The following is a 244,057-nucleotide window of genomic DNA, read 5'->3' on the forward strand; positions in this document are numbered from 1 at the left end:
GGTCAATAGGAATGTATTGGCTTTTAATTTTCTTATTTTCTCGTCTGTGTTTTAAATTTTCTTTAAGGAATATACTATTGCCTGCAAGTTATCAACTGGAAGAGAGCATTTGGCATACAGTAGGTGCTCAAAAATGATAGTCCTTGTTTCTTCCTTTAGAAAAGTAATCACTGGTTGCTCATTATCTGTATTAGTTAGGGTTCCGCAGAAAAATATAACCAATAGGATGTGTGTATACATAGAGAGAAATTAATTTTAAGGAATTGGCTCACATGATTATAGAGACTGGCAAGTCCAAAATCTGCAGGGTGGGTCAGCAAGCTGGAGACACAGGGAAGAGCCAATGTTGCAGTTCAAGTTTGTAGATCTCCTTGCCCAGTGAGATCTACAAAGCTACTTCCCCCTGCATTTGCCAGCCTGTTCTTTTAGCTACATCCCTGTATCTCCACAGGGTATGTGGGAACTTCTAGATACATTCTATATCACACAGGAACAAAGAACCACTCACTTGCAGAGCTCCTTCCAAGATCTTGTATCTAATTTTGTATATGAAATTTTGTGTTCTATTTCTTTGAAAACCTCCTCCCAATCTCCATTACATAAGCCTCAAGACCCACAAAACTTGGATCCACCTCTCTGAGGGTGCAAATAGACACTCCGAAGAGCTAAAGGTAGGTCTTTTCTTTCTTCCCAGCTACACTGGGCCATCACTTTTACTCATATGTGGCTGTTTGCTTGTTGGAGTGGGCATAACCCACATATCATCTCTCCTTGGAATTCCAAACAGAAGCAAGGCAAGAATGCTTTCTATTTTGAAGAGGTGGTGTGAGAAGATAGGGGCACGTGTCTCTCAATCACTCCCTTTCTTATCTCTCTCTTTCTTCTTCCCTCTACCCTTTAATTAAGAGCCAGACTTTTCTTTTATTTCTCTATGTCACAGCTTCATGGCTTAGCTGTCCTAGATGGAAGGAGCATCTCCTCTGGAGTATGGAAAAAGTCTATGACATACTTAACTATGTGCTGAACTTCATAAGTTAAATAAAATTAAGGAAATTTAGTAAATTCTTTTTCTCTCTCTGACTGCTATTCCACTCTTGTCTGAGTAGGGAATTAAATCTCAAAACTACACTATGGGGAAGGATCTATAATAAAACATGATTTAAAGTAGATTAAAATGAGTCAGTTTGATATTTGCAAAATACTATACCATCCTCCTTTTTAAAGAGAAGTCAGAAAACTGGATTCGTATGTAAAATATCCCATTTTTAACATTCACATATACTTCAAAAATACAAAAAATTAAAAAAATATATAAAATTTTTATAGTGCTAGGAACCAAGAGTGGTTTGAAAGGTTTGGAGATACTAACTCATCTTCCCAACAACCTACTTTACAGATGAGGAAACTGAGGCACAGGGCAAGTAACTTGACCGAGATCAGATAGCTATACCTGGTGCAAACCAAATACGTCTGTGGGACAGATTTATCTACAAGGTCACCAATTTGCAACCTCCACTTTAAGATATATTTGAATAAGCCAGAAAAAAAAGGTTGAATTCTGGCTCAGCTTCTCTGTCGTAGGACCTTGGACCAGTCATTTAATTGCTATAAACCCTTTGTAAAATTAGGGTAATATGATCAACCTTAACATGCTCACCAAGTGTTGCTTTTCTCTTTTCTCCTTCCCCCATATGGATGATTGTGCTGAACACTCATGGTATGCTCGTATATTATCTGGAATGCACAAATCCTGCCTATTCAATTCCCATTACATTCTCAGTACCTCTAGGAACAGTCTAATAATAGGAGACAGCTTTATGGTAGGGGTCAAGATGCCTGTTTCAGTCCTGATTGTTACTGATCCTTTGGGTGATCTTAAGCAAGTCACATCCTTCTGGGCCTCAGTGGCTCCATCTTTAAAATGTGGAGTTGAATGAAATTTGTCTGCAAACTGTGTTCTGAAAAATGCAACATTTCTCTAATGGCAGGAAGGGGTATGAAAAGAAGCTAGAGGAAAAAGAGGTTGGGTGAGCAGGCTTATGAGTTCCCCATTTCCACTTCAAATTTGGCAACTTCATTTTAAGTCATCAGATTTTATTAGAAGGGAGTATTCCATTACCAATAAAACAGGTGGAAACTATTAGACCTTTCATACACCCACATTCCCTGGAACTATCTTTTCTTGGCTTCTCTTTTTATTTCCTTCTGGTCCTGAACATGGAATTCTGATATGTTTGTAAAATTATGGCTGAAATACTTTTTTTTTGTGTGTGGTTCTCTCCTCTTTCTCATCCAGGAAAACAAACATGAACAGGCCTAAGCAAGGATCAGCATGGAAACTTCTGGCAATTTCATAGGTACTTTTCAGCAAAATTTCATGTTTCAAAATAGCTACTCAGTGATACACGAAAGTTAAGGTGAGGTACATAAGTTCACATCTCATTATCCTGTGATTTTAGGAGTTGCTTTTGAAATTTTTTTCCTTTTTTGTCATGGGGAATGAGCTCCAGGGGTGCCTTCTTTGAATTTCCTATGATTCCCCTAAGCTATCATCATGAACTCCATTAGGGCAATTTTGTCCAACTGAGGATAGAGACCGAAATGGATAAAGAGGAATGAAACAAGTCCCCATTCTCTTCAGCCATCCTCGGCTTTGGTTTCAGAGCAAGATAGACCCAAATCTAAATCCCAGGTTTCTGTTTAGAGGTCAAGGTGCTTATCCTTCAAGTCAGATTCTCAAAGCTCCTTCAATGGAGGTCAATGAGGACACAAAATATCTGCAAATCATCACACATCTTCTGAGAATTATTATAATTTCCTTAAAATATGATGGAACTTTCATTTTCAATCTTCTATTTTAAAACAAATTTAACTCTTGTTTTGAAGACAGCTTGGTGCATGAAAAAGCCAGGATAAATGTAACTCGTTGAATCTTGACTTTAATTTCACACCAACTTCCAGGTGCACTTGGGGCAAATTACTTCCCTTGATCAGGCTGCAACTTTACCATTGGGAGTACTGGAGTAGGTGGTTCCTAAGATCCTTCTTGATTTAGAAATTCTAAGAACAAATTACTATTGAGGACATTATCTTGTTGTTGGTTCAGTCTTCAAAGTCACCAAAGGATCTGACTTAAGGTTAGGCTATTAGAGTTGGCTCTTAATGTTCTATGTCCTGTGCTTCAGATCGAGCTGTCTAAAGGCAGGTCTCCTCAACATGACTGGGTGTTCTCTCATCGGTTGGGATTCTTCACGTCCAGAGGTCCACTGAGAACTTCAGCTCACCACCATTTTCTCTATACAATGGTATCTCTGCAGTCAGGTGTAAGATGGTGATCTGGAACCCTCAATGACATTTCACCCAATTCTCCAGACAGCTCTTTCACTAATTTCTTTTATTCTTCCTTCATCCTTGCGTCATGGTCCCTTTAAGGCAGCGGCCATAGTTGAGTGGTGGGAGCAGCTGCTGGCAGCAAAGAGACTTGCAGGATTTGGCCTACCCTGGGCCACTTACCGCGCACGCTCCGGACCGGGGGCTTGGTGGGAAAGGAAGGAGGGGCTAAAGGTGCGCCTGCGCATCAGGGACGCGCGCAAGGGGCAGATTTTCTGATCCCTTTAAGAAACCGCAGGCGGAGGAATTTCTCTGAGAGAAAATAATCCTACTCACGGGGCCCCTTGGAGGCCATTAACCCCCCGAGTCCCAGCCCCCACTTTCCTCGGGTAGGCGCTACCACCTACGCACGCACCCGCGGGATCTCAAGATCTCCGACCCGGCGCGCGGCATCCGCCCCCTCCCCACTTTCAGTTCCAGGCCCGGCTGGGTCCCGGGAAGCTACCGCGAGGCGGCCGTGCCTGCAGTGTGGGCGGGGGCCGGGGGCCCGAGAGGTTCCGCCGCCACCGCGCCGGGAGCCGCAGCGGTTCCAAGCGGGGCCCAACATGGCGGAGAGAGAGGTGGAGTCCGGCCCCCGAAAGAGGGTAGGTGAGGTGAGGCAAAACTCGGGCGGCGGGGGGCGGGGCGGGGGCCGCGTCCCGGGGCCAGGAATGGGCGAAGCGCAAGCTCGTGGAGGGGTCGCCGAGTACCGGTTGGGGAATGATTGCTGGCAGGACTAAGGCAACGTTGGGTCTGGAGCGCGCTGGAGAGTGGTCCTTCGGCAGGTGGGACAAAGATTTGCTGCTGGTTGGGAGGGGGAGGGGCGGGGGCTGTTGTTTGCTTTAAAATTTTTTTCTAGCACTGGGGGTGGGTTACTTGGGCCAGTGGAGGGATGGTGTCAGGTTCTTAAGTGAATCTTTAGTAAATCTGAGTCTCGAAGTTTAACTGGGGAGAGGTCCGGTGGGGGCGGTGGTGGCGGGAATAAGTCGTGAAGGGGTCTCATGAGGGATAAGCAAGAGGGTTCGTCAGTAACACCATCGCGAATTAATTTTCCTGCCTCCTTTACCCTTCCTCCCCCTATAACCGTTATCTAGACCAAGGTGGAGGTGGTGCATTTACCTGTGAAGAAGTGAGGTCGTTGGCATGTCCTGATTTAGGAGAAAGCTTTTGGCAACTATAAATGCCATGTTCTAGTCTACTTTCTTTTCCAACAATTAAGAACGTGGAAGAGTATGACAAGTTTTGTCATCACAGAGATGTGTGTCCAACCATCTTGCAGAGGTGAAGCGAATTCTATATAGCAGTTGTTGAGTGCTTTTTAAAGTTTGTCTTGAAACTTTTATTTAATTCTGGATGATTTTTTTTCAGATGGAGAACAATACTGTATTATCGATTGAGCAGGATTTTTCACACTTTTACTTTCTTTCCCCCATAGCATCGTAAGCAATGAGTTTCCTATCAGGAATCTTCTCTTTGGGAATGAGCTCAAAATGATCAAATTAGTGTTAAGCCAACCACGTAAAAAATTACTCTAGCTTTATTGAGAATGCCCTTTCGAATTAGCATAAAATTAGCAATCATAATGATATTACAATTGACATTTTGAGTATTATGTGCCTGACATTGTGCTTTATACGAAGAGTTTAACATTAACTCCACATAAAACCCATTTTGCAGATGAGGTAATGTAGGCATAGAGGGGTTAAGTAATGAAGAGAAGATAGTTAAAATATCAAGCTGGGATTTCAATCCAGGTTTTTTCCAACTACATTGCTTGTGTTGGATGCCACGTAGGAGTTTCTTTAATCTGTGTTTCTCGCCTTAAATTATGAATAACCGAAAAAGTGTCAAGTAGTATTTTTTAAAACAATTTATTAGGAAAATATTTTTAACTACACAGCAAAATTGAAAAATTTACAGGGAGCATTTATATACCCCATGACCTAGATTTACCATTAACATTGCGTATTTTCCATATAGCTATCCCTTTATTCATTCGTTGGTTATCTTAATGCATTTCATTATATTTTGAGCAATTAAAATTTAATATTGATAGTCTTAGGTTTATATTTTAGACCCTCATATAATAGTCATAAATAAAACAAGTTAAGACGTATGATATTATGTTCAGATAGTTCACTTAATATAAATATTAGGTATGGAATGCACATGTTTTGAAATTAAAAATTTTTCTTCAAGCTGGGGTTTTAAACTGGATCGTCATGCGTGAGTGAAGGTATATGGGATATGGTCAACTAATTAAAATATATAGGGTAAATTACTTCAGATATGTAAAGTTCATTCAGGTAGATCTCAGAATCCAGTTGCTAATGCTGTTTTCATTCTCCTTGTAAGAGAATGTTCTAGAAAACATCTGTGGACTTTGGTAACAAATTCAACTAGATTTAAATACATTCTTTCTCTTTTGGTACATTTAAAAGGTGTTATATTGGTAGCTGTCTAAACTTTTAACAATTTTTTTTTTAACACTCTGTAATACAGCACTTGCACAGGTTTCCCCATTATTATTTTACTAGTTTCATTGTGGTGGAATGCTACTTTCAGTATCTTTTGGGCTTCATAGTTCATGTTGTTTTTGATATTTGGCTAGAATGTTCAGTATGGTTGTCCTAAATGGTACACTTGGTACATGTTTGCTTTTTCTCTTTGTGTGTGTGTGCGTGTTCATGCGATATGCTCCATGTGGATTTCATTTGTGTACTCCAAGCAGATTAGCGAGGACTATGTAGTAATCGTATCTTTTAAAATAATTTGACTGTTTGCCTTGAGGTAGTTAAACAAAACTACATAGTCCTAGATAATAACTTTAGGTTAGTTAATCTGAAATTGCATTTTTAACATGGTATTGTATTTATGATGCTTACCGCCTTTTACTTTTATAATCATAAGTCATGAAAAGTTGAGGACATATGCTAGTTGAGAGCTGTATACTAGGCATTGTGCTGTTGTTTATGACCATTTAGGATAATACATTCTGGGTTTTCTGCTAAATTGTGAACTCCTTTGTGGTAAAGCCATTTCATTGCTTTTTGCATCTCTAACACCTATGAGCTCCACACAATAGGAACTCAAAAGACTTACATTGATTTTTGGTAAGAAAGGTTTACCTGTTACAGTAGAGGCTCTATAGCTTGGTTACCAAGTTATTTGCTTTGTAATTTAGAAGCTTCTGTAAATCTTTCTTAACATCCACCATATCCCAAAGTTCTTTGGATCCAGATTTAGGGATCATCTGATTGTTCTGTTATGGTTAGGTGGAAAAGTATATTTTAATACTATTGGATTAAAAATCAAGTGCTTTCTAGGCCTGCTTGGTGTCTTATTTTCATGCTTGTGGACAATTATAATAATAGGTATTAATTAGACAAGATTAATTTCTATTCAGACCATATCTGTATGCCAGTCTCTCAATTTGTGGACTTGGGGAAGCAGAATATGTCGTGGGTCAGAACTATGTGCATCAGTCATCTCTGCTGTATAAAGAACCAAGTTCACATGAAGGCCAGTATTAAAAACACATTCTCTCTCTTACTTTAAAGTCAGGATATTTTTGAGATATTATGAATTTTTTAATATTGTAAATTTTTTTTGGAAAATGTTTTAAAATTCATTAGGTAGGTTTATTGTAAGTGGTAGAATTATTTTATGCTTGGAGATCATAATAAACAAAGTATTCTAACTAAATCTGGTGGCCATATTTTCTTGTGAAATCCTTATATCTTTTCAGTTTACATAGAAAATAATAACTTTTGTAAATATGTGTTATTACGTGGTCTAGTAAGTTGTATCCATTTTCATTTTTAAACTTCTTTGTATATTAAATTTGAGGTATATATGTTTGGTATGCTTATAAGAAAGATAAAGCATGTTTATAAATATTATGCTTCCATTTTGTAAGAAGAAACTGTCCTTTCTCTCCATCCTACATATGTCTATAGGGGTATATGTATGAACTTGGAGAAGGTTGTGCAGGTTACACCATTAACTACTACCTTCAGGGGATGGGGATGAGAAAGGAAATAGAGAATAAGGGGGAAGTGTTTGTACAATGGAAAAATATTTGTGGTATGATAATAGATGAAAATGTAGACTATACAGTTATTTATATTGTAAATATGTAAAAATAGAAAATAACATGAAAATGAAACTGAGTTTATTATGTGATAAGATTGTGGAGTTTTGGATTTCTGTCATTTAATATTTTGTAATATTTGCTAAAGGTTGATTCCTCTTAATGAATTTTTTATCCTTTATCTTTTTGCTAAATGTGTTACTTAAAAACATAGTGGTACATATCATTAAAAATATTTGCAGGTCATGTGTACACAATGTAAATCATCTACCTTAAGAATACATTGGCTCTTTATTTAGAGAGCATTTGAAAAGACCATTTGAAAAGGCACAGAACTTTTTTTCTTCAAGGTCATAATATAATAGGCTGAATCAAGATCAAGTACTACTTGGAAAATTTACTATTTGATAAATAGTATGGGTTGAAATTCATTATAATATGTAATACAGTAATTACTGTGTAATTCATTATATATAATCTCTAATTGTATATACTTATATGTAAGATGTTAGTGTATAATGTAATTATGAAATAATTATATAATTCATATAAACATAATACCATATAATATATAACGTATAATAAAAATAGTGTAGGTCCAGAATTAGTTATCTGGAATTTTTGGTTGTTAGAATAAATTGAATTGTATTTAAATCAAATTGATGTAAATTACTTCTCAAGAAGCACCAAATTAACTTTTTGCTTAAATACATTCTTGTTTGAGATAACCTTAAAACATCTCTTTATAACTTAAAGGTTTATTTTAAGAAAATAAACACTAGGTATTTTAAATGTAAGATTGATTTTAAAGATAAAGTTTGTGCTTCCTTTGAAAATGGAGTGATTTTCTTGTTAAGAAAATATAAGCAGGAAAAGGTAAAATTGCAATTTCTATAGATATTTAGAAGATATTTTTGAATTCTACATCAGGGAACCAACCACTGTTTAATGAAGACTACCATTTCCTTTAAATATTTTGATTAGTTTACTGTAAGTTAAATGTATGTAATTATATTACCAAAGGGAAGAGAAAGGAGGGCATTGTACCATAGTATTAGGTTGAGCCATACAAAATCACTAATATTTGACCATTTGAACTACAAAAATGCATTTTCATATGGCTCAATATAATAATAAGGGCTTGGGCTTTTCAAAGTCAGGTTATGGTACAATCTCTGGTATTTAGCAATATTGGTATAGTGATACCTCCACCTATTTTCTTATACTTAGGGAATAGTTAGAATGTTATTTTAATTTCATTCTTATCATCTTTCTGGCTTCCCAGACGCTTAGCTAGCTGCCTTCTTGCCTTTGACCAAAGATAGTACCTCAGCAAACTTTTTCTATACAACATATAGACTACCCACTAAAATAAGCTTTTTGAGGTCAAGGATCATATGCGTTCATATTTCTTTATGTTTCCCAACAGATGGTCTTATAAATTTAAATGTGTGTGTGTGTATTCACATACATACTACATATTTATAGGCAAAAATTAAAAATTTTTTTCATTTGGAATATATAAATTTCTGTACACTAGAAATATAGAATATAAAATTGGTGCAACAAAACCCCATGTTTTCCGTTACCCAGCTTTAACAGCTAAACAGTTATGAACATTTTGCCACATTCTTGTCTCATCTAACATTTCTTTTTCCTTTTTTTTTTTTGTTGAATAATTTCAAAGAACTCTCAGGTGTCGCATATCTATAAATATTTCTGTGTGTATTTCTAACAGAATTTTAAAGAATACAAGCATAAAACGGTTAACACCTAAAAAAATTGAGTTTTTTTAATCCAATCTGTGTTCAGATTTCTGATTCTTTAAAAATCTTTTTTACAGTTGTGTTGTTTAAATCGTTATCCAGATAAGGTTTACCATTTCATTTGGTATATATGTCTCTTAATTTCTCTTTAACCATTCCTCTCCCTATCCTATACTTCCTGCAATTTTTCCCATGCTATTTATTTATTTTTGAAAAAACTGTCATTTGTCCAGGAGAATGTCCCACATTTTGGATTTGACTGATGAGTGCTTGTGTTTAACATGTTCAATTACCCTTCGTATTTCCCACAAATTAGTAGTTAGATGTAGAGCATTGGTTCTCAACTCTGTTTGAAACTTTAGAATTACTTGCAGAGCTTTTAAAATATCTTGATTTTTAGGTCACATTTCAGATCAATTAAATCAGAATTTATAGGATGGATTGCAGACATCAATAGTTAAAAAAAACCTTCCCAAGTCATTTCAGTCTGTAGCCAAGGTTGAAACCTTGAATTGGTAGAGCTTGATGAGATTTAGGTTCAGTTTTTTAAGAAAGAAAATTAATAAATAGTGATCGTATATAATTTATTTCTAATCAGACAATTTTAAAAATTCAAAGGTTTGCTATTTAATAATTACATTGGGATAATGGCCAAAAACTGGGATTGTCCTGGATAAATTAGGGTGTATAGTCATCTTATTAGATGATGCTATGAATTTTTGTTCCTTCCTTCCTTCCTCCCTCCCTCCCTTCCTCCCTCCTTTCCTCCCTTCCTCCCTCCTTTCCTTTTCTCCTTTCTATCTCTTCCTTTCCTTCGCCACCCTCCCCCCCCACCTCCCCCCAAATAATAGCTATCCTAGTCGCTGCAAAAGTGATATCTCATTACATTTCTTTGGAGAAATGTCTATTTAAATCCTTTGCCCAGTTTTTAATTGGATAGTTTGTTATTTTGTTCTAGGAATTCTTTATATATTCTGGATGTTAAACTCTTATTAGGTATGTGATTTGCAAATATTTTCTCCCATCCTGTGGGCTATCTTTTCACTCTCTTAATAATGTTCTCTGATCCATAAGGTCTCAGTTTTCGAACATCCAATTTATATTTCCTTTTTTGTAGCTTGTGCTTTTGTTGTCATATTTAAGAAACCATTGCCAAATCCAGGATCAGGTAGTTTTTCCCATATGTTTTTTTCTAAGAGTTTTATAGTTTAGCTCTTTAGTTTAGGTCTTTAATCTACATTAAGTTAATTTTTGTTTATGATATGGTATAATGTAAGTGTGTAATTTTGTCCTTTTGTATGTGGATACTGTTTGTCTTTTCTTTCTCCATTGAGTGATCTTGGCACCCTTGTCGAAAATCAGTTCTTTTGTATTAATCAGCTTGGGCTGCTGTAAGAAAACATAGACTGGGCGAGTTTAACCACAAGAACTTATTTCTCACAGTTTTGGAGGCTGGGAAGTCTAAGATCTAGGTGCTGGCAATATAGATTTCATTTGCAAGGCCTTTTCTCATGATCTTTGTGTGTGCTCAGATATCGAGCAAGCTCTCTGGTGTCTCTTTTTGTAAGCATGCTAATCCCATCATGAGAGTCCTACCCTAAAAAAATTACCTCCCAAAGGACCCATCTCCAAGTATCATAACATTTAAGTTTTTAGGCTTCAACATAGGAATTTGGGGGACACAAGCATTCAGTCCATAGTGGCCATATATGTAAGAGCTTATTTCTGGACTCTCAATTCTGTTCCATTGGTTTGTATGTCTTGTGCCCGTACTACACTGTTTTGATTATTGTAGCTTTATAAGAAGTTTGAAATTGGAAAATGTGAGTCCTTCAACTTTGTTTTTCTTTCTCAAGATTGTTTTTGGTATTTGGGGTCTCTTAAAATTCCATGTGAAATTTAAGATGATTTTTTTCCTTTTCTGCAAAAAATGCCATTTAGATTTTGATAGGGATTGAATTGAATTTGTAAATCCCTTGGGTCATATTATCATCCTGACACTATTAAGTGATAGCTTTCTATTTAGGTCTTTTATTTTGTTTTAGCAATGTTTTGTGCAAGGCTCTCAATGTATATGTCTCGCAACTCTCTGGTTAAATTTTAATAAGTATCACAGTAATGGAATGAAGGAATAAAAAACACATGATCATCTCAGTTGCTGTAGAAAAAGCATTTGAAAAAAAATCCCTTTTATTATAAACTAGGAGAAGGTAGTTTTCTCAATGTGATAAAGGCTATATATGAAAAATCAACATCATATTTTATGGTGAAAGACTGAAAGCTTTTCTCTTAGTTCAACAATAAGACAAGGATGCAGTCTTTTGGCACTGCTGTTCAATATATAGTATTTAATGTACTAGTCAGAGCAGTTAGACAAGAAAGAAATAATAGGCATCCAAATTGGAAAGAAAGAAGTAAAACCATCTCTATTTACTGATGACATGATCACATATGTAGAAAATGCTAGAAATCCACCTCAAACAAAACACAAACCCAAACCCTGTGACAGTAACTAACTCAGCAAAGTTCAGGATAAAAAAACGGAAAAATCATTTGTATTCCTATACACTAGCAATGAACAATCCCCCCAAAAATCAAGAAAATGATTTCATTTATATCAACGTCAAAAATAATAAAATACTTTGGCACCTGTATCCTTTTGATTCAACTCCAGTAGTCCTTGAAAATTTCTTCCATTCTTGGCCCAAAAGATGTGCTTAGGCTCATCTTATACATTACTGTCTCAGACTTGGCTTTGACTCCATGAAGCTCTGGTACCTTTCATTGGGAAGTGGTAGTTAGAGACTACAGTCTAAACTCAAGCAGGCTCTTTGAGATTAGTCATTTTGAGATGGTATCACTTGTATTTCTCATTTCTTCCTCACCTCACATCTGCCTTTTCCTTTTGTTTTGCCACTGAAGTTCTCTTTAAGATTACCGAAATGACCTAATAATCTAATGGATGCTTTTCAGAGCTTTTCTTATTTATCTTTCTTAGACATCTGACCTTATTGCCTGTGTTCTTGAAACTTTTCTCATATTTATAAAATGGCATTCTTATTGTTCTCTTGAATTACTTCTTTTAGGTCATCTTTGACTCTGCATGCCCAATGGATATTATTTCTTTGGCCTGTATTTTTCTTGGGTAATCTCTGCTATAGTAGTAGTTTTAAACACCACTCATTAAGTACATTATGTGATTTCCTTTCTACTTCTTTGCTTCTTTTTTTTTGTTTGCCAATGTATGCTTTGCTTATACTTTGCTCTCTTAACAAGTATCGCTCATTCAGTATGCCTACTTTTTTAACTGAACTCTATTCCCTTGGCAAGTTATTGCTTTCCCAGATAGTGCCCCATTTCTTCTCTACCTGTTTTCCTTCTTTAGTCTCTTATAATTATTGTCTTCTAGTCACCCAAGTTAGAAACCTCTGAGTCATCTTTTTTCCTTTCTCTTTTTAATCTAGTTTTAATTTTTAATGCAGTTTTAAGTTGAGATTACTTCAGATATAATTTTAACTGTTTCTACTGCTGCCACCTTAGTTCTGGTACTCATTTTGCTTGTTTTGTCATACCTTACAACTCTTTTCCCTCCCCCTTTTCTATTTCTCTACCCCATTTATTTTATACATTTGGAGACTGCTTTATATTCGGAAATGAAAATCTGTTCATCTGTTTGGCTCCTTTAATACTAAAGTAGTTCCTCAAGATAGGTGTTGTTTGTATTCTCTCCCTGTGGCAAGAGGCAGGTAGGTGCCTCACATCTCTGACTGTCCTGGAAATTTACTTTTCCTTCATGGGAGAGTTTCTTTCTGATTATCTCTGTTACTGTTGTGCTAGCAGTGTTGATTCTTTTGGGCCCTGCATCCCCAGTGTAGAGACAGAATCTTTACGTAATTCCACCCAGCACAGCTGGAACCAGGCTGTGACTTTTAAACAAGACTTTATTGAAAGTTTAGTACAATAGGAAGGAATTATACAGCAAATATAATTGGCTGTTACATATGGATGATCAAGGAGAAATGGGCAGTATTTCAGCCTGTCTTCTGGTAAGCAGAGGACATCTTTTATTTGGAACCAAGAAGCAGGTTGCAATCTGGGGGAAAGAACTAATTTTCCCCCCAATGACATACCATCTGACATATAATTTGTTGGTTTTTTTCGCTAATATTGGAATATTGGTTTAATTCAGGAGATTGTCTCCTTCCTTCAGAGATGTATTGTTATTCTTTGGCCCCAATAGAGCAAATAGACTAACCTCAGTAGAGAAGTGTTTTTTTTTTGTTTTTGTTTTTAACAATCACAAATTGTCAACAGTACTTTATTTTTTCTTTACAACATCCTGTTCTGCTGTTTCCTTGGCCTTTTTCTCCTGAATGCCAAAGATCTGGGCATTGGCACGGGCCATGAGAAGACTGGTGAATGCCCTGAAGTTCTCCTCCTCCTCTGTGATAACCCTGTCTTTCTCCTTCTTGTAGACATTCCTTATGGGTATGACTGGTCCTGTCAACTGGGTAGCCAATTTGCGTTCTTCAGGAGAGCTGTCTCCATTCTGGGGGGCTGAGGGCTTCTTGGGGAAGAGGATGAACTTGGAGCGGTACTTGTTCAGGTGCTGCATGTTAGTCTGCAGGGACTCCATGGACTTGTTTCGCCTCCTCGGATCCACCGAGATCCCAACAGTACGAGCCACCCTCAACTCCTCCAAACTGAAGCCCTGGTTGGCTCGCACTTTGTCATGGTACCTCACTATGGAGCATCCGGATGGGTCCGAATGCAGGGCATGGGGCGATGTGGTGTGCTTTGGCTTGCTAGACCTTGTGTCTGTGGATCTTCTGTGCTGGTTGGTTAAACCATGTGGCTACACGTCACTGCCAGTCCTTGTGGAAGTGTAGTTTCAGGATCATGCCTTTCGACTGGGCGCCATGGCTGCTCCCTACAGGCCTCCTCCGTGAGAGAACGGCCACTGGAAAGAGATTTTTTTTTTTTTTCATTTTACAGGTATTTAGGACATTTATCAGGCACGGTTTTAGGTGCTGGAGAAACAGTAATGAACAAGAAAGGCAAAGTTCATGCTAATGGTGGGGGCTAGATAGAGAATAAACAAGAAATAGGTAAAGTAGTTTCAGATAGTCAAAATAAGATAGCATAGGGATAATCTGATAGTGGAGTAGGAAGAGACATATTAGATACTTCTTTCAGAAAACAGTTTGTGGTTTTAAAATATGATTTCTTTAAAAAATTCCTTGAGCTCCTGTGTACAGGATGAACTTCAGGGAGCAAGATGGGAAACAGGATCAGTTAGGTTACTGGTGAAATCCTTGTGTGAAAGTAATCATAGTTTGGAGTAGGTAGCAATGGTAAGAATTGATCGTGATATATTTTGGAGGTGGAGTTGATAAGACTTGTTGATGACTAGGGAAACCCATAGGTTTTCACCTTGAAAAACAAGATAGTTGATGGCACATAAACCGAGATGGGGGAACTGGGAAAGGATACACATAGAAATGGGGATGAAGGAGTTAACTATTATTTCCTTACTTGAGATTACTCTCTTTACAACTTAAGTATAAAGTCTAGATCGGAGTTTCTCAGTACTGTTGACTGGATAGTGGAATATCTGGACTGGATAATTCTTTGTTGGGGCTGTGGAGAGTTGTCCTATGCTTTGTGGATGTTTATCAGCATACCTGCCCTCTATCAACTACATGGCAGTAGCACTGGCTCTCTATTTGTGACAACTAAAACTATCTCTAGACATTGCCAGATGTATCTGGAGTGGTGGGTGGGGCAAATTTGCCCTTGGTCTACACCAACGATTTAGACATTTTTACCATGTATCCTAAAGACTTATCCAGAGTTTTGACAAATGCATATAATTCTGTAATTACAGTAAAGTTACAGAACAGTTCCATCACCTCCCCCCCACATTCCTTCATGCCCATTAATAGTTAGCCTTTCCCTTACCTCTAGCCCTTGATCTGTTTTTTAGTTTATAATCTTGCCTTTTCAGAAATTCATATAAATGATATCATACAGTATGCAGGCTTTCGAGTTTTGCTTCTTTTACTTAGTATAATGCATTTTAATGTTCATCCATGTTGTTGGCATTTATTGGTGACCAATCTTCCATTTTATGGATGTACCACAATTTATCTATTTGCCAGTTTAAAGATAATTGTATTCTAGTTTTTTGGGTGATTATGAATAAAGTTTTTATAAACATTTACCTATAGATGTTTTTCAGACATACTGTATTTTAGTAAGAACATACTATCTTTAACAATTTACTAACAAAAGGAGGAAAAAGCGTCATTCCCAAGAAGGAATTAATAAAAGGAAAGAACTTTTTATGCTGGGTATAATTTCTTTATATATATTTGTTTAAATTCAACTCCATAATGAATATGAGGCAAATACATATGAAAAAAGATGAAAAGAAATAAGGGTCCTGATAGAGGAAAATAGAGAGATGACCTTTTTAATGTTGTGACTGATCATAGAATATGATTAGTTAAGTATATCCCATTATTGAAATGGAGCAAACATTACTACATCTGAAGAAACAGCATTGTATAGTACTGATTCTAAAAGTAATTTCAGATGTGATGAGCAATGTCTTTAGTACCTTTTTCTTTTTCCTTTTTTTTTTTTTTTAACAGTAAAAAAGAAAAGCTTTATTAGAAGGTAAAGTACACTTCCAGAAGTGGAAGTGGGCCTGAGCAAGAGAAGCATGGCTCAAAAGGCCTGGTAACAAAGCCTTTGGGGTTTTTATCCTTATTTGCTGTGGGTGGTTACTTTTCTTAGAGAAGTGGGTTTCCTTAATTTGACAACTAAGATTGACAGGACTCAGTGATTCATCATTTCGCTTTATGCGCATGTTTGTTCCCAGAATTCAGTCTTTTATAATGATATTAATGAACTTCTGGACATGCATTTTCTATATAACAAAAAAAGCAGTCTGAATTTCTCACCTATGGGTTTTTACATAAACACGTTTTCATTTCCTCTGGGTAAATAATTAGGAGTGGTATTGCTGGGTCATATTAATATATGTTTTCTTACATTCTGTTTTGAGACTATTTTGGATACAAATCTTTAATAGATACATATTTTGCAAATATTTTCTTCTAGTCTATGGCTCATCTTCATTTTCTTAACAGTGGTTTTCAAATAGCAGAGATTGAGATTGAGGCTGGTAAGTACACACTCATACATAGACACAAATTTAATTTTGTGGGAATCAGCAGACAGAGAACAGCAGAGGACCCAGGGGAAAACATATCATGGTATATTTGTTTTTAATTGACAATATGCTTCAGAATCCCCTGGGGGAATTCCAGCCTTCTCTCCCCCCCCCCCCCCCCCCCCCCCCCCCCCCCCCCCGCTCTCCCTCCTTTACAATACACAAATGTCCAGTCTCAATCCTAGAACTTCTGAAATGGACTATGGGGGAGAAGGTGGAGGATTGCAGAGTAGGAACCAATGTCATGTAAAATTTGGCCCTGGTTTTGGTTTCTTTATCAATAAAATGCAAGTGAAAACACTGTCTTTTTGTAGGTTTTAGTAGGTTAGTGCACATGAAATACCTAGCATAGACTAGGTGGAATGTCTAGAAGCAAAGGGGAAAGAGTAAGAGCCAAGGATGGTATCATGGAAGCCTTGGAAGTCATTACATTTGAACATTATCTTTTCTCGCCTTTTCTATGTGACACTTGAGTTTAAGAAGCATAGATTTGCTATGGTTATTTCATTCAACCCTTTTGTTTTACTGAAATTGACATTTTCAGAATTTTGAAGTTCTAATGTAACTTCTTTGTATGATCTTTATATGATTTTTTATAGAATTTATGTCAAAGTTGAAGTGTTTCTCTAAAGATAGTTATAGAAAATAGGCATGCTTACTGTCTTTCAGTTTTAATGTTTAATATCTTTTTTTCATGTTGGCTGTCTTAACATAAGAGAAGTAAATAGTTGTCTTCATATAAATTTTATAGATGGAAAATAATTTTTCTTTAAATGAAGCAGTATATGATGAACAGGGAAAAAGGATGCTGCATCTGGTAACAAAGGATTTGCTTTATTTAGTTGTCATTTGTTGGAAGGAAAGAATACAGAAAGGCCCCAAATTAGTGAGTTATTATTAGGATTGTTTCCAGAAATTTTATTTAGAAAAAAGCTGCTTGTTTAGTGTGAGGAATACAGCTCTGCATTTAAGAGATTTCTAGTTGATTACTACTTTTTTTTTTAACCCTTGTCATGGAAATTTTAAGACAAAAGAATATCTAGTTAACTAACATTCATTTGTTTATCATTCATCTTTCTGCCTCTTGTTTCATCTGTTCTTTCCACATTTCTTTCCTTGTGATATTTTAAAGTAAAGCCTGGACATGTTTTATTTCACATTTCAATACCTCTCTAACAGTATCTTTTTTAAAAAACAGTAATTTATTAATATTATCTAATTATCTGTTCAACTTATTTGTTTTAAAAAGGAGCTAAACTAAGGTTCATGTGTGATTACAAGGATGGTGGATTGCTATATCTCTTCAACCTCTTTTATTCAATAAATCTCCGCATTTAAAAAAAATGCCTTTTATTTTTAGGAGATACTAGATGATTTATTCTGCATTTTCCACATTCTAGGTTTTGTTGATTATAGTCTGGTGTCATCAAACATGTTCCCGTATCCTTCCTGTTTCCTATAAACTGTTAGAAGTGAGATTAGATTCAGGTTCAATTTTTTTTTTCTTGAAAAATATTTTTCATATTCTGTGTTTTCCTGTGACACCACTAGTGTTGGAAGCACATGACTTTTAAGTCACGTTCATCCTAGTTCAGGTGATATCGGTCTAATCCATATATTAAAAAGTTCCCTTTCAGTTTTTGACCTTAAGGGTTTTAGCTCTCCTTGATAATTAGTTCTTAATTTACTATTTCATTAGGAGTTATAAAATGATGGTTTTATAATTCTTTTATTTCTCCAGTATCTGTTAGCTATTGTTATTTTTATAGAAGAATTTCCCTTTATCACTATTTGATTTGCCTTATTATCTTGAAATATGTTAATATAGAAAAGACAAGATAAATGCTTGGTTTTTAGTCATTTTTAAGAATAAATTGATCCCCTAGAAGTTTCCACAAATGACCAGTGAGGATTATTTTTTGTGGTTGGGGGGAATTAGAGGAGTATCATGGTAAATCATTATAAATTTTTTTTTTAAATATATATTTATTGTATTTGGCGTATTGTACCATCTTTGGTCAGTACATTCTCTTCAAATTAGCTCTTAAGTCATTTTGTTATGACTCCAGTAATCTTTAATACTTTTTCTTGCTTTCTGGTGTAGGATGAATCAGGCTCATCTATATATTCCCCCTCCAGACCTCCAGTCAGGAGCTTTGGTTCCTTTTAGTTGGAAATGGTAGAGACGATAACACTTGATCATTTTTCAAGTTATATGGTCTTATATTTTTATATTTAGAAAAGTTCTTTGGAGTTTTTACCCAGTGAAGAATCTTTGTCTTAAGTATTTTGCATGTTTATAATTGGACTTATTTGAATACTATTTAAAAATTTTAAGTGACAGAAATTTTCAGATTGAGTGTAGTTTCTACCTAATTGTTTTTAAGAGAAATCTAAACATGAAACTGATAAGTTAAAAATAAAAAGGTGTATAAAACAAATATAGTAAATATTAGAGTTTTAATATTAAAACAACTATTCATGGCAAAAGTAATTAACTGCCACAAACAAATTTCTGATTTTGTAAAAGATACAATTCACATTGAGGTTGTAACTGCCATAAATCAATATGCATCAAAAATACCTTGCATTGAAATATATAAAACAAAATTTAAATGGTTTAGAGCAGCAGTCCCCAACCTTTTTGGCATCAGGAGCTGGTGCTCCTTTGAGAATCTAATGCCCAATGATCTGAGGTGGAGCTCAGGCAGTGATGCTGGTGCTGGGGAGTGGCTACAAATACAGATGTAACTTCACTCACTAGCTTGCCGCTCACCTCCTGCTGTGTGGCCCAGTTCCTAATAGGCTACCGGTCTGTGGCCTGGGGGTTGGGGACCCCTGCTAAAGGAAATATTTAGCATTAAATACTTTTAGTGTAAAAAAACCGAGTTGCATATTCATTTTTAGATTTTAGAACAATGAAATAAACCTGAGGAAAGCACAAGGGAAGAATTAATGTTGAAATAATGTGTTAGAAGTAATGAATTAAATAGGAAATCTATTGACTAATAAAAATAGGAAGTGATGCTTTGTGAAGAGACCAATAAAGTAAACAAGTTTCTGACAAGTTTAATTGAGGAAAAAAAGAAAAAAATAGAAATGGTATTAAGGAGAAGAAAAGTCTATAACCATAAATACATAAGGATATGTTGAACTACTGTATAGATAATTAATTTAGTGCTAATACAGATATGAATTAGATAAAATGGAAGATTTTCTAAAATTAGTTACCATTGGTTCAAGAAGTGGAAAACTTGAATAGGCCAATAACTGCTTAAGAAATGGTGAATAATGTCAAAGAACAACCCCCAAGATTCTATTCATTCTTTGTAACTTGTGAGGAACAGTTTATTTTCATGTTTTAAAAATTTTTTGCAAAAGTAGAAAAATAATCTTGTATCAAGATGCCAAGAAAGACTTTGGTATGGTTAGTATTCATTTCTGATAAGGTTCTGTAAAACTAAGTGTAGAGGGTTATTTCCTTAATATGTGTTAGAATCCAACAACCATCCCTGGAAATTTAGAAGAAATGCTTGCCATTACCATAATTATTACTGTTCTGGAAGTTCTAGGCAATGTAGTTAGATGAGGAAAAAAAATGAGAGGTGCGTGTCATAGAGAGTTGGGGAACAAAATTATTAATTTCAATGCTATAGTTAATTACCTGTAAATCTCAAGAGAACCAATAGAAAATAATTTAGAGCTGAGAAGTAAAAATGTAAAAATGAAAACAATCTGGAGTAAAAGAAAATGTATTAGTATTATAACGGGGATTAAAAAATGTCTAGTTACAAAATAAAAATATTTTTTAAAAATGCCACAAAACCCAATAATTTGACTAGAATTGGAAAATATATTTTAAAAAGAGATTAATTCACAAAGTAATCAAAAGTTAAAATTCCCTGGAATAAGCCTAATAAGAAATAATGTGAATCTTTATTTATTTGTTTGTTTGTTGAAGAAATGATTTACATCTCTATTCTTACTCCTCCTCCCTCTGGTAACCAGTAGTCCATTGTCCATGTCCAGAAATAATGTGAATCTTAAAATGATAAAACTTTAAAGACATGATAATAAAATAATGGTTAAAACAACTAATTTTTATTGAGCATTGTTTTAAGCACATGTCTTAAATCCTCAAAATGACCTTGTAATATAGTGTTATGCCTGAGGGTAACAGGAAAAGTACCTTGTCAAGGTTATTTAGTTGGCTAGAATGAGGAAGAATGGGATTAGAACCCATTCAGGCTATGTAAATGAGAAACTAACCACTATGCTTTGCTGACTCTTGGAAGAAAATAGACCAATATGCAATATTCCTGGGTGGGAAAACCCAATGTTATAAAAATATGTGTCCCATTAAAATATTATTTTTCAGTATATTATTTTTCAGTATCACAATGGAATTTTGTTTTTCTTTTTGATGGTGAGGAGGGTAGAATTTGAGAAAACAATGATCAGATTCATTAGGAATTATAAAATTTGAAAGATAGCCAAAACAGTTTTGAATTAGAAGAAAAATGGAGCGTCTAGGAGTAGGTGGGTACCTCGTTGTGCAGGATCTTTAACTAATACCGGTCGGTATAGGAATACTCAAGTTATTATAAATAGATTCATATCTGTATATAAGAATATAGTTATAAATTGTTCATTAAATGGTGTGTGGGCACTGCTGGTCATTTTGGCAAAAGATGAATATCTTTTTCTTACTCTAGATGCTAAAACAAATTCTAGAAGTATGGAATACATAAATATAAGAAAATGAAACTATTAAAATACCCAAAGAAAATGTAGGTAAATATTAGATCTTGGAATGGGGAATGCTTTTCTAAACATAAACAAAAAAATATAATTCAAAAGAATGATAGATGTGACTACATTGAAAAAATACCACATTTTTAAAAAGGAAAAGGTGAAATACCTGCCAAAAGGATTCTTTTCAGAAGAATGGGTTACTGGACAAATAAAAGTAGATAACCACTTTGGGAGTCATCTTAGAATTCCTTAGTGCTCCACATCCCTAATTTCCATCCAGTCACTATTCATGCTTTCATTCAAATGTTTGAGTGTCTAGTTTATACAGGGAACCATTGTGGGGTACAGTAATGAATAAAATGGGGAAAATCTCTGTTCTTATGGAGTTTACATTCTAGTGATGGGAGAGAGAAAAGCTAATCAAATAACAGGATTTAAAATGGAGCATTTCTGAAGAGAGAAGAAAAGATACAGTATTCTATGGTGGAAAGGGCATTGTGATTTTAAATAGTGATATTTAAGCAAAAATCTGAAGTCACTGAGAAAGTGAGCTATGTCATCATCTGAGAGGAGGGATTATCCAGGTAGGGGGAAACAACAAGGACAAAGGCTGTGAGGCAGGAGAATACTGTGAATGTTTTAGGAACAGCAAAGACGTGGTAATGAGTAGCAGGAAATGAGGTCAGGGAGATAACTGTCTAGATTGTGTAGGGGCATTTAAGTCAAGATATTTTTTTGTCGTGGTGGCTGTTGTATACATTGTCGGATGTTTCACAGCATCCCTGGCCTCTGCCCACTAGATGTCAGTAGATTTCCCCAGTTCTGATAACCAAAAATGCCTCCAGACATGCCCAATTTTCTAGACGTGGGGAGCAAAATTGCCCCCTATGGAAAAGCAGAGCACTTTTTAATGACTGTCATTTTGGAGAGTATTGGAGGAAGATTTATGGTGTATACTTGTGGTAATGGTGCACAGTCCGTTAAGGGGACTCAGTCTTTCCTTAATCAAAAGGCTAATAAGGGTCTGTGAATTTGAGGTGTGGAAACTGGGCAAATGTACATGACTACTGTGATGACTCAAGTCGATTTTTGGCTGCCAGATTTAGGCGTTTTTCTGTTATATAGTTTAAATTGCCCGTATATTTCATTCCTAGGGACATCGTGATCAATTAGCCACTGCCAAAGATCCCTGCGGGCCAAAGCATTCTGATTACCGGTATGTCCCTGCTGCCCTTATCTTTGGGGTCAAGTGCTGCCACTTGACCTCTGCCACTTTGGGATTCCATCATCAGTGAAATTAGGGAGCCTGTCTCAGTGGCGACATTCTCCATAGTCATACCTGACCTACAAAAGAAAGCAGCCACATAGTTTTTTAAGTATGCAGTATTCCCCTCACTAATACAGTGTCTCCTGAGCTTTCTCAGGGAATATAGTTGGGTGGTAGGTGTACAGGTTGCAGAAGATAAATCCACTCCACATTGTTCCTGTCTCCCCTAAGCCTCTGGATTTTTGCTTCCACATGCCAGTGAAATTAGTATCTCAACCCTATTAAACCTTAATATTCATTTTTCATGTTAGTGTAGTTTTCATTTGTATTTGCCTGAGTGTAAGTTTTAATCAACAAGTAAGCTATTACAGCTACCCTCAACTGCACAGGCTAACACATTAAATTCAGAATCTGTAGTGAGCTCACCTATATTAATGAATTTTAGCTTCCTATTCTAATACCCTTAGCATCTATTTTTACACATATTCCCCAGGTTTTTGCCTTTTTATATTAGAAAAATTCTGGCATTTTTCAATTTGTGAGCTGTTTCCTCTTGGATGATAGTTGTATCTGTCCCTCTATAACATGCTGAGATTTGAACCTAGTTTTGTGGGTCTGGTGGCAACAGGGTTGGTTGTGGTTAGTCATGAGGAGTATGAATATCCTCCTGTTAGGTCATTTGCTACACATAAGGATATTACAGGATTTTCAAGTAAAGGAAAGCTACTCTCCTTAGATACTGGAAGGCAAGTTAGTTCCATCGGAGGTTTGAAATTAACCCTTTCATTCTGTCTGGTTCAACCACATGACCCCATTCTAAGTTTGAGTCTCATTTTTTCTCCAGTCATTGCCCTTAACTTTTCACATGAGAAACTTGGCTAGACTATGAAATCATCTGATGATGTCATTCAGCTGTTTGTCCAATTAGATTTTGCGTTTGATTTTCAGCAATAACAACCTGTAGTTATAAGCATTAAGGTTTTTTTTTAAAAAAATACTGTCATGAAAGTGCTATTTCTTAGACTGTGATTTGATCTGAGAGTTAATGAACCTGAACTTGTTTTCTTCTGTAACTGCTCAAGGGCACTTAGAAAATCCGTCTCACGTAATAGGCCTTGTAGTCATCTTTACGGCCGTAACAGTCAAGTGCAACAGCCATTTGGTTTCCCAAGGCACTTGCTTAAGTTGGCACGTCATCACAATCAACCACAGGTGATAGCTTGATTAACTTTGATGTCACTGCATGCCAGGGATTACTAGCATTCTATTTCCTGCTTGAGCTCTGTGCTTAAGGCCAAGGATACTAACAAACCAATCTTCAAATCTCATCTTAGTGCATCTATCTGTTGTGACCACTGCCGGTATCAGTCCTTTATTAGTCAGAGATCAGAAACCTCAGAATGGTGTGAATAAAGTTTAATGTAAAGAATTATTAACTAGCAACACAGAATTAATCCTAAGGGGAAAGAGAACTTTAAAGTATACAGAATAGCAGGAAGAGGGAGCAGCCACTAGGACTGAGGCAGATGAGCAGGAATGAAACACATTTGAAAGATGCCCCATCTCTCCGCTTAAAAGCTGAGATTCAGATCTTGGAAAGAGTATATTTCACTGGATGTTGGAGAAGTTTGAGGTGCTGCAGAATTTTGGTGACAAGCAAAAAACCTCCCTCTGGGGTGCTGACAAAAGTCACTGGGAAGCTTCTTGGTGAATCTGGGTAATAAGCCAGCTTGTGCACTGGCGTAATTCTCTGGGACGCCTCCCACCTTCTGAGATGCTGACTAAATTTGGTAGGAAACCATTCATGGGGTTGTGTTTTCCCAAGGCACTTGATCAGAATCAAGCATGTGTCACTAGAGATTTGGTGAGAAGTTAGCACCTGGGTAGAGGGTCATTGGGTGCATTGCATGCCAGGAGCCTCCACTGAAGCAGGCAGCTTAGAGCACAGTCTAATGGGAAGAGAACTCTCTTCTGGGGTACTCCTTCAGTGACATCTGCTGATGTAGGTTAATGTTGTGCTGGCTGGCAAAGGAGAAATGTTTATAGGTGCCAGCTCTATTATCACAAAGTAAGGCAGAAAATGATTGCTTCAGAGTTGAGAGGCAATACGTTTATAATTGGTACACTCAGATATTTACATTTTTTCTACTCTTCATTCCTTTGGGTAGACCCTGATTTCCATGGGGTGTCATTTTACTTCTTCCCTAAGGACTTACCTTTAATGCTTGTGCTGGTATGCTGCTGCAGCTGAATTCTTCAAGCTTCGTACACCTGAAAAGCTCGTTATTTTGTTTTTTTTTTTGTTTTTTTTTTAAGTGGTAAAATACACAAAACATAAAACTTACCATCTTACCCATTTTTAAGTATACAGTTCAGTGGTATTAAATGCATTTATAGAGTGCAACAATCACCACCATACATGTGCATAGCTCTTTTATCTTGTAAAACTGAAACTCTATACCCATTAAACAGTAATTCTCCATTCTTCTTTACCCCCAACCCTTGGCAACTACTATTCTACTTTCTATCTCTTTTTTCTCTTAGTATAATGTCCTCAGGTTTCATCCTTGTTGTACCATACGTCAGAATTTCTTTTAATGACAATAGTATTCCATTGTAAATTGTATGTTGACTTTTTATCCTGCTACTTTGTTGAATTCATTTATTCTAGCAGGTTTTTTTTTTGTTTTTTTTTTTTTTTTTTGGTGGAATGTATAGGGTTTTTCATATTTGAGATCATATCTGCAAACAAAATTTTATTTCTTTCTTTCCAATTTGGATACCTTTGTTGTAGGATTTTCATAGATTCTATTTCATGTTTAGATAGTCCCTTCTATTGTTAGTTTGCTGAGAGTATTTTTTAACATGATGGAATTAATTTTTATCAATTGCTTTTTTTGCATATATTGTGAAGTTCATATAGGGTGTTCTTTTTCAGACTATTCATTTGTTTTTTGAATGTTAGCAGTAAGTGCCATATGATTATGATGGATTATACTTTTTACATGTTCCTGGGTTAAGTTTATAATGTTTTGATAAGTATTTTTGTATCTATGTTTCATGTGCAATATTGATTAGAAGTTTTATTTTCTTTGTCTGGTTTTGGTGTCTGGGTAATGCTGGCCTTAGAAATTAAGTTTGTAAATATTTCTTCCTATTAATTTCTTAATAAGGTTGGGAAAAATTACTTTTATATTTTTCCAGTAAACCCATCTGGGCCTTTAATTTTCTTTGAGAGGTTCAATTAATCATTTGAGTTTTAAAATAGATAAGAGGAAGTTTATTTTATTTTTATTCTTGGTAGCTTATGTCTTTTGAGGCATTCATCCATGTAACCTTAAGTAGTAGAATTTATTGGCCAAATTATCTATAACCTCTTATGCTTTTAATGTCTGTAGATGTGTAGTTGTGTCCTTTCTTTGATTCCTGATTTTGTCAGTTTGTGTCTTTATTTTTTCTTTGATCAGTGTAGCTAGAAGTTTTTCAATTATATTGATATTTTGAAAGAATCAACTTTGATTTCACTGAATTTTTAATTGTTTTCCATTTTTTGCTTTTTATCATATTTTTATTAATTTCCTTCTCATTCCTTTTGGGATTACTTTGCTCTCTTTTCCTAGCTTTTTGATTTGACACCCTTTTAAAAATAAATGTTTAAAGCTATTGACATCTGTAAGCTCTGCTGTTAATGCATCCCAAAACTCTTGGTAAGTTTTGTTTTCATTATTATTTAGTTAAAAATAATTTCTTCCTCTGATTTTTTTTTTTTTACTTTGATACATGGTTTTTTTAGAAACATGTTTAGTGTACAAATTTTAATGTTATTTGTTAGTGATATCTAGTTTAATACTCCTGAGGTTAATGAATATATTCTCTAATTTCAATTATTTTATTTGTATTGATGCTTTTTTATGACTCAGCATGCGGAATATCTTTGTTCTTGATTTGTGTACACTTGAAAGAAGTACATACTACAGTTGCTTGGTGTTTTTATATATAACACTTTGGTTAAGTTTATTGGTAGGGTTGTTAAGATTTTGTCTCCCCCTTTTTTTTGTCTCCTTGTAAAATTACTGACGAGTTATAAATGTACATAATTGGGGATTCTGTTTATCACTTTAGTTCTGTTTTTTTGCTTCAAGTATTTTGAAGTTATGTTAATTAGTTGTCATACATTTAGAATCATCTTGTTGATCATTATTAAATGACTATTTTTGTAATACTTCTTTAATTCTACTTTCTCTAACATTAATATTGTTACATCAGGTTCATCATGCTTAGTATTTGAATGCTTTGTGTCCCTCTCCCTTCTTTTACTTTCAGTGAATCTGTGTCTCTATATTTAAAATGTGTTTCTTGTAATACTATATAGTTGGGTCTTGCCTTTTTTTTTTTCTAGTGTGGTACTTTTTAATTGTGCTTGTTCCATTTAGATAAAATATATTACTACTACCATTGGTTTATGTCTTTCATCTTGGCATTTGTGTGTTTTTTCACCCCCAATTACAATTGATGTTCAATATTATATTAGTTTCAGGTAGTGTTTATGCTCTCATTTCACCTTTCCATTTTGAGTGTTTACATGGACTTCTTTGTGTGATATATTCTTTAGAGGTTGCCGTAGACATTACAGCATGCATTTTTAAGTTATTGCTTTTAAAGTTATATCATTTGTCATCTTTTACAACAGTATGTTTCATTTATCTTCCTTCCCTTTCCCTTACCCTGTTTTAGACCTTTGTCTCACATTTTACTTCTATGTGTGCTTATATATTTCTTAGTATTGGTGTGGTTTCTTGGATTCTGAAATCAGTGTATTATGATCCATTGTTGCCATTGTTTATTTTGATGCTCAAATTATACCAAATTCAACCCATGGGATTTCCTTCAACTTAGTTTTCTTTCTTTCTTTCTTTTTTTTTTTTTTTAATTATCAATGCGTTTGTTAGTCCTTTTTCCATAAGATGTTCCAGATGTGCTCTCAAAATGTTTAATATAATCCTGTTACTTCTATACATGAAATTCTTCAATGGTTTTCTGTTAATCATGATAAAAATCATTTAAGGCTGGGAATACATGACCCTAATTATATATTTAGTTTTCTCTCTCATCTCCCTTAAACCTATTGCCCATTTCTTCTGTCATAGATCTCTTTCAGTTTCTGTGTGCTCTTGCTCTCCTTAAAACTAAGTGCTCTTTCATCCTTCTCATCTAAAATATTCCTTTTTAATTTTTAGCGTAGGTTGAACTCCTGTTAATTTAAATATAGAGTTTTTTTCCTTCTCCATGACAGCATTCCTCTAACTTTGTAGTTCTTTGTTTCTTACCTTTCTTCTCTGCTGGACTATGAAGGAATTTTGTTTTATTTCTTGCTCTATTTTAACATTGTTACCAGCATTTGTAGTAGGCAAATGTTCAATAAATATTTGTTGGTAAGTGACCAAACTGGACTCAATGAGTTATCCCTTCAAGCGAAATTTAGATAATAAAGGTTGTTTTATTCTCTCCCTTTATGTTGTGGTTGTCTTTACAAATCCATATCAAATCTCATATGATGTTAAAATTTTTACATTTAGTTGTCAAACATGTAAAAGAGCTCAAGGGCAGAAGAATGTTCTGTAATTATAAATAGTTGTTTATTTAGATTGTTACCAATTTTGTTGCTCTTTCTTTATTTTTGATATTCTAAATTTTCTCTCCATATTTTACTTTATGTATAAAGAACCTTAACAATTCTTCTAGAACAGGTCCATAGACTGTGAATGATTCTAGTTTTCCACATCAGAGAGTATCTTTATATTTTACCTTTATTTCTAAAGGGTATTTTCATTGTATGTAGATTTAGGAGTTGACACTTCTTTTCTTTCAGCACTTTAAAGATGCTTTTCCACTTTTCTTTTGGCATCCAAGATTTCTGATGAGAAATCTGCAGTGAAAAGTAGTGCGTCATTTTCTCTGGCTGTTTTAAAGTTTTTTTTTTTTCTGTCTTTAGTTTTCAGCAGTATGATTATGAGCGCCTTGTTTGGAGTTTGCTTATCTTGAATCTTAAGATGTATGTCTTTTTTCAAATTTGAGAAGTTTACAGCCATTATTTCTTCAAGTATATTTTTGCATTACAGTTTTTCTCTCCTAGGATTCTGATTACATTAATGTTATACCTTTTAATATTGTCTCTGGTTTCTGAGGCTTTGTTCTGTTTATTTTTTAAAATTTTTAATTTTTCCATTTTTTTCACTCATTCAGATTCGGTAGTTTCTATCAATCAATTTTCATGACTCTTTTTGTCTCCATCTCTGTTTTGCTTTTGAGCGCATGAATGAAGATTAGTTTTAGTTTTATTCATTATGTATTTGTTTTCATTGTGGCAAAATATACATAACATAAAATTTACCATTTTAACCATTTTTAAGTGTACGATTCATTGGCATTAATGACTTTCACATTATATAACCACTGACTTTTCCCAGAACTATTATTCCATCATCCTAGACTAAAACTCTGTACTCTTTAAATAACTATCCATTACACCTATACCCCAGTCCCTGGTAACCATTTAATGAGTTTATATTTTGGGTTTCTACTTTTTCAGTTCTAAAATTTCTGTCTGGTTCTTCATTATATTTTCTTCTAATTCTTTGTTGACTTTTTGTCTTTTATTTTAAAAAGTGTCTGTCCTTAGTTGTTGCAGAGTGTAAAACCTTCTCTGTTTTCTCTCAGTGTATGTGTACTATTGTGGTATGTTAAAATCTACCTTACTCTTTTTATTGTGATAAAATATACATAACATAAACTTAGCCATATAAATTCATAGTTTAGTGGCATTAAGTATAAAAATCACTACCATCCATCCTCAGAACTTGCTGCGTTATTCTTTGTAACAAAGTCTGCATAGAATTTCATAATATGTTTATTAATAAATCATTTAATCATTTCCCCTAGAGGGACTTTCATGGTATGTTTTTATTGTTGAAAAAACATGACAACAAATGTCTATCTTACATGTTTTAAAGGTAAGCTTTTGTCTCATTTTTTTTTCCAGGGACAGTTCTACTAGAGGTTAAGAGATTTGTAAAGGATGTGTGAATGACTGTTGGCATGAATAATAGCTTTTAACTGTATTATCAATTGTTGCCATTTCTTTTAAAAGATGTTATAGTGAAGTGTATTTATATTTTAAATGTGTATATAATATAACTTATTAGGGCTTAAAATTTTATATTTCACCAATTATACATGATTATTTAAAATTTTTGAATATTACAGAACTGTAATTGAGATTTTATATGTATGTCAATTATTACATAAATAGATATACAAATATATAATTAATATATATTCTGGGTTTAAAGAGTTATGTTTCTGAGCCGTGTGGGTCTTTTGACAAAATGAACAGCTGACTTTAATTCTAAAACATTTATAGACATTTCATCAGTTACGAGTTTTAGAATAAAATAATATCTAATGTCAACTCTAATTGAAAGTTAAAAATTAAAAACAAAAAAGTTTTAGAGATGCGTGATTGCATATAGTTTCTATAGCTAGGAAAGCAATTTACTAGATTACTCTCTAGCATATAATGTGCTAATAGCTCGTATAGTCTTTTCCTCTCCTTTAGAAAGAGATAGTGTATATGCATTCAGGAAAATGTTCATTCAAAAAGATAAATAACTTGTTTTGTGTAAGGTGAATGATCCAGAAATGCTAAGTTTTCATACTTGTTAGATATATTTTGTTGGTTTCCTTTTTACTGATCTATCAGATTATCTGGGGTTAATATACTATGACACTATAAATTAGATTTGAGAATTAAGAATTATGAAAATTTAGTTAAAAGTGATTTAATAGTGACAACTTATGATTAATCCTTTTGGTCTCTATCTTATTTTGTTTAATGTATTAAATGTTAAATGAAAGTATAATTCATATAGTCTTATTACCATATGTTAATTGTGGTTTTGGGAAAAACAAAGAACTGAAATTTTGGTAATGTTTTTTATGATAGAAGTTGTTAGTGGGATATCAGTAAAGAAATAAATATTTTAATTACAGTTAAGACTGAAATGCCTGAACTTGCTTTTAAGTTATTATTTTTTTTAAATAGAAGTGCTTGATGATATCTGGTTAATTTTATAAGATATTCTCTCAAGAAATTTAAAAATATTTAAATTCTCTGTTCTCTCTAATAATAGAAGTCATTTTAAGGTGATAGCTTCACAGTACCTGACAGCCATTATTGGGTCTTGATGAATACAATGACTACCCATTAGAGTTTGGTACCATTGTCTAGGGGACAGTTTTGTGCCCAGAATTGATTTTGTGCCATTAGTGCAAATCCTAACACAGTAAGAATACAAATAATGTCTTGGTATTATTACTGTGAAAATAGTTTTGAAAATTATATAATTGTATTAACCAATATTACCTTAATAAACTTAATTGAAAAAATAATTTTGACTTTGGAGACTCTTGAAAGGGTCATGAGACCTATAAGGGCCTAAGAAGCACACAAAGAGAACCACTACTTCTGGGCTTTTCTTTTTCAAAGGTTTCTTATATGGCTGCAGATGTTTGCAGACTGAGTAACCTTTGCCTTCTGTCTTCATTCCACAGATACTTTGAAACTAGACATCAGTTGGCTCTTCAGTTTTCTTGTCAATATATGATTTAGGAAATTTATTTGGATTTTTACTTTTTATGTTGTAGCAATATGCCCCTTGATTTAAGTCAGAGATCTGAAGTTTTAATTTTTACCTTAAATAATTGAAGAAATCTTTTATTTGTTTTAAGTTTTATAATTTACAAGTTCGTATTTGCTATAGACTTTAGAAAGCACTGAAAATATTTTCCTTGAGGAACATAATAGATTTTATTATAAAGGTTCTTTGTTTTTCAAATTAGTAACCAAATGTATACATCATTTTGGAATAAAAGACTTGGTGGAAAAAAAAGACTAGGTGAAAAAAGTGTAGTTTAGTAATTCTAAATATATTGTAAATAATCATCTGAACGTATATTTTCCTTTTACTTTACATTTAAGGACGAATATAGCATTCTACACATTCAGATTGAAAAGGAGACATTATCCACCTATTCAGAAATGACTTTTTTTTTTCTTTTTTAAGTCTGGATAGCTTAATTCTTTCCTTAGCTGTTGTGAAAAGAAGTCATTAAAGAAGTCATTTTAGGTGGTAGCTTCACAATTGAATCTGATTTTTGTTTGAAGCTGTTTCTCAGCATGACTAAGAATTCATACTCTATATTTGGTGATAAATTTTGACTATTATGTTTATTAGGTTTTTGTAACTATCTGAACAGATTTTTTCCCATTAAAGTACATAATGTAAGTTTAACATTTAAGTGATATGTTCTTTGAAACAGTCTCTTAAATAATACATTTCCTAATGACTTGTTCAGTATATTTCTGAACTTAAAATTAAGTTGCTTCATTTTATAGAATTATGGATTTGTAAAATCCAACTTAACTGTTTCTAGTTAGAACTTTGGTTTTTATTCTACATAGCATTTAAAAAATACCACTAATAAAGTGTTTTGACAGCAGGCGAAATATGAATTAGAAACACTAAGTATACCAACAATAAGTTGGTAGCCAGGCTTGCTTTGATGGAGAAATCAAGCCTATTAATTTTTTGTTCATGTCAAAATAATTTCAGTGGAAATAATTATGTTTAATTAACTTACATAAATTTTAAAAAATGAATAAAAATGTGAAAAGATGGATTTGATTTCCTCTTAAAGGAATGTTAATGTTTTAAAAAGTTGTTTAGGAAAAAAGTTCTTATAAAGAGAGAATGAGATCTAATTTTATAGTGTCCCTGTTAAGTGTTCAGTCTCTATTACATCAATTTGAGTTCTTAATTTATGCCTAGCTTGAAGTGAGTTGTGAGCATCAAATTTGAGAGTTTTTAGAGAACTTTTTAGAATTTTGTAGACCAACTTTATTTTGAGATTCCAATGAGTTAAGTAAGGTCCGTTAGTGAATTAGTAACAGAGCAGTTACTAAAGTGTAACCGTGTTCATGTTAACAGTCATATTTGACAGCATATATTTTTCACATAATGTTTTTCTTTTTACATTCGGTCTTCACTTTGCAGACTTCTGGTATGTTTGAGGTCACTTGCCACAGTTTAGTTAAATAACACCAGTCCCCCAACAACAAAGTTCAGATGTCATTTACCATAGTATGTTAACTGTAATTGTGTACTGTATAAACTTTGATGCTAGCTCTTCAGTTCACAGATTACTACATAATTAACAGATATCCATCATGATCAGTGACCAGTTAGCATCACTTCTCTCAAAGTCTTGAGATTGATCATTGTGCATGTGTTATGCATTTCTTGCACAGATAGCAAAATGTGTAGTTGTGTTACTTCCTTATCTCCCAGTGTAAATCCATGTGACAAAACTGGATAATCAGAGGAGAGAGTTGACCAACAAAGGTGAAAGTACAGTAAAGAAATGACAAATGATAACACTAGATCTGAAGAATTAGACGTCAGGAGATTTGAAAATAGCCACATAAATGAAGTCATAGGACAAGAGCTAGGCCTGCCTAAATGAAGTTATGAACTATATGAAAAAGTCAGATGAATATAAAAAAGAGGATACTAAAGTGGTCATAAAGGGGGAGAGTATAGATAAGAACACCGAGGAACTTAGCAAAGGTGAATTTATCAATTTAAATAAATGAGGAAAGTGGATGTGACAAAAAGGAAGATGTCTTAAAAGAAGTGACTCATGGCAAGAATTTCGCATTAAAGGAACTCTTAAAAATAGATTAAAAGGGTAAAGGGTAAAATGTTTGGAAGCTGAACCAAAGTTGGAAAGGATTATGATAGTTTGTAGAGGTGTAGAAAAGATGCTTTTTCTGTAACTGTCATAAGTTATATGAGGAAAAGAAGGCAAGTACTCTCTGCTCTTGGTTAAGTTCATTTTTTATAATGAAATAAAACACTGATTCTCAGTTTCTTATTTTTAATTTATAAAATAGTAAATATTACACAGTATTTTCTATTTCTCTATATATTTATAACTGACAAAAAATTTTAAATGGTTTTAAATGTTTTGACAAAGTTTAAAGGTAGAACAATTGTAATTTTTTCTCTTTGACTATTAAGATTGCTGTGCTCCGTCACTTTCAACTTGAAAGGTCATTTTTATGGTCCTGCACTACAGTGCAAAGTGAGACTTGCCTGTATAAAATGGTTTTTTTCTTCCCAAAACAAATTGTTATATTTTGTTACTTGATAAAATGATTATAAAGATCATTAGTATGAATAGATTTGAAAGTATAAGTAGGGAATGTTTGAATGCAGAAGCAATAGATAAAGACTAACATTACCATTGGGGTGAGATTTGGACATTAAATTAGGAGTGCTCTGTTGAGAGCGTAACTATTTGAAGCTTCTGCGTAATCTTTGAGATTCTTGCAAGTTTTAAAGTACACTCTAGGATGTTTTTAATATAAACAAGTTTTAAATTATTAACAAAACAGTAATTTTTTTTAATTCAGCAAATATTTATTGACCTCCTATGTGTTGGGCATTGTAGGTTCTAGGCTTATAGAAATAAAGGACAAACAAAAATCTCTCTAGACTGATACATTTTAACCTGCCTCCTTGCTTTGAGAAATGTAGAATCTTGATAATTTACAGATTTTTTTACTTCATTAAGGTTTTATTGAAAGAAACTAGATTGTTTTTAATTTTGTTTATAACTCTATACAAAGGCCTTTGTATAAAAACTTTTTTATTGATTTCTTTTTTAGACAGTCTTCAAAATGAGGTAAAAATCCATGTTTGTATAACTCCAGTTATTTGTCAGCAGGTGGATCTACAAAAAGAATGGGATATTTTGTGGTACAGTTTCAGAAATGTGTATGGGTACGTGATTCCTTGTAGCATCACTAACTTTGGAGTAAAAGTTTTATAGTTGCTATCATAGACACATCTGCTGTAATAGTGCTGGGAAAGACAGTTGTGAATTCTCCTTTGTTTAGGAAATTGGGTGTTTGCGAGTTGTGTGAGATGGCATCATTATGGAATCATTAACTTTAGCTCATGAAAGCTGAGTAGGTAGTTGTTTACTTACTGTTAAGATTGGAAAAACGTTGAGTACTGTGCACAGTGGTCCAGAGGCATGAAACTATCTGAAAGATTGGGTGAGCTACAGGTTGTTCATAATAGCTAGAACATTTACTTTGGGGATGGGGATGGGAACATGACATCAGGAAGATAGGGCCAGATTTTGGAGAGTCAGAAGTTTGGGCTTTTTTCCTGGGGAGACTTGTTCAGAGCTGTGTGTGTGTGTGTGTGTGTGTGTGTGTGTGTGTGTCCATCTGTCTGTGTCCCTTCAACCTCTTATTACCTTTATTTCTTCACTTATAAAATAGAGGTGCTAACAGTACTTACTTGATGAGATTTAATGGAGGCTATAAATTGAATTAAGTCACATAAAGTGGTTGGAAAAAAGTGCCAGACACAAAGTGAGGTTTCTGCTAAGTGTTAGCCACTGATTATAATGGTTTGGGAACCAGTGCCTCAGGGCACCTAAAAAATTCCATAGTCAAGCAGTTGATACAAATAAGTATCACAGATGTTTAACAACTATGTGGAAAAATTTTTATTCAAAATTTAAAATATAAAAACAATAAAGCAACAAAATGGACATTTAACAATGAGATAACATTTTTTTGCCTACCAAATGAAGAAGATGAAAATAACGTGTGTGTGTGTGTGTGTGTGTGTGCGCGCGCGCGTGCGTGTGTATGGAATTTTTTGGTGGGCAGTTTGGTAACATCAAACATTTAAGAGCCTGTGCCCTTTAATTACATGATTCCACTTTTAGGAATTGATCATACATACACACATACTTAAATATATAAGCCAACTTACATATACAGAGAAAACAACTATAAATTATATTCGGAAAAAAACTTGAAGCAACCTAAATGTCCATCAATATAATACAATAAAAGACTATGCAGTCACTAAAAAGAGTGAATTGGATCGCCATATAATGACAAATTTCCTAAGTAAATTTAGATTTTTTAAAAAAAATATGAGATAATCTATATTTATTTGTATTCTTGCTAGTCTGAGAAAATGTATCTCAATTTTAACTTGAGGTGAAATTGAATGTTTATTGCTTGTTTATGGTCTTTGATCATTTTCTATGGGGATGCTGCTTTTTAGTGGGTTCTAAGACTGCTTTATAGGTAGGGTATTAACCACTGTTATTATTAATACAAACATTTACTCCAGATTGTCTGAATTTTTCCAAATTTTATTTTTAATATGATCAGGTTTATTAAACTTCCTCATGAGGATTTGTTTTCTTTTTCAAGTTAAAAGACTTTCCTATCATCTAGTGTTTTCATTTTTTCAATTTCTTTTTATTCTATTTGGAATTTATTTTGGTGTCAACTGTAAGGTAGTAATCCAAAGTTTTCTACCTTAAATGGTTACTAACTGGTCATATTCTAATTTTTAAGTATGCTTTGGACTTTGTATTTTTTATTCCATTTCATTAATCGCCATTCCAGTATCATATATTTTAGTTATTATACCTTAGATATATGATAGGGCATAGTTTTCTCCATGTTACTGTGATTCAGTATTTTCTTGGATGTTATTTTTACTTTTATTCTTCCAGATGTCCTTGGTAATGGTTTTGTCTTGTTTCCTTGTACTCACCCCACCCCTCATTATTTTGTGAGGAAATTGAATTTTTCATAGTATTGATTTTTCTCTTTAGTAAGCATGGTGTGTCACCTATTTACCCTCTGAAAAGTTTCGTAATTTTTTTCCTACTATGGTTTATTTTCAGAACTTTTTATGTTTAGTTGTATTGTGAATTGGATTATTTTTCCATTATATTTTAACTAATTGCTGGTTCACAGTTTTGTTGATTTCTTGAATGTTGAATTTTGTAAAGAGTCACTGTTGAAATGTATTCTTATTCCCAATACTTTATTAGTCTTCTGTCTTGGACTTTTCAAATAAGTGTATTGCCTATAAATGATGATTTTGTTTCCTTTTCACTAGTTTTACATTTTATATTTCCTTTTTCTTATTGCATAGACTAGAACTTTCAAAACAAAGTAAAATAGTGATGTTACCACTTTAATGGTAATTAAACGGTAAGTATTTTTATCTTGTTTGCCAGCTTCAGTTGATTCATTGATTATTTTTTTATCGCCTACAGCACCTGGTGTTCCTGGGTGGTTTCCCATCCAAGTACTAACCAGGCCTGACCCTGCTTAGCTTCTGAGATGAGACGGGGTTGGGCTTGTTCAGGGAGGCATGGCTGTAGACCTTCAACTGATTATAAATGGACACCTGAACTTTGAGTTGAGAACAATTCTGATAATGTATCTGTACTTTGTAGAAGAGATTGCTGTGGTTGATTAGTGGCAGGTGATTAGTGGTGGAAGACTTCGTAGAAAAAGAGTATTAGGAACCAAGTGTTTGCTATCCTTACTTAATATTTCCTTGTTATTTGGCTGGTAATTTGGGAGAAATATTTTGTAGGATGTTAAATAATTACATCGTCCTATGTATTTGTTAAATGATCAAGTGGAAAACACTTATAAAATACTTTTGAAAACCACAGATGGTCAAATGGCATGATTATTTTTAAAAAACAACCAAAAACATTACTTTGGGGTATATTACTAAATTAAAAATGACTTTCTTGTATTAAAAAACAGAAATAGAAACCTACAACTGCTAGCATCATTAAGCATCATTTCCCACAATATTTCTGTAGTAAATATATCCTTCAAAGGGGTTCTGTGGTCAAGTACATTTGGAAAATGCTGAGTGAAACAAAGTAGTACAGGTTTGTTAGTTTTGGATTTCTTAGTATTTAATAAATTAACAAGCATTGTTAATCACTGAAAAAAGAGATTTTTATTTCCTGTATTTAATCACAGAACTTTTTTCTTTTAGAACATTTCGCAGATTTTGCATAACAAATGAGAAATGTAAAGTATGGCATTCGTTATTAAAAACACTGAGAGATAATGCAATACAACAGATCCTCAAACGATGTCATTTCGTTCAACTTACTTTAATTATAATATTGAGATGCCTTAGGAATTTAGCTTGTTTATATCAGTCTATAGTAAAATTGGTGTCGTTATATGTTTTGCTTAAAATCGCAGAACCTATAGACGATGTTACATGAAGTTTTACTATACAATATGCTAGGGACTATGGGTATCTCAGAATAGAAAAGATTTATTTAGACAATGATACTGACATACATGTTAAATATGCCACAAGTAACTGTAAATGATGTATAAGTTAAGTGCTGCAGAGGAGTAATTAATTCTAAATGGGTTATCAGCAAAGGCCTCATTGAAAGAGCTGTACTTTGAAGAAACAGTGGGATTCCATCAGGTAGACTTTCCTGTATGGAAAAAACAATTTGAGAATGATATGATTAGAACTTTAGTGTAGGAGTCAGAAATGACTTTACTACATAGACATAGTGATTGTTTTCAGAACTTGAATCTTCTTCCTGCCATCTCCTCAGTGGTTTTTCTTTGGATAACTATGCCCGGTATCTAAACATGACTAATACTTAGGTTTGAGAGTGAAAGGAAACACATTAATGATTACATGGAGATGATAGACATAAACTGTGATGCTTTTGGCTAACTGGAATATGTAGTCACTCGGTCTGTGAAGAGTGTCCTGCAATATTTGGGCCATCATTAGTCATCAGTTTTATCTTTGAACTTGCCAGCTTTTCTCAGAGAATCCACATAGCCTTTCTGTTCTTTGATTTCTATATTCTTTCTCCTGCTGTGAATCTTTACATTTGCTTTCCTTTTCTTGAATCTTCTTCCCTACTTTTTCACCTGTTTTAATTCTAAGTTGTCTTTCAGATTAATTTAAGGACAGTTCCTTTGCCCTTCTTAACCTACTGTATAGGTTAACCCCATCTCCCCCCATGGAGAGTAGAGGATTCATCTGAAACACTGAGATAAATTAGAAATAGAAATGATAGTTCTTACTGAAGGGATTGGGAGGAAAAAACCGTAATTTTGGGAGCTCTTGTTTGACCTCCAGAGTGTTGGGGCTACCACTAAAATGAAAATGGCACCAGTGGTGAAAAGAGCAAGTTTTAGAGAAGAAGAAAATGAAGCACATTGGGCAGTTTTCAGTTACTACTTATTCATTGAAAAATCCACCTTTAACTCCCCAAACTATAATTTTAGAGCTATTCATTCTATTATTTAGTTTTCATTGAATATTACAAAAACTCTCGAATTGGTACAGATATTAAAATTAGTTTGAGACTAATGATTACGGTATTAGTCATTCTATCAGTTATGTCCAGGAAATTTGTGAAGTGTTATCATGCTTGTATGGAGGATATAAAAGGAAGTTAACTTTTTTAAAACAAAAATTATTGGTTCAGGATCCAATAAATTTCCAATTGTGATTTTTTTTCTTGGGCAGGTGAGTATGTGGTATGTTTACCAATTCACAGTATATTCGGATTTTTTTCCCTTCATGGTTAATGAACTGGTGTGTTTTGTTTTGTAAGTAAAAATGTATTTTATCTCCAGGGCATAATTTTTGAAATACAGGGGGCTGAGTCATTTGCCTAATGCTTTTCTTTTAAGCAGTGGACACATTTTACCAAGTGAAATGTAGTGAACCCTAATTTTTAAAACAAGGAAAGAGATTTTATGTTAGTGTAATAATAATAATTCTCATTTATTGTGTATTTATAGTTTATTAAGCACCATGCTAAGTTCTTTTCATTTAATCATTCTATCAGTCCTTGGAAGTAGGTATTACTCTATCTCTATTTTATAGCTGAGGAAATTTGAGGCTAGAAGTTACATAGCTGGTAAGTGGACGGAGGTGGGATTCAAATTTAAGCAATTCGAGACTGGAGCCTATGATCTTTAACTACTGTTCTGTCATACCTCTTAAAATTATGTAACATTTACTTTTATAAGTGCAAATATGTAATAGTACATGTTTTGAAATAAGTGGATGGAACCCATGAGACTATTTGGATAACTAAAAAGGAACTTTTTTTTTTTGGTCTTAATTAGCATCTATATATTTTTTTAAGTTCTAGTTTTCATAGTATTAAAAAAATTCTTGCCTATATAGATATTATAAGTTTCAAATTATATTAAGCATATTCTCCAATCACAATGGTAAACTAGAAATCAGTTAGAAGAAAACTGAAAAACACAAACACATGGAGACTAAATAATATAGTACTGAACAATGAATGGGTTAACAAGATCAAGGAAGATAGCAAAGACAAATGAAAATGAAACAAATGAAAATGAAAATACAACCACCCAAAATCTGTAGACACAGCCAAAGCAGTCCTAAAAGGGAAATTTATAGCAATACAAGCCTACCTCAAGAAATTAGAAAAATCTCAAATAAACAGTCTACCCTTATACCTGAAGAACTAGAAAAAGAACAAAGAGTCCAAAGTGAGTAGAAGAAAGGAAATAATAAAGATCAGATTGGAAGTAAAGGAAATAGAGTCTTAAAAATCAAACAGAAGATCAACGAAACCAATAGCTTGTTCTTTGAAAAGATAAACAAAATTGCTAAACCTTTAAGCAGACTCATCAAGAACAAAAGAGAGAGGGCCCAAATAAATAAAATCAGAAATCAGAGAAGTAACTGACACCTCAGCAAAACAAAGGATTATAAGAAAATAGTATAACAATTATATGCCAACAAATTAGACAACCTGGAAGAAATAGTTAAATTCTTAGAAATATATAATCTTCTAAGACTGAATCAAGAAGAAACAGAAAATCTGAAAAGACTGATGACTACTAACGAAATTGAATCAGTAATCAAAAAACCTCCGGATAAACAAAAGTCCTGGACTAGATGGCTTCACGGGCAAATTTTACCAAACATTCAAAGAAGAATTAACACCTAATTCTCAAACTATTTCAAAAAATCGAAGAGGAGGGAAGGCTCCCAAGTTCATTTTATGAGACCAGCATTACCCTGATACCAAAACAAGACAAAGACATTATAAAAAAAAAAAAAATTACAGGCCAACATTCCTGATGAAACATCCATTTGTGATTAAAAAACTCTCAGCAAAGTGAGAATAGAGGGAACATACCTCAACACAATAAGGGCCATATATTACAAACCAGCAGTTAACATCATACTCAATGGTGAAAAGCTAAAAGTTTTCTTACATTGGGAACAAGACAAGGACACCCACTTTCACCACGTTTATTCAGCAGTATTGGAAGCCCTAGCCACAGCAATCAGACAGTCAGAAAAAGAAAAGGCATCCAAACTGGAAGGGAAGAAGTAAAACTTATTTGCAGATGACATGATGCTATATGTAGAAAACCATAAAGATTCCACCAAAAAACAATTAGAACTGATAAATGAATTCAGTAAAGTTGGACACCAAATTAATATTCAGAAATCAGTTGTATTTTTACATGCCAATAATCAACTATCAGGAACAAATTAAGAAAACAATCTCATTCACAACTGCATCAAAAAAAACAAGCTCTTTTTCAGGCATCGTGAGCAGCAAAGTCTCTTGCGACACCTTCTACAAGTTGGTGTGGGAAGTCCTGCATGGGAACCAGTGCAAGTGCCAGAAGTTTTTGGAGACGGTAGAACTGCAGATCAGCTTGAAGAACTATGACCTTCAGAAGGACAAACACTTCTCGGGCACCATGAGGTTTAAGTCTACTCCCTGCCCAAAGTTCTCCATATGTGTTCTGGGGGACCAACAGCACTGTGACAAGGCCAAGGCTGTGGATAGTCCCCACATGGATATCGAGGCACTGATAAAACTCAACAAGAAAAACTAGTCAAGAAGCTGGCCAAGAAGTATGATGCCTTTTTGGCTTCAGAGTCTTAGATCAAGCAGATCCCATGAATTTTGGGTCCCACAATGAGAACATGGTAGCTAAAGTCAATAAAGTGAAATGTACAATCAAGTTCCAAATGAAATAGGTGCTGAGTCTGGCAGTGGCTGTTGGCACGTAAAGATGACAGATGATGAGCTGTGTACAACATCCACTTAGCTGTCAATTTCTTGGTGTTATTGTTCAGAAAGAACTGGCAGAACGTCCAGGCTTTATATATCAAGAGCACCATGGGCAAGCCCCAGCTCCTGTACTAAGGCACAGCTTAATAAACCTTACTGCTACCAAAAGAATGACAACAACAACAACAACAACAACAGCAACAACAAAACCCCTAGGAATAAATTTAACCAAGGATATAAAAGGACCTGTACTCTGAAAATTAGAAGAAATTTAAAAAGATACAAATAAATGGAGGAAGCATAAACCGTGCTCATGGATAGGAAGAATTAACATCATTAAAATGTCCATACTACCCAAAGTGTATAGATTTAATGAAATCCCTGTCAAAATACTGATGGCATTTTTCACAGAACTAGAACAAATAATCCTAAAATTCATATGGAATGAGAAAAGACTCCAAATAGCCACAGTACTCTTGAGAAAGAACAGACTTGGAGGTATCGTGCTACCTGATATCAAACTATACTATAAGACTATAGTAATTAAAACAGCACGGTACTGGCATAAAAAGAGATATATAGATCAGTGGAACAGAATAGCTCAGAAATAAACACATGCCCATAGGGTCAGTTAATCTATGACAAAGGAAACAAGAATATAAAATGGGGTAAAGACAGTCTCTTCAATAAATGGTGTTGGGAAAACTGGACAGATGCATGCGAAAAAATGAAACTAGACCACTTTCTTACCCCATGTACAAGAATAAACTCAAAATGTGTTAAAGACTTAAATGTAAGATCTGAAACCATAAAACTCCTAGAATGAAACATAGGCAGTAAACTCTTTGATATCACTCCTAGAAATTACATATGTATGAGAAATATACAAGAACTATATTAGAGACACACACACACACACACACACACACACACACACACACTAGATATGTCTCCTTGGGCAAGGAAAACGAATGAATAAACAAATGGGACTACATCAAACTAAAAAGTTTTTGCATAGCCAAGGAAATAACAAAATGAAAAGACAACCTACTGAATGGGAGAAGATACTCACCAATGATACATTGATAAGGAGTTAATATCCAAAATATATAAAGAACTCATGCAACTATACCAAAAATAGTCTGATTTAAAAATGGGCAGAGGATCTGAATAGGCATTTCTCCAAAGAGAACATACAGATAGGCAGTAGACATGAAATGATGCTCAACTTCAGTAATCATCAGAGAAATACAAATTAAAACTACAATGATATCATCTTACACTTGTCAGAATGGCTATCATCAGTAAATCAACAAACAGCAAGTGTTGGTGAGGATGGGGGCAAAAGAGAAACCTCATACACTGTTGGTTGGATTACACATTGGTGCAGCCACTATGGAAAACAGTCTGGAGGTTCCTAAAAAAAAAAATTAAAAATAGAACTACCATATTACCCAGCAGGCCCACTTCTGGGTATTTATCTGAAGAAATCCAAAACATTAATTAGAAAGATATACGCATTCCTGTGTTCAGTGCAGCATTATTTACAATTGCCAAGTTATGGAAGCAACCTAAGCGTCCATAGATAGACAAGTAGATAGATAAAGAGGAAGTGGTGCATGTATCCAATGGAATATTACTGAGCCACAAAATCGAATGAAATCTTGCTCTTTGTGATGACATAGATAGACCTAGAGGGTATTATGCTAAGTGAAATAAGTCAGAGAAAGACAAATACCATATGATTTCACTTACATGTACGATCTAAAAAACAAACAGAACAAAGAAATACATACAGAGTAGAAACAAGTGGTTGCTTGCCAGTTGGGAGAGGACTTGGAGGGCTGTGTGATAAAGGCAAAGGGATTTAGAAGTATTAATTGGCAGTTACAGAATAGTCACAGGGATGTAAAGTACAGCATGGGGAATATAGTCAGTAATGTAATAACTATGTATGATACTAGACTTATGAGGGATCACCTTGTAAGTTATATAAATGTCTAACCACTATACTGTATACCTGAAACTAATATAATATTGAATGTCAATTGTAATTGAAAAATAAAAGAAAATTGAAAAAAGTTATCGATATTTTTTTAAAAAGAAAATCAGTTTGGTTTTTAAGTTCTATTAAATCATGAAACTTGAGGGGCAAGTAGTAAGACACTTGATTTCAAAGCTAATACATTTGCCAAAAAGTACCTAAACACGTTTAGTAAAAGCGCATTATCACAAAGGTAAGTGTTACTTGTAAATTTGTTGTCACCTAGTTGGTGGGATTATAGGCCAGGCCAGGCAGGTATTCTGAAATCTCTACCCATCATTTAATCGTGAGCACTGTTCGTGTTAGACTTGCTTGTACAATGTTAAGAGTAGTAGTATTCTCCAGAAGCTTTGAATTAAACAAAAAACAAAAAATTAAAGAGAGTCAAAGATACTGTTCCTTAATTAATGCTCTACCTTATTTATTTATTTGGACACAAAATTTCCTTTAAATAATTCTTTGGAGGAAGGGACACCACACTCCACGTAGGTAGAGGTCTTAGTTTTTCACACGTGTCATGCCATGAATGCATAGGGAATGAGTTCCCACAGCCCAGGCTCCTTTCCAGTGGTTTTCACAAAGGGCACTTCTCTGGGTGGAGCAGGCTGACATTTCAGTTGAACCTAGGTTCCTTTCTCTTTGGCTTCTTTCTTTGATCATTTTCCTTCACATGTTTCAGGAAGCTAGCATGGTTTGTAGAGTGCTTAATATGCTCAGTAGGTACGTTAATTCTTTTGGCAAGAATCTTGCCCTTGTTGGTTTATAACAGTGTCAACCTCATGCTGGGTAACATAGATTCTTCCAGTTTTGCCACAGTAACATTTGTGGGGCATTTCTTTTGAATAGTGCCAATTCCCTTGATGTTGAAAATATCACCTTTTTTGTAGATTTGCGTGTATGTGGCCAAAGGAACAACTCCGCATTTTCTAAACTGCTAAGAGAACATCTAGCAGGTGCCTTTCCTCATCTCCTTTGTGTTGGTCATTTTGGTGAATTACTGGAAGATGATGGTTCTGGCGGAAAGGTTGCTCTACCTTATTAAGAAGCTCAGATACATAGAGAGTGGCATAAAAATGAAGTAATCTCATAGTATAGGAAATCGCACCCGAGAGGCTTCATTGTATTAAAAATGTTTAGCACATTTGAATGAATGCTTTTAAAAGTACTTTTAAAGGTATCGGTAGATGCCCACATAACATCTCTAGTTAATCTTATTTCAGTAGTGTCTTTTAGTTTTTATTGCCTTAACTTCATAGAAGTACAGTCGACCCTTGAATAACACTGTGGTTAGGGGCACTGACCCCTGTACAGTCAAAAATCTACATATACCTTTTGACTCCTCCAAAACTTAACTACTGATAACCTACTGTTGACTGGAATTCTTATCAATAACAAATAGTTGATTAACATATTTTGTATGTTATATGAATTATATACAATATTCTTAACAATAAAGTAAGCTAAAGAAAAATGTTATTAAAATCATTAGGAAGAGAAAATGTAGTTATAGTACTTACTGAAAAAATCTGCATGTAAGTTGACATGCAGTTCAAACCTGTGTTCAAGAGTCAGCTGGACATTAATGGTGAGCTACTCTGACTCTCTCTTCCCAACTCTACTTTCAGTGACATCAGACCGGTAGTTTAAAGTCAGCCACAGTGGAGTACTTACACCATGGAAATCAACTAAAGCTAAAATTACATAAAGTACATAAAATTATATATCCTGGGGGTCAGGCAGGCGTGTCTTTGCCTCAGCTTGGCAGCTTATTTTTTCTTTTTTGGTTGTCTAGACTTAAAGTGATAATGGAGGAAGTATTTATAATACAGATTAAACTTAAAATATGACAAGTATTATCGATTCAATTGTGAATTGCACATATTAAGGAAACTTTCTCTAGTACTGGCAAAGTGTTATCTGATTTAGCAAAAGAATGGATAATTGGAATTTGGACATTCACCTTGGTTATTTTACTTATTTTACTTTAATCTTTCTCACTGAAGTAAAAGAATACATCAGCTAACATTCATGTGGTAAATACTACAGTCATTCATCCATTGCAGTTATAGGTTGGCTGTGGATACAGAAGTCTGCCAAGACATCAATGAAAGTATTCTGTGAGAATGAATTATAATAAACTTAGGTGCCTACCAATATGTCTACATTTTTTCAGAGATTTGGTTATTAAATAGTTACCAGCACATTATTGGATAGAATCCAGACAATATTTTAGCAGTAAAAAACTGGTAGTGGGTAATTGGGGAACATAAGTGGTAAGACTGTAGAAATAGAACCTAAAACAAATTGACTTTGCTTCCTGACTGGTTAGCAGTTAGTCTCCTTAGGAAGCCACATGCAGGGCCCTCTGTGTGTTTGATGGCAATAGTATAATAAAAACTGTTGGATGCCATAGCCAATGAGAAGTTGAAGAAATATTTGTTTTTTCTTTTTATTTTTTTCTCACTTCATCTTTATACAAGAACTGAATTGTGATTTGACTGACACACATTTATGTGTAAACTGTATTTGTGGCTTATAAACTGCAAATGTTAAATGTGATATAAAGGGGATGTCTTTTTCTCTATTCCATGTGTTCACTCACACCTTTTGGGAATGAACTGAAGACACAAAGCGCTCTTACTTATATGTAAACAATGCAGAGAATATCTACGAGATCCTGACCAGCACACATTCTTCATGCTTAGAGTCCATACTCTGAAGATGAAGGCATTATGTCCCAGACTGGGTCCTGGCAAGTATTGCAGGGGCTTAACTGTCAACAGGCAAGATACCTCTCCAAGGTTACCCCTTACCTCAGACCCAGGCTCTAGCACTCAGGACCTCCTTCCTGGGGGTTGTCATTCATCCAAAGCCCCATTCCCACCCTCATGCCAACAGGCAAGATACCTCTCCAAGGTTACCCCTTACCTCAGACCCAGGCTCTAGCACTCAGGACCTCCTTCCTGGGGGTTGTCATTCATCCAAAGCCCCATTCCCACCCTCATGCCAAGTTTTTCCTTGTTTTCAGCTAGGGAGGAGGAGTAGGCAGCCCAGCTGACACTCAGTATAACCTGTGTCACAGTGAAAAAAATTTGAGAAGTAGTAAAGATAGAGAAATTCTTATCTTTTTTATTTTTTTATTTTTTATTTTTTTTAAAGTGAGGCAACCCTTGGTTGACCTCACAGATTGCAAGGACCTTGTCATCTTACAATCCCTAATTTTTAAATTTTTATTTATTTTTTACGCCTTCAGCACCTGGTCTTCCTAGATGGTCTCCCATCCAAGTACTAACCAGGCATGACCCTGCTTAGCTTCCAAGATCAGACAGGATCGGGTTTGTTCAGGGTAGCATGGCTGTAGACTTGACTTTAAGTTTTATCTGAATCACTCAAAGATCTGGGTTAATGGTGTCTGCATTTAATCTCACATACTGGTCTACAGAAATAGGAAAGCAAGATTTTTTTTTGTTTAAATTGACTTTAAGTGAGATGTTCCATACCTGGTACCATAACTCATTGCACAGGGACTAATCATTTAATGTCCTGACAAGAATGAGCCTTATTGATTCCTGGTCTCTGATGGTGCTGTGCACCTTGTGTGTCCATTAGGGAACCTTGTTCTACAGTAGTGTTTGAAGGGATCTGGGAGACCTTACAAAGCAGTCTGAAGACTTCGGGAATAGCTTTTGAATAAAAATCCTGTCTGCCTGCTTATCTATCTCTGTCCATCTATCTATTCATCTACTTATGGTTCTGTCCAGAGGGCTAAAGTTACTAAATTATATATACTAGAGGGTCAGGCAGACATGTTTTGCTATGAGCTGATTCACCTCAAGTTAAAGGTGCCTGCAGGAAGGTTGTGTGTGGACAGCTGAGGCTGCTTGCAGAACAGAGTGGAAGGTATGGGGTAGCAGAGGGAGAATGGAGAGTACTGTATGTCTGTTTTCATAGTTTCTAATATCTAGTGCCTGGGATATTCTGTCATTCAGCAGTAAGTAATTATTGAGTGTGTACAATATGCCAGACACCATTCTAGGTATTTTGGTTGTATCAAAAACATACTCTTAATTAGCTTTTACTCTAGTGATATGACATTGGTATATATATATCATAGGAGGAAGATGAAAACAGGGAGACTTATAGTTAGGAAAGGTAGACTCTCCATAGTAATCTGTGTCTGCTCTCATTTTTGGAATTATAATTATGAATTTTTTAATAGTAATCTATATTTCTGTGGCCTTTTAATGGAGAATTCTAGGCTTCTCTGTCTCTCCCACCTCCCCACTGAAAGGAGGATGGATGGAGCAATGGCCGGGACATTATTTGGACCACTCCAAGTTCATTTTGGGGGGCATTCTATCTTGCCTTCTTACCTGAGGCTGCAGTGCTGTCTTAACTTGCTTACGTGCTTTTCCATACTGCAAAAGCTAAATTAACTCTGATCTGTTTTGTCTTGACATGATTTTCCTTCCATTCAGGTACCCTCTCTATAACAGTGGTCCTCAACCTTTCTGGCACCAGGGACCAGTTTTGTGGAAGGCAATTTTTCCACAGACCTGGGATGGGGGAAATGGTTTTGGGATGATTCAAGCACATTACATTTATTGTGCACTTTATTATTATTACATTGTAGTATATAATGAAGTAATTATATAACACCATAATGCAGAATCAGCTTGCTTTCTTGCAACTAGATGGTCCCATCTGAGGGAGTTGGAGACAGTGACACCCAAAGTGTGTTGCCTATAACCAGTCTACTCTGAATCTCATTTTGGTTACTGCAGAAGACCCTGCTTCACAAAAATTGGAGTTTGGAAATGGAAGTGGGCTTTTGAGTGCTTTTGTGGCAATCTCAGGATTCCACCTTGACTTTAATCCAGAACGTATGGAGATTTGAAGTTGTCTCAGACACACTTCTAAAGCCACCGTCATTTGTGATCTCAAGCAGTTGATCCTCTTCTAGCACAGACAAAGTCGATTCACCTGGCTTATTCATAAATGGGTTGTGGATCCATTCCTTTCCAGTTTGGGAGTCTTTTGTGGTTGGGAGGTAATACTCAAACTTGAAAGCTGAAATAGATCATCAGCTGGGAGATAGAGGGCCCTGGCTCAGTCTCTTTAAAAATCTCTGAGAATGTTTGAAACGTCAGAAATCCCAGTGTTTATTCACTTATCGCCCCCATGATTCCAGTTTGGCTTTGAATATAGCCCCTTTATCTGCCGACTTGAATGCAGTTGTTGCTTTCTCCTGAAATGACAAATTTAAGTTAGTTAAGCAGGTTGAATATGTTATACAAATAAGCAAATTTTGCGACCCATTCTGTGTCACTGAAATGTGCTGCTATGGTGCCTGTTTTTCTAACAAATCTTTGGAGTGGCTCCATACTCAAATTCTGAAAAATAGATTGCTGAAAAATAGATTGCACAAAAACTAGCATTGTTGCCTCATTGTGAACATTGGTAGACTTGTCAACCTAGATTGCATACCACAGTGACTCATTAATTCTCTCTTAACAGTTGCGCCTCAGTATCCTCTGCTATTTCATCAATTCATCTAGTTACAGTGCTAGCCGAAAGAGGATCGTGTGCCTCCTTTTGAACTCCAGCTTTTCCTAAAAGTTCATGACATATATCTGTAGCAGCAGGCTGGATGAACTCTTTACCAAGAATAAAGGACTTCTTAGCTTTAGCATTGTGGTTAGCTGCTAAGAGTGTTGCTTTCAGAGCAGATAATTTGATAAAGTGGTGTTCTTCAATAATTGTTTTTGTTCAGGTTCATGTTTGTTTTCTGTGGAAAAACTCTAAATGCTTGTCTTTATATTCAGGGTACTTTGTCTCCATGTGGTGAAGCAGGTTTGAAAGTTTCATGGCTTCATTGGTCGTCACATGTTAAACAAAGCAGGCTTGGAGAATGTGAATCACCTGTTGCAGTGAACCTGTAATTTAAATAGGACTCTTGCTATTTCCTTTTAAATGCAGCTTTCTTTTTGTTGGTAGTCTTCTGCTGTCTCATCACTGGGTCTGTCTCCCTTTTCAAAGAAACTCTTCAGTGATGCTTGTTTACATTCATTTGGCCAGGGTTAGCTTGTGGGGTCACTAAAACTGTGGCTGAGACAAGTGTGCAGTATGGGAAAGAGGTGCAGACAGAAGTGGTAAATAAAATAATGGGTGGGCCACGTGCTGACTAAAATAAGTGTCAGATTTTGATTTAAAGCCTGCCACCAGATGCAGCTGTACAATTGAAGTACATCAACTCCCTTGCCAGTACAAAGCCTGCCACTAGATGCAGCTTCTCACTTGCCAGTCACTGGATAGGGTTTTGATTTGTGTCTGCAAGCAGTTGATTTATTATGGTCTCTCTGCTAATATTAATCTATATTTGCAGCCACTCCCCAATGCTAGCATCACCACCTCAGCTCCATCTCAGATCAGACATTAGATTCTCAAAAGGAGCATGCAGCCTAGATCCCTCGCATGCGTAGTTCACAGTAGTGTTTGTGCTCCTATGAGAATCTAATGCCTGATTTGAAATGGAGCTGAGGTGGTGATGTTAGTAATGGGAAGCGGCTGCAAATACAGATGAAGCCTCGCTTGTTTGCCTGGTGCTCACCTACTGCTGTGTGGCCCGGTTCCTAACAGTCCACAGACCAGCACTGGTCAGTGGCCCAGGGTTTGGGGACCCTTGGTCTGTAAGACTGTATGCTGTGCATTTAGCTAGATGCGTCTTTAGACGGATGGGTGTGGCCTTCGGAAAAAGAAACCCAAGAAATTCCTCAGTTTATTTTTTGCTATTTGCCACTAAAACCTGTCACCAGCCAGGGAAAAATGAGTTCATTAGTTCACTGGAATGAATACCGGTTGATTCCCCAACTACTGGTAGTCCTTTTTCCCACTGTGTAGCATACAGACGGTCTAAGTGGGCTGAATAGACTTCATGAATTGTCTAAGCCAAACAAGGTAATGCCTCCTTCCTGATGGAGTAATTGGTTCAGGAAATAAAGCCTAGGCCAGTTATTGACTGGTTATGAGGTTGTCCAGTCCATTAAATACTCAGAAACATTGCTAGGAGTTGTGGGGCATCTGGAGTCTTTCCTTTTGTGGATGGTGTGGTGCATGGATGAAGCTGAAACTTAGAGGTGGCAAGAGTTGAGAGATGTATAAAGAAGGGGAGCTAAAACACTGATAAAAATGTGTCTGAAGGTTACCCAATCTTCAGACTTTTTACTTTCATAAGCCAATAAATTCCCTGTCATATTTGAACTAGTTTACAGTTGATCCTTAATGTGGGGTTCAAGATGCTGACCTCCTCCCCCATGCAATTGGAATTTTGCATATAACTTTTGACTCCCCCAAATCTTAACTACTAATAGCCTACTTACTATTCATCAGAAGCCTTATTGATAACATAAAGTTAACCAATGCATGTTTTGTATGTTATATGTATTTTATACTGTATTCTTAGAAGTAAGCTAAAGAAAATGTAATTAACAAAATCATAAAGAAAACACATTCACAGTATATATTGAAAAAAGTCTATGTAAGAGGAGCTGTGCAGTTCAAATATGTTATTCAAGGGTCAAATGTATTTTTTCTGTTTTTTTAAACAGCTTTATAAAGATATAATTCATATGTCATGCAATTCACCCATTTAAAGTGTACAATTCAATAGTTTTTAGTATTTTCACAGTTGTGTAACTACAATTTTAGAACATTTTTATCACCTGAAAAAGAAATCCTGTACCAATTAGGAATCTCTTCTCTCTTTCTTTCCCACCCCTCCAGCAGTCCAGCTACTAATCTATTTTGTCTGTGTGGTTTTGAAATGTGTATGCAGTGTCAGTAAAAGGGACTTGCTGGATGATATTGTGTTTATTTGTAAACAACATATAAATGGTTTGGCATCGGAAGGCGATGTTTTAGTCCTTGTGTTTTTTCTACTTGAGAGGGAGGGTGAGAGGCAGGAAAACAGGGTTTGGTTTTAAACCATAGAGAAGAAAATGTAATCCTGGAAATTTTGCCAATTGAAAGTGTCTGCTGAAGTGTCAGCTCCTGATGTTCTTCCCATCTAGGTTTCTTTGTTTCGTCTGAGTCATAATCAGTTGCCACTATTTCTTGTATTCAGTATAATTTTAATTAATGTATTTTATTCTCATTTTGTTAAATAATTTTCATAATAAAATTTGGTTTAAATTCCAAATCTTTTCCTTTTATAATGTAGAAGTCGTTGATGTTTTGTGTTCTAGCTTGCAGAGAAGTGCAATATCAGTCTGGTTCTTGTTTCTTATAGAACACAGCCAGCAGTTAGGTTTTATAATCAACTCACAAGATGAAATAGTACATAGTACAAATTACCTTAGAAAAATCCCTTTAAGTCATCCATAAACTACAGATATACTACTCTAGTAATAGCATCAGTATCATTTTTTTCTTATAACATTGAGTATGATTGTAGTTTCTTTGGTTGAGCATTACATAAAGTGTCTAGGGGAAATATTGTACAAAAATGCATTATGTTTAAACTCTTGGGTCCTTCTCAGTGCAGACAAGTGCTTTCATTATTTGGCTTGCAGAGTCTCATCTTCTATTTCCTTTTCATTCTGGAACATAACTCATTGAATGGAATGTTAGGTAGAGTGGCTTTATTATTACCTTGCCTTCCTTTCCTTTTCAGTGTTGATATAGTTGAATACAGTTACATTAAATGCATTTTATGAATCAGGTGCACTATAGTTTTCTTTATTCCTCTTCTTTTCTTTTGGAATTCTGAAATCTCATCAGGATGTATCTCTCCCCCCACCCCCCATTAACTCTTTGGTATTTGGTGGGCTTTTTCTATCTCAAATATTCACATTTTTAGTTCAGAGAAATTTTCTTGTATTACTTCACCTTTTCATTGTTTTCTCCTTTGGGGATTCCTCTGAGATTGCTGTTAGACCTACTGGTTGTCTTTCATGTTGTCATATAAAATACCTTTTCCAGATCTTTGATTTTTTTGTTTCATTTTCTTGAGACTGAGAACTTTGTCAGTAGCCTATCCAATAGAATTTTAAGTTTTTCAGTCATTTGTTTTCAAATATCCTCTCATGTCTCTTTTTCATGGCTATCTATGTTTATTTGCATCTGTAGCTTCTCAGTCATCTTCGAAACCACTTTAAATACTTTTTAGAAGTTTCTTTTCTGTAAATTAATCGATTTTTTTTCTGGAGTAGTTGTTCCCTTTGTTTACCTTGACCCTCTCTTTCACAGTAATTTCTTTCAAGAACCCGAGATCCTTGGTTGTTTGCATTTACGACTATCATATTATTGATTACTGTAGTAGTTGTGTTTCCTCTGCAGATGTGTAGGTAGCTAGATTGTTCTTTTTCCCTTTAACATTTCTCCCTTGAATGAAGAGAGACTGTGGGTTATATGGTAGGCAACGTTTATCAAGAAGTAGCCTTTCTTGTATTCTTGCCAAATTGATAAGAAGTGGCAGGGAAACAGGAAGTTGGAATGCTCACACTTGCTGAAGTGAGGGGACCTTTAAAGACCAGTAATGGAGCATGCTAATGTCTTTAGCCCCCAGGTGGAATTGCCTCTGATTTACATTTCCCCCCCCTCTGTGTCTGTTTCAAAGATCTGAAATTATCTCACACTTGGCTTTACTTCAGTCTTAGGCCCTAGCATATTAAAATAGCAATCATCCGTGTAACATGGCTCACTTTCATTTAAAGATCAGCTGATTTCTGGCTTTAATCTAATAGCAAAACCTGTTGATTCTGATGTTCTGTTCAGTTTTGATTCGAAGTTTTACATAATCCTCAATAAATGTTAGCAAGTTCTCAATAAGTGTTTATTTAGAACATTTATTGGCTGTATTTTTTATTATAAATATATACGATCCTCTTGTGACATAAAAGTGATTTTTAAAAAATAAGTGTTTTTCAGACTCACAAGTAGAACAGTCTGGTGATGATGAGAGGGGAGGGAGGTTGGGGGCCTGGGAGAAAGGGATAAAGAGTTAAGAAGTACAAATTAGTAGTTGATAGATGGTCATGTGGAGGTGGGGAGCAAACCATAGGGAATGCAGTTAGCATTAATGTAATGGCTAGGTGAAGAGCCAGAGGAGAGAGAGAGCAATTAGGGGGATCATTTTATAAACTGTACGAATGTCTAACCCATGTACTATATACTTGAAACTAATAATAAAATCAAGTTTAAAAAAATAAAGGAACTTTATGGGGGACAAAAATGAACCTCTACCTTTTTATATGCCATGTGTAAAAATTAGGATGAAACAAATCATAATCTTAAATGAACATCTAAAACTGTAAGACATCTAGAAGAAAATTTGTGATCTTGGTGTTGGAAACATTTCTCAGAACACACAAAAAACATTAAACAAAATAAAAAGTAATAAACTAAACATTAAAAACTAAAACTATCACTCTTTGGCTTTTTGGTTAAGATTAAGTGAAAAAAAAAACAACTAAAAACTTATGTTCTTTGAAAGACAAAAAATAAGAAATCAAAAGGCAAGCCAGAGACTGAGAGAAAAATACAGTACATTTCTCTAACAAAGGATTTTACTCTTTAAAAATTCAATAAAAAGAAAAGAAACAGCCCCATAAAAAATGTGAAATGATATAAACACTTTACAGAAATGATTTGCAAATGGCACATGAAAAGATATTCAACATCATTAGTCTCCACAGTGAGCTACTTCATGCCTATTAGAATGGCTGAGGTTAAAAAGATTGACAAATGATGGAGATAAGTTGTTGGAAGTGTATAATGGTACAACTGTTATGAAAAACAATTGGCAGTTTTTTAAAGAAGTTAAATGTACAACTACCATATGGCCTAGCAATTCCACTCCTAGGTACTTACCCCCCAAAATGAAAGCCTGTATCCACCAAGAAAAAAAAATTTTTTCTTTTTAATAGTGAGGGCATGTATTATCTCTTCCTTTTTGGTTTATTGGTTTTGGCCTGAGAACTTATTTTGCTCATTCTAAATTTTATCTTACTCTATTTGGCAGTGTTTTTGTTTATGTTGTATATTTGTTTATTTTGGGGTGAAAATTATAGATCTTGGGGAAGTCAGGAGGAAAATCAAAGTACACTGGAAGAATATGATTCTAATGTTATTTTTCTCTTTTTTTTCTTTTTCAGTTTGAGGAGAAAACTGGTGCAGTTTTTGATGAAATTGTAGAGAACTGTAAGTACTATTTTATAAAAAAAACCAGTCATGTCTTCAGATAGATAATAACTATAAGTCTAAATAGAGTATTTATTTAGGGTTAATTAATGTGATGATTCAATATGATTTAGTTAAGATATCATGATACCCTCTTAATATTTTCAGCAAGTTAATCTGAATTATAAGTCTTACTCTTTTTTAAGTAATTATTTTATTATCATAGTTATTACCTTTGAACTATAGCCACATTTTGTGAAGTATTTACTTACCACTTAATAAAGATTTCTACTTTGTCTATAGGGCCTCTTAATTTTCTCTTTATATTTTTCCATGGTATATGATTTTCTTAAACTGTTTCTTAATGATTATAAAAGTAATACATTCAATTTTACAATATAAAAACGAATAAAGCTGAAAATAAAGGCGTTTGTCTTTACCATTCTCCAAAGATAACCAGCTTTGAAAGTTTAATATATATCTTTCCAGACTTTTGTTCTATGAATATATGTATATGTATTTATATATGGTAGGAGGGGTTTATGTTATATGAGGGGTTATGTGAATACTGTTCTTGGTTTTTTCATTCATACTGCCTAGATATCTTTCTGTATCGGTGTATTTAGATCTATTTCATCCTTTCTAATGGCTGAGTATTTTATTGTATGGCTATACTATAACTATATTCCTCTTTCATGCATGTGTATATTATTTAAAAATTTTAACTATTGAAAGCAATAGTAAGTATGTATTCTTTATACATCTTTGTCTACTTGTTTAGTGTTTCTGTAGGTTAAATTCTAGGAATAGAATTGATGAATCATCAAAGGATGTTTGTGTGCTTGTTTATGAAAGGCGAATTTTGTCATCTATAATTCCTAAATCAAGGGAAATGTGCATTTCTTTTGTTTGTTTACTTTCACCAATACGATAGGTGAGTACCATCTTTCTTTTGGGCATTAGTTAATATTTTTGAGTGAAGACAGTTTTTCAGACTACATATTGAGAAGTAAGTAATTTTCTTGATCTTTAGTGGATTTAGTTTTCTTTTTTCTTGCATGCAGGCAACAAAATTAGATTCTAGTTAGCTTATCCAGAAGAACCTTTAGAAGTATATTAGGGTATTTCTCAGAATTTAGAGATGAGGTAAAGAGCATATTTCCTCCAGGAAACTCAGTGAAGGGAGATCATGGACCTGCTATATCTAGTGCTGCCCAAAAGCAGTTATGTTCCAGTGACTTTTATTTTTTAGGCATATCCATTTTTTAAATTTAAAGTTCCTAGGAAAAAGATTATGATTGTTCCAGCTTGGATCTTATGTTTATCTCTGAACCAGTCATCTGTAGTCAGGGAAAATAGTGTCAGAAGGTAAAAAACATGGCTTTTAGGAGATATCCCTCAGCCACTACTACTCAGTTTCACTGGATAATTTTTGATTACCTGCTTCTAGACCTTTTTTCAAGTTGTAGACTGGTAATTAATCAAGTAGAAATTAATCAAATAGCTTTTTAAAGAAGGTTTTAATTTGATGCTTTGTTTGTTAAAAGTTGTTGCAACAACAACTATCTTAAAAGTGGTAGCAGGAATCTAACTAAGCTGCTGTACTTGGGTCATTTGTGGTTTATGTTTCTCGTGCCTGGTGAAACAGCCCTGCAAACACTGTTAGGCTGGAGGTTTATAAGCAGGAGATTTTATACCGAATGTTGAGTAAAAATGGTGTGGTAAGGGTTATGCTATATCTACCCCTTTCTGGACTCTGGAGGCAGTGAATTGACTAGCTTGGAAGAGGATACTGCCCTCTCTCCATGAAGGGATTCAGGAACATAGATACCCATCCAGAAGATGTAAAGGCAGACTGCTGCATAAACGGTATTTAGGAAGCGTCTGATTCCAAAGATGGTCATCCAAGGCCTACCATTTTGTCTTGAGGTCCATATCCAGGAAAAAAGCAGATTCACTGTTCCTCCGACAAATAATGTCTCAATATGTCTAGTGTAATACTAGACCTACCATGTATTGATTGCCCAAGACCATCAGGACATGAGGTTTCAAACACTTGTTTTGTAGATCAAATTCAGCCCTTCTAGAGTACAGCCCTTCTGAAATTCAGCAAAATATAGTATCTGCTAATTGTTGGCACACATAAACTTATCTCCATCAATGAGGAATTTGGGAAATTTGGTTTAAACATGAAAAAGCTGAGTTGACTTGCAAAGCTACAGTGTTTTTAGTGAAAGGGATTTAAAAGAAAAAAGGGCTTCAGCATTTCATGCAAGTTAAAAGAGAAAGTAAGCTTGTCCAACTTCTAGTTCATCATTTGTGAGGAGAATTTGTTCTCTGAGTTTTTGAGGATATATGGTGATAGAGGAAGTGACTGATACTGTGGATTATTCCTAATTTATGTTTTCTTAACCACTGCCAGTTTATGTGAAGTTTGAAAGATGTTCAGATAGAGTAGAGAAAGTTTTTAAAAAATGCATTTAATAGTTGCTTCTTTAAATCAAGGACTAGTAAATGGCTTTAAAATAACCACCTTGAAATTGACCAATGGGTATAATAAATAAGTTCATCGAAGATGACAAACTTAATAACTTCAAGGGAAAAATAAGAACATTGATGATATGCTGAAATACAGCTACTTGGATTCAAAAAATTATATTATTTTGATTACTTGCAGTGTACCAGTTTATTTGTGGTAAACTTTATATGTCTTATCTTTTAAAATTCCTAATAATAAATTGTATTAACTAGCAGATGAGGTTCAATTGTGTGTAATAGAAACAAAACAGAAATGTATTTCTGATAATAAAGAAGCCAGGATGATAAGATTGCTGGTTTTCAGGAATCCAGGGGCCTTCTGGCTTTTTGTATCACATCTTTAGCACGTGGCTTTTATCCCCTCATGTTCTAACATGGTTGCTGTGGGGTAGGGAGGAGGAGAAAAAGACACACTTCTCTACAGAATCAGCTTCTTCAAGAACTTTCCTAGAAATTCAACCTATGTACTTCAGTTTACATTTTAGTAAACTACTCTAACTTTAAAGAAAACTGGAAATTATAGTCCTTTAAATTGAGCACATTGTTGCCAACAATAAAATCCAGGTTCAGGAGAATTGTTAATAAATATGAAATGTCTTCCTTAACAACCCTCTAGGCAAAGATACTACCATTGTCTCTATTTTACTAGAAAGGAGGAAACTAGTAAAACTTAGAGAGGGCATTTAGCTTTTAAATAGTATAATCAGGATTTTAATATAGATTTACCTAACTCCAAAGCTCCTCCTTTTAAATCTTAGGGTTATTACTTGTTTTTGAACTATGCCCTAGTCCACTGGAATTACAGGTTTTTAAGAATAATAATATTTTGCTAGAAATAAAGGAACGATTTGTAAAGTAACTCAGAAATATTTAGTGAGTGTTAACTAAGTTTTTGTGGCTGCTTATGGAGTATCAGCATCAGTTTGTAATTATATCTGTCATATCAATGTAGTCCAGTTTTTAAAAGAACTAAGTTGAGCAGGTTTTTTTATTTTGTTTTGACTCCAGAACTACTTAAAAATTTCTGTTTACATGGTCTGTTGCTGAGTGTTACTTGGGTCCTTCCAACATTGGGAAGAAATAGTTTCATGAAAATGTTGAAAACCAAAGCCTAGTCTTTAACATATTAACATGGGTACAAAATTGAGATGACCTTAACTAAAAACACCTTACCATTCTCAAGAATGTTTTAGTTTATTAAAGAAAAAACAATCTTTTTGAATCAAATTACATAATTTTAATGAATAAAATGGATCAATTTTTGCCTTTTCTCTATATTGCTAAAAGGTATATAGTTTTGCAAACAATTTACAGCCATATTTTAGGATTATTATCTTTAAAATTGAGTGGTTGCAGGGAAACTTTGACAACTTAAAGGAAGATACCAGTTGTTGAATGTGTATTTTAGTTCAGGTCGATCAGTAATATACGAGACTGGTAAAGTGAAAGTATATTGTAAACGTTTGAATTTAAGGTAATGCCAAATACAGGGTTCTCATGCATTTTCTGAATGAAAAGATTTAAAAAGTAAAAATTTTACCATCTAGAATACATGTCCTCTTAGACATAGGGATGATATTCAGATAGATATCTTTTGCTCATTTATTAATTTAGTTACATACATAATAAAAACCTCATTATTTTAAATAATATTAACTTGGAAAATACTGCTTTTCTAGTTATTTTGTGAAAGGATTTTAAAATGCATATTTTAGAAATTTGACTTTGTCATCACTATTGTCACTTTTTAAGTCAGTTAACAGTTTTCTACTGTCTAAATTGAGATAAAACAGTTTTAATTTGCATTATGCTTACTGATGTGTTCTGCTTAATAAACCACTTCAAACTTAGTTGTGCAAAACAACAATTTTGTCATGTTCTTGGATTCTGTGGCTCATTTTCAGAAAGGATTTACTGGAGATACCTTATTTTTGCTCCACAATGTCTTGAGTCTCGGCAGGGAAGATGTGAAAAGCTCAGTTGCTTGATGTTGGAATAATCCGGAAATTATTCACTCATGTCTGGCTTGGGCTAGGCGACTACAAGACCGAGACTGACGACTTGAGCACCTATATAAGGTTTCCCTATTGCCTTGCCTTTTTCAGAACATGATGGGCTCAGAGTAGTTGGACTTTTTTTTTTTTTCCTTTTAATAGTGACTCAGGACTCCAAGCAAAGGAGTAATTCAGCAAATAAGGCAGAAGCTGCATTTTTTTCTAACCTAGCTTCAAAAGTCACACAGCATCACTTCCACCACATTTTTTCTGCTACAAGCAAGTCCCAAACCTGCCCAGATTTCAGAAGAGAATGTAGAACTCAGTTCTTCATAGAAGAAGGGTCAAGGTCACATTGTAAGGAAAGCACATAGATGGGAGATATAGTTGCAGCCATATTTGAAAAATAAAATCTCTTGTCACAGCATATAATCCTGTCATAGGATATTTTATTCTAAACCAGAAGATGGCTTTAAGAAAAAAAAATCATTCTATTGGTCCGTATTTGGATCTTCACAACATTAACTACTTCCTGTAATACATAAACACAGCTGCATGAATGGGATCATGTATGATTTTTTAAGAGTAACTTTTTGATTTTTCTTTTGGCTTAGCCTCTCCTTTCCATATCATTGGCCCTCTCCTTCCTCATAATCCATGTCAACCTACCTATTTTTGTAGGTAGCCTTCCATGTTTTTCTCCATGCTCACAAAATCATCATATACACAGGTATATACAGATATACATATATAAGGATTTTGAAAGTTTTTATTTTTCATTTAACAAATGGGATTATCGCATACATACATTTCTCCACCTCACTTCTCTTACTGAAGAGTACTCCATGATATGCCTGCACCTCAACTGGGATAGGTCCAACTATTACAGTATAAGATTCCATGGTTGAAATGTACAGTAAGTCATTTTTTTTCTTGTTTTTAGGCATTCATGTTGTTTAGTTTTTTCGACCATGATAAATAATGATGCATTAAAAAATCCCTTAATGCATGTCTGTATGTTAGTGGTTTTGTATCTGTTGATCGATTATAGACGGTGGAAATTACGGGGTAAAGGGTTTGTGTAATTTTAATAACTGTTGGTAGCCTGCTTTTCAAAAAAGCTTTAATGCCTTACATTCCCACCAGACATGCTTAAGAACACCTCCCCCCATCACATCTATCAGACTGCCAAACATGAAGAAGAAATATATACACTTAAACATGTATAATATACACATATCTCTTCTTCATGTTTGGCAGTCTAATAGATGTGAAATATCACAATGTTGACTTTAATTTGCATTTTCTTAGCTCTTATTAAATTTGAATTTAAGCAGCTTTTAATAAGTTGAACATTTGTATTGGCACCTGTATTATCTAATCATAACTATTTGTTAAATAAATGAATAGCCTTTCCCCATTTCTTAAAGTATTTTTATGCCAAGTTGTAGACTTGTTTTATATTGTAATAATAGTTGTTAAGGTGAGTAATAGTAAACATTATAAAGGAAAATTATGAAAGAAGATTCAGGTATACATTTAAAAAGATAGATAATCAGTTGGTCATTTAGAAAATTTAACTTTTAGAATACATGGCTTAAAGTTCTTTTGATAATGTAGTAAGGGGTTTCGATTTAATTTGTTTTGTTTTTTCCTAAACAAATATTTTTAACAAAAATTTGACTTTTTAACAAGGGTTTTCAGTCTTGGTTGAAAAAATTTTCCTTACACTTTGATTATGTACTATTTAGAGTTTCTTGGAATATTTAGAAAACTATTTTTGTAGAATATTAAACACAAAATATAACATATGAGATATTTAAAACTCTACCACCAACAACAAACCTTGGCTTCACCACCTAGGTTTAAAAAAATGTACATTATCACACCTTTGATACAAATTCTTCAGACCAATTTTGTTCTCCTCGTCAAATAGCCATTACCCTGAATTTTGCTCATTTCTTTATTTTTCTTTATAGTTTCTACCATATTTACATTATTAATACATTGTTTAGTTTGCTTATTTAATGAACTATATTGTTTTGAATTATACTGTACGTGTTACCACTTCCTTTTTTCTCGTATTTCTGATAGTTGACTGTATCATGCATCAGTAGTCAACTATCAGAAATATACAAGCATTACTCTTATTCGTCACTGATGTATGATAATTTGTTGGACAAATATATTACAATTTTTATTTATTTTAAATTGTGGTAAACACATAATATAAAATTTACCATCTTAACCAATTTTTAGTATACAGTTCTGTATGTGTTAAGTTGCTGTGCAGTAGATCTCTAGAACATTTTCACCTTGCAAAGCTGAAATCCTATACACACTGAATAAGAATTGTCTTTGCCCTTCAAGGTTCATCCATATTATAATATGTGTTAAAATTTTCTTCCTTTCTGTGGCTGAGTAATATTCCATTTTATGGATATACCACATTTTTGTTTATCCATTCATCCCTTGATGAGCATTTGAGTTGCTTTCACATCTTGGTTATTGTTTATAATGCTGCAGTCAACATGGGTGTGCAAATATCCTTTCAAGATCATGCTTTCATTTGTCTTGAATATATACCCAGAAATGGGATTGTTGGTTCATGTCATAATTATAATTTAAATTTTTCGAGAAACTGCCATAGTGTTTTCAGTAGTGGTTGCACTATTTTGTATCATACCAACAGTACACAAGGGTTCCAGTTTCTCCAGTTTTCCCATATCCTTGCTAACACTAATTTTAATGGGTGTGAAGTGATCTTATTGCAGTTTTGATTTGCATTTTTTCTAATAATTAGTGATAGTGAGCTTCTTTTCAAATGTTTGTTGACCATTTGTGTATCTCCTTTGAAGAAGTGCGTGTTCAAATTCTTTGCCCATTTTTCAATTGGGTTACTTTTTTGTTGTTGATTTGTAGGAGGTCTTTATTCTGGATATTAACCTCTTATTAGATGTATAATTTGCAAATATTTTTTCCAATTTTGTATGTTGCCTTTTCACTTGATAATTTTTTTAATGTGCAAAAGTTTTTAAAGATGCCATGTAGTCCCATTTATTTTTGTTGCCTGTGCTTTTGGTGTCATGTCCAAGAAATCATTGCCAAACCCAATGTCATGAAGCTTTCCCCTTGTATTTTCTTCTAGAAGTTTTATAGTTTTAGGTTTTTTTAAAAAAATATATCACAATTTTAAAATTCATTTTATGATCTATATTCTTGAGGTTTCTAGTTTCTCTATTATAAATCTTTCCTCTACAGACATTCTTATATATGTTTTCTAATATATACCAGAAAGTACTGTGTATTGAATTTAGTGTAAAATCTATTTCTTAAGGTGATTCTCTGTCAAAAACAAGTTTAAAGTCTGTTGCTTTAGAGCAGGGATTGGCAGCCTTTCTCTCACCAGATAGTATTTTAGGCTTATATATCATACTGTCTCTGTTGCAACAGCACAACTATTCCTTTGTAGCATGCAAGCAGCCATAGACAATACATAAAGGAATGAATATGTTTGTTTCCGATAAAACTTTATGGAGGCTAAATTTTGGATTTAATTTAATAAAATTTTCATGCATCAGGAAATATTTTTCTTTTGATTGTTTTTTTCAACCATTTAAAAATGTGAAAATCATTCCTTCTGGGTTATACAAAAATAACAGATGACTTCTAAACTTAGCAGGTTATAGTTTACCTTTCCCAGCTCTAGGTTACATGTGGGTAGGTGGTTGTTCAGGCCTAGGGTGTGTACATTCTCAGCTTTACTAGACATGAAAACTTATTTTTCTAAGTAATTTTATTCATTTACACTTCTACAGTTGGTTAGCATTTTGGTCATTAGGCATCTGGCCAACAGTTAATATTCATACTTTTAAACTTTGTCAATATAGAAAGTATAACATGGAATTCATTTTTTTAAATTGGATTTTCCTCGTTACTAATATATTCAAATCTTTTTTCATGTTTATTGGCCCTTTCAGATTTCTCTTTTGCAAAAGGACTGTTTAATTACTTCTGTTACTCACATGCTATTGGGTTGTCGGTCTTTTCTTAATTGTAGGGGTACTCTAAATATTATGAAGAATAAACTTGTCAGTTTAGATATGGCAAATAACTTCTAATTAATGACTTGTCTTTATAAAGTCTTGCATAAGCAGAAATTAATTTTAATATAGTTGAATGATAAATATATCAAGTGAAAAGATGAATTATTTAACATATGGCAGCACAATCAGCCACTCATCTGAAAAAAAAAGTAGACCCCAATCTTATCCTACATCCTTGGTTGCCTCTATTTTTATTTTTATTTACTTTTTTACATTTAGGAACATCTTTCCTAGGCTAAGGTCAGAAAGACTTCTTATGTTATTTCCTAAAATGTTCATTGGTTTTACCTTTTACATGTAACCCTTGAATTATCTAGAATTTAACTTTTATGGCTTAGATTAAGGAACTAATTTTATTTTTTTCCATAATACTAAGAAATTGTCTCACCACCATTTATCAAACACAACTTCCTTTTCCCAGTGATCTACAAAGTTATTCTATACTCTTCAAAGTTATTCTGTGTCTGTGGGCTTTTTCCCTCATGTTCTCAGTTAATTTTCCATTAGACTATTTATTCCTGTGCCAGTACCATGTCGTTTTAGTTAATTTAGTTATATAATGTCTTGATAATCTGATGGTTCTCATCTCTCCCTGAAAATTGTTCTTCAGGAATATTTTGCCTAATCTTGCCACTATTTGTTTCAGAAATATCTCGCCAAGTCTTTAACAAAACAAAATCAAATAACAACAATCTTGTTGGGAATTCGGTTGGAATTGTCTTGAATCTATAAATCAAGAGAGAGAATTCGCATGCTTATGATATTGAGTTTTCTTATCTATGAACTTGATACCATTTATTGAAATCTTTAATGCCTTTCAATAAAATTTTATAATCTATTCTAAAGGATTATCTTAAGGTTTTTCATTTTATATTTTAGCATTTAAGTCTTATTTAATTGAAATTTATTTTTGGGTGTAGGTTAAAATTGGGGTCTATGTTTTTCCAGATGAGTTGCCATTGTCTTGCCATATGTTAAATAATTCATCTTTTCATCTAAATAATTAATGTTTTTATAACAACCGAATTGGCACCACTGAGATATATTTAAATTATATATATGTGAGAATCTCTTTTTGGAATTTCTGTTACATTCTATCCTATATATTTATATGTTGTATTTATATGTTAGTTAACAGTAAATATTAATATTTGCTTCTATTACCAGTGTCATTGATTTTATTTGTATGTATTATTAGAAATATTTCAGTATTACATATTTATTGACTTTGGGGTATAGACATTTATCTTCTGTGTAAAGCCACTGTCTTAGTTTTATGTTTTGTTATTAAAGATCTTCTTTAAGTTATCCTTCTAAATTTTAACATGATTTTATTCAGTTTTCAAAAATACTCTGTTGGAATTCTAATTGAAAATACGCACATTTATATATTGCTTTTGGAAGAATCAATATTTTTATTATATTCTATTCTAGAACAGACTACATCTTATCAAATATTTTGTTTTATGCCATTCATTTAAGTTTTATAGCTGTTTTCAAGTAATATATATTGTGCCATTCTTGTATCATTTGTGCTTAACTATCTTGTCACCTTTGCAAGTGGAATGTTTTTAAAAATATTATTTCTAGGTTCTTATTGCGAGTATAGTCTAGCTGTCTTACTGAATTCCCTTATGAAATCTGGCGGTCTTTTAAAATTTGAGTCTGTAGTTATTTAGACAGAAAACCATTTCAACTAAAAATATTTTATTTCTTTTTCCTGGTAACTGCTCACATTACATAATTTACTGTTTTTGCTAAAACTTGTAGGATTACACTAAATGATAATCAAGGTAGTTGTCACCTTTGACTAATTTCTGATTCCAGTTAAATAGCGCTCATATTTTGTCATTTAGGGCTAACTATTGTTGGTTTCTGTCACATAGGCTTAGGCTTTATTATGGTTCTTAAATTCCCATTTAACCTTGAGAAATGGCTGAAGGATATTAGTATTTATCTATTGCTGGATTAAATTTGCTAATATTTTATTAAGGATTTTTCTGAAGAAGTTTGTATAAATGGAGTTATAGCTTCATTAAGTGTTTTTTAAAAAAATTTACTTATATGTTAGTTTCAAGTGTACAGTACATTACTTAGATATCTATACAGTTCATAAAACAGTCCCCCGCAATTGCTCCCTCCCTCCCCTGGCCCTCCACCTAGCTATCATATTAAATCTAACTGCATACCCTCTGCCGTGTTCCCCATCCCCGTGACCAGCTATCAACTGGTAATTTGTACTTCTTTAACCCTTCACTCCATTCTCCCAGCCCCCAACTGCCCTCCCCTCTGTCACCATATTGTCCACTATATTTGAGCCTGTTTTTGATTAGTTCGTTCTTTTTGTTCCTTAGATTCTGCATATAAGTGAAATTATATGGTATTTACCTTTCTCTGTCTGACTTATTTCACTCAGCATAATAACCTCTAGGTCCATCTATGTTGTTGCAAATGGTAAGATTTCATTTTTTTTTTAAATGACTGAATAATATTCCATTGTATATATAAACCATAATCTCTATCCAGTCATTTGTTGATGGGCATTTAGGTTGCTTCCATATCTCGGCTATTGTAGATTGTGCTGCCATGAATATTGGAGTGCATAGATCTTTACGAATTATTGTTTTGGTTTATTCCTTTGGATAAATCCCCAGAAGTGCAGTTGCTGGGTCAAAAGGTATATCCATTTTAAATTTTTTGAGAAACCTCCATACTGTTTTCCATAGCAGCTGTACCAATTTGCAATCCCACCAACAATATATGAGGATTTGTTTCCTTGTCTCTGCATTTTGGCCAACACTTGTTTTTTGAGTTATCGATGATAGCCATTCTGACAGGTGAGAGGTGATATCTTATTGTGGTTTTAATTTGTGTTTTCTGATGGTTAGCGACCTTGAGCATCTTTTCATATGTCTGTTAGCCATCTGTATTTCCTCTTTGGATAAGTATCTCTTCAGGTCTTCTGCCCATTTTTTAATTGGATTGTTTGTTTTTTTGTTGTTGTTGTTGAGTTGTATACGTTTTTTATAAATTTTAGATATTAACCCCTTATCAGATGTATCATTAGCAAATATCTTCTCCCAGTCAGTTGTCTTGTTTCGTTGTTGGTTTCCTTTGCTGTACAAAAACGTTTTAGTTTGATGTAGTCCCATTTATTTTTTTTCTTTTGTTTCCCTTGCCCAAGGAGATATATCTGAAAATAAATTCATGTTAGTAATATTAGGGCGTTTTTTTCCTGTATCTGTTCAGTTTTTCCCAACACTATTGAAGAAACTGTCTTTACCCTATTGTATATTCTTACTGCCTTTGTCATATATTAAGTGAGCATATAGGCATCAATTTATTTCTGGGTTCTATTCTATTCCATTGATCAATGTATCTGTTTTGATGCCGGTACCATGTTGTTTTGATTACTGTAGCCTTGTAGTGTAGTTTGATATCAGGTACTGTGACACCTCCAAGTTTGTTCATTCTCAAGATTGCTGTGGCTATTTGGGATTTTTTATGGCTCCATATAAATTTTAGAATTATTTGTTCTAGATCTCTGAAAAAATGCCATTGGTATTTTGATAGAGATAGCATTGAATCTATAGATTGCTTTGGGTAGTATGGCCATGTTAAAGATGTTGATTCTTTTTACCTATGAACACAGTATATGATTCCATTTATTTGTATCTTCTTCAATTTCTTTTTTCAGTGACTTACAATTTTCTGAAAACAGGTCTTTTACCTTCTTGGTTAATTTGACTCCCAGGTATTTTATAGTTTTCGACATAATTGTAAATGGATTGTTTTCTTAATTTTTATTTCCGAAAGTTTATCATTAGTGTATAAAAATGCCATTGACTTCTGAATATTTATTTTGTAACCTGTTACTTTACTGAATTCATTGATCAGTTCTAACAGTTTTTTGGTGGAATCTTTAGGGTTTTCTCTATATATAATCATGTCATTGACAAATAACTAGAGTTTTACTTCTTCCTTTCCAATACTGATGCCTTTTATTTCTCTTTCTTGTGTTATTGCTCTGGCTAACACTTCCAATACCATGTTGAAGAGGAGTGATGAAAGTGGGCATCCTTCTCTTGTTCTGATCTTAAGGAAAATGCTTTTAGCCTTTCCCCATTGAGTATGATATTAGCTATAGGTTTGTCATATGGCCTTTATTATGTTGACGCATGTTCCCTCAATTCCCACTTTGCTGAGAGTGTTTATCATAAATCGATGCCGGATTTTGTTGAGCACTATTTTGTATTTATTCATATGATTATATGGTCTTTATCTTTCGATTTGTTAATGTGGTATATCATATTAATTGATTTGCAGATATTGTACCAGACTTGCATCCCAGGAATAAATCCAACTTAATCATGGTTTGTGATATTTTTAATGTATTGCTGAATCTGGTTTGCTAATATTTTATTAAGGGTTTTTGCATTAATGTTCATAAGAGATAGTGGCCTTTAGTTTTCTTTTTTTGTAATTTCTTTGTCTGGTTTTGGAATCAAGGTAATGGCAGCCTCATAAAAGGAGTTAGGGAGCCTTCCGCCTTCTTGAATTTCTTGGAATAGTTTGAGAATAGGCGACAATTCTTTGAATGTTTGGTAAAATTTTCTTATGAAGCCATCTGGTCCAGGACTTTTGGGAAGTTTTTGATTACTGATTCTATTTCATTGATGGTAATTGGTCGGTTAAGATTTTCTGTTTCTTCTTGACTCAGTCTTGGGAAGTTAGTTCTATGTTTTAGAAATTTGTCCATTTCTTCCAGATTGTCCAATTTGTTGGCATATAATTGCTCGTAGTATTTTCTTTTGATCCATTATATTTCAGTGGAGTCTGGTAATGTCTCCTTTTTCATTTCTAATTTTATTTATTTGAGTCCTCTCTTTTCTTTGAGTCTGGCTAAGGGTCTGTCAATTTTGTTTATCCTTTCATAGAACCAGTTCTTAGTTTCATTAATTTTTTGTATTGTTTTTCTAGACTCTATTTCATTTATTTCTGCTCTTTATTGTTTCCTTCCTTCTATTCACTTTGGGCTTTGTTTGCTGTTCTTTTTCTAGTTCTTTTAATTGTAAGGTTAGATTGTTTATTTGAGCTTCTTCTTGTTTATGAGGTAGGCCTGTATTGCTGTTAATTTCCCTCTTAGGATTGCGTTTGCTGTGTCCCATAAATTTTGAGTCATTGTGTTTTCATTTTCATTTGTCTCTAGGTATCTTTTGATTTCTTCTTTGATCTCATTAATAACTCATTCATTGTTTAGTAGCATTTTATTTAGCCTCCATGTATTTGTGTATTTTCCAGTTTTTTCTTGTAGTTGATATCTAATTTTATACCATTATGATCAGAGAAGACGATTGATATGATTTCATTCTTCTTAAATTTATTAAGACTTGATTTGTGTCCTAACATGTGGTCTGTCCTTGAAAATGTTCCATGTGCATTTGAGAAGAATGTTTAGTTTGCTGCATTTAATCTGAAAATATCTGTTAAATCCATCTTTTCCAGTATGTCTTTTAGGCTTATTGTTTTTTTGTTGATTCTTTGCCTGGAAGATCTGTCCATTGGTGTCAATGGGTGTTAAAGTCTCCTACTATGAGTGTATTACTATTGATCTCTCCTTTTATGTCAGTCAATCATTGCTTTATGTTTGTAGGTGTTCCTATGTTAGGTGCATATGTTTACTAGGGTTATGTCCTCTTGATTTATCGATCCCTTTATTATTTTGTAATGTCCTTTTTTGTCTCATTATAGCCTCTGTTTTAAAGTCTGTTTTATCTGATGTAAGTATTGCTGCTCTGGCTTTTTTTTTTTTTTTTTCCATTTCTGTTTGTGTGAAATATCTTTTTCCATCTCTTTACTTTAGTCTGTGAGTGTCATTTGATCTGGGTCTCTTGTAGACAGCATATGCATGGGTCTTGTTTTCTTATTCATTCAGTTACCCTGTGTCTTTTGATTGGAACATTTAATCTGTATACATTTAAAGTGATTACTGATAGGTTCATTACTACTGCCATTTTATTATTCATATTTGTTATTTCTATTTTCTTTTTTACTCCTCTTTTTAGAGAAGACTCTTTAACATCTCTTATAATGCTGGCTTATTGGTGATGAATTCCTTAAGCTTTTTCCTGTCCGGGAAGCTCTTTATCTCACTTTCCATTTTAATCGAAAGCCTTGCTGGATAGAGTGTTCGTGGTTGTAGATTCTTGTTTTTCATAACTTTGAATATTTCTTGCCATTTTCTTCTGGCCTGCAAAGTTTTCATTGAAAAGTCAGCAGACATTTTATGGGGGTTCCCTTGTAAGTAATCAGCTTCCTTTCTCTTGCTGCTTTTAAGATTCTCTGTTTGTCTTTGACCTTTGGCATTTTAATTATGATGTGTCTTGGTGTGGGTCTGTTTGAATTCCTCTTGTTTGGGATTTTTTTTGTGCTTCCTGAAATTGTATGTCTAATTCCTTTGCCAGGTTAGGGAATCTGTCATTATTCCTTCAAATAGGTTTTCGATCCCTTTCTCTCTCTTCCTCTTCAGGTACTCCTATGATCTGGATATTTTTTGTGCTTCCTGTTGTCCCAGAGGTCTCTTAAACTATCCTCATTTTTTAAAATGCTTTTTCTTTTTGTTGTTCTGATTGGGTGTATTCTACTACCGTGTCTTCCAATTCACTGATTCGATCTTCTGCTTCGTCCAATCTACTGTTGAATCCTTCTAGTGTGTTCTTCATTTCAGTTATTGTATACCTCATTACTGTCTTTTTTTTTTTTCTGTTGAGTTTCTCATTGTGCTCATCCATTCTCCCCATAAGTTCGTTGAACATCCTTATAACCATTATTTTGAACTCTTGTCTCTGGTAGGTTGCTTGCCTCCATTTCACTTAGCTTATTTTCTGGAGTTTTCTCCTGTTGTTTCATTTGTGGCATCTTTCTTTGTTTTCTCATTTTATTATCCTCTCTGTGCTCATTTCTATGTGTCAGGTATATTTATTTTGTCTTTTGGCCTTGGCCAGATGGCCTAATGTGGAAAGTGTCCTATGTGGCCCAGTAGCGCACTCTCCCTGATCCCTTATGCCGGGGTCTCTGGACATGATCTTTTCTTGGGTTGTGTATGATCTTCTGTAGTTTCCAAGCCTTTATTATTGTTAGTAGATCAGTGGAGGGGATTAATGCTCAGGCTGACTAATTGTGGGAATTGGCTGTACCCACAGGGTAAGAGTTATGTGGAGGCTGACCCCACTGAATGGGATTTGCTCGAGCAAGCTTGTGTACTTGTTGCAACCACCCTTTGTGTGTATTACAAATGGGACTAGTCAGGAGTTGCTCCATTGTGGTCTGGTGCCAGCCTCCAGATGCGTTGGTTTTGTGGCCCCTTGGGAGGGGTTACCCTGTAGGTCAAGGTCAGCCACTGCTTTTGATTGCTCAGGGCTACCTGGTGAGAACTACAAAGTGATTCACAGGTGGTTGTTGCCTATGCTGGATCGGCTTTGATGTGGCTTCTCTATAGCATCAGACATAGGTGTTATGACCAGCTGGATTTCAGGTGATTCTCCACATTGATTATTTTGTAATTTGGTTGTAGTTTCAATGTGGACCTTTTCCAAAGTGCTAAGATTTGAATGCCACAATACAAACAGATTCATGTTTTTGTCCATTAATCGTCCGTGGATTTCTTTAAATGAAGTCCATGTCAGAGTCCATAGTCATCAATGTTCTGTAAAAATGTCTGGGATCCAATGTTCTAGGAGGACCAGAGTCGCTCAGCCCATTGTTTTATAGAATTCACCAGTAAAACTATATGCGCTTAGAGATATCTTAATTTTCTTTGGATAAGTATCCAGAAGTGTAATTGGTGTATTGCAAGGCAGCTCTCTTTTTAATTTTTTGAGGAGTCTCTATGCTGTTGTTTTCCATAGTGGCTGCACTAACTTAGAATCCCACTAACCATGTACAAGGATTCCCTTTTCTCCACATCCTCACCAGCAGTTGTTATTTGTTAATTTATTGATGGTAACCATTCTGACTGATGTGAAATGATATTTCATTGTGGTTTTAATTTGCATTTTTCTGATGATTTGTGACATTAAGCATCTTTTCATCTATCTGTTGGCCATCGGTATGTCCTCTTTGGGGAAATGTCTATTCAGATCCTTGGCCCATTTTTTAATCAAATTGTTGTTTTTGGTGTTTAGTTCTATGAATTTCCTATATATTTAGGATATTAACCCCTTATCATATGTATCATTGGTGAATATCTTATCCCATTCAGTAGGTTGTCTTTTCATTTTGTTGATGGTTGCCTTTGCTATGGAAAAGCTTTTTAGTTTGATGTAGTCCCATTTGTTTATTTTTAATTTTGTTTTTCTTACCTGAGGGGACATATCCGAGAAGATATTGCTAAAAGCGATGTCAGAGAGTTTACTACCTGTGTTTTCTTCTAGGATGTTTGTGGTTTCAGGTCTTATATTTAAACCTTTAATCCATTTTGAGGCTATTCCTGCATTTGGTGTAAGAAGGTGATCCAGTTTCATTTTTTTTTTTTTTTTTGCATATATCTGTCTAGTGTTCCCAGCATCACTTATAGAAGAGACTGTCTTTACCCCATTGTATTTCCTTGCTTTTTTGTTGTAAATTAATTGACCACATAAGTGAGAATTTATTTCTGGGATTTCTATTCTATTTTATTTCATTGATATATATCTGTTTTTATTACCAGCATTTATAAAACCACACTAGGGAAAAAACTAGGTCTGGGGACACATGCATGGTTCTTAATGAGCGATTGTTTAACCTGCGATGATTATTACAAAATCAGAACAGTGAGAATATTTGCATATAGTTTTCTTTTATTATCATGCCTTCCTCTCGTTTTGATTCCAGGGTAATACTGGCCTCATAAAATTGGTTAGAAGGTATTCTTCTCTCTTGTATTATTTGCCAGAAGAATTGATGTAAAATGAGTGGTAGTATTTCTTCTTTAAATGTTTTATTTTATTTACTAGTGAAGTCATCTGTGCCTGGCACTATTCAGATTTTCTCTTTGTTCTGTGTCAGTTTTGGTAGTTTGTATCTTTCCAGGCATTTCCTTTAAGTCAGCACAGTCCAATAGAACTTTCTATAATGATAGAAATATCCTGTACACTAAAGTATACTAGCTGCTTCCTACCTGTGACATTTGAGCACATGAAGTATGATGAGTGCAGAACTGACGTTTTAATTTTATTTAATTTAAATGTTCACAGGTGGCTGGTGACTTACTTGTATTGGACATTACAGACCTAAATTGTGAAATTCACTTCCATAAAGTTAGCATTTTTTAATGTATCGTTATGAAATTGTTCATAATCTTTTAAGATTCAATGCTACAAAGCTTTCGTGGTATCCTTTTTTTATTCCTGATGTCAGTAATTTGTGTTGTCTTAATCATCATCATTGCCATCTTCTGCTTCTGCTTCTTTTCTCTCTCAATTTTCTCTATTAATTTTTTAAATAATATTTTAAATGTAAAATATAGGCTAAAATTTACCATATTAACCATTTTTAAGTGTACAGTTAAATAGTGTTAAGTACATTCACATTGTTGTATAACCAATCTTTATAACTTTTTCGTCTTGCAAAACTGAAACGCTCTATCCATGAAACAACAACTCCCCATTCCTCTTTCTTCCAGCTGTGTCAACCACTCTCCAGTTTTCTGTCTCTATGAATTATACGACTCTGGGTTCCGCATGTAAGTGGAATCATACAGTGTTTGTCTTTTTGTGATTGGCTTATTTCACTTAACATAATGCCCCCAAGGTTCATCCATGTGTAGCATGTCCCTTCCTTTTTAAGGCTGAATTTCCATTGTGTGGATATATCACATTTTGTCCATAAATGGACAGATATTTGGGTTATTTCCACCTTTTAACTATTTTGAGTAAGGCTGCAATGAACACAGCGTACAAATATCTCCTTGAGATCCTGCTTTCAGTTCTTTTGAGATAATTTTTGCATTTAAATTTTTTGAGGAATGGTCATTCTGTTTTCTCTGCACCATTTTGCATTCACATCAACAGTGCACAGGGTTCCGTTTTCTCCACATCTTTGCCAACACTTTTTTTCATAGTAGTCAGCCTAATGGTTGTGAGGTGATCTCTCTTCATAGTTTTGATTTTCATTTTCCTAATGATTAGTGATGTTCGACATCTTTTTATGTTACTGTTTGCCATTTGTAGTTATCTTTTTTTTTTTTTATGGTCAGTTTGTCTAGAGGTTTATCAATTTTCTTTTCAGAGATCTTGCTCTTATTTTTATTAGTTTTCCTCCACTGTTTTTTCTATTTTCTATTACATAGATTTCTCTTTTTATCTTTATTATTCCTTCCTCTACTTTGGGTTTAATTTGATCTAGCTGCTCAAGATGGTTATTTAGGTCATCGATTTTTCTTTCTTAATGGAAATATATAAATCTGTAAGTTTCCCTCTAAGCATTTCTTTTACCGCATGTCTCAAATTTGGTAAAAGATTTTTATAAATATCTTTTAATTTTCTTTGTAATGTCTTTGATCAGTGCTGCGTTTCGTTTTTTTTTTTTAAGTATTTTGTTTTATCTCCTAATATTTGGAGCTTTTCTAAATGCACTTTTATTGAGTATTGATTTAATCCCATTTTGGGCAAAGTAGATATTCTGTATGAGTTCTATTATTTGATATGTTCATCACTTACTATATGATCTGTATTGATGATTGTTCCATGTGTTCTGGAAAAGAATATGGGTTCCGCCATTTGGGGATTAATATTTTATAAATGTCATTAGTGCCATTCGATAATACCTTTTCAAGCCTTATATTTTTACTGATTTTCTGATCATTTTTTCAATCCCTTAACTGCCAGAGGAATGTTGAACTCTTCAGTTATTATTATGGACTCGTCTATATTTTAATTCTGTCAGTTTTCTGTGTTCTTCATTCTCTTGTGGAGATCTAGGTTTCTATCAGGTGTCTTTTTCCTTCTATCTAAAGATCTTCAACATTTGTTATCATACAAGTCTCTTCTTTCAGCTTTCATCTGAAAGTAATTTTATAGAATCTTCCTTTTTGAAGATTATTTTTGTTTGTTATAGAATTCTAGGTTAACAGGAGTTTTTTTCAGCACTCATATTCAGCGTATTTGGGAAAAATTTAGTTTTTCAAATACCCATTCTAGCCTGCTTAATATATTTCCAATATTTTCCAGTTTCGGAGGTTTCTTTTTAAAAAATGTATTTTCTACTTTTCATTAAGTTTGTTTTTCTTCTTTGCGCTAATTCTAATTCTATTATTTCTGGCCTCATTTCTATTGGCTGACTTTTTTCCCTGTTTATGGCTCTCATGAACTGCTTTTTCAAATGTGATACTTTTTGATTGGATGCTGGATATTGTTAATGTCACACTGCTGAGTGTCAGATTATAATTTCTTTAAGGAAGGTTGAATTTTATTCTGATGTGCAGTTAGTTGCTTTGGGTCAGCTTGATCTTTTTGAGACTTATTTTTAAAATCTTGTTAGGGCAGCTCTAAGGCTGACTTTACTTTGGAGTTAATTTAGCTCTACTCCTTATGTGTGACTTTTTAGAGGTCGTCACTGATTCTCCCAGGTGTTTGACAAGGTCTCTTTCTTTTTTTCAAATGGACTGTAATATTTAGAGCATTTTTAGGTTTATAGCAAAATAGAGCAGAATGTACAGAGTTCTCATTACCTCCCACCAGCATAACCTCCCTAATTATCTCATGTGTGCCTTACTGTTTAACCAAAGAATTTCTAGTGCTCATTCTTTGGTAGTCTGTCCTGTGGATACCAGCTACTTCAGCTTTCTTAACCTCCTGTCTCTTAATATTTTGAGACTGGTGTGCTCTACTTGAGTTTTCCCTCTTTATACTGGGGTGTGGTAAATGTTCCCAGGCAGAAAACCCAGGTCAGTCCCCTCATTTGTTTCCATTTTCTCAGAAATGACAGTCTTGTGTTGCTTGTTGTCCATACTCTGAGTATATTTGTTTCATATATTTGTTCCAGTTTTTTAGTTATTCAGAGCAGGAGGATTATTCTGGTACTAGTAGCCAGCCACAGCTAGAAGTGGAGTTTTATGATCAGTGGATTGTAGCTAGTGCCTAATTTACAATCTCCATGTTATGAATCATTTTGGATTTAACTCAAATAATTCTAAGATAGATAATTTCCCTAAGGGGTTGTCTAGGCCCATTTAGCTCATTATGTGTTTCTTGCATGATGCTAATTGTACTGTGTGAACTACAGTCAGTGATATTACTGTAGGTCATGGTTCAGCGAACTTTCTGTAAAGGGCCTGATAGTAAACTTTTAGGCTCTGTTTGTTGGGTGTGGTCAACAAATGTGGTTGGTCTCCCAGGCATTCTCCTCTCCTTTTGTCTTCTTTCTTCTACTCTTAAAAATGTGAAAACTTTTCTTAGCTCAAGGGCCATACTTTGGTCAAGGGCTGTAGTTTACCAACCCCTCTTATAGATAAAATTGTTGAAGTAGGATTTATTTTTCTTTGTTTAAATCTCTATTGACCATTGTCACAGATAATGTGAGTTACTTAGAGTTGGTCTGTCTTCTGTTTAATGAGCTCATGAGAGTAACAAAGAGAAGCTGTTATAAACTTATTGATGCCGTTGAGGGGAGAAAGAGCAAGTTACTGTTTCTACAGTTTTAAAGCCTTCATAATATTATTTTAACATAATAAGGGTGGGATAAAAATCTTAGTCTAGGACATGAAGAGATCTTTGTTTATCTGAATTCACATGATTCATCTGTTGGTGAATTACATACTTACCAAGAGTCAGTTGTTCCCAAACCTATTAATTCTAGTAGTACTTGTAATCATATAATTTTAATTGTACCGTTATTAAACTTCTGAAATTTACTCTGAAGAGTTGTTTTTGTGAATAATTAGAATGCTTCAGAAAGACTTACTAGGTATGTCAGTAAAAACATAGAGGTGCCAGTGTCTGTTTTCTCATTCCACTTCTAAAGAAACCAGAATTGCAGTCATGAATACCACATTATGAGTGTGACTTGTTCAAGAAAGAAGTCAAATTAGGATACTCAATCTCAGAGTATTGACTGATCATCAAATGATTGGCCAATGTATTTTTATATACCCCAAGTAGAAATAAATGTTTAAGTCGTGTGCATACTGTTTTTTTAAGGATTCTTGGCTTTATTGGACTTCTAACTATTGAACTACATTCCTGATCTATAGTTTAAAGAGGCTTTTATTATTTAGGAAATTGTATTTTATAGGATAACAATAAATCATCTTTTAGAAATACTTCAATGACAAAACAAAATGTTAATTTAAGCTTTTATTTAAAATGAACCAAGATTATCTTATTTTTATACCTGTTTGTTTTTGCATTCTTTGGAGTTTGTGTTTTATTTGGATTATTTGTTCCTTTATACAGAGAGAATTGTTAGAGAACCATAGCTTCTAAAGTTAAAATTATAATTGCTATTTCTCTATTTCTGAAAATTATGCTTTGATTTAAAAATGTATGGGAGGAATTAAGTAATATATTAACAATGAAAGTAACCGACAGCCCTTTTACAATGTTCATTTATGTGATAATTGGGTGGGTGGTTGTACCTGAAAATGCAATAAAATTAAGGTCATTACTCTAAAATAAAAATAAAGTGATATTGAAATATAAGTATGCAAGGACTAAGCAGGAAGGACAAAGTAAAATTAACTTGACATCATGAAGTTTACTTTATTATCAAACACAAATATTGTCCTTAAATTGCTTACAGTAACTTTTCCCTTCTCTTTTCACAAAATCTAGTAACCTGCCTGCATTGGAGTTTATGAACTGATCACATCCCTTGTTGCACAGAGATTTTCCTTCTGAACTCATTAGTTATTCCCTCTTTATTGGCTCATTCCCATGAGTTACTACAAGCTTTAATAATCTCCATCTTAAATAAATAAATAAATAACACCCCCCCCCCCCAAATAACCAACAAAGAAAAAAACAAAAATACAAAGTCAGAAAAACTCTTTACTCCAAATTTTAGTTCAGTTTCCACTCATTTTCTTTAATTTAGAGCTGAACTTTTCTAAAAATTTGTACCAAGTTCTCTCTCAGTCTCTGTTGGCATCACCCTACTCTGGCTTGTGTGTATACTCACTCATTTTTCCACTGAGAAAGCTCTTGTCAAGTTAGAAGTTCATTTCAGCTTTGCCAATATTAACAATCAATTCTCAGTCTTTATTTTATATGTTCTTTCATCAGTGTTCATTGTGGTTGGTCACTTCTTTATTATTTACTTCGCTTAGTTTCTGTGATATCTCGGTCACCTTGTTTTTCTCCTACCTCATTGGCTGTTCTATCTTAGTCTCTTCCTGAGGCCTTCCTTTCTACCAGATTTCTAAATGTTGAGGTATTTCAGGACTTTAAACTTTCTTCCGTCTGTAGTGAATAAACTCGCTAAGTGATCTTAGCTAGTTCCATGAATTAAAAATCTCATTCCTTCATTTATGAGTTCCAAATTTATGTCATTCTTGGCAAGTGTCTCCTCTTTAACTCCTCTTTAATATGTCCAGTTGCCCTGTTAATGTCTTCATTTGAAGATTTAATAAGGTTCTCAAAATTTACAAATCATTCATCCTACCGCTTTCTCTGTTCCTCCCTTAGTGTTCCCATCTCAAGAAATGGCACCCTGTTGTGTTATCCTTGACTTCTTTCAAACTCATCTTCTCATATATCAGGAAGTGCCTCTACTTGCAAAATATACCCAAATCTGACTTGTTTTTCACATCTGTCATTACCATCCTTGGCTTGGTTGCTATTTTTCTTTGGATTATTGTAGTAGCCTCCTAACTGGTCTTCCTGCTTCTTTTCTTTACTCCAGTAACATTTAACAGCTTTTAAGTAGTTATGCAGAAGCTAGAGCAATCCTTGTAAAATATAAATCATGTTAATCCCTCTTCCCGGATCTTTTAATGACTTCCTTCTCACTTAAATATATTGCATTTTTCCTATGGTCTGCAAATTCCTAATAGACCTCTGTTTTTTTCCTCTTCTCATTTTTAGCAATCTTCCTCTTACTCATTCACTTCTGTCCTTGCTTTTTCTCAGATATACCAAGCATATTCAGTGTCTAAAAGCTAAGAATCTTCCATGAGAAATTTGTGCTTTCAAGTGTTTCACTATCTATAACTATCTCCAAATATAATGTATTGTTGTGTTTTGTTCTGTAGATCCAGACTCTGAGAAACAGAACTATTTCTTTTGTTTGATTATATGGTCCACAATAATAAATAGAATTGTGTTCCAGTTAATTATATATATTAATATACATAACTAGTACTTACATTTTATTTTTTTTAAAATTCAGTACTTACATTTAAACTAAGATTTTATGCAGCATATATATTTATTTGATAAACTGGCGAAATTGCAAATTTAAATTAGATGCTTTGTTAGAAATTGCCATCTCTTAAAAAGCTTTAAATCAAGTACATTCTCAAATAAGGATATAGATACATGTGCTTCAAAATTCAGATGCTTTGAAAAGTTAACATTTCTGTCTTCCAGCCACCCAATTCTTTTTCACATAGGGAATCAATGAAACATTTTTCATGCATAAACAATTATACTTCACATAGTATATGTATATTCTTCCTCACTTAGATATTTTTACTTAATCAACCTTGGGAACTTATATAAAGGCGCCTCTTTCTTTTCAGCATCTAAATAATATTTCACTGTAGGTGTGTATTGTAATTTAGCTTTACTGATGAACAGTAGTCTGTTTTCTGTCTTTTGCTGATATAAATGTTTTTTTATAGATCTCCTGTGAGATTATATATATAGGATAAATTCTTAGAATTTGAATTGCTGGCTCAAGAGAGATGTGTATTTAAAGTATTATAAAAATTGCCTGATTGCTTAATTTAGATTGTACCAGTTTACACTTTCTTTAAGGGCCAGGCAGTATCTATTTTAAGCTTTGCAGCTCACAAACGGTCTTGTCATAAACTTGTCTTTGTATATTTTTTGGCTGTGGGTCATAGTTTGGCAGTTTTGGCCTTTAGCAAAGCCGACAGGCTGTTATCAAAATCTTCTGCTATGTGAACTTGGTATCTCATTTCATTATTAATTTGTAATTCACTTATGAGCAAGATTCAACCGTAGTGTTTCCTTTTCTGTGAATGTTTGTTCAGATCCTTTGCTTTTATGTATTTGGTTGTGTGTATCTTTATTGAACTACAAGTGTGTGTTTATACATTAGGAAAATGACCTTTTGTCATATAAGTGCAGTAAAATCTTTTTAACCAGTTTATTCTAAATCATTTGGTTTGGTTTGGGAATTTTTAAGTTATATTTGATCTTTTATTTTGTTTAATAAATTTATTCTGGATTTTTTGTCATAAGGTTTTTCCTTACTTTAAGACTTAAAAGTAATTCTTCCATGTTTTTTTATTATTACTGTTTCAGTTTTTATGTCTAAACCTTAAAAACATCTGGCAATTATTTTGGTATGAATTGGAGATCCAGTTTTCCCATGTGGCTACCCTTTTCTCCCAATACCATATCTTTAAATGTAGAGACTTTTGAAAGTTACTTGCAATATTACTTTTTAGTATTGACTTGTCATATACTATGAAACTTAACTTAAAGTGCTGACCATGTGAAATACATTTTCTTTCCATTCATGAAACAGTTACTGAGCACAAGCTGTGTTGTCCCTTATTAAGAATAAACCATTGTATAAAGAAGGCTCTAACCCTGATCTTTAATTGCTTACATTCTGGTAGATTTATCACATGAGTAAGTGAGTGTGTGTGTGTGTGTGAACATCCTGCTTTTTAATTTATATTTCCTCCTTTTAACCTAGTATTATGAGAATTTTCAAATAAGTAGAACAATGGAAAGAATAGTACAATGAATGTCTGTAATACTGTGCATGCTCTCATCCTTCACTGCTTCTCTATGGTATGCTGTGTGAAAGTAGTTATAGATACTCCTAAGATTTTAACATCTGTTGTTTATTATTTAGTTAAGTAAAAATGGTGATTTTCTATTTGATTATTACCTTTATTTGTCTGTTTTTCTAGTTCTGTGAAGAGGGGGAATCATAGCTGTGTTTTTCAGCATTTTATCCCAAGAATTAATCACAATACTTTTTACCACAGAATGGTTTCCTAATAAATATGTGCTGAATGAGTGAGTACTTTAGGCAGTGGGGAGATATTGAAGGATTTCAAAGGAAGGTATAATATAGAATGATCTGTGGTTTAAAAAGATAATTCTGTTGTTGTTATGGAAAAGAGAAACTTGAAGAAAGCTTTCATTTGGATCCTTTGTCAGTTAGGACTTGATTATAAGTAGTAATCCAACTCAAATCATCTTAAACAGAAAGAGGAATTTATCCTGAATCATGGAACCCAGGGAATGATTTGAAGAACCAACCACATTTCAGGTTCATCTGGGCTTCAGGGACAAATAAAAGCAAGGCTGTTGGTGCCACTAATATTTTGCTTTACACTGTATTTTTTATCCGTTCCAGTTTGGCTGTTCATGGACCAGTTGAATGTTGGTTCGGGGTATAATTTGAAAGAATATGGTTGCTTCCTAGATAATCATGTGGATTGAGTTAGTACACAGTCAATAGGAAGCAATGTGGATTATTGGAATGGTGCCAAGTGGAGACTGATTTAAGAGAATTTGTCTGAGGGAAAGGAGAATTGGAATGCTTCTCTTTTTCTTGAGCAAACTGCTTGTTTGGTGATCAGGTGAGGGAAACACAAGAAGAGTTTGCATGGAATGGGAACACGATGAATTTGGTTTTAGAGGCAATAGGTTGGAGGTCCATAGGGGGCTAATAAGAATATAGACATCTGACTCTTGGAAGTAAGGTTTAAGCTAAAGTATTTTGGAAGTTAACAGCAAAAATAATGCTATGGTGGTGAATAAAATAGTCTGAGTATATAAAATGAGAACTGGAATCTTGGAGGAAAGTTGATGTTGAGTGTTTAAAGGAAGAAGAGTATCAAAAAATTAATAGATGAATTAGAAAGGTAGAAAGAAATATAGTGTAAAACCAAAGGAATTTTATCCAGGAAGGGTATGCTACATAAAGGATATGGCACACAAATCATAATGGGTTGGACCATTAGGAAATTATTGATGATCTTAATAAGAGCATTCCCGGTGCAAAATTAGGAACCAGGTTGCATTCACTTCAAAAGATTAAGATAAAGAAACAAACCAATGTAGACTTCATTTTTCTAAAAAGAAGTTTGTAAAGGAAAGGTGAATGAAGGCAGGAGAAATAATACAAGGCTGGAAGGTTTTTGTTTTATTTTTGAATGAGAGAGACTTGAACACATAGTTTCGAACAGTAAACAGTTTTTTAATTTATCCTGGCTTGGATTAATTTTATTTTTATGTTTAAATATTTACCATTGTAAATATTAACTGATGTGTTTATTAGAATTACTGCAGAGAAATTGAGATTCTGAGACCAGATACCTGGGTTTTAATATCAGGTTCCCAGAATAATCATTGTTATAATTATAACATCTCTTTTCAATTCCTTTCTGTGTTTCAATCACTCTTTTAGCCCTTTATACATACTGTTAATCCTCATCATAAGTTAATCTCCAAGGTGAGTATTTACTGTTTTAAAGCAAAATGTTAGTGACACCAACAGCCTTGCTTTTATTTGTCCCTGAAGCCCAGATGAACCTTAAATGTGGTTGGTTCTTCAAATCATTCTCCTGGTTCCATGATTCAGAATAAATTCCTCTTTTTGTTTAAGATGATTTGAGTTGGATTACTACTTATAATCAAGTCCTAACTGACAAAGGATCCAAATGAAAGCTTTCTTCAAGTTTCTCTCCTCCATAACAACAACAGAATTATCTTTTTAACCCACAGATCATTCTATATTATACCTTCCTGAGAAACCTGAGAGTTTACTCTCAGGACCACATAGATTTTCAGTGATCATGCTATAATTCCAACACAGATATGTCTGAATCTGAAGTTGGTACTTTTTTTTATATCACATTGCTTTTCTTCCTAACCTAAAATAATTTCTCAGGTTTTAGATCCTTGTTTCCTTTATCAAATAGAGATAATCATATCTATCACACCTATCTCAAAGTGTTAATTGAATACTTTGGTATTTCTATTTTGTTTGGAAAGGAAAATATAAATATTTGATTAAATACCAGACATACCTTATAAATGTGGTCAACTTTAGCACTATCATTTGTCTAAACAGTATTTTACTTTTTAAGGTGGTGGTATCATGGATACAGAAATGTCTGAAGATATAGACCACAACTTAACTCCTACCCTTGACAGCATGTCTTATGGAATGCCGAATCAAACAGGATCTGAAAATTCATTGCTGGATGAAGATGATTATTTTTTGAACTCTGGGGATCTTGCAGGAATTCCAGTCGTTGGTAGTGACAATGAGGATGAACAGGATTTTAGTTCAAAGGACAATCTTGTTTCTTCAATTCATACTGATGATAGCTTGGAAGTAGAGAGAAGAGTCACACAGCATGAATCAGACAATGAAAATGAAATACAAATCCAAAATAAATTAAAAAAAGACTTTCCTAAACAATTTGATCAGGTTTCTGTCTTTAAAACAATACGGAAAGATTTTAGTCTAGTAAGAGAAAACAGCAAAGAGACATTTTCTGGAAAGGAGAAAAATAGAGACCTAACTTATCATGAACGTGAAAAACGATTGGATAAACCCCATAAAGAGTTGGATTCAAGGTTGAAAAGCAGTTTTTTTGATAAAGCAGGTAATTGTTGGAATAGCACCATAAAATAAAATAACAACATATGGATAAAATAGCTGTTCTTCTGATGCTAAGCGAAATATGAACAGTTAAATTCATTGTAAGCTTGTCAATTTTCTTTTATGCTTGTTCTTTGCAGAGTGACTGAATTTCTCCCAGTAACTTTTGGTAATGGTATAAATGGTTGAAAATAGCTCTAAACCTCATTTCTCCCTCCCTTGGTTGCAATATTTTGATGAGAAGGCAAGATACTCGAATCACCTGTTCATTTTCTTTGGTTGAACATTGGAACCTGAAGTTGGATTTAACTTCTTTGTGCTGTAAGCACTAATTCAAACTGCTGTCCCACCAATTAGTCCAAATTAGGGAGGGCTTTTCTTTTTGATAACATTTCTATTTTATGTTTTAGAAGTTTCTTAAGATTCCTCTTGAGCCTCTTTGCCCAGTGTACCCTATACTTTAGCTCTAGCTCCATTCTTAAATATATATTTTCATGCCTGCCTTTTCTCTTACTGTTCCATTTGCCTGCATGTCAGTTTCTCTCTGTGTATATGCCTGTAAAAGTACTTCTTATCCAACAATTCCTGACTCATCCCCAACCTTTCTACACTGAGAATGAATTGTTTCCTTATCTGTATTTCCATAGCATTTTGTTCATGCCTCATTATTTATAGTACTTAATCTCAGTTCTGAATTTGTTTTTGCCTTACCTATTAGTGTAGGGGTTTTTGGGGGGTCAGATTGTGTCATATTCATCTTTGTAATCTTGGGCCCTAACCTGGTATAGTGAAAATAGTAATACTTTAATAAATGTTCAGTAGACGTAAAGCAAAGTAAGGTATAATATACCAACCCTTAAATTTCTTCTGATAATGCTAGGAAAAATATGGTAGAAAGAACAAAGCAGTATTGTTAAAAACAATTAAGTATTCATTACATAGAGTGCTAGACACTGGTATACTATATTTTTCAGTATATATTTTCAGTATCCTCCGTAGGGATATTGAAAATTGTAAGGGTAACTTATCCTCAAGGATCATAATGTCTGGTAGGAGAGATGAGATAAATCTAGTAGTAGACATGTCAGTGACCGATTAAATAGCATAAGATTTAATTTATAATTAAATTCAGTGGTGTGAGTTTGTCATAAGGCTATACAAGATTTCTTTCACATGATTGAAACAATGTGTTTGAGGTATTCTTAGAGATTATTTTTAATTTATTGGCCAGGGAAGGTTTTATAGAGAGGTGAATTTTGAACTGAGCTGTCAGGAAGACTATATGAAGATTAGGATAGATAGAGAGGATTTGGAATGGTATAAGCTGAACTGGAGAAGAACAAATACAAATAATTTTCAGAGCATAGTGAATAAAGTAATCACTTTTTTATCTTTGAGCCAGGAAAAGTGAGGTGAGGCTAAATGTTAGGTGGGGCCAGATTGTTTACTTTGAGCAAAACTACCTTTTGGGTGTTTTTTTGGGACCCATTTCATGCTAATGAGCATCTTTGTTGGAAAAGAGAGGTGATTATCAATTTATAGCTTTTTAGGTCACTCTTTATATAAGATTTGTTATTCATATACATGTATTTGTTTTGTTTTGTTTTTCTTTCAATAGCTAATCAAGTTGAAGAAACATTACATACCCATTTACCACAAACCCCAGAAACAAACTTTAGGGTAAGTTTTCAGTGTGTATGCAGAATGCTGTAACTGTGGCAAGTGTCAAAGTTTTCTTTATGTCACTTTCTAAAGTGTAACTATATGTAGTAGGCAGAGCACGGATTTATTTATTTATTTATTTATTTATTTATTTATTTAGCAATATTATTTGGGAAGAAACATCTTTGGAGATGTCCTAAGAAGCTCAGCTCTTAGATTCTTTATTTGTACTTGATATTTAGACATATGTCACATTTACTTTTAGGTATAGGGACTCTAATGAATGTCCATAGAGTTCTTCATTTCCAATGAGTTTTTCTTTGGGTGTTCAACCTGAAGAGGAATAAATTTTAAATCTGAATATTTATTAATCCTTTATATTGTGTTTTAGGATTCCAGCTATCCATTTGCCAATAAAGAATCCATTGGTTCGGAACTGGGGAATTCCTTTGCATCAAATATTAGAATTAAAGAAGAACCTTTGGATGATGAGTATGACAAAGCAATGGCACCACAGCAGGGACTACTAGACAAAATTAAAGATGAACCTGACAATGCTCAAGTAAACATTTCACCTTTTTTTTCCCCTTCTTTTTGTTCCACCCATGAATTAATCATTTGAGAGGAAGTTCTTGATTAAGAAGTGAAGCAGTTTGTTGACAGGGTGAGAGGAGACTCTTAATGAAGGTTGAGGCAATTGCAATTGAGAATAATGCTAAGGAATCAACAAGAATTTTATGAAACTTTTCCTGAATAGTAATTCAGGCTTTTAATCCTCTTTGTTCCTAAATACCACTGTTCTCTGATTTTTACAATTTCAGCACAGGAGTAAGGAAAGTGTGAGTCTTAATGGATTAGAAATTGATACAACAGACATGGCTGAAAGATTACGGTGGCTTATGAGTTTATGGTTTGATTGAGTTTATATAAGGTAATAAGCCTTTTGCAGTTAACTGCTAATGAAGGACAGGCTATGTGTAGATTTAAGTGTTTTTCAGGAGGGAGTAATGGACAGATTATCTTTGTAAGGGTTAATTGATTGAAGAACCAGTTCATTGGATCATTGGGTAGAAGGTAATGGAGCTTTTGTTGGGTGATAGGGGATTCTAAGTTTGTGATCTATGATTATTAAGGGTGAAGATAGAGCCTTGCTATTCCATTGTTTCTCTGGAAGTAAAAGTAACAGAGATCCCATAAAATTGAGGTCCTGAAGTCAGCACAGTTATCCATACAGTTAATGACATTGTAGTGGTTGGGATAGAAGAAAGAAGTTATATCAGATACTGTAATCATTTTGGAATGTAGGAAGTGATGAATAAACAAGGGATCCCTAATCCCTGGGCCACAGACCAGTAGTGGTCTGTGGCCTGTTAGGAACTGGGCTGCACAGCAGGAGGTGAGCAGTAGGCTTGCGAGCAAAGTTTCATCTGTATTTGCAGCTGTTCCCTAGTGCTAGCATCTCTGCCTCAGCTCCACCTCAGATCATCAGGCATTAGATTCTTATAGGAGCACTGGTCCCTGGTGCCAAAAAGATTGAAGACTGCTGGCATAAACAATAGCAGCAATTATTCAAGGGTGGTCTGTGTTTTATACAGATCTCATGAATTCAGAGGCTAAGAAAGTAAATTTAGCATTAATAAGTTCTCTGAAATGACAGTTAATCTAGAGAAAGTGTATTTTTCCATATTTTCCTATTATACTAGGGGGGTTGAGAATGTGAGACAAGATATGGAAGAAAGTTTTTCATTCCGATGTCTTGAGCAGGATTTCTCAACCTTGGCACTATTAACATTTTGGGCCAGATAATTTGTTTGTTGTGAGGGGCTGTCCTGTGCATTGTAGGATGTATAGCAGTATCTTTGTTCTCTTATCTACTAGATGGCTATAGCAGCACCCCCACTCTGATCCCCCAGGTGTGTCTAGATGTTACCAAATGTCCCCTGGGCAGCAAAATCTCTGCTTTTGAGAACCGCTGTTGTAAAGAAAGGAGGTAGAAGAGTGGACGAGTTATAGATGTAAGTGATTTGTATAGTCAGATTGATATTCAGTTAAGCAAGAATTCCATGGTGTCCAGTGGAAGGTTGCTGTGTAAAATAATGATGATAAAGCTTTAGGAGTTGTATGGGTATGCGTATAGTGGTTACAAAGAAGATAGTAAACAAGAAACATGAAAATATTTGAATAGAAGGTAGATTAAAATCATGCTTAATAGAAGCAAGCAAAATGGAGTTCTTGGATATTAGAAAAGAAATGTCCTGTCACCTTGGGAAAGTTCATGTTGCAGTGTATGCCTCAGGAGACTATAACTATGTGTCTATACAGGGCAGATCTCCTGTCTCTTTACACACCCCAGTGTGAACATGGGACATTCATAAGAAATCATAATGCTGGCAGGGTACCAAAGGCATCCATTTCTCCCTGAACATGACCCAGAGAGTAACACTTTCCTTGGGACAAAAAGGCAGTTATATCAAAGACCAAATACATTGGGGAAGAGGACATCAGGAAGGGTTGTTTATTTGTATTACTTTTCTGAAAACAATCAGAGGTTCTAGCAGCAGGAGAATACTAAGAGGATGGAACTATTAGGACAGAAAGATACCTATATTTTTATATACCGTTCAAAGCGTAATAATGTGTTGTAAAATGCTGAATATGAAGTTTCATCATAATTATGGGGAAGAACTTTCCCCAAAGACTTTGAGAATCAAGCAGGAGTGTGTGTAGATGATCCTGGGCTTGAGATCCGGAAGCATTCTTGACCCTGACCTTCCAGTAAGACAGTCCCTGCATGTGAGTGGATAAAGGTGGTTTTCTCTGAGAAGTCCTCTCTGTTATCAGCTATTCCAATCCTGTAAGATCAGACTGTTGATGATAATTCTAGAAATCCCTCAGGGACTTCATGTTAAACTAGAGATACCAAGTTCTTTATTTTCCCTTTCCTCCTCTTCGCTTTCCTCCTTTTACCCTCCTCGCCCTTCCTTTCTCCCTTCTCTTCCCCTTCTCGCTCTCTCTTTTTCTTTGTCCTGTTTTTTAGGTATTTCTCCCCTATGACCATTGGAAATCTGTATTCTTTGCTATTCAATACTGCCTAATTCTTTATTACTCTCATTCATTTCCCATAGAATGAAAAAAGGGAATTCCAGTGTATTATTATCTTAGTCTCTAAAACAGTACTGTTAACCTAACTCTCATAAAATACTGATAGATTTAATAGGTGTGCCTTTACTTTTGACCATTATTTACTAGTAGTATCTAGTAATACTTTCTCATGGTTTAATGAAATCATAACTTTAGCCCATGGCACCGTGTCATAACCTCCCTTGGCTCTTCTCTTTGTTTAACTTGTAGTTTTGCTTTCAGCTCACTCCCTAATTCTTACAAACTTCATTTTGGTTTTAATTTCTTGACTTCTGCATGTAAATCACTAAGGTGTGGAAAAAGGTGTATATAAATTTCACCTCTTTTGTTTATTTGCTCTTGATATTTCTTCAGTCATGATTTTCTGGATTTCTTAGTTGTCATCCTCCTGTCTGTTACTGGCATAACATCATTTGGTCTCCTACTTTCATTTCTTCTTTCAAATCCCATTGCATGCCACTGTAATATTTTCTGTAGTCTTTTTACAGTTACAAATGCTTTTACTTGTACTTAGTTTCATCCTCTTATTTCAGAATGCCAGAGTAGATGATACTAACTCCATTTGTAGATGAGGAAACTAGTTTCATAGAATTACTCGAAGCCATATGACCTACCAGTTTTTCTGCAAATAAACATTTAATTTAAAAAAAGTATTAGAGAAGGTTATAAAATAAAAACTTTAAGGAATCAGAGTACTCATTTTTCCTTTTCCCCTTTTCTGTAGGTTATAAAAGCTGGAAATTCAGTAAATATTACATTAAAATTCTGATTTGTTTTTCTTTTTGCTCAAACTAAAAGGAATACTAATCAGTAGCCTTTCATTGGAATAAATGGATTAGAAAGTTAATTAATTGTCACTATAGTAAGTCATACAGTCTTGGACATCAGAATGCAGTAATTAAATGTTGGGGCCTCTTTTTTTTAATATATTTTTTAAGCCATGTCAAGCTAACTTGGCTATAGGAACTGGGTTCTTCATTTCTAAAATACTGTCTTGGGATACTGATGTGGATTTTTTTTTTTATGATAAACAAAGAGAAGGTAAAGGTATTGGTAAAGAATTTTTTTTGTTTTGTTTTGACACTTTGTTTCTGCTTCTGAAAGCTTTTGGGTCATCAGATTTTCACTTCTCAAGTTATTAGTCATTGCTGAAATATTTATAAAATTAATCATTGTTGGGGGTGACTAATATTTACACGATTCTGCCTTGACAGCATTGTGGGGTTTATAAACAGAGTCCTTAAGATATGTACTTAACTTTACTATATACATAAGTAATATGTACTTGAAGCTTAAGGAATATATCAGAAGTTTGGAATAACTTGTGACAGACATTGAGAAAGAGCTGATGGAAGACCATTAAAGTATGCCAACGAGTATTAATTTTTTTCTCAAGTTTTCAGAGATTAAAACCTTTTTTTACTTAAAAAATTTGCGTTATGCTATATAATGTAGGAGTGTCAGGATGAATCAGTGGTAGAAAATCTTGTAATATATAACTTCACCAACAAGTCAGATAAGAGCTAGATAGATATGTAGATACCAAAAGACATCTCATGTAATTCACTATGCATTTCTTGTAATAGATACTCTCTTGATCATGGTAAGGAAATATCTACTTCAGATCAATAACAGTCATTGAATTTAAAAGTAAACTGATGGAAACCTACTGTTAATAATTACTAAAAGAACACAAATTACTGATGTCAGCATTATTATTTAACTCTTGTTGGATTTTCGACCCAATACATGTTAAAGAAATTAGAAGAAATAATGGAAAAGGTGAGACAAAATTATCATCGTTTGCTGGTAAGGATCTTTATTAGAGAATTAGTAGAATTTATGAAAGTTTAGTGGAATAGCTAGTTTAATTTTAGTTTATAAAGGATAGCAATATTCTATAAATCATTTGTTTCCCAGTTAGATAAAATGATGAGAAGATGCACTGTTTTCCACAGCAAAGCGACTAAAAATATGGTAAAAGACTTGAGGTAAAAGACAACTTGAATGGTGAGACCTTTTAAAAAATGTAAGATATCAGTTATTCCTGATTAAAGTATAGTTTGTATATAATTCTGATGAAAATATCAATAGGTTGAGATGTTTTGAAGAATCAGCATGCATACACGTTACACATACGTTCTAACAAAGAGAGGTTGATAGTGGGAAACTTCGTTAAGTGGTTAAATATATTACAGTTCTTTTCATTAGGATAATGTGATTTTGTAAGATTAATCAGGCTAATAATGATACAGAATAGATTACCACAAAAGAAACGTTTAAAGATATTTGATATGTTGGTCATGAATGGATGGAATTCACCAGCTATTTGGGGGAAGAAAAAGAAGAATGCCTATTACATATCAAAATAAATAAATCCTAGATAGATTTAAAACAGCAGTTGGCAAATTATCAGTAGTGGGCCAAATCCAGTCTGCCCTCTGTGTTTCTGTTTTGTTTTTCTATATACTGTTATTGTCAATAAAGTTTTTTGCAGCATTATCACATTCATCCACTTACATAATATTTTTGGGTGCTTTTGCTCTACCGAGACAGAGTTGAATAGTTCTGATAGTATGGCCTGTAAAGTTGAAAATATTTAATATCTGGCCTTTTGCAGATAAAGTTTTTAACCTCTGAATTAAAGAACTGTATTATAAAAAGTGAAACCACTTTCTTACTGTTTTATTGCTGAAATAGAACTTTGTAAGAATAGAAGGAATCAGAAAGGTAAAAACTGTCAGCTTTTTGACATAAAAACAAACTTCAGTACATAAAATTTTAATTCGAAGTATGTGTTGAGAAAATGTTGATAACATACTGTAGAGGGTTAATGTACTTTTTTTGTAAATTGATATTTAAAAGAGAATTTCAAATTGAAACGCCAGTGAGAAAAGACTTTTAAATGGCTTTTTTCACAAATTACTAGAATAAACATAATTTTTGTAGAAAATCTGTCATTGTGTACCAAGAACTTTTACTATGTACCTTTTTGCCTAATAATTCCACTGTAAGGATTGTTTTTGTAGGAGTTAATCCTAAAAATGAGCGTATGAGTATTCACAAAGGTGTTCGTCATGCTATTACTGATTATACCAAATGTGTGAAAACAAATAGACCAACATTAGGTTGAGGTTATAGAATCTCAGTGCCATGCAGGGCCATCAAATTGGAGCCTGCATTCAAAGGAAAAATCAGTAATCTTGATCCTGTCCTTATTTAAAGTTTTGGTATTGTGTTCATCATGGAGTTTTGCATTTTTGATTTTCAAAAAATATTGCATTATAAAATATTATTTATCTTGTTTACTGGATTTTAAGTTTGTGTCTGAGACAGATACCTCACTCACTTCACCCCAGTCTGTTTCTGTGTAATCTATTAAAGTATATCAGTATTTCTCAAACTCAAGTAATATACAGACACCCCTCACAAAAAAAGGGAGTGTGTCGGAATTACATGAGAATTCCAAGAATAAGAAGTCTTGTGGGGTTTTGCAAGTTTCAGTGTGATAAACAATGAATTAAAATAAAAGTTAAATCTACCACTTAAAGATTTCACAGTGCAATAATTGTAAAAGCAAAGTTGGCACCGAAAACTAGTAGCATAACAGGTATATGTGGTTATTTATGACTTAAAATATGTTTACATTTGCTAAAAGAGTCATTGAAATAAAGATATAGTTTTAAAAAATAATTCTTTTAGAACTCTCAGACCCCTTATAATATATCTGTATAGACCTCAAGGACTCATGGACTTCAACATTAAAAAACACATTTAGCCACTAGACGTTATTTTTGAATAATATGTAACAATATGCAAATGCTCAGTTGATTCAAGTGATCCAAAAATTATTTCATAAGAATGGTATATTTGGTATAATTACAACCATGTAAAGAAAAAACCTCAATGTAGGAGGGGAAAAGACTGGAAAGAAATATAGCCAAAGAATAACGGTTGTTTTGGGGTGATGGAAATATGATTAGAATGTTTTTCTTATTTCTACTTGTCTAAATTTTGTATAGGGTGTATTACTTTTATAACAGATAAACAGCAACTTAAAATATTGTAAAAATATTACGTCTGCGGCCATGCTACCCTGAACAAGCCCAATCTCATCTGATCTGGGAAGCTAAGCAGGGTTGGGCCTGGTTAGTACTTGGATGGGAGACCACCTAGGAAGACCAGGTGCTGTAGGCGTAAAAAATAAAAGATTGTAAGCTGACAAGGTCCTTGCAATCTGTTAGGTCAACCAAAAGTTGCCTTGCCTAAAAAATTTTTTTTAAAAATAAGAATTTTCAAATAAATAATTTGTAAATATCTGGTAGTGCTACAGGCTAAATAGACTAGCTGCTTTCATTTTTTTTTTTACCTTTTTACTCTCAGCTTACACATACATATTCTCTTTATAATTATAGTTTGCTGCTGTTATTTCTTATTAATGTTAATGCAGTTAATAAACATTTTCCATCCCTACATAGTAATAATAAAAAAGTCTTGAATGTCTGGATTTTTTTTAGATACTTTATTACATATTTATTTACTTTTTTTTTTTTTTTAAAGGAGTATAATCATGGCCAACAGCAAAAAACTCAGGAGGGGGAACTGAAAATTAGTGCTGTGTTTTCAGTCAGTGGCAGTCCTCTTGGTAAGAAAAGAACTGAATAAATGAATCATGTTTGTTTATTCTGACCAATATGAGTGAGAAGAAGTATCTACTTGTACTAGTAAATGAGGCAGTTCTCTCTGCCCCTTTAGAATGGCTTTAATTCTATATTGCATAATTAGTGTTGGATTTCAAGACCAGTTCTAGAAGAGGAAGAAAGGATGCATACTTAAAATTCATGGTAAAAAGTAAAACATTTTTCTTTCAATTTTTTTTAAGCTCCACAGTTGACTACTGGCTTTCAACCTTCTCTGGCATCATCTGGCATGAATAAAATGCTTCCTTCAGTTCCTGCCACAGCTGTTCGAGTTTCCTGTTCTGGCTGTAAAAAAATCCTTCAGAAGGGGCAAACTGCATATCAGAGGAAAGGATCTACACAACTTTTCTGCTCTACACTGTGCCTCACTGGATATACAGTTCCACCTGCCCGCCCACCACCTCCTCCCACCAAGAAAACTTGTTCAAGTTGCTCTAAGTATAGCAGAATTCTAAATTATCTTCTTTGCTTCCTTTCTTTTAAGATACTCTGTTCTTATCCAAGTGTTTGTTTAATTTTTTACATTTCTATGTTTTTTGAGAAATAATCACTTAATTTAGTACCAAATAAGTTGTCGCTTTTGTTCTTTCTGAATGCTACTTCTTTCAACTTTAAATAACTTACCCTTTATATATTGAGAGACTTTTGAAACCAAGCTTGTCAGCCTTATTAGTTGAGATGCTTTACTTAAAAAATTACATATATATTATATATACACACACCATTTTAAGGGTATTATATGACCATTATATTTTACCTTGTAACTACAGACAATAGATACTTAAATTCTAAGTATTTAAAGTTATATTTTCTGTTATGTAATTGGAATTCATTTAATACTTGTTGACATTAAATGGATTCAAGTATATATATTTTTATTTTTTCAATATCTCTAAACTACCTCAGAGGTTTCATTTCACTGTTTAATAACAAAAAAGTATGACCTTAGACCTTATAAAGCCATCCTAATATATTTGAATAATAGGAACTAATTTTGGCTAATATTTTAAGGTTATTGATAGAAACTTTAAGTAAATTAGAAAAAGGTGAATAAGTCTTTGGTTCTGAAGCACTTTGTTTTATATTATTAAGCTATTCAAACTATGATTTATTAGTTTAGAATTTGTGTTTATGGTTCTTCACATGGATGCTGTCATTTCTTTGTCTAGAAATGGAACAAGGTGCTCCCTCTTCTGGTTCAGTGCGAAAAGGCTTATAGATAAGAGACTTAAAAGAAATTTAAATATGATTAGATATTTTTCTGGAAGTTAGTCATATGCACATCCCTTTATGTTTCAAGTTTAATTAGCAAAAATAGATTTCTTTTTTTTATATTATTTGAATTATGGAACATGCGTTTAAAAATGAATACTTATTATACCACATGCCTAATTTCTATATTCTGATGTATTCATCAGATTCTAAGATAAAAAGCAGCTTGAAAATTATACTTTTATAGGCTTTTTTCCTGTTTTCTATTTTGCAATGAAATAATTTTACATAATAACTTCCTTTTATGTTTCTTTAATTCTTACTTTAGGGATCAGCACTTTTTCTAAAATTTCAGTGGTATTTCTCCTTTCATAATAATAGCCATAGATAATTCTTTCAAAGATTAACGAGTGAATTTCAAAATGACCATAGACTACTCAGAGAAATTTTAAAATGTGTACTCTCTTTCTGTTTTGTAATTCTTGTCCCATATGTTATTTTTTAAATCTAAATAATATCCCTTTGGTCTCTGATATTTACCTTGTATTATCTGGGAACACATCATTTTTATGTACATGTTATAGCTTATCTCTGTATTTATCTTACATAAGTCAATTATTCTTTAAAATTATATTTTTCTTTGTCACTCATAAATTTTCCATTTTTTCAACGTGTCATTCTGTGACTCGTAACTGTACCTCTTCATTCATTTATTCTGTTACTTTTTTTTTCTTATCCCTTGTTCTTTTTTATTTGCCCCTTTCTATTTTTATTTCAAATTCTCCTTACTTACCTATAACTTCAACCTTTTCTTCTTCACTTTCTGTCTTACTTTCCCCACTTCTCATTTTATAGAATACTTTTTTCTCTTGTTCATTCCTCAACCACTGATCAGTCTTATTTCTACTTATATTCCATTTCACTTCCCAAACTACTCTTTCATCTCCTTTTCACCACTTTGCCTTTCCTTCCCTTTCCTTTCTTCTTCTTTTACACAGTCATTGCAACAGTTTGGAATAATCTGGTTGTCTGATTATAAAATTGTTGAATTGGATTGTATCTTAAATATAAGGAAATTAGATTCAAAGGAGTTAAAACATTTGCTCAGTGTCATATAGCTGATTAATTTTCATACTTGCACCCCTTACCCCATAATCATAATCCATATAGTTAATTTGTAAGTCAATCTTTATGAGGATTTCAATTTAATTTTGAATAGGTGGAGGTAGAAAAGATTTCTTAACTGATAACTATTGCTGTTATAGATCTGTAGAAATAAAGCAGCAACACTTAGGTGATAGAAACTCACTAGCCATTTGGAATAGCAGTTTTGCTTTTCTTAATCTTTTATTAATCATATCTTTTAGCATCTTGAACTTAAACTGAATATATTTTGGCTAATCATTTAATTTTTAGGTTTCCTTAGTTATAGGGACCTGATGAAAAAAAAATATTTTAAATCCTACATAAAGAGAGGTAATTTGGAGGGTAATTTTGTTAGTACTGTTAGAAAGATCAGATTTCTTGCTGTAATGGCACTCAAAGAAGTAACTGTTTCAGGATTGTCTGTACCATTTCTGAATTTTCACTATCTGGGATGACATTGTACCTTCTCATTCCGGCATAAGGTGTAATCTACAACAATAAGATATAATTGGACACTAAGTACACTGAGAGCAGTGAGAAATACCTACTTTTATGCTTCCATTGATTTGCTTTATGCTTCCTTCAACCTTATCTCCTTAATTTTTTAGAAAACTAAGGTCCAGCTCAAATGGTACCTTTTTTGGATGATAGCATTTCATGTCACATATTATCTAAAATAATTGTTTTTTCATTTCTATTTCTATAGTACATTATACATACCTTTTTCAAATTTATTACACTACTTAATCATATTTTCAGAATCCTTCTGTTATATTTTATGTCATTTATCTAGTTGTCCCAGTAGACAGTGAGCTCCTTGAGAGCATATTTGTACCATATTTTTATAGGGTTTAGTTAGTGCCTGGCTCAGTACAACTGCTCAATAAATAATTCTATAAATGAAATACAATAAAACTTAATAAAAAAAAAAACTGCAAAGGCCAAAAATGCAGAAAGTAGAATAGTCTGGAGTAGAGTAGTAGATGAGATATGTATGTATTGCAACATAGTGCAATATCAGCTGTTCCTTTGTGATGATTCCCATGATGTTTACTATTATCTTATATTGAAGCAGCTTTGCCATCTTTTGTAAAAAGTATTGTTATTATAATCTGTTTAAGATGCAGGAATGAAAATAGCACAGTTTGTTTATTTACTATTTGAGTGTGTACTCATGGGAATAGAGACACCATTTAGAAAATTTTATCAAAGTGTTTTTAAAAAATTGATTTTTAAAATGGTTTACACAAACTATTTGATAAACTGCTATGTAGGATGATGACTGGTTTGCAGGCGGAATAATGTGTGGAGTGATAGGGAGCCTTAATCACTAGGTTTTTTAATCTTCATTGCTTTTGCTACTAATGCCTACAAATTAAATTATTTAGATATGGAAATGTTCAGTTTTATATAATCGTACTAGAATGTTCACTGTAATTTGAAATGTATTTTTACTTTTAAAAGGTAGTGGTTTTCAAAAATTTTAAGTACAATATTTTTAAAGAATATTTTAAAAGTATAGATGAGCCTGAAGAAGAAAATTAAAATATATAATTTCACCTACTAGAGAATAATGAGTGATAACTGATGTATATTTTTTTACTCTCTTAACAGTTCCATGAAGTAAGTCTGTTTTAGGTCCATTTCATAGAACAGAGCTTAAAGACCAAAGCCAATTAATCAGCTTATCCAAGAAAACCCAGGTTTTCCGATTTAAATAGCAGTGTCCTTTCCTTACACTATAATTGCTTGTATATTTTATTTAGCTCATAAAAAGGAAAAAAATGAATTATGCCATGGCTTATTTTATCTTTGTTATCATTTTTAGAGACATTTTAAATCCAAAGGATGTGATTAGTGCCCAGTTTGAAAATACCACCATTAGTAAAGATTTTTGCAGTCAGTCATGTTTGTCAACGTATGAACTGAAAAGAAAACCTGTTGTTACCATAAATACAAATAGTATTTCAACTAAATGCAGCATGTGTCAGAAGAATGCTGTTGTAAGTTACCTTTTTACTTTTTTGTGGGGAGGAGTCTAATATTTGTGCTTAAAGAACAGCTTTTAATGGTCTTGGTTTGTGGTTTGTATGTTATTTTTTAATTTCTAGATTCGACATGAAGTTAATTACCAAAATGTGGTACATAAACTTTGCAGTGATGCCTGCTTCTCTAAGTTTCGCTCTGCTAACAACCTCACCATGAACTGTTGTGAGAACTGTGGGGGTTATTGTTACAGTGGCTCTGGACAATGCCACATGCTTCAGATAGAGGGACAGTCTAAGAAGTTTTGTAGTTCAACATGTGTTACAGCATATAAGCAGGTACATGAGCATATTTAATCCCAGTGTCTTTGTTCATTTCAGGGGTATCTAAATTTTTTGGTGAAAATTATGAAAATGCTGTCACAAAAATAATAGTATCTTACTAGCTTAATATTTTCACATAGAAATAGTAATGAATGGCTCTTAAACTTTATAACAGTTTTATAAGTAGCATTTGTTTATATTCATGCATTTGAAATACATGTTTTTAGGATATGGCTTTTTTTATTTCATATCTGATTTGTATTTTTGAACATATTTTGAAAATGCACAAAAGCACAAAGAAGAAAATAGTGCATCTCCCAGAGATAACCAACTCCATTTTTTTGGTGTGTTGTCTTGACTAATCTTTGAAATATATTTTGGGATATATATATATCCCACACACACATACATAACACTTTTTAATTTGACAGGATAAGGTCCAAGTTACATACATATTCTTCAGATCAGGTCCATGTGGTTGAAATTGCCATTCAGAAAATAAAAATCATACCATTAATTGTTCAAAAGGTGTTTCCTTCTCTTCATGAAATAGGAAAAATAAATGTGAGTTATATTATTATTTTGTGAATTGAGGTTTGTAGAGGATGAATCGGATGCATTCCTGTATGACAATTGTCTAGATTTAGATTTTATTAGTAAATTTTGATCAGAAATTAGGTTTTCAGATCAGTAAACCTAAAGGAATAATAAGAACTCTTTACATTTTAAATTTTATAATTCCTTCTTGTTTTACTACATTTGCTGGCCAATTTTTTTTTGTTTTTGTTTTTGTTTCAGACTAGTGAATTTTTATACAGTCTACCAAAATTTGTGAATTTAATAATGTTGGTTGGGAAATTTATTTAAATAGTTCTTAAAACTTTGCAATGATTTTGGAATTTTTAAACATTATACAGTGTTTCCGTTTATTTCTGTTTACTATTGCAAACACATTAAAAGGGCGTAGCTTCACTATTTATTCCTTCTTTTAGAAACACATTGTTTTTGTTTTCACAAGGGAAAAAAACCAATAGTATCTTCATGTGCTTTATCACTGTTTTCCTAATGTTGTGTCAAGTGCTAAGAGTCACTTGGAGTCAATCAAGTAAAAACATTGTTCATATTCCACAAGAGAAGAAATAGGTTGAAACATCTCAATTTTAAATTTGTTTATTACTTATAATTTAGCCAATACTTGTTAAATTTCTCACATAATCGTGTGTACTGTAGTGTAGAGAAAGAACTTGGATTTAGAAGTAAAGCAGGTCTCTGTTTGATTCCTAGACTTTCTAATCAAATAGAATTTTACCTTGGGGATAAAGGTTAAACTCTCTGAGTCCATTTCTTATCTGCAGATAGGTATATCACTGGAATGTTTTTAGGATTACATGAAGTAAAAATGAGAAAGTACCTAGTATAGAACCTGGCATGTTGTATGATACACAAACACAGAACCTCAGAAATATGTGTATACTGGGTCTCTTTGTAAAATTTATTTCTTACTGAGGATTGTAATCATAAAAGTTTGAAAGCCACTAATTTAAAATATTTCAACAATGTTAAGTATAAACATTTCAAACAATTATGTCTTTACTTCTAATTTGGTAAAAATGAATGTTATTTTATTCTCTTAATAGAAATCAGCCAAAATTACACCCTGTGCGCTTTGCAAATCATTGAGATCCTCAGCAGAAATGATTGAAAATACCAATAGCTTGGGAAAGACAGAGCTTTTCTGTTCTGTTAATTGCTTATCTGCTTACAGAGTTAAAATGGTTACTTCTGCAGGTAATATTGGTTTTGTAAACTATATAAATATAGTTGAAAAATTATGATTATTGCTGTTTTTAGTACAGATTTTTGTCCAAATTTAGTTGATTTTAAGACAAATTTAAAATATTTTAGATCTGTGTTATAAAATATCACCTATTACCTTTATTGCTTATTTTATGTTTGTTTATTTACTTGCTTTCCTATTTGTGCATTCTTCCTTGCCAGAAGAATTTCATTTGGCTTCTTGAATATATTTTCTTTACCCACACTTGATATATTTAAGATTCATTTATCTTAGAGTTTCAGGGTAAGCTGTGACAACTTTTAAAAAAATATTTTTAATGTTAGGTTAAGTTTTGTCTGTATATGACATGATTAAGTTTAGTTTTGGTTCCTGCAACTTGAACCGGTCTTTGAATTTTCTTGTATTACATAATATTTATCTTCTCATACATTTGTGCACATTTGTATATATTACTGATTAGTTTTTATTTTGATTTGCTAAGGTGTCCAAGTTCAGTGTAACAGTTGTAAAACCTCAGCCATCCCTCAGTATCACCTAGCTATGTCAGATGGAAGCATACGCAACTTCTGCAGCTACAGTTGTGTGGTAGCTTTCCAGGTATGGCTTCAGGAATCTTCCTCTTCTCCAGTCAGTGAGTTGCCTCCTATAGTAATGAAAACTTATTAGGTCTTCGCTAGTGCCTAGATTGCCTAAATTTCTATCTCAGTTCTATTAAATTTAGATATTTTGATTCATCCCATATTTGGAAGTATGTCGTTTAAATGCTTTCTATAAAATTAAATGGTTATGTTATCACCCATATTATTTATCAGAAGGATATTATTTTTGAAGATCATTAATTAAATAATTTTATTTTTTGAATATAAATGACACTCCTCCCATTCAATGATAAGCTGCTCCAAGGCAGAGAGGTTCCCCTGTTCACAAAGGCATCATTAATTGCCTAGAACTGTGCTTGGTAGACTTAGTCAATACTTTCTTGTTTGAACAAATGATGCAATTGATCTTTTTTGCTTTTTTCAGAATTTGTTTAACAAACCAACAGGAATGAATTCTTCAGTAGTGCCCTTGTCTCAGGGCCAAGTAATTGTAAGCATCCCCAGAGGTTCAACAGTGTCAGCAGGAGGAGGTAACACCTCTGCTGTGTCTCCCACCTCCATTAATAGCTCTGCTGCAGCTGGTCTCCAGCGTCTTGCTGCCCAATCTCAACATGTTGGGTTTGCACGAAGTGTTGTAAAACTTAAGTGTCAGCACTGTAACCGTCTTTTTGGCACAAAACCAGAACTTCTTGACTATAAGGTAAAGTATAGAATCATAATAAAGGATTTGAGTATAAACTGGACTATCTGTAAAATTGTTTGTCTTTTCATCTCTCAAAGTTACACTATTTGTTTTGAAAGTAAGAGGGATAGGATTTTCGTAAGATAAACCAAATATTTAGTACTTAATGATTATTTCTTTGCAGGGTAAAATGTTTCAGTTCTGTGGCAAGAATTGTTCTGATGAATATAAGAAAATAAATAATGTAATGGCAATGTGTGAATACTGTAAAATTGAGAAAATTGTAAAGGAGACTGTGCGATTCTCAGGTGCTGACAAGTCATTCTGTAGTGAAGGTAAAGACAGAAGATTATTTTACCTACTAAGTGTGTTTGCTGTTTTAAAAGCAGTTAATGATTTAAGCTGTAATTATATAAGTTTATCTATTTCATACACAAACACCAAAGCCTTTTTGTTTTGTTTACACTTGGTTCACTATTTTCTGATCTAATTCTTCGTGTCATTTAAATCTTAAAATGAAGGCAAAGATCCTCAAAGTTTTATTGAAGATGATGGTAAAGTGAAAAACATTAATGTTATTTAATAACATTTAATTTTATTAGGTCGATAGGCATTTTTTAGTTCTGCACTTCTTAAGGCAATTCCTTAAATTTTGGTAACATCCCAAGATTATACTTTTATTGTTTTAAACAGCCATTATGTTTCTGAATATAGATGATCTGCACTTGCAAATCAATATGAGGTAGATATTGATTTAAATGACTGTTTTACATGTTTAGAATGTTTTGTTTTCTAAGACTGTACAAGTTTAGCCTACTGGATTAGTGGCTTTCAAACCTTTAACCACAATACAAAAGAAGAAATACATTTTACATTGTGAGCTAATATGTTATCGCATATCCAAATGAAACAGAAGTTTCATTAACCAAATTAACTTTGTAACTATAATATTTTCTAAATAATAGTATTGATCCTGTGTATTGATCTCAGTGAGGACCCAAGTTTGGAAACTTTGTTATAGGGCATTTAAATTAAAGATGGAGATACTCGATATTTCTCCCTAATGTTAATTTTATCTTTCCTGAATTTTTTAGGTTGCAAATTGCTATATAAACATGACTTGGCAAAACTCTGGGGAAATCACTGTAAAATGTGCAGTTATTGTTTACAGACTTCTCCCAAACTGGTACAGAATAATTTGGGGGGGAAAGTAGAAGAATTCTGTTGTGAAGAATGCATGTCCAAATACACAGTTCTATTCTATCAGGTAAATGTAATTCACATTCCTGGGTTTTTCAAGTTACAGCATACATTATTCCCTTCTTTTATTTGATGAAGTATGAAGGACAGTTTAATCATTTAAACTTTCAAATATTAAGTGTATAATGTTCTTCAGGATTAAAATAAGATTTTGGAAGATTTCGATGTCACTCAAGTTAGATTCCTTTTGTTTTTAATTTCCTTGTAGAAGACATAACAATTTTAAGACATTAAAATAGTGAAAATTATAATTTTATTCATTTATTAGTTAACTAAAGTGAATTTATCTTCTGAAGTCATTGAGGAAGATAGATCTTATTTCATTGTTTTTTAATTACTATTTATAGGTACTATATCTCTATTGTGTGACCTTTTTTTAATATTTAAAATTAAGTTAATTTCATGACTTGTTATATATGTTCTACTTTTATTCTGCCAGACCTGTTTCTTACTCCATTACTACCTTCTGTTTCTTTTTCAGATGGCCAAATGTGACGCTTGTAAGCGACAGGGTAAACTCAGTGAATCTTTGAAATGGCGAGGAGAAATGAAACATTTCTGTAACTTGCTTTGTATTTTGATGTTCTGTAATCAGCAAAGTATGTGTGACCCACCTTCACAAAACAATTCAGGTAAAATTAAACTTTAGTCATTGATCAGTGCTGGGGACTAACCACTGTTTTACAGATTGGGAACATAAACAATTGTCGGTACTGTCATGGAACACAAATTTCATTCTATTTGAAGGACATAAACATTTAGATTACTTTTTATTTAACACTTTAGATTAAAGCCAGGTAAAAATGAGTCCTTTTACTTTTCCCTGAGCATACTGAATCAAACTCTTTAAGAACTCTGTGGGAAAGAATGGCAGTTAATGTTTTGTAATTGGATATATATACCTTGAGTTCTTTAAAAAAGGATTTGAGACTCTAGCAAAGGACATAGAAACCAAACCACATGGCCTCTTAAATATACCGTCTGTTGAGTAATGCAAGATATAAAGTATGTGAAATACTTTTAAATTTCACTAATTTAGAGGGGGAAAAAAAGTTAATCCTGAAATGACTCTGCTCCAACAGAATTTACTCCTAACTTAAAAGCGTTGCCTATGTCCTTAGATGTTGGTTTCTATGTGTGTGCATATAAATTACATGAGGTTTTCAATTTTTTGTTTATTTTAATCAGCAAGTATTTCCATGGTGTCAGCTGCTTCAGCAGGGCCCCCATCGCTAAGAAAAGATTCAACTCCAGTTATAGCTAATGTAGTCTCATTGGCAAGTGCTCCTGCTGCTCAGCCCACAGTGAATTCTAACAGCGTTTTACAAGGTATGACTTGACTTGAAAGCATTTATCTAGCCATTTTGAGGTGAATAGAGTGATTCTCTTTTTTCTTCAGTAATCATTTGACACATTCAATTAAGAATGGTGGCTTACTGTAGGCTGCTAGGGTATTAGTGTTTTCATAATTTCCAGGTCTCTTTTTCCCATACTTCAGATGGTAGTCTTCCCCTATCAATTATGAATTAAATTAATACATCTTTTTATTGTAAGAGTCTTTGTGTTTATTGTCCAGTAAACAGCTTTTAATGCTAATGCTTAATTGTATAAGATCCTAAATATATATTTTAATTTATGTCAGGTGCAGTTCCAACAGTAACAGCGAAAATCATTGGGGATGTAAGTTTAATTTTTATTGGTATTGCTACTGTATTTTCTGTTCTTATGCAGTGTGACTATGTCTAAGCTAATTTGCCCTTTATTCTTATATAAAATAAATTGCATGAGCTCATTTAATCTTCATTCAGGAACAAGATTTTCTGGTTATTTAATTAGGACTTTTATATATTTTAATTTCTTTGAATGCTTGGTATCTATGTACTTAAGGTTTGTTTGTTAGTTTTTTTTTTTTTTTAACAGTACCAATTTATAGTGAATTGTACAGAATTCAAGCATAAAATATTTTGGGGGCATTTGGAATGTAGTCAGATTATAAATAAAATATTTATAAAATGTAGTTTATTTTCTACCCAGTGCAGATTATGCTGTAAATAACTATTCCTTTTTTTTTTCTCAGTACTTTTTGCTTTGTCTCCTAAAAAGAAAATAAGTAATGAGAGAAACTTATAACTAAAACAGTGGCATTTCTGAAGTGTTTCCTGGTCTCTGGGATAACATTTGTATCATCTTTTTTTTAAGTCAGTCATGATTATAAGTGATTCTTTTTATTTCTCATCTTTAAGTGAAGGCTTCTAAGATAACTCAGTCAAGAAGAAAACATTTCTTATTTTTAAATCCAGCCAGCTTTGCGGTTGATCAACAATGGCTTACAATAGAAGTAGCATTTTCTTGGTAAACAGAACTGGTATTTAGATGTATTTAGAGTCAATATATAGCTGTCAAAATATTCCTTTATTGCTATTTCAGGAATATTATATTCCTTACATATTTAATTGAATATATTCTATGTCTTCCATGTGTTACCAATATTGTATTTCTTTAGAAATTATAGTATTTTCTGTAATTCATGATAAGCTTTTGAAAACCTCTTTGCTTTCTTTATTTTTTCTTTTGATTTTTATTTTTAACCAGGCAAGTACACAAACAGATGTCCTGAAACTGCCACCTTCCCAGCCTCCAAGACTTTTGAAAAATAAAGCTTTATTGTGCAAACCTATCACACAAACTAAAGCCACCTCATGCAAACCACATACCCAAAACAAAGAATGCCAGACAGGTATATTTCTTGCACTTTCTTAATATTTTTTAGGAGAAAGGAATGTGGGATCGGTCTTTATTAATTGAGTGCCTGCGGTTAACTAGGTAATTTATTTGATTGCTTGTATACATTTTTCAGTTTGGTTCTCACACCTCCTGTGAGTTAGGTATTTTCACCATCTGAGACTTAACAATTGACGGCAGAGAAGGTAGTTAATTGATAATACCATACTGTGAATTTCCTTCTTAATGGTAGTGTCATATTATGGAATTAAGTATAGACTTTGAAATTATAGACACCGGGTCTTAATTAAGAGGGCCTATTGTTTTCATCTTAGGTTTCAAAAAAAGTTCCTTTGAGGAGAGCTTCAGGGTTTCTTTTCTTATGAAACTACCTCTCCCCCAGGCATAATCTCTGAGCCACTTCTCTGAATGCTGGGCAGGATGCCTGCATCTGTTCTCAGTTTACCTCTCCTGGCACAGAATCGCTTCCCTAAAAGTGATTTGGGGTGAGGGTGATTTGGACCCCACTCTTCTTGGCCTGCCGTTCCTGTAGTAGGACCTCTATTCTGTGGGTGGGAACTGGGTGGAGGAAGGGAGTCCCCAGCCTGTCAGCTGGCTGTTATCACCAGGAAATTAACCTCCTAAAGTTGGAGTTGGAGGGAATGAGAAATGGTGGTGGCCTGCCCCTCCTGGTGAGATCTAGGAGCTCACTATGAAGCCCATTCTTTTTGACTACGCCTACCCAGAGTACAGCTTCTGTGAATTGAACTGGCTAAGCTAGGGACGTGGAGCAAGTGGTGGGTTAGCTGTCATAGACTCCCACTGTTCTTACTGTATTTTAGTAGATTTTCTTCATTTGCTGTATACCCTAAGAACAATTTCTAAATAATTCAATTGGTTGTTTTAAACAGTTTTCACCAGCTTTGCTTGTTTAACTAGGGAATGGAGCTGTGGAGCTCCTTATGCAGCCAAAAGAAAGACTCAGAATTTTTAAACCAGAGTAGAATCCTAGATCTGGAAGGTTGTCCTATAAGCCATTGCTTCTCAAATATTAATATGGCTATGAATTACTTGAAGATTTTATTAAGTAGATTCTAATTCAGTAGTGCCTGAGGCTTTATGTTTCTTACATGCTCTCAGATGATGTCCCCAGTAATGGACCACATTGGATTGCAAGGCTATAAATTATAAATGACTTAGTTCTGTTTTATTGTATCAGTAGTGACTTTAATTTAGTATTCTGTAGCTTGGTTATCATACATCTCTAATCAGGCAACTTTTTTTTTTTTTTTTAACATCTCCTTCATCATGATAAAATTGATCCTGTATTATTTCCTGCCTTTTACCCTAGTCAAATTGTTAGTTTTTCACATCTTATAACTATTATTACCTTTCTCCTACATTAATGATTTTATAGTTATCTAGCGTATTTTTCTGATAGATAAAAAAGACTCTGTAGATACTTGTTAAATAATTGAATGAATCTTCCATCCTTCTCACTTTTTCCCAACTCTCATTTATTTTCCAAGTTCCATTTCATTTTTATACATTAGAACATCAGCTATATATATGTTTACACTTTTTCGTAGGTATCATAACCACCCTAGTTCAAGCCTTCATCATGTTAGCTCTACATCTTGTAATTACTTCCTGCTTTTACACTTTATATACTTTTTATTCTGTGCTAAGATGGCAGCCAAATTAATCTTTTTTAATACGATTTTTATCACATAACTCTGAGCTAACATCTGTATAGCTCCCTATAATATACTAGAAATGATTTAATGTACATAATAACCTCACAAAAATGTCCCTGCTATCTATTCAAACTCTTTAACCTACCCTACTTATTCATATTAATAGCTTTCCATACCCCTTACCTAAGATCATTGTTTGAATCCTCCTATTCATTCATTCATCCAAATTATATCTTTCTTTAATTTTATCTTCGTATCATTGATAAACATTGTGTTGTCCACTTTTTGTTAGTGCTATACTCAAACTTTTCTTTGCTACTTCAGTTATTTCTTCTTTCTATGAACTCTTAGTATCATAGATTATATTTCTTTCGAACTATAAATTTCTGTATGCTTAAAATTTTTTTTAATTAAAATCTTGTTTCTAACCCTCTTTGTTTTTGTTATTCTCATTTTCATTAGAAGATATTCCAAGCCCTCCTCAGATCCTTGTGGTGCCAGTTCCAGTACCAGTGTTTGTGCCCATACCTCTTCATCTTTATACTCAGTATGCTCCAATCCCATTTGGAATTCCAGTTCCAGTGAGTAATCGTTGAGGGATTAAGATTAATTTAGTACACATTTTTTTTTATTATTATTTAACAGCTTCGTTAAAAAACTTCACTTGTTGGTAAAATACATCCGACTCAGGTTGACTATTATCATACAATATTACTTACTATGGAGTATATAAAGGAGTGCTTGTGTTTATACCCTTCCTTCTGAGAGAAGGCTACCATGTAGCTTTTCTTTTCTAAAGGGTTTCTTACAACAATAAGACCACTCAATAGAAAAGGTTAGAAACTCTGTATGTGTGTGTTAGAACACCACATTCTAGCAACAGTGAAAAGATCAATGCTGTGATTTACATGATTCTAACTTTCTATTAAAGAAAAAATATTTTCTTTAGGAAATATATTTTTCCTAAATACTGAACTCTTAAGGGAAACAGTTGTATGAAAATGTTAAGCAAGAAATATAATTAAAAACAAAACAAAAGTGTGTTAGGTAATTATTCTTTTGGAGGATTCAGAGGCATATTTTGTTGAGTTTCCAGAAAAGCTCTTACTGATTTTTATTTAAATGGCTGTAGTCTCATAAAAACAAACTAACAAGACCATTTTAGTTATCAGCAATAGTAATAATCTTGAATTTATTATTTTAGTCATGTCACAAATAATATTTTTGATGACGAACTGTTGCCCAAGAAACTCTTCAGTCTGTTGTTGGTCTTTCAGATGCCTGTCCCTATGTTTATTCCATCGTCACTGGATAATGAAGATAAAGTCACCGAGAGTATTGAAGACATTAAGGAAAAGCTTCCCGCACATCCATTTGAAGCTGATCTCCTTGAGATGGCAGAAATGATTGCAGAAGATGAAGAGAAGGAGAAGACTCTATCCCAGGGAGGTTGGTATAATTTTAAAGTAAAGAAAGAAAAAACACAACTACAGATTTTCAGGTAACTCAAGTAATTTTAAGTATCTGGGCAGTCAAGGTGTTTCTAAAAGCTTTATTATGTTTAAGTACCAAGTCTATGAGTTTGCCAAACTTGTTGATAAATCCCAAAGCTATATCCTTTTTATAAGGAAATTAAATACCAGTATTTAGTACAGCTTTTAGTTGTTAATGATTCCAGAAAAACCTGTAAATCCATGTTTCATGATTATTCTTTAGTTTTATCCTTGTACTCAAAGCCATGGTCCCCAGATAAGAATTCCTGTTGCGTAAGAACCAGCATGTTGGTAGAAGATAAATAGAACCTTAGGATGGAAAACCATTTGAGTATAGAATCATGGTAACAACTATAGTTAACAGTTATATGCTTACCATATACTAGGCATTGTCCTAAGTGCATTATGTGCATTGCCTTCTTTAATCATCACAACAACCCTATTAAGGAGTACTGTTACTTCAGATTTCTCATTTGTAAAATAGGATATTATACTTGCCCACATTATGTAATCAGGAAATGATGGAACCAGAAGTTGAACCCAGGTTTGTCTGACTCCAAAGCAAATGATGTATAATATTAACCAGAACTCAGTGATACATATTTCAGAAAAGTTTCTAGCCTTAATTAGCAGCTCCTTGACTTTTGGATTTAAGAAGAGATATAATGAGAGAGAGAGAGAAATGGTGTTTAAGATAGTTGAAATACATTGGTGAATTTTCACAAAGACCTTTCTGTGCATCACTGACAAGTGAAGAAATTATTCTTTCTTGACAACTTTTTCTTTTTTTTCAGTGATAGTTTTTACAAAACTAAACACAGGGTTTTAATTTCGCATAATAAATGCGAGATGACCTTTGGAACACTGTAGCATTAGAAAAAAGCACTGTCAACTTTTCTGTTGTGTTGCCAGTAAGTTTTTAAATCGTACATATTCTGAGTGATGGGCGAAAAGCTTACTTGTTATTATCCCAGTGTTTCTGCTCTCATTTGCTCTTTAGTATATAATCTACTCATTCTGACCCATTTATATTTGGATTTTAATATCTTAGAACATTGTCCCTATGCTTGATTTTCTAACTTTTTGATATTATATTTAGTTTGGAAGTTCAATTCCTGATGACAAGCCTTATTTTTACCTTGGCTTCTCCATTCATATTAATAGTTAACATTTATCAAGTGTTTCCTCTGTATAAATATTGTGACTTTGCCTTAACCTATAATTGTGTCAGACAGAAAAACTTGAAAGACTTGGACAGATAGTTATAATCACTATAGTGTAAGTAAAATCAAATAGTTTAAAAATATAAAGGAGAGAGAAATTAATTCCAATTGAAGGGAATCTGGCTAATTTATCTTTGATTTCAGGGAAAAGAAGCACTTTTTTGGGTTTTTTAAGAAACTTTTTTTTAATTATTTTTTTCATGGTGACATTGGTTAACGAAATCCAGTAAGTTTCATCTGTACACTTTAACAGTAAGGCATATATATATTTACCCTGTGCATTCACCTCTCATAGGTAGATTTCTGTCACCACATATTTGACCCCCTTTGCCCCGTCTACCTCCCTCCAAGAAACTGGTTTTTGATCATTTGAATTCTTAAGTATCAGAGTAGTTTACAATTAATAGTATTGTGTTCTGTTTAGTTCTATGTGATGGTTGTTCATGTAACTTATATTCTAAGCCTTGGCTTTCTAAAGCAGTTCTAAAGTATATTATATTTTAGGGGTAGAAAGCAATTTATATCAGATTTGTCAGTCTGTGGATAAATTATGTGTGTGTGTGTGTTTGTATCATGGGCAAAAAAATTTGAGATAGCACACAAGTACAAAATCCAAAACACAGGTCCCTCTTGCCATGACTTCTTTCATATTGCTACTTGGAAGTGTAACCACTGTTATAAATTGTAATCTATAATGTCTAATTTTATTAATGAATCATGGGGTATGGCTCCATAGTGTAATGGTTAGCACGTCTGCTTTACATGCAGAAGGTGCTGGGTTTGCACCCCAGGTGGAGCCACAGACCATACCCCAGGTGTGCCAGGTCCCAGGTGAGCTGCGAGCATGTGGGAGGAGACACCCCACCTTCAGAGATCCAGTTCTTAAGGAGAAACAGCAACATCCGTAGGTCAGGAATGGTAGTGGTGGTGGAGAAAATAATAATTTTAAAAATATATATTAATGAGTCATTCTTTCTGCATATGAAGGCTCTTTACTTAGAACTCCCTAGTGTGATTCATGTGTATAATAACAGTCATTTCATTTGAGATATAATTTGCTCTGTATATGCATATAAATTTTTTTATTATGTGCTTTTCTTTTTCTTTAGGATCCCAAACTTCTGAACAAGAACTCTTTTTAGACACCAAGATATTTGAAAAAGGTTTGTAATTGTAAATATATGTCGGGTTTTAGAAATACTTACTAACCTCTGTTAGTAATCCAAACCCAGAAAGTATTAGCATCCTTGGATTAATTATTTGTAATTTGAACTAATTGTAGAGAGCACCAGATGTCTATGATTGTGTGCTAATTTGTAATGAGAAATAATAAAAGCTACCTCAGATATTGGTTTTAAAGATTGAGATAATGCTTTAAAGTACATACCCAGAATATGAATCCAGTTCTCTGAGGCTGGTAAACAAGTTACTTCATTTTTGAATGTACCTACATAATTGTCCAGCAGCCACATCTCAGTTTTTAATATTCAGAGGTTTAAGAAGGTTCCTGGCCATGTCAGGAATCTGTCTTATTTTGTGGGTGTGTTTTCTGTATATTTCAGACCAAGGAAGTACATACAGTGGTGATCTTGAATCAGAAGCAGTATCTACTCCACATAGCTGGGAGGAAGAGTTGAATCATTATGCTTTAAAGTCAACTGCTGTGCAAGAGACTGATTCAGAATTGAAGCAGTTCTCAAAAGGGGAAACTGAACAGGATCTGGAAGCAGATTTTCCATCAGGTTTGTGCAGTATAAACTGTCCACTGAAAGTCCTTTATTTTAGAAGATTGGAACAACTCTTAATTGACATTATGGAGCAGTTAAAATGTGTGATGATAATCTAGGGCACAAATGGTCCCTGCTTTGAAGGTGCTAATTTGTACTTTATAGTTCTTATAAGTAGTTAATTTGGTGTTTTTTTTTTTAAGCTTTCCCACAGTAAGCATAAAAGGAGGTTTTCTTGATTTCTAATGACGTTTTAAATGCTATATCTTTTGAGTAAGTAAAATTCTTATTTTATCACAAAGTAATAAATATAGTATTATCTGATGATACTCTTTTTCAGTCTTAGTCTTTGTTTAAGTCTGAGTTGTTTACCTCATATTATGCCTTCTGCTGATTGTTACAGAATCTTTTGACCCACTGAACAAAGGACAGGGAATCCAGGCACGTTCCCGAACAAGACGACGACACAGAGATGGCTTCCCCCAGCCCAGACGAAGAGTAAGCAGTAGCTTAATTTTTCTATTGTTTTTTTCCCTTCATTCTATAAGTGTTTATTAGTTCCTGTAGTTTAGAAAACTCTGTAACAGCCAAGGTCACAAAATCTCATACGTATATTTTACAATCTTGTGTTTTTGTGCTTTCGTTTTTGTTTCTTAAAGTCAAGACCATATCTTGTATTTTACATTTCTTTCAGCAGGGACTTTGTATTTTGTTTCTATAATCGAGGGTTGTTTTGTTTTGTTTGCTTCAAAAAGCTTTTTATAATACTTGTTATAGACTTTTTTTAAAGTCTAAATTTAGTTTTTTACATAATAATAATAAAGTTCACTGTTTTATGTAATATAATAGTGAAGTCCACATGGACTGCTTTTTATGTTGACAGAACTTTCCCATACCAAAATTAAAAGAATAATAGACTTTTTAATTAGCTCTATAGAGTTATAATTAAATTTAAAATTTCATAAATTTTTAAGGGTACAAGTTGATGGGCTTTGTATTTAGTATGTACACTACCACTGCAATCATAACATTTCCACTTCCCAAAAGGTTCCCTTATGACCTTTTGCAGTCAGTCTTCATCTCCAGCTCCTGATAACCACCAGTCTGCTTTGCAGACTGATGCAAAATGGTACTGCTTTTGCCTTTTCTAAAATTTCATAGAAATGGAATCATAATTTGTAGTCTTCTGTGTTCTGGCTTCTTTCACTTTAGCATAATGCTTTTGAGATTCATCCATGTGTTTCGTGTATCAGTAGTAGTTCATCCCTTATTTCTGAGTAGTATTTCATTGTATGGACAAACCATAATTTGTTTAACAATTGATGTGTTTGTTCCCTCTGCTCCACACTTCTTCACACTTGGTATTGTCAGTTTTTAATTTTAGCCATTCTAGTGAGTATATAGTGGTATCTCATTGTGGTTTTAATTTGCATTTTCCTAGTGACTTATGATGTTGGGCATCTTTGCATATGCATATTTGCCATTCAGTTATCTTTAGTAAAGTATCTGTTCAAAACTATTGCACATTTAAATTGGGTTGGCTATCTTATTGAGTTAAGTGTTGTTGGTTTTTTTTTTTTTTATCACAGTATAATTATTTTATCAGATATGACTTTTGCACCTGTTCTGTGATTTCCTTTTTTATTTTCTTAATGGCAAAGAACAGAACTTTTTAGTTTTGAGGAAGCCCACTTTATCAATTTTTATTTTTTTACTGTTGTGCTTTTTAATATCTCATCTAAGAAGAATCTTTGTTTAACCTATGATAAGTAAGATATTCCCTTTTCTTATTTTATAGTTTTAGCTTTTATGTTTATGACTTATTGAGATAATTTTTATATATGAGTTGAGGCAAGCATTGAAGTTAATTTTTTTTTGTATTCAGTCATTACAGTACTGCTCTTGGAATAGAGTATTCTTTTGCCTTTAAATTACATATACACTTTTGCTAAAAGTCAATTTAAGTATGTCAGTCTATTTCTAAAGCTATTCTGTTCCATTGATTTATATGTCTATTTTTATACCAGTTCCAACTGTCTTGGTTATTATAACTTTACAGTGAGTCTTGAAATCAGGAGTGTTAAGTCCTCCAACTTTGTTTTTTTTTTTTTTATCAAAATTGTCATTTGCTTTTCCATATAAATTTTAGAATCAACTTTTAATTCCCATTAAAAAAAGTCTGCTGAAATTTTCTTTGGAGGTATTCTGAAGCTAATCAATTGGCAGAGAATTGACACTTAGCAGTTTTGAGCCATCCAATCCATGAAGATGGTATCTTTCTTCTTTATTTAGGTTATCTTTTAATTTTTTTAACAGTGTTTTTTATTTCATTGTACAAATCTTGTACTTTGTTAAATTTATTTAATAAGTATTTAAAATTTTTTGATTCTATTATGAATAGTGCTATTTTTAAAATTAATTTTTTGGTGTTCCTCTTTGCCATATGGAAATAGAGATGGTTATTTTATATTAATTTATGTACCATGATTTTGCACAACTAAAATTTTTACAATTTTCTACTTAGACAATCATATTATCTAGGAATAAAGACAGTTTTACTTTTTTTCTTTCCAAATTTAATACATTTCCTTTCTTATTCTTAATTTATTGTGCTACTTTGGATCTTCAGTACAATATTGAATATTAGTGGCGAGAGCAGACCATCATACCTGTTTCCAGTCTTAGGGCATGTGTTCAGTCTTGCAACATTAAATTTGATGTTACCTGTAGGTTTTTCAAAGATGGATGGCCTTTAGCAGGTTGAGGAAGCTCTCTTCTAATGCTAATTTGCCAGGTGTTTTTAATCATGGTTGTGTGTTGAACTTTGTCAGGTCGATTTCTTGCATTTATCGAGGTGATTATCTATGTTTTTTTAATCTGAGTCTAATAAAACAGTAAAGTGCATTCATTTTCAAATAATAAACTAACCTTGTATTCATTGGATACAAGATTAGCTTCTTATGATATATTTATTCTTTTATATATTGCTTTTATATATTCTTTTATATATTATAAAATTCAGTTTGTTAATATTTTGTTAAGGTTTTAAGTATCTCTGAGTGGGATATTGAACTCGTTTTCTTGTGATGACTTTGGCTTTGCTGTTAGGGTAACAGTATTATCATCAAGTGAATTTATGTTTCCTTCTGTTTTCTGAAATATAATATATAAGATTATTCAACTGGCAGAATTCATCAGTGAAGCCTGCATCTGGATTTTTGTTTGTTTGTTTGTTTTTTGGTAGGAAGGTTTTAAACTGTTAATTCAGTTTCTGTCGCTATTTAGATTATCTGTTTCTCATAGAGTAAGCTTTGTTAGTTTGTGTCCTTCAACAGATTTATTTCATCTAAGTTGTCAAATTTATCGTCATAACTATGTTCACAATATTCTTTTGTTATCCTTTAATGTCTAGGGGGTTAGATATTGGTACTTTGTGTCTTCTCTCTTATTTTCCTGATAATTCTAGCTAGATACTAATTTTCTTCTAAAAGAACACAATTTTAGTTTTATTGATTTTTCTTTTTTTCTTTTCCATTGATATTTGCTTTTATTTTTATTATGTCCTTCATTTCCTTACTTTGGGTTTTAATGTGGCCCTTTTCTGATTTTCTAAGATAGCAGATTATTGATTTTAGACTTTTTTCATTTTTCATAAATAATTTTAATACTTTAAGTGCCCCTATAAACACTGCTTTAGCTCTGTCATAAAAATTTTGATGTTTTGTTTTCATTTTCACTTAAGTTCAAAATATTTTCTAATCTATTGTTTCTTCTTTGACCCATGGTGTATATATATGTCTTGTTAAATTTTCAGGTTTTAGTATTTTTTAAACATTGTTTCATTATTGTTTTCTGGTTTAATTCATTGCAGTTAGACAATTTACTGAAGCTTGTTGTATAGCCCAGAATATGTTCTATTTATGTGTTCCACAGACCTGAGTGGTAATAACTGTGATTTGTATCTCATTGGGTGGGTCCAGTATTTGGAACATAGTAAATACTCAAATGCTAGTAATTATTACATATGATCTTTTATATTGTACCTTTTTTTTCTTTTCTTGTGGATTGGATTAGATGACCTCTAAAGGTCTTTTCAGTTCGAAGAACTCTGAATCTTTTAGATCTAATACTAAATTCCATATTCTATAAATTTATGCCCTTTCTAACTTTGAGAACATTGGTTATTAAAGATCCAAAACTAAATTTTATATTCTGTATTTTTGGAATTCTTACAGGGACGGAAGAAGTCTATAGTACCTGTGGAACCCAGGAGTCTTATTCAAGGAGCCTTTCAAGGGTGCTCAGTGTCTGGGATGACACTGAAATACATGTATGGGGTAAATGCCTGGAAGAACTGGGTTCAGTGGAAAAATGCCAAGGAAGAACAGGGGGATCTGAAGTGTGGCGGTAAATACACAGCATGAATTTGTGTTTTGATTTAGGGGATAAGGGGAATACAGGGAAATAAAGTCATGAATCTACTCAAAAAGGGTAAATACTAGATCAAAAATCCCATAAAACTTTGTTTTTGGCTACTTCATTTCCCCCCCATTTCTTTATTTAAACTTCTCATTTATCTTTTTCTTCTTGTCAGGAGTCGAACATGCTTCATCTAGCCCAAGTTCTGACCACTTAGGAAGTGCTCAAGACCATGCACTCTCTCAAGAATCCTCAGAGCCAGGCTGTAGAGGTAAAACTCACTTTTCTTTTTTTGATTATTTGTAATATCATTGTCTATTTTAAATTTGTAAGTAGAATATTTAAAATTATTTAAAAATTGAAGTCCTATGGTTAAAAAGAGAATTGATATACTACTCCCAATTTGAAAGAGCTTGTTATAAAGGTAAGGTTGTATCTTCTGATCTTGAGTTTATTATGCAAATATAGGGATTTTGTTTGCTTTTTTAATGCTATCTAAGTAGCTCAAATTCTTTATTAACCTCTTTAACTCTTCCTCACGTTTCAATGTTTAGGATTAGTGTCACCTCCTCCAGAATCTAACCTGACCCATCTCTATTCGATTAGATGTCCCTCATTTGCTTTCATAGTCTTGTTTAAATAAAATCTTTATCATAGCACCTGTTAACACCACATGCACTTCGTTGTTTTTATTTCTTTAAAAAAGGCTTGAGATCAGAATTTGTCTTGAATCCATGTATTCACCACTGTACACCACACTGCCTGAAGCACAGTAGTAGTGTTTATTCAGTGAATCAAGTAATGCTACTCTGTTCCATATAAGTTAATTTCAGATGTTTTCTACCTTTCACACAGTTCGCGCTATCAAGCTGAAGGAAGATATTCTGTCTTGCACTTTTGCTGAGTTGAGTTTGGGCTTATGCCAGTTTATCCAAGAGGTGCGGAGACCAAATGGTGAAAAATATGATCCAGATAGTATCTTATACTTGTGCCTTGGAATTCAGCAGGTATCAATTTGATAATTGTTATAAAATTAATTGCATTTTTAATAATTCTAATAGAACTTGTGAATTAAGTTGAAAAATTAAAGTGTATATTGGTTGTTTGGTATCGTTCCTGTATTCTTTTAATACATAAAGGAGCCACTGACCCTGATTTAAAAATCTTAATCATATAGCCTTTTGTAAGCTAAATCAAGACTGTTATTAGAATAATAGAAATTGAGGATGGCGTACTTTATTGTTAAATGAACTTAAAAGAGACAAATAGCAATTTATAAAAGAAGTGACACAGGTGACTGTGTATGTATATATGTCATGTATTTATATAAATCATGTAGTTTCATTTAAACTTTTAAGATGCAAATTGAAATTATAACTGTACCATTTTTTGTCTATCCCATTAGCAAAAAAACAAATTTACTTGATGTGAATTCTTTGAGTCAGGAATTTACCTCATAGCTGGTGGTAACTAGTATATACTTTCTAAAAAGCATTTTGAGCATATGTTTCAGGAATATTTTTGAATGTTCATTCATTGCCAGTAATTCCTTTATGGGAGTCTGTCAAAGCTAATATTCCGAAGTCCAGACATCATTGGACAAAGTTGGAAATAACCCCAATGTCCACTAAAGTGTGATAGCTAAACGGATTATAATATATTTATAAAGTTGTATGTTTGTAGTCAATGAATATTGTTTATAAAGTGGCTTTCTAGTAACATGTAAAAATATTAATATTAAAGCATTAAATGAAAAAGAGTACAAATTCTATGTATATCACTATATGTTAACATATAGTGATTTAAAAGTCACATAAATGTAACAAAATGAAATGTACCAAAAATGTTTATGATGGTTATTATCTAGGGTGATAGAACTCTGTGTGTTGACTTTTTCTTTATTTGCCAAATTTTCTTCCATTTATGGGGTGGTGTTATTTTATTGAAGCATTTATTTTTAAAGTTTTATTCCCTAACTTACATACAGAAATGCAATCTCAGGTGGCAGCAAAACAAAATGGATCTCTGCATCTTCTACCCCCCTGACCATGTGCTTATATCTTATAAGCAGTGAGAATTCATGGAGGATCAAAGGAATCAGGTGCCAGGAGGCTCTGGTGCTAGAGCAAGTTGAGCAATAACATTGAGGGCAACTTGCCCAAGAGACAGAACAGATGGAAATTCTGTGATATGCCCAGAGCTCTCTGTACATACTGCAGCACTCACATGGGGGCAGGAGAGAAGGGTTAAGGGTCCAGGTTCACCCAGATGTCAAGATGGCAGATTAGCTTTAAGGCAGAGTTAGCTCTGTCCACACAAATGGTTATAATAATTTAAAATTTTACTAGCTAACAGTGTGTGAACACTCGTTTTGTGTGAGTCGTCTTCACCACTCCTTTTTAATATTTATTATTCTGAGTTTTTAAAAATGGCATCTTGTGGCTTCAATTTATATTTTTCCATCTTTTGTGAAGTAGAGTATCTTTTTATGTTGATCATTTGGATTTTACCTTTTTATCTATAGAAACTTTTTTATATTGGAGATATTTAATATAAGCATTTGAAATAAATTTTTCTAGTATATATATTTTTAATATCGAAAAATAGGTTTATTATTTTATATTAAATTTATTGTGATGACATTGGTTAACAAAGTTATATATGTCTCAAACGTACAATTCAATAATACGTCATAGGCATATTGCATTGTATGTTTACCATACAGTAAATTTCCTTCTTTCACCATATATTTGACCTCCCCCCCCCCACCCTTATCTATTTCTGGTAACCACTGAACTGTTGTCCCTGTCCATGAGTCTCTGTCTTGTTTGTTTGTTGATTTTAGGTTTATATCCTACATATAAGTGAGATCATAGATTTCCTTTTTTGTTTTTAATTTATTTATTTTTTATGGTGACATCAGTTAGCAAAATTCATAAATTTCATCTGTACACTTTAACAGTAAGGCATATATATATTTACACACTGTGTTCGCCTCTTATGGTTAGATTTCTTTTTGTCACCACATATTTGACCCCCTTTACCCTGACTTCCTCCCCCATCCTTCCCTACCCTCTACCCTCTGCTAACCACAAGTCCATTCATGTTCATGAATCTCTGTTTGCTCAATTGTTGCTTTTAGGCTTATATCCCACATATAAGTGATATCATGTGATTTTCAACTTTTTCTGTCTGGCTTATTTCGCTTAGCATGATTATCTTGAGGTCCATCCACTTTGTCGCAAATGGCAGTATTTCATCTCTTCTTATGGCTGAGTCATATTCCATTGTGTATATGTACCACAGCTTCTTTAGCCAGTCATCTATCATAGGATGCTTCGGTTGCTTCTATGTCCTGGCTACTGTGAATAATGCTGCTATGAGCATCAGTGTGCAAATATATTTACGGAAATGAGTTTTCAAGTCTTTGTGTTAAATACCCAGTAGAGGGATTGCTGGATCATATGAGATACATTCTTAGATTTTTAAGGCACTTCCATACTGTTTTCCATAGTGGCTATACCAATTTGCAGTCCCACCAGCAGTGTATGAGGGTTCCCTTTTCTCCACATCCTCTACAACATTTGTTATTACTTGTCCTGTTGATTATAACTATTCTAACAGGTATGAGATGGTATCTGATTGTGGTTTTGATTTGCTTACCTTGTTGACGGTTTCTTTCAGTGAGCAGAAGCTTTTTAGTTTGATATAGTCCCATTCATTTATTTTAGCTTTTATTTCCCTTGCTTCTGAGGTCAAATCCATAAAATCCTCTTTAAGTCCAAGGTCCTTGAGTTTAGTTCCTATTTTTTCTTCTATGCATTTTATTATTTCAAGTCTTATATTTAGGTCCTTAATCCATTTAAGTTGATTTTGGTGTGTTGTGATAGACAAAAGTCTAGTTTCATTCTTTTGCAGGTGGCTTTGCAGTTTTCCCAGCGCCATTTATTCAAGAAGATTTCCTTTCTCCACTGTATGTTTTTGGTTTTTGTTGAAAATTATTTGCCCATATAAATATGGGTTTACTTCCGGATTCTCGATTCTGTTCCATTGGTTCATGTGTCTGTTTTTCTGCCATTACTATGTTGTTTTGATTATTGTCACTTTGTGGTATATTTTGAAGTCGGGCAGAGTGATATCTCCAGCCTTGTTCATTTTTCTCAGGATTACTTTGGCAATTTGGAGTCTTTTGTGCTTCCATGCGAATCTTATGATTTTTCATTCTATTTCTTCAAAAAATACTGATGGGATTTTGATGGGGGGATTGCGTTAAATCTGTATAACGCTTTAGGTGATATGGTCATTTTAACTATGTTGAGTCTTCCAAACCAAGAACACAGAATATCTTTATATCTTCTTTGACTTCTATTCATTATATAGGTCCTTCACATGTTTTGTTAAATTTATTCCTAGGTGTTTTATTCTTTTTGTTGCAGTTGCAAAAGAATTTATTTTTTCAACTTCTTTTCCTGACACTTTGTTGTTCGAGTATAAGAGCGCTATGGATTTTTGAATAGCGATTTTGTATCCAGAAACTTTACTGTATTTGCTTACTGTTTCTAGTAGGGTGTTTGTGGAGTCTTTAGGATTTTCTATATAGAGAATCATGTCATCTGCAAATAGTGACAGTTTGACTTCTTCATTTCTTATTTAGATCCCTTTTATTTCTTTCTCTTGCCTGATTGCACTCACTAGGACCTCCAGTGTTACATTGAATAAGAGTGGCAATAGTGGACAGCCTCGCCTTGTTCCTCATCTTAGAGGGAAGATTGTTAGTTTTTCACCATTAAGTATAATGTTAGTTGAGGTTTTTCATAGATGGTCTTTATTATGTTAAGGCAATTTTCTTCTATACCGATTTTGTTAAGTACTTTGATCATAAATAGATGCTGTATCTTGTCACAGGCTTTTTCTGCATCTATTGATAAGATCATATGATTCTTATTTTTAAAATTTGTTTATGTGGTGTATCACATTAATGGATTTGCGTATGTCGAACCATCCCTGTGACTCTGGGATGAAACCCACTTGATCGTAGTGTATAATCCTTTTAGTATGTTACTGTATTGGGTTTGTTAGTATCTTATTTAGGATTTTTGCATCTGTGTTTATGAGAGATATTGGTCTGCAGTTTTCTTTTTTTGTGTTATCTTTACCAGGTTTTGGTATCAGGATAATACTGGCCTCAAAAAATAAGTTGGGAATTATTGCCTCCTCTTACATTTTTTGGAAGAGTTTGAGGAGAATAGGTATTAAGTCTTCTTTGAATGTTTGGTAGAATTCACTGGTGAAGCCATCTGGTCCTCGACTTTTACTTTTTGGTAGGTTTTTCATACTTGTTTCAATTTCCATACTGCTGATCGGTCTGTTTAGATTTTCCAGTTCTTTTTGACTCAGTCCAGGAAGGTTGTATTTTTCTAAGAATTGGTCCATTTCTTCTAGGTTATTAAATTTGGTATTATATACTTTTCTTAGTATTCTTGTATAATCCTTTGTATTTTGTCATAATTTCCCCACTTTCATCCCTGATTTTGTTTATTTGTGTCCTTTGTTTTTTCTTTAGTGAGTCTAGCCAGTGGCTTGTCAATTTTAGTAACCTTCTCAAAGAACCAGCTCTTCATTTCATTTATTCATTCTATTTTTTTATTTTCGTTTTCAGTTGCATTTATTTCTGCTCTAATTTTGATTATTTCTTTCCTTCTGCTGACTTTAGGCTTTATTTGTTCTTCCTTTTCTAGTTTGTTAAGATGAAACATTAGGTGTTTATTTGGGCTCATTCTTGCTTTTGGAGATAGACCTGTAAAGATATGAATATCCCTCTTATGACCACTTTGCTGTGTCTCAAAGGTTTTGATATGTTGTAATAGCATTATCATTCATTTCTATGTATCTCTTTATCTCTGTTTTTGTTTCTTCTCTGACCCAATTATTCAGTAGATGTTGTTTAATCTCCATGTATTTGTGTTTCTTCCTGTTTTCTTTTTGCAGTTGATCTCTAGTTTTAAAGCATTATGATCAGAGAATATGGTTGGTATGATTTCAACTCACTTATATTTGTTGAAACTATCTCTGTGTCTCAGTATATAGTCAGTCCTTGAGAATGTTCCATGTGTGCTAGAGAAGAATGTATAAGCACCTGTTTTGGGTTGGAAGGTTCTGTAAACGTCAGTTATGTCCAGTTGGTCTAATGTGTCATTTAAAGATTTTATTTCCTTATTGATCTTCTGTTTGGATGATCTGTCCATATCTGACATAGTAGGGTATTTAGGTCCCTACTATGACAATGTTTTGGTCTCTTTCTCCCTTTAGTTCTATTAGTAATAGCTTTACATATTTCTGGGCTCCCTGATCGGGAGCATAGATATTAATAAGTGTTATGTCTTCTTGGTGCATGATTCCCTTTATCATTATGAAGTGTCCCTCAGTATCTTTCTCTACCTTTTTTATTTTGAAGTCTGTTTTGTCTGATATTAGTACCACTATTCCCGCTTTTCTCTGGATGCCATTTGCTTGAAATATCATGTTCCACCCTTTCACTTTGAGTCTATGTTTGTCTTTGGAGCTGAGATGTGTCTCCTGGAGGCAGCATATGGTAGGGTTTTGTTTTTAGATCCATTCTGCAATTCCGTGCCTTTTTATTGGTGAGTTCAGTCCATTAACATTTAGGGTGATTATTGAGATATGAGGTCTTCTTATAGCCATTTTATCTTTTGCTTTCTGGTAGCTTGGTGTTTCCCTTGCTTCCTTTTCCTTATGTTTCTATTTTCTTTATTTTGGTTGGCTTTCGTGGGTTTTCGGTTCTTCTTTGTTTTATGTTAAATACTTACGTTCTGAATCTTTGGTATGTGGTTACTATTACAAATATGAAAAGGATAGTTATATATATTCAGTTGTCCATTTTCTCCATTTTCTTCTGCACATGCCTTGTCTCTATTCCCCTTTGCAAATTGGGGTCTTCGACTCCTCCCCTTTTCAGTCATTGTTATCTCAATTTGTCCCTATGTATGCTGAATGTTCATTACTACCTTGCTATAGTGATTCTCTTAATTTTTAAGTTTATAATGTCCTATTCTTAGTAAGGGTTGCACTCCTCTGCTTCTATTTGCCTGATAGTCACCTTACTCCTAATTATGTTTTCGTGTTTTCTTTTTGGTCATTTTGTTTTAGGTGAGCTGACCCCTTTTCAGTATTTCCTGTAGTGAAGTCTTCATGGTGGAGAATTCCCTCAATTTTTGTATGTCTGGAAAGGTCTTTATTTCTCCTTCGTATCTAAAAGAGAGCTTAGCTGGATAAATCATTCTAGGCTAGTAATTCCTTTCACTTAATATTTTAAATATTTGATTCTACTCCTTTCTGGCTGGTAAGGTCTGTGCTAAGGAGTCCGAGGATAATCTAATGGGTTTTCCTTTTTAAGTTACCGTCGTCGTCTTTCTGGCTGCCCTGAGAATGGTGTCTTTGTCATTGATTTTTGATAATTTTATTATGTGTCTCAGTGAAGGCCTTTTTGAATTGAGATAATAGGGTTTTCTGTTGACTTCTTGAATTCCAGGCTCCAGCTCATTCCTTAGATTTGGGAAATTCTTGTCAACTATTTGTGTGAAAATGCTTTCTACTCCCTGTTCCATTTCCTCGCCTTTGATAATGCCTATTATTCTTATGTTTCCTCTCCTGATGATATCAGCTATTTCTTGTATTTCTCTTTATTTTTCATTCTTCGGTTTCTCTCTTCTTCCTTCTGATTTATTTCTAGATTTTTGTCTTTGATATCACTGATCCTTTCCTCCATTTGGTCTACCGCATTTCCCAAGCTTACTATTTCATTTTTCAACTTTTGCAGTGTCTTTTTTTTTTTTTTTTTAAATCTCCAGAAAATCTATTCTGTTCTTTTCGAGGGTTTTAGTCTTCTTGCTGTCCTCATCCATGTGCTTTTTCAGTTCTTGAAATCATTGATATGACTTGTTTCGGAACTCACTGAGTTTGTTCAGAAGTACCATCCTGAATTCTGTCATTTTAAGTTACACGTGAGCTTATTTTCTGGAGGTTTTTCTCTTTCTTTCTGAGATGCCTTGTCACCTTGGTTGTTCATGGTGTTTAATGGACTATTTCTCTGCCTGGGCATTAATGGAAATGTATTCTGCTGTTTTTCCATAAAGATTTATTACATAAAGGTTTCTCTGTAGTCTGTTGCCAAAAGGCACTTTTCTTTTAGTTACTAGTAGATGATGTCTAAGTCTCTTGGATCTCTTGGATCCCAGCCTTAACAATGCCTTTTTATTTTTGTGAAGGTATTTAATCACTCTCACTACCTTCATTCTCTGTCCCTGTCAGTGTTAGTGACAGTTTCGGTAACATTTGCTCAGATTCCCCTGGGGTTCTGCAGTTTTGTTTTCGGGGGATATGGGGGAGGGGAACTGCAGCTCAGCCTCAGTTTTGCAGCCACACCTGGTAAAAATCAACTGTTGTTTCTGCTGTCCTGCTTCTCTAGTTTTCTGCCCTGGTGACTGGGCCCTGTCACTGGCTGTGTGGAGCTCACAGCACTCCTATGCAGGGCTGTTCAGAGAACCTGCTGCACCTTTTCCCCTCTTCCTCCTCTTACAGGGAGCTCTGGTGGCTGCAAGAGGCAGATTCTTTATTTCTCACTGTCTAGTGCCCGATATCTAGGATTCTAAACTGTGGTAGCTCTATGCATAGATCCCATGCTCAGACATCCTAGTGTACAGCCTGGGTGTTTTTTGTTGAGTCTTAGAAGTTCAGCTTGTTGTTTCAAGGGGAGAGATCTGGGGACATCTCTCGCTCCACCATATTTCATGGATCTCTAGTATATTTTTGTCTTTCAGGTTTTGTTTGTATTTTGCCATTCAAGAAGTTTTCCTTTTTACATAGACCAATACGCAGGTATTTCTCTTTAGAGTTCTGGGTTTTCTATGTTGTTTAGAGTAGTTTTCCTCCTTGTATATTTAAATGTAAATTCTTACAAATTACTGTCTAAAATATTTGGGTTTTTTTTTAGACTGATGTTTTATTACCTCACAAAATGGATTTCATTTTTGTGTATGATGAAAGTATTTCTGATGAATGACATTCTGATAGGTAACTGGTTATATAAGCAACATTTATTTTCCCACAGAATTGAAATGACACCTTGTTATTTAATGATATTTTGATTCCATTACTAGACTTTAAAAGATATTTTTAACGTTAAGATATAAAAGTACTTTTATAGGTTCTTTAACAAGTTTTATTAAGCACCTACCATGTGCTGTGCGTGCATTTTGCATAGGTAAAAATTGTGAAGATTCTAGACACTTTATACTCTTGGAGTTTATAATATTTTGGATCTAAAGAATATTTTCTAATTTTATCAATGCATATTTCAAAAAATAATGTGTTTTGGGGCAGTTATTAATATTCTAATAATTTGAATATAATTAGAACATATGTAGTCATTCCCATGGTTTCAAACAAAAACATTTAAATACTTTATACTTTAAATACACTTCTGCTGTATATTAAATAGACTTAATTTGTGAGACAAATCATAAATAGGGAATATTTTTCTAGTATATTGATCCTGTCATTTGTTGATATTAATAAATGATTGTATAACAGTACTATTAAAAAGAGGCCATAAGTTAACATGTCAGATGATTTTTATAGGAAGTAAATATTATGAACCTTTAACAAGAAATAAACTTTTTCTTGACTGTAAGGAATTTTGAAAGATTATTTATGTTTGTACCTCGAATGTGCTTCTTTTTTATTTTTTCTGATTGTAAAAATAATTATGTTAATTTTGAAAGTACATAACGATGTAAAGAAACTAAATTCAACTATATTAATACCTGGACCACTACTGTTAACATTAGCTGGAAAGGCAGTAATTGGCAAAAGAAACAAATTGGCAAGTTAACAGAAGAAAATCAACAGATTGCTGATATACAAAATACCAGGCTATGTATTAATAAAAGCCCATTTCATGTATTAACTCCATTGTTAGTGTGGCCCTGTGAAATGTAAAACTGTTACCAGTACCATTTTCTGCTGAGAAACTTGAGGCACAATGCGGTAAATAACTTGCGTGAGATCTCAAAGGAAGTAAATGATGGAGTCAAAATATGAACCCAGGTAGTTCAGCTTCATGGTCTGTGGTTATGATCACTATGTTGGACTGCCTCTAATAAAAAAGTTGCTGGGAGTTAGGCTGTAATCAGAAGGAAGTTTTCACCTATCAAATGGATTAAAAATTTGAAGGATTGAAAAGTTTGATAATATCAAGTGTTAGCGGAGATATATATGCACTGTTGGAGGTCTTTTCAGAGAGCAAGTTGACAGTGGGTATTAAAATTTTAAATGCATACAGATTCTTCAGTCCAGCAAATCCGTTGATTATTATCTCTTCCCAAGAAATGCATAGTATGACACATAGTAGTATTTTTCACTGTAACATTGTTTTTAACAGCCAAAAAAAATTGGGAACCCCCTCTAGGTGTTCATTAAAAGAGTGATGGTTTAATCAACTATATCTACTCTATTGAATTCCATACAATAGTTAAAAAGGAATGCATCGCTTCTATAGATATTAACATGGAAAACGCTTAGAGGCATGCATTTTAAAAAGTGACGTGGAAAACTGTATTTGTAGTATGATATTTATATTATGGTAAAATACACATAACAGGATTTACCATTTTAAAGTATACAATTTAGTGGCATTTAATACACTCATGATGTTGTGCACCCATTATCACTATCTAGTTCTAGAACTTTATCACTCTGAATGGAAATCCTCTCCCCTTTAAGCAGTTATCCTCTAATACCTTCTATTACCCCTTCCATTCAGTCTCTGGAAACCATAAATCTGCTTTCTAACTCTAGATTTGAGTATTCCAAATATTTCATATAAGTAGAATTACACAGTATGTGGCCTTCTTTCACTTAACAGTGTTAGTATAAATCAGTACTTTTTACCTGTTAATGGCCAAATAATATTCCATTGTTGGATATACCACATTTTATTTATCCATTCATCTATTCATGGACATTTGAGTTGTTTCCACCTTTCAGCTACTATGAACAGTGCTACTATGAACATTCATATACAAATTGTTTAAACATCTATTTTAAGTTCTTTTGTGTATATGCTTAGGAGTAGAATTGCAGGGTCATGTGGTAACTCTAAGATTAGCTTGTTGAAAAACCACCAAACTGTTTTCCAGCAGCAATGTATGCATTATGTCCACTTCCTTTGTTAACACTTGTTCATTTCAGTTTTTGGTCTTTTTTTAAAGAGCCATCTGGTGGGTATGAGGCAGCCTTTCGTTGTGGTTTTGCTTTGCATTTCCCTAATGACTAATAACATTGAGCATCTTTTCATGTGCTTGTTGGTCATTTGTATATCTTCTTTGAAGAAATGTCCTTTTTGTTGTTGAGTTATAGGATTTCTTTATATATTTTGGATAGTAAGCTCTTATCACATATGCAGCTGGCAAATATTTTTTCCCATCCTCTGGGTTTTCTTTTCACTCTCTTAATAATGTACTTTGATACATAAACATTTTTAATTTTGACAAAGGTCAGTTTATTTTTTCTGTTGTTGCTTGTGCTTTTGGTGTTATATGTAAGAGTCCATTGCCAAATTCAAGTTCACGAAGTTTTACCCCTGTGTTTTAAGAGTTTTATGGTTTTAGCTCTTATGTTTAGGTCTTTGATCCATTGTTAATTCACTTTTATATCATTTGAGTTAGGGATAACTGGATATGTGGATATCCAGTTCTCCCAGTGTCATTTGTTAAAGAGTCTGTTCATTCTATATTGAATGGTCTTGATATCCTTGTCGAAAATTATTTTCCTAAATATGTATGTGTTTATTTGAACTTTTAATTCTAATGTATTGTTCTGTATGGCTCTTCTTTTGGCAGCGCACATACTGTTTTGTTTGCTGTAACTTTGTTATTTTGAAATTGGGAAGTGTGATTCCTCAAGATCCTTTTTGGTATTCTAGATTCCTTGCAATTCCATACAAATTTTAGGATTGGCTTTTCCATTTAAAAAAAAAAAAAAGTTATTGGGATTTTGATGAGATTGAATCAAATTTGCAGATTGCTCTGGGAACTAGTGCCATTTTTACAATATTCTCTTCAGATTCATGAATATGAGCTGTTTTTCTTAGACCTTTAAGTTGTCTCATCAGTTTTTTGTAATTTTAAATGTGTAACTCAGGTATGCCTTGGTTAAATTTATTCTTAAGATTTTATTCCTTCTAATACTATTGTAAATGGAATTGCTTTCTTATTTCCCTTTTGGGTTGTTTATTGCAACTGATATTCTTGTTGCTTATATCATGCAACTTTACTGAATTTCATTTATTAGCTTTAATAAGTAGGTGGAGTTTTTTTTGATTCTGTATATAGGATTATGTTATCTATAAATACAGATACCTTTACTTTTTACTTTCCTATATGAATGCTTATTTCTTTTTCATGGCTGGTTATTTTGATTAGAACTTCCAATACAATGTTTAAGTGGCAGGAGTATGCATTTTTGTCTTGTTCCTGATGTGTAGGAGAAGTGATTAAGAAAGCAAAAACCATGTGTTTTATATGTACTCATATATTTGAGTAAATGTATAAAATTCAACCATATGTATTTAAAAGGAATTTTATTTTAAATATTGAAATACTCCTGAATGACAACAGTATTTGTCTTTGCGTAGTATTTGAGTATGGTTTTCTTCAACTTTTTCTGTATTTTAAACTGCGCAATGAGTATATATTTTTAAGTTGACCAAATAACTTTATGAAAAGAAGAAATAGAAGAATTTTCAACAACAAAACTGTAACATGGCAGTACAATTATAAATTGCCTTTGAAGAGGACTGTAAAAATACACATTGAAATGTTTCATTTTTATTAGCCAGAATGAATTTAAATGGAAATAAAAATTTTCTCCAAGTCATACATTGATAGACAAGGAGGAATCCAATATAGTCATAGATAAGTAAACATAAAACACCAAATCTTAAAAATACCAGAAGATTTTTAGCATGTAATTGTACATTACCTTGTGTTGCTCTATTAAATGCTCATCATATATTCCTGATTTTATCTGACCTGATCTGCACCTTCAAAATGTGTGTGTGTGTTTAACATTTCACCCAAGCTGTTGCTTATTTCTCTTCCTGTGATATGGTTCTTGAAGGTTATAATTAGCATAATTTTACATCCTACAATTAGACTTCAACTTTTTGAAGACTGCGTTGTAGGGCAGAGAGTTGAGAGCTGTGATTAGAAGGCTCCAAGTAAATAGTCTCTGAATTTGAACATCCTCAGGTCACCTGACAATTGGCTAACTATTATTTCAGGAAGTGATCTTATAACTAGGCTAAAAAACAAAAACTTCTGAGAGCAGCACACTTAAAGATACATACTGTGAATTAGAAAAATGATTTGGAAATACAAATTAGAACCAATTTTTAGTTATGTCAGTTTCATAATGTGAGTAAAAGTACTTATATTGTTATAATTTTTCTGTATCCATGATTTGAAAAGGAAATAGAAAACTTTACCTTGTAAACTCATGATCGTGATGATGTCAGAACATATGAAAGAGATCCTTAGCTTGAATCCTGGTATTTTAACATATATCCTTAAAATGGTTCACAATATTGTAAGGGCAGAAATTAAGGGTAAACAATATTTCTTAAAATAATCTTTTTTCAGTTATTAATTTTTTAGAAATTAAATTTATTGGGGCAATATTGATTAATAACATTAGATAAGTTTTACTTAAAATAACCTTTTTTAAAAATTGTATTTTCTTTGTATCAACCTATGTTTCCATTCTTTTCTCTTGTAGTACCTGTTTGAAAATGGTAGAATAGATAACATTTTTACAGAACCCTATTCCAGGTTTATGATTGAACTTACCAAACTCTTGAAAATATGGGAACCTACAATACTTCCTAATGGTAGGATGATTATTTTTTATTTTGATCGTTTTCATGATATGCCTTCTTAAATTGCTTAAGTGGTATGATTATCTTTATAAATTAGTTTTTTTCTTTTTGTCCTGATTAGTAACATATTTAGGCTTTTGAGGAGAAAGTCTTTGGTTTATTATTGATTATTTTAGTAAAATTGTAACTTCCAAACAGTATATGTATAGATATTAATTGTTGAAAATAAACTACTGGAGGTTACATTTACTTTTTTAGAAGCTGTTTTTAATTTGATAGTGTTGGTAAAGTTGTACCCTGTATGATAACTGCTACATGTTCTACTTCTAGCCTGTTAGCAGTGGTTTATAAGAAATACTGAAAGCTGGTTGTTGAGAGTTAAGTCTTCATCCTCAAATTGTCTTTGGCTATGCATCGTTGGACAAGTCCCTAATTCACTCCTTGTCTCAGTCTGTTCAGCTGTGAATGGAGAGGTTGAATGTGATTCTCTGGAATTTGTTCTCCTTTCTTTTGGGCTACAGAGCACCTTTTGAAGCATTCTAAACAGCCTGGTGGCTTGATGCTTTTAGCATTCAAAGTAGAGGCTAGGGACATAGATTTGGAAGTAATAAATTCATGTCAGTGGATAGTCTCTCAAGAATAGAATGCAGAATCAGCAATAAAGAGGATTGGGAGAGAACATGAGGAAAGACCAGCATTTAAGGTGTGTCTTGAGGAAGGTGTGTTTAAAGGTACACTTTTAATTCTTCTGCAAGATCTCTGCTTTTCAAGAAAAACCTCAGATAAGTTATCATGAAGTAGTCACTCTCAATGTAAATTTAAAATAATAGGAGGTGGAAGGGAGGGAGAGCGCAGTCTGCTTTCTAATGATCTTAGCTAAATGAAACCGAACCAGTTAACTTAACTAAGCATAATGATCACAAACAAGAGTCTGCAATGTGTGGCCTATAGTTTGCTACCTGTTTCTATATTTTACTCCATGAGCTAAAAATAATTTTTACATTTTAAATGGTTTAGAAAAAAAATCTAAAGAATAGTATTTTGTGGCATGTGGAAATTACATGAAATTCACATAGGTGTTTATAAATAAATTTTGTTTGCATGTTATAGCCTCACCTATTTATGTATTGTCTACAGCTCCTTCTGCAACAAGAAGGTTGTTCAGAGCCTATATGTCCCACAGTGCTTAAAATATTTACCATCTGGCTCTTTACAGAAAAAGTTTGCCAACCCCTGTTCTAAAATAACAATAGATTAAAATTGTTTCACGGGAATGCTCATTGTCTGCTTCAGTGAAATCATTTGCCCTTTCTTTGTGGTACCTTTTCTGTTTTTCTGTGTAAGGAAGAGGAAGAAAGAGAGGAACAGTCAGTCTTCTCCTTCATATATTCCTGTCTGAGAATTTGAGAAATTAGTCTTATTTAATAGGAGCTTAGTACTGTTTTTCTTTTCCCCACCCCCTTCTCTCCAGGTTACATGTTCTCTCGCATTGAAGAAGAGCATTTGTGGGAGTGCAAACAGCTGGGCGCTTACTCACCAATCGTCCTCCTGAACACCCTCCTTTTCTTCAATACCAAATACTTTCAACTAAAGAATGTTACTGAGCACTTGAAGCTTTCCTTTGCCCATGTGATGAGACGGACCAGGATTTTGAAATATAGTACCAAGATGACATACCTGAGGTTCTTCCCACCTTTACAAAAGCCAGAGTCAGAACCAGGTGTGTGGTGGAGTTTGTGAGATTTCTGTTGAAGTCTTATTAGTATCCAAATAGAAACTAATTGCAGAAAGTTAATCATAAATTCTAGACATGGAATAGTGTAGCTTTGGTTTAACATGTAAATGCTTTTTGTTATTGACAGGGCTGAGTTCAAGGCTTTTCTCAAAAATGAGAGGAATCACTTGCTTCATTATACTTTTACTGGCTTTTAAATTAGAAATTCTGATTTCATTGCCTCGGATAGAGCCCAAATAAATTTTCTTTTAAAATTTCCCAGGGAATTTAAATATACAACCAAGGTTGAGAATCACTGATAAAAGGCAACAGAGGAGTCAACTGCTAGTTAAAAGGAATCTAGAGAATTTTCAATCTACTTTTTCTAATTATTTTATTTTTTTGAACACAGCACTTTTTAGTTAATATCAATTGTCAAATTCCAAAGGAACTTAGAAGATGACCTAGAGTATACTGCTTTTGTACACAGCAAAATATCAGTGGCAACAATTTTATTAGAAGGTTTATGGTGCATTCCAAAAACAACCTATTAAATAATAAACTAGTTTGTTTTTAATGTTTAAAAAAATCAATATTGTTATTGTGGAAGTAGCAAAGTTCTCAAAATCATGTTATTACTTCCTTGGACGAAGAGTGAAATATGTATTTTGAATGTGAGAATTTAAAATTACTGGAACTAAAATCTTAAAGAATAATTGTGTTCATCTTTGTGTTAACTTTTTCCTCAGTTGTTCCTTTACTTTAGAAAATATTAAGATTTTTTTTTTTTTTACCATGTGCCATTTCTGTTTCTTTTGATTCATTCATATATATCCCATTTTGTGGTCTTAATTGATATTAATTGAGGGGAGGGAGAGGCAATCAGGTAGCATTTTCCTGTTTTCTGATTAGGTGCTTGATAAGATTGGTAATAGTTCAGCTTCTTTTCTGAATGATTAGCAAAAGTCTATTTAGGTAGACTCTAAATAGAAAACTGGTGTGAATTTTAAGTAATAACTAATTCAGGAAGCAAGGGAAAGTTCTGTGCCAGTTGTTAAGAACAACCGTAAAAAAAAGAAGAAGAAAACCTTTTTCCTCACTTGCTCAGTTCACCTATTACTCTCTGGGGTATTGAATGGAGAAAGTGGAAAAGAAACAGTCCACTTTCCATGTCTTCACCCTTGGCCTCTGCAAAAATGTGTTGGTGAAAAAAAGTTCGCTCTTATCAAATCAAATGCTCACTTTACTGAGAATTTATTTTCCCAACAAAGATTCCATTTCTCATACTGTGGCGTATAAAAGCCCAGTGGGCACTGGTGCCCCATAGTAGAAATATTTTCAGATAAAAAGATAATGACTTCTATCTAGATGTTGACTATAGTAGAAAAATACATGAAACCCTTAAGAACTGTACGCCTAATAAAATCTCTTAAAGTCAGGCTCAGAATTGAGACACACTTTCCAGCACCATGCTTTTTGCCATGCTGCCCCCACTTTGATGAGCAGGGGAACATAACTTTTATAGGACAGGGACTTTGTTTTGTTAAATGCTGTTAACCCAGCACTTAAAATAATATCTAACAGCTCCATAAGATGCTCAGTAAATATTTGTTTAGTCCGTAAATGAAAGGAAGAGGTAGAGACTGACAATTCTGACTGGAAACAAAGCAGAAATAATCTTTTGATAATTATTTTCTGCCTCAAGATAAACTAACTGTTGGCAAGAGAAAACGAAATGAAGATGATGAGGTTCCAGTGGGTGTGGAGATGGCAGAGAATACTGACAACCCATTAAGATGCCCAGTCCGACTTTATGAATTTTACTTGTCAAAATGGTAAGTGATCTTCCTCTGTACTAGTTAGTTATAGCACACTTCAAAAAGTGGTTAACATAATTTGTATTTCATATGCTTGAATATCAGAAATCTAGCTTGCTTGTGACCAAAGTCAAAGTTTGAAGAGAAAGAATTACCTAATTTTATTATTTTCCCATTCTCGTATCTTCCTGGTTTTTGAGCCAAGAAACAAATTGCTTTATGTTGATAAACTTTTTCCTGAAAATTTCTTAAAAAGCAAGAGTAAGAATCCCTTCCATTGTTTGGTCTTTACAACTGTTGCTCAACCTTTATGTGATATCTAAACAGCTATGATTTTATTATTTATATAGAAGAGCTGTTTAGAGGAGTGGTTGCACTGCTAAACCTATAAATAGACTATTTTTTAAATAATTGGAAATTTTTGAGTGGTATTTTTCTACCAGAAACTTTATGACTTTAGAGTTATAAGATCTACACTAAAGCACTTTTTTCTCAAAGAAATATAACAACTGGGGTTGCCCTTTTATAATGTATATCAAGTGCTCCTAGGGTTCATTCCAGGATAATGGGTGCTGAGCATATATGGTTCTTAGCCATATTGTCACATTAAGTTGACATTAATAATGTTTTCAGTACTAAAGTTTGTGAAAGATTTATACTTTGTCTTCTATTAACATTATACTCACTTTCAAGCCAGTGTGATTTCTTGAGTGTGGGAGAAAAGATATGGAGTTCCAGGTTGCTCCTGGGAGGGAAAATGCCTATAAACTTGGTCATCTTGGTGGGTACGTTGCTTATCTTGGTATGTATTAGTCACAGTAGGGGAAAGTTGAGAGCCATTACATTAAAGAGTAATTATGTATTTCCTGTAACTATCTAATCCCCAATTTTTTTTTCTTTTTTCTTTTTTCCTTGTGGATAGTTCTGAGAGTGTGAAGCAGAGGAATGATGTATTTTACCTTCAACCCGAGCGTTCCTGTGTTCCGAATAGCCCCATGTGGTACTCCACATTCCCGATAGACCCTGGGACCCTGGACACCATGTTAACACGTATTCTCATGGTGAGGGAGGTACACGAAGAACTTGCCAAAGCCAAATCTGAAGACTCTGATGTTGAATTATCAGATTAACGCAGAAGTGGGGTTCCTATTTTCATACACATTGGTATGCACCAAACTGTGAATGCATCCAGCTTTGGAAAACGATGTATAAGTCCAAGTCCTCTTGACTTGATTATAAGATAATGGAAAACAGACGACTCGTGAACCACAGTGTGGATGTACAAATGAAAATTGAAGGAAAGAATGTGAACTGAGAAATGTTGTTCTTTGGCAGTGATATAGTTCTTAGACATCTTCAGAATGACTAACCAGTTTCTCTGAGTGGTGCATAATCTTATTTTGTTTGGGAATAACAAATTGTGGAATATTTTTAAGGAAAATTGTTGTATAAAACTCTACCATAGTAACCTTAGACCTTAGAGAGGTAGCTTTGGAGTGAAATGTTGGCTGCAATAGGCTACTTGGGAAGCCCTATGTAAAAGTCAGAGGAGAAATCAGTATAGAGCTAAGAGTGACACATCAGATGAGGACCTGGGACCCAGACTTGAAGACCCAATAAAAATACTACACTTTTTTTAAAAGGTAGAGAGTAAAGTGGTCTTGATTTTGATTTCACTGCCAAGCCAATTCTGTGAAGGGTAGAAGCCCTCTGGTGCTTTTGCCATGGGCCCCTCACATCAGGGAAAAAGGCCTTCATTGCTGTTCACGCAGTAATGTGTCGCTTTTACTTTCTGGGTCTAGCCTTCTCAGCTGTGGGTCTGGATGTGGGCAAATTAGGTAAAGGGGCTGAAACTCTACAATCTGATTATACACAGAAAATCCATGGAGCCCATTAGACCCCAAGTGTCTTGAAATGTTTCTAGAGAATCCACTAAAATGCCCACTTCTCTGGGTGTCAGCCTTTATTGCTGCTGTCTCATAGCATGAGCTGTGGTACACAGAAATGGGAGTTCTCCTTTTGTTCTCATTTTATCCCCAAATGGCAGCTTTTCTCCCATTGTTTTATCTTCCTGGTTCCTAAATAATTTCTCTTATTTTGTCTTTTGCACCAGTTTCTGGAGGCCCTTGTCATTTCAAAGGGGATAGTCTCCTTACTCTGGCAAACCTGTGGATATTTCCACAAAGACACAGTATTATTTAGCTATCAGAATTATGGTAGAAAAGATCCTAGTATGTTCATATATAAAGCATTTGGAAGATGACCTTGTTGTCCTAAGAAACTTGAAAATAGGGAGTCTGGGGTTAGGATACAAAGATATTGACTGTCTTGCATATCCACAAGCAGATCTTTTTATAGCATTATTCCAAACTCTAGCTGTTTTAGTGGTTCTATGAGGATTGCAAGTCATAGGTGTGTTTGACATATCAATCCATCTCCCTCATCTCCATTCTCAGTTTCTTCCCCATAGAATTTTGAATCAAAGTTTTTATGATGTTGGCTGATGACAGAACTTCTTTAGCAGAGGTTAATTTGACCCTGTAATAAAATTAGAGAAGTCCAAAAAACCTCTTAGAAATTTTAACCTTCAAAGACTTTTCAATATTTCCCATTTTTTAGATGGGAGTGGCAGGGTTATTTTTTGTTTTGTTTTGTTTTTGTTTTTGTTTTTCAATGAATAAGTGAAAGTTATTTAACTACAATAAAAATTTAAAAATAGGCCTTTTGAACATTGTGTACTTGATGGTTCTGTCCCTCTGCCTGTAACAAATTTCGTTTTTGTTACCGAGAACTGTGTGAAAGAAAGAAGTAAATCTGCCCCGATTCTGTATGATTAATTCCATCTGTGTTTGTCATTTCTGATTGGAATACTTCTTACTTCCAGACCTTGTTTGATATGGCGGAAAAACAATTGGATTGTCTCATAAGTCTGCCAATAAATGGTCCAGAAACTTCAGGTGTAATAGTTCCCACTATATGAACTTTATGGTTTGTATAAACTAACATTTCCCCCTCTGTAGTTGTATGAAAAACAAATATTCTTTACACAGTAGATAAATTGTTATAAAACATCAGAAAGAAAAACATCTGTATCTTTTAACTGAGAACAGCCAATACCCCGGTAAATGATCGTCTTGAGATTTAAATTGCATGTTAGCCCACAAAGTTGTCCTGACTAAATTCGTAAAAGGAAATATTAATTATTGGTCATTCCTTATAAGCGTAGCTGTTGATACGTGTGTCCAATTATTTGCTTTTAAAATTTTTATTAAAATTAAGTAAAATTACATTTTTTTTCCCCAGGGGAGGAAAAAAACGAGAAACATCTAAATTATCCTTTCTGTTTTTTGTTTTTTAACCAGTTTTGGGTTTTCCCCTTGCAGAAACCACAGAAATATTCCCTTAGAATAAAATAGTATATTTGTATTTGATGGGTGAGTTATTCTTTTTCTTTATGTCTTGAAAGAATTTAAAGTATTTTTTTTCTGCTTGATCCTATTGGTATGACCCAACAGATGGTATATAACAAAGAAAGAGCAGTTTTCAGAAAATAAATTGTTTGGTATTTACTCAGTCCAGTAAACATATTGTTTTCATTACAGTCTATTCAGTTGTTTATTCCATCAAAAGACTTGTTCCCATTTTTAGTTAACTTACTAAGTATATTCAAAGCTCTAAAAGCTAGAATTATCAGGTATATTGTATGTATTTTGTCTTCACACAAACTTTGATATTAACAAAGCTTGCATCCATTCAGCTTGAATGATTTTGAACTTGTGAGATTAAAGGATATATACATTTTTGAGTATATGTATTTAATTTGGGAATGTGAGACTAAATGGCATTTTCCTTAGATTCTAGAGCTATCTTTATATTGTACAAATGTACCTTCAGGTTCCATATAAACTGTTACTATCTACCTGTCCTATGGCATTCCTAATTTCCAAAAAGTCTAATGTAAAATGAATTTTTATAAATGAATCCCAGTTTTTTATTAAATTCAGAATTTTCCATACAAATGAAAAGGTTCCCTATGGTACTGAGTTGAAACTTTAGGAAAGAGTTAAGCAATAATATCCCCGATTCCTCTCGTCTATCATCATCATGTTATGAACATCATTGAAAAAATAATAAGAGGCATTGTTGTTACAGAGTGGGAAGATCCAAGGTCTTGGAGCCTAGTCTTTTCACTTACTGGTTGTAGAGTGTTAGGTAAATTACTTACCTGAAGTGCCTGAGTTTTTTTCATAAAGCGGAATAATAACTTTTATAAGTTGTGCTTGGCACATGGTAAGATTTCAAATATCAAGTAAAGATATAGGTACCCCTGTGTTCATTGCAGCATTATTCACAATAGCCAAGGAAACAACATCGAAACAACCTAAGTGTCTTTTGATGGATGATTGAATAAAGAAGATATAGTACTTATATACAGTGGAATACTACTCAGCCATATAAAAAAAATAAAAGTAGAATGTATTACCTTTTAAACAGGTAGAAGAAAATTGTCCATTGCTACTCAGTGGAAAGCAAGGTGTGGGTTATGCAGTTGAGTAGAAATTGTGAAATGATAGCAGAAATAAGTTAAAATGAATGTAAACATCTTAAATTTAATCAAAGAAAGACTCTCACCCTTCTTTTCCATCTTCACTTGCCCTTCCCTGCATAGAGACATTAGTGTTTGAGGAAGTAAATGCATGGAGGAATTGGTGTGCCAAGAGCCCATGGAAGCCCGCTGGTGAGAGGTGCCACAGTGAAGCAGCCCAGCAGCAGAGCAAGTGAGGCAGTGGGTAACTGGAATGGTTAGGAGACTGACTACATTGTGCAAATAAGTTAAATGATTGAGAGTTATGGAAGCCAAATTTCTTACTGTTTTGAGAAATGATTAATAAATATGAAAAGGGAGAAGGCTAGAAAGAACCCCGAGGTAAATGGAAACAGAGGAATTGGTATGAACTCACAGGTTTAGGTAGATAATAGAATATAGTTTACATGAATATGTGTATACGTTCATGGATTGATTCTATCCAATGACAGGGCATAGAACAATTTTACTCTAGCAATGAGCATACCAAGTGCTAAAGCATTAGGGTTCATTGGCTCATTCCAAGACGGGGGCAGGGAAAGTACAAAATAATCCTAGAACATCTTGTTTTGAGTAAGTGTTTAAAAAAAAAAAATGGAACATGTTGGAAGGACACAGGAGCCAGACAGAGAGGCTTATATTGGTCAAATCTAGGACAATATGTATCAAAATAAATAATGAGAGTATCAGATTATAACTTAATAGGAATTCATGAGTCTGTACTAGTGTGTGTGTGTGTGTGTGTGTGTGTGTGTGTGTATAAACATTTAAAAGAATATGAATAATTTTTTTAAAAACCTAACAGGCAAAAATAATGGAAAAACATCAGATAAATATTAACCAAGAGAAAGATGGGGAAGCAGAGTTTATAGTATCTGATAAAACAATTCAATGCAAAAAATAAAAAAGGATTGTATGTTGATAAGACAACAATAAAAAACTAAATATTGTTATTAGTACCTCAAAAACAGCTTGAAAACAGAGTTTTGGGCAAGAAAAGGGAAGATGGATAACCCTTGGGTTAAAAAAGGAATTGAGAAAACACCTACCTGCAATGGACTAATGATAAAATCATTGTGTCTGAATCTGGGAACACAGCTAAAGCAGAACTGAGAGGGGAAAATTATAGATTTGAAATCATCTTTTATTTTCATGAAATCATTTTCAGGAAACAAGATTAAGAATGAAGCAATCATTCAATAATTTAAGGAGTGAACAACGGGGGAAAAAAGGAAAATAGTAATAAAACCAGAAATAAATGGAAAAGAGAAGACTGTCATATATGGCCTTTATTATATTGAGGTACTTCCCTTATATACCCATTTTATTGAGTGTTTTATCATAAATGGATGTTGTATCTTTTCAAATGTTTTTTTTTTCTGCATCTATTGATATTATCATATGATTTTTATCTTTGTTAAGGTTGTATATCACATTGATTGATACGCAGATGATGATCCATCCTTTCATCCCTGGAAAGGACCCCACTTGATTATGATATGTGGTCATTTTAGTATATTGTATTCAATTTGCTAGTGTTTTGCTCTTGTTCATCAGAGATATTGGCAATTTTTAATTTTTTTTGTATCGTCATTGCTTGGTTTTATTTATTTATTTATTTTAGGTGAGGCAACCCTTGGTTGACCTCACAGGTTGCAAGGACCTTGTCAGCTTACAATCCCTTATTTTTTATTTTTTTATGCCTACAGCACCTGGTCTTCCTAGATAGTCTCCCATCCAAGTATTAACCAGGCCTGACCCTGCTTAGCTTGCAATATCAGACAGGATCGAACTTATTCAGGGTGGCATGGCTGTAGACATCATTGCTTGGTTTTAGTATCAGGGTAATTTTTGGCCTCATAAAATAAGTTAGGAAATATTCCTCTTCTTCAACTTTTTGGAAGAAGTCGAAGACTGGTATTAAATTTCTTTGTTTGGTAGAATTCACCAGTGAAGCCATCTGGTCCTGGATTTTTGTTTTTTGGGAGGTATTTGAATACTGTTTTAATTTCTTTACCAGTGATGAGTCTATTTAGATTTTCCAGTTTCTCATGATTCAGTCAAAAAGATTGTGTGATTCTAAGAATTTGTCTATTACTTCTAGGTTATCGAATTTGGTGGTGTATAGCCTTTCATAGTAGTCTTGTATAATTCTTTTTATTTCTGTGGTGTCTCTTGTAACTTCTAATTCTTTCATTTCATATTTTATATGCGTCTTTCCTCCTTAGTGAATAGGGCTAGAGGTTTGTCAGTTTTGTTTATTTTTGAAAAACCCTTTCTGTTTCATTAATTTTTTCTGTTTTTTTGTTTTCTATTTCATTTATTTCTACTCTGATTTTTTATTATTTCCTTCCTTCTACTGACTTTGGGCTCCATTCATTCTTTTCTAGTTCTTTAAGGTGTAATGTTAGATTGTTTATTTGAGATTTTTATTTTTTGAGATAGGCCTGTAATGCTATAAGCTTCCCTCTGTTACTACTATTGCTACATCCTCAAAATTTTAATATGTTGTAATTTCATTTTCATTTGTCTCTTTGTATCTTTTGATCTTTTATTTCTCCTTTGAACCAGTAGTTGTACAGTAGCATGTTGTTTATTTTCCACATATTTGAGTGTTTCCTGCTTTCTGGTGGTTTCCAGTTTCATAGTGTTTTAGTCAGAAAATATGTTTGGTATGAATTCAGTCTTCTTAAATTTATTAATACTAGTTTTGTGCCCCAACATATGGTCTGTCCTTGAGAATTTTCCCTGTGCACTTGAGAAGAATATGTATTCTGTTGTTTCGGAAGAGAAATATGGCTTAAGTCCATTTGGTCTAAATTTAAGGCTATTTTTTTTTTTTTTTTTTGACTTCTGCCTGGATGGTCTATTCATTGCTGTCAATGGGGTTATTTAGGTCCCCTACTAGAATTGTATTTTATCAAGTTTCTTCCTTTATATTTATTAGTAATTGCTTTATGTATTTTGGTGCTCCCACGTTGGGCACATATATATTGATAAGCATTATGTCTTCTTGATGAGTTGTCCCCTTTATCACTATAAAATGGCCGTCTTTGTCTCGTTGCCTTTTTTTATCTTCAAATCTGTTTTGTCTGATCTATAAGTGCTGCTACACACCTGCTTTTCTCTGAATGCCATTTGCTTGAAGGGTTAACTTCCTCCCCTTCACTTCAGGCCTATGTTTGTCATTGGAGCTGAGGTGAGTCTTCTGCAGGGAACATGTAGTTGGTTTTTGTTTTCAATCCATCTTGCTACTCTGTGCCTTTCGATTGACGAGTTCAGTCCATTTACATTTAGGGTGATTATTGATACATGAGGCCCTAGCACAGCCATTTTATCTTTTGTTTGCTAGTTGCTCTTTTTCTTTATTGTTGTTTTCCCCCCTTTGTGATTCTGTCTGCCATTTTAGTCTGGCAGTGTCTATGACTTCTTTTCTCCATTTCCTCTTCTTTTGTGTTTCAAGTCTCAGCTCTGGATTTTTGTTTTATGATTGCCGTTAGGTTTGTAAAATGGTTCATACATGATAGTTCGTTTTCTTCTGATTGCGTTTCGTCTTCGCCTGTACCCATTTGGTGCTTTACTTCCTCTCCTTTTGTCACATATTATCCCTTTTTATGTTGTGCGCTCTTTACCAAATTGCACTATAGTTATTTTTAATGCCAGCATCCCCTTCCCTCCCTTTAACCTTTATAATTATTTGCTGTCCTATTCCAAAGTAGATTTCCAGTTTCCTGCTTCTGTTTGTTACTCATCTTACTCAGTTTTGTATACTTTTGTCGTGTTGAACCTGGTAGAGGAGCTCCTTTCAACAGTTCGTTCTTGTAATGCACGTGGTTAATTTTCTCAGCTTTTGTCTGGGAAAGCCTTTTATTTCTCCCTAATATCTAAAGGATAACTGCTGGATATATTATCCTTAATGGATGTTCCTGACTTTAAGTATTTTGAATATTTCCTTCTCTTCTATCTTGTAATGTTTCTACTGTGAAATATAATAGTCTAATGAGGTTATTCCTTTATATGTTAGTCTTTTTTCCCCTGGCTGCCTTGGGAATTCTTTGTCATTGATTTTTGACAGTTTGAATAAAATGTCTTGGAGAAGGTCATGTTGATGAAATTAGGTGTTCAGTTCACTTTATTTTAACATCCAGTTCTTCCATAGGCTCGCAGAGTTCTCATCAGTTATTTCTTTTGGTAAGCTCTCTATTCCCTTCTCCCTCTCTTCTCCTTTTGGTATACCTATTATTCTTATATTGCTCTTTTTAATGTAGTCAGATAGTTCCTGTAGTGTTCTTTCATTTTTTTTTTTTTTTTTTAATTCCTAGTTCTTTCTTCATCCTCCTAGGTCATGTTTAGATTTCTATCTTCGAACTCACTAATTCCTTCTTCTAACTTGTTTGCTTGCTCTATTTCTAGTGCTCTCTAATGCATTCCTCGTCTTATTCATTGAGTTCTTCAGCTCTAGAATGTTTGCTGCTTTTTTATAGTTACTATCTCTTTAGTATAGTACGCCTTTTGTTCATCGATGTTTATTCCTGAGCTTATGGAACTGCCTGAGTTTTCTTGTATATTGTTGAGTTTCTACATAACTGCAGTCTCGAATTCTGTCACTTAAATCACTGTCTTCCATGACTTGGAGTTTGGTTTCTGGAGACTCTTCATTTTCTTTCTGCTCTCAAGTTACCTTGATCGTTCATGGTATTTGATGGATTGTTTCTCTGTGCATTTGAGTTACTGAACTCTTTTCTTGTTTAGATACTCTTTTGCTCTTGACAATTCAGCATGTTGATTTGGTACTTTCATTTTCCAGTAGATGCTGTTATAGCACAGATTTTTCTTTTATCTGCGCTATTTGTGCCTCTGGGATTGTGGTGGACCATCATTGTTTCCATTAGGGAAAATGCAGCATACCCACTGGGATTGTGGATGTCCCCTCTGTGAACAGCTAGCTTGTTAAGGGGCACCCCCACTGTAGTAGGGAAATGCGGCAGGTGGTGGAGAACTGGTTTTCCAAGCTCCCAGAGCTACCTCCTTTATTCTAAAGCCCACTGTCCCCGCTTTTTGGGGGGACGTCTCCATTGCCTCTACCAGGTTGTGCTGGGATAGATGGGGCAAGAGAAACAAGTATGCAGTTTCACGACTCTACTCCCCAGCTTGCAATGGCTGTCAGCACTACTGTGCTGCTTAGGGCAGCATACATCCCACATGCCTGTTGTGGAGGCCTGTGCTGAGGCATCATGGTCAACTCCGGTAATGTATTTGGGCCCAGGGAGGCCTGTCACAGAGAACCTGGGCCCATACTCTTAACATAATTTAAAATATATATATATATTGGCTAACACAATAAAATTGATTTTTTTCAACAATTCAATGGCCACTCTGGTAGGGCAGCTCTCTTCTAGATGGTGGTTCCAGGGACAAGGCTCCCTCTATCTTGTGTCTCGATCGTGGCCTCAGAGTCTCCTGAGTGCTCCTCTGCTCTGGCTACCATATGGAGGAAGGGAGCAGGAGACAAAGATTTTTAATGGGTCAGGGCTGAAGTTGGAATGTGTCTCCTCTGCCATATTGTGCAGAAGATTTGGATGAGCTCTGTGTCCTATAAAAGGACCCTCGTTTGGTGAATGATTGATCTTGCCACACCTAATTGCAAGGGCCTCTCCCTGAGGTGTTTAAGAGTTGGGATGTCTGGGTGCTTTCCCTCTTTGTCTGCCCAAACGCAACTGGTTTGCAAGTCTTTGGGAGCTGAGCTGCTAAGAGCCATTTTCCCCTTTGTCGAAGGCATGGTATGGCTGCGCAAATGATCTGAGGAATTTATAAAAGATGAGTTAAATTTTCAAAAATCAAAACCTGAAATGTGAGTTCCAGGTATCAGAACAGTTTAAAAGTTGTCCAGGTGATTCCAATGTGTAGCCACCATGAGAATCACAGATGTCGATGCACAGGCACATGTTGATTAGTCAGAAGTGAGGAAGGAAGGAAATTTGAAGCATAGTTAGGAATGTTAGACTAGGGCACAGCAATAACCTGACAGGCAGTTTAATATATCTGTGCTGAGAATTGGACAGAAGGCCTGTCCTTCACATGAGAGGTAACTTTACTTTTGTTCCTTGTGACCAACCATATAAGGCTGATCAATACCCTTCAGTGTCAAACTTGAGCAACTCAACTCCCTCAGGGGGAGGCACAAGAATGGACAACCACACCCTGATGCTGGGAATCTTGAAAATTAGGTTGCCACCACCTACACCAACAGGGGGTTAGGTAGGTGAAAGATGTTGTAACAGTGGCCTGGGCTTGACCAGAAAATGTAAAGGGGCCCTTAAACCAGTCAACACAAATTCCACAGAAGAGTCTAGGGCCTGATCCATGCTCCTCAAACTCTCTTTTCCAGGGGCTGATGGCCTGACTGCATGTACCTTCTTTCCATACCTGTTTTCAGAGAGCAACTCAATGTGTGTGACCAGCTCTTCAGCTCATTCCACTTATCAGCTGAGAACAAGGATCAGTCTCTCCCCAAGCAGGAAGGCGAAGGCTGCAGCCTTCCAGCCCTAGGGGTTTTGAGTTTTGCTTCCTGGTGAGTTTCCTTATGTACACAATACCTAGTGGGGTTCCAGAAATGCAAGGATGCCCTCTACTGGGCCTTTCTTCTGGCCATTCTAGAAAGGCCCACACCCTGGGCATTAGGATGCTGTGGGAGAGCGGGGGGTCCTTTTTGTATTAACAAAAAGCATGGAAGAAAGGACAGAAAACTCCTTTCCTTGAATGCCAAGCGGAGCAGCTGGCCAGCAGGGGCCAGACGTGATGCACTCCTCCACCAGCAGCCAGGCAGCAGCTGGGGCAGAATCTCAGCATCATCGGCCACAGTGCTGATGCCAGGCCCAGGACTTCCCTATTGGAGGCCATCGTGTCACAGGGACGTACAGGTGGCTGGACCCATGGTTCAGATGAGCAATAGAGCACAAAGCAGCACACCCAGCAGGCACGTGTACAATTAAATAGCATGTTTAATCATCTCACAACAGACAGTAGTATAGTAGTATAAACTGTAGTGTTGTTTTTTTTTTTAATCATTCCCCCAAGCTCCCATTCCTCAATACCCAGATACCATGGCTGAGGAACCAGTGACAGGTCTGGAGGGATTCAAGAAGTCTGGTTCAAGGAGCTGAAAGTCTTTCCAGGTCAAGGTTGCCTTGTGAGTAGCCAAGAGCCCTATGAGGAGGTGATGCGCACACACACATATTCCAGCACACGCACGCACATGCAAGGGACACAGAAGACACGCAGACATATGAGGAGACTGCAGTGGGGCAGTCGCACACATGCGCTCTCATGCCATCACGTTCCAGTCCATTTGTGGCTATCTCCTCTCTGGGCACAGGGAGTGGGGCCTGAGCCCGCAAGCAGCCAGCGCCGGTCAGGATGATGAGGGGAGGCAGTCTGTGTCCAGCTTAGCTGCTCTGACCCTCTCCATTCCTGAAACAGCCAGTTCCCCCATATCTTGGGCCAAACACCATTTCTGCACTACCAGTCCTGCACCAGTGGTGAGAAGGAGGCACCACTTCCTCACAACATGCCAGTAGGCTCTTGGAGTCAGGAGGCTGGTGGCGCTTGGTTCTGTACCCAGCTGTGGGGACACAGCCAGGCCTCGCTGCACAGGTGCCCTGGGAGCAGTAACACTGCCAACAGGGAGCTGGAAAGGAGGCCAGGAGCTGGCTGTGTCCACCCACGGAGCAGGGGAGAGGTCTGCAAAAAAGGTGGCCCTGAGGTGAGGATATGGGGCGGGCGGCTATGAGATGGGTTTAAAGAGGAAACCTCTTCGTTCACAGCTTTGTTCAGGGGTTCCCAGAGAATGTCTGGATTCAAGTACCAGCAGCTCTGGTTGGGCATGTTATGGGGAGTGACCAGTGGATTCTAGGAGAACAGCTGCCCACTGACATGGGAGGTATAAGAACCAGCCTGGCAATGCTCTGGACTCTGGCACTGCCACCCCCACCCTGAGGAGACAGATCAGGTGGCTGGCTATAAGATCTCCTCCCGTGGGCTCCTGGCCTTCAGCGGCGTCTGCCCGTTGGGCACGGAGCCATTCTGACCATGTAGGAATTTGCCCTTCTCTCGGTCTGGCCAAGTGAAGATAGCGTCATCGCTGTCCAGCTCTGACTCGGAGTGCATTAGGCTGCTGCTCAGCATTGGGCCTTTCTGTTTGATGCCTGCAGGGGAGACAAGGAAGCCCAAAGTCAAGAGCACAAACCTTCCCAGGCTTGGGCCACAACCTGCACCCTCTTCCCAGCCTGAAGAGGAGCAGAGGGACAGAGGGTCATGTTCCCCTCTCCAGGCCGAGGGGCAGGTGGCCAGTGGCTTCCTGAGTTCTTCTGCCAGTCCTGGATACCTGGGACAGCCCCATAAGGGAAGTCAGAGTAAACTGGAGACTGAGTTCCAGTGCTGACTGCTGATCTCCAGGCGCTTTGGTTAATACCACCCAATGACATTCTGTTTTCTTTCTCTTTTAAATGTGCAATGTTTTATCATCTCCCTTTATGAATATGGTGGAGTTCTATAGAAGGCAAGAAAGCACAACGAACAAGGTTCTAGAGAATGAGCTTTCACCATGTCCTGGCTCAGCACGGATGTGGTGAAGTGCATGCCAGAGTTCCTGACACTGAGAGAGGAAGCAGCTTCACTCTACGGAGATGTCAGAAACCAGGCACCTGGCTTGGGAGGTCTCGTGCTGGGAGAGCCTGATTGAAGTAGGGACTCTCAGAGCCAGTTCCAAACTGTCAGCTCATCAGAACACACAAACAAGGACTCATAAGCAGCACCTGAAGTCAGAAAAGATTTGTGAGATTCTGCAAGCCATGGAAGTCACTGTCACTACTTATCCCTATGGCTGCAAAGAGACCACCCCATACAGTGGCTTTAGGGAAGATCCCATCCAACAGCAAGATGGCTGTCCTCTGGCTGGTGTAAATACTACTCCAGAGAAAGCAAAAGGTAGGCCGAGATAGCAGGACTAGAAATAGGAATTAACAGCAGCAAGAATCCAGCTTGGCAGTACCCTGGGCCCTGGCACTAACCATGCCCAGGAGCTAACCTACCTCCTTTCTTAAAAACCTGACCAGTCAGGTGAGGCATGTTTGAACCCTCATCGTCCAACAAACATTCTCCCTAGCCTGGTCCCATCCAGATCCCCAGAAAACATGAATCTCCCGAGATGATTCTCAGCCATTCTGCCCCTTCCTGGCCAGACATGACTGAAGGCTGTGAATGCTAGGGCATCCAGACTCTTGACTGCATTTGTCGCCCACGCCCACCTCCCCGCAGTACTTGACCATCTCAGGAGTATAGTTCTGGGACATGACTACAGATAGCTTCCCATTGAGTCTTAGGATCGCAGAGCAACAGAGCCAGGGAAGAATGCCAGCATCTGGGCTTCTCCAGTGTGCTGGAGGACAGTGGCCAATGTAAGAACCAAACCCAGGGAAGGCTCAAGATCCTCAAAACCCCTGCCTTGCTCCTGGAGATGAAATACTCACCCCTGGCTCTCTGTGCCCTCTAGTGGCTTTCTCTACCCAGCACCCACTTGATGCTTCCCTTTTTCCCCACAGCCTTTGCTGGCCACAGCTGTAGTGAACAGGAGCCTGAAGGAGACACACATGCTCCTGGCTCTACAGCACTCACCCAGGGCCCTCCCACCACGGGCTCCTGCTCTGTCTGAAGAACTGAGTGGACTCCACCCACTAAACAACACACGAGGAAACTGGTAACATCAGTGAGAGCTGAACAGATGTGTATGACTCAGCAATTCCTTTCCTAGGTCTACACCTAACAAGTCCATATGTATGTCCACCAAAGCAGGGGTCCCCAACCCCCGGTACCAGTCTGTGGCCAGTTAGTAACCAGGCCACACAGCAGGAAGTGAGCAGCAGGCCAGCGAGTGAAGCTTCATCTGTATTTGCAGCTGCTCCCCAACACTAGCATCAGCGCCTCAGATCATCGGGCATTAGATTCTCATAGGAGCACCGGTCCCTGGAGGCAAAAAGGTTGGGGACCACTGCTCTAAGGACATGGAAGAAGAACATGTACAGCAGCACTCTTAACAGCCCCAAATAGAAAGTAATTGTCCCATCAACGGTATGCCTGATGAATAAAAATAGTCACACAATGGAAATTAGTAATCAGAGTGAACGAATTACCGCTGTACCCCAGTAACAAGAATGAAAGTCATGAATGTAATGTTAAGTGAAAGGAGTCAAACGATGGCCTCATTTATATAAACTACTCCGAGATACTAGAAGTAAATGGGGCGGGGGCAGGCGTGACTGGAAAGAAGCACAAAGTGGGAGGTTCTGTGGGGCTGATTCCATAAGTGTTTTAACTTGTGAATATTTGTTAAGCTCTGCTGATGTTTTCCTGTACCTTTTAGGTTGAACCACAAAAAAAAACTGCCATTCTTTATAGGGAAAATATCAGTAATTTCCTATCGTTCAAACCTTATATACTTCAAAGAAAGTTGTTTTTTTTTAATCAATAGAATAGCAGAAACTAACCCCAACCCAAAACAGCTGCTGCTGAATGTAAACTGCATCTCCTGAGGCGGGCCCCACGCCACCGGGCAGCCTTCATGCCCGTGAGCTCGCTCAGGTGGGACCGCTCTGCTTCCAGTCGCTCCTCATCCAAGCTTAACCTGGCTCTCAGCAAACTGTTCTGTGTACAGCATCTTTCTCCACAACATGCCCCACTAAATCTACTCTTCTTCAGGCTCTCCCTAGATGACTGCCACACTGCCATCAGGCTCCCTCCCCACCGTGCCTTTTCAAACCAGGCCCATCTTCGTGCCGCCACCCAGCTTTTCCCTCCCTCCTGCCTCAGAAGAGGTACTGCAGCTCTGTTCACCCCACTCTCTCCTTTATTCCCTCTGTGCCCTACTCTCTCCATGTCAGAAGCCTCACTTGAATCTTCTGCACTTCCACAGAAATGCTTATGAACCCCATCAAAGAAAATTCTTCCCCCCCCCCTTTGATGCTGCCCCCACTTCCACCCCTGACCCATGGATGTTGCTGTTTCCCTTAAGAACTGGATCTCTGAAGGCGGGGCATCTCCTCCCACATGCTTGTGGTGCACGCCCGGGTTCTGGCACACCTGGGGGGCCCGGCACACCCAGGGTATGCTCTGTGGTTCCACCTGGGGTGCGAGCCCAGGACCTGCATGCCAAGCAGACGTGCTAACCACTACACTGTGGAGCCACCCCTAAGAACATTCTTGCCCTCTAACCCTCATCCCACCTCACTTTTCATTGATCAGCTTCTACAAAGACTACTTTAAAATGTTTAGAGCCTCCATTTCCTCACCACCTACTTTCTTCCTAAATAACCTGTGCGTTCACTTCTGCCGTCACCTACTATTCTATTCTGACTCCTTAGGTGACCACCGACTGTTCCGGTGTCGTCATCATTCTCACCTTGTCCTCGTGCAGCAGCCCACACTGCTGACCACTTCCTAATGATATCCCTCCTCCCTCCTTGACTGCCATTCTTGTGCTTCTCAGCCCTGGACTCTTCCCCCGTCCCTCATCCTTCTCTGCATGCAGAATGGGATCCACTTCTGTGGCGCTGACCCTCGCCAGCCTACAGAAGATTCGTCTATCGGTATTTCCAGTCCTAGCTGTTCTGCTGAGTTCAATCTAATTCATCTTCTCTTACCCTGTCACTGCTCCAGATGTCCAGATTCTGTCAGCAGTGCCAATATTCTCTGTCTCTTGGGGAGATGTCAGTTTTGGCCTTTTCCTTCTCTTCCACCCAGGGACGCCATACTGTTTGAGTCGTCATCACCTCTTCCTTGGACCATTACAAAAATTTCACTGGCCTCCACCTGTAATCTCTCCTTCAATCAATTAAATGTTGTCATTGGACTAATCTTCCTAAGTCACCACTTTCAAGATGTTATTTCTCAATAAATGCTTAATTCCTTAGGCTAATGTTCAGATCGTTCCATAATTTGGCCCTCCTCAGTCTTCCAGCCCCATTTCCTCAACCCCATTCATACTGTGTCTTCAATAGTTCTTTTGCAGTCTTTCTCATCTCTGGGAGTAACATCACTGAACCCACAGATGCTCAAAGAAGCAGCCTGGGGACCACCCTTCTTTACTCACGCCCCTCAGCCAGCATTCTATGAACCTCATCAAGTCTTACCCCAAAATGTATCTGGAATCTACCTGCCTCTCCTAATCCCATCATCTCTCTACCTGAGGACATTCTATCAAATTTCTCACCCACTCTTGCCCCTCTCCAGCAGCTACAGTTGTCTTTTTAAAATGTAAATCAAATCACACCATTCCCTGCTATAAAAACTATCTGTGGACTTAAGCAGGTCCCTGCTTTCTGTCCAGCTTTATGGCACTTTCTCCGTGGTCACCACATCCAACACGTTGCCTTCTACTTCCTCAAATGCCCTCTGCTCCTTCTAGCAGCTGGGCCTTTACCAACTTTGCTCCTTTCCCTGGAATGCTATTTTCCAGAGTCTTTACATGGCTAAATCCTACTTGTCCCTTGGTTCTCAGCTTGAGTGTTATTCTTTTTAAAGACCTTTTCATGATCACATTTTGTATATTTGTGAATTTGTTTAATGTCTGATAGAAGCCACTTAAGCAGAGTCTGTCTGGTTTATCATACTGTAAGTGGTGTCTGGAACAGCACCTAGAATACAGTGGTCTCAGTCCATATTCACAGATGATAAGATAGTCCCTGCTCTCAAGGATTTCACTGACGGATAAGCAGACAGACAAACACATGACTAATATGATACTGGGAAATGCCAGAACAGACGGAGAAAGATGAGCACAACTTGAACTAACAGGTTAAGGGAGGATTGAGGAAGAGCTCTCTATGAACCAGAAAAAAGATCAGGAAGAAAGAAGATCTCAGAAAAGCAAACTGCTGAAACTGACCAAGACCATGCCTACCAGACTGAAAGTCAGTCACGAGCGGTGGAAAAACCTTGTCAGCGGAACACAAAAAAAAACCTTGACTGCTGTGGGGAGGGTGGGTGGGTTGTGCAGGTTTTTACCTCCAAACCTCTGTTCTCAGTATGTGTGTGCAAAATGCTCTGGCTGCACTTCTCCGGTTTATAAGCCCCACCACCTGATCCAGGGGCCGCCCCACAGCCTTCTCTCTCAGAGCTGCCTGGGTACAGAGCCCAGACTGCCCATGAGCATTTATTTTCTTCTGATAAGGCTTTGCTTCCTCCGTAGACAATTTCAGTTTAGGAGGAGAGAGCAGGTATTCCTTAGAACTCTGTTCCCCCTACAACCTCTCCTAACACAAAGCTTTAGTATGAGAGATGCTGAATACTTTGCGTAGAAACCGTCTTTCTTGCAGTGTTTAGGACTAGCTCAGCATAGAGTCCAGTTCCCACTAAGAGATGGTGCCTGTGCTGTAGCCAAGGGAGCCCAGCCAAGGGACGCCCTCTGCCATCCTGACCCTCCTAACCCCATCACTGAAAGCCACCTTAGTGCTCCTGCAGTCAGAAATTTTTCAGTGGGGGGCACCTGACAGATGATCCTGGTGCACCTGGAGCCAGCCTGGAAGTTGCTCTCCCTCCCACCTGCTCCAAGGCAGTGATAGAGGGTGTGGATCTAACTGCCAAATACTGGAGAGAGAAGATGGGATAGGAAGGCTGGCTGAAACGAAGTCAGCTGGCAGACGTGGGCTTTGATCTCACTGCTGCCTCACCTTCTTGTCTGCCCAGAAAGGACAGACTGGTCAGGCACGAGAGATCATGGTTCCTGAGCCTGACTATAAGGGGCAGCTTTAAAAGCTAAACTCCAGGCTAGAACCCTCAGGGGAAAGAGCAGGCAAAGGGAAAGCAAGAGGCCCAGCCCCTCTGCAAAGAGAAAGGAGTGCCGAGAGGTGAGCCCTGACATCAGGTCCAGCACGCAGCTTCTGCCAGTGCAGGGCCAAGTCGACCCTCGGCTTTCATCAGGCAGGGAACAAAATGCTTTCCAGCACAAACAGCTGTTAGTGACACATTCAGGAGGGGACTAGTGACAGTGACTCTTCACAGGGAGAGTACACAAATCTAAATGTACCCAGCCCAGCTCCCAGGGCCACTACCTGCTCGGGAGGTTGGCTTCAGTTCCAGGCTTTCCTGATCCGTGGCATCCAGGATCTTGTACTTGCTTTTTCTTCTGGGTTTTCCTTTTTGCCTGAAAAACACAATCCCCTCCCCTGCTCAGGAAAGAGATTGCATGTCTGGTTTAGGTAGCCCACCACAGGATGACAGCCGGGTGCATATAGGGCCCCATCTTGGGGACCGCTGCTTAGGAGAGGGCTGTTTCTCCTCGCTTTTCAGCTAGGGAAGGTGGCAACTGTGATTTCTTCTTCAGATAATCCTCACCAATTCTGGGAAAAGGCAAGGGAAATATGAATATGTTAGCATGAACTCATCAGTCCATGGTGGTGGAACCGACGGATGGATTGGTTACAGATGTAAGTAAAATGAAAACCCTAGGCTTAAGGGTGTGGGTTGGAGGTAAGCATTAAATCAACAAAGTTATTAACAGTGGTTGTCTTAGGCTGGTGGGAATTTTAAAAAATTCTTTTAATTTTCTCAGTGTTATGGGAGGTTATGTTGTAGGTTGAATCTCAGCTCTCACTTAGTGTGTGACCATGCACAGGTGACTTCCCTACCTGTAAAGTGAGAAAAGGTTGTCATGCATATTTAAAAAGATCTATTAAAAGTTATGGTGGTTGGCATACTGTAATTGTAGTAATAATGAAAAACATGTAGTGAACATCATTAAATATTATAAAACTAGACACGAAGGCTCAAATGAAAAAAACCATAACACTAATCATGACTAACCTAAGGATAGGACTGAAAACAGGTACACATGTGAATACCAACTAGGAGGCAGAAAAAAAATGAAAAGCTCATGTGTTAAGGTGGTGAGGCTGAAGTGTGGAGTGTCGAAGGACACATACCCTAGAAATGTGATCCAGGTCCACACCTAGGCCCTCCCACTCCCAGGTTGCAAACCACTGTGGTGACAGCCACTAGCTGAAGGAGTGTGTGTCTGCCCTCAACAGAGCCAGAAGGTGCAGAAAGCCTTTCTGCGTATGCCTTGGGTGGACCAAACCACTGTAACAGTGTCAGCAAGGGAGAAATCCAGGACTCGGCACCTTCCATGTGGAAGGAGCCAGATGACCCTCTGAAGAGTGACCACATGACCAGAAGCCCAAAGGAATTTCCAAGGAGAATCCCCCTTACCTCTTACAACAACAGACCACAGTCCAGAACAGGATTCCCAAGGCAACAACAATGACAAAGGAAGCAATGATAACATACAACACGCTCCACTCTGCCAAGAAAAACAAAATGGTCAGGACTATGGACAGGCTAGAGGGAGGTCTGGGCTGCCCCCACCTTGGGCAAGAGATGACCCAGGGCTTCCCCAGGAAGTTGGGATCTTAGAGTTGGAAGCAGCTGAAGATTAAACTGTTTGAACTGTCCGTGATTTTCAGTCCCTTCTCTGAGACCCTGGGGCAGTGGGGCAGCTGTAAGGAGCTTTAACAGAAGAAAAGAGCTTGGGAAGAGAAAGCTGAGGGCTTCCATGTGGGCACTTCAGGGAGACAGGAGGCATTGCAGCTGGTCTGATTCAGGCTGCAGTTTGCAGTTGTGTGATTTAAGCTTGGTTCTTATACAACTGCTTTGGAGCTTTCCTCTAACCTTGAGCAAGTGTGGAGGAAGGAAGTAAAAATCCTTTGCAAACAAGAAAATACACAAAGTTCTCCTCGCTCATCTGCCTCGGAAACACCAACGCCCACCCACTCAACTCAACCATATTCAGTGCCAAAGCAGCTGGCACAGTGCCAAGCAGAAAACTCACCACAGTTGCTGTCTCCATCTCTCAGCTGCACCTTGATGAAATTCTCCATCCAAAAAGGGTCACAGATACAGCGTTTGGTGAATGAATCACAGTGGCCATGGTCAGAACAGTTCAACTGGCATGCTGAGAGTAGCAGGAAAGGGACAAAAGTGAAGAGGAGTCAGAGCTGGGGGGACACCCAGCGTCTGGTGCCCATGAAGGTGTGAAGACACCCCTGTTCAGTGGCCTGTGGTGAAGTTTCTTGAAGACCCAGCCCAAGAGCTACAGTTTGGGCATGCTGACTGTAATTATCATCACAGTCAAATAAAACTGGAGCAGTTAGGCCGCTGAAAGATGGTTCCAGACTGTTTTTACATGTTTTTTCTCTATCAGCAGATCTTAATCTTTCATGTCTCACAGATCCCCTTCTTTGAATAATTTAATTGCCAAAATAAAATATAGAATATTACAAAGGAAAGCAATTACATTGAACATGATTTTTAGATATCTGAGAATATGACTTTAAAATAATGTGTGCCTTTATTAAAACATTAACAAGATCTAGAGTGGGTCTAACAACTGATAATTCTGAACTACTGTTAAGTAAAAATGATATTTCATCATGTGTAATACGAAAAGATCTGTGATTTCTATTGCCTCAAAGTCACAAGTTCTCTTAATGACACTGTAGTTTATTGCTTACTTTCATAATTAAGAGAAATAATGAATTTCAGTTAGAAGTTAATGAAAATATGGATGTAATTTTTTCCCCAAACTCACAGCCCCTCTGAACACTATTTCAGGGGCCTATGGACCCCAGGTCAAGAGCCTCTATGAATCGGGACTTTTTCATGATTAAGGCAGTGAAGGAAAGAGATTACTCCACTGTTCCTGAAGAGCTGGGGTGGAGTCCAAGAACAGTGGGGACTGACAGATCAGGGTGGGCACTGGGTTCCTGTTCCCAGCTTCCCAGAATTACTCACTGACGGTATTGATTTCCAGGGCTCTGAATATCAGAAAGTCTGCCTTTTGCTTCCTCAGCTCACTCTTGAGCATCGCTGCCATCTCATGGCCTTTGAAGATCTGGTGGGGAGGCTCGTCTTGAACAAAAAATACCATCTTGGTGCTGCAGAGACATGCAACAGTATGAATGTGCTGAAGTTACCAACAGCAGCAGCAGAGGCTACCATTTGCTAAGTACCTTCTGCTTGTGCCAGACACTATGCTAAGTATGACATGCATTCTCTCACAGCAAGCCAGTGAGAAAGGTGTTATCGGTGTCAACTCCATTTAGAGGACAACACTGAGGCTCAGAGGGGTAAGTAACTTGCCCAAGGTCACACAGTTAATTATGGCAGAGCCAGATCCTAACACTGATATGTCTGACCTCACCTAAAAGCCTATGCTTTTAGAAATGCCCAAAGCAGCCCCTGCTAACAAGAGGACCCACTCCAAACAGGTAACTGGAGGTCAAGAAAATGGGGATTTGGTTATGGCTACACCCCAGCTGTCACCCTTTTAACAGCTAAGACTGTGGTGCTGCTGGGTTTGTGCCTGGGTTACATAGCCAGAATGATCCTTAAAGTGACAGCAGCAAGAAAGACTCTTCACAGTTCTGTGGTTGGTGCAAGACCATGTTATTCCATGCCCAGAATCTGTCTGCTTTCTGTCAGTTTCTAGAGGAGGCAGAAGTCACATCTGGGTGGCACAAAACCTGTTCCCTGTGGCCTGGCCTCCAGTTTTGGTAGCCGGCTTCTCGACTTCATGTTAGTCTCACAGACTGAACCTCTCCCCACTGAGTGGGTCATGCTGGTTTTCCAGGTGTGCTCTCAGCACACTAGGTGGCTGGGTGAGACCTGGGTGTCCCAGAGCCCCCGCAACAGTTGCTTACAGTATAAGTCTATATGTGGCATGACGTAGAAATCGGAGAAGCGCTGCTGTCAAAGACTTTCTAAAAGCTTGCTGCACAGGGAGGCTAACAACGGATATCACAAATTCTAGAATCAAGAAAGACACTTTTAAAAGATCTGTGGTCCATTTCTCATCATTTTCTCATGGTTACCTAATCTATGCTTATCGTTTCAAAGTTCCCTCTATATGCCAATAACCCTCAAATCTTTATCTCCTCTCCCCATGCCTGTCTCAAGTGACCAAATCTGTCTACAGATGCTTGCTGTCCCAGATCTTCCACAGGCACCTCAAATCTAACATCTCAAAATAAATTTATAATAACCCTTAATTAAGCACTCACTGTGCTAGGAACTTTACAAACATCATCTTATTGGATCTTCAATAATGGTCCTGTAAAATGGGCACTAGCATTCATTTTCACAAGTGACAGAACAGGTTCAGAGAGGCGAAGTAACCTGTCTGGTGGAAGGCCCACGCTCCTTCCACCGTAATACACTCACTACCTTTCTCCAATCACATCCTGCTCCTGAATTCCTCAACTAAGCCTACCCAGTCCAAGCCAGAAACCTAGCCATCACGGTGCTGCGCTCTCCCTCACACCGATGCAGTGATACGAGTCTCCGAGCATAGCCTTCCACAGGGCTCTGGCTCGTCTTTCTGCTGCTTCTACCCAGACCCAGCCAGTTCCCACCAGCTTGGATTGATCCAAGCAGCCTACTCCCAGGCTGCTGAGCAGAGCTTAAAAAGTCCTACGGCCATGTGATGCAGTCTCTGACCCAGTGAACCCTGACTGCATATCAGATTCACCCGGGGAGCTTTTGGTTTTTAGGTGTCCAGACCTCACTCCAGACCAAGTGAATCGTAACCTCTGGGGTGAGGTCAAAGTTCCAGGTGATTCTATCATGTAGCTACAGTTGAGAACTACTGCTCTCACCTCCTGTCTCTAACCTTGGCTGAGACCCCAATATAGCTAGCTCAAAGCCAGCACCCTTTCCAGGAGCTGCTCCCCAACCTTTACCACCTCATTCTCACCTCCTCAAAGCAGATGGCCTTGCCTCCAGTTTCAGAGACAAAACACAGGATTGTTGGTACCAGCCTCTCAGATTTCATCCTCTCTACCCCGAAATTCACTCGCAGTAGCACATCTTCCCTCCTTTCCTCCCATCTCCAAAGTGGTGCTTCCACTCTGCCCACGACCAGTTCCCCAGACCTACCTCCATTTATAACCCACCCCCTCAAACTCCACCGTCTACTTTTCCTCTGCACCTGCCCCTCAGTCTATAAAAGTGCTCAAGTATTTCCTATCTTTAAAAGGTGTTCTTGTGATCTCATCTCCCACATTATTCTCAGACCATGAAATGAATTTGCCCTCTGCCCCCAACATCTAAGTAAAAGACTCTCCCTATAATTCTGATATAATTCTGCCCATCTTCTAATCACAAACTCAAAAGCCTGTTTTGCATCCTCACCACACCCGCCTGTTAGCATCTGAATCCTTTGGCAGCGCCCCCCACCACCAACTGCCAGCTCTTTCCTTAACTTCCACAGACCAGTCCCACCTGGTCTTCCTCCCACCTCTCTGACTGCTGTTTCTTAGTTTCCTTTGCTGGCTCTTCTCTCTTTGCCTCCTCCTCAAATATGGGGGTTCTCCAGGGCTCTGTCCTCAGCCCTCCTGACATTCCCCAGTTTGACTCACCTGTCCTCATGGCTTTGACTCCTGCTCGTTTGCAGTAACTCCCTGTCTCTGGCTTTTCCTCCACCCCAAGTCCCAGCCTATACTTGCTACTATCTGATGAAACATCTCCCCATGTACCCCATAAGACACCCCAAATTTAATAGCCAAAACTAAACTCATCTTTTCTTCACAACTGGCTCCTTTGTACCCCTGACCTCAGTTAATGGCATCCACCATCTCTTCAGGCATCCAAACCGAAAGCCTCGGATTTGATGCCTCATTCACCTTTATTCTCAAAGGGTCACCAAGTCCTATTGATTTACTTCTGAATTTCTTTTTAATTTCTTTTTCTCTTCTGCTGTTTCCATCACCACTACCTTAATTCAGGTTTTATTACTTTTTTACTAGACTAGTCTAAAAGCTGCCTGATTGGTCTCCCAGCCTTCAGTCTCTCCCTATGAGTCATCTAACCTCCACACTGCTGATCTCCCTTAAAAAAAAAAAAAAAAAAAAAAAATCTAATTTCCTTGTTTTAAAAACAAACCGGAAACTTGATGCACATAAAACAAACTGACTTGAGTCCTCCTGCCTAGACTATTATTAAGACTAAAGTCCTTCACTCAGATATGACCATTCTCAGTCTACACATCCAGTCTTACCTTCCACTGTGCTTTGGGGCCCAGTGAGCGCCCTGAACCGCAATACTTCTTCCAGAGGAAACTCTGTGTTTACACACCTCAGGGTCATTGCTCATGCTGCTCCCCAATTCTGAATTTCCTCCTAGTCCTCCTGTGCCCTGTGCTTGACCAATGCAAGCTTTACTTCTGGAAAATCTTTGGACTACCCTCTACCCTGACTTTCCTGAAAGAACTAATTGCCCTTGCTCTGCGCCTCCATGCAACCACACGGTCTATCAGATCTGCCCTGTACTGATGTTATATGTTGACTTGATTGTTTTGCATACTAGACTATTGCCTTCAAGCATAACGGACCCCTTCTGATCTTGTACCCCGGCGCCCTGCTACAGTGTCTAGTACAGAACATGTGACCAGTACTAGAAAAGTTTATTAAAGAAATGGACGCCATGAGTGGTTCCTGGTTAGAGAGTCCACCCTTCCCTACCTACCCACACTAGTTAGCTCAATCATGAAGCCCAAGGGGCCCCTGGTCTTTCTTTTTCTCCCCCCGTGCATTGCCCAGCTACCTCTGCTCCGTGTACGGCTGAATCTTTTGCACAATGATGTCGGAATCCAGCACCCCCAGGAGGACCCCAATCTGGCGGATGAACATCCCCTTCAGCCTCTCAGTTAGCTGGCTGACGTTGACATCCAAGATGATCTCCACCAGGTTGTTTTTCCTGGGATCTGGAAGGCATGTGGATCAGTCACGGCTTTGGAATAGGAGAGTTAAAATAGACCTGCCACTGTGCATTTGCTTTGGCACAGGAGAGAAAGCAGTGAGAGCATTCAGAAATGCAACAGACCTCCTTCAAATGGAGAGGGACAATGATGAATTCTAAGTAACACATCTGGGGCTGGCTTGGAGAGCTTTGAAAGGACTCCTGGTCCCCATATCGACCTGAGAATGACCACGTGTGTGCTGGGGACTAGGCCAAAGCAGGGAGGCAGTGGGGTTTAATGAAGGGAGTGAAGGTTTGTTTTAAAAGCCTCTCCCCAGTTGGCTTTGCTGAACTCTCCAGGCCAAGTGGGGCTACCTAACAATCTCTCTTGATCCACATCTGATTTTCAGTGACTTGCTGTACTTCGTCTACACAATGGGAAGGAAAATGTCCATCTCAACAAGCTCACCAGTGATGGGACTGCATCTGCCCTACAGGTTGGAAAACAGTAAACACAAAGGATATCCAGGCAGCCAGCAGACAAGAATGTCCTCAGAGTCACATCACAGCTGCACCATGTTTTCACAACTCCAGAATGGGGAGGCCATTGTGATTATGTCCTAAAGACTGTTCTATACTTGGAAGTTCAAAGTGATTATTCAGAAGACCTTCTTATTCACATATTTGAATGCACCATTTGCCTGTTCTGATGTGTAATTTACATAATTAGTAGACTATCTGTGATCTGATTTTAAACACAGAAGAAACTTTATAGTGTCTTGGCTGTTGTCCTTCAGAGAGATGGGACAAGGACTGGAAGACCTGCCAAGATCCCTTCCCGTCTAAAACACCCATATAAGATCTTGGCCTAGATAATAAAGAGTAAGTTTAAAGTTAATACCTCCTCATCAGATGCTTAAGGATTTATAAGGCTCTACCCCACCCCACACTCACTTCTTTCCTAATACCAAATGAGCCTCAAAGCAAAAGAAAAACATGGTTCTTATTTAAGAAGGAAATTTTATTTCTGCAAATCTGAAAAATGTAAAGGACACCAATTACTTTACCTTCCCTGGGTTGTCAGATAAAGCCTGAGGCTCAACTTATAAAAATAAATTGTTTTCTGCATCTGGGTGCTGATGAGACATCATGACTCAAGTTATTCCTGTGCTCAGATTCCCAAAGCACCCTGAGCCTTGTCTCATCAGCCACATGAAGAGGAGAAAGTGCTGGGCTACGGCACAAAGGCCTGGCTCTGACACAACTGCCGTGTGACGCTGAGCAAGCCCTGCCCTCTCTGAGTTTCTGTCTCACCACCTGAGATGAGTTAAGGGGAGGTCCATATTCCTGCATGGGTAGGAGAGGTAACGTTGGAACAAAATGGTCTCTAAGGATATTTCAGCTTGGGGTTTCTAGATTTTTTTTAAAAAGCTAGATATGCCATCTGGCTCTGTCCATGCCAGGGGGAAAGGGTCTCAGGGTCGAGGCCCTGCCTGGCTGATCCAGCAATCCCACTCAGTCTCGTCACCAAATGAACTCACCAGGTTTCACCTCCACCGTGGTCTGGTCTGTGTCACTCTCACCCTTCACATCAGTCACTTTCAGGTGGAATGTGTAGGTTCCCTCGACCAGGTTGGAAAGAAAGAGGATAGAGCGATGGTCAGAGTGATTTAACACCTCCTGTGGGGTTGAACAACACGGTTATGCTGCAGAACAAAACCACACTTCTTTGTGGATTTAGTTGCTGCTTTTGTCATAACTAAGCCCCTCTGGGAAGTTCCTGCTTTATAATAACTCTGCAGCCCACAGTTGCTAGGATCATGAAAGAGAAAGACATTCTGTGCCATACTAGCTTGCAGAGTGACCCTAGGCAAGTCATTTAACCTCCCTGGATTTCAGAGAGCAGTCCAGGTTTGATATGAGAAACCACTTGGGTAAAACATATTAGAATGTTTGGCTTGGCCTCCTCTCCCCATCTCACCTCCTTGACCTTGTGTTGCTCTTCAACACCTGGCACACTTACCCCTGCTGCCGGGCTCCCCTCATCTCGAGTCCAGAGGTAGCTGACTATTCCCTTGTCATCTGAGGACTTGGAGCCATCCAATTCTGCTGTGTCCGTGGGCAAGGTTATCACCACATTCCCAGTTATCTTGGCTATAGGCGGTTTGTTTATTTCTAACCAAAAAGAAATCATTGAAAGAATATAACATGCTGGGGAAGAAGAACTGTTTCTTCATGATGCTGATGGGGAAATTAAACATCAAAAGCATCTTACATGGAGAACTGTTTCAAGTGTCTGTCCATGCCAGCGACTGACAGATTTAAAGCCACCATTGCTTCAGGTCCTGAGGTTCCAGTCCCACCCAGAGAAATGTTCTCCTGACACTGTCCAGCAGAGAGGACAAGTGTAGTTTCCTCCTGTATTCTCAGACCAGCCTCCCTGAAAGGAATCTACTTCTCTGCCTTGGAGGTATATGATAATTGGAAACAAAGGCTCACAGTGGATTAAAGCCTCAAAGCTTAGTTTCATCCAGCTAATACCACAAATTCTGTTTAAAATATGGCTTAAAATGTTAATCTCTGAACATCTTTTTTTGATTTGTTCCTTAGCACTTTAATAGAGAACAAGGAAAGCAAGACCTCTCTTAACTTGGGCTCCACCAGCAGCTTTGTTTGCTCAAGTGTATACTCTCTAGTGTTTACTGAGCTCAGGATACTACATTGGAGTTCATCTGCATATCTGATGGCTTTTTCCGGCTATCAGCTTATAGCCCTCTCCCAACGCCATCACTGATCATCGTGCCTGCGAACCAGAGCAAGGCCAATTAACTCTTGCCTCATGTTGGCCTCAGCACAGAGGCTCATAGGACGAGCATAAGGAAGCTACAGTGCAGGACAGTCATTCTAAAGTCCGACAGCAGGTGTCACTGTAGCTAGTGGGAGCGTCAAAGAAACCCCAAGTCTGAGAAGAAGAGGCAAAATAAAGACCCTTAATTCTTATTCAATAGACAAAGAAGGAAGGGAGAGAGGGTGGGAAGGAGAACACAGAAGTTAAAATTCACTTTAAAATCACTCTCGGTTTGTTTCAGAAAAGCAAGTAACAGCTGTCCTTATCCCCAACCCTCTTCCCCACCCCTTGTCTCTAAGTAATTTCTGCAGGCAAACGAGGTGATGGGCCCCTCGGTCATCTGAACCAGAGGCTGCTGCACCAGCCCGCGGCAGGGAGGTACCTTCTTTGACAATGACATTCACAGAGCTCTGGCTTTGCAGGTTCCTCTCATCTTTGACAGTCAAGGTGAACACGTAGGTCCCCACTTGCAGCCCTGTCACAATGGCAACACTGCTGTTTGCATTCTCGAGCTGCACCCCATCGGGTCCCCTGGACAAAGAGAGAAACCAGAAGGTGGAGGGGTACCTGTGTGCTGCTCCCCCATCCCTGACTCAGCAGGAGCAGACAATTATTGCCTCAGCTAAGACAGGAACTATTGTTTCCCAGACCTTGAGAGGACAAGTTTAAAAATACTCCATTTGGACAGGGTGTCCTTTGGCCCCAAAATATAGGCTCCTTGCTGATCAAAAAATTCCACTCACCAGCTTTCAAACATATCTAGCCTTATCCTTTATATGAGCTTCTAGAACATTCAAACTCTTTGCTATTCCGGTTTGTAAAAGGAAGAAAGTGCTCTGAGCAGGTGTCTGATCAAAAGAATGATTTCAGAGTGATGTTTCTGAAAAGCATTTTTGGCTCAGTAGTTGGTTCAGCTCTTGCCAACAAAAAAGCAAAATGAATTTCTTAATCACATGCCAAACTTATTCCTGCTGAAAAGTCAGGAAAAGGAAATGGGCCAAGGCTGCAGAGAAATTCTCAGGGCAAAACCAACGTCTTCTTAGTAGCTCTATTAAGCAAAGCTCCCTTCAGATCCTGGACAGCAGCCCAGAGAACTCAGGACACCCGGCAACCTTCCTTCTCCCCTGGGGCCTCACACAGCAGCCTGCAGCAGAGAAGTGAGCTCTGTGCCAATATCCAGGCACGATGCTGCACATAACAAAGCACTCTGCTTAAAGATCAAAATGCTCCAGAGCTTTCCTTAGAACTACAGGGTGAAGAGAGAAATCTGCAGACTTCCCAGTTTTGCTTTGTTTTGCTGTTTAAACCTGTATCTCTGACCCTAGTAGCCCCTCCTGAAAGATTCTCCTCCAAGAAGCTAGCTAAGCACTATTTCCACTGTAAACACTGATAAAACTCAACTAAAAGGTTTATCAGCCATATCTTCAACAATTTTAATGAAAACACACTGGGCTGAGGAAGATTAGGTTCTCCAAAAGACAGAAACAAGAGCGGAGGAAAATAATTTCTAGAATCCAACTCACCAATGATTAGTCAAGTGGTTTCTTCAAACTATAGCCCTTTCCCACCCATCTCTAATGCCCCAGGCAAAACAAAAACAAAAACCAAAAACCCAGTCTGTCTCTATGGTTGCTACCTTTGGAAATAAGAGAAATTTGACTCTAACTCTGAACTCTTTTAACCCTTCCTTGGAATTCTTTCACTTATTTGGGGATCCTGCATATAATCTGAGTTCCAGCTGTTATGATTTAAAGGAGCTGAAAGAAACTGTGAAAACTAGTAATGGTTTGATTAGATAACTCCAGTTTATTTAGTATTATTTTGGCTACTGCCTTTGGCCTCTGGCTAACATAGTTGGTAAACAGCATCTTCAAGGAAACAATAATGGAGTAATACTTTCATTTCGTAGATGAATTTCAATTCTCCTTAATGGCTGCTTTGCCCCATGCCCCCTGCCAGCCTTACCCAGTTAATTTTGAGCAACAGTATTTTTCTGCTCCATTACCCCTTCCATCCTGCCTCACAAGTGTAATCAAACTATGCGTTTCAGCAGATGAATTGTACCTGTAAAAGCACCAGGACCACAAAGTACTACCCAGGGACTAGCTGATGGTAAGCATTCTTTCTTACAAAAATTATTTTATATTATTTTCTTAGGGTTGAAGTTTGGTATTGCAAATCTTTCTTTCTCAGTCACCGCCCCCCCCCCCCACCACCCTGATTAAGCCAATAAGGGCAAGTAAAGTCTTAAAAACAAGTAAAACCCTGATCCTCAAAGGTCTGGAGCCTGTGCATAAATAAGCGTTTGCGGCAATACTCACTGCGTTTTTTCCCAGAGATATGAGATAATTTTCTGATCATCTGAGCTTCTGCTGCCATCCAGGGTCGTGCTGTCCACGGGAAGGGTCAGCTCTTTATCGGGGCCTGCATCTGCCTGTGGAGGCTTGTTGTTTTCTAGAAGACAGATACTTGGAGGTCAAAAGCAGGCAGTTCGGCTGGGAAAGGAGATGATCCTGTTGGGACATATACTCTGAAAGCCATAAGGACTCTGCCTCCCCGCCCACAGAACTGTCAGATACTATGGGAGATACATGTACTGAGGTACAGTCAGGGAACTCGCAGTGAAGAATATAAGACTGAAATAAAAAAAAAAAAATTCTGAAAGAATATGGAAGAACTTAATGAAGTTATGCTATCTTAAATTTGAAATATAATGCTAAAGGAGTTCAAATGAAAGGATCTGAGTGATAAGATAGGGCTTTCCTGAGGAACTGGGCCTGAAGCTGGCCCTTTAAGGATGCAGTAAAATATGAGATGGCAGAGACTCTATCTGCTAGGTCCCCTCGAAGGCACAATAACTAGCCAAGGGCAAGGGCACAGGCTGAGGCTGTGAAGTACTCTCTCTGCCTAGAAAGCAGTAGGGGAGTGGACAACTGAAGTTGCCAGGACAACAGAGGTTGCCAGGGGATTGGTGCCTTCCACTTATACCCTCATATAGCTCAGAACCCAAACCCTCTTCTTCCTCAGAGTTAAAGGGGCCAGCCAAAAGAAGAGCCTGCACCTCAAGGTGGGAACTTACCAGGCTGCACAATAACAGTCACTTGAGCGGTGGCCTGCTGTCCTATTGTGTCAGTCACTGTGAGCTGGTAAGTGTAGTCTCCTTCTTGCATGGCAGAGAGCTGCAAGGTAGGTGTTCTAACACCCTGGATATATAAATACAGACAGTGAGAAAACCTCCCAGAATCACAACCTCACACATTAAGTCCTGCTCGGGTTTAAGTGATTTGCCCAGTTTTCTAAAGAGTTGGTACTAGGCTGTTCAGCAAAATTAGTGAATGCTGAACCAGACATTATGGGACATCTTGTTAAAAGTTTCCTTCTTAAAGGGAACTTCCCTGACACTGAGGCAGTCACAAATAAAACCAGAGCTCTCACGGGGGGGACGGCGGTGGGGGGGACAGCAAAAGGCACAAAGATGACCAAGGTCAGTCTCCGCGACCCAAGCCAGAAAGAAGGCCATGGACATACAATAAAACAACACAATTTTTTTTAAAAAAGCGTTCCTTCTACAAAAGGCACCCTAATAAAGCTGTCCCGCCAAAACATGGCGGCAGCTCAGATTGCTACGTAACACCGTGCTGTCCTCTTACAGGTTGGTATGGATTTTGCAACAGCAGAGAAACCCAACACGATACTTAAACAAAAGCCAGGTGAATGTGAGCTTTAAGTCATGCCTCAAGTCTAAAAACATAGACTCTTGAGTGTCAGAAGGAACATTAAAAATAACTTAGGACAAACTCCCAATGCAGGAAGTTACTCTGCAACAGTGGGCAAAACCTGGCAGCTTCTGGGCCAAGTTCAGCTTGCAGACGTTTTGTTTGGTCTATGGTGTCTTAACAACTGAAAACTTTCACATAAAGATCTAGATTTCTGTCTTCTCTTGAAAAGCTGTATGATCTAGCAACCTTGGGACCATACGTCCATATGGCAACAACCAGCTGGGCCTGAGGAGCAGCCGACCCTTCTAGTCAGGGCGTAAGTTCTCTGGTTCACCACAGCCCCCAACCGGGTTTCTTTATTTACTTATGTTACCTGCCTGGTGACGGATCTAGTCTCTTGTGAAATATCTCCATGGAGAAGCTGATCATCTAGTTAGGCGATCTACTCCACTTTGTAAGATCTGCACCCTTGTAGCTTCTAAATAGTGTGACTCTGGAATTATCCTAGAACAGCTACCACTTCTCATCTAGTCTTTTCCTCTGACATTAAACACGTAAGGTAAAGGTTTCTGCTAGTGTGTTAATTAAAGGCCCCTAAACTTTCTGGATTTTTTTTTTTTAATTCAAATGTTCTATGTATAAATCTGACTTTGATCATTAAAATGGAGCAAAAAGAAGCCTTGGATGGGTGATCCGGTCCAGCCGCGCTAATCCCCCTGGGCCTTAGAAAAGACAGAAACTACTCCCTCCTACCTGCATCTCCACTACCTTCCCTTTGCTGCTGGGGCTGAGTGACCACTCATAGCTGGTGATGCCATGATCATCAGTGCTCTGGTTCCCAAAGAGGGTGATGGAGTTTTGGGGAAGGGTGATCACTTGGTTGGGGCCTGCGTTGGCCACAGGCGGGTAATCCACAGCTTTGTTCACTGTCAGGCTTGCAGTGGTGGAGTTGGTAGCTCCATCAGAGTCTACTACGGTCAAGCTATCAGAGCAGAGAGAGGGGTGCAATCAGGGATGGGCTTCAGGAAAAAGGAATAAACATGAGAGGAGCAAAAAAATCAAGGCTCAGAAATACTAAGGCGGCAGGGTTACCAAATGGTAACCAATTCTTACTGTTCCTCTAGGAAAGGCAGCGAAATAGTAGAAGCTAACACTGACTGAGGGTTTACTTGTGCCAAGCACTATTCCAAGTGCTTCAGAACTCATTAAATCCTCTCAACAGCTCTATAAAGTCCTATCCTCATGTTACTTCTTACAGAGATGAGGAGACTAAGGCAGAGAGAGGTAAAGTAACTTGCCCAAACTTCAAAGTAGTGGAGTTGGCATCTGAATTCAGATGACGTGTATCCAGTACCATTTTGCTCCGTTGCCTGCACATGTCTGTGTGAGGGCCCTGAACAAACATCATCTGCTCTGGCCCTCACAGCAATCATCAATCTTACTCTATAGGAGCCTGAGAGAGGCCAAGCGACCTGCCCAGGACCCCATCATGAGCCAAGATGCAAGCCAACCCAGCTCTCTGACTCCAAAGCCCAGAAGCAAAGTCTTAGGAAGAGACAGTCCCTGGCCCCTATTCCTGTGGAGTTCAAAGACACCACACTAAATAGAGCAAGTTCTGACTGCAGCAGGCTCTCCTCCCGTCACCCTGATCCGGCTGTGAAAGTATTGCAAGAATGGACATCTTGGGCAGACAGCCTCTGGGATGGACTAGAAGGGCTGGCTCTGCTAAGACAGGAGCCTGAGATGGAAATGAATTCTCCTACGCAACAGTCCCACAGTTTGTGCCAGTGTGAAATCAGATTTGCAAGAGAAAAAAAATGTTCATTTATAAGAGCAGACTTTTACCTAAATGATGCCTTCCAGCTGAACAGCCTAAAGCTTCTCTTGCCACCTCAAAATGTGAGCATAAGCAAGCAAGGAAGTTTGGGCTTCTTCCATTTTGCTGACAGAAAGAGGAAAAGCATAGAAAAGACATGTTGTTTGTTTAAATCTCACCACCAGCCACAGACAGCCAGACATCTGTGGGGTTTTATCCCACAGGCTCACCTTTTTCCTATGGCCTCAAGGGGACTTTTGTTATTCCAGCCTTTAGAAAAAGAGCACAAAAACATTGGACGCACAGACATGTGCAAATCAACACACATCTGAAGAAGAAAAGTCCACAGAAGTTTTCCTCTTTTTTTCAGTTTCCCTGGTGTTTTAAGTTTGTTTGTTTGTTTGTTTTTTAAACATACCCCTTTTGTCTCCTATTTCAGAACAAAAGCAAGTTATAGACAGATGGCAAAATGGCAGCTGCCCATTACTCTCACTTTCACCTCCGTCAATGGCTCGCAAGCAAGAATCCTGGAACCAAACAGCAGCTGACCACAGGGCTGGGGGAAGGGGCTACTGCCATGTAAAAGCAGGGGAGAGGAACAGGTGAGTGGAATGAGACCAGACCTTAATGCTAATCAAATCTAACCCCATCATTTCATGGATCGAGACTTAGAAAAAAAGAATTGCTCCCAATACTCCATGCATCCAACACGCTGCAGGCTAACATGGTGAAAAGCTGAGACTGCTTGTGTGACCTTGGGCAAGTTACTTAACCTCTCAGTGCCTAAACTTCCTAACCTATAAAATAAGAGTAATTATAATACCTGTTATAAGGATTAAATGGGCTACTGCATACAAAGAGCTCAGAACAGCAATAAACACAAAGTAAATAAGAAACAGTAGTTATTATTGTTACTATGTTTAAAAAGGTCAACCTAGCCCAGGCTAAATTCCATAAACACTAAATTCCTATATTAGAAATCTAAGGTAAAACCAAATCACATTTCGATTTTAAGCCAATGAGAAGGCTCCAACCTCTTGAATGGCAGCTACATTTCATTCACCTGAGGTCTTGAGGCGATAAGAGTTCTGCTAAGTCAGAACCTGAGTACTTATTTGTAGGGCTGGTGCTATGCTAGGGCATTTATCACTGTGTTTCTGGTACTGTCTAAAATTTGATTCATCTCAGATCTAGTGGGGGAGGGCGGACACCCATGAATAAGCTGTCCTACCATCGTACGCGCCACACAGTGCAGCAGGAAAAGGGGAGAGCCACGTTTCTGTCTCCCTGGAGGGAACTCGGAGAGCTTCATAGGAAACTCTATAGATTCTTAAGGTTAGGCAGAACTCCAGCAGACTGAGAAGGGCATTCAAAGAAGCATTAACAAAATACAGATGGGTCAAATCAAGGAATAGAGTAAAATGACATGGGGGTTAGGAAATCTGCATTTCGGTACTGTGTGATGTCAGAGGAATGAGTAAATACACTGAGCCTCATTATTCTCAGATGTAAAATGAGGACAGTATCATGTACATATGGTGTTTGTATGATACAAGTGTTTTGTAGCATATAAGGAATTATGCAAAATAAGGATTACTCTAGAGTCAGCCTCATACTCTTATTAATCACATTCTAGAATGTCTACAATAGTTTCCAAAAGGACTATCTTTAAATAAAATTCTCCAAAAAGCCCTAATAAAGATCCTACAACTCATAATGAAATAAAACACTAGTCAAAAATAAGAATTTTGAGACATCACTTGAAGAAGCATTTCCCAAAGGGATGAGACAAATGATCATAGGCTCCTTCGGATTTTTCCTAAAAAAAGGCAAAGGAAGATGGGCCCTTTCACTTAATGACAGAAATCCTAAAAAAAAAATAATAATAATAATTTTGGAGATCTGCCAGATAAGGCTTTGAGAAGGATTAACTGGTGAATCCTGATATATTATACAAGGACATTTGCCTTAAAAAGTCATTAATGTCGTTATTAAAGATCATAGAGCTCAGAGAACCAATGGAACCAAAGACTATATTACTGATCAACTCTACCATGAACTTGATATCTGTCAGACTTACTCCCATAAGAATGTCAAACCCACAGGAAGAAAAAATGGCCTATGGTGACCCTGAAGGATCTTAATTTACCTGAAAGTGTAGTTCCCAGGGACGAGCTTACTTAGTTTTAATATGGCCGTGTCTTCAGAAATCTTTTCTTCTCTCAGAGGTCCCTTAAGTTCTTCCCAATGGTACTGGACGATTTTATCATCATCGGTGCTTTCTTGACCATAAAAAAACATCAGTTACAACATGAGAGCGCTGTGTCTCAGCACTTATCCAGTTTACACAAACCAGGGCAACTACCCAGAGACTTGAGACAGGCTAGGAAAACTTCATGAAATTACAGACTATCTCTCCAGAGTGTTTCTTCCCTAGGAATACTGGGTCATTCTGCCTCGCTATGAATATTCCACTGCGTAGTTTTCCAAGGACTCCAACACAGGCAACCTGTGGTTAAAATGCTACTGTATAAAAAAAAGAAAATCAAAAATTCTTAAACATACGAAAAGATACTCAACCTCACTTAAAAGAAATGAAAATTTAAATTATGCTTGAGCTACTATTTTTTAACCTATCAGATTGATAAAGACCAAAGTTTCAATAACACATTATGTGGGTAAAGATGTGGAGAAAGAAGCCCTTTCATAAGTCATGATGGAAGCATAAATTGACAGAATCTCTACAAAGAGCAATCTGGCAAAATTCATCTGTGTCTCTGCAACTGCTTTGTTAGTAATTTATTCTACAGATGTCCTTGCACACATGTTAAGTGTCATGCTTACAAGATTATTCATCATGATAGCATTATTTGTAATAGTGAAAGACCAAAAATAATCTAAATGGTCATCGATGGAGACTGACTGAAAACAAGTATATATTCAAACAATGAAATTATATATCCATATAATGGAGGGCTATGAAATCATTAAAAGAAAAGAAGAATGAAGAAATAGTTCATATACTGATTCAAAAAAAATTCTCCAATATACAGGAACAAACACTGTACATAAGTGTGTATAATGTTTTATCATAAAGACTATATATTTTCTTATATATGCATAATATCTCTGGAAAAATACATAAATATCATCGATTGAGAGAAAACTAGATAGCAGAAGGGATAGTAATGATTCTTTTCACTGCATACTTTCACATATTTTTTAACTTTGACCTATTCAAAAATATAAAACAGTACTACGTTAACCTTTGCTATCACTCTCACAAGTGCTTTTTTCTGTTCTGTCTCTTCCCTCTTGGCCTGCTATTCTTCTACCCTCCTCTTCTTGTCAGAACCGCCTACATGAAATGTTTATTAACCTTGTGAGAGATTCCTCTCCTACAGCAGTGATTGCCTCTGCCAAAAACCACTGCTGATGCCAAGACAGGGTAACAGGGCCTTAATGCATCTCCAAGCAAATACTGGTGAGATGGCAGGCCTGAAACCTCCTGCACACACTGGCCAGGATCAAAGGCAAAGACTCAGAAATCCTCTCATGTCACCCCTCAGGTAACACTACTCTGAAGGGTGAAATGTTAGTGAGCCCAGGCAGGGGCGTGGAGTACATTCTGTGAGTCTCTCCAGGAGAAGGCTGATAGGAATCTCGTTAGGTGGTGATGCCTGGGTGAGAGCTCCTTAGTTAAGACTCTCAGTTACTTGCCACGATAGGAAAAGAGCTTTTTTCCATAACTGAGAATGGCAACTCCATCTAAGAAAATTTGAAAACCAGAAAGTTTCAACGAAAATAATGCTAACTACATGTATAATCCCACTTTCTTACTATCTCAGAATAGAAATCTTATTTGAAACAAGCTGCATGAGAGTTTTAAATAGGGCCTGGGTGGTTTTTATTTCCTAATTAGTTACTTCAAGTGGTTGCTCTTCCCATAACACGGTCAAGAAGCCTAAACAGAACGCACACACAGTCGGCCCAAGTCTTCCACCAGAGTACACAGTGAACGCTCGTCTAAAATATCATGCTAGATAAGTACTCACGGCTGCCATCAATGACTGTAGAAGTGGTTGGCAGAGAAATCTCCTGGAACTGTGGTGACACAATGGCAACAGGAGGCCGATTTTTACGGGGCTCTGAAAGAAAATGACCCCGAGGCAATTAAAAGAAGTGCTTTGGAAATTATAGGAGGAGCAGACCATTCCTGGGTGGCTTATGTTTCCATTACATAGTTGATGGCTGTAGCATCACCAAATGTGAAAGTCACAAGACCAGGTTGGCATTATCATGTAAGACGCCTGTGAAAGCCTTTTCCAAACCTGACTATTCCTAAGACCATGCAATGCTCACGTGCTACCTATGAAGCTCATGAAGAGTACTAAAGCAGCAAGTGACTGCTTCCAGGCAAGCTGACTAGAAGTGGACCACAAATAAGCTTTGCGCAATAAAGGCCTTGGCAAGCAAGCTATCTCTCAGCACAAGACTGTGCTGAAAAGACAACGGGTGATTTTGCAACCATCCATGAGCTGTTTGCATGTGAGGTGACTAGGCCAGAGTGATGGATGGAAGGTCATAAACCACTCCAGTCCACCCAAGTAACTGTGACCCCAGTGGGCTTTTCTTTGAGAACTGATTGGATGGTCTTTATGCTAAATGCATTTTTAAGGAGAAAAGATTACCTTGGCTAAAAGGTTCAAAAAATGAAAAGAAAATCTATGACCAACAAAGACAGAAAGCAGTATTCAGAATTTGTACCAATGTATGTGCCACTTGCCAACTTCCCCCCAAATGTCTCTGAAAATGCAAAATAAGATACCTTGCTACCGCACTGTAATCTACTGATGCCGGATCACTTAAAAAGTATGATGGAATTTGGTGTCCAAGGTGAAAGAGGACTGGCAGGGTTTCAGTGAGGAAGTCTATGTGCAAAGGCCCACATTTCTGGAAAGAGATCAGAAAGGGCCAGCGGCTTGGCTGGTTCTCCTTCTACATGTTTCCCCTGGTTTTCTTGTGTCTCTTAATGACAACACATGGTCCTCTCTCAGCATAACCCACTTGGAGAAGTAGTTCCAGGTAGACAGGCCATGCTGCACTGTGGGCCATGTGACTAATGTTTCCCTGCCCAGCCAAGTGTTCTAACTAGAGCCAAAGTACATACTTTGTTACCCTAACCTTTTACTACACTGAATTAGGAATTGTCCAATAAATAGATTACAAAAAAAAAGAATGGGAATTAAAAACCCTTAATGTCAAATCTCTCTCTTTGGGGGTCCTGCAGAGGGAGCAACAGACACAGTCAGGGCTGGGAAACACATACCTGGTTTTACTGTCACGTTCACATAGCCTTCCCCATGGCTACTCTGACCACCTACAATCACTTTGAATTCATACAAGCCCGGAGTGAGCTGCAGAAAGGACAGAAGATCTTTTAGACAACCACGAAGAGCAGCAATTACACTTAACATCGCACATATATGTGAACTTTCCCAGGCTGATTATTGCACTCTCTCATCTTGCGCTGTTTCCAAAGTGGAGAAAGTAAACTAGCTGGAGAGATGAAACAATGAATTATAAACTAAAAAACCATAGCTTTTTATGGGAATCTTATTACTAGCTGACTCTAGAAGAACAGAAGGGATTTCAATATCTCTGTACTCCCATTTCCTTTTAAAAAGAACATTAAGGGCCCAACTATCATACTTTACAGAGTTATGAAATTAAAACAATCATCTCTGCAAAGAAAAACATTTTGTAAAAATACCAAATGGCTCCCAAATATCTGAATATGTTTCCCTTCTGAGTTCCACTAACTGTATAAACATAATATAAAAGAAAAAAATTACCCAAATCCCACGGTCCTAACACATCAATTATTTAATCGTATTTCTCTTATTTCCTCCCAGTCATTAACTACACACAAAAAAAATAGTTTTAAACAGTTCAACCGTTCAGCAAACATTTACTGAGAACCAGTTATGTACTGGTCGTTGTCCTAGGCTTGGGGTTTAGAGATGAATAAGATAAGCTCTCTGCCTTCAAGGAGCTCGTCTGTCAGTGGTATACAGGGTCTAGCTAAAATCAAAGTGTGTATCAAACTTTTTATTGTTCTTTCTTCCATTCATTTAGCGTGAACACTTTCTCCATTAATAATAGTCTTTAATAGTCATTTTAATGATTGTGGAATAGTATATGAATACATGTGCCATAATTCACATAAGCATTCCATATTGTTGGCTATTCGTGTTGTTCCCAAATTTTCACTATTGTAACTAAAGCTATGATGAACACCTTTCGGGCAAATGGGTTTTTTTCTTTCTTTTCAATTATCTTTTTTGTGTGCTAACTGACTACATGTAGTGTATTTGCCCACTTCCTTCTTGTAATGCTCTCTTTTCCTTGGCTTTCACTCGCCTTCCCACTCATTTCCTCTTCCTTCTATACTTTTAGTGACAATGTTCCCCAGAATTTCAATCACAACCCATTTATTTCCTCACTCTACACACTCTCTCTTGATGGTATCTATTACCGTGGCTTCAATTGTCATCTCTTAGAGTTTGATGTGCAAATTTACCGCTAGCCCAGACTCGTATCCTGATCCCCAGCTACTTACTGGACACTTCCACTCAAATGTTTCATAGTACCTCAAACTCACTCTATCTGAAAATGAATTAATCATCTACAAACCTACCCCAAACCTGCTCATTTCTGTGAATGTCAGCACTGCTGCAGCAACACCCACCTAGTGCCTAAGCCAAAAGGCTAGAATTATCCTAGACTTCCCTTCCTAAACACCTCTACCCAATTAATTGATAACTAAGCCTTATCAAGTCAACCTCCATTTCTGAAATCCACTCACTTCTCTCCATTCACACTGCTATCACCTTTGTTTTTTTTTGTTGTTGTTTGTTTTTATAAACATCACATTAGTTTTTAACCTTTCATCATAGCAAAGTTATTAAAAGCATAGGCTTTAGAGACAGAAAGTTCCAGTTCAAGTCTACCACTTAATAGCTTTGTGAAATTTGGCCAAACCACTTTATTTTTCCAATGTTTAGTTTGTCATTTGTAAAACAGATACTAATATCTGTATCTTGGGATTGTTATGAAGATTAAATAACTGCATAAAACGATTAGCACTTAAAGAGGATTTTATGAATTTGACCTCAAAGGCAAGGGAACTAAGAGCAAAAATAAATAAATGGGACTACATTAAACTAAAAAGCTTCTGCTCAGCAAAAGAAAGCATCAACAAGGTAAAGAGACAACCATCTGAATGGGAAAATATATTTGCAAGCAACACCTCTGATAAGGGCCTCATATCGAAAATATACAAAGAACTCATACGACTTGATAACAAAAAACAAATGATCCAATCAAAAAATGGGCAGAGGACCTCAACACTTTTCCCCAGAAGACATACAAATGGCCAACAAATATATGAAAAGATGCTCAACATCACTAGCTATTAGGGAAATGCAAATCAAAACCACAATGATCTATCATCTCACACCTGTTAGAATGGCTATAATCAACAGGACAAGTACAACAAATGTTGGAGAGGATGTGGAAAAAAACAAATCCTCATACACTGCTGGTGGGACTGCAAATTGATATAGTTACTATGGAAAATAAGAATTCACTTCTGAAACTAAGAATTGATCTACCATTTGATCCAGCAATCCCTCTATTGAGTATTTACCCCAAAGACTTGAAAACCCATATCCAAAAAAATATTTGCACACCGATGTTCATAGCAGCATTATTCACAGTGGCTGGGACATGGAAGCAACCAAAATGTCCTACGATAGATGACTGGCTAAAGAAGCTGTGGTACATATGGAATATTACTCAGCCATAAGAAGAAATGATATACTGCCATTTGTGACAACATGGATGGACCTTGAAATAATCATACTAAGTGAAATAAGCCAGGCAGAAAAGGTTGAAAATCACATAATATCACATATATGGGATATAAACCTAAAAGCAACAAATGAACAGGACAAACAGAGACTCATGGACATGGACAATGGACTAGTGGTTAACAGAAGGGAGGGGAGAGGGGAAAAATTTTAAAAATGTTAAAAAAAAATTATGTATATATAGTATGAAAAAAAACAACCCTGACATTTTAAAAAAACAATTAGCCAAGTTTCTAGCACATGGTATGAGCTCAATAGGTGGTTTTTAGTTTGTTTTACTCAGGCTATTATCATCTCACATCTACATTTGTCAACAGAGACCTCATTGCTCTCCCTAGTTTGAGTCTCATCTCCTCCAGTCTGCAGTCAGGGTGATGTTTCTAACCTGAAAATCTGAATAAGTCTTTCACCTGCTTAACACCTTTCAAAGTTTCCATTTTCCCTATGGATAAGAGTCAAATTCCTTATAAAGAGTCTGTGCAATCTGACCCCTACATCTCTCGAACTTACTCTAGCCATTGCTCTTCTCACACTGTAGGCTCTAGTCAGGCTGAACCATATATGACTACTATTGCTTTACCTACTGAGGATATTATTGCTCTACCCTCTACCCAGTAAGTTAGTCACCTTTCATGACCCAACTAGGCAAACTCTAAGAAATCCACTCTAACTCCCCGGGTCTTCAATACCCACTGGCACTGATCTAGTGCATCCCATGTTAAAATTACCTGCTTCCAGCCAGTATCACTTACTAGACTCTTTTGTCCTTGAATGCTAAGATTATGATTAACTCACCAGTAAATCCCCAATACCTGCCATAAACTAGAGTATAGTAAACAGTTGTTGAAGGGAAGGAAGGAAGGTAGGAAAAAAGGAAGAAAAGAAAGAAGGATGGACAGGTGGATGGAAGGAAGGAAGGAAGGAAGAGAGGGAGGGAGGGAGGGAAGTTAATTGCTTGACCAAAGAATATGAACATTTTTATGGCTCTTAATAACTACACTGAATCTCAAAAAAGACTGAGACATTTTACACAGTCATGTTGCTACAAATAACCTAGCTTATTTCCCAAATTCTAAAATTCTTATATTATTCTTAAAAGTTGTTTACTATATATTTTCAGCTATCACCACCATGTTTATACAGTCTTCTCATCATAAATGAAAATTTTAGAATTATACACTAACAAATACTGGATGTCAGCCAGTCAAGACTTTTGGAGGATTCACTTCTGAAAGACTGTTCCTAACTTAAGTGTGGACAGAAAATTCTATATTATAAATTTGAAGCAATGGTCAACACCTCTACCCCAGCCCTGCAAATGACAGGAGGCAAATTCACCTTTGACAGTTTGAGGATCCGAGAATGTTTCCCTTCCATTTCTCCACTGTAGTCTTTAGGATGAGTAATCAGCTGCCAGTCGTAGGTGTAGGTTTCTCCTATAGAAGGACAGTTACAAAAATCATCAAAACACGCACCTACACACAAAGAGGGCAGCCACACAGCCTGCCAACAACGAATCTCTTCTAAATCTTGACAAGGCCTTACTTTTTAAGATCTCACCCCAAAGCCTACAGGGAAACCAAACATTCTGTTGAAAGAAAGGGTGGGTTCTGCTGACTGAGGCAGCCAGGGCTTCTTCCACTCTCTCCCAACAATGCTCATCCTGTCCCAAGACCCGTCCTGCTCAGGACTGGTCGTCCCTCAAAATACCAAGTTTCTCATGGTGTGACATCCCAGTGAAAATGCATGCCCTAACTACCACAATAGATGAACTCACTGGGAACAAAGGCCATATTCTTGCAAAACTTCTTTTTCCAACAAAGAACAGCAATGAGTTCTAAATAACATGGTTCAAAAATAGCTTTTTACAGAATGCTAACAATGCTGTCTCACTGAGGTCATCACACCCTGGTGAGTTAAAAGAGCTACTTCATTCCTGCTGAGCTAAATAACATACTGCAGAAGATGGCTGAGGATGGCCCACTTAAAACAGGCCCCACTGAAATTAATTAAGATCAAATGAAGCATTAAATGGTCCTCATTTGTAGCTCAGACTATATGACTGGGTAAGGCAAAGACAGAATTCTGTAAATGGAATCCCTCCCCAATAAAAGTGGTCTTAAATTTTTTGCAGGGGGAACAAAATGTATGTCTGGCTAGAAAAGAATGGGATCTGGTAGGGAGGGTCAGTTTAATTTACTACCCAAAAGAAAAAATAAGAAATCTCAAATGCTTAGCAGAGAATGGTCATTGTTTTCTTCTTTCATGAGCTTAAAAGTTAAAATTAACACATAGAACCTAATTCCAAGATAGCCTTCATCTTTAAGACCTGAATTTCTTTTATAGGCCTGAGATATAAGAACTATTACTCTTCTTTCCTCTCCAAAATACTAGTCTTCTTCTGTCCAATTGTCAGCCCCAGGCAGCTTTCACAAATGTATATGTAAAAGTTAGGTCCAGAGCAGGAAAGCAGCAGCAGAGAAGTAGGATGGGTGCTAAGAGATGACATCTCTTCCAGCTGTAGCTGGAAATTGTTTCCACACAGACGACAGACACACATCAGTTTGGGAACTGACAATTTTATAATATCTAAGGCTAACAACACAAATTTCAAAAAAGGACAATATTCCTGGGACAGACAAGCTCAGGGGATGAATGTCTTACAGCCAGAACTTTATCCAAGGGTGGGAACGACTAAGTATAGGTCTGTTAGACAGAATGCTGGTTTTCATGCTTTCGGGAAGTGGTTTTCAAACCACTTCCAAACCCCAGAGGGCTCCTGAGAGGTGCTTCAGGGGTGGCCACTGGAGGTGAGGGGGCGGAAAAGCAGGCAGAGCTGGCCCTGCCTCATCCTCCTCAACCTTCAAAAGTTTGAAACCATCCATCGTTATGTATCTGACTTGGGGAGAGGAGAATTAAAAAGAATCTATTTCTGAACTGATGTGTTTGGAACACTGATGTACAAGATGATTATTAACTCACAAAAAATGTATATGCAAATAGGGGTTAGAAAAGAAAATACAGTACAGCTCAGCATAGCTTTCACAGAAGAGTGAAAGCAAACGCCGCTCGAGGCGGTTCTTTCCTCACTTCTGTCTTCAGCGGCCACCAAATCTATTCACCTTATCTTACACCAGCTTCTCTAGAGGATGGTGGAATGAACTGATAAAGAAAACTCAATTTGAGGGCAGAAATATAGAACAAAGAGGGCATTTAGGTTCTGGAAAAGTACTTTTTGCATAAATACACGATTTGGTATTAGGTCCAGAAAACAGAAACATTGTATTGGAAACACGTTTGCCTAAAATGGAAGTACCCCATCCTGAATAGAGTATGGCATTCTACTCGACTAACCTTATAATTGAGAATAATATAAACATAATACAATCATTTTCCATCAAGGTATGCTTCACTTCGTATCATAGATAGTCTTAGACTTATAAGTCAAACTTTGGTATATTAATATATATTTCAAAGGTGAAAAAAAAAGCTCACATTACAGAAGTTTTATTAAATAATCACCCCCTAATTTATATATTGAATGAATCTGCATTTTGTGTATCACATTGGGCCTGTCTTTTAAGTAACAAATTTATAGTAACAATAGCCATGAATAACTTCTCTACAAGTTTTATAACTGCTATTTACTAGATGTTTGGCTAAAATAAAGAGGTCAACCTGAGTCTCAGTTTCTTCCACCTTTAAATGCAAATAATACAACCTACATTCAGTGAGCATCAGTTATATGCTAGGGCCTGAAGTACGTATCTTATATACCATTTCATTTTGCCCTTAAAGTAGGAATTATTATCCTTATTTAACTGAAAAAGAAATGGAAACTTAGAGAAGTTAAATAATTTGCTTAAAATCATTCAGCTAATGACTGGCTGAGTTGAGATTTGAACCCAGACTTGATGTCAAAGCCAGGATCTCAAATATTATATCATATTGCCTCTCATATCACATTAATATTTGTGCGTGTACTCGCTATACTTATTCTCACAGGATTGTTGCAATGAGTAAATGAATCAAGGTATGTGTTTATCATTATAAATTAAAACATTATCCAAATGGAAGGGGATGTTTTACCTTCAAGTGGTTCTTGGAGAACATATGCATTTAATTGAACTTCATTCTTAGGCAGAGTAATCTGAACACTCTCTCCAGCAGATACCACCAGTTCCTTTATAACTGGAAACCAAAAAAAAGTATGTAAGAGTTAAGGAATGAAATCCAAACTATCTCATTTCTCTCCTCCTTTTTGTGGTCAAATTTCTTTTATTAACAATATTCAGCTACTGCCTTTATTTCCTCATTACTTATCCACTGTAATCCCCTGAAGTTTGATCCTGCCCCCACTTTTCCACTGAAAAGAACCTTTTAGAGGTCATTAACAAACTGCTGCTTAGCAAATCGAATAACTGTTTCTCTGCCCTCCTACTTCCCTCTGTGGCATCTAATACTGCTAACTGCCTCCATCTCAAAACTCTTGGTTATCATAACACCATATTATTCTACTTTTCTTCTTTTCTGACTTTTCTCCACTGTATTTTAACTACTGTTGATCCTTAAGCCTTTTTTATACAGTACTTTCCACAGAGCTCAATAAACAGAGTTCGACTGTTTCAAGGATCATCTTTTTGCTGATAAATAACTTTCTAATAAAAAAAAACCAGACATAAAGTTCCTAGAAGAAAAGGCAAGTATTGATCACAAGGCCAGTGTTAATTTCTTTCTATTCCAGTTGTTACAACCATAGACTTACATTATTCCAAGGATCTTAATTGTTCTTCCATCTGCTAGCTCTCCCCACTCTAATCCATTCTGTCTTCCTAAAACACCCACCATCATTAGTTTTTCTAAAATCCTCGCCCACCATGTTACTCTCCTACTCAAGACACACCCACCACACATACACATACCATGTTTAAGGCCAAACTCCTCACCTTGTGTGAGAGAACTATTATCATCACCCTTCCTATGTAATTCTGCCTCTAGTTTTATTAATTTTTCCTCTTCTGTTCCATAGAAGCCATGGTCTACTCCTGGGGACTCTGCTTTGTTTCTAGCTCATAGCCAGTCTTCTCTCCAAGAAATCTTCCCAGATCATTTCCATTCAAACTGACCTACTTCTTGAACTACTTTAGCGTTTTTTGGAATACCACATCAGCTAATAGCTATATACTGTCTGTATACTATTCACCAGCGAGTTCATACATGTTAGGGTTTCTCAACCTTGGCACTTTGGAGCAGATAATTCTTTGTGTCAGGGAAACTGTCCTGTGTTCTCTAAGATGTCTAGCAGTATCCTTGGCCTCTACCCACTAGATGTCAGTAGCACCCCTCCTCCTTAGCTATAACAACCAAAAATGTTTGCAGGTTGTTGAGAACCACTGGTTATATAAATCTTTTCTCTAACAATAATTGTTCATTTGTTATGAGACCTGGGAACTACAGAGCTTAAAGCAAACAACTGCCTGGTCCACCCATATTTCAAGACTAGGCGGTGAGATGGGCTTCCTAGACAAATATGAAATTTGAGATTTACCTGTCTGCTTGGGACATTGTACTTGGAGAGAAATAAAAACATCCATTATGGAAGCTTTACCATTTAGAAACCCCAGGAGGTGAAATAAGAATTCTCTGAAGTGACTTTCAAAAAAAAAGAGAGGAGGAGGAGGAGGAGAAGAAAGAAACCACTATACTCAGATAAAGTATAATGGACAAAAATACAGTGCAACTCAAACCCTTCATGATTACACCAAAAATTACAGGCATTCTGAATTTAAAAAAAATTACTTTAGTGCCATAGGAATGAAACCCTAAAATTTCATGCTATATTACCACCAAAGGAGGCCCTAGGAAATTAAAACTTGGCAAAAATCATTTTGAGTGGCTTTTCTTCACCCTGTTGAGTTTTCCGGGGAATGAAGATCAACTAGTTTCCTTGATTAACCATTGCCTCCTAATACCTTAGAATGGCACTCATGAAACTTAAGGCAACATTCTGTGTATAAATCTTTCTATGGGTTGCTCTGAAAACTAAAGACGCTGTCAAAATCAGAGAGACAAATATCTGATCTACAACTAGCTGTTCAGAAGGCAAACAGGTGCACAGATCCAACTCTTTCTTCCCAGTGGCCTCTGTTTGCTTGATTCCTTGAACACTGCTTAATTGAATCTCGTGCTCGTAAGTCCCAGTGGAATCTGGCTTGGGGGAAATGAGCCTCATAAATTCCCATAGGCTCGGGCCTGTTGAGAAAAGGTTCGAGAGCCCCAAATCCTATGATTACAGGGACATAAATAGGATTATTTTTTCTCTTAACCTACAGTATTAAAAGTAATGCATCCCTCCTTTCTTTCCATTAAAAGGGAACACTTTGATTAAATGTTCTACTTTCCCATCCTATCTCCACGGGCAGAAGCAAAGGGCCTCACCTGGGTTTGGTGCTGAGGTGCTCTGGAAAGAGGCCTGGGGGATGGGGGTAGCATAACTGTTGGAGGGAGCCACTGGCAGAGGGGCAGCAACTTGGATTTTCCCAGGGTTTTTTACTTGCTGAGTGCTAGGCGTAGTACCTGGATCTTCTGACACCTCAGGTTGGACTGATACATTATTTGACCAAACAGCAGTCTCCTCAGTCAGATTTGTGGTTAAGGGGCTGGAAATTGTGACTTCCTTGCGGACCTAAAGAAATGCAAAAATTCAATTAAGTAGACAAAAGTTATAAAGTCAGTTTTTTAGGTTATATCACATGAAGTAATTGCACATTAAATGTTTTAATGCAAAACTGTCAAAAATGTGAAAGAAACTAATCTTACTACTCAAACTGGTATTATGTTGATATAAATCTTCCCAATCTTTCTTTCTCTGCCGACAGTTCTGCTTAAAATAGTAACAATCTCAACATTTATATTCAATTTTCCTACAAATACTTATTAAGCACCTATTACAAAACGAGCCTTCTGGATACGAAATATATATACATATATAAAAATAATCGCTGTGCTCAACAAGTGTACATTCTAGTGGGGGGGGGGAGAAGTCTTAAAACATAATAATCCAAAATGTTGAAATAACTAGGAAAGTTATGATGAATCAAAGAAACCCTGAGAGTATTTAACTTCTCTCTCTTGGAGAAAGGGTGCATGTGAAGGATAGTTTAAATAAAGGCTTTTCGAAGGAGGAGAGTCCAGAGGTGATTTTTAAAGGGTAAACAGTTTACTAGACAAAAGGCTAAGGGGAGAGTTGAGTGTAGAAATGAGATTAACATAGCATGTGTTGGGAACTGAGAATCATAATCAAAGTAAGAGGCAGGAAGTAATGAAAGATGAGCTGGAAAGACAGTCAATGGCCAGAGTAAAGAAGACAGTATACACTACTTTAAGGAGCCAGGTAATGGTAAGCAATCAATGGTTGTACGCTAGGAAGTGACAAGGTCAGGTTTCTGTTTTAAATGGATAATTCAAGTTACTATCTAGTGTATGAGCTTGAAGAAGGAAGAAGACAGCAAGAACATCGTTTAGGAGGGTACTGTATTCATCCAAATGAGAAATGATGAGTGGCTAAACAAAGCTGGTGATATGGGTTGGTTTGTTTTCAATCAACTTAATTGAACTATACTTTACAAAAAATGAACTGCACACATTTAAAGTGTATAGGTCAATGAGTTTTGATAAGTATATACATCCACATAACCACAATCAAGAGAGAGAACATTTCTATTAGCCCCCCAAAATTAGTTTATGCCCCTTTGCAGCAAATTCCTGCCTCCAACCTCAGGTCCAAGAAACTACTGATTTGTCTTCTGTCACCATTAGTTGGTTTGGGCTTTCTTCTATTTCAAATATAAGGATCTTATACATAATATTTTTGTTTCTGGCTGTTTTCACACAACATAATGTTTTTAAGATTCAGCCATGATTCAGTAGTTCATTCTTTTTTATTACCGAGTAGTATACCATTATAGAAATATACCAAATTTTATTTATCCATTCATCATTGATATTTAAATTGTTTTCAGTTTTCTAAGCTCTTATAAGCTGCTATATATGTTTGAATACAAATGTTTCTGTGAACATATATTTTCATTTATCTTGAGTAAATACTTAGAAGTATTTATTGCTAGTTATATATAACTGTATGCTTAACTTTATAAGAAACTATGAACTATTATCCAAAGTGACTGTACCATTTTGCATTTCTACCAGCAATGTATGAGAGTTCCGGTTGCTCCACAACTTCACCAATACTTAGTATTTTTTTTTTTTTTTACGCCTACAGCACCCAGTATTCCTACGTGGTCTCCCATCCAAGTACTAACCAGGCCCGACCCTGCTTAGCTTCCAAGATCAGATGATATCGGGCACATTCACGGTGGCATGGTCATAGGCAATACTTGGTATTCTTGATCTTTTTATTTCTTGTTACTTGAATGGTATCTCACTGTGATTTAATTTGCATTTTTCTGGTAACTAATGAGGCTGAACATCTTTTAATGTGTTTACTGGCCAGTCATATATTTTCTTTGGTTAAGTTTATTCACATCTTTGTTCATTTTTTTAACAATTTTATGAAAGTACAATCGATATACAATAAACTGAATATACTTAGTGTATAATTTGATAAATTTTGACGTATGTGTACCTCTATGAAACCATCACCACAGTCAAGAGGATGACAACGTCCAGCAGGTCCAAAGATTCCCCATGTTCCTTTGTAACCCCTTCTCCTCCCACCCTGCTCACCAAGCAACTACTGCTCCACTTCTTATCACTATAGTTTGCATTTCTTAGAATTTTATGTAAAGGGAGTCACAAGTATGTACTCTTTTTTGGTCTAGCTTCTTTCACCTAGCAAAATTATTCTGCTATTCATCCATGCTGCTGTGTGTATTAATAGTTCTTTCCTTATGATTGCCTGGTAGGTAGCGTTCTGTTGTATGACTATGCCACATTTTGTTTATTCATTCACCAACAGATGAAGATTGGGGTTGATTCCAGTTTGGGGCTATTACAAATTGAGCTGTTATAAATATTCTTCCACAAGTCTTTGTATGAACATATCCTTTCATTTCTCTTGGGTAAATATGAGTAGTAGAATGCCTGGTCATATGGAAGATGTATCCTCGGGTTTTTAAGAAACCACCAAACCATTTTCCAAAGTTGTTATGTCATTATATAGTCCAACCACAAGTGTGAGCATTCAAGTTGTTCTACAACCTTGCAAGAATTTGTTGTACGTAGCCTTTTTAATTTTAGCCATTATCGAGGTGCGTAGCAACACCTTATTGTGGTTTTTAATTTGCATTTTTCTAATAATTAATGATGTTGACCATCTTTTCATGTACTTAAGAGACATCTGTACAACTTCTTTGGTAGACAACTTCTTTGCTTTAATATTAGTTTTCTATCTCAGTTATAAGAGGTCTTTATATATTCTAGAAATAAGTCCTTTGTTAAGTATTAAACTTGAAAATATGTTTTCCCAGTCTGTAGCTTGACTTTTCATCTTTCTAGATGGCATCTTTTAATAGCAAAAGTCTGTCACTTTAGTGGGCTCCAGTTTATCAATTTGTTCTGTTTCATGTTTTCAGTGACTCATTCATTCATTCATTCATTCAGCAACAAGATCACAAAAAAATTATTCTCCAGCATTTTCTTCTACAAGTTTTATAGTTTTCGCTCTTAAATTTTAGGTCAATGATCCATTTTGAGCTAATATTTCTGTATGGTGTGAGGTAAGGATCAAGGTTCACAATTTTCCTTATCAATATCGAACTGTTCTAACATCATTCTTAAAAACAGTATCCTTTCCCCCACTAAATTGGCTTGGAACATCAACTGACCATATTTGTGTTGAGTCTATTTCTGGACTCTGTCCTGTTTCATTGAATTAATCTATCTTTACACTAATACCACTGCTTTGATTACTGTAGCTGTACAGTAACTCTTAAACAGTTTATGTCTTCCAAATTTGTTGTTCATTTTCAAAATTGTTTTGATTATTCTAAGACCCAATCCATGAACATGGTTGTATTAATTTCCTACAGCTGCCATAAAAAATTACCAGAAACTTGGTAACTTAAAACAACAGAAATTTATCCTCTCACAGTTCTATAGCCCAGAAATACAAAATCAAGGTACTGGCACAGCCACATTCCTTCTTCAGGTCTTTGGATAAAAGCCTCCGTTGCCTCTTCCAGCTTCCAGAGGCTCTTGGCATTCCTTGGCTTGTGTCGAGATAACTCCAGTCTTTGTCTCCATCTTCATATGACCTTCTTTCTTGTGCCTTTGTGGGTCCAAATCACTCTCTTCCTTTTCTTATAAAGACACCAGGCATTGAATTTAGGGCCCACCCTAAATAAGGATGATTTCATCTCAAGATCCTAACTAATTATACCTGCAAAGACCCAATTCCTAAATAAGGTCTTACCCTGAGTTTCCAGGTGGACATCATGGGGGCAGAGGGCACCATTCAATCCATTACAATGGTATCTTTGACCATTTATTTAGTTCTTTATTTTTTATCAGCAATGTTTTAGAGTTTTCTATATATAGCTCTTACACATATTTTGTTAAATTTATCCCTAAGTACCTGAATATAAGATCTGAAACAATAAAATACATAGAAGAAAACATAGGAACTAAACTCAAGGACCTTGAACTTAAAGAGGATTTTATGAATTTGACCTCAAAGGCAAGGGAAGTAAAAACGAAAATAAATGAATGGGACTACATCAAACTAAAAAGCTTCTACTTGGCAAAAGAAACTGTCAATAAAGTAAAGAGACGACCATCAGAATGGGAAAATATATTTGCATGCAACGTCTCTGATAAGGCCCTAATATCCAGAATATAAAAGAACTCATACAACTTGATAACAACAACAACAAAACACAAATGATCCCATCAAAACCTAAACAGACACTTCTCCCTAGAGGACATACAAAAGGCCAACAAATATATGAAAAGATACTCAATATCACTAGCTATTAAGAAAACGCAAATCAAAACCACAATCAGATACCATCTCACACCTGTTAGAATAGCTATAATCAACAGGACAAGTAATAACAAATGTTGGAGAGGACGCAGAGAAAAAGGAGCCTTCATAAACTGCTGGTGGGATGCAAATTGGTACAGCCACTATGGAAAACAGTATGGAGGTCCCATAAAAAACTAAGAATTTATCTACCATATGATCCAGCAATCCCCCTACTGGCTATTTACCCCAAAGATTTGAAAACCCATATCCGAAAAGATGCTTGCACACCAATGTTCATAGCAACATTATTCACAGTGGCCAGGATGCAACCGCAATGTCCTACAATAGATGAGTGGCTAAAGAAGCTGTGGTACACATATACAATGGAATATTACTCAGCCATAAGAACAGATGAAATACTGCCATTTGTGACAACATGGATGGACCTTGAGATAATCGTGCTAAGCGAAATAAGCCAGACAGAAAAAGTTGAAAATCACATGATATCGCTTATATGTGGGATATAAACCTAAAAGCAACAAATAAACAGGACAAACAAAGAGACTTATGGACATGGACAACGAACTATTGGTTACCATAGGGTAATGGGGTAGGGAAGGAGGGGAGAGTTAGATGGGGTAAATGGGTTCAAATATAGGGGGGTAGGAGTAGGGTGAAGTGGGTAAAGGGGATCAAATATATGGCAGCTGAAGGAAATTGGACTTTGGGTGGTAAAACACAATAGAATATACAGACATCAAATTATAATGTACATCTGAAAATTATATAATTGTGTTAACCAATGTTACCCCAATAAACAATTAAAAAAATAAAAATAAAAATTATCTCTAAGTATTTAATGTTTTTGAATGCTATAATACATTTTTTAAACCTTTAATTCCCAGTTATTCATTGATAATAAATACGACTGTTTTTTCTATATTGATCTTATATCCTGCAACCTTGCCAAATTCACTTAATAATCCAAGTAGCTTTTATGTACATCCCTTGGAATTTTCTAGGTACATGATTATATCATCTGTGAATAAAGGTAGTTTTCCTTCTTCATTTCTGATCTGTATTCCTTTAATTTATTTTTCTTGCATTATCACATTGGCTAGGACCTCCAGTACAATGCTAAATAAAAGTGGTTAGAGCCACTATTTGTTGTATAATTGTCTTCTCATTTTTCATTAAACCTTTGAACATAAGACTCCTTTAATTTTTTAAGCATATTTTTAACAGCTGCTTTGAAGTATTTGCTAAATCTGAAAGGTGAGTGCACGCAGAATTAATTTCTGTTTTTTATTTTTTCCCCTGAGCATGGGTCACACTTTCCTGATACTTGTTAGTATATCTCATAACATCTGGCTGAAAACTGGAAATTTTTGATACTATACTGCAGCAACTCTAAATTGTTTTATTTTTCTAATGGGCTGTTGTTTTTAGTAACTTCCCTGTTCTCAAACTAAAGAATCTGATACACACACATACACACACACACAACATGTTGCCACTGATGTCTCTACTCAGTTCTTTTCTTATTTTTATTTTAGTCTGGGTTCCTAGGTATCACTCTTGTACCTGTATAGTTTAGTAGTCCCAGTTTGGGCAGAGGTCACTCAAACCCCTCAAGCTCATAAAGTTTCACCCTCTGCCAGTCCATCTCTGTACTGCTCAAGGCATGCATTCAAAGTTTCAGCCAATTCTTAAGTCTCCCCTGACTTTTACTTTTTACCAGGCTCTCTTGGGTGTCTCTTGCACATGCAGATAATTTCTCAATCAGCCAGGGATATGCAGAGAGCTTATTTTAGCTCTTCTATGTGCACATGCAGATAATTTCTCAATCAGCCAGGGATATGCAGAGAGCTTATTTTAGCTCTTCTATGGCTCTCTTATTTTCAGGATCTTCCCATTAAGTTTCTAGCAGGTCTACCACTCACCCTAGCAGGCACTGCAACCTCAGGCTAGCAAAATTGTGGATTCTCTCCATTCATTCCCAACCAAGTGTGCCACTTTTAGTTGGCAAAGCTATAAATTTTCACCCTCTGCACCAAGTAAAATCCATTCCCTCTGGCAGAAAATTTGCTCCTTTTCATGTCCAGCCACACACATAAAACCACATTTCTTCATCACCTGAGCTGAGGTGATGAAGGTAAGAACAGATGGGAAAAGCCTCAAGAGGACTACAGACTCCCACTGTACTTGCTCAAAGCATTACCAGGAATAAAGAATAAACACATTTCAAGAGTAACCACTTCTCAACTTGCTTCTGCCTCTATTATAATTCTAGTGGCCAGTTTCATACTTTTTTTTTTACAATGAGAAAATTATAGACCCCTTTATGATGTCATAAGTGGAAATTCTCATTTCTATCTTCCCATTTTAAAAACTGCATTTGTCCTTTGAAATTCTTTAACTGTTCACTCACTAAAATAATTTTCCTTTAATTTCCTTTAGTTCTCTGAACATACTTTGAAGTCTCTGACTACTAACAACATCTGAGTCAACCTGGAGTCAGTTTCCACTGACTGCTTTTACCTCCCTGAGTATGGAGGTCACCCTTTCCTGTTCCTTTCATGTCTAACAAGTTTCGTTTGAATACTGGACATTCTATCTAATACATGTAGTGATACTGGATTCTACTGTGTTTTCCTTGGGATTGTTTGGGGGTATTTTTTTTCTAGTAGACAAGTAACTTATCTGAACTTAAACTGTAGACTTTGCTTCCCCTGCCAATATGCAGCAACTGATATCTCTGTAAGTCCTGCAGCTGCTTTTTTAGCCTGGTCCCCTGCAGGTCTTCTTGTGTAATCTGATGACTAGCCAAACATTTGACCATAGGTTATACTCAGATTTGGGGCCTGCTTTCACGGTGCTTTTTTAATTCTGGAGATTATTCCCTAATTTTTCAGTCTTAGACTCTGTCCCTTGACACCTCAAGTCAATAAGACTTCAGATTTTTGCCACCTAAGCTACACATGGTTGAAGAATGCACTCAGTTAAAAAGGCAACGAACTCACAGAGCTCACCTGGTGTAGGTTCTGTCTTTCAAAGACAGAACTCTGCTTCTCTGATTTCTGCCTGCTTTTTCACAAGGCCCTATGGAATCTCCCCATGTAGGTGTAGTTCAGAGGTTTAGCCATGGATTTTAGTAGAGTTTATAGTCAGGTTATGGGTTTTATCCTCTTCTATGGTTTTCTTACTTTCAAGGGCCCCTCCCCTTAAATGTCCAGGTAGTTTTTCTAACTTGACTCTGTTCTTTGCCACTGTAAGAAAGTAGGACTGAGGTCTTTCCACTGCCACTTTCCTCTGTGGTGGGGGTTGGTGAATGCCTTCAAGCAAAAATTTTAAAAAGCTGCCAAGTCACAATTCTTACCATTTCCAGTTGCTGTTTTTCAAGAGTAAACTCTTCTCTAGCTTCTGTCTGCTTTTGGACCCTTTCCAGTTTCTTTAAATACATGTTTTACATATTTTATAATTATCTGTGGGAGGGTTCAGGAGACCACTTTACTCTACCACCATTACCAAAAACTCCCCCCTGAGGGATGGATTTTAAAATATTAAGGATCTAATATTTGTGAAGCTGAAACGCATCTAGGGCTTGGGGAAAAGAATTTAAGATGACTCCCATGTTTCTTGCTTGAGAGACTAACTATAGCAATGTCAGAAACTAAGATCAGCTACAAAGGAGCAGCTTTAAGAAATAGCATGTAAGTTATGTTTTAGACATAATGAATCTGAAGTACCTCTGGGAAATTCAAATAGAGATCCAGACTTGGAATCAAGTTCCAAAGATAGTAACTAAAGCAATAGGAGTAAATGAGCTTGCTCAAGAAGAACATGTAAATAAAGGGAACAGAGGCTCAAAAATAGAATATGTAGAGATATCAATGTTTATGATGTGAGCAGATGAAATGACCCACAAAACTGACTAAAAGGATATGGTCAGAGAGAAAGAAAAAACCAGTAAGATGCTCTAACAAAAAAGAAGGGACAACTGCAACCTGTATGAGATAATGCAGAGAGGTTCAATCAGGTAAGGACTCAAAAGAATACATTACACTTGACAATTGTGAGGTTACTGGTGACCCCAGCAGGAGCCCCTTGGAAACTAAATTTCACAAGACTGAGGATTAAATACAAGTGAACAAAGAAGGGAAAGCAAGTGTAGACTGCCCTTCATATTTCTGGATGAAAAAAAAGCAAGAACAATGTGAGAGTAATAGAAGAGGCAAGGAGACAAGATCAAGGATATATTTGGAAGGACTGAATTTGAACAAGTACCATGTTTTCACACTGAAAAGAGAATGATAGAATTTAGGCTATCGCACAACACTTAGGAGAGCATCTGGACCCAATCTGGGGAAGTGAATATCAGAGAAGGCTTCCTAAAAGAAGTGAAGCCTGGCGTGAGTCTTGAAGAATAAATAGTTGTTAAGCAGATGAATGCCAAATGTTGGTGGTAGGGCGGAGACAAAAACATCATGGACTTCTGCTTCCAGTCAAGATGGAGTAACAGGGACCAGATTTATCATCCCATCTGAAACAATTAGAAATACAGACAAACTATATGAAACAATAGGACTTAAGACACTGACATCAGGCAATAAAGAAGAGTAATTCTTAGGAAATGAAAAACAAGTAAGACAAGCCCTACAGTTGTCCCAGCTTAGTGTCTAAAGAAAGTTTCTAGGCCACAGTACAGGAAGAGGAAATCCAGATAGAAACTTGCAGTCGCTCTGAGTTGGAGAGATGTAGCTAGAAGTCTGGGATAGGAGAGAGCTGCAAAAAGACTGAACTCAAAGATCTGCAGGGGATGCCCCTATAGTATTCAACTGAGTACTGGTCATCTCAAACGTGTGTGGAAACTACCCAAGCTCAGGGAAAGAGCAACTCAAAATAATTACAGGGTACAATACCCAGAGTTCACATGAGCTAGGAATAATACTTATTCCAAAAAGCCAGGACAGACAACTTCATAATTCATGGGGCATCAGAGCATTAATAAAGGTCTTACCTCAGTAGAATATAAGAATTAACCCTACACTAAATGGAGCTCTGGGCCTACCTAACAAAACTTTAAAAAACACAAAAGAATCATGTGGTTCTCAAATAATTTAGCTATATCCCAGAACAAATTTCAAGAATACCTATACAATATATCTAGCACCCAACTAGGAAAAATTTACAGTGTCTGGTAACCAATTAAAAATGATCAGACATGCAAAGAAGTAGGAAAATAATTCCTCTAATGAGGAAAAATATCAGTTATTTAAAACTGTGTTAACTACCTTATAATCCAATCCCTACCTTGCTTTCCCCAACTTCCATATAGTCTTCCTTTGTATTTCCTCCTTAATTTTAAACGCATAAAAGAAGCTGCAAAACTAGTATTCTCTGGAGCATTTGAGATCTTGCCTCCCTGGCATACATCATGAGTTTGGCTCAAGTAAATTCTCATAAAATTCTCTAAAAAAATCCAAATAAAATAGACAGATAGACAGATAAACAAACAAATAAATAAATAAATTGACCCAGAAATAACAAATAACTGGACAGGCAGACAGATGGACCGACAGACAGATAAATCTGACCCAGAAATAACTGATGATAGAACTAGTAGGTAAGGATATTAAAATAATTATTATGATTGTATTTCATATGGTCATGAAGCTATCGGAAAGACTGCATATTTTAAGTGGAGACATGGAAGGTATGTTAAAAAAAAAAAAAAGACCCAAATCAAGCTTCTGGAGATGAATATTACAATGTATAAGATGAAAAATACACTGTAGAGATTTAATTGCAGAAGAAAAGATTAGTAAACTTGAAAACAATAGAAATTATTCAAAATGAAACCATAGAGTTAAAAGACTGAAAAAAATGAGCAAAGCAAATTCTAGGACAAATTTGAGTGGCCAAATATGCTTCTAATTGGATTTCTTAAAGGAGTAGGGGAACAGAAAAATATTTGAAGAAATAATGGTCAGTAATTTTCAAATTTGATGAAAACTATAAAACCACATTTGAACTAAGATTTGAGAAGTTCAACAAGCTCCAAGCACAAGAAACATAAATAAAACCACTCCAAGGAAAAATATAATCAAACTGCTTAAAACAAAGATAAAGAGAAAATCTTAAGAGTAGTCGGCAAAAAAAGACACATTATGTGTAGAAGAACAAATATAAAAATACAGCAGATTTCTCAACAGAAACAACACAAGCTAAAAGACATTGTCACAATATCTTTAAAGTATTGAAGCAATAAACAGAACAACAACAACAAAAACCCTGCCAACTTAGAATTAAGCCACCAGAATGAATAAGTGAGTTTAGCAAGGTTTCAGGATACAAGATTGATATATAAAAATAATTGTATTTCTATATACTAATAACAAATAAAAATTGAATTTTTAAAAATACCAATTATAATAGCATCAAAAATATGAAATACTTAGGGATAAATATGACAAAAGATGAGCAAGATCCGTCCTCTAAAAACTACAACACGCTGCTGACAGAAATTAGAGATGACTTAAATAAATAGTAAGATAAACTATGCTTGTGAATCAGTAGACTATTATTATCATCGATTCTCCCCAAACTGATCTACGGCCCAACATAATCCCAATCAAAATCCTTTTTTAAAAGAAATTAACAAGAGTCTAAAATTTAAATAAAGATACAAAGGACCTAGAATAGCCAAAACAATTTTGATAACAAAATACAAAGTTGTAAAGTTTGCATTATCCAATTTAAAAACTTATTACAAAGCTATCAAGACAGTGTGGTATTAATGTCAATATAAACAAATAAATCAATGGAACCAAGTAGAGTCCAGAAACAGATTCATAAATATATAGTTAACTGATTTCCAATAAAGGTGAAAAGCAATTCAGTGGAGAAAGGATGGTAAAAATATGATGCTAGCACAATTGGATAGTTGTATGCCAATAAACAAAACAAAACAAAACCCTTCCATCCACAGCTCCTACCATGTACAAAAAAAATTCTAGACCTAAATTTAAAACCTAAAACTACAAAACTTTTAGAAGAAAACAGGAGAAAATATTTCTTAGATCCAACACCAAAAGCATGATCCATTTAAAAAACTGATGCACTGAATATCATCAAAATTAATGTCTGCTCTTCGAAAGACACTGCTAGGAGAATGAAAAGATAAGCCAAAGATTGAGAGAGAATATCTGCAAATCACATATCTGATAAATGACTTCTATGCAGAATATGTATATAAGGAAAAAAAAAAAAACAATTTTTTTAAAAAGGGAAAAACATGAACACTTTACCAAAAAAATATGAATAGCAAATAAGCACATAAAAAGACATTTAACATCATTAGTCATTAAGGAAATGCAAATCAAAACTACAATGAGATACTTTTACTCACCTACTACAATGTCTAAAATTAAGAAGACTCACCATACCAAGTGCTGGTGAAAATGTAGAGCAACTGGAACTTTCACATATTACTAACAGGAATGTAAAATGAAACAACTGTCTGGAAATCTTAAAATGTTATATATACACCTACAATCTGATCTAGCCATTCCAGGTACATATACCCAAGAGAAATTAAAACATACGCCCAATCTAAATACTTATACACAAATGTTCCTAGCAGCTTTACCTGTAGCCAAAATCTGGAAACAATCCAAAAACCCATTAACAGTTAAATAGAAAAACAAATTATGATATATCCACACAATGGAACACTATCAGCAATTAAAAGGAACCAACTCCTGACACACACTACATGGATGAACATCAGCACGTTATGCTAAATGAAAGAAGCCAGACACAAAAAACTACATACTACATGGTTCCATTTATATGAAAAGTCCAGAAAAGGCAAATTTATAGATAGCAGATTAGTGGATGCCTGGGGGCTGGGGAGTGGGGATGGCACAAGGGGACTTTTGAGTAAATGGGCACAAGGGAAGCTTCTGGGGTGACAGAAATATTAACTAACTGGATTGTGGTGATGATGTACACCCTATACATTTACCAAAATCACTAAAATGTATGTGCAAAAGGAATGAGTATTATTACTTCAATAATTTCATTACTAAGAAGAATACATAATATATAATTCTATTTATTTTTAAATTCTAGAAAGTCTATGATAACCTAAAGCAGATCGGCAGTTGCCTAGGGAGAAAGGAGCAGAGTGGGAAGGACAAATTACAAAGGGACAGAAGGAAACTTTTCGAGTATGGATATCTTTTGTGGTGATGGTTTTATGGTTATATATAAGTCAAAGATAATCAAATCATACATTTTAAACATGTACAGTTTATATGTCAACTATATTTCAATAAAGCTATCATTAAAAAGTATGGTGTCCACAGAAGAGCAAACATTTGCTGTGGGCAGAGTGGAAAGTAGAAGGGAGTAACAAAAGAGCCATTCATGCAAACAAATCTCTATTTTAGACAGCTGCAGTGTCTGCCTTCTCCTTATTAGACAGACTGCTTCTACTTTTTTTATTAAATAAACAGTATCGCGTCATTGTGTGAAAAGCTATTTAGGAATTACTGCTTTAGAATAAATTTCAAGAAGTATGAATATTTTTAAGTAAGGCAGACAGATCTGTATTTTTAAATAAACAACTTATTATTTAGTAGCATCATTTATTTTTAAAGAAACAGGAAAATGAGATATGGAGAAAATTATTTTACTTCAGAAACTGTGATGTAATAGTGAAATTTTCAGGAGATGACAGGGTTGGTGACACTCGGGTGAAATTTCTTTAGGCAATTTTTTCTGGCACTTGACAGAAATCATAAAAACTAATCCAATTCTAAACAAACTATAAATCATATAATCATGCCCCAGGCGTATATATCTATTTCTTCTTCAAAGAAGCTTTATTCATAATGATGAAAGGTTTCTATTCACATTCCCTTTCTCCACCTCTCCACCTTCCCCCCTTCTCCTCACCACCAGTCAAGGGCCGCCCTCTCCAAACCAAGTAACCTGCCCCAGTGATTAATACCATAATTCAAGATGACTGGGAAACTCTCCATTATGAGCTCTTCCATTTTGAGTAGGAGACTACAGGGTACACACAGGACGTTCACACTGATCTGGGTCACACCATTAGAGTTCTGCTAGGGGCCCTCCTTGGTAAGACACACGCAACCCTGGGGTCTACTTAATATTAAAGAATGAGTCACACAAATTCAGCATTCAACACATTGTGATTTGAGACATAGCTGTATTAAAAAAAAAAACCACCATTGTCATGAACAAAAATCCTCCTGAGGAAAGACAATGTCTTCTTATGCTAGCAAAACCAGTGGGGTTTAAAGACACTTCCCAACCCAATTCTGAGCAACTATAAAGATGGGTCTGGAAAATATGGCAGGGTTTATGTTTGTAGTAGTTAGTTACCTAGTCTACTTAGTGTCTCCGCAGAGAAACTAAAGGCATCATGAAGGGAGAAAAGGGAGGGATGACAGGAGTGTTAACTAAGAAACAGCTGCTTTTGTGAGACTTTTTTCCCATAGCTCGAGTTCAGCCAATTACCAAGAGTCTGTTAATGGATTTACCCCAAAACTCTCATGGCCTCTTGCTTTATACTTAACCTACATAGTAGCCAACAAACACATTTTCAAATTCATTTCACATAGTGAAATCCAGATAAGCAGATAAAGGAACCAGAATACTTAAGAGATTACAGGAGAAGGTAGGCAGCTATGGTTAAAAGAAAAAAAATAAATAAAGGTATTATGGGTCAATCACTAATACTTTAGGAAAGTATAATAGCAGGAATTTCTGCATACCCCCATACAAGGAAATAGGCTGCCCAGACTGTCTCTTGATGTAATAAGCCACACTCATGGAAAATCAGAATGGGGCAGGGAGGTAGGATTGGGGGAGGGCATAGTGAGCATTGACACATACAGTACTGGAAGGGCCTGGGTCACTGAGAGGTGAGACACCCATACAAATTATACAGAGGGCTGAAGGGGGCTTAGCGCTAAAAAAAATTTTGGTGTTTGCTGCTCAGATAACTGAGGATGAGAATCTGGGGGAAATAAACTAGGCCCTGAGAAGTTCCAAATTTGTCAGGAAATATGCCAGAAAATAAATGAACCCTTGGCAAAAATTTCACTAGCCTTAAAGGATTAAAGGAAAGATTTAAAAATAAAAACCAAAAGAAATCAAACCAGCAAAAAACCTGAAAAACAAAACAAACCAAAAAAACAAAACAAAAACAAAAAAACCTCAGATGAAGGGAAACAGAACTGCTTGGGTTTCTGTCCTTGGTTATGCAAGGCTCTTCTCTGTTGCTGCCAACACCCCACGCCTCTACCTCCTGGTAAGAGGTAAGCTCCAGCCTTATTAGTGTCAGCGCAAGAGTTTTCCTTGGTGAAAAAAGTCAGCAGAGAGGTGTCCAAGGGCTTGGCTCATTTATCCTCTCAGTCATTCCACAAAAAGCCACTGGCTTATAGGAGTTGAAATGCTATTAACTGGAAACAGGGAGATGGTGATGGTAGAAAGAGGGACTCTCAGTCTTCCTGAAGTCAAACCTTATATGAGAGGATAACTAATTGGACTTTCATTTCTTGGGCTCAAAGAGAACATGCCCTCTCTTTTCACAGAGCAGGATCAGCAGCAACTGCCAGTGGCTGAAATGCCTGTACAGCAAATGTTCCAGTACCCAATCAACAAGCCTTTATTCTCCTCCTGCTAATGATTCAGAGGTTCATGGCATAGAAAGGATGCAGTAATTAAACCAAGCAGTACCAGCTTCTCCTTGAGAAAGGGGAATAAATTGGTGATATTTTTTTTCCACTTTTGGAATTGTAAAAGCACCACGATACTTGCTCTTGCATACAATATATGTGTTTCCAAAAGAACAAAATATGCTACTGACAACACAAGGCCTTTGCAGCTTTGCAGGCATTTCAGGAAAGACAAGAGCAATCAATATATGATACAATTTTTCCCCACTTTGGATGCAGAATTGCTTGACCTACCTTACTGAAAACAGTACAAACTAGAAACTAGTGCTGCTAGCCAGTCATCCCTAATTAGAAGATCTGCAGAGTACACATTTCTCTTCCCTTCCCTAGTGCATTAAGTAGAAGTTTGAACTCCAACTCCCCTCCTAAAAGAAATGCCTACAAGTTATTCTGAACATACAAGGTGATCCTACCACCTTCAAGAGCTAGCAATGGCCTTCAGGCTAAGAAGCTCCTAAGCATAGCATGTAAGGTCAAACAGAACTTACCTGGATCTGAAAACTGCACTTTACCCATTTTTTTGGCAATGCTTTCTGTTCTCAACATGTAATGCCATACTATTTAATGCCTCTGTGCACAAAGGCCCACTGTCATTTTGGGGACTCAGAGTTCAAGTTCAATATTCCTGCCCCCATACCCCTCCACTCTCCATGTTAGACCAGAAAGCCTGAGATCCTGTTCACTAGCAGCAATTTATTTCCACTGCCCACCACTGATGAAAAAGAAGAAAAAGAACTCCCCAGCCAACACAGGACCTTCCTTCCAGTGCACACCTGAATTTTGCAAGGCCCAAGTCTCCAGGAAACTATCAGGCTTAAATCTACCATATTTCTAATTTTACAGGTCTACTTCTCATTTTATTGGCCATAATTATCCTGTAGTGTGCTGCAGCCAGCTCATTTGAGCTGACTGGGCCCACTTCTCCCAGCTCTGTGTTCAGCGACTTCATGTTGGAAGCTTAATATTTATTGGTCACAGTGGTAGTACTTATGCCATGGAAACTGGCAAAGTACAACTCAGGGCTTGTTACTGTTTTGTTTTCTGTGGAGAAAACCCAGTTGTTAAACATATACCACACTAAACATTTATCCCTATAATCAACTATACTTTCTCTCCTATGAGACCTAACCTCCTTTTTTCTCCCCAAAATTCCATTAAATTGTCTAGAATTCCTACTCCATGATTAAAAAGTCACCTATGTGCTCAGTCATTTCTCATTTTATTCCATATACCTCCTGCAGAACAGGCTAAACAATTGGTAGGATATGGTACAAAATGAAAATGTGGGGGTCCCTTGTTCAAAAATTGAGAATTTAAAGACAACAGCAGCAGAGTATTAAACCAAGAACAGAGCCTTTTTCTAAGTGTGGAGACTTGTACAACTGCACAGGTCACATGCCCAAAAACTAGTCCCTGACCCCTCTTCTTAACAGTAAGCCTGCCCTCCCCGAGGATGTCATTTCCCATGTATCTCGGCAACATGATGATTTATTCTCCCATACTTGAGAATTGAAGGTGAGTTGCTGTTTTATTTACTCCCCTTCCCAATGCTCTTTGCAAACCATTACTCTTCTACTTTCTTTGTAAAAATTTATTTTCCTTTGTCATCTTGCTGCACTACACATCAACTCTCATCATAGCTGTCATCTTCCAACTTACTCATTACTCCTCCTACTTTACTGATGGCTTTGACACTTGGCTCTCAAAATTCCTCTTCACCCCAAGTCCTTGCCTAAAGAGTTAAGAGGACAGACTCTGGATAGAATCAGACTGCCTGGATTTCAGTCTTGGTACTACCATATACTAGCTTTGTTGCCTTGGCCACGTTCCTTAACCTTTCTTTTCCCAAGTTTCCTTGTTTATAAAATAGAGATTACTTCATAGGATTTGTTGTATGGATTAAAAGAGTTAATACAAGTAAAGGGTTCAGAATGGTACTGGCACATGGTAAGTGCTCATTCAGTAAACATTAGCTATTGCTGCAATCATCATATTAAATTCTATGTCAATGTTGACATGTATAACTCATTTGACGTGTTCTTTGAGCTCCTTGTTGCCAATAAATTTCTTCTCCATTCAACCCCAGCAACTCTCTTCTACAGCTACACCCTAGATCCTATAATCACCAGAGCTTCTCCATCACCAAAACCATAATTCAACTATCCTATTCCCTGATTACTACCTCCTGTCCTTCCAGGACTCACAATATCTGCTTCCCATCATCAAAACCTCTGAAGGCCAAACTCCTCTATTGTATCACTGTCAGTCCCTCCTGTCTTTGCCTCTTTTGCAATCTTTTTTTTTTTTTAAATTAAATTTACTGGGGTGACATAGGTTAATAAAACTATATGGTTTCAATAAGAGGTCATCTGGACACTGCATTGTGTGTTCACCACTGAAAGTTAAATTTCCTTCCGTTACCATATATTTGACCCCCTTTACCCTTATCTACCTCCCCTCTTTTCCTACCTTCTAATATCTCTTTCATCCACTCTCTTGATGACGACCTCAATTTCCATGCCCCAATTTCCTTCTATACAAGACTGGCAAAGTTCCAGTCTTGGATAAATCAAACTGTCAGCCTTTTCTTGACAGGGTTGCTGAGAGCTACTGAAGAGTCATACAACTATAAAGGTCAGTACCATATATAAATTCATGGTCTCCATCTTCAATGCTGCCCAGCAATCTTTCTATTTCCTTACCTAGTCTGCCATCTTCTACCCTTCGCAATGGCTATTTCAGACCTTTACTACTCTCTCTAAACCTCTGATTGTCCTGCCTGTACTCACTTATCCCCACTCCACCAACATCTGCTTCTCCTCTCAGAACTGATCTATCTCACATCAGAAAAAAACAGGAACAAGATGAGAACTATCGCAATTTCCTTCGATTAAACCTAAACACCCACCTTAGTTGAACCTACATCTACTCGTTTCTTCCTTCCTATCACAGTGAAGGAGATCTCTCTCCTCCTGCTTAAGGCTAGTCTTGTGCTCTGTGATCTGGATTTTAACCCACCTGCCTTACCAGTCAATGAGTCTCGAAGTGCGGTTCCCACACCAGCAGCATCCGCACTCTTCAGGAACTTGTCACAAATGCAAATTCTCAGGCCCCGCTCTAGACCTACTGAATTGGAAACTGGAGTTGGGGCCTAGCAATCTGTTTTTAATAAGACCTCCAGGTGATTGACACATGCTAAAGGTTGAGAACTAAGGGATTATTTGTTGTTTAGCCCCTTTCCCATACCTTCGGGTTTTCTTTAGTGCAATGGTTCCCTTGCCTAAAGAGCCTCCTATGTGATTGCTTCATGTACATTCTTGTCCTTCTCCAGTCTATTCATTACACATCAACGCATATGATCATATCGTTCCCTGATTCAGATAAAGAGCAATATTTTAAGAAAGCCTCAGCCTCTTTTTTCTCCATTAGTTCTCTTGCTCTGTTTGGCAAACAAAACTAACTTCTCTCAACTTCTTTCTTGATCTTACCATGTTCTAGGGCACCTAACGAACTTTGAAATTGTTATTCCTTCTGTTTGAAATACTCTCAGCCTGTTTCTCTCCCTAATTCCTCCTTTTACATCAAGTCTCAGCTTCCTTCGGGTAGCCCGCCCTTACCCTTTAGTCTTGATTAAGTCCCTGCTAGATGCTCTCACAGCACTCTGCACTAATCCTCTCATAACCTGCATCGAACTTATAATTATTTACTTATTACTGGCTAGTGCTACTTATATAAATGTAATATCTGTTTTCCTTCCTACAGTTTAAGCTCTATTAGGGCAGAAATCATGTTCATGTTATTTACTATAAGTTCCCAGTGCCTTTTTTAGTAGAGTACCTTGCACATAATAAATTTGCTAACTGAGCCTTTGCATACTCTGTGTCTCTATCCAGAATATTTTTACTACCTTTAATCCCTTAGTGAAATCCTACAGATACTTCAAGAATAAGTTAAATATCTCTGTAAAGTCACACCACATACACACCACCTGCCTGCTCAAGTGGATCACTTCCTCTTTTGTATTCCTACTGTACAGTGTACATGACTCTACTTATGCAATTATTATACACTGTTGTAAATACCTATCTTCACTTCTGAGTCTCTGCTAGACAGTAAACTCTGTGAAGGCATGTCTTGTTTACCTTTGCATCTCGAATGTTTAGAAGAGTACCTGACATTGATAATAAGTGTCCATAAGTGTTTATGGGTTTAGTTAGCCTAAGACTATATCTCTAATGTTGCACTGAAAGGCTTTCTCTTAATATTAAATCCGGGTTCCAATTCTAGGTTTGCTGCTCATTAGCTGCACAATCAAACTGTTTAACCTTTTCAGGTTTCCTCATCAGTAAAACAGGGCTAATAATGCTTACTTGGAAATATTGCTATGAAAATGAAACAAAATGACATAGTACAATGATTAGCACATACAGTGCCTAGCATGCAGAAGCCTCATTCTGGCTTCTACTTGATAGAGAAAACTAGGACGAAACAAATACAAAAATAAGTCACAGCAATCAAGGGAGACAGAGCATAGAGTTGAGTCATTCCTTTTAATCGCTGCCTAGGAAGATCAACAGTGAAGAAACATAATAAGTGGAATAAATTCTACTGGTGGTACCTCCCTTGGCATACAAAGCTTGGTGAGAATTCACCCGAGACCTCTTGGCTAATGGCCAAATCTGGCTCCCTTAATCTGTGGTACCAGGCATGGTTACTTCAGACTGGAATAGAAACTACCTCATAAGGAATGTGTTTACAGGCAGAAGATGGGCGAGGAGAACTTGATTGCAACCACATCAATCAAGTGTTTTGCAATCTGGCAGAAAACACTGCAGAATCGTTGCTGGAGACTGACACCCACACAGCAGCGCTCACCTGTAGCCAAGAAACAGTTTAGACTAGATAATGAGCAGCTTTCTGCTTTCACCAAAACAACGGTCAGACTTGCATAGAGTGAACACCATCTCTAAGGTCAAATTACCTTTGTTCATTGGGCAGCACCCAGGAAAATCACACCAAGCAGTTTTATACATACACTCCTCAGCCCAGGAGCGCTGCCCACAAACACCAGCTTCACTGCTCATGTGTGCCGAAAAGTAAAAGCAGATTTAACAGATTCTCTGCTCCTTATTCATAATATGCTTACCTCTTCAGAGCCATTGATATTCTGGTCACCTAGTTCCTTGGAGTCATTCACGTCAGAATGCTGTGTCACTACTACAGGTGTAATTTCTTCACTAGGACTCTCTCTCTTCCGAAGCTTCCTGAGTAAGCTCCGCTGGTCACTGGAAGATAGAGTGGGCCTGAGTTGAGCTCTAAGAGGGCTCTGCCTCCTCCACGATGCCCTGCTCCAATCTAGTCCCAGAATATGTGGTACACCATCTTCGGGTGGAAAGCCCAAATCATCTGCAGTTTGGGATTTTTTTAAAAACACCAGCATAGAATTGGAAGAATTTGTCCTAAAAGGCTGGCAGCTCTGGGGCCTGCTGCAGTCTGCCTGAATGCACATCCCTTCTAACCACCAAAGGGCATGGCAGGCCGAGTCCTGACAGCAGGCAGCCCAACATGACTGGAGAGAAGGGGTTCCTTCAAGAAGCCAGAGGTGATTTTCTCCCCCAGATCTCACGCCAACTCCAAATTGTGTCTTCACCTGCTGGCACCTGCTCTCACTGGCATCTAAAAACAAAGAATGAAAATATTTTAGGATGAAATAAAAACAGAGACTGCTGTTCTGCAAAGAGCCCTGAATGCCAACATTGGAGGCTATTTTGAAGACTAGTTTTTAAGACAGTAGGAAAGCTGTCTTCCAACTGGAACAGAAGAAGCAAAAGAGAGTGTTTATCAGCTCAGGATATTTTAGCATGTAGTAGTACTACTCCACATTTATCACTGGCTCCCCATCTCAATAAGCCCCTTCCATGTAGGCCTTTTACAAAGAACTGAGTTCATGAAACAGGAAAAAAAATGAATTAAAAAAGCTACTCTGGTGGCAGCATATGGAGGGACGGGGGTAGGGTGCAGAGTCCCATCATTTGATCTCCTATTCACCTCCACGGCATTTATCAGGGACAGTGTGAGAACTACGGGACCAAAAGGGCAGGTAGCTGAACAAGCTGGACTACTTCCCCCGCTGAACTGGCAGCAACGCAAACTGAGTACTCTTGCAGGTTACAGGTTAATCCATTTCCTAATCAACTGTTTGCCAAAGTTAAGTGGTTTTGCATATCATGGTATCAGACAGAGCAACAGTCAAGCTTACCAAAAATTTTAATCACATGAGGAATTCTGCTGGATGAACTTCCTAATAATGAGCCATATCATGATAATAAGTAAAGGAACAAGTACAACAGTGACCTACTGTGATTAACCTAGATAAACATGGCCCAAAATTCTGGCTAATCCTACTTATGGGTAAACTTTTGGGCTGTTGAATTACTTAAGGTATGGCATCAATTTTTCTGAAATGTTACCTCACTTCTGTTTTCTTAGATGAAAGTCGAAGCATGTTCTAAATGAAAGTTGTTATTCAGAGTTTGTTTTAAGGTCTTACTTATACAAGTGTCTGTAACCACCCATGATCAGGCTTACATAGGGCCAGAACCAGGGTGAGCAAGAGAGATGCCTCAGGCATAAATTTTACGGAGGCTCTCACTCTCAGATGAAGTGAAATGAAGGTGCGAGACGTTTATGCAGGTGCAAGGTTGGCTCACCAGCCACTGAGGCCTCCTTAAATGTCGTACCCTCAGTTCCTCTTTCTTCACCCTAGCCCTGGTCCTGTGGTTATAACATACAGTATATTTTAGAATTATATGTAGAAAATACACAGTGGAATCAAAGCACTGAAGAGTTAGAATCATGTCTGCATGCACACATAACTGAAAAAGGGCTGTGACTAACTAAAGCAACAACCTGACGATCAGCCAAAGCCAACTTGACTCCCAAGAAATACTTACTAAATGTCTAACAGACTAAATGTGGACACCAGTGAACTGAGAGATTAGAAGAAAATAATGGCAGGCTTCTGAGTTATTGAGCTGAGCAAGCGCTAGGGAAGCCAATCTACCATTGTTCTTTAAAGATACACTGGTACCAACCTAACACCAGCCAAGGCAATTTAGAAGGCTGGAAAAAAAGAGAATCATGTTAAGATGAAGAAATGGCAACTAAAAAAAAATAATAAAGCTATGAAGAGATATAGAACACAGAGGCAGCTCCAGACTGTGGCATAGGGAAGGAGACCCCAAGCAAACTCCTTGCTGAGCTGAGGAAAGAGTTCAAGGTGACTGTGATAGCTAGAATTTTGGAACAAACTACCAGAAAAAAGGAAGCTATACAGAGAAAGAGCTCTAGACATCTGGATAATGGTTTCCTTCAGTCTTTGACTGACTGCTAATTTCTGCCAACTGTAAGATGAAACAGCATGAGGAAAATCAGAAAATATTTTGAACCAAATAAAAATTAAAACACAACTATCAAAATTTGTGGGATGTAGTTAAAGCAATGTTTGGAGGGACATTCATTTACAAGTTTAAATGCTTGTTTTAGAAAAGAAACCTAAAATCAATGATCTAGAGAGACAAGGAGACTGGTATGTGATGACAGACGTGAAGACTGGAGTGAACCAGCTGCACACCATGGGATGCCAAGGACTGATAGTGACCACCAGTAGCTAGGAAGGGTCAAGGAAGTATCCCACCTAGAATCTCAGATGACCAACCTTACCAACACCTTGGTTTTGGGCTTCTGGCCTTCAGAACTACTGGCTTATGCAGGATTCTCTGCCCTTGACTGGGAGACAGTCCAGGAGACAGATGCCTCCAAGACTACCAAGAGCCTAGATCCAGAAATTACTGACATTTGGGGATCTGACTATGTCCTTTACCCAGATTGAATGGAGATGCCTGGATGTTATTCAGTGGACATGTATAGGAATATGCTGGAAAATTATGGGAATCTGGTGTTTACGTGGATTCTCTCTTCAAAACCAAAATTAATTGCCTAAATGGAGTGAGGGGCACAGCCCTGTACCAAGCTGTAAGAAGTTTCATCAGGTACCTATGCAGTGCTGAAGTACTGGCTTGAAGCAAAGCTGTCAACCCTACAGCAAAATACTTCTGAAGGATCAGCTCTGGAAGAGCGAACAAAAAGTGTCATGACTGACATAGGCCTGGACTGGGAGGACAGAAGCTCCACAGAGAAGAAGCGCTATAACGCAGGGAAATCTTCAAATATAATTCCCCCTTTATTAGCCATGAGAGAAATCATACTGGTGAGAAATCCCATAAATGTAAATGTGGGATAGCCTTTATGAGCAGCTCGTCTCTTCCAAATCATAAAATTCACATAAGCAGGCAACCTTATAGAGGTATTGAATGTGGAAAGTGTCTCAAGAAGCATGCGATAATTATTAATCATCACAGAATTCATTCTAGAAACTCCACAAATGCAATGGATGTGCGAAAGCTTTCAGAAAGAACAGTGTCCCTTTAAAAGTCATCAGAGAATTCATACTGGTCAGAAACTCTGCAAATGTAAAGACTATAGGAAAGCCTTTACTCAGAAAGCAGCCCTTACTCGTCATGAGAGAATAAATAGTAGAGAAACACCTTTTAAATGTAATAAATGTTGGAAAGCTTTCAGAGGTTACTCGACTGTGTTGGAATATCAGAAAATCCATACTGATGAAAAACCATACTAGTTTAATGAATGTGGAAAAACCATCAGGAAGAGCGCAACTGATATCACCTGAATACATACAGGAAAGAAACCCTATCACCATAGTAAATGTGGAAAAACTTTCAGTTACATCTCTTTTGCTGGACATCAGAAAACTCATCGTGAAAGTAAACCCAATTGGCGTAATGACAACAGGAAAGCTCAATTCATATTAAACATCAGAGAGTTCATACTAGACAAAAACTCTATCATTGTAAGAAAGGTGGGAAACCCTTCAGGTACAGCCCAGACTCTGCTGAACATCACAAAATCCACACTGAAGAAAAACCTTATGAATGTAATTAATGTGGGAAGACTTTTCCACAAAGTTCAGCCCTTAAACAGCATAAGAAAATTCATAACAAAGAAAAGGCCATCAATTGTAGCTAACATGGTAAATCATAGAGTAGTTAATCTTTATTCCTTCTGGGCACTGAAGAGAAGACATTCAATAAATTATACATTTATCAAAAATATACTTCTAACATGTGTACTTCTAACATGGAAAGCTCACTTATGAGAATTTCATTATGGTATAGCTTGTACTGGTGAACTATTTGAAGAATCTAAGTGTCTATCGATATGGAAATAGTTACTAAAGAATACTATGTGCCATTAAAAACAATGAGGTAGAGCTCTGTATACAGCCATAGAAACATCTCCATGATACCTTGTTAAGTTAAAAAAGCAAGTTGCAGAAAACCTACGTATTATGGTCTTATATTTTTTAAAATGAATCTTTTTTGTTCGTACATATATATTATATGCATTTAAAAAGATCTGGAAAAATAAAAACCAAATTTTAACAGCAAAAAAAAAAAATTTTTTTTATGTTTTAATCATAAAAGCTATAAAGGGAAAAGTAAATTATACCCAAGATAAGTAAAGAAAGGAAAAGATAAAAATAACAATGAAACAGAAAACAAACAATGAGAAAATCAACAAAACTAAAATCTCATTGTTTAATAAAACTTATAAAGCTCTAATCAGATTAATGACAAAAAAGAAAAAAAGAGAAAGAGTGAATAGTCATAAATTATCAAGAATGAAAGGGACATGACTCCTGATTCAGTAAACCAGAAGAGCAAATTATGGCTCAAGGGCCAACTCCAGATGCTGCCTATTATTATAAATAAAGTTTTATTGGAACATAGTTACATTAATTTATTTATGTATTGTCTATGACTGCTTTGCTATATGATGGCAGAGTTAAGTAGCTGCAACAGTTATCTTAAGACCTGCAAAGCCTAAAATATCTACTATCTGGCCCTTTAACGAAGTTTGCTAACCCCTGGCCTAAGAGAATGTACTTTTGTTTGACTTACTATTTACTATTGTGTAGAGCTTCAATTCAGCTGTTAACTCATGGAAGACTGATAAGTTGCAAATTATTTTGATTTTTAAAGAGATGCAAATTATTTCTATATGGTTTGATTAATAAGGCACCCTAGCTATTATCCTTATCTCCTTATTCATTCATCCATTCAATAAATATTACTGAGCATCTGTTTCATGCTAGAAATTGCTTTGATGGAGCTCATAATTTAGATGAGAGAGAAAGAGATTAAACAGACAGAATAATAATGTAGGACTGCAAACCAATATAAGTGCTCTGAAGGAAAGAAATTCAGCCTCTATAAAGGTAGCTAAATTTGGAATTTATTGAACAGATATATTATCACACATAATATATCAAAGATACTTACTATATGTTGTTTAAAATTAAAAAAAGTATTGGAAATAACTTATACATCCATCAACAGAGAGCTAGTTAAATAATTAAGGAAGATTCTATAGTTATTGGCATGAATAAGGCCACTCTATATAGTCCTGATGTGGAATGATATCTAGGACACATTATATTGAAAAAGAAAGGTGCAGAGCAGTGTGTATAGTATGCTACAATTCGTGTTGGGGAAAAATAATATAACGTTTACATAAATTATGCATAGGATATTTTTAGAAGAATATTCAAGAAACTGGCATGGCTGCCTTCAGGAGGATAAACTAGAAAGCAGGGAGACTAAAGTGAGAAATTTGTTGGTTCACTAAGTATCCTTTATACCCTTTGAATCTGTACAATGTACATGAACTATGTTTTGAAAACTAATTTTTAAAATGTAAAAAATGAGATTTTTAATGGGCTCTTACAATGAAGACCAAAATCCTTAACATAACCTAAAGACACCTTGAATGATCTGGACCCCGCCCACTTTTCTAGCCCCACCCTGCATGACGTTGTCCCTCCTTCACTCCATTCCAACCCACCAGCCTCCCTTCATTCCTTAACTGAACCATGCTCCCTCCCTAACTGGGCTTTGCACATGCCGCCCCCTCTAGCTTGAACTCTCTTGCCTCTCTTCTTTATCCAGTTAACTCCTCATATGAGGTCTCAGTTCAACCATCATTTCCTCTGAGAAATCTCCATCCTAAGCCAGGTCTCGCTATATACTATGGGCCCTGTTGCCCCTCTCCTTCACAGCAATTACAACAGCTAAAGTTAAACTTCTTTGTATGATCATTTGTTCAATATCTTTCCTCCCCACTACACTGTAAGCTCCAGGATGACAGGACCCTGTCTGGTTGTTTGTTTGTTTGTTTGTTTTTAACTTTCACCACTGTGTCTCCAAGTCTAGCACAGGACTTGGCACATCATACTGTAGGTGCTCAAAAAATCTTTTTAAATGAAGACACAAATAAATGCACGTATGCATATGCATGAAGTAGAAAGAATGAACAAAGAGTCAAGAAACCAGACAACCAGGTATCAGGTAGGTCATTCTGAAGACATCCAGGTTGATGACAAGACTTTAAAAAGAAATGAGACCCATTTGCCACAATAAATGAGGCGGGTGAATGACAAGTGGTAGATGAGTAATGATTAGCGGTAGGAAGTGGTATAAGCCTCAAAGAGCAGAAGTTTTTTACATGAAAGTGGAGGAGTAATATTCAAGAAGTGACAGTGAGGAGTGATAAGGCCATCAGCTCCACCTCCAAACTCACAGGTACATGGAATATGGGAGAATGCACAACCATCGCCCACAACCATCGCCCGCAGGCTAGAGGGAAACGGTGTCTTTCTCCAAGGAAAAGCCAGGTCTCAAAACATTCCCTATCTCTCATGTCTTAACTAACAAGTCTGAGTATAGGGGAGACTTGTAACTCAAAGGATTTTGTCACAGCTGAAAAGTTGGGAAGGGAGAGGTAATAAGTACAAGTAAACTGAAAAGCACAAAGTTATAAGGAATGTCAAATTAGACTCATACAACTCATAATACTTCATACCAGGAAAAAAGGAGATGGAAATATATGACAAGGAACTGATGACAGGATTGCTGCCTATCTACCTTTGCTATAAAATAGTGAAAGTTTTGAGGCAAATTACGAAGGGTGCCTTACCAATGGAATTCAGGGGGTAGATTTACAGAAAATGGTCAATGGAATTTATGAGGATTACAAGGTCAAAGGGGAGGTAGCAAAATATCTAATTCCTTGATTATTTCTAGCAGCTCTAGTTAAATCCAGATCTTTGAATGAGGAAGCAATAAAAGCGGGAGGGGTGGGGGTTACTGCAGGACTGGTTTGCCCTGCAAAGACCTTCTTTTGCTTCCATGGCTCCCTGAAGAATATCACATAAGCTACAGAACTCTCTGGTAGTACAGTGCTATACTATAGAGATGTGTTTCATAACCCAAACACTCCCTGCTTTATGAGGTGACCTGGAAGCCTCAGTAAGAGATCTCTACCGTTAATTGGGCTGGAGAGAACACGTTCAATGAGAGAAAGAACAACCTGGGGGTCCAAACAGAATGTTCCAGACTCTCCCTACTTCACTTGTACCTCTCTTTCATTCTTAAAATAATGATTACCAAAATTTAGTCATGGGTAAGATCTTTGATTCATGTGTATCTTATCTGATAATTTGATCCTTTGTTTTAGCTCAAGAGAATAGAGACAGGGAGAAGACAGACAGTCAGAAGCACTTAGTGACCAGAAGTTTTAAAAAACATGAGCTCTGGAGGGTTTCACTGGCTAAGTACTGCTAAGAAAATCAATTCCAACAGTTCCTAAAAAGGGAAGGAGGTGCTCTGATCTCTTAATTTACATGTTTAGTTAGTGGGGTTTTGACTGAGTTACTTTTATTTTATTAAAAGTTATTTAATGTTGCTCCATTTCATGTTTAATAATAAAAATATGGGAGGAAAACAGTTCTTTTTCATCCATTCAGTGGATCATAGTTCTTCCTATTAGATGGTTACAAAATGTTTAACCCTCTAAATTGGTTAAAAGACACAAGTTCTAGTTTCAGCTCTAGGTCCATCGTTTACTAATAATTTAACCTCTCCAAGAGTGAATTTTCATTGTTTTCATTGTTGTTACTCTTGAGAAAAAGAGTTAACCAAAGGAAGAAGCAGGGAATCATTCGTAGAGTCAATATTGGATTCTAGATGTAACTTGGACAAAAGGTAAGATGAAAATAAGCTTCAATTTTAGATCAGTTCCTCTCCCTGCCCACACCACCATAGCCTGGCTCTGCTCCCAGGGCCTAAGCAAAAGCAATATTAAATCCTTACAAAGAAAGGGCTTACAGTTGGTAGCACCTTAAACTAAAAACCCTTTGTGAAAGTCTGGAACTCACTGTTGGTAGGAACATGCAGAAAGCTTAGCCAGGCTGAGAATAGGAGGCAGAGCCAATCCCTTTCTTTCTAAAACCATAGCAAAGTAGGGAATATAGAACTCCCATATGTATTACCTGGAGGATCCCCAAAACAGGAGATTCTGGAATGAGCAATGCTTACTTATCATTACCACCTATCAAAAGGCAGAATGCTAATAAATCTAGACCAGGTTTCATAATTCCAAGCAGCAGAGTGGAAAAGTCTATAGAATATATGAATTACTGCCAGAAAGAAATTCACCAAATACTTTTAGGAAGCTGTGAAAAACTTTGGAATTATTTGGAGATCATGCTGTTGCCTCTGGCATTCTTAAACCTCAGGTGACGAGCTTAACTTCTCCAGCTAACTTGGAAACTGTACAACCAAGAGGAAAGCAGAGACAGACTGCCCCCTGTCTTAGGAGCCATACTGTTAAGGTCACTGGGGAGTCGCACTTTAACCAAACTCATCAAATTTGGAAGGGCTGAGATGGTGGGATTGAGAATAGAGAGAACGCCCCGCCAGTATTAATCCAAAAAAAGAGTAGCTGGCAAATTATTTTATTTAGAGGTGGGGGCAGCAAGGGGAACCAAGTTTCTGTGGAAAACAATACATGGTTAGGACATTTTATAGGCAAGATGTGCACTTACTTTTAACATTCATTGAAACTAAAATTCTTTTCTCGAAAATTCATAATTTTATAATATGATCAAGAATCCATTCAAAGCTTTCCTTTGATAATTATAATAAACTATTACCAAGTGGTAGGGCAGAAGCCTTATATTTGGTGTGGAAGTCAGTGATTGAACTATGGCTCCATACCATCTGTCTTCCTGGAGCTATCATCAAAAGTCTGCATTGTCTCAGAAGCAGTGGGTCTCAGCCAAGATGGCTGCCGTATGAAAATGAGACAAGCAGGCATACTATCAATCCCCAGAAAAACTCACAGGAACTGTTCAAAAACAAACCACCCCAGGGGGCACCCTTCACCTTCCTTTTGACTGTCAGCATGTCTGTCACCTGCACACCCACTAGTAAACAAACACAAAAAATGTTCCACTTTACTCTCCACGCCAGTTATCTCCTGCAGGGGTTAGCATATTCAGAAAGCCAGGCAGAGGAGGTAACTAAATCCTTTGAAGGGCACAATCAGGTATTATAAAGTTTGGAAAAGGCCAGGGTAATAACCATTGTCCTCTCTTCTCTTTTTCAAAAGGGCCAACATTTTTTTCCTCAACTGCACACTGGTTAGATTGAAAGATGGCAGCAGCCTCACAAAGCAGTCCTTTAAAAAGAAAACAATTACTATTCATCACCTTTGCTGCATGCCTAGCTTTGTTAGTACAGTTTGTGAAATGCTATGGTGCAGGTAATTTGCTGAAACTAACAGCTAAACAAGAATCAGTGGGTTCTGTAACCATATTCTGACTCCTTTCCCTTGACTGTAATGTTTCCATTTTTCCCAAAGACCGTTCTGACCAAGGACAAACTCCCCATGGAACTAGGGACCAATAGATAGATACCTCTTAGTCACTATGCACATTAACTCTTGATTGTCTGCAAGAAGAGGGGGGAAAAGCTTCCAACAACTGGATCACAAAACCTGCCTTGTAGCACTTCTGAGTATTCTGAAGAATACTCAGAAGATGAAGTCCTCCTCTTTTAAGACTGTCACTTAAGCCTCAGAGGTACTGGATTGTGGCAAATTGCTAAAGAGAAAAATAGTACCATCATAGCTTCTTAGAAGGGGGCAATATTTATAGGCAAAAGAGGGGAAAAGTATTCTTTTAACCTACCCATTTATTAAAGCAGGATTACTATACTTTCCAAATTAAAGAAGCTATATTAAAAAACCATCCTCATTTAATCTTGGTTCAATGAGAAAATACATCCAGTCTCCAAGGTGAGGTTTATATGGAACCCTCAGAAGATCTGACTTTGGGTGGTGAATACACAATGCAATATACAGATGATGTATTATTGAATTGTACAACTAAAATGTATGTAATTTTATTAACCAATGTCACCCAATAAACTTAATTTAAAAAAAAAAAAGAAATGCAAATGAAAATAAGAACAAGAAAATTGAGCTTAAAAATTTGTTTTCAAAAGAAAATCTTCTATCAAGATCAATACCCTTGTTCCATCTCACTCTATCTTCTCGCCTCCACGCCACAAGGATTTGGCCCCTAACATAAGACTGCCTGGGGTTGAATCTTGATTCAGTCAGTTTACTAGCTATGTCATCTTGAGGCAAATTTCCTGATTTCTTCATGTGAAAAAAATAGGAATGATGACAACAGTACCTAACTCACAGGGTTATTACAGATATTAAAGGAGATAAGTTATGCAAAGTACTTAACACAATGTCTGGCATCTAGTGAAAGCTCAGTAAATATTAGCCGCCATTACTTTTGTTGTTGTTATTACACTGCATTTCAGTTCAGGTACCACTTCTTCCAGAAAGTCTTCCTTGACGAAACCTTCACCCCAAGATTCCTCTCTTCCACATATTTTATATATACCTCTAACATAGTATTTCTCTCACTGAATCATATTTGTTTGTCTACCTCACACACTCTGCCCTCTTTAAGTGCTAGGATTGTGTCTTGCATCTCTGTATTTGTAGGCCAGCAAAACACCTGGCATATAGTAGGCATTCAAAGAATTATTTGCTCATTATAAAAGTCTACCCAATATTTAAATAAATTTATGCAGTTTTCTTTATTATTGTTTATTATTATTTATGCCTACAGCACCTGGTCTTCCTAGGTGAACTCCTATCCAAGTATTAAACAGGCCTGACCCTGCTTAGCTTCCGAGATCAGACATCGGGCTGGGTGGCATGGCCGTAGACCGTGGACCGTGGCTCCACTGGGATGCGAACCCAGGACCTTCTGCATGTAAAGCAGAAGTGCTAACCACTACACTATGAAACCACCTCCTGTGTTTTTTAAACTAACAAAATCTAGCAAAAGATGTTAGTTCCAAGATGGAATTACTTGAGTTTTAGTCATTTGAGACAGAACCTTAATGTTAATTAATTGCTTGGGATAAAAGAAGGGAGGGACAGGAAAGAAAAGCAAAGTTCCCAGTTCACTAAGAAATTAGAGCTTTTCAAATTAAATTGGGGAAAGCACTTAATGGGAGTTATGATGAGAGATGTGCAGTGAGAAAGTGATGACAAGCCAAAAGGATTAAGAGATAACTGAATTTAACATAACTAACTAGGAAACAGCTTTTCCTGCCTTAACACTAAACTGAAAAATCTTTTCAAATCTCACAGTAATCTTTCCTCATGAAAGGATCAACCAAATTTCAGTTTGCTGAGCTATTTATTTCAGACCACTCCACTCGACTCAAAAGCAAGCTGGGCTTTCATTATGGAACCTTCTGAATAAATGGTGGAGAACAGCTTCCCAGTTCACTTAAGCAAAGAGTCATCCATCACTGATGACATCTAGATCCATTCAGTTTTCCTTCTTCTGAATAATGATGAAGAAAAAAAGAACTCTCAAAGTTCTAGTCACTTTGGTAAAAATATGGAAAGCAGTCTATCACAAGTCTGATGCTTATTAATCAGAAGTTTGCATTAATTGGATATGTTTGTTATTAAGTTTCAAAAGACCTATCTTTTAAGGTTTAGTCCAAACCTATTTTCACACCCAATTTATAAATTTGAGCTGAAAATAGCTCTCCTACCATAAAGTCACCTGCTCAGAAATTATCTAGTCATCAAGGGCTTTATAATATTTAAAGGCAGATTGACGGCAAATGACTTAACCATGTACTTAAAAAAAAAAAAACTGTAAGTAGGGGGTTACATTGCTGCGTGTGATAAACTCAGAATCTCCTGCTAAGCTTTTTCTCCCACCACCTTATGACTAAAAGACTCTGGAGAATGCTATCAGCAAGGAGAGCACGCCTCCAAGCCACAGCATGAAGGAACCCACACCTCTCTGTGTAACACCGTCTTTGTACTTCAAAAATTGCAGGTATCAAATGATAACAAACTTTGGCTTGTATATTAAAAAATGCTTCTAAAAAGAAAGAGAATGTTTTTTCTAAAGAGAAAAGCACCTAGATATGGTGTCATGAATCTAGCAATTCCCTATATAGCCCACTGTAGATGTTATTGCTATGAACCTGCAGTTGATTGCTGTCTCTGACTACAGGGCTAATAAATTATTTGCATTCATCACAACCATACCAACCTTCTTTTGAAACCCACACAGTGAACCTTGAATCAGAGAACTGCTTTGTTTTCTGGGGAAGGTTTTTTTTTTTTGCTGGCTGGTTTTGTTGTTTCTAAAGAGAAGGCCATTTAGAGGGCTGCAGCAGAGATGTAAATTAAATAAAATAGCAGTAAGCTTGGGAGGAAATAAGGAAATAATATAGCAAACCATGAAGTGTTATTTCAGCAGAAATGGCCAACAGAGGAAAAGTTTATGTCAATTTATCCATTAAAAATCTCTCTTTTTGGAGTATTATGTAAGTGTCATAAAAAAAAAAAAATGCAGTGGGCTGAACTGGGACATGTGAGGACTCAATACAACCAGGCTTCGAATACTTAAATATCTCAAACCACTTTTTGCTTATAGCAAATAAAAAGCAGAGCTACAGATGCTTTCTCATCTGTGTGTAAATGAAAACGAAACTGTGTGAGTAGTTAGTATTCTTAGAATTTTTGAGAACCAGTTTATTTAAATGATATCAAAGCCAATCTGTATCTGTACAGAAATAATTTTCTTAGGGCTCTTATTCTCTAGACTTTACAGAGCTGTGCATACTCTTCCCTCTACCCCTCTCGAGATAAAAAAGTGAAAAGAGCTCTGCAGGTTAAAAACCACTTCAAAGGAATCTGGGAGAAGGAAGTTCAAAGGGATTAGAATATTACTGACTCACCAGCCTGCTAGAGAGCAGGGTTCAGCTCTGCCCAGCCCCACTCTTTGTTCCCATAGTACATCTTGGAATTTATCATGCTACTTTATGTTTTTACATCTACCTTGGCCTCCATAGTGTGAACTCTGGTGGCAGGAAGTGGGTTTTATTTAGCTGGGGACAGTATTTGTTGACCTGAATTATGTATCTATATAGTATGTATATAATACCTAGGTATTAATCATCATTAAGTGAATTAAACATTCTAGAGAAGGTATTAAAATTCAGTAAGCATATTTTAAGGAACTGAATGTTAAGACAACACATATAAAAGAACCAAGGATCACAAATATTAGAAATGTGTAATTTAGTTAAAGTCATCAGTATAATGCAGCACTGACATTCAGATAATTTGATATTGTTTGGCTTATTTACTACAGTTGTGGCTTTTAAAAGACTTCGTTTTTATGATATGTACTTACATGTCTCTTTTACTTATAGCTCCATTTTCAAGTTGATTGTGATTCACACATTCTACTGACAAAAATAAACATTTGGGCAAATGGTTAATACTCCTGACTACCAAATTATCTAGTATGGACTCTCTCTAACCCCACATAAACTGGTCTTTTCTTATCCTCATCTGTAAAATGCCCAAATTTCTCTGCTCCGTCAAAAGTAACATTAATTCTAGGAATTAATAAGGACATCCAAATGTGTCTCGGTGTGTGTGTGTCTGTCTGTCCCTCTCCCCTGCCCCATAGGCACACAGGAACATCCCTGAAAACACATCAATACAGAGGGCCTTCCTCACTCTTTACCTCTTCCTCATCACTGACAGAGGCAGCCAGGCTGCCAAGGCAGCAACCCCCACATGCAATATAAAATAGTGGAGGTGAAACAGCTCAATCAAAACAGCTTGGGAAAGGGAAGGAGTATATACTTGTCAGCTAAAGTCTCCATGGAAAGGCCAGAAAACCTTTGCTTCTGCCTTGACCATCCTGAGCAAATAACCCTGTTCAACGGGTGCTTATATAAGCTTAGAGGCCAAGCACTCCCCTTAACCTTTCAGAGAAGGGTAATATGAAAATGCACCTGGTTATCTGAAAAGTGCACTATGGAGAAATGTCAGGGTGCAGCTTAAGCATACTCCGGAGAGCACAGCTGAGAGCAATTTCGAAAACCAAGCAGTTAAGAGACTGAAGTGGAATGCACAGGTAGAAGAAAAGCTTGCACTGCTTCAGCACAGGGGACTGTTTTGCTTCAAGCCAAAAGCCACAGACTGACCCAGCAGGATGCAGATTACTCAGCTCTCTGAAATGGAATATGGCTCTTCCGCCTTCTCTCTACAAGGCTGCCTCATTGGTTCTGATTAAGACTCACTTATTCCACTTCTATAAGTCTCCAGCTGGCTTGGGTTGCCCTTTGTTAAGGACAATAAACACTGTATCCAAAAAAAATTTAAAAAATAAAAATAATAAAAATAAAAAACCAGAGGAGCTATGTAACAGGCAGAATGACAGTCCTTTCAAAATTTTAAACATGAATTGAAATTAGAGCTACAGAAGTAAAACCAAATCAGTATAAACACTCTCCATCTCCTAGGTCTGATAATACCAGTCATTCTCCTTAATCCCTAAAAGAAAGAATCCATGAGCACACAGTTACTTCAAACTTAAATGTGCTGCTTTGGTTTAGAATCAAAGCATAATGTTAAGCTAGTTGGAAGAAAGAGGACATTCTTTAAAATTCTATCATTTACTGGGAGAGTTTAAAAGGGGGAACTGGAGTAAGCTGGGCACCCATCTTTAGGGGTAGAGTATGCAGTTAGTGGAGTTTCAGATAGGCCTTGGCCAGCATTCTTCTCTGCTTTTGTATCCCCTAGGACAGCATCTATGATGGTTAATGTACCACGCAGAGATATTATAATTCCTTCTTAGGGTATTTTATCATTTCCTTTTGTGACTGACCAGAGAAGTTCAGGATCTATATAATTTAGTGTTTACTAGATGCTAAGCATTGGAACTATTCACCTGGGGGCCTGATGCCAAAAAGGCAGGAGCACCCTTAAGCAGAAAAGACTTTCAAGAGCTGACTGGCCGAGTTAATAGGTCCAAAACCCATGAAATCTCTGAGGACACACACTTCCATACTAGTGGCAAAAGCTGCAGCTGTATAGTGTTTTCAAATATGCAGATAACCACCTTCACAGCTTATTCAAGGATATGGGTTATTAATGGTGGAGAGAATGGGCTGAATTGAAAGGAAAGCTGGAGATATACTCTACTGTAGACAGGGGCTTCACCTACATAATTCTTAGCAGAAGTTCGTTTTCGAGACTAGCTTGAGACATCAAACTACCTAGTCCCCTACATTCCTAGGGTTCTACAAGGAAGAGTGGGTCTCTGTCATTGAATTACTTTGGAACCCTAGAGAAGCCTCAGCCTCTTCCAAGAAAATCTACATACCAGTAACATCATCTCTCTCAGAGACAAAGAAATGACAAAGAAATCTGCAGACTGCCAGCTCCATGAAGGCAAAGACCATGTCTTACTCACTACTGGATTTCTAATGCCTAGGATTGTAGGAATCCCAATAAACACATTTCAAAAGAAAGAAGGGATTAACTCTGCACGCTATTTCTGATACAAAATCCAAAAGTGCTATTGAATCAGCTCCAGTCAAAACACTGTCCTGACCAACAGACAGAGCCAGCCTAGCCTAGTACAAGGCCTTGCCAAGCCCGGCCACATCATCAGTGTTTCAGGAAATGAACCGAGGCTGAGGGCCAGGTGGTGTCCTGGTGGCAGGACAGCATCCTCTTCCAGAGGAAAGGTATCCTTGGCTGAAGGAGGAAACAAGTAGCTAGTCACGCTCCTTAGTGGCATGTTACAATAATGGAAAACGCACAACATAGCGCAGCCTGTCATGGCCTTCCACCGATTTCAGGCCCGTAAAGCTATACAAATGGAGGCTACTTTTCTTGACAATGCAGAAAGTCAGCTGCCTACATTATACTTTTAAAAATGTAGGGACTCAGATGCCACTGAACAAACATTTAAGAAGCCAGTAGAGACCTCAAACCTGCTGCCCACTGGGTCATCTTAGAATTAGGAAAGAGTTCAACCAAACAGGATTTTGTTACCATATTATAATGAGTCCTACTAACATTGTTATTTATGCACCTGGATGCAGGGTAAGCACTTTGTGTAAACATTTTCTTTAATCCTCACAACAATTCTATGAGAGGCACTGTCGTTATCATTTTGTAGACAGGTATTGTCTACAATGATGAAAGGTGGGTTTCAGTAACACTGTCCAGGATATAATAGAACCAGGACTCAGACTCAGGATTGTCTGACTTCCAAGTCCATGCTCCACAGTCTTGACCCCTCTGCCTCCTGTCTCTTGCTCAGCTGATAAATAGGTAGGTGATCAAGAACAATTCTTAACTTCTCTCTAAAACTTATCCAGTATTGTCTGGTATTAAAAGTGGCTAAAGTATCTTAACCACATGGGCTGACTTTTCTTCAGGAAGCTCTTGCATGAAGGTCCAGAAAGCAAGTTCAAAAGGCAGGCCCTGAAACCCAGAGCTATACGTCATGACCCAAGTTCTGCAATACTACTCACCTGCGAAAAAATGTCCTAACATTAACCACACATTACTGCTTGGTCATATTCTTGCCAATTCCACACAATGCCTCAAATTGAAGACTATTCCAATTAATAAGATTTTTATACAATCTCCAAAATAAGCCAAAAGGCCTTGCTTTGCCCTTGCCATTGTTATTTTGTTTTTATAAACTCCTCCACTATCTTATTATTTCCTCCCTTGAGGAATTCCTGAGGAAAGTCAATTTAAAGAAAGTTTTTAAATTGAATTGGATTTACTGTCCAATTATGGCATTTTCTTATCCTTCTTCACTTTGTTAGGAAGTAAGTTTGTGTTTACATACTATTGCTAAAGGGCAAAAAGAACCCACTAAAATTATAGCTTTCCAAGATAGAGAGAAGAACTTAAGATGATTATCTTTTACTGAAGAGTACTTAAGCAAGAGGTAATTACTTCATTTCATTGGGAGAGAGGCTATCATTAGAGGATTCTGATTTGTCTTACTTTGCTCAATTAAATTGTGATATAACAAGATGCCATAGACTTGCTCAACACTAGCTGAATTTTAGAATCGAAAAACGTCCATGGTTTGTACTAACAGCCAGAAAACTCTACCTTCCCCCAGTTGCTATGTACTCAAGTCATTATCCTACAATCTGAGGAGACAGATTTAGGATTAATAATTTATTACTTTCCTGTACTGAAAAGTAGTTAAGAATATAGGACAGTTTGGCAGGAGAAAGTTCCTGCTGAAGGCTCATTGCTATGAGATATATTCCATTAGTCATCTGCCTTAAATTAGGTGCCCAGCAGATACAAGAAGGGCAGAGAAATATAATGTCATCTAAAAAGTCTCCTGAAAATGCTTTTCTTCTGAAGAAAAGACGGATGCATGTTCAAATTATTTAATTCTTTTAAAGGAAAAAGATACCACTTGGTCTGACTAGTACAACAGGAGCCATTGCTCTCAAAACGCAACCAAAGGGTAGGGGTGAAGGAGGAAAGTGAGCTCAGGTGCCTTCTCTCTGCCAGGGGCAAATACAAGCAGTTATGAGATCAAAAAGGGAATGACAACTAGTGGGGGAAAGATCTCTTGCCAAGCCAGGAGCTGTCTTTGTCCCATCTGTAGTCTCTGTGGGGTTTGAGGGTGATAATTAATCTCACCTGGAGTTTGGGACTAATTAAAAAATAAACCACGGCAGAGGTAGATGGAGATCAAAATATCTTTATAAGAAGTGATAAGGTGACTAGAGAACATAGCTTAGATGCACAATCACAAAAGAGCTTTCTAATACTTTCCTAGGCTAAATTAAATTTACTCTATTGGACAAATGCAGATTGTTCTGGCATGGGCAGACCAGTTAGAACATGGCAGGGAGAGAACACATGCAAATCCTAAAGACTGACTATTCCATACAACAGGATTCTTTTCCAGTCTTACCAAGCAGCAAAATCAGTCTTCCATTCTTTATCTCTGAAGAGAGGCAGAGAAAAGGTGGATAAAAGAGCAAAAATTTTCTTTCCAAATATTGTATCCCTCCTGGGAAGTCAAGTGCCCACTTAATGAGCTAAGGTTGAATAACAGAGTAGGAAAGAATGATTCTCTTTAATATGTATATTCCAAATTGGTACTATTTCCAGCATTATCTTTAAGTTAACCCAATAAACCTTATTGCTACATACTATATGATAGATGCTAGGTATGTAATTATGAGTAAGACAGTTAAATGAAGCAGACATATACGTAAGTAATCACAGTAGACTTCTGCTCCTAGCCATGATTGAGTAACCAGTACCAGATTCACCATCTACCATAAATAACTGGACAGAATATACAAGACAACTGTTTTTGGGAAATAAGAGCAATGCAAGGCTATAATCCCTGAGATAACGGAAACTTGAAGTGAGCCGTACAATTGCCCAGTTCTCTGGGGCAACTTTGCAACCAGGGCACAGAAAGCTGGAACCCAGACAGAACAGAGGAGTCTCACTAAGCCAAAGAAGCAGAGATCTGAGTTTAGTTAGAATTTGAGTGAGACACTAGAGAGAAAGGAGCTGTGAAAAGAGAGGGCCCCAGAAATCTATTGAGAGGGTCCCATGCCACGCTGAGGGCTGGTATAGTTAAAGGCACAGGACAGGACTACCTGAGGATTATTAGATAGTAGATAACTCAGGGCTGAAAGGGAAACAGAATCACTAGAGGTCACACAGAGCTGGGGGAAGGAGGTAGGAGCACTTTGCAACTCCAGCTCTGCCAGAGCAAAGAAATCACATTAATGCTATAGACCAGTGGATACCAGAAAGACCTCACCTTAGAGTAGGTCACACTTTAAAGCAAGATCTACTCTGAACCTCTCTTCATAAAGCCTAAATCATACAGTATAACATGGTATAATAACAGAGAGATGCATAGACACTATGAGAACATTAAAGAACAAGTTCGAATCAGAGGGGGGTCTCAGCAAAAGCATCAAAATGGAGCTGTTTACCTGAATCAGAATACATCAAGCAGAATGATAATGGCATATGAAGAGGTACAGAGCACCTGTCTGGAAACATGAGATGGCACTCCATGAACAGTGATTGGAATGTGGAGTAGAGAAAGGAACATAGAATGGCTCAGAGATTTCTATCTTATCACATGAGCGGAAGTGGTCTTTTCCCAGTTATAGAATATAAAAAAGGAGGAAGAGGGATAAAAGATCATGGGTTCAGTTTTGATATATTAACTTAGAGGTAGCTATGAGACATCTGGTTGGAGATGTGTGACGCAGAGATGGCCACATAGTCTGGAGCCCAGAGAAAAGTGAATGAATTGTTTGTTATAGATTCGGAAGCAGTGAGCGCACAGGTTATAATTATAGGGGAAAATGAGACTGCCCAGGGGAGAGCACACAAGAGTGAGACAAGAAATGGTAGAAACAGAATGCTGAAGAACAAAACATTTAAGGGACACACTGAGATGGGAGTGAGGAAAAAATAATTAGAAAGCTCAGTGCACTGGCTTTGGAAGAACAACAAATCATTTAAGGCGACTGAGGAAAGGGTCTCAAGAAAGAAGTATGTGAAGGTGTCCAATGCAGCAGAGATGTTAAGTAAGGTAAAAAGTATAGGTCTCCAACTAGGAAGGTTTTTGGTTACCTTGGCAAAGGCCAAGGTTTGGGCAGAGGCCAGGACCTCACTAGATTCAGAGGAGGACAGAGGTGGGAGAATGAAGCCAACACACGCACTCTGCTCTTTCGGAAAGCTTCACTGGCCAGAAAAACTAAGTCAGGGACTTGGCTAGAGTTCTCACAAAGAACATGCCTGGCCCAGTATTTGTTAAATAAATATGCAATTTAAAAAATGTACCCATCTGGTTGTTTTACCAGTCTTTGTAAAGATGAGGGGAGGGAGGAATAGGGAGTGACTGTTAATGGGTAGAGGGTTTCCTCTGAGGTATTAGAAGAATGTTCTGGAATTAGACAGTTATACCTTAATTGAAAAAATAATAAGCTCCTCTCATCTCTTAGTACTGAACTCCTAAATTCTACCCATCTATTTAGCACTACTACTGATTTGTATTGAGTAAAATTACTCTCTTCAGTGAGAGAGTCCTTGAAGGCAGAGAGCCTCATCACTTTTCTCCTGGACTACTTGATTTACTTCCTCATAGATACCCTTACCTCTAGCCCTGACATCCCTCCCCTTTCCATCTTCCTCCCATCTCCACCATTATCATTCTTCCATATTCCAGCAAAAATGATCTAGAAATTAACCAGTATTAACCTTCTGCTTAAAATTTTCAATAGCTCCCAACTCCCTAAGGCAATGATCTCCAAAGCAGTGATTTGATTTCGTACAAGAGGTGCACAAATCACTGGGGTATGAAAAGAAGATATTAAAACTATTTGTATTTGTTTTTTAGTTGATCCATTTAAATTTTTATTTTTGGCATCTCTTATATACATTAGACAATAATTCAAAGGTACTTGTTATTATGTATAAATGAACATATATTGGGGTAAATCCTCAACCTTTTTTATGAATTAGAGTGTGTAATCAAAAAAAAAAAATTGTAGACTACCTACCTAAAAAGACTAAAACCAAAGCTTCTTTGCACATATACAAGAACACGCCTACTAATGAACTCTCAAAAACTGGTTCTGAATTGAATACTTTTTCTCTTCACTCAAAACACTTATTAACTAACTGTGTAATCTACTTCCTGGCCATGATCTACCTCTTCAGGAGCTGCCATTTCAGCTCTGCTCTTTACATTGCAGCAGCACTAAACTGCATATAGAGTTTTTGCTATATACTGGGCTGTTTTACCTTTTTGTTCTTGCATTCCCATTGCCTAGGAATACCCCTTAAATCCTTCAAATTCAACCTTCAAAAATCTATTCAGGCATCAGCTTGTCTGGGGATAATTCCTCAATTCTCTCCCTTCACCTCTAGGCTGAGTATTTCCTCCCTGGTTTCAGCATCATTCTGGCCACTGCATTCTTCTATCTTTTCACTTACCACATCATAGTATTTACACATGCGTGTGCGTTCGCTCGCTCTGTTTGTGTGTGTGTGTCTCTTTCTCTCTCTCATTAAACTGGGAGTTCTTCCAGGGAAGGACTGTGTTATAATCATCCTTATTACCCTTGTGCCTAGCCTAAAACCACACTACTAATGAACTCTCAAAAACTGGTTCTGAATTGAATACTTTTTCTCTTCACTCAAAACACTTATTAACTAACTGTGTAATCTACTTCCCAGAAGCAGGGGAGCATCAGTAAAAGTTTTCATAGCCAATTGTTAGCTTTAGGACTACATTAGCCTCGATGACTCTCCTTGTTTTATGTTTCCAGAGCTGGTTCGGGCCCTCTTGTCCCTTACACACATGCACATGCACATTCTTTAGATATGTTAATATATTTGTTATTATTTTAACTAGAACTTGCTGGTCTCAAAGGCACTGTATCTCCCAAAGGTGCCTTCACATAGAAGGTAACTTCTCTGTGTTGATTCTAAGCTTTAAATCTCAAATAATAGATTGTGTTGATTTTAAAGTTTAATTCTCAAAGGAAAGTTCTCTTATTGCTAATTTGTTAATTTATTCAGTCAACAAATATTTTTATGGTGCATCTAATATGTGCCCAGCCATCAGTACTTGCTAGCATAAGTAAAAAAGACAAAATTCCTGCTCTTAAGAAGCTGACAATCTATTGCAGTAATTTCCAAACTCTTGGGGTCACCTCATTTGTCTCCAAATACTGATAATCCCCAGGTCCAAAATGTTATTTTTCAAGCCATTTAACAATAACATTAAACAGAAAAATAGTGATTCAATGGCCCACAAGGAAAATACAGAGCATCTTTTATCAGACAAATTGTAATCACTGCTTTCAAGCAGTGGGCTTCAGCACTGAACCCAAAAGCAATAATAAAAAAGCTCATTACATGTAAGTCGATGGGTGCCTGGGCTCTACCAGAGATGGAATAAACTGCCGAGTGATAAACAAGAATAGGGATAACTAGAGAGCTGCCTTATTTTGATTAGTTTTTCAGGAATCGTCCATACAATCCATGAGCTAAATGACAACAGCAAACCTTCAAGAATATATTTTATCAGGGAAAACTTAAGAATGCATGTAAAAACTGAACAAACTCATGAGTAGATAAATACTGACTCGAGCTATCAACAGATTTTTGCTGCTATTGTTTTGTTGTTGCTTTTTCAGGTAAGTCTTTTTCCCCCCTTATAAAATGAAAGTTATATATGTACACTGAAAAAAGATCTGGAAAACACAGGAAAGTATAAAAGGATAATAATTCCACTATTCAAAAAAATGTATAAACGTTTATTAGTTACATATGTTGTTTTAGATTGTTTTCTAGTACATAAATTTTTTTTTTCAAAAAAATAAGCACCATAATGAATATGCAATTGTATATTCTGCTTTTATCAGTTAATACGCGGGCATTTTCTCATGTATTTACTTTTTAAATTATGAATTTTAAAGATTGATGATATTCCACCATGTAAATTATGGTATATGGACATACCATAATTTCTCCCCCCTTTATTGTTGGGCAGTTGTTGCAATGTTTTGCAACAGAGAATAAAAGAATACTGATGAATCCTCTCATTCACAACTATCTAAATGTGTCCTTGAGGGAATGGGGAGGTGGATGGGGTAAAAAGGGCCAAATATGAGATGAAAAAAATTTAACTATGTGCAGTGAACACACAATGCAACATATACATGTCTTATTGTTTAACTGTATACATGAAACTTACTGGATTTCATTAACCAATGTCACCATAATAAAAGAAAAAGAGAGAGACAGACAGACAGACAAACAGAAAAAAAGAAAAGTGTGTCCCTGAGTATATTCCTAAAAGGGAAATTACTAAATTAAAGGACATGAACTTTTTAAAGATCTTGATATTTATGCCAAAAAGCTGTGTTCAAACTCCCCAGCACAATATAAGGGCAACCACATCACTCCTTGGCAGAACTAGATATTTTTATATTCTCTATCATCAGTATGATAGATTAAAAAGGATTTCTCATTTTAATCTGCAGTTCTTTGGTTAGTAATGAGAATGAACATTTTAAAATATTTATAAATCATTTTAATTTCTTATTTATGGTACTCTGTTTATGTCCTTTATTCATTTTTTGTTAGAATGCTGTGGTTTTTTAAAAAACTAATGAGAAAGGGCTCTGATAAATTAAAATACATAACAAATTTGTCATGTGTTGTTTGCATGTTCCCTCAGTTTGAATACACATGGTTCTTGGTTCTTCCATGGTAAAAGCTCCAAACTTTTCTAAAATGGTACATTTAGAAGTGGTACAATCTAATCTCTACCAAAACACTCCTAACAATACCACCTTTGCACCTTTACACTAAATCTGGTCACTAGAGTGCTGTTTTTAAGCACCAAGTTCAAGGAATACTAAGACTAGCCCAATGAGCCCACAGTACTATGTCTAACCACATGCAAGACTGAAATATACAGTAACTTTTGGAAATGCATTGCTCTCCCCTGTAATTGGAATCCCTCAAATAACAAGCTGCTTATCATGATTCAGAGTAAAATATTGTCTTTGGTCCTCTAAAAGATCATTAGATGGAAAAGAGCATGAGCTGTAGAGCTGTAGAGTGGACAGGCCTGGGTTTAGAATCCTGGCTCTGTCACGTTCTTGCTGTGTGACCTTGGTCAAGTCATCTTGCGCTAGGTGTGCCTCAATTTCCTTATCTATAAAATGAGAATACAACTATCTGTTTTAGGGATGGCATGAGGATTAAATGAGATAAGATATGTAATGTTTATAATCAGGAGTCTGGTGTACGGTAGGTGAACTTGAAAAAAATGTGGTTTTCCTACTCTCACGGTGCTAAATCAGTTACTTATTTAATTCAAATGATCTTACATAAAATGTTGGCCTGAAATAGCTGTCCCAGCAAAGCATCATCTGGGTAAAAAACATTTAGGTCAGCTTTCTGTCAACTGCAATATCCACTGCTATAATTATGCAATCATCAACCACCACTGCAAGACAACAAAAACCGAAAGCTGATGTTACTGAAATTACTAAATACGGTAATTACTTAACTCTCAAGATCATGACCACCAATTCCTTTAGGAAAGCAACAGAAATCTTTGTAATTATAGGAGCAAAAGGCTGATTAGTTATCCTAGACAGTGGTCTCTGCAACAGAAGGCTTTTGGTCATTGCCCAGAATGGCAGCATACTCAGAAGTCTTTCTCAAATTGCTATTTTCTGACATATAATACTCTGCAAGAAACAATGTCAACAAAAGAAATGAAAGAAAAAAGAATACAGAAAGAAAGGATATTCTTTGAAATTTAGCATTCTTGGCACTCTTTTCTGGTAAGAGGTTCTAGGCTGGGTAAAATAATCTCTAGGAGGAAAGCATACTTTATGAAATCTATCAGCATAACCCCTTTCTGTGGAAAAAGCAAGGAACATGTTCCTTTAAGTATTGATTCCTTTCTCTCTAGTGGACTGGTTCTGCCTGTAAGTGTTGATTCCTTTAGAAAAGAAAGGAAACAACGTATCATTTACTAAACACCTATGTTCAGAGCACTGTACTACATGCTTTAATTATTTTATCTCCCAAATCAAGCTCTGAGGTAGGTCTTATGTTCTTACAGACAATAAGTAACTTGCTCAAGGTTTTGTTAAGTGAAAACATCCAGCTCTAAGTCCCAGGTTTATTCAACTTTAAAACCTTTCTCTTTTCTTTTTTCTTTCTTTTGTCATCTTACAATCCCTTACTTTTATTTTTTTCCGACTACAGCACCTGGTCTTGCTAGGTCTCTCATCCAAGTACTAACCAGGCCCGATTCTGCTTAGCTTCTGAGATCTGATGGGACCAGGCTTGTTCATGGTGGCATGGCCATAGACAGAACCTTTCTCTTTTCATTCCATCTTCATCAAATCTCAAAACAGTTGTGCCAACTCTCCCTTATGATAAAGAATCCAATTTAAATTTTAGTTCCAAAACAAAACAAACAAATCCAACTAAGTGTCCACCAACAAGACATTACTGTCAATTAGAAAACTGCTTTTCTGCTTCCTTCTAGTCTTTAAAATGAACTGAAGGACACACACAATATTCCTTTTTTTGAAGCCTTAAATGTATAAAGAAAGTATAGTACCTGTTGACAACCACAGAGCACTGAAGCAGAAGTAGGTATAAAATGCGTACAGGCTTTTCAACCACTTCACAGATGTCAGCCAGCAAAATCCTGATAAAATCCAGGAAGCAGGGCTTGGCCTGACTCCCAGTCTCTTCTCCATGGCCTTCCAGACAGGCAGAACCAGTCCACTAGAAAGAGACAAAGAGAAGAAATTGTATGCCAAGTAATTAATAATTGATTCCTGGAAATGTAGAATGCTAGATAGATTAGGGGGAAATTTCAAGTTTGTCTTTCACTGCTCATCTCTGCCCATAAATTTTAAACCTGAGCTTTTGAAATAGCCTATAATTATCAGGATAAAAACACAGCAAGGGATATGAAACAAATCCATTGTAAAACCGAAACACTTTATATTCCATCATTTACAGCCTAACAGTAAATCATATATGTGGAAAAATGGAAAGGTATCAGCCTGCAAAAAGATCTGAGTTTCAGTTCCAGTTCTGCTACGAACAGCTTTGTGACTAACCAAATATGCTTCCTTATATATGAAAAGAAAAGGCTGGACCTAAAGGTTTTAAAATGTAATGTGTTTGTCTTTAGAGAGGGCATGCACTCTCCAGTTTGCAACTGTCCTTGCCACTATTATCTTTAAAAGTCTATGCAATTTATACTTCGGTGTCACCTCCCTGATCCCTAGAATCATTTGCAATTCCTGACTTGAATTCATATACAATTTTTTCAATAAATATTTACTCAGCCCTATTATATACCAGACATCGTGCTGGCTACTCTAGAATCTAGAGGCTGTTTATGTCCCTTCCAGAAGAAAAATAAAATTATTTTCCATCAATATCTTCTCTCTTATACAACTTTCCTATACTGTATAAATTATTACATAAATCTTGGCAACATTATGAGGCTTGATCAAGTTCTGAAGAAGCAATTGAAAAAATCTTTTGTCCTAAATGTGCACCTGTCATCCAAATCTGGCAAGTGGTACAAACTGACAATCCCCACATCATCCAACATACAGAAAGATTGGCATTTTATGGGTTGGATATCCAAACTAATATTATGAAATATACACGCACACACACAGCTGCAAAACTAAAGTACAGCCCACCCAACAAAAGGCTTTTACTGAGCCTTAAGCATTTGAAGGACTTCGTCTTTCTCATTCACTTCTATCCACTCCTGTTTCTAGTTATTTTGTAGTTGCCTGTAAGGAAGCAGGAAACAGAAAAGACATCGTGTGTGGGCCAAAGACATGCTCAAGAGATTATGAAATAGAGTCTAAGAAAGTATATCCAGAAACTTCTCTAGCCTCCCAAGATGGAATGAGTGAGTGTGCATGTGTGTATGGATCTTATCCAACACATTTCTGTCTACCACAAAAGGGTTTTTTAAACTCAAGGTGACTCAGTACCTGTCATCAATAGTGTGACAGGTGGGCGATAGAAGCATTAAAGAAATGAATAGGGTTTGAAAATGGGAGTAATAAACACCATTGGATTAGCAAGATGATTAGAAGTACAATGTCTTACAAACCATGCATAAGAGGGAGGCAGAGCTATTTTCCTGTGAACTTCCAACTAGTCATTCTTCTGAAACCTACAATTGCCCAAGGGCACAAATCACTGCGAGGGTGCAGTCAAAGGCTTGCTGACCAAAGGCAGGAGCAACACATCACCAAGATCCAAAAGGCTTGTTATAGAATCAAAGGGTAACAGCCCAGGGAGAAAACACACACCCCCACAATACCTGACAAATGAAAATCTAGAAAAGCTTGCAATAGTTCTGGCATTTAGGGCGTTACAAGTACACCCGAAATAAAAGCACTCTCTGTTGCAGCAGCTGTTCAGACAGAGCAGGGGGTAATGTTTACTTAATACTTCAGGTTGATGGGGAATGTATCATAGTTCAGTCTGTCAGCTACATACATGGAACTCCATTTATGTATACAGCGATAAGATATGTTTGAACGACAGAGCACGTCTGAAACAGCCTATTCAGCTGGTGTGAGTAATCAAGAATAAAGCTCTTTTAAAAAAAAAAGTCTCGGATATTTGGGAAAGTTACAGAACAGACTGCCATGAATAGCTTTGCTTATATTTGCAAGCACTGTTTTCCAAATAGCTGGAAAAATGAACAGATTGTTCCAGGAGGTCGTCTTTCCAATTTGCTCTTAGCTTCTAGTCTGTTAATCACATAAGAAAGCACAGTGAGAGTCAGCTAATGCTCTTCACCTATTGCATCCATTGTAGATTGAGTACAACCACCAAGAGATGAGAGAAGGCAACGCTTTCCTGGAATCACACCTGAGGTTTTTTTTTTTTTTTTTTTTTTTTTTTTTTGACTTCACCTGTGTGCTCCCTGCAGCCAGCACAGGACCTCTTTGTGGGGCAAGTCTTAAATGAGGCAGATTTCACACAGTAATTTACACGTCGTGCTCAGCCCCGCCCCCCTTTTTCAGCACCAACTTTCTATCTTGGTGAGAACACCGAACACCAGAGACGGCAGCTAAGGGAGAGGTTGCAGAAGTCGAAGGGGGTAAGACAGCAGAGCCCCGAGCCCGGTCTGTCTGTCTGTCTGTCTGTCTGTCTGACTGTCAGGGGATGGAGGAAGCTGCAGGACCAGGCCCGAGCCCGAAAAAAGCGGAGTTCAGCCTGAGACTCGAGCTCCGCACCTGCAAAGCCAGAAGCTGCTGGCTGCCCTAGCCGAGCCAGGGGCGCCACCTCCGGGTCCCAACACCCGGCTAGCGCACCCCCAGAAATAGCCCGTCCCCCTTGCCCCTCCCCTGAACTCGTGGTCCTTGGCCTGGAAACCAGCCGCCTCTGGCCACCTACCCGGGCTCAGGGCCACACAGAGGGGCCCCGGCTCTCGGGAGCCGCCGCCTCCTCCCGGTCCATGGGGTCGGAGCCCCAACCTTCGCTCCCCTCACCCGGAGGAGGAGGAGGAGGAAGAAGATAGTGCGGACTTCCCACCCGGACAGCTCCCTCTCGCCTCAGCTTCCCCGGACTGCGACGGCGGCCGGAAACACCGCCTCCTCCCACCTCGGGGGCTCAACCCGGAAATACACTCTACATGCTAAGCAAGCCCTCCTGTCCGCCTCTCCGGAAGCTCAATTCCAGCCTCGAGCCCAAGGGGTAGGAGAGACAGTGCTGGAGGGCAGAACTACGCACGAGCAAAGGAACCTGAGCCTCCAGGCTGCTGCCTCGCGCTCTCCAGAGGCAGTCTGCACCTTCGCCCGCCCTGCGCGGTCCCTGGGTCCCAGACTCGGGCAATACCCACAAGCAAGATGGCGACAACGGCAGCACCCCCTACGGCTTAGCGCCCCGCTGTGCCATTGGCCAGAGCCTGGAGTGAAGCCTCCGCGGATTGGTCGAGAGCGCTGCGGGGGTGGGGGTGGAGCTGCAGCAGCCTGGAGCCGGGAGTGGGCAACGCGGCGTGAGCAGGGGCCCTAAGATCCCGGAGCGTCGCGCTCGGAGAAGACTTCGCCGCTCCAGGCCGCAGCCTGGTGAGCTCAGCCCCCTTCAGGGCCTCCCCTACATCCCTGCCGGGGCCTCTTCGAGCCGGCCCTGATCGACGCCGACACACCCTGGGGACCCTATCGCGACTTCATGGTGCCATATCGCGACATCATCGTGCCCTGTCGAGACTCCATTTTGTCACAGTCCTTTTCAATATATAGCTATTTTTTTTTAATTTGCCCTGTCATCTTTGGGAGCTGTCCCATGTCGTGATTTTGCCGTGATCTCTCCGTGACATCACCGCGCCATCGTGAAGTGTGATCTCATCGCTGCCCTGTCGTGACTTCATCAATGTCGTGTTGTGACCTGGCTGCGGCGGGACAGGTGGTGGCCGCCAGGAACCCTCCTCCCCGTCTCATCTCCCCGTCTCAGCAGCCCCGCTTCGATTATCCGGCTTTTGGATTCTGCGTTGTCCTGGGAGCTACCCGGGACCCCTTTTTGCATCTCCAGACCCTACCGGCATCCACGAGCTGGTAGCGGGGCAGGGAGAGCGAGGAGAAGGGAGCGCAAGGGGTTAATTCTGCCGCTGCTGCTTCTGTTGCTGCTGCTGCAGCTTCTACCCGAGGGAGGGAAAGGAGAGGAGGCAAGGATCCTGCGGGGGCGACCGAAAGCCCTGGCTGGAGGGGTGGGGTCCCCAAAGGGACCTCTAAACCTTTTTTGGTCAGCGCCCTGCATCCTCACTTCAGCTGAAGCTTGTCTCCTGCCTCTTCTGAAGAAGGGAGGGGAAAGGAAACCTAGAATGCCCTTTTCCCTCATGTCAGCCTGAGTCCGGATAATCGAACTTCACCCATGTATGTCTTCATTCCTCCCTGTCTGTCCTCACCACTCCTTCCCTGTGTGCCTCAGTGGAGGGAGACAAAATCAGGCTTCTGGTGCCAGGGGGCAGCTAAACAGTGGGGCCCAGCCCCCTCCACCCCTAAGAGATTGTTGAGGAGAGCTGTCCAACTGAGCAGCAGATGCATGGTCCTTTCCTTCCCCCTTTCTGGAGGTGACCTTGGACTAGGGTCTCTTCATCCCTAAAGATTTGAAGGTCCAGCCCCTGAAAGGGAAGTCAGTCCTGAGAAGCCCATCCCTCCTGATCCTCCCCTCCCTCTGTGCTAATCCCTCCCTCCATCTTCCACTCCCACCCCCACCCCCACCCCCGCCCCTCCTCTGCAGAGGGATGCTCAGTCCCTCTTGTGTTCACAGTTGGGCAAGGCGGGCATCATGGCCTCGGATTGTGAGCCAGCTCTGAACCAGGCAGAGAGCCGAAACCCCACCCTGGAGCGCTACCTGGGAGCCCTCCGTGAGGCCAAGAATGACAGCGAGCAGTTTGCAGCCCTGCTGCTAGTAAGGAGCTAACTGAAAATTGGGAGGTGGGAAGGGCTGGGTGGTTGGGCCCCCCAGGAATGGGGTCAGTAAGTCCCCAAGGATATAAAAGTGGTGCTGGCAACCCTGGAGGCACCAAAGAAGGTTCAAGACACCTATCTTTGGACTCTTCTTTTGCTCCCCTGAGTACAGGGGCAAAGGGGAGAATGGGGATGAATAAGGCTTGTGGTCTTAGGAGCTTTGAAGGAGGCTGTCTGGGTCTGCTCTCTGGGGTGTCCCAGAGCAGATGGGAGCTGACTCATAGGGTAACAGCAGCAGGTGGTAACTAGTGCAGAGTACTTGAGGGCTGGGGATGATTGTTCTGAGGGTGGAGAGAGTAGCAGGACTGGAAGTGACTAGGAAGGGGTCCCAGGAGATAGCCAGGATGGCAGTAGGTAGGTTGAGAGTAAGGGAGCTGGTTCCGGACTTAGCCCTGTTGGAGGAACCCAAGCTGGGGACAGCAGAGCAGGAGCTGCAGTGCTGGGAAAGAGGGGGGGTTAGTGTGTGGGGGGTGAAGGGAGGAGGGAGTACAGCCGCTGCTTGTTTGCCATGGCAACAGGGAGAAGGCTCTGGAGTCAAGGGCTCACACTGCAGCAGAGGAGGTGTTTAGGTGAAATGTAAGGGGAAATGTTTTGACAGGCAGAGCGGCGAGACATAGGAGCCATTTCCCCTGAGACGGTGGCGGGAATGGATCAGAGACTTCTCTGGAGGGAACAATTAGGAAGGGACTCTAAATCCGTGGAGGATTTTAAACACTGAGTTCTGAGCCCCTCCAATTCAGACTGTGGGCATCTAGACTAGACATCAGGAAGAACTTCCCCACTGAGCAGGTGATGAAATGGCAGAACGGATGAGTAGTTGAGGGGACCTGGACCTCACTTCCACGGAGATAATCATAGTTAAGGGATCCCAGAGGTCACACCTATCTGTCTCCAGGGAGAAGGAAGGAACTGGACGAAATGACTCTGGGAGGCTTCCTGATCCCAGAGTGAGTCCCGTTATATAACCTAATCCTGCTAATGGTCAATGCCCTGGGGTACAGGGAACAGTCTTTGCTACCTCTTCTTTTCATCTCGTTGATAGCACATACCGCCCCCCCCCCTCAGGTGACCAAGGCAGTCAAAGCAGGTGACATCGATGCTAAAACTCGGCGAAGGATCTTCGACGCTGTAGGCTTCACCTTCCCCAACCGTCTCCTGACCACCAAGGAGGCGCCAGACGGCTGCCCTGACCATGTTCTCCGAGCCCTGGGCGTGGCCCTACTGGCCTGCTTCTGCAGTGACCCTGAACTGGCCGCCCATCCCCAGGTCCTGAACAAGATCCCCATCCTTAGCACTTTCCTCACAACCCGGGGAGACCCTGATGATGCTGCCCGCCGTTCCATGATCGATGACACCTACCAATGCCTGACAGCTGTGGCAGGCACGCCCCGTGGGCCACGGCACCTCATTGCTGGTGGCACTGTGTCTGCCCTGTGTCAGGCATACCTGGGGCACGGCTATGGCTTTGACCAGGCCCTGGCACTCCTGGTGGGGCTGCTGGCTGCTGCTGAGACACAGTGCTGGAAGGAAGCAGAGCCTGACCTGCTGGCCGTGTTGCGGGGCCTCAGTGAAGATTTCCAGAAAGCCGAGGATGCCAGCAAGTTTGAGCTTTGCCAGCTGCTGCCCCTCTTTCTGCCTCCGACAACCGTGCCCTCTGAATGCCTCCGGGATCTGCAGGCCGGGCTGGCACGCATCCTGGGCAGCAAGCTGAGCTCCTGGCAGCGCAACCCTGCACTAAAGCTGGCAGCCCGCCTGGCGCATGCCTGTGGCTCCGACTGGATCCCAGCGGGCAGCTCCGGGAGCAAGTTCCTGGCCCTGCTAGTGAATCTGGCATGTGTGGAGGTACGACTGGCACTGGAGGAGACAGGAACAGAGGTAAAAGAGGATGTGGTGACTGCCTGCTATGCCCTCATGGAGTTGGGAATCCAGGAATGCACCCGCTGTGAGCAGTCATTGCTTAAGGAGCCACAGAAGGTACAGCTCGTGAGCATCATGAAGGAGGCCATCGGGGCTGTCATCCACTACCTGCAGCAGGTGAGGGTGCAGTTGCCCACAGAAGAAATCCAGTGTGGGGGGAGCCAGGAGGCTAGGAAAAGGGGGAAGTGGAACTCCTGTACCTGCATGTAATGGGGAGATACAAAGATGCACTTAGCGAGGGCTGATCTTGTAGCACTCTCGGGAGTAGTGTGTGACCGAGCCTCCCTCTCCCTCCCTCCCTGTGCCTCCACACAAGCACCATACCACACACCATATGTGCATTCACATCACAGTACACACACGCGCACACACAACACAGTAACCTCCCACTCACAACCCTCCCCCCAGTACGCACACACAAAATCAAAGCCGTCTGTTCCACTCAGTCTATAGCATTCTTTTACACACATGCACATACAAACTTGTAATGCTGCAGGGGAAGAAAATAGAGCTGCCTGGTATCCAGCATCTGCAGAGGTGCAGCTAACTCCTCAGGTCAGAGCTGCTATAGAGGAAATGTTTACATAGCTTTGGACCTCTCAGTTTCCTTCTAACCCTGAGAAACTTTCGAGCTAGAGAGAGGAGAAATGTGAGTTGAATCCCAGGGAGTGAAGGGGCATGCCATCTGAAGTCTAGTTGGCTCAAGAGACATGCCCTGAGGGCCTGCTCTGTGCCAGGCCCCCGTTGGGTGCATCCCTACCACGTGCTAGGTGCTGGGTACACAGGGCCTACCTTTGAAGGGCTTCCAGACCAGAATTCCCTTACAGTAGTGTTATTCCAAGGCTGGCAGGCATGCTGTCCAGGCAGGGGAGGGGCTCTGGTCCCACTCCGTCTCAAGGGAGTCCTATGGCAACAGGTGGGGCCGGAGAAGCAGAAGGAGCCGTTTGTGTTTGCTTCGGTGCGGATCCTGGGTGCCTGGCTGGCTGAGGAGACCTCATCCCTGCGCAAAGAGGTCTGCCAGCTGCTGCCCTTCCTCGTTCGCTATGCCAAGACCCTCTACGAAGAGGCCGAGGAGGCCAATGACCTCTCTCAGCAGGTTGCCACCCTGGCCATCTCCCCTACCACCCCAGGGCCCACCTGGCCAGGGGATGCTCTCCGGTGAGTTTGTAGTTACAGTCTCCAGCCAGACTATTTTAAAGAAACAGCGTAACACAGGGGAATACCTTTTCTTCCCCCAGACTGATCTGTGCTGGGCTGCCTGATTGGGACATGAGATTACCTTAAGGATATTTGTTTTGGGGGGCTTGTTCCCATAGGACTCCTGGGCTGTCAAGTTTCACTTGCCAATCCCAGATTTCTCTAAAAGGAGGTAACTTATGTTTATTGAGAATCTACTACATTTTTCTGTACTCTTTATCAAAATGATCTCCTTGGATCCACACAGCAAATCTATGACATAGTCTCATCCACGTCTTCAGGATGAGGAAACTGAGACTCAAGGAGGTTAAAGTCACTCGCCCACACTCACACCATGTGGCAGAGCCCAACTTTGAGCCTAGGCCTGTGCAACTCCAAAGCTTATGCTTTTTCTTCAGTACCTGTGAGGATATGTCCTTTTCTCCTTTTTCCATTTTTCTTAGGTGGGATGCCCTAAAAAAGAGAATTTTTCCCTACCCCTTATACATCTGTCCCTTCCACACCCCCAGGCTCCTTCTGCCGGGCTGGTGCCACCTGACAGTCGAAGATGGGCCCCGGGAGATCCTGATCAAGGAGGGGGCCCCCTCACTTCTGTGCAAGTATTTCCTGCAGCAGTGGGAACTCACATCCCCTGGCCATGACACCTCAGTGCTGCCCGACAGTGTGGAGATCGGCCTGCAGACCTGCTGCCACATCTTCCTCAACCTCGTGGTCACCGCACCAGGGCTAATCAAGTGAGGCCGGGAAGGAGGTTGGAGGAAGCAAGGGGGTGCTCTTCAAACTTGCCCCAAATCTCCATCTCCTACTTTGCTTCTTTGTGCCCATGGGTTCCTGTTAGTGTTAGAATGAAAAGGTCTCAGAAAAAAACAGAGCCACCCCACATAAAGATGTAGCATCTCCAGAACCGATCTGGGCAAGTCTACCCATTCCAGCCATAACCCAGTGTCTGCTCCCCAGATGCCATGAATGGAACCAAAAATGAACTCTTCACCCTGCTGCCTAATTTCTTGCCAAACCCTGGCTTGGTGAAGCTGGGAGCCCAGCATCCCAGGTTTTCCCAAGGCTTGGTCTGGCTCTATTAACTCCCCCACCTCCCTCCATCTTTCCCTTTGTTTCTCCCCAGACGAGATGCTTGCTTCACATCTCTTATGAACACCCTGATGACGTCGCTACCCGCACTAGTGCAGCAGCAGGGGAGGCTGCTTCTGGCTGCCAATGTGGCCACCCTGGGCCTCCTCATGGCCCGGCTCCTTAGCACCTCTCCAGGTAAGCCCCTGGGGACCCAGTTTTAATGGATGGGGGCAAACGACCTGAGTGGACCTGCTGACCTCCGGGCATGTCACATTTGTCAGAAAATGGTTTTACAGAATTTTCCTACGCAAAGGAACTCTAAAGTATTTTTCCATCCCCCACCCCACCCCACCCTTCTTCCCAAAATGATAACATTCTCTTCCATCTGAAGACTTTTAAGGCAAGGTCTGGTGGGCGTAAGTACAGGCCTACTCAGAGGCACAGGCACAGGCACCTGGAATCCCAGCAGCCCAAGGAATCTGAATCCAGTGTTTTCAAGGTGGAGGAGCCACCCCACCCACCCCGGACTTGAGTCAGAAACCTGACTTCTCCCCATTGAGCTTTTTTTCTGCTCGGCACCTCACCTCCCTCATGACAGGCTTCAGCTCCCGGCGCTCCTCTGCACATGCCTTCTCCCCATCCCTGCCTTACTCTGGCTGAGTGCAGGGGGAGGGGCATCCCCTCCAGCCCCTGCCAGCCCTCAGTGTCTCCCACTTCGGCCGTGGGTGTCTGCTCGGGTCCCTCTGTCCCCGCCTGTTCCCTGTGCCCCATCTGTCAGGTTGGAGGAGCTGAGCAGATGCCCAGGAACGGGGTGTAATGAGCCCATAGCCTCAGCCGCCTCTTTTCCCCGTGGGGATCCCAGCGGGGTACCCAACAGTGACAAGAGGAGCATGTCTCAGTGGACCAGGAGCCCCCCTGCTCTCTAGCCCTCGTGCTCATTCAGTCCCAGCTGCATCACTGCAGCCCCTATGTAGAGCCCTAGCGCTGGCTCACCCACAAATGCTACCAGGTTAGACTCACAGCCTCTGGGAGAGAATCTGCAGTGCAGGGGTGACCCCCAGCCCAGCAGGTAAGCAAAGCCTGGTCATCAGCTCCCGGGCCCCTCTGGTACCCTCTTCTGGCCTAAGAATCAAACTGGTGCACCCTTCTTAGCCTATTGAGAAACCCTAGGACCCGCAGCATCTCCCATCACTACTCAGACTGTAGGAAGCTCTGACCATGAGGTGGAGTCCAAGATTATTACATTTAATTCTCACCGCAGATTTCTAAGATTATTCGCCCTGAGACCCAGAGAAGTGAATTACTCAGTCACACTATAAAGTCAAAGGCAGGGTTTGAACCTAGGCAAACTGATTGCAGGCTATGCTTTGGCTTCCTGAGTGTGCCCACACAGGAAGGGACAGTTAGGGTCTGGCAAAGCAGTTGGCCCAGCTGGTTTATGCTCCCATTCCCTGCTTGCTTTCTAGCTCTTCAGGGGACACCAGCATCTAGAGGTTTCTTCGCAGCCGCCATCCTCTTTCTATCACAATCCCATGTGGCACGGGCCACGCCTGGCTCAGACCAGGCAGTGCTGGCCCTGTCCCCTGACTACGAGGGCATCTGGGCCGATCTACAGGAGCTCTGGTTCCTGGGCATGCAGGCCTTCACGGGCTGTGTGCCACTGCTGCCCTGGCTGGCCCCTGCTGCCCTGCGCTCCCGCTGGCCGCAGGAGCTGCTCCAGCTGCTAGGCAGCGTCAGCCCCAACTCCGTCAAGCCTGAGATGGTAGCCGCCTATCAGGGTGTCCTGGTTGAGTTGGCACGAGCCAACCGGCTGTGCCGGGAAGCCATGAGGCTGCAGGCGGGAGAGGAGACGGCCAGCCACTACCGCATGGCCGCCCTGGAACAATGCCTGTCAGAGCCCTGAAGGGGTGTCCGCTGGGGACAGACCTGGGGGCGGGCAGCAAGGGAAGGAGGAAGCATCTTCCCTGAAGCCCCCAAACTGAACCCCCGTCTCCAAACTTCCTCTCCCCCCAAACACCCCAGCTTTCTGGCTTTTCCAAGGGCGAGGGCATGGTGCCTACCCTTCAAATGTAAGGAACTGCGTTCCGCCCCCTGGGCCCACTCAGGAGCGGGGATTGTCTTGGAAGTCAATGTGGCTGTCCCCACCAAGACGGGGAAGGTTGGAGCAGCCCCCAGGAGGGGGGGAACTAGGTGTTACTGTGCCCAGCGTCTGGCTCCCTTGAAGGAGGGAGGCCCCGGGGTGGGACAGGGCTGGCAGGAACTGGCTGCCTCAGCCCATGTGCCCTGCCGGCCAGGGCGTGGGCTCCCCTAGGCTGTGGTGCCCCTCTGGCCTCCCAGGTCCACGTTCTTTAAATTGGCCATTTGGTTTTTGCCCTTGGCCCTCTTGGGCAGAGAGCAGGCTCAGGCCATTGACATCATATTTCTTTCTATCAGCTTCTATGAGCCAGGGTCTGAACTGCCCCATCCTTCTAGGGAAACCTGGGCAGATAGGCCTGGTGGGGGGGGGGGGGGTTGGGGAAACCTTCCACCTGAGCCTCCTTGAGGGGACCCAGAAGCTCTTGGGCCCTGGTCTCTAAGCTTTTGTGTCGTGTTGCAGCAGAGTGATGATGGGGGTTGGGGGGTTATTTATTTTGCCTGTCCTTATCTCTGCTTGGATACCTGAGTACCTGACACCTCCTGTCCCCCTGGTGCCATCTGGCCTGGCTGGAGCCAGGAACAGGAAGGGCACTTCCCCAGAAACCGCATGTTTCCCTAGTGATTGCACCCCATTGCCATCGTGGTGCCTGGCTTCAAATCCACCCCTGCTTATAACTCCTCTCTGCAGAGAGACGCGCCTGGCGGCTCCATCAGGGACTACCTTTCTTATGAACCCAGGGGGACCCCCACACACACCTGATTCCTTGCTTCCCTCTCCCCTCCCCCAGTGCGTTCTGTGATCGCCAAGTTCAAAGCTGTGCACATGTGGACACTCAATAAATGTTCATCGGTGACGAGATGGCTCCCGTGTGGTCTGTCCTACACCTTCCCTCCCAGGTTGCAGCAGCTCACAGCTGCTATCTGCTGAACACGTGCCCTGCTAAGCACACTTCACAAGTGTTATCTCATTCAGCCCTCCCAAGAATTTTATAAAACATATTATTACCCCAGTTTTACAGGCAAAGAAACTTAGACAGGGATAGGTGAGTTGCTCAAGGTGTTGCAGCTCCTCAGTGCCAGAGCCAAGACTGTACATAGGCCATCCAGCTTCTCAGCCCCCACTCTTTGTTGCTGGAGCAGGGTTACGAACTCAGAGGTTGATGTGGCGAGGCCTAGTGGGGTCTCTGGTGCTCTGGTGTACAAATGAAGTGCTGCCCCGCCATGTCAGCAAGTTGCCAATTTTTAAAGAGAAGTTAGAAATCCTAATTTTTATGTGAAGTCTGATTTTTGAATGTTGATAATTTTTTTAAGACTTCAATCACTATTACCCCAATAGAATATCTGCAGGTTGAATGTGGCTTTCAGGCAACCAGCCGTTCACCTCTGTTCTATACCAAGTGAGAACAGGAAGGGCCTCCTGAGTGCTTCAGCAGGAGGTGAGCAGAGCACCCACTGCCTCACCAGGCCTGAGCCAAAGCTGTCAGATTGGAGCCAGACCAGCCTCAAACCCTGTCTCCTCAACTTAAGCCCTCAAGCCTGCAAGCATTTGCTGAGCTCTTCTGAGTGCCTGTCTAGGGTTGGCTATGCATAGACAGAGAGGAACGTTATTTATTGGATGTACTAAAAGTTGTGCTCATAGCACGAATTCCCTGAGAGCCCTGAAAAATAAAAAAAGAAGACCCTATGCTTAATCAGTTTAAAATCCAGAAGGGAAACAGACAAGGCAACAGAGAGTTCTTAAAGTTGGTCCTATGGAGGTCCAAATGAAGAGTAGCTGGAGCATGAAAGCCCCTCAGCCTGTAAATAAGTCCAGGAAAATTCCGAGAAAGTATTCACTCTGAGACCTAAGGGTGAGGAGGGCTTGCTAAGTGGATGAGGAGAGGAGCAGCAGGTATAAAGGCATGCAAGTTTGGGGAACTGCAAGTAGGTCATTAATGCTACAATGGGAGAGTGTGAGTGGGGAGTGCGGAAGATGAGGTTGGACCAGTGGGCATGGACCAGATCTTACAAGTCTTGTGCTATGCTAAGAAGCTTAGATGTGGGATCATGCTGAGACTGCAGACGTTTGAGCAGATTGAATATGATCCAGTTTGTATTTCTGAAAGATGATTTTGGCTGCAAGAGGGATGGCTGAGGCAGGGAGCTCAGAGAAGAGGTAATAAGTCCGAACTAAGCCAGTAGCAGTGAGGATAGAGAAAATATAGGTAGGAGTTAGTTAATGGGACTTGGTGATTAATTGGAAGGGAAGTGGGATGAAGAGCCAAGGATGACTCCCAGATTCTTGATCCAGGCCAATGAGTGGAAGAGGAGGCCATTCACTATCATGAAGAACACTGGGAAACAGGTCGGTACAAACTATAAGCTCATTTTAGTGAATGGTAAATTTGTGCCGCTTGTGTAATATCCAGGAAGAAGTTGCTTTCTGCCGTCTGGATCTCTGAGACAGGTCTGGGCGAGTGACATATTGGAAGTTGTCAGTGTAAGAGATCCTTAAAAGTCATGGGAGTGACTAAGATAATCCGGGGCAGTGAAAAGATAGGAGAAGGGCTCCAAAACAGTGGCAACCACCAATGGTCCCTGCTCTCAAAGTACTCTCCCTCATGCAGTGGGGAATCCAAACCCTGAAGAAAGCCTGATAATACAAGGGAGACTGAGCTCTATACTTTAGTGAGGGATAGTCATAGAATTTGGAGCTCGGGCTGTGGAGTGGGGCTAGGCTAACTTGGCCTCACTGAGCTTGCTTCTGGTTAATTCAGTGGCCAGCATAAAGGGAGAACCGAGCTGCAGTTGTGAGATCTAACCACAAGGTGGCGCCTCAGCATCTCCTTGTGCCAGATTTCTCCAACCCTGCGCTCCGCCAGGCCCAGAGCGAGCAGGAGGTTGTCAAAAGCTGGGAGGAAGGTGATTGTGTCAACCATAAATAAGGAAGGCCTGAGTTTTTTCTTAGCATAAAGTACAAATGCAAGCTCACTTTTTGGAAAGACAGGGGAAGATTTGAGCCTAGGGGGAGAGCAATATGCCAAATATGTCAAATGGGAGTATGTATGTTTGAACGTGTACGCTCATGTGTCAACATATATCCTATGTTCCCATGTTGTATGTGTGTTTCCCAGGAGTATCTCTGTGCAGGTTGTGTGCCCCACATGCCCAGGGTGACTGCGAGCATACCACATGCACATCCCAGGACTCCGGCTGTGTGCATGTGCCGCAGAGAGTGGGCAGCCTGCAATGTCTACCTCCATGCCTCAGAGAGTAAGAAGTGCCTTGGCCCTGAAAGAGGACAACAGAGTCTGCAGCCACAGGACCCTGAAGTTTTTAGGAGCCCCCCAAAAGCAGCAGCAGACCATGGAGAACATCCCTCTCCCCAGAAGCCATATGCAACATCACTTGTTTATCAGATTATTCTAATCAGATTATATTTGAATTTTATGTCTAGCTACCCAAAGGCATGATCACATCGAGGCTTCATAAAGGATCCCTCAATAGACTGAGGGCTTTATAAACTTTTTCATTCACTATTTCTTTAATAAGCATTCATTGAGCACCCAACCCAAGATACATTTTCTGTTTCTCCTTTCATCTTGTGATGTAGTTCATGAGGCAGGAACTAAAAATTAGTTGCAGCTACAAAGAGCTTGCAATGGTGGCTAGAGTGCTGAAGATGGGTCATGGAGAGTTTTCGGTAGGGAGGTAACATGGTCTAGTCATTCTTGTTCCTAAATGGAGTTGGAATGGGATCAGAAGACATATGGATGAAGGTCAGTTAGGGGATCTGCAAAGGTCTAGGCAGTAGTTTTCAGACTTTATGGTGCTTCTGACTCACCTTACAGACTTATTAAAACACAAATTGCCAGGCCCCACCATCAAACATTACTGATTCAGCATATCTGGAGTGGGGTCCAAAAACTGGCACTTCTAACATGTTCCCAGGTATTGTAAGTGATACTGGTCCAGGGACCACACTTCAAGAACTACTGATCTATGAGAAGGAGTATGGTAGTTTAAGGTGCTAACAGAGGTGTGGAGAGAGATATTAAGGGTTAGAAATAACAACAGGAAGAGTAGCTTATGGGGGGAGGGGAAGAAAAGAGACTGGGACGACTTATTTTTAAATGAAGGATGGTGGTGCCATTCATGGAACTACAGAACACAGGAGAAGCAGGTTGTTGGTGGCGGTAGGGGCAGTGGAGATGTCGAGTCCAGCTTTGGACTTGAAAGTTTCAGATGCTAGCAACAAGATGTCTGGAGGAAATAGCCAGCTGGCAATTGTATCTGTGAGTCTGAATTTCTGGTGAGAGATACAGACGGAAGATAACAAGGCTGGGAGATAACAGGGGACAGGTAGACATTAAAGTTTTGCGAAGTGATGAATTCACTCGAGACGATTGTAGACAGAAAGAAAAGGTAGAAGCTTCAATTCTGAGGATGAATAATTGACATTAAGGATGTGGGCGAAAAGAAAGGAAATAGAAAAGAAGACTGAGAAGTGGCCAGCGTAGAAAGGAGGAGTATAGGCACAAAAGTGCATCTTAAGGTGCAGAGAAGTCAGGTGAGGAAACCCAAGGAAGCAACTGGACAGGCAGTGCATCCTGTCACTCTGGTTTTTCCAAGCCTGTGGGAGACAGCAGGGGATCTCCACAGCTGGCTACAGGCATCATCAGCCATGTTGCTCCTGGACTTATCTCAAAGAGGTCCACCAACCCGCACGCCATGCATTGACATATACACCTGTCCCAGAGCCTGACTTCTGGTGTCTTGTGGCTGAAGTTGAGGGTGGGGGTCTCACCACAGACTCACACACCCATATATATATATACACACACACAAAAACATACATACTCTTGACTTCTGATCTGTCCTGGGCACGGTTCTTGCAGAACTGCCCAATTCTGCTTCATCCATTCTCTAGCTAGTGATTCCAGCTTCCAGAAAGTTCTCAGTGATGAATCCTTGGCTGCTGTTAGCCTCCTCCTTCCTCCACAGTCCCCCAGGCTGACATGACTCAGAACTAGCTCAGCACCTGCCATGCGCCTCTGGGAGACTGCTCTAATATCTCCTCCACATACATCCCATGGGTTAATGGTGCCCCTTCTCTTCTAATCTATCTCAATATTTTTACCTTTACGTTCTCATCTACTTCACTAGAAGTCTAAGAGAACATCTAGTCCTCTCTGCCTTCCTCAACATTTTTGTTGTTGAAGTTGCAGAAACTGAGATCAGAGAGGAAAAGGGACTTGCTCAGGGTCATAGGTCAATTGAAGCCAGAACTAAATTCTAGGCACCTGAGCCTAGGGCAACACAGACCAGGAATTCTGAACACAGAAAGGGGCTAGAAGCAAACTACCCCAGCTCTGCCACTTAACTGTTTGGCCTTGGGCAAGTCAGTTCACCTCTCTGTGCCTCATTTTCCTCATCCGAGAATGGGGATGATAGGGTATCTATCTCATAGGGCTGCTGTGAGGGTTAAATGGATTAATATTCATCAAGTACTTAGCACAGTGTCTGGCATACTCTGTAGTACTTGCTGTGACTATTTCTACTAAGCTGTGGTCTGAGCATTGCCTGCTTTTTTTTTTTAATACCTTTCTTCTGCTTTCTTAATTCTCATTCCCCTTAGCATTCCTCTCATTTCCCCTTCTTTAGACCCTGTCCCTGCTTCTCAGGAGGGGAGGGTTGGGTTTTGGGAAAAAGTAAGATGGAGTGACTGCAGAGACTGGAACGTGCTGGAAAGCCAGCCAGTGCTGTTACACAGCCTGTGCGTGCATCGCATGCGGTCCACACAGGGTCAGTTACACTGAGATGCACTCAACAGGCCCACACTCATCAGCCTAGGCCCTATGGCTTCCGAAACATCTCGAGCTCTCCTCAGGTGGAACTCGTGCCCAACCCCAGCCCCAGGAAACTCTCTCTGACTTGCCAGATTGTGTCTCTAACTTCCTCAGACCCTTACTAGGCTCTGGGAGTTAACAGTCTGGGGAAGCCTGAGTTAGGTGGGCATCCGCAGAGGTGCTTTGATCCAGAAACAAAGACTGTGATGGCCCCCTACCTACACACACACACACACACACACACACACACACACACACACATTGACACACGCGTGCACGTGAGCCGGTGGGCTTGAGTCTGCAGCTCACAAATTTCTACCACATTCGCGATCACCGATCTCGTCTGTTCTCTGGGTAAGGTGGTTAGGGAAAAGAAGGATACAGACAAGGAAGCTGAGGTTGAGGAATGGTGGTGCTTTGCTCAAAGGCGAAGAAGCAGTAGAGCCAAGACGCAAACCTAGGGATCCTAGGTCTAAGCCTCGAATCCTTTCCATTTCACCGCAGCTGGGATTCTTCGAGCCAAGAAGACCGAGACCTTCCGGGGTTGGGTTCAC

General features: G+C 37.3%; 3 protein-coding genes, 1 non-coding gene and 7 pseudogenes across 16 annotated transcripts; 4 read left to right on the plus strand and 7 right to left on the minus strand.

Moving 5' to 3' along the window:
- Positions 1-3,574: 3,574 nt before the first annotated feature.
- ZMYM4 (zinc finger MYM-type containing 4) lies at positions 3,575-146,990 on the plus strand. 6 transcript variants are annotated; one of them, XR_004954261.1, is made up of 33 exons: positions 3,575-3,974; positions 54,738-54,783; positions 82,677-83,201; positions 84,816-84,877; positions 85,251-85,421; positions 92,561-92,645; positions 92,883-93,138; positions 96,887-97,061; positions 97,170-97,382; positions 99,005-99,155; positions 99,647-99,762; positions 100,189-100,464; positions 100,631-100,781; positions 101,541-101,713; positions 102,188-102,338; positions 102,895-103,035; positions 103,349-103,386; positions 104,299-104,443; positions 106,587-106,705; positions 107,402-107,573; positions 109,950-110,003; positions 110,403-110,582; positions 110,971-111,065; positions 114,803-114,974; positions 115,162-115,257; positions 115,842-115,993; positions 128,841-128,952; positions 130,412-130,660; positions 132,360-132,489; positions 133,394-133,532; positions 138,225-138,358; positions 143,445-143,627; positions 146,656-146,990. XR_004954261.1 is itself a non-coding variant. In XM_036231549.1 (31 exons), exons 1-31 carry the CDS (start codon positions 3,936-3,938, stop codon positions 137,147-137,149), a joined length of 4,593 nt encoding a protein of 1,530 aa, XP_036087442.1. In that variant the 5' UTR covers positions 3,575-3,935; the 3' UTR covers positions 137,150-138,194. The 6 variants fall into 6 exon arrangements, 4 of the variants coding, with proteins under 4 accessions (XP_036087442.1, XP_016002749.1, XP_016002747.1 ...); XR_004954262.1 differs by lacking the exons at positions 143,445-143,627; positions 146,656-146,990 and adding an exon at positions 137,141-137,249 and having other exon boundaries at positions 138,225-138,335; XM_036231549.1 differs by lacking the exons at positions 138,225-138,358; positions 143,445-143,627; positions 146,656-146,990 and adding an exon at positions 137,141-138,194.
- LOC107512096 lies at positions 13,504-14,216 on the minus strand (annotated as a pseudogene).
- On the minus strand, positions 36,708-36,826 carry LOC118605402 (annotated as a pseudogene).
- Positions 40,877-41,799, plus strand: LOC107512095 (annotated as a pseudogene).
- On the minus strand, positions 46,829-46,947 carry LOC118606636 (annotated as a pseudogene).
- On the minus strand, positions 72,096-72,226 carry LOC118606465. The gene has a single exon (XR_004952421.1). It is a non-coding gene; the product is annotated as a small nucleolar RNA SNORA72 (small nucleolar RNA).
- On the plus strand, positions 92,079-92,197 carry LOC118604048 (annotated as a pseudogene).
- Positions 138,757-138,875, minus strand: LOC118605412 (annotated as a pseudogene).
- Positions 144,040-229,721, minus strand: KIAA0319L (KIAA0319 like). Of its 5 annotated transcripts, none has more exons than XM_016147269.2 (21): positions 229,619-229,721; positions 226,452-226,621; positions 201,060-201,589; positions 180,593-180,839; positions 178,244-178,345; positions 175,493-175,590; positions 171,550-171,637; positions 170,276-170,368; positions 168,370-168,502; positions 165,158-165,386; positions 163,765-163,888; positions 163,007-163,139; positions 161,068-161,216; positions 159,861-160,012; positions 159,379-159,517; positions 157,703-157,862; positions 153,896-154,038; positions 152,934-153,056; positions 152,315-152,405; positions 151,159-151,250; positions 144,040-145,260 (listed from the first exon to the last, which is right to left on the minus strand). In XM_016147269.2, the coding sequence occupies exons 2-21, from the start codon at positions 226,591-226,593 to the stop codon at positions 145,073-145,075; spliced, it is 3,156 nt and encodes a 1,051-aa protein (XP_016002755.2). In that variant the 5' UTR covers positions 226,594-226,621; positions 229,619-229,721; the 3' UTR covers positions 144,040-145,072. The 5 variants fall into 5 exon arrangements, with proteins under 5 accessions (XP_016002755.2, XP_016002756.2, XP_016002754.2 ...); XM_016147270.2 differs by having other exon boundaries at positions 229,631-229,711; XM_016147268.2 differs by lacking the exon at positions 229,619-229,721 and adding an exon at positions 229,283-229,453.
- On the minus strand, positions 182,427-182,545 carry LOC118606726 (annotated as a pseudogene).
- A 6-nt stretch (positions 229,722-229,727) lies between the features above and the next one.
- NCDN (neurochondrin) lies at positions 229,728-238,529 on the plus strand. 4 transcript variants are annotated; one of them, XM_016147273.2, is made up of 7 exons: positions 229,728-230,290; positions 231,155-231,295; positions 232,420-233,388; positions 234,188-234,429; positions 234,978-235,202; positions 235,592-235,734; positions 237,006-238,529. In XM_016147273.2, exons 1-7 carry the CDS (start codon positions 230,258-230,260, stop codon positions 237,440-237,442), a joined length of 2,190 nt encoding a protein of 729 aa, XP_016002759.1. In that variant the 5' UTR covers positions 229,728-230,257; the 3' UTR covers positions 237,443-238,529. The 4 variants fall into 4 exon arrangements, with proteins under 4 accessions (XP_016002759.1, XP_016002761.1, XP_016002762.1 ...); XM_016147275.2 differs by having other exon boundaries at positions 229,728-229,953; XM_016147276.2 differs by having other exon boundaries at positions 229,742-230,757.
- The last annotated feature ends 5,528 nt before the right edge of the window (positions 238,530-244,057 follow it).

Source organism: Rousettus aegyptiacus, unplaced genomic scaffold, assembly GCF_014176215.1.
Source record: "Rousettus aegyptiacus isolate mRouAeg1 unplaced genomic scaffold, mRouAeg1.p scaffold_m13_p_1, whole genome shotgun sequence".
Classification (NCBI taxonomy): domain Eukaryota; kingdom Metazoa; phylum Chordata; class Mammalia; order Chiroptera; family Pteropodidae; genus Rousettus; species Rousettus aegyptiacus.

What these genes read in the sequence shown, in the direction of transcription:
- NCDN (XM_016147273.2), top strand. Translation starts at nt 230,258, where the DNA reads ATGTCGTGTTGTGACCTGGCTGCGGCGGGACAG. An exon ending in ACCTGGCTGCGGCGGGACAG is followed by an intron (nt 230,291 to 231,154) that starts GTGGTGGCCGCC and finishes TTGTGTTCACAG; the next exon opens with TTGGGCAAGGCGGGCATCAT. An exon ending in AGTTTGCAGCCCTGCTGCTA is followed by an intron (nt 231,296 to 232,419) that starts GTAAGGAGCTAA and finishes CCCCCCCCTCAG; the next exon opens with GTGACCAAGGCAGTCAAAGC.
- ZMYM4 (XM_016147261.2), top strand. Translation starts at nt 3,936, where the DNA reads ATGGCGGAGAGAGAGGTGGAGTCCGGCCCCCGAAAGAGG. An exon ending in CATTTGGAATTCCAGTTCCA is followed by an intron (nt 106,706 to 107,401) that starts GTGAGTAATCGT and finishes TTGGTCTTTCAG; the next exon opens with ATGCCTGTCCCTATGTTTAT. An exon ending in TGTGCCTTGGAATTCAGCAG is followed by an intron (nt 115,994 to 128,840) that starts GTATCAATTTGA and finishes TTTCTCTTGTAG; the next exon opens with TACCTGTTTGAAAATGGTAG.
- KIAA0319L (XM_016147269.2), bottom strand. Translation starts at nt 226,593, where the DNA reads ATGGAGAAGAGACTGGGAGTCAGGCCAAGCCCTGCTTCCTGGATTTTA. An exon ending in CACCTCAGCACCAAACCCAG is followed by an intron (nt 178,346 to 180,592) that starts GTGAGGCCCTTT and finishes TTTGGTTTCCAG; the next exon opens with TTATAAAGGAACTGGTGGTA. An exon ending in GGATCCTCAAACTGTCAAAG is followed by an intron (nt 171,638 to 175,492) that starts GTGAATTTGCCT and finishes TCCTTTCTGCAG; the next exon opens with CTCACTCCGGGCTTGTATGA.